The sequence below is a fragment of the Ambystoma mexicanum genome, chromosome 2p (genome assembly GCF_040938575.1).
Source record: "Ambystoma mexicanum isolate Mex_15411 chromosome 2p, UKY_AmexF1_1, whole genome shotgun sequence".
Classification (NCBI taxonomy): Eukaryota; Metazoa; Chordata; class Amphibia; order Caudata; family Ambystomatidae; genus Ambystoma; species Ambystoma mexicanum.
The window spans coordinates 1,136,025,429-1,136,313,786 of NC_090923.1; the positions used below are offsets into that span (position 1 = coordinate 1,136,025,429).

The following is a 288,358-nucleotide window of genomic DNA, read 5'->3' on the forward strand; positions in this document are numbered from 1 at the left end:
CTGCCCTTTTTTTGGTGGTGGTGACCACTAAGGAATCTGGTTTGAGCTAACCCCTAATATACCCTAATATACAGGGGGTCAGTGGGCACGGGTCTAGTAGGCGTTAATAAGGATGGCTGGATACATCTCTGTACGGACTTCAGGACAGGCATAAACTGGGTGGCAGACTTTTTGTCCCCCAGGATATCTTCCACAAAGTCCTTGTTGACCTGTGTTTCCAGAGTGTCGATATGGAAATTTTGCGCAGCTTTTAGTAGCAGATTGTTGTACTAGAGTTGATCGACAACCGGCGAATCTGCTGCGGACTGGTCTTGATGTTCTGGCGACCGAATTATGTAAATGTCATTGTAAAACTGGTCTCGACCATAGAGGCCCCCTGAGACCCTGGGTCTGTTTAGTTGTCATACGAGTCCTGAGAGGGGTCTTGGTATTGAGGCTTTTTGGAATGCTGAGGCCGGATTGCCTAGAGCAGAAATGATTGGTTGTGGCTCAAGGTGAGACCTTTGGCAGTGGGTGGCTCTGCTGATGCCCCTGGCTATGAGGCGTCTAAGAACTGTCAATTGGCCGGGGTATTTGTCCATGAAGTCGAAACAGGGCATTCTCCATAAAATGTTATTAAATTGTTCTGGTGTAAAATGGGATGAGGGTGGGAAGCTCGAAATTACAAGGACCTGGGAGAGAGTGACATCGTCAACGAGAGTGGGCTAGGAGGGAATGGTATCTTTATGGCGCATAGCCCAACAGATGGTGTCCATAGGGTTGGAAAACGGTTGGGGTGTCCTTTGGGGTCACAGGCATTGAAAGTTTGTGTTTTTTCCGCAACTTTGCATTAAGTATTGAAGCACTGATTTGTTTCTTAATTCTGGCTTCTACTTTCAGCGTTTTCTTATTATATTATTTTATATGTGGTGTCTGAACCGACCTTTGCTTTCGGTCTTTGGGTACTGCTATGAGGCAAAAGCCGAGGCTTTATCCACGGTCACCACATGGGCCTCACGCTCAATGTCACTGCGAGTCAGCCGTGGGGTATGTCCTTAGCGTGTTTGCGTTAGTGTGCGCCTTGGCCGCCGGGTGTCTTCTCCATCACAGGACCGCCAGCCTGCTTCTCAAAGTCAGCAGGCCCGCCCAAAGGGGTTCCGACAGACCCTGTTCTCCCTCAGTGTCACTCATGACCCCAAAACTGCCCTCGCTTGAGTCTTCTGTTAAGTCTATGGAGGCCGCAGAACGTTACCAGTTGGTAAGTAACTTGTTCTTCGAATGGATTGTGTCCCCAAACGTATTCCGCATCTTTGACAGACTCCCAAAGCAGTACCAGAAAATGGAGGAGGGAAAAGAATTTAGAGTACCCAATTAGATGGCGGAATAAAGAACCGCCTTACCAAAGGCCATATCTCTACCATGGATCGTATCCAGGGAATAATGTTCAACAAAGGTGTGGATAGAAGGCCATGTGGCTGCATCACAAATATTCCTAATAGGAACTCCCCGTTGTAGGGCTCTGGAAGTAGCCATGCCCCTAGTGGAATGAGCTTGCAACCCTTCAGGAGGGTCCTTAACCACCAATCAGTAACATTCAGTAATAGTGAGGATAATCCGTTTGGTAACAGCCTGGCCCAATCAGTGTCCAGCATATCCCACAAAGAGTTGATCGTCCACTCTGAACCTGGACATCCTAGAAATATAAAAGCTCAGGCCTTCCTAGGATCCAACCTATGGAGTCGCTCCTCTTCCTTACAAAGATGAGGATAGAAAGAAGGAAGAACCACTTTCTAGCTCAAATGAAATTCAGAAACTACCTTAGGTAGAAAGGAAGGACATACCCTCAGTACAACCCTGTCCTTGTGGAACACAGTAAAGGGCGGTTTAGATGAAGTGCCTGCAATTCACTCATTCTGTGAGCTGAAGTAACCGCAACCAAGAACACTTTCTTAAAGGACAATCTCAAAGGACAAGAGTGCAAAGGTTCAAACGAAGCACCCATTACAAATTTCAAAACCAAATTAAAATCCTAAACCGGCACCTGGAAAGGGGACGGTGGGAACAAATTAGTCAGTCCTTTAAGAAATTGAGAAATCAAAGGAATCTTAAAGTAAGAGCATTCTTCAGACGAGCGCTTAAATATAGACAGCGCTGCCAGGTAACCTTTAATGGTACCTACTTAAAGGCCCTGTGGGCCAAAGAAAGACAGACAAAACCATAGGAATGGAACACTGAAAAGGATCAACATTTTGTCCTCCATACAAGTCGCAAAACTTACGCCAATGGCAACGGTACAGGGATTTTCTCGCTGGTCATCTGGTCGAAAGCAACACTTCCAGCACATCATCCGGGATGTCCCAATCCTTATAATTCAACCTTTAAGATACCAAGCGTAAAAGTTGAGTGGAATCTGAACGGGATCAGACATCTTGCCTGAGAACTGCGACCACTGCCTCTTGTGGACCTGCAGGGATCTCATCCTCAGCCTGGCCTCTGGCTCCAGAAAAATGCAGGAAGCCATGAGGCCGAGCAACCTTAATTCAAAAGCCGTAAGACTCTGCGCATGTTGAAACTTGTCCACCATCTGCACAATGTGATGAGCCCTCACCTTGGGAGGCAAGCACTTCCCCAAGGACGTGTCGAACACAGCCCTGATGTACTGGAGCTGTTGAGGTGTCAGATGCGACTTCCTGAAATATAGGGAGAAGCCCAGCCCAGCCTGTGGCCGGAGTGGCAGGCGAGACCGAGGTGATCCAATGCTTGCTCGGGAGAAAGCGCACGGATCCGCCAGTCGTCCAGGTAGGGGTAGACGTGAATCCACCCCTCGCCTGAGATACACTGCCACCACCACCACCACCATTAGCTTGGTGAAGACCATCAGGGCAGAGGTAAATCCAAATGGCAGGACCCGAAACTGAAAGTGCGAGTCGCAAACCTCAGGTACTTTCTGTGCTTGGGATGAATCGGCACATGAAAGTAAGCATCCTGTAGGACCAGAGACACCAACCAATCCTGAAGTTGAAGGGCCTGGAGAAAGAGTGACCATCTTGAACTTGTCCTTCCTGAGAAGTTTGTTCAACCAACGCAAGTCCAGGATGGGTCTCAATCCTCAGTCTTTCTTTGGGATCAAAAAATAAGGGGAATACCATCCCTTGTTCCTCTCTGCTACAGGCGCCAGTTCTATAGCGCCTTTCTCTAGCAGGGTCAAGATTTCCTGCACAAGGAGCGGATCTAGAAGCTTCAAAGAGATTCCCCGTGGGAATGTCGCGAGGCTGCTTTAGGAAGGGAAGGCAGTAGCCGTGGACGATTGTATTCAGCACCCACGCATCTGAAGTAATGGCTCGCCACTCTGAGATGCTGAGACAGTCTGCCACCAAGCGGCGAACCATGGGACAAGGCTTCATGACTGTTTTGGAGCGGATGCGGCAGCGCCCGAAGGCAAAGAGGCAGCTGCCTGAGCAGCTTTGGCACCTCTATTTCCCCGACCAAACGCCATACTCCCAGCAGAAAACACCTTGCGTGCCCAACCGTCGAAGAGTTTGTCCCTATAAGGAGAGATGTTAGGGTACGCTGCCTGCCTAGAGGTGGCCGTAGCCGCCTGAAGCACCAAACTCTTGGGAGTGGGGTGAGATGAAAAGGTAGCTGGGGTCGCTACCGGAAGGGCAGTGTTTGTGGGTTAACAATTTGTTAACAGCCGGAAGAAATTCCGGTGACTGCCAAGCAGCCACCACCCTTTCTGTAATGTCAGATGAAAAGGTAACATGGGGTCGGAGGACGGACCTTGATCTAAAATGTCAGTTAGATCATCTTGCACAAAATCTTGTCCTCCATTTTGGGATGCCCAGGCCGTCATTGGAATCAGCAGATTCCTGATGAACAAGATAGCCCCGTGGCCTCTTGCCTGCCATCACCCGTTACCTTGGTTTTCCCGAAGTCCCGGGAAGCCCTGACTGTGTCCTTTCCCCGACTGGCTGTTGGGTGGAAGTTCCATATATGGTAGTGTGGGTAAGTGCCAACCAGACTGGCTGGAGCCTTCCAAACGACCTTATGTTGTGGGAACGCCTGTGGGTGGGACCTGGGTGAATGGAGTGTGGGACGAATACGCATTCTGTGTTGTGGATGTCTATTATCTGCTGTTTGACACTGAGACAGACCTGCCCGAAACTGGTATGAATCCAGTGTGTAGTGTTGAATGGTGTGGTACTTGTCCGAATCCACATTCTGTGGTGAGTGTCTGGATGGAGAAGAAGGACCTGAAAGCACTGTGCGCCCGATTGGCCGACTGGCTGCCTGAATGCCCTTCTGAGTGTGTCTGAGTGTGACCCAGCAGAATGATGCAACTGTATATCTGGGGGCCTCTCACTGCTAGAATTAGTTCAGAAGCTAAAGTTGAAACTGACATTGAAACTGAAGTTTAACCTTGAAGCCTTGCTGCTGCTCTACTTCGTCGATCTGAAAGCTGCAGTGTCTTCAAGAACTGAACCAAAGACTACCTGGTTAGGAGCCCTCTTCCTGAGCTACGAGGGACCACTGTGCACCGCTAACCTTCGCCGAAGCGCCCTGGAAGCCAGCCTACGAAAGACTGAAGAGACAGGGACTGCCGACGAGAAGCTAAGTGAAGAACCGCTTGACGCTGTGCTGTCGACGACCGGAGCTGCAACGCTCCATTGATTAAGACATTTGATTCGCAGACACGCTCGTCCGCATCGTCGACCGCCTCATCCCGCTGGAGAAGGCCAGGCCGTCGAGGAGCATACCCCGGTGGGTTTCTCGCCACCCAAAGACTGTAGAGAGGCCGGACTCCTTGACGCCCTTGCTGGGCCACAGTTCTTCACAAACTCTTTGCGGTTCTGAACTATCGTCACTGAGGTGCCCTGCACGCCTCTTCCTCGCAGGACGTCCACGACTGACCATCGACGAGCACCGCCAGGACCAGAGCTGCCACCTCACCGCCTTTTTTCACTCTTTTCCTCGTAGGATCTCGGCGATCCGTGGCTCCTGCTTTAAAGGGAGCCGCTCAAGAAGGATCCGTCGACGACCCGTCATCGAAATCTGCTATTCCAGGTACATTGGGGTGGTAGAAACATTGTAGAAAGAAAGTAGACTAACTGAACGATAAAAGGACTGGGCTTGTAGTGCATCTTTATTTTGCAGGTTGCCCGGGTGGGGATCTCCACACAACTGTCTAGTGGTAGGGGCTAGTATTCTGTCAATTGTTCTAACCAACTGCTTTCCTCCTAGGTCTTTTGTTGATTATCTATTAATTGATTTTTGTGACATTTGACCAGAGTACAGTTGATGCACTTTAATGAAATCTGATAATTGTGGTACCACTTAGAACTGTATATATTTGCCATTGTAGATTAACTGAGCACAAAGTGAGTTATTGTGATTGTGTATAGAACCTTGAACCTTAATTATATAAAGACTGTTTTCACTAATACAGTGTGGACACTCCTTTGTGAGTGCTTAGGGACTACACTACTTCAGAACCAGCCTGCATCACCTCCCGAGAAGCTAGGCCTGGATTGCTTTTCCATTGCTACCAACAATAGAGAATCTTGGCTGGGGTCCTCTGTGCCTCTCCTCTACCATATAGAGAGCAGGAGTACAGACCCCCCCCGCCACACCCCTCCAGTCTTTACGAGGACGGAGACCTGGAAGCACGTCTCTTGCAACTATCCTGAGCTTTGTCTGAACTGGACCTCGAAGGTTCCCGATGAGCGTTGCATCCATTACCCGAGCTCAAAGGCGTGCGAGTCACGGTACGAGACCGTTCCTCGATGGCTTCATCAGAAGGCGCGGACGGAACTGTGCCCTGTGATTGAAAAATCGCTAACATCTGCTCTCGAAAGGCATCCCATTCCTCCGGAGTCGAGGACTTTGTCGGGTAAGCTACTTTCCTCGCAACTCCATCCGCCGAGGACGGGGAAGGCGACCGGTGACGGCGTTGCCTAGAATGCCGAGACAGGGATGAATGGCGGGAACCACTCCGGGACCGAGATCCCTGGGACCCCTCCAGACGCGGAGTCACCCCTTCAATCTTCGGTAGACATCCCCTTGGACTTCGATTTACAGGACTTACTGGGTTTAGAACCCCTATCCAGCTGAAGCTTCTCTGTACGCTCCCGCAAGGCCTTAGCAGTCAGCGACTGGAATTTGGAACAGTCGTCTGTGTTGTGACTCTCACCCAAGCACCACAAACAAATGTGATGCGGGTCGGTAATCAACATTTTCGACTTGCAGTCCCAGCAAATCTTGAAGCCAGACCGCGGAGTCGGAGGGGTTGAAGAAAAAGTCACAAGAAATACACAAGGCACGCCGAGTCTCCGAAGCAAACATGTTTGCGGAGAAAACACGGAACTGAGGCTACGGGCGCTGTGCGTCCTATTTATAACATCCAGTGACGTCGCCCTCGACGGAGGCCTTCAAGGGACATCGACACAGGATGCCCTCTTACATGTCAAAGATGTGGAATACGTTGGAGGACACAATCCATTCAAACTTTAGTTAATCAAAGAGCACTCAGCATTTGCGACTGACTTTTATGGTGGAAAAAAAACTATCTGAGGGACCTCGACAGGTGAAGGACCATGGGTACAGTACACGGCACACTGAGGATAGTATTACTAAACAAGTCCTGGTCAACGTCTGTTTGAGTTTCAAAAACAAATCTTGTAACACTCTGCGGACTTCCAAAAGATGGCAGACTATGCAGAGTATGTGATCTAAGCAGATCCACAAGCTTCAAAGATTAATATATCTATATAAAGTTTAGTACAACCATCCTACCGATTTCTGTTGTCCGAGCTTGACGACTGCAAAATCGGCATCTAGTGGCTTCCGAGATTGGAACTCAAAGACTACAGCCACAGGCCTTTCCCTTCAAAGTAGGGCGAGTCGGGGTAAAAGACAGTCATGGAGAAGGCCTCCTTACATTTCCCTCATAATATTTCTTATTGCAGGTGCCAGCAGGGGAAGCCAGTGGCCAGCCGTCAAACAGCATCTACAAGGACCAGTACAGGAGGGGCCTAGAATCCCATCCACTGTCATATTCACCTACAGCAGTACAAACTTGCATTAATTCCACCTTCTGCCACCACACAGGTCTCTCAAATATAGCTGTGCCTTGTTTGAAACTGCACTGTCTGACATTCAGGTGGCATTGATAGGCCTCACTCCAGGTCTCTTGGGGCCATCTGTGATCTATTTCAAATTATCTGATATTCAGGTTGCACTGGTAGGCATCGTCAGTTACATCCATTAGAAAAATTCTGTAGTTACTAGCTATACCCCTCTTAACACCACACAGGTTGTTCACTGCAGTGAACCTCTCCCAGGGAGACACATATTAAGGACAGCCACTGGAATACCCAGACGATATAACCCAAGCAAACCTCCCCTACCTTACCTGAGACAGCGACAGAACTAAGCAACAATATTAGCTAACTAACCACCAGCAGACTGAGCCCAAATTCCACAGGACAACTCCCGACACCCAGTACCAGACCACAAACAGCCGGACCAAAGCAAAAACAACTCTGCATCAACTACCACAAATAAAGACGAACAAAAAACACAAGCTCAAAATGCTGCACAAACTACCAGGAGCAAAGGAAAGAAAAGATCAGAACAAACACAACCAAACACCACCGAAGACTCACAACTGCGCAACACACTCCCACAGACAGGAACAACCACACCAACGCAGAGAGAAGAGCAATCGCTCTACCTAACTCCATACCTCGCAAACAACCAGTCACCAGAACGAACCAACCCAACGCAAGAATCGACAGACAACCAAACACAACCACGTAGAAAAAAGGGACAACGCCAGAAACAAGAACAATTGACGCAAAAACAACTTACATTTCCAAAACTAGATGAACTGCCACCCAACACCCACAAAATTTGGAAGAAGATGAAAACAAAAACCCAAGACTGAACCTAGAAGAACTTTAACACAAGGCACCTGTACTAGACATCGACCTGGAAGAAAACCTTAACACCAATCAGAGGACAACACTCACAACAAAACACAAACTAGACCTTCAAACTCCACTGCAACCTAATAAATGCAAGATCCATGTCAAACACTCAGAGAAGTTTGACCTTCTCTGCGACAACGGCATTGACATCCTATTCATCACAAAAAGATGGCTGGACGACAACTACAAAATCACAGTCCAAAGTTGCCTCCCAAACAACTTCAAATGCCTTCAGGTAAACAGGAAAAATAGAAAAGGAGGCCTAGCAATAGCATTCAAAGGACACCTGAAAATATAAAACAGACAAACCTCTCAACATCATCAACTGCGAAACCATGGTCATACAACTATCAGCGAACCCAAAAAAGAACATGACATTCAATCTGGTGTACAGACCACCGACATATGATGCAACCTTCGTCGACAACTTCATAGAAGCAATCGCCAATTTAGCCATCAAGCACAAACATCTAATAATCCTGGAGGACTTCAACATCTGGTTTGAAGAAAAACATACCAACCTCCAAAACTCATAATTGGGCAGCTAACAACCATGAAACTATGACAGCTGGTCAAAGGGGCAACGCACTCGGCAGGACACACCCTCGACGCAATCTCTGCCAAGGAAAAACTCATCACCAAGCCACCACTGATACAAATACTGTCACGCAACCATCTCATCATCCCATTCGTGATCAAACTACTAACCCAAGTCCGCATCCAGCCCCCCAAGCTCACAACCATCACAAAAAAGAACTGGAAAAACATCAAAGCAAGCTACCTAATGGAACAACTGGAGATGACCAAACCCCCAACTACAGAACAAGAGCTAGCTGACCTAGACAGGAAAGTAGAGCTACTCCACAAATGGATTGCTGATACAATCGAAAACATCGCCCCCGAAAAACCATTAACCGCCTGAAAAAAAGGGCCATGGCAAAATGGTTCACCCTGCTACTAAGCACCATGAAAAAGGACAAGAAGATTGAATTGGATTGGAGGAAAGAATACAAACAAGATAAAAAAATACTGTTCCAGAAACAAATTCGCGCCTACATGACGGAAATACAAAAGGCAAAGAAGGCATTATGATGACAGAATCACCAATGCCAGCAGTATGCAAAAACAAATGTTCAACATTAAAGAAATGAAAAATCCACCTTGCTGCGACAAGACAGACCATTTCAAGAACAAAATCAATGACATCCGACAAAACAGACCAACCAACCACAACACTCAAACAACCGGACCAAAAGAAGGGCCACCGCACAAACTCCAAAACGTCCTGAAATTTCAGCAGAGGCTTTCGTTAAGCTGGTTACACACAGCAAGAAAGCAGGATCACCCTTGGACCCCTGCCCCCCCGACATCTACAAACCAATCCTCGCACAAGGAACGCCATCAAAATACTACAGAAACCTCCTAAATCTCTCCCTCGCAACAGGAATAGTACCAAGATCCTTCAAAGCAGCCTAGATCAAACCACTTCTAAAAGACACAAGTGGCTACGAAGACCTCTCCAACTACAGACCTATTTCAAACATTCCCTACCCGGCAAAACTCCTAGAAACATACATATACAAATTAACCCAAGAACATGAAGAAAAACACCAGCTGCTAGACCAAGCACAAGTCGGTTTCAGACCCGCAAGAGGAACAGAATCGGCACTACTATCCATCTGGGACGACCTAAAAACAAACAGACTCCAACACAACCTCAGCTTTGATTCTGCTCGACCTTTCTGCAGCCTTCGACACAGTTAGCCATGACACCCTAACCGAAAAACTGGAAGACATAGGCATAACAGACATGACACTACTCTGGATTAAATCATTCCTAGCAGACAGAACAAACTGTATGGCTAAAACTGGTCAAATCCATTCCACGAGTTGACTGGAGTAAAACAAGGATCCTCACTATCAGCACTATACTTCAACATCTACCAGACTCCAGTAATCAGAATCTTCAAAAAAATGCAACATTACATGCTACAATTACGCAGACACTCAAATCTACAAAATCGAAGACACTCAAGCCGATCACTCAACTCTAATCGAGTGTCTAAAAGAAGTCCAACTGGATGAGCGCCAACAACTTGAAAATCAACCCAGGAAAGACAGAAATCATGATAATTTCCAATAACCAACAAAACACCACCTACATTCCGTGGCCGACGGAAATGGGAACTGCGCCAACTCATCTAAGGAAGTTAAAAATGTGGGAGTCCCGATGGACAACACACTAACCTTAGAACCACATAAAAATAGTCATGCAATGCTTCTTCCTCCTTGACACAAGAATCCTAGATTTGCTCTCCTTCACCCACAAAACTCACAATCGTCACCCTCATGTCAAGAATCGATTACGCAAACAGCCTCTATCTCTGGATGCCAGAATACCTCATGAAGAAACTACAACACATCCAAAATGCAGCAGCCAGACTCCTCCTCAAACCATCCAGAAGAGACCACATCACCCCAGCGCTACAAAACACTTCAATAGCTCCCAATCAAACATTGCCTCACCTTCAGAACAATGTGCATAACACACAGGGGAATCAGTAGACATGGAGCAGAATTTCTACAAAAGAAAATAATCTACAAGCCAACGAAACTTCTCTGATCAAGCAAAGAAATCCGCCTGGAACAAAAACCATACCTCAAAAAAAACTAGGAGGCTCCTCCTACTCCCACCTGCTGCAAAAATCTGGAACATCCTGAAAGGAAGAAGAATCACTGAAGACCACCTTCAATTCAGAAAACTAAAAACCTGGCTCTTCAACACTGCAAATTCAAACTGAAAAACTAAAACAATCAAACAAGAAACACAAAGAACAGGATGACAGATTTTAGGATGACACTGACAAACACCCAGATTCGACCAAGGGAATCTCCCACAATTACAAGAGAGGTGACGCTAGATCGAAAAGGACACAAGCAACACCACATGAAGACAGAATCAGCACCCAAGGCCAACCCCACCCTGCTACCTCACCCACTCCTTAAACGCTACCAGATGCCATATTTGAATAGAGTTGAGTGAATGTTAGCAGCTGCCACACTTGAACTGAGTTGTGGACATTGGCATGGACAAGGCCAGGACAGAAATGTGAATGACCGGTGCCATGTCTGAACGTAGGTGCGAAAGCTGGCACATGCCATGCCTCGAGCTATCTGAGCGGTAGCCTGCGTGAGCAGCTGGTTAAACTATGAATGCAGACCACTGCTAAGTCTAGATGGAGTGGCTTTGGCCAACTGATGCTGCATATTGACTAGAAGGGGAAGGTCATCTTGGCTAGATTTGGGTGGAGAGTCAAACACCTGCTTACCCCGCATACAGAAAGGTTTGACAGATTGACCAGACCAAACCAAACATGGACACGGTTATGAATGTGGATGGGCGTCATGTGTGGAAGGGACTGTGAGGTGTCGGCCAGTCCCAGATCTGGATGGAGGTGTGGAGATGCTTGCACCCCCCCACACCGAGAGGAGTTTAGCGCTTCACTCCCTAAAAGCGCCTTGCCCAGATAGGAAACATGACAGTTTAGTGCTTTGCTTCTAAACAGCTATGACAATAACCAATCGACTAACAAGTTTCAACCTTCTGCATACACCTCTCAAACTCTAACCAAACACTACCACAAGCCTATAAACGCAAAAATCGCACAAACTTCACTACACTGTAACAAAACAAACCACACAGACTCAACAGTACACAACGGCTCCCGACCGGAAAACACCCCAAGGCCAGCCAACAGTGCTCACTTGCACTTTTCCAGCATTTTCACACTAACTCACCCCCGCCCCCTTCTTTCCAGAGTCGCCAGAGCACCAGGGGACCACTCTGGTGTAGATAATGTTAAAGGATATTTGTACTGCGCACTAACATAACATCTTGCGGTTCTCCGGTGTACTAGTGTATTGTATTGTATTCTGTGGGGAATAATGATACCAGCCTTCCTCCCACCCTCTGGTTAAACCAGACTGCTCTGCCACAGCTACCATTATAGCAGCCTGGTTTACCTTGTTGTTGGATCATTGTTTTGTAATTAGGATAGATGGGTGCACATTGGTTGTGAAGGGTGCAAAAAAAAAAAATATATCCCTTACAGTGTTTGACATTGAAACACTAAGGACCCCCTCCCCCATCCACACACAAACACAGTATCCAAGTATGACCAACGTTCCTTTATTACTTTGTTACAATCTGTACCAATCTGGCAACTGTGCTCCGATATATAAAACACCAATACACAGTCTTGGTAAAAACTTTACTGGCCAATTCACAAATTTTACAGTTCGAGAAAAACACCTGCAGCCTTCACTTCCTCAAGTTTCTCATCTGGAGCAATAATAATAAAAAAGACAGCCAATCTAGCATTCCATCTCATGTTTACAGCTGCATTTGTTTTAATCTTACAGTTTTCTTTTAAATTTATTTTTAACAAAATGTGCATGAGGACAGACTATCATTACAATCTCTCCGCCTTGCATGTGGCAGTTAGTTTTTATAAAATACAAGTGCACAAGGCCACTCTGAACAGGACAGCTGCTACTCCTCTCTCCTCTACATCAGGGCCTCACTAAATATCCATGGTAGAGCCAGAGAACATATGGATATGTGTACTAAACTTCTCTGCCAATCTTTTGATGCTTCTACAGATTCAACATATATACGATGTGTGTGAATTCATTTGTACTGTTCTTTAACACATTAATCTTAGAAGGGAGAAGGCAGCATCCAGAAACAATAAGTTCATTTTTGCCATGCAAAAGCAGATTTAAAAAAACAAGATAGCTTTAAAAGTGCACATAGAGGAGCAGGGGCTAAAAGTGAAGGCAGTGTAGGCTCCAGTGTCACTGCATGTGACTGCCCAGATATCGCTTGTTGTGACCAAAAGTAAGAGCTGTATCCACCTCAGTTACCTTCTCAATAATTGAAATGCACAATATGGAAAACCAAGCAGAACAGCACTGGAACCTGAATGCCAAGTTCCCAGGGCACAAACACCTCACTTCCAGCTGCTGTTTTTCCATCCTTCCCCTATTTTGCTTGGCAGAGATTGCTTGCAGTTCAGTTGTGTGCCAGTCGGTGCAGACCTTCAATCGATTATAGCAGTTAACATTTAAAAACAACTATCTACTCTTTGAAGTTCATTCATGTGCAAACGCCGGCCACCAATCACCAAAAGGCACAGAACATTCTTATATCTACAGCATGGGCATATTTGGGATCGTACAGCCAACTGCCACACAGCGGAGTAGTCTGAACCCACAGGTTATGTCACACAAGGCACCAATACAGCTGTACAAAGCCAAAACTTACTATGCATAGATGCTAGCGTCACAAGGCACAGGACAGCAGCTCTGGGCTCCTGCATGTACAGACAAGCGTGTCAAGGCACGGTAGCTGAAGTAGACCTCTCTGGGTCCTTGTGTGTACAGTCTACCGTATGGTATCAGAGCAGTTGTGGAAGTATGTGGCATCTTAGACACTAGTGGGTTAAGACATAGGAGCAATGACAGAAATCTCCTGGTTCCTTGTACAAACGTGCATGATATGCAATTGAAGAAGCTGTGGATGGCTGTGGACCCTAGGTCAATTAGGGCATAAAAGACAGGAGCAACTGGGCATTACTCTGTGTTCCAGTATGTTCATGGCAGTGTCATACAAGGCACAGAAAACATGGGGGACGGATATGGGGGGCTCCAGTTTGTAGACCGGTGCCATAAATGACAAGAGCTGTTGTGGACGGGTTTGGGCTCCTTTGCGTATCACCAAACAAAGGAACAGTAGCATACAAGACTGGGCCCCTTTATGTACACACTAGTGCATCAAGGGTGCAGGGGCTGGTTGAATCTTTGGAGCATGGCTTTTGGCTGCATTCCCCAAAAGCCAGTGTAAAGACAGAATTCACTGGCTGCTCTGAACTCCTACCTATACATACGAGTGACAAGGTAAATTAGCACACTGTCGAGGTCTGCTTTGCACATAGACTAGTTGCAGATAAGTATGAGAAAAAGCCAAATTCAAAACCCAACTTCAAACATTTGAATTGTGCACTTGAGTGAAAAGTACTCCATAGATTTATTCTGGCAAATGCTAATAGCCTATTGCTCAAATAGCAAAACAAAAAACAAAACGTTAACAGCTAAGGAGTCAGACAGAATCCTTGACACCAGCACAAAGCATAAAAACACTGCAGAGCGGGCTCAACTAAACAAAAACTGTTTTGAGAAACTGGTTTCTGTGCAGGGCTGAACGTAGGAGTGTGGGAAAGCATCTCCCTCTGGATGGACCTTGCAATGTCAACTGCAGGCCCAGCCAGGACCTGACATTGCGGAGTGAGGGAAGGACACTTCCCAGTTTAATCAAAGGTTGTGTTGCTGAAGCATGACGAACTTCAGGGTTACAAATATCTGGCTACGTTTGAAATGCTTTACAGAATTAGACAATTTAATTTAAACAAACGCTTCATATAAAAAGTCAAATGTACAGTTTGATCCCCTTTCTTCCCTCCCCCGCCCTTCTACCCCCCCCCCTCCAAATGTCCGTGGTATTGTTTCCAAGGGAAGAAGCACATCCAGTAGATTTGGCTGAGGTGTGCATCTCATAGTCTTCACCGGTACCCTTGGTATCCGTAATAGTTTCTGTAGTAGCGATCCCGGTCTTGGTAGAAGTTCTGCCACTACAATCAGAAGAGTGAGAATTATCATTAATTTAAGACAGAGTGTCAGCCCAAACCCATTGAAATCCCATCCCAGCAAGTGCGCAGGCAGGCATATAGAAACCTACCACATACAAGGAAGTTACTTACCTGTAACTGTTTTTCTCCAGCATGGGTTAGGCATGGATTCACATGCTCATGAATATTCCCTGTCATCAGGCCGGGCATCCTCAGTAAAAGAAAGTTTCACTTTCGTTTATAAAACTGTCTCTCTCTGATAAACCAAAGAGCACTGGGCTATACTGCCCCAGCCAATAACTGCCTTCCTACGTGAAGTGCGTAGGAAGTGCCCTGGCTGTTTGGCTGAGTTTGCTGCTCGTGGCTTTCTCCCTACTCCTCTGCCTCCCGTGCCTGCTGTTGTTCGTGCTGTATGCACAAGAGGAAGCAGGACATTCTACTTCGGGGCGAAACGCTGCCTATTGAAATACAAGTAAACTCCTATACTGTGGATTGTATGGACTTGCCTTTCATGGTGAATTGTGGTAACCCCGCCTACCTACTCCCAGCAGCCTCTATATCAGCCTAGGGCACGCGCACCTGTAGTGCGTAGGAAGTGCCCTGGCTGTTAGGCGAGGAGGCGACAGGTACAGGTACTGGGGAAGGATATATTTATTGCACTGGTAGCACTAATTTGAGTTACTAAACTGAGCGGACGAAACCGAGTTATTAACACTACCCCTTCTGATCAGGAGGAGGGTGTTGCTAATTTTGGTAATGTTGATTACAATCATTTGATGTTGAAATCGTTTGTTTACACGAAAGAATGATAGGGGGTGTTTTGGCATGCTGAAAACAGACTGTCGTTTTGTTTTGAGATGTTGCAGATGTGAGCAAATACGAACGAATTGGGGGCGTTAATCTAATCACTTGTACTGATGCCTGAGATAGTATGTGGTCGGTGCACTCTGTAGTTAATTGATGCTGCAAGCGACCTCTTAAGAGAGGAAGAACAAAGGTGCAGTAATGGGCTATATTGAGCTATCCAACCTATAAATAAAGAATGGCCACAAATGTAAATAAACCAAAGTGTAATTTGAATACTCTAATAACAATTATGACCAGGCGAGCCAGTATGGCGCTAGCAGAGGAAGCCCTAATTGCACTTTCGTCTGATACAGATGAAGAAAATGTGGATAGCGCACAAACTCACAACATTGAACCGAGAGAGATAGTAAATGGTATTAATGGGGACACAATAATTGTCTCAGCATCTGGAATCTATTGAGGAAGAAGGAACATTCCAAGGTATCAATGGCATCCCATCAACGCATGACAAGGAAGTGCCATATGAAAACTTAAATAATCTGATGTTTGTAGAATTAAAAAACCAATCAAGGATGCCAAATGAAATAGTAATGGCTATTACCGCCCTGCCAGACCTTTGCCGCACTTTTATAGCTGAATGGCATGAAGGTCCACATAAGATGAATAAGCGAGAAGAAATGTACCAAAAATCCTCGCTCCATAATTAGAGCCTGAATTAGAAGAGGCCAATAAACCTGATTACACTAGCGTGACAACAGACTCGTCTATGTTACCTAAAAAAAAAAGGTCCACCAGATTCGACTGCGACACCCTTAGAAAACGAGATATTAATGGTAGATTTAACAGCTACTCCAATGGCAAGCACTACAGGGGGCTGAAGCAAATATTAGCTGCACGATTAAAGAGGTCTGTAAACCTCTGAAAGGGAAAAAAGGAAACCGAAAAAAAATGCCTATAAGAATGGGACTAAACACATGTTGTCTCGCAAGTTCATGCGAGATGTGGACTTGCGTGAAGACATGGAAGATTACTTGTTGGTTAAGGACTTCAACCAAGAAGAAAAAAGTATAATCTCAGACATCACAGTAAAAAGTAAAGGGAAAACGGTAAAGCCACCTTGTAATGTTCCCATGAAAGACTATACAGAAGGTCCCCTGAAAATGGCGGATGTATTAAAACATAAAGAGGTATCTGATAGAATAGACTCAAATCTAAGAATGTTGGAAAGAGGTGTGGCGGATATCTTTGGCATCTTCAAAAATCTAGAGACGATTTCACGAGGCAACACTCCGGTATCTGCGGGTCCCTTTCAGAATAACATTCAAAACAGTGCTAACGATCAATCGATAGTCTGTGTTGATGAGACGAAGCAAAAAATAGAAACCAATGAGGTGTCCACCGCACATTTGGGTAACAATGAGAGCGTGAAGGAAAAGAATTCAGGTGTTGCAAAATGTATAGATGTAAATAAAATACAGACGTCAAAAGAAGAGGTTGATAAGAGTGCGTCAGATCAAGAACTGTGTGAGTTAATTGACAAAATGTTAATTAGCTGCCTTGTCCCAAAAGCTTGAGGTAAAGATCAATGCTCCGGCGATATGGACAAGCTCTAATAGTAACTCACAACAAACCATTAGCACAAATAATGTGGACGGAGAGCAGGAACGCAATATGTATGCTAGAGCTGTTGACCATAATATCCCAGATCCTCTTAACGACGACATAAGCTACCTCAGAGCCCTAGCATATCCTAATGAGCCAAGTCTCGTAATGTAATATGTCTTTGAGGAGGGTGGACCAAGAGCCCTGAACAGACCATATATCTTAAACCTATTTGCCGAAATTCCTGAACTAAGTTTGATATCTTCTTTAGACATACAACTAGTTCACTTTATACACAACTATCGATATGACTATGTCCGCTTGGTGATCATCTCACCTTTGGTCAGGAACTTGATTCTAAAAGAAGTAGGTTCTCTGCAAAAAAAAGGTTTTGATATTGTACCTGTTCTAAACAACGATACAAAAAACACAGAAAGTAAGATACAAAATAGCAGATTTGGAAATTATGGCAAAAATAGTTATACACGGTCTGTTGTGGGTAATGGGTTAGCTGTGGTGTCTGAGGCAAAGGCTTGCTTAAAGGACATGGAGGAATGGAGGCTGTTGGCCACCTCTCTTAGAGAGTCCATAGAGCAACTAAAATCTACACCGAAACCCCCTTAACAAAGAGCCCCAATACCAATTAGTCACCTGGAACTCCAGAGGCCACAAACAGTTGCTTAAGGATGAATCTGACTGTGTAAAGTTAAAAGAATTTGATTTTATTTTGCTACAAGAAACGTGGGCAACTTGCAATATGTACATGGATGGTTATAATATTATAGATTTACTAGCAACTCAGGGTCCTCGTGGAAGACCTAGTGGTGGTTTAGCTCTAGCATATCGAATTGAGGAAAGTAGTGTGTTCGAACAGAGCTCAATAGTAATGGATTGTTCTATTGTAGCGAGTTTTGGCTTGCTCTCGAATGCTTCTACCAAACATATCCTGTTATGTAACATTTATTGGAATGCCGGTAATAAGAACAATGAACAGCTTGTGAACCTACTAGTATCCCTTAATGACATCTTTGATAAATGGCTAGATAACCACTTAACAGGCTCTATCATCTTAGCCGGTGACCTGCATGCAGAATGCAATCAATCTAAAGAGGATATGTTGCGGGGTCAAATGTTATTGCACACTAGTTCAGACAAAATGAATAGAGGTAGATTATGGTTAGAATTTTGTAAAAGTAGGAATATGATGCCAGTTTTCAAATCGAAACCAACTTGGATTGCCAGAGGCAAGAGCGCATTTCTAGATTATATATTTATGACTACGCAAGACACTTGGAAATGTAAAAATCTGGAAGTACATTCATCTGTTAATAGTGACCATGTAATGCTAAGCCTGACCCTGCCATGGGCAAAAAGACAAGTGGCAGTATTACATTTTCCAATACAGATAGAAGTAAGTAATCATGGTAAATCTGAAGTGGTCCAGACATAAATTGCGGAAATTTAACAGCATTCTATCCCAAGACTATGAACTTTCTACATCTGACATAAAATGTGCAACATACTCCATAAATATGTTTCCTGAGTACATAAAAAATACCCTAGAACGCAGTAAAGCTTTCAAAGACGCCGCGTTAGGCGTTAGTAAAATTCATAACCACTCATTTAGCCAGACTGTAAAAATAAAGAAAGCCGAGATGAGGAAATCAATTTGAAAGGCAAAGAAGGACTCTGGAGATGTCTTGGAGTGCATATCCAAGATTAAGCTAATTAAACAGAAATATAAAAATTGGCTAAAAAATATCAAGGCTCAGATAGCTCAAAATGATGGAGAAGCAATGCTTAAAGGAATGAGCGCTACTAATCCTCAGAAGTATTGGTCTATAATAAACAACTCTCAAACAGCGCAGCATTCAGCTCAGACAAATCCAATCGACTCTCAATCTTGGAATGAGCACTTCAGTACTCTATAAAACAAGTCTTCCGAACATTGGTCAACTTTAAATAATGATGTAGATAGATGGCCATTAAACATCACAGAAGCAAATATCGTAAAATACATCAAGAAATCGAAATCAACCTCCACACCGGGACCTAATCACTTATCATTCCAAATGTTGAAATGCTACTCTTGTATATGGTCAAAACTTCTCCATACTCTGTTTAGTGACATTTGTAAGAAGAAAAAAATCCCTCAATCATGGAAAATGTCATATGTGATCCTGATATTTAAAAAAGGGGACAGGATGAGCACAAAAAATTACAGACCCATTACTCTCCTAAATATTGAGTCTAAGATCTTTGCTGCTATAGTATTAGAGAAATTGACCTCCTGGATGGATGATAAGGCGATCCTAGACTTCAGACAGATATGCATAGGTACTGATGAGGGTGGTCTCCTGTTACATCAGATAATAAGCATGGTGAAACAAAAAACTGTTGATCAGATATACATTGCTTCAATGGATCTGACCTCAGCGTTCGACTTAGTTGATCGTCCTACATTGTGGAAAACTTTAGTGTCCTTGGGGATTGACAGTGGCTTACTGAATGTTATTATACACTTATACGTGTGAGATTAAACAACAAAGGTCTCTTATCTAATGAAATCAAGACGGCCAATGGCCTAAAACAAGGCTGTAGACTGGCAGCTACACTTTTCAATTTGTATGTTGCGGAAGCTGGCAAAAAGTTAAACACTAGTGGCCTGGTTGGCTTAAAGTTTGGAGGGCATACCATTAGATGGATGACCTATGCTGATGACTTTCTTTTATTAGATGGTTCAAAAATAGGCCTCCAAAGACTGATTAATGATTTTGAAGTATTCAGTGTTGAGAGAAAATTAAAAATCAATCCATCAAAAACAATTATCTTCCAAAGCGGAAGCATAAAAGTGACTCCTGCCTTTTCATTCTGGAATTGTGGTGGTGTACAGATCAAGAGTCACCAAGTACTCAGAATTTTGGGTTATACAGTATATAGTTTTAACCCCAATGTGCTGCTGAAAAACAATCTGTTAAAGAAAGCAAAATAAGCAACAAATCAAATCATGTCCATAGAGAGAAGATTTGGCAAATTTACTCTGAGTCCCTGTATCCAATTTTACAGACTTAAGATTATTCCAAACCTAAGTTATGGTATGGAATTTCTACCTGAGTCAATGGTGCCCGTCCTGAAAACTCTAGAAGCTTCCATATGGCGCAAAATATTGTTCTTTATACTGAAATGTACTCCTATGGAAACAATCAGGTACGAGCTAGGTCTATCCTCAATTTCCTGCTCAATGCATCTAAAAAAACGTGCACTATTTAGAAAATCCTTGAAAGCTAACAGAGATTCACTGTATTGTCACCTGAAAACAGTACAAAAGGGAAATTTTATGGCAGATCTAACAACAACCTGTGAAATAATACTGATGAAAGTGGGTCTAACAGTGGAGACGTTGCTAAGTAACTATGAGAAAGTTAAACAGTAAAAGCGTATGATTGGTTAGAAAACACTGTTACTCTGCTGAATTCAAGTTTATACTGTCAAATAGCATCATTTTGGAAATGATTCCCAAATCCTGAAAAATATATAGCAAAATATCCATCGAGGCAATTTAGAAACAGAACGATGAGATTCAGACTCAATGTTTTGAGTATGAATGAAATTTTGACAATCCGCAACCTAAATATACAGAAGGTCGGCTGTAGATTTTGTAAGGTAACATAGGAAAAAGAAACCTTGCTGCATTTATTATTGGTCCGTCCTAAATTAGCCCAAGAAAGAATGGATTGTTTTTCAAAATTTGTAACAGATACAGCTAATGTTGACCGCGATAAAATATGGAAGGAAATGTTACACGGAAACTTAACTGCCTTAACAATGAAAATTCATACATTTCTATACGATATATGTGCTTTGGAATGAAGGACAAGGATGATTTAAGTCACTCCAGTGTTTGTTAATCTCTGGCTTAATACTAATAAGCAAGACTATGAAGGTAATTCTATTAGATGTCGTACCTGAAAATTGTAGCGATTTATGGGAAAATAATTTTTTAGTAGACCGTTTTAAAACGTCAGTTGTACTTACATGTCACTATTCCTACTAGAGCCCAAAATAAAACTAAGAAAATTAATAAATCATGTGCTATTCTAGTAGACTAGTAGAAATGTTACTTGTTTTTATTCTTTTACTTGATGTATTTTGATGAATTGTGGAGAATTTTGATAAATTTTGTTATTGTTGGTTGATTTTGTAAAATTGTAAAGGTTTAAACAAACCAAAACAATAAAGATAATAATAATAATAATAACTGCCTTCTCCCCAAGCCCCCCCCCCCCTCGGCAGCCATCTTCAGATTTGGTAGGACCAAGAGAAGAGCCGCAGAGGGGCAGGAGGGAGGGTTTGCATGTGAATCCATGCCAGACCCATGCTGGAGAACAGTTACAGTTAAGTAACTTGCTCCTTCTCCAGCATGGGGTCTGGCATGCATTCACATGCTCATGAATAAAGAATACATAGCAGTACATACATTCACAACCACAGGAGGTGGCAAGGCTCAACATTAAGCATCTTACATCCTCGCCAGGCTCACCTTCAAGCGAACAGGTTGCACAGCACTGCCTGGCCGACTCTGGACTCCTCTCTGGAATCCCTGTCGATGCAGTAGAATTTCATGAAGGTGTGCCTCGACCTCTACGTAGCAGCCCTGCAGATGTCCAGCAGGGGCACACCAGACAAACGCCGTAGTAGCAGCAACCGTTGTGGTGGAATGGGCTCTCGGATGGCCAGGCAATGGTCGGTTTGCCAACCGGTGACAATGGGTGATGCAGCCGGAGAGCCACCTGGAAATGGAAGCCTTAGAGAGGGCCGTCCCTTGGTTCACAGGGCCAAAGTTCACAAACAGCTGCAATGTCTTCCGAAAACACTTTGTGCGGTCCACGTAGAACTTCAGCGCTCTAGCCACATCCAGCCAGTGCAAAGTCCTCCAAGCCGGCGACAAAGGCGACAGGAAGTAAACAGGTAACACCAAGGGCTCGTTTGAGATGGAAGTCCGACGGCACCTTGGGCATGAAGGAGGGGTGTGTCCGCAGCACCACCCTCGGCTCGTGGAAAGTCAAGTACAGTGGTTTACAAAATAGAGCCTGAATCTCTCCCACTCGTGGTGCAGAGGTGAGGCCACAAGAAAAGTGGTCTTCCACGATAAATTCAGCGGTGCCGAATGCATAGGCTCGAACGGGGAATCCATGAGCCTAGTCAGCACCACATTGAGCTCTCACGCCGGAGCCTTCACCGGTGGGCACAAATGGAAAATCCTGGAGTTTGGGTTTAGCGGGAGATAGCCGCCAGATGAACCTTGATGGAAGCATGAGCCAACCCTGCCTTGGCCAGCGACAATACGGCAGCACCTGCAGAGCTGTAATCCGTAGAGGATCGAGTTTGTGCACAGCACCAGACTGCGAACCTCTTCCACTTATGCCCGTAGCATTTCAGTGTAGACAAAGCCCTGGACTTGGCAAACACTTCCTTGCAGTACGCCGGGATATCGTATCCTCCAAACACTAGCGCTGCAGAAGCCAGGCCTGCACGTTCAGCGACCCTGGGTCGTGGTGCAGAATCGTGCCTCCTTCCCTGGCGAGAAGATCTGCGTCCGCCAGAAGCTTGATTGGAGGGGACGCCGACATGTCCAAAAGGTCCAGGCCCCATATCTGCCTCGGCCACGCCGGTGCGACTGAGTTGATTGAGGAGTCGGAGAAGCAACAGCAACGGGGGGAACACAGAGGAACAGGCCGTCCCAGGGGAAGGAGAATGCATCCCCCAAGCTCCCTGGCTGGGGAAACCGGCGGGCGAACCTCTGGCTCTTGGTGTTCGTCGCCGTCGCAAACAGATCGCTCTGGGGATTGCCCTATTGTCGGAATAGCAGATCCACTTGGTCCCGTTGAAGCTCCCACTCGTGACACAAGTGCAGTTCCCCGCTGAGAGAGTCGGCCACAGTGTACTTCAATCCTGCCAGATGAAACGGGACGAGGAACATCTCCTGCGCGACGGCCCATCTCCATAGGTCCTGCGCTTCTTTGGAGAGCGCCAGGGATCTGGTGCCCCCAATTGCTCCCGGATGTAAACATCGTGGTGGTGTGGTCTGTGAAAATCTGCACCTTGCCCTTGAGGGACGGAAGGAAAGACTTGAGAGCCACAGGCCTCTTGCGTGAAGATTGACTGGTGTGTGCACCCCGTCCCTCCAGGGATGCATCCGCCGTGACCGTCTCCTGGTGCAGGGGGTGTGGCTGGAAATGCGCGCCTGCTGACAGATGCGGACACCCCACCACTGAATCACCCCACCACTGAATCACCCGACGGAAACTCGTCGAGGGTGATCTTGTCCTCGAAGCTTCCCGATACCTGGATCCAACGGGCGTCGAGGAACTCCTGCAGCGGTCACATCTGCAGCCTGCACAGGCGCACAAGGTAAATGCACAACGGCATCATGTTGAGGAGGGACATTATGGACCTCACCTTTGCGGTCCTCCGAGTCAACAGCCGTTGTACCTTGCCCAGGATGGCTGCGATTCTCTCCTCCGACAGGGATGCCAGACACAACACTGTGTTGAGCCGGGACCCCAGAAACAGTGCGTCCTGCGATGGCAGCAAGCAGGACTTTGCATGAACCCCAGTTCCGTGAGCAGCTGGACGCTCCCCGCCTTGAGTTCGACAGCGGTCTCCCTTGACTTCGCTCGGATGAGCCAATCGTCTAGGTAGGGGTAGATGTGAATCCCCTGCAGGCATAACCACACAGACACTGGTGCCAGGGTCTTTAATTGGTAATGCTGCCCTTGGACCACGAAGCGCAGAAACTTGCTGTGTCCCTTGTGAATGGCGATGTGGAAATAGGCATCCTCCAGGTTTGTTTATTCACTTTTTATGCGCACCAGACCCGTGGGTAACAGGGCGCAGAGATCAGAATGCACAGTTTACAAGTTACAGAATAAAACAGTTATACAGGATCCAGTATACATATATAAATCTGACAGATACAAAAAAAATATACAGAAAAGTGCAATTTAACAGATATTAGCCCGTACTTCCAGCAGAAGTTGTTGGACGCGGTTCTCCTTCCTACCCACCGGTAGAATGCGCAGGCACTCCCAAACGCTGACTAAATTCGCCAGCCGGCCTCCCACCGGGGTGGGCGGGTGGTGGCCCCGACGTCGCAGCTGATTGTCCTGCTTCGCCGTCGGGGTGCCGCCTTGGGACCTTGGCAACAACAACAACCTCCTCTGGACTTGCTGCGGCCCTGTAGGCTTCCTAGGCCGAAGAGCGGGCGGTTGACGGTAGGATGACGAGCCACCGCCAAAACCCTTGGAGTATCCCTCGGACTTTCCTCCGGAGATCCAAAAGGACAGCCGTCGCTGCTGGAGCGTGTTTAACGCCCTGGCCGTCTCGGTATCTGCCTTGATGGCCTGAAGTGACTCATTCACTGCCTTGCTGAATAGGTTGTGCACGTCGAAAGGCATGTTCAACACTCTTGCCTGTACATCCTGGCGGAAGCCAGATGCCTTCAACCAACCCAGCCGAAGGCAAACCATGTTGCTCATCTGACGGAAGCTGTGTCGGCGATGTCCGAGGCCACCGTGATGGCATGGTCCGATGCTACCTCTCCTCCTTGCAGGATCTCCAGCACTTCTGCTCTCTTGCCGTCGGGCAGGAAGTCCAGGAGGGGAGCGATCCTGATCCACAACTCCCTGTCATTACTGACCACAATGGCTAAGGCATTGGCCGCCTCGATAGTGGTCGCAGCCGACGAGACCACTCGTCGCCCCATGGCATCTAGTTTCTTTCCCTCGCCATCTGAGGGGGACCAGAAAGTTGACCACAAAGATCCGGAGGACTTCTTCGCTGCCACCGCCGAGAAAACCGAGTCCGGGGACAGCTGGGATTGGAGACACTTGGGTGCAGAGTCCGGCACCCTGTATTTCTTCTCGTACCGGTCTCTCCTCGCCGAGGCCGGGTTCTTCATGAGGGACAGCCCCTCGTCCCAAACCAACAGAGGGACAGACAGTACAGTTTTCCTCTTGGCCTCCCGCGCCAGTAGAGGAAACCTTCCATCTCCTCGGGGGTCAGTTGAAACATCCCAGAGGCCCTAGTAATCATGGCGTGGAAGGAGCCAATCTCGTCGGATGGCTAGGCCCGGGGCACCGGCGACGGGAGGTCCCCTCCGTCGTCGTCGTATCCGGTTCCGTCTCGTCCCTCAGAGGAGGGGATTGGTGAAGGGTGGCAAGGAGGTGAGGATGGACTCCTCTTGCCGGGGGGGGGAGTGGGCGGGGTGGGAATGCCGTTGATCTCTCGCTGGCGACAGGGGCATCCTTGTCCGGATCTCTGAACATAAGGTGTGCAGTGCCTGTAAGATTTCTGCCGACACATCCACTGGGGGTGGTGGCGGTTGCTGAGGCTGCAACGGGAGCGGTGGCATTGGCGTGGCATCCTCTGGCTCCTCATCGCCCTGCTGCTCCTCCTCCGTATCTTCGCTGCTCTCAACATCTTCGCCGGGGGTTCTTCTCATTGGACCTGGCCTAGAAAACCGTTGTCCAGCATGGCCTTCAGGCCAGCAAGCTCCTCAGAGGAGATGTCCAAGCCCTGCACGACTACAGGCCCCCCCTCCCTCTTCTGCTTAACCAGCGGGGACGGTTTAGGGGAGATGATCGGCAGAAAAGACGAGTCCCTCCGCGCAGGCAGGGAAAAACTCGTTTTAGGGGTCGCCTCCTACGCACCCGCAGCCTTCGAAAGGGATGCCACCACTCCTCAAGGGAAGAATTCGCCCGGTTATCCTGGCCCTTCACGATCTTGGGCACGCCTGAGGCCTTCACTGGGGGGGGTGGGGGTGGGTGACATTTGGTTAGTGGCGGCGGCACAGAGCCCCCCTTGTCTTTCCCTGTTGGAATCAACTGGGACTTCTCCAGAAGTTTCCAGGGTGGTCCGACTTCCTCTTCGTCGCCGACCTGGAGCACTGACTCGTGGTTGAAGGGGATAGGGATGCGGTTCTGACCTGGCCGCCGAGGAGCCCGTCCCCAACGGTGCTCCCGGTGCGTTGCCTTATGTTGGGCCCCCGTCGCCGGGGTTCCCTCAAAGTTATTTGAAAACCGCTCCGATTTCCTCTTGCTGGGTGAGGCTTGGGGCTCACCCGCAGCCGGGGATCTTCGTTTGAAGCCACTCTAAGAGTGGCTTGCAACGGTCCTTCATGTTGTGTGGCACCATATCCTTGCAGAATGCACAGGTCTCCTCCACGTGCGTTTGGTCGGAATGTAAGCAGTAAAGGCACCGCAAGTGCCCATTGTCTAGGAAAATGGTCCGTAGTTCACATCCAGGGCAGATCCTGAACAGAGGCGTCGAGTCTCATTTGTCTTCAGCCATGTCCACGCGGGGTAGGCCTCAAAGAATCTTCTGGAATCCTCAAAGAAGGGAAAATAGATGAAAAATCACCCTTGAGGGGTGTAGAAAGCTCAAAAAAATGGTTCCCCGTTAGTTGGATGATGGACTGATGGAGCTTGAGGCTCGATTGACCGGACAAAAAAAAAAAGTAAACTCTTACAAAAAAATCGCAAAACGCAGTATAAGCTCGAGAGCTATACCATGAGGAGACCCAACACTTGAACGTGCGGTAAAAATCTGAAGATGGCTGCCAGAGGAGGGGCTTAGGTAGAGGGCAGTCATTGGCTGGGGGCAGTATGACCCAGAGCCCAGTGATTGGTTAGGAGAAAGACAGTTCAGAAGTGAAACTGATTTTTTCTTTACAGAGGATTCGCAGTCTGACGACGGGGAATATTCATGAGCATGTGAATCCATGCCAGACCCCATGCTGGAGAAGCACGCCTTGCCCGTCGCGTGACCCCCAGCGGAAACTGATCGCGGGGCTTGGCCTGATCTTGGGCCCCCACGGATGGAGCACCCTCAAAGGACTTAAAAGCCTGCTCTTGGGACCGGCCGGTCCTGGGCGAGGTACGCCTTGGCTTGTCGCACGGGGCAGAAGCCTTGGCGTGGAGCCACACCGCCAGCCTAATGTGACGATCTTTGACGGTTTGCTTGGAGAAACCAAGGCAGATTTCACAATCCGCTTCCCTGTGATCCGGATGGAGACACTAGAGGCACTGGAGGCATTTGTCCTCTACAAACATGTTCAGCAGTCCGCAGCTGGAGCAGAGCTTTAAGAGGGAGCTTCCCTCTCTCTTCTCCTCCGACATGGTCCCGAGAGCAGAGTAGGCAGACGGCCTTCTGGCATCTTCGACGATCACACAGCAAAACACGATGACTCCCAACACTTGAACGTGTGGTAAAAGCTGAAGATGGCTGTAAGAGGAGGGGCATAGGGAAAGGGCAGTCATTGGCTGGTGCAGTATGACCCAGAGCTCAGCGATTGGTTTATAGGAGAAATACAATTTGTAAGTGATTCTTTTACCGAGGATTCCAGGGCTGATGGGGAATATACACGAGCATGTGAATCCATGCCAGACCCCATGAGAAACCTACTTTATTATGTGTAGTTCCTAATGCAATGCAACATACGGTTGGTCTGATCGGTTTAGAATATGGTCTACCTATATCACACACAAAAAGCACCTAGAGGCCATGACAGTTCGGTGCTACACAAACATTGCATACAAAAATCACCACCCAAAACAACTTTGTGAAATAAATGTACACATTAAATACACAATCTGACCCAATCACCAGCACTACTGCAATGCCACCTTTCCCAGATCAGCAATTAGTTCAGCCCTAGTTTGGATTCTAGTCCAATCCCATTTAAACAAGGACTATAGTCACTCACCCCTCGGTTCCCAGCCTGACCCCAGTTCTGCTGTTGCTGCACATATGGTCGATTATCATATCCTCTTCCTGTGCCACCACCTATAGGAAAGGCATACATTAATTACAACTGTCAATTGTACAGCATCCAGTAAGATTATAGATGTTTAAAACAGTGAACTGAAAAACAGAAGTAAAATAACTAGTTCATTGGATTCAGTCTTATACAATATTGAGTTAAAGGTCAGGGCTATAACTTCTAAATGGAAGGGCTGCGGAAAGGGGGTGCTCCAGGGGCAGTAAACTCCTCAGCGGGTTACCTTCTTTGGAATAGCCTCCCCTCCCTCTACGTCATGAGCAGGACCTCCTTAAGTTCCGAACAAGCCTCAAGACCTTCCTCTTCACCTCTTCCTTCACTCCCCTGCTAATCGCACGTTAGCTTATCTGAAGTGCAGGGCCCTTATGCACCCTTGGGGCCCTGACCACCCACTTCTTAGCTAAGCTGCTACCCATCCACTGCACTTGCTTTGGTTCACCCTCCCATTGGAGGTTGCTCTTACCTACTGCATGGCACTTCACCTGCTGCTCAGCATGAGCACCACAGCACCTACCCCACACCCCTTATCTTGCACATTCTGAACACCCACAAGGCATCGCAGCATAGTCTTCCCCTCCCCACTTATCTTCTCTTGTTAATTTATCATTGTTGTAATAATTTTTTTCTCCATCATCCCAGGTCCCCTCCCGGTTCCCCTGTGGGTGCTTTGAAACAGTATTCAATTCCTGTATAAGCACCCAACAAGGGAACAAAGAGTTGGGTTTGCACCCCACCACCTAGAGAAGAAAAAAAAGAAAAAAGGTATTTGCTAGTAAGTAGATCTAGAATGTATGTACTGTTAGGGAAACAAACAAGGAGAACACGTTTTAATTGTATTCCAACTCTACAAATAGCCACTAGATGGCACTCAGCGAGCAACGAAACAAAGAACACATATGGAACAAGTTACTTACCTGTAACTGTTCTCCAGCATGGGTCTGATATGGATTCAAATGCTCATGATCCGTCAGGCTGGGAATCCTCTGTAAAATAGAAATCGGTTAGTTTCATTTCTGAACTGTCTTTCTCCTAACAACCAATCACTTGAGCTCTGGGTCATACTGCCCCCAGCCAATGACTGCCCTCTACCTAAGCCCCTCCTCTGGCGGCTATCTTCAGATTTGGTAGCACGTAAAGAGGCAGTAGGACCAAGTGAAGAGCCGCAGAGAGGTAGGCAGGAGGGTTCACATGTGAATCCATGCCAACCCCATGCTGGAGAACAACAGTTACAGGTAAGTAACTTGTTCCTTCTCCAGCATGGGGTCTGGCATGGATTCACATGCTCATGAATAAAGAATACATAGCAGTACACACATGCACAACCACGGGAGGTGGCAAAGGCTCAATATTAAGCATCACATCAAACTCAACATTAAGCATCTTACCTCCTCACCAGGCTCACCTCAGGCGAACAGGTTGCGCAGCACTGCTTGGCCGACCCTGGACTCCTCCCTGGAATCCCGGTCGACGCAGTAGAATTTCGTGAAGGTGTGCGTCGACCTCCACGTAGCAGCCCTGCATATGTCCAGCAGGGGCACACCAGATAGGAACGCCGTGGTAGCTGCGATCGCTCTGGTGGAATGGGCTCTCGGACGGCCAGGCAGCGGTCGGTTTGCCAACCGATGACAGTACATGATACAGCCGGAGAGCCATCTGGAAATGGAAGCCTTCGAGAGAGCCTTCCCCTGATTGACAGGTCCAAAGTTCAAAGAGTTGTGATGTCTTCCGAAAACACTTCGTGCGGTCCACGTAGAACTTCAGCGCTCTAGCCACATCCAGCGAGTGCAAAGTCCTCTCAGCCGGCGACGAAGGCGACGGGAAGAACACAGGCAACACCAAGGGTTCGTTGAGATGGAAGTCCGACGGTACTTTGGGCATGAAGGAGGGGTGCGTCCTGAGCACTACCCTCGTGTCGTGAAAAGTCAAGTACGGGGCCTTGCAGGAAAGGGCCTGGATCTCTCCCACTCGTCGTGCGGAGGTGATGGCCACAAGAAACGCTGTTTTCCACGACAGAAATTTCAACGGAGCTGAGTGCAGAGGCTCGAACGGAGGTCCCATGAGCTTGGTCAGCACCACGTTGAGCTCCCAAACCGGGGCCGGAGCCTTCACCGGCGGGAACGATCTGAACAGTCCCTTCATGAACTCTTTCACCAGACGATGAGACCACAAGGACGTCCGCCCCGTGGTTCTGGTGTATCGGGAGATCGCAGCAAGATGAATCTTGATGGACGCGTGTGCCAGTCCAGCTTTGGCCAGCGTCAGCAGGTACGGCAGTACTTGGGGGGCCGTAATCCGTAGAGGGTTAATCTTCTGTGCGTGGCACCAGACAGAGAACCTCTTCCATTTGTGTCCGTAGCATTTAAGAGTCGAGGACGCCCTGGCCTTTGCAAGAACCTCTCTGCAGTCGGCCGGTATGTCGTATCCTCCAAACTCTAGCGCTGCAGGAGCCAGGCCTGCAGGTTCAGCGATTTCGGGTCGTGGTGGAGGATGGCGCCTCCTTCTCTGGAGAGTAGATCCGCGTCCACCGGCAGCTTGATTGGCGGGGACGCTGATAAGTCCAGAAGGTCCGGGAACCATATCTGCCTCGGCCACGCAGGTGCGACGAGGATCATCCTGCACCGTGACCTCTTGAGCTGGTTGACGAGCCGGATTAGCAGTGGCAAAGGAGGGAACGCGTAGAGGAACAGGCCCTCCCAGGGGAACGAGAAAGCATCGCCCATGCTCCTCGCCTGGGGAAACCTGCTGGCGAACCTCCGGCACTTGGAGTTCGTCGCCGTCGCGAACAGGTCGATCTGGGGTGTGCCCCACCGTCGGAAGAGGCGATCCACTAGATCCTGCCGTAGCTCCCACTCGTGGCACGAGCGCAGCTCCCTGCTGAGTGAGTCGGCAATGGTGTTTTTTATCCCTGCCAGATGAAACGGCACCAGAAATATCCTTTGGGCGATGGCCCAATGCCACAGGTCCTGCGCCTCCTTGGACAGTGCTGGGGACCTGGTTCCGCCCTGTTTCCTGATGTAAAACATGGTGGTGGTGTTGTCGGTGAAGATCCTCACCACCTTGCCCTTGAGGGACGGAAGGAAGGACCTGAGGGCCCAAAACACTGCACGGAGCTCCAGGACGTTGATATGTAGGGATTTCTCCGTCGGGAGCCAAAGGCCTCTTGCGTGCAGATTTTCGGTGTGCGCTCCCCACCCTTCCAGGGAGGCATCCGTGGTCACTGTCTCCTGGTGGGCTGGGGTCTGGAAGTCCAAGCCCGCCGTCAGATGCGCGCGGGTGCCCCACCACCGGATCGCTCGTCGGAAACTCTCGTCGAGTGTGATCCTTTCCTCGAAGCTGCCCGTCGTTTGGATCCAGCGCGCGTCCAGGAACTCCTGCAACGGGCGCATCCGGAGCCTGCACATGGGAATGAGGTAGATGCAGGAAGACATCATTCCGAGGAGGGACTTGATGGACCTCACCTTGGCCGCGTCGGCCACCAACATCCGCTGCACCTTGCCCAGGATGGTCCTGGTCCTCTCCTACGACGGGGAGGCCAGAAGGGACACTGTGTTGAGCCTCGCTCCCAGAAACAGAGCGTCTTGCGCGGGTACCAGGTGGGATTTGGCGTAGTTCATGGAGAATCCCAGGTCCGTGAGAAGTTGGACGGTCCTTGCCGTGTGAACCACGGCGAGCTCCCTCGTCTTGGCTCGGATGAGCCAGTCGTCCAGGTAGGGGTAGACGTGGACCCCCTTGCGGCGCAGCTGCGCCGCCACCGGTGCGAGGCACTTGGTGAATACCCTGGGTGCCGACCGTAGTCCGAAGGGGAGGGCTTTGAACTGGTAATGACGCCCTTGGACCACAAACCTGAGGAATTTTCGGTGCCCCTTTAGGATGGGAATATGGAAGTAGGCATCCTCCAAATCCAACGACGACAGGAAGTCTCCTTCCTCCAGCTGACCCAGGACGTGCTGGAGGGTGACCATCCGGAACTTCTGCGCCTTGATGAACTTGTTCAGACGCCGCAGGTCCAGGATGGGGCGCCATCCCCCCGTCTTCTTCTTCACGAGGAAGTATCTCGAGTAGACTCCGGAGCCCCAAAGCCTCTTTGGGACGAGTTCGATGGCGCCCTTCCTGAGCATCGCTTTTACCTCCAGGAGAAGTTGAGGGACGTGAAGTTCTTTCCTGGCCACGGGGGGGACGCGCGGGCACCTTCTCTGGAACTCGAGCGCGTGGCCCCGGGCCAAGGCGTCCAGCACCCAACGGTCGGTGGAGATGGACTCCCACACGCTGACGAAGCTCGCCAGCCGGCCTCCCACCGGGGTGCTTCGGTGGGGGCCCGACCCCACGGCCGGTTCAATCCTGCTTCGACGAGGCTTTGCCGCCTTGACGACGACGGCGGGGTCCGCCAGACTTGCCTCGTCCTCTGTAGGCCTCCTGAGACGACGAGCGGGCCGCTTGACGGTAGGTGGAGAAACCGCCGCCGGAACCTTTGGAGGCGCCCTTGCCTCCGCTGCTCCGAAAGGGCGTCCGTCGTTGTTGCAGAACTCCCAGGGCCCGGGCCGTCTCAGTGTCCGCTTTAATGGCCTGAAGGGAATCGTCCACTGTTTTCCCAAACAGGTTGTTCCCATCGAAGGGCATGTCCAGGACTCTGGTCTGAACGTCTTGACGGAAGTCCGTAGCCTTGAGCCATCCACGCCGCCTAAGGCAAACGCCGTTGCCCAACTGGCGGAACCCAGTGTCGGCGATGTCCGTCGCAACGGTAATGGCGTGGTCCGAAGCCACCTCACCTTCCTGCAGGATCTCCAGGGCCTCTGTCCTCTTGTCGTCCGGCAGGAAGTCCAGCAGGGGAGCCAGTTTGTACCAGAGCTCCCTGTCGTAGCGGGCCACGATAGCCAAGGCGTTGGCCGCTTTAATCGTCGTCGCTGCCGACGAGATGACTCTGCGTCCCATAGCGTCCAATTTCTTTCCCTCACCGTCCGGTGGGGAAGTCGATGTGGAGGCCGCACCCCCCATCCCGCTTTCTTCCTGGCCGCCGCGGAGACGACGGAGTCCGGGGTAGGCTGCGCCCGGAGGCACAGGGGGGCCGTGTCCGGGACCCGGTACTTCTTCTCGTACCGGTCTCTTCTAGCTGGCGTCGTGGAAGGGTTCTTGAGGAGGGTGAGGCCCTCATCCCAAATGTCGTCCAATAGAGGCACTGAGAGGACCGTCTTCCTCTTGGCCTCGCGCCGCTGATAAAGGAAACCTTCCTTCTTCTCCTCAGGGCAGAGTTGAAAAAGCTCGGATGCCCTGGTGATCATGGAGTGGAACGATCCAATCTCGTTGGGCGGAGAAGCCCTGGTGGGAGGCGACGACGGTACATCCTTGTCGTATACCTCGTCGTCCGTACCCGTCGCTGCCGTGTCAGTCCCCGTATCATCCCCTCGGGTGGACGGGGAGGAGGGCTGGACGGGGCGCGACGGCTGAAAAGGAGGTGGAGGGTGGATCCTTCTTTTCTTAGGGGGAACACCAGAAGGTCCCGGTTCTGGGTCCCCCGACGGGGGAGGTTCCTCCGTCGGCAACGGTAGTCTCGTCCTTATCTCTGAGCATAAGGACTGTATAGCCAACAAAATGGCCGCCGAGTTGTCTTGCGGTGCTGGCAGAGGGGAATCCGACGGGCGATCAGGGGCCCCGTCGGTACCCTCGACGATGTCGTCGTCACCTGCGTCGGGATCCATCCCGACGGGCCGGTCTTAAGACCTCGACCAGTTCCTCCTCCGAGGTTGAAGCCGAATCTACGACGACGCCCTGCCCCCCCTTTCTCTTCCCCTCGGGGGATTTCACGGGGGTCCTATCGATGGGCACAAAAGAGGACTCCCTCCGAGGTGGCAGGGAGACTCTGAGCCCCGAGGTAACCACCACTGGTGTAGCCTGCACAGGCTGAGCCAAGGCCGCCGCGACAGTTTCGATAGAGGGCTTGGCCGGATGGATTAAGGCCTTCACCACCTTAGGTGCGCTCACCGCCTTATCCTTGAGGGGGGGGACACCGCCTCGCTCCCCCTCCGATGGGGCCTTCGAGCTCGACCGGGGCCTCTCCAGGAGATTCGCCGGGTGCTCTGCCTTCCTCTTACCCGTTGGCTCGTGGCTGATGGTGCCGGGGAGGGTGCGCCCTGCCTGGCGCCCGTCGAGCCGACCGTTCGGCGCTCCCGGTGCCAGCGGACTCGCGGTACTTGGCCTTATGTTGGACCCCCGTCGCCGGGGCGTCCTCAAAGGTCTTAGAAGACCGCTCAGATTTCTTCTTCTTCTCGCCCGACGGGCTCTTCCCTTCTAGCCAGTTGGCGAGACGTTGATGGCGGTCCTTCATGGTCCGCTCCGACATGTTGCCGCAAAACGCACAGTCCTTCTCCACGTGCGTCTTGTCCTCATGTAGGCAGTAGAGACAAAAAGAGTGTTTGTCCTCCTTGAAGACGTTCTGCAGCTGGCATCCAGGGCAGACCCTGAACAGCTTTCCGGGCGTCGAGCTTCCCTTCTCCTGGGCCATGACCGGGCCTGAGAAACTTCTGGAGTCCTCCAAAAGCGTAGCTTGACGAAATCTTCACCCTTGAGGGGCGCAGATGAATCCGACACGGGTCCCCGTTGATCGGATAGAGAGTCGGTGGAGCTTGAGGCTCTTTTGACCGAAAAAACGAAGTTTTTGAGAAAAAACGTGAAAAAAAAGCACTAACGCTCGAGAGCAATAGCACGAGGATCCCAACACATGAACGCGCGGTAAAAATCTGAAGATGGATGCCAGAGGTGGGGCTTAGGTAGAGGGCAGTCATTGGCTGTGGTCAGTATGACGCAGAGACCAGTGATTGGTTATTACTACGAAAGTCAGATCAGAAACGAAACTGATACTGGTTTTTTCTTTACCGAGGATTCCCAGCCTGACGACGGGGAATATTCATGAGCATGTGAATCCATGCCAGACCCCATGCTGGAGAAATTAAGTGTTTTACCAAGAAACTTTGAGTGTCAGTCTATTTGAATACTTGTGATTGTAGACCTCTGTAACCTCATTACAAGCTCACATTTCCTCGAGATGAGCCTGGCTGCTCAGCTCGCTACCAAAAACTGCGTGGTACAGACTTACAAAGGTTGGTTTTGCTTACACCTGTAGTCATAGTTGTGTGTAGTGGTCCCAGGGGGTACTGCATGCAAACTTTGCCTAACAATGGAGCTTGAGGATCGCAAAATGCAGTAAAAGTACGAGAGCTATAGTACGAGGACTCCCAACACTTGAACGTGCGGTATAAATCTGAAGATGGCTGTAAGAGGAGGGGCTTAGGTAGAGGGCACTCGTTGGCTGGGGGCAGTATGACCCAGTGATTGGTTGTTAGGGGAAAGACAGTTTGGAAACTAAACTGAAACAGATTTTTTTTCTTTACAGAGGATTCACAGCCCGACAGGGAATATTCATGAGCATGTGAATCCATGCCAGACCCCATGCTGGAGAACAGTTTTAAAAAACAGTTTGTGTTTCACTCTTGAGATTCACTGTCCTTCCCTGAAGCGCTGCTCGCATCAACGAGCCCCTTCAACAGAATCAACATGAGTCTTTCCAGCAGGTGCACAGTTTCTTATCTTTTAAAGGCGCTGCTTTTTCAGGCTAGTTCACAAACATGTTTTCACAGATAAAATCAAACGTGCAGACACTCGCAAAAAGCGGAGCTCCCACCAGTAATAGTTGACTGCTGTTCTCCTTCAACTCGCTCAGACTTCTGACTTCAAATTGTCCAAAAAAGGAAGGCCTAAGGGGATCTAACAAGAAATATGACTGTCTTATGTAAGAGTTACGATGAAAGGCAGTTTAGAATGACCTGCCTTGAAGAATCAGCCTTCAACACTCCAAATGAGATTGCAGCTGAGTGAGGCCACCATCTTGGCCTGGGTTAGAGCCCGATCCTCCATTTTGCATAAACAACTCTGCACATCTCTGTGAACATGCTTTAAGGAAAACAGGCATCCGTTTAACATTGCGCACAAGACCAAAACCCACATATGTATATGTTCCATAGACTCCACGTAACCTAACCCTTCCACCATGACCCCTGATGTCCCTGACAAAGAGGGAAGCGCTGTCCTTCTCGTCCAACATGATCCATGCAATGTAGGCCTGAAGAATCTTCTGGAAGCCTCCAAGAAGAACACTTGACAAAAACAGCCCCCGAGGCGCGCTGCAGAATCCGAAAAATTGATCCCCGTTAGTCGGAAAGATGATTGATGGTGCACACAGGCTCGATTGACCAAAAAGTAGAGTAACTCTCAAAAAGCTAAAAACGCAACAAAAATCTTGAAAAGCGAAGCACGAGAATGCTCAACAATTGAACGTGCAGTAAAAATCTGGAGATGGCTGCCAGAGGAGGGGCTTGGGTAGAAGGCGGTCATTGGCTGGGGGAGGTAGGACCCAGAGTTCAGCAAATGGTTTATAGCAGAAAGACAGTTTGGAAACGAAACAAACTGTTTTTTTTACCAAGGATTCCCAGCCTGACTGGGAATATTTATGAGCATATGAATCCCTGCCAGACCCCATGCTGGAGAACCTTGCTCCTGGTCCTTGGTGGTGGTGGTGACGAAAGGGAAGACGTCTGGCGGGCTTCTGGGGCAGCACTCAAGAGAGAGAGGGACTTAGCAGCAATGCATTTCTGTTGATTCAGCGACTCTGGTTTTGGCGCCTTTATCTCAGTCCCAGAGAAGAAAGAAAAGCTCTGGTTAGAAGTTCCTTGATCCCTCTGTCCTAGACCCTGGTGAGGGGACTCTAGATGTACATTTCCTGCTTCTATAGGGTCCACTGGATCGTCACAAAGTTTCGACCGTGTTCACATTTTGTAATATAATGCACTCACAGATCGAGGTACCCCAGGTATTGGGCTTCTGCAGCCTTGGAAAGTCACAGCAAGTCGGGGGTTGCGCCAAAATAGAGAGTTTGTCTTAAGGCTAATTGGTCCCACCAGCCAGAGTGAGGAAGCTGCCCCGTGCAGGTCCCCCTGTCGATTCAAAAACAGGGTCAGCACAGCTACAGGGCTTCACTGGGCACTTTGTGGTCCAGGAGGGTGCTAATGGCGTCTTCTGCTTCGGCTGTTGTCCTCCAAACCTCGCTTTTAAAGCAAGTTCCCATTCATTCACAGCCCAAGGCTGCCAATCGCAGAGCAGGGTGGTTGTCCTCCAGGACAGCCAGCTGGCCAATAGAAACTGATTTCACTCAGGCACACCTAGAGACAAAGGACAGGGAAGTTTCTGGACCCTCCCTCAGCTCCTGCCTTTCCAGACACACTGAAGCCTGGGCGGGCTTCGGGGCTGAAGCCCGCGAAAGGCAGAACACACAAAGGACTCAAACCTGATGCGAACAGAGTCAAAGCCCAGAAGAAACTAACGGACAAGAAATGGCAAAAAAAAGACGACCAAGGCCATGTTGTGAAAATGAAATCATTGGGTGCTGTACTGCAGCTGAGGGATCAGCCTGTAGCTACAGGTCAGTCACCAGGTAGTAACAAAGAAACCACTGCCACTAGACATTCAAATGAGTTAGTGTTACAAACTGTTACATGAGGAATGAAATCAAGGAGTTACTATGTAAACCCCCCAACAGCACTCCACATAGGGTGGTGTGTGTGTGCTGGACCCATAAAGTAGAAGGTAAGTAACACAGGGGTCATCTTACTATTCTTGGGAACAGTAGTACACCCAAGAAAAGGTAGTTAAACCTTGAGAAGTCCAATGGCACTGCACAAAAGGTGCAGTGTGTCACAATGCAAAAGCAGATGCCTATGGGGTTAACCAGACTGCATAAAACGGTAAGGAACAACGAAAATCATAATCAGGAAAATGCACGAGTGAGTGAGAAAAAGGCCCCACCCAGGAGTACAAATTAAAAAGCCCCGAGTCCAGCCAAAGGGCTGGGGATCTCTAAGGTTAAAGGGAATTGGCAAAGAAATGAAAAAGTTGCCCTAACACACCTTGAACTGGTTTGGCTAAAGGAGTTGTCCCCGTCACAATATAGGTTGGCCATCTATGCATCTGTCCACCAGGCCAGAGCATAGAAAATCTTAAGGTAGGGAAAAGGGCAAAGGACAAGATGGCTTAATGACAGGGCAAAAAAATATGCGACAGCCTTTTAGAGTATATGTTACTTTAAATACATTATGCAATTGAACGTAAAAGTGCACAGGTCGAAAGTGAAGTAGAAAAATATCCAATGCCACCAGCATCTTGGACACAAGTAACACAAACGTTACTAAAAGAAAAGAAAAGAAAAAAAAAAAGAAATAAAAGTTCCCCTGCCACACTCCACTTTAAGGTGTTGTAGGCAGCCTAAAAGCTAGGAATTACATTAAATGAGAAAGGGACCACCTGCATTGGTAGCTGTAGTGACTGAACTACCCACAAAACAGATTAGCTAGACAAGATCAGTAATGCAAAAAGGGCTTACACGCATTCAAAAGTCAGGACAAGAATCAAAAGCAAACGTTTGGGGGTTCCTTTGATGCCAACAGATGGACAGCTGCAAAAAGAAATTATTACTGAACAATGACACAAGGAGGATGGAAGCGAACAGAACTTGTACCATGAGGAACAGCCATTTGGAATATATGGTACCCTGAAAGGCTTTCGCAAGGTAAAAAAAACAAAAACAAAGCCCAATTAAAATAAAAATGTTTAAAAAAAAATTACAAAAAAAAAATCACTGGGAAAAGGGTGGAAAATGGTTCAGAGTCATAGGCCTTCTCCATACACAACGAAAGTAACTGGCAAAATACCATTCAATGTGGCTTATTATGTAATACAAAATTAAAGATGAAAACCAAAGGGAGACATTCCCAGCACTGGTAGTCATTGGTATTGACCAGGGCTCCCCAAACGAAATGAGAGAAGTAGCTGAGAGACAAAAGATCCTACAATTTGATCCAGAAAGAAAGCAGAAGTACGCTGGGGGGGGTGTCCACTTAATTAAATTGAGGAAAGTTGGAGAATGAGCCACTCCCTCCCACATACTCACTCAGACACCCAGGGTCTCGAACCAAACAATTGCCAAAATTGCAGAAGTTGTGCTATACAAGACCATTTTACAATGAAACTCCTAGAAATACAACCAGAGAAAAGAACACGTCTCTTTCTCACATATCAGAAAAAGAGGATTCTGAATGGCATTTGTGCCAACTATACCCTGAAGTAAGATGTACCCCAGTGACGTACCATTGTTGCCCTGGCCGAAACCACGGTGGGGTCGGTTTCGGTTGTTACGCCTGTTTGCCCGCTTTTCTTGGGGTGGAAGCACTTTCAGGGCCTCCTCTCGGGTTGCAGCCACTAGCTTCTCTGCCTCTTCCTTCTGCAGCTCAACATACAGCACCTCGTCCACATAGTCACATCGCTCAGGAAGTGAATAGTTTGCTGTAAGGAGGAGGTAACAGGTTTATGAAAGGGTAAATCAAGCAGATGGGGAAAACATTGCAACATCAGGAGATCAAAGTAAAACCTAAAAAGGTACATAAGGCATTACACATACTGGCGCAACAAAGCTGCACTTCAGACCTTAACTTCTGCACACGTGTTGCAGAATTGAGAGCAGTAAGAAACAGTAAACGGCAAGGTGCAAACATTTAAACAGGTGCCCAAAATTATAGATAAACTATGCACAAAGCTGCACAAGCTATCGAACACAACGGAGGCAGTACTTTCCAGCCAAATGCTAGTCAACCAGAGGTCGAAAATACAAGAAACCTCAGGTGAATGGCCGCTGTATCTTTGCCTCAGAATTGTTATACTTTCATTTGATGGGTGTTCAAAATCAACCCTGGAGTGGATTTTATCATTGTAAACATGGAAACAGATCTAGCAAAACCTACTCAAGGTAAGGTAGCAGAGTGGCAAGGCTTAGTCCCAGGAGTGCTGTGAAAGTGGTTTAGTGCTAAAATGAGTCCACAAAGAACACCAAAAATAATTCCAGTTAGACCGGTAAATACAAAATTATACAATGATAAGACCTTTAAAATTTACTCTAAGCAAGTAAAACCTCTAGGCAAATATTGTACCCTCTTGGACCACCACACACAATTAGGACCACAGGTGTAAGCCAAGCCAATCTTTGGTATAAGTCTGTACCACACAGTTTTTGGTAGCGAGCCGAGTAGCCAGGCTTAGCTCAAGAGTGAATGTGAGCAGTACAAATCATTACACAGAGGACTTTCAATCACAGTGGTTGAAGTGGACACTTCTTCTCAAGGTTTCTTAGTAAAATCACTTATTCATTTATTACACAATCGTTAATGTTAAAGGATATTTGTACCGTGCACTAGCACCACCGAGTGGTGCTCTGGCGGCTCTGAAAAAAGGGGGCCCGAGTTAGTGGGAATAAGCTGGAAAAGTGCAAGTGAGCAGTGATGTGCTGTTGGCAGCCTCCGCCCGATGCTCTGCTGGCTGGGCTTGGGGTGTTCCATGGCCGGCAGTCGTCGTGTGCTGTTGTGCAAGTCTATGTGTGGTTTGTTTGGTTATTGCAGTGTAGTGAAGTTTGTGCGGATTGCTGGTTGTGTTTGGTTAGAGTTTGAGGGGTGTATGCAGAGGGATGAAGTTGTTAGTAGATTGGTTAGTTGGCATTGCTGTTATTGCAATTATGTCTAGGTGAGATGCTTGCTATCATTCACTATTCCATCTGGGTGTGGTACTTGCACATTTTTAATATTCTGTCTAGTTGTGAGGCAGGCTAGTGATCACGATTCCATCCAAGTGTGGCACCTGTCACCATACACAGTTTCATCCTAAGTGTGGCACGTGCTAACATCCACAATCCCGTCCAGATGTGACGCAAACTAAAGTTAGGAATTCTATCCAAGTGTGGCACATGCTAACAATTCACATTGCTATCTAGATGCAACGCAGGCTATGTTAAGAATTCTCAGTGTGGTGCATGCTAATCATCATGATCCCATCTAGATGCGACGCTGGCTAATCTTCACAGTTCTCTCCAGGTGTGGCACTAGCTAACATTGGTAAAGTAAGTTAGTGTGTATTGCAAGGCAACATTTACAGTGGTCACAAGTCTCTCCAAGTATGCATTATGTAAGTCAATGGCAGTCTATGCTATGGGGAGGTAAGGTAGAGTGGCACGGCTTTCTGGAGTAGAGTAATTGCTCTACATGCAACACAGTTTTTGTTGGCGTCTGCTGGCTTCCCCTGCAGACACTTTCCGGATCCGCCTCTGTTGGAGTCGCCCTTTGCCTCGGGGTCATTCGCCGCAGGGGCTGCACGGGCAGAGGGCTGCTCTGGGATATGGTGTCATGAGGCGAGGTGGACCAATCTGGTTGCGTGATAGGGTTGGGAGGCGGGGCAATATGTGCCGGGAAAGCGGGCATGGAAAGGGAAACACGCCGCGCACAATTAACTTTTTAGAGTACTAAATGTTGATTTTGGGAGCAGGCTATGGGGATGGGCAGCGCACCCTAACCTGGCCTCATGTGGCTGGAGAAAACATTTTACTAGAAGGAGGCAACTTAATATTATATACCAATACACTTCAATACAAACCTCTAAGATTTTAAGACAGTTTGAGTTCCCCTGAAATAGGAGCCAAAATGGCAGTTCAGTTACTTAGAAGTGAGCAAAAAGGCACAAGGTAAGTAAAATAGATCACATATACTCGTTAGACAGTGCAAAAGGTTTCATTCACCAGAAGAGTTCAAGTCAATGGGCTAGTGTTCTGGATAGGAAAGAGCAGTTCTGGTATCAAACGGTAAAGTCTTTACAAAAGTTCTCAGAAGTAGTTTAGGCGAAAAATAATCATTTTTTGGGTCACAAGCTGATTAGGTCTGCAAGTTGGGAAAGTTTCACAAACTTTCACCGCCAGAGTGGCGTCCTCTCAATCGGGTTGGCACAGTAACTTAGTATGAAGAAACAAATTCAGCTGAAGTTGTTGGTTGCTGGCAGTTACTTCAGAGCTCACTGTTCCTGAGCCTCAGTCGTGGGGACAAGAGGGAGGACACCGGGTGGACTCCTGCACTGCATCGGATCATCGGAAAACGCAAAAAAAATGAGTCACTTCAGTTCGAGTAGCTGTTCTTCAAGAACACAAGCTGGTGTCCTTCCCCCTGGTTAATCCTAACCAGCTTTGAGAATGGTATTCAGGTGGCTTACCTTGAAGGGGCTTCTCTGTCAAGATGCAATTCGGACCTGCAACAGGGCTTCACCGGGCAAACCAACGGTCCAGGAGTTGCAGCAGCCGTCCTCTTCCAGCTCTTCTTCGGTTCCTTCGTTCCCGTTTAGTTTATTATTTGTATAGTGCCACCTGGCCCTGGGGCATCCAGGCGCTTGAATTAAATACAGCATGTCAAAATACAACATAGTCCACAGATGGACAATAAATAGAGTTAGACCAATGTCAGGCAGATACAGGTAATATGCAAGGTGTGGCAAGCATGAGTCATATGAAGTAATGCAAACTTTACATGGTTGCAGGTAGTGGGTATAGTAGCAGTGTGGTGTTAGGATTTCTGGGCTTCCCTGGTCAGTAACCAGGATTTGGTGCTGTGTCTGAATCGGTTAAAGGAAGGTCCAGATCTAATGTCCAATGGTAGTGAGTTCCAGAGTTTACTGGCGAGCACGGGGAAGCTTGAGCCGCCTGCTTTTTGAAGCTTGGGTCTGGGGATAGTTAAACAGTGTGTTTGGGCTGATCTGGTTGGGCGTGGTGGGTTGTGTTGTGATAAATTGTCAGATAGGTATCTGGGTGCTTGGTCGGATAGACATGTGTGAGCAAGAGCGTTTTATGTTCAATTCTCCGAGGTATGGATAGCGACTAGCAGGATCGTCTGGTGTCAGATATGTTTGGGTATGTTCAGGGCTGCTCGCAGGGCGTTATTTTGGATAATTTGCAGCTTGTTAATTTTTTTTGGCTGGTATCCAGGTATAATGCGTTGCAGTAATCTACTTTGGAGAGAACTAGCATTCTGGCTAGTGTAGTGCAATTGGAGGGTGAGAGGTATGGTCTGCTGGCATTGATGAGCTTACAGGTGTAAGCAGTGGCGGATGAGATGGCGTTGATCTGTCTGGTCAGTGTGAGGGATGAGTCAAGGTAGATACCAAGGGTTTTGATGCTGTTGGAGACAGATGTTTCCGTCAATAGTGAACGATTGATAGAGTTTGTCCAGTTTGTTGAGTCTGGTTTGGGTGCCTAGGAGAAGAAGTGCAGTCTTGTCATCGTTGAGAGAGAGGCCGTGCTTGGCCTTCCATTCTTGGATAATGGAATAGATGTTATTGTGTGCTGTGCAGGTGGTGTAGTCGCCTGTTAGTGGTATAAGTATTTGAGTGTCGTCGGCGTAATTGGTGTAGATGACACTCAAGCGGTCCAGTATGTCGAAGAGTGGTTTTGTAAATATATTGTAGAGTGTGGGGGAGACGCAGGAGCCCTGGGGAACACCGCATGTGACTGGGTCTGGTTTGGCGGAGGCTGTGGGAGCAAAGACCCTCATGGATCTGTTGTTCAGGAAGGACTGGATCCAAGCATTGGCTTTGTCCGAGAATTTGACTGCTGAGGTTAGATGTTTGCAGAGGATGTCATGGTTGACCAGGTCGAAGGCAGCCGACAAGTCAAGGAGGAGAAGGAGTGCAAGTTTGCCATTATCTTTGATGTTGTCCATTTGTGTCTTGAGGTCAATCAAAGCAGTCTTGGTGCCGTGTTTAGGGCGGAATCCTGATTGAGTCCCAGTAGGTTGTTTTTCTCGAAGTGGTTCTGTATCTGTAGGTAGGCAGCTCTGTCAAGGATTTTTAGGAGGAAGGGAACAGTTGTGATGGGTCTGTAATTGATAGGGACACTGGGGTCGAGGGGGGGCTTCTTAAGTAGGGGTAGAACCCAGGAGTCTTTAAGGTTGTTGGGCACTACGCTGGATGTGAACGATGAATTGATAAGAGATGTGATGAATGGGGCAAGATGTTTGGCTGCGTCTTTATTGATGGGTGCTTGGACACTTGGAAGGTTTCAGCGAATTAATTATGGTGGTCGACTCCAGTCCAAGAGACTTGCCTTTTAAATAGTTTTCTACAAGTTGATTGGTCCCACCAACTCAAAAGGAAGAAGTCGTCCTTGAAGGGGCTTCTTTGTCGAGGTGAACTTGGCGATTCGGACCTGCAACAGGGCTTCACAAGGCAAACCAACGGTCCAGCAGGTGCAGCAGCCGTCCTCTTCCAACTCGTGTTTGGTTCTTTCGTTCCAGTAGTCGACTCTGCCTTTCAGTCCAAGAGACTCTCCTTTTAAACAGTTTTCTCCCATTCATTCCAGCCCAGCTGTCACTCAACTAGCAGGGTGACTGTCCTTGCCAGACAGTCAGCCAGCCAATCACACAAGAGTGCATTTGGGTCTCCTAGGAGACTAAGCACAGAGTTGCGGGCACCTCCCGCACTTCCTGCCCACCCCAGACACTCAGGCGCCATAGGTGGTCTTCAGGCCTGAAGCCTGCCAGAGGCATACAAACAAAGGGACCAAACCTGGTTTGGCGCGCAGAGACAAACTAGAAGGACCTTTCCAAAAAGAAATGGCGATAAGACGACCGGGACCTGTTTAAACAAAGGGGCTTTTGCCTTGGAAAAAGTCCTGCAAGCTTTTTGACTGTTCAAGTGCAGTGCAGGAGTCCGATGTCCTCCCTCTTGTCCCCACGACTGAGGCCCAGGAACAGCGAGATCTGCAGGAACTGCCCGGAACAGAGTCATCAGCTGCCTCTTTTTCTTCATTTGTAAAGGTACTGTAAAACCAGGCAGACTACTTACCTCTCACGTGAAAGTGAGAACTCTAGGCTGAAGAGGCGATCTACCGCCTTCTGGGCATTTGTTAGGCATGTTCTGTACGAATCCCCGGTCATTAGCCAGTTGTCGAGGTAAGGATAGACTGGGATGAGCAGCTACTAACACAGCAGTACCTTCCTGAACACCGGTGGAGCTGAAGCAATGCCGACGGGAAGAACCTTGAATTGATTGTGGCTGTCCTCCATCATGAACCTTAGGAACTTTGTGTGCTGGCAACATTGAACTATGTGTTAGGGAGAATTCTCAAAAATGTGCTAAGGAACAAGTTACTTACTTGTAACTGTTCTCCAGCATGGGTCTGGCATGGATTCACATTCTCCTGAATATTCCCCGTCAGGCTGGGAATCCTTGGTAAAGAAAAAAAAATCAGTTTCACTTCTGAACTGTCTTTATCCTAACAACCAATCACTGGTCTCTGGGTCATACTGCCCCCAGCCAATGACTGCCCTCCACCTAAGGCCCCTCCTCTGGCAGCCATCTTCAGATTTGGTAGCATGTAAGTGACAGTAGGACCAAGAGAAGAGCTGCAAAGGGGAACCCTCCCGCATGGGAGGGTTCCCTTGTGAATCCATGCCAGACCCATGCTGGAGAACAACAGTTACAGGTAAGTAACTTGCTCCTTCGCCAGATCCCCTGGCATGGATTCACATGCTCATGAATAAAGAATACATAGTAGTACACACACGCACAACCACGGGAGGTGGCAAGGCTCAACATTAAGCATCTCTTACCTCCTCACCAGGCTCACCTTCAAGCAAACAGGTTGCGCAGCACTGCTTGGCCGACTCTGGACTCCTCCCTGGAATCCCGGTTGACGCAGTAGAATCTCGTGAACGTGTGCGTCGACCCCCATGTAGCAGTCCTGAAGATGTCCAGCAAGGGCACACCAGACAGGAACGCCGTAGTTGCAGCGATCGCTCTGGTCGAATGGGCTCTCGAACAGCCAGGCAACGGTCGGTTCACCGACCGGTGACAATGGGTGATGCAGCCGGAGAGCCACCTGGAAATGGAAGCCTTGGAGAGGGCCTTGGTTTTACAGGGCCAAAGTTCACAAACAGCTGTGATTTCTTCCGAAAACACTTTCTGCAGTCCACATAGAACTTGAGCACTCTAGCCACATCCAGCGAGTGCAAAGTCCTCTCAGCCGGTGACGAAGGCAATGGGAAAAAACAGGTAACACCAAGGGCTTGTTGAGATGTAAGTCTGACGGCACCTTGGGCATGACGGAGGAGTGCGTCCGCAGCACCACCCTTGTGTCGTGGGAAGTCAAGTACGGTGGTTTACAAGATAGAGCCTGAATCTCCCCCACTCGTCGTGCAGAGGTGATGGCCACAAGAAAAGCGGTCTTACACGATAAAACCTTCAGCGGAGATGAATGCATAGACTCGAACGGGGGACCCATGAGCCTAGTCAGCACCACATCGAGCTCCCACGCCGGGACTGGAGCCTTCACCGGCGGGAACAAACGGAAAAGTCCTTTATATATTCCTTAACCAAGCGGTGTGACCATAGGGACAACCGACCTGGCGTTCTGGTGTAGTGGGAGAGCCGCCAGATGAACCTTGATGGAAGCATGAGCCAACCCTGCCTTGGCCAGCGACAGTAAGTACAGCAGGATCTGCAGAGCCGTAATCCGTAGAGGATCGAGTTTCTGTGCACGGCACCAGACTGCGAACCTCTTCTATTATGCCCGTAGCATTTCAGTGTAGACAAAGCCCTGGCCTTGGCAAGCACTTCCTTGTAGTCCGCCGGGATATTGTATCCTCCAAACTCTAGCACTGCAGGAGCCAGGCCTGCAAGTTCAGCGACCCTGGGTCATGGTACAGAATTGCGCCTCCTTCCCTGGAGAGAAGATCTGCGTCCGCCGGAAGCTTGATTGGAGGGGACGCTGACATGTACAGAAGGTCCGGGTACCATATCTGCCTCGGCCATGCCAGTGCGAAGATCATCCTGCACCGGGACCCCGGGACCGTCTGAGTTGATTGACGAGTCCGAGAAGCAACGGCAACGGGGGAAACGCATAGAGGAACAGGCCGTCCCAGGGGAAGGAGAATGCATCCCCATGCTCCCTGGGTGGGGAAACCTGCGGCACTTTGTGTTCGTCGCTGTTGCAAACAGATTGATCTGGGGGATTGCCCCATCGTCGGAATAGCAGTCCCGTCAAAGCTCCCACTCGTGGTACGAGCGCAGTTCCCTGCTGAGAGAGTCGGCCACAGTGTTCTTCAATCCTGCCAAATGAAACGGAACGAGGAACATCTCCTGTGCAACAGCCCATCTCCTAAGGTCCTGCGCTTCTTTGGAGCGCGCCGGGGATCTGGTGCCCCCCCCCCTGCTTCCAGATGTAAAACATCATGGTGGTGTGGTCTGAAAATCCACACCACCTTGCCCTTGAGGGACGAAGGAAAGATTTGAGGGCCCAAAACACAGCCCGTAGCTCCAGAACATTGATGTGAAACCACTTCTCCTTCCGTAGCCACATGCCTCTTGCGTGGAGATGACCGGTGTGTGAACCCCCAGGGATGAGTCTGTCATGACCGTCTCCTGGTGGGATGGGGCGGGTGTCTGGAAATCCGTGCCCGCCGACAGATGCGCGGGGAGACCACACCACTGAATCACCCAACGGAAACTCTCGTCGAGGGTGATCTTGTCCTTGAAGCTTCCCAATATTTGGATCCAATGGGCGTCTAGTTACTCCTGCAGCGGTTGCATCCGAAGCCTGCACAGGCGCACAAGATAAATGCACAACGACATCATGCCGAGGAGGGACTTGATGGACCTCACCCATGCGGTCCTCAGGGTCAACAGCCGTTTTACCTTGCCCAGGATGGCTGCAATTCTCTCCTCCGACGAAGGCACAAGACACAGCACCGTGTTGAGCCGGGACCCCAGAAACAGCGCGTCCTGCGATGGCACCAAGCAGGACTTCTCAAACTTTATTGAGAACCCCAGTTCTGTGAGCAGCCAGACGATCCCCGCTGTGTGTTCGATGGCAGTCTCTCTTGACTTCGCTCGGATGAGCCAATCGTCTAGGTAGGGGTAGACATGAATCCACTGCAGGCGTAAACGCACCGCCACTGGCGCTAGACACTTGGTGAAAACCCTTGGTGCTGACTTCAATCCGAAGGGAAGGTCCTTGAATTGGTAATGCTGCCATTGGGCCACGAAGTGCAGAAACTTGCGGTGTCCTTTGTGATTGGGGATGTGGAAATGGGCATCCTCTAGGTCCAGCGACGACAGGAAATCCCCTTCTTCCAGTTGCCCCAGGGTAGCCACCCGAAACTTCTGAGACCCGATGTACTTGTTGAGGCGGCTAAGGTCTAGTATGGGTCTCCAACCGCCAGTCTTCTTTCTGACGAGGAAGTACCTGGAGTACACGCCGGAGCGCCAGAGCCTTTTTGGGACGAGTTCTATTGCGCCCTTCTTCAACATGGCCCGTACTTCCAGCACAAGTTGTGGGACGTGGTTTTCCTTCCTGGCCACCGGTGGAATGCGCGGGCCCTTCCGTTGCAATTCTAGGGTGTGCCCGTGGGCCTTCCACACGCTGACTAAATTCGCCAGCCGGCCTCCAACCAGGGTTGCGCAGGTGGGGGCCCGATGTCACGACCGGTTCAGTCCTGCTTTACCGTGGGGGTGGCGCCTTGGGGACCTTAGCGACAACGATGACCTCCTCCGGACTTGCTGCGGCCCCTGTAGACTTTCTCGGCCGAAGAGCGGTGCGGTTGACGGTAGGACGACGAGCCACCGCCGTAAACCTTGGAGTATCCCTGGGATTTTCTCCCGGAGGTCCGAAAGGACGGCCGTCACAGCTGGAGCGTGCCCAACACCCTGCCGTCTCGATATCCGCCTTCATGGCCTGAAGCGACTCGTCCACTGCCTTGCCGAATAGGTGGCCCCCTTCGAAAGGAAAGTCCAACACTCTCGCCTGTACATCCTGGCGGAAGCTAGTAGCCTTCAACCAACCCTGCTGACTAAGCCAAACGCTGTTGCCCATCGGCCGCCGGAAGCCTGTGTCGGCGATGTTTGTGGCCACCGTGATGGCATTGTCCGATGCCACCTCTCCTTGCAGGAGATCCAGCGCTTCCCCTCTCTTGTCGTCGGACAGCAAGTCCAGGAGGGGAGCGATCTTAAAACCACAGCTCCTGTCATAATGGGCCACGATGGCCAAGGCATTGGCCGCCTTGATAGTCGTCGCAGGCATCCAGTTTCTTTCCCATGCCGTCTGGGGGGGTGGGGCGGGGGGGATGGACAATGATGCCGAAGATCCGGAGGACGACTTCTTCGCCGCCGAGACTACCGAGTCCGGGGACAGCTGGGATCAGAGACACTTGGGTGCCGTGTCCGGCACCCCGTATTTCTTCTCTTACTGGTCTCTCCTCGCCGGGGCACAGTTCTTCATGCGGGACAGCCCCTCGTCCCAAATGTCGTCCAACAGAGGGACAGACAGTACAGTTTTCCTCTTGGCCTCCCGGCGCTGGTACAGGAATCCTTCCTTCTCAGGGGTTAGTTGAAACATCTGAGGCCCTAGCAATCATGGCATGGAAGGAGCCAATCTAGACGTGTTCCGTCTCGTCCCTCTGAGGAGGGGATGGTGGTGAAGGGTGGCAAGGAGGTGGAGGATGGACTCTCCTTCTCTTGCCGGGGGGTTCCCCAGACAGCCCAGGTGCCGTGGAACCTCCCACCAGCGACAGGAGCATCCTTGTCCGGATCTCTGAACATAAGGTGTGCAGTGCCTGTAGGATGTCCCCCGACACATCCGCTGGCGGTGGTTGCTGAGGCTGCAACGGTGGCAGTGGCATGGCATCCTGCTGCTCCTCTTCGGTATCTTCGCCGCTCTCCACATCTGCTTTGTCGGGGTCCTTCTCATAGGACCTGGCTTCGACAAACTTTGTCCAGCACGGCCTCCAGACCAGCAAGCTCCTCCTCCTCCTCAGAGGACATGTCCGAGCCCTGCAGGACTACAGGCCCCTCCCCCCACTTCTGCTCCACCAGCAGGGATGGTTTAGGGCAGATCTTCACTGGTGTCTTCTTGATGGGCAGAAAAGACGATTACCTCCGCGCAGGCAGGGAAACTCGTCTTGGGGGCCTCCTCCTGCGAACCCGCCTTGGCTAGGGATGCAACCACTCCTTCAAGGGAAGATTTCGCCTGGTGAACGTTGGCCTTCACAATCTTGGGGCCGCTTGAGGCCTTTACGGGTGGGGGGGGGGGGGGGGGAGGGTGGGGGTGGCTTTCTCCGTCGTAATCTACTGGGACTTCTCCAGAAGTTTCCCTGGGTGGTCAGACTTCCTGTTCATGGCCGACCTGGAGCATTTCCTCGTGGTTGAAGGGGCCAGGGATGCCATTACCGACCTGGCCGCTGAGAAGACTGTCCCAACGACCCTGCCCGTGCACGCGGGCTCGCAGTGCTTTGCCTTATGTTGGGCACCGTCGCCAGAGCACCCCTCAAAGGTCTTAGAAGACCGCTCCGATTACCTCTTGCTGGGTGAGGCTCGGGGCTCACCCGTAGCTGGGATTTTCGTCTGACGCCTCTGGGAGAGCCGCTCGCGATGGTCCTTCATGGTGCGGGGCACCATATCCTTGCAGAAAGCACAGGTCTCATCCATGTGCGTTTGGTCGGAATGTAAACAGTAAAGGCACACTGAGTGCCCATCGTCCAGGAAAAGGTTCCGTAATCCATATCCAGGGCAGATCCTGAACAGAGGCGTCGAGTCTCCTTTGTTTTCAGCCATGTCTACGTAGGGTAGGCCTCAAAGAATCTTCTGGAATCCTCCAAGCAGGGAAATCGACCAACAATCCCCTTTGAGGGGTGTAGAAAGCTCCGAAAAATGGGCCCCTGTTAGTCAGATGATGATCGATGGACCTTGAGGCTCGATTGACTGGAAAAAATTGAGTCAACTCTTAGAAAAAAAAAGAAATAAATCGCAAAACGTAGTAAAAGCTTGAGAGCTATAGCACGAGGACTCCCCAACACTTGAATGTGCGGTAAAAATCTGAAGATGGCTGCCAGAGGAGGGGCTTAGGTAGAGGGCAGTCATTGGGTGGGGCAGTATGACCCAGAGACCAGTGATTGGTTGTTAGGAGAAAGACAGTTCAGACCTGTAACTGATTTTTTTCTTTACCGAGGATTCCCAGCTTGACGACGGGGAATGTTCACGAGCATGTGAATCCATGCCAGACCCCATGCTGGAGAAGTAACTTGTTCCTTCTCCAGGGGTCTGGCATTGATTCACATGCTCATGAACAAAAAATACATAGCAGTACACCTATGTGAACAGGTTGCGCAGCACTGCTTGGCTGACTCTCGACTACTCCCTGGAATCCCCCGTCTACGCAGTAGAACGTCATTGCAGCCCTGCAGATGTCAAGCACGGACACACCAGACAGGAACGCCATAGTTGCAGCGATCGCTCTGGTCGAGTGGGCTCCGACGGCCAGGCAATGGTCGGTTTGCCCAACTGTGACAATGGGTGATGCAGTTGGAGAGCCACCTGGAAAGGGAAGCCTTGGAGAGGTCCTTCCCACGGTTCACAGTCCAAAGTTCACAAAAAAAATTGCGACATCTTCCTGAAACTCTTTGTGCGGTCCACATAGAACTTCAGCGCTCTAACCACATCCAGCGAGGGCAAAGTCCTTTCAGCCGGCGACGAAGGTGTCGGAAAAAATATAGGTAACACCAAGAGCTTGTTTAGATTAAAGTCCGACGGCACCTTGGGCATGAAGGAGGGGTGTGTCCTCAGTACCACCCTTGTGTCGTGAAACGTCAAGTAAAGTGGCTTACAGGACAGGGCCTGAATCTCACCAAACCGTCGTGCAGAGGTGATGGCCACGAGGAACGCGGTCTTCCACGACAAAAACCTCAGCAGCGCTGTATGCATAGGTTAGAATGGAGCACCCATAAGCCTAGTCAGCACCACATTAAACTCCCACGCCAGGGCTGGAGCCTTCACTGGCGGGAACGAACGGAACAGTCCTTTGACGAACTGAAGTGCTTCCCTTGTACGTCGAACTGCAGGAACTTGCAATGTTTTATGTGAATGGGGGCATGGAAGTTTGCGTCCTCCAGATCCAACGACAAAGTCTTCCCTCCTCCTGTTGGCCAAGCACATGCTGCAATGTGACCATCCTGAATTTCTGGGAATGGGCCTCCAGCCCGCGCTCTTCTTTCTTACCAGAAAGTATCTTGAGTAGCCCCGAGCCCTGGAGTCCCTTTGGAACCAGCTCCATCGCCCCTTTTCTTAAAATGGCCTGAACTTCCAGCATTAGCTGAGGGATGTGTTCCTGCCAGGCCACCACTAGTATTTGCAGACACTTTGCTGAAACTCCCAAGTGTGAAGGCGGGCGAGAGCGTCCAGAACCCATCGATCATTGGAGATGTTTTCCCACACGCCGACGAAGTTCGTCAGCTGGCATCCCACCGCAGTACAGGGCCCGACGTCTTGGCCGGTTCAGTCCTGCTTGGAGGCTGGTGTGCCGCCCTGGGATCCTTGACGGCGGCTGCCACTTCCGAAGGACTTGAAACGACCCCTGTAGGTTTCCTGAGTCGTGGAATGGGAGGGTTGGCGGTAAGAGGACGATCCACCGCCAAAACTCTAAGACCTCCCCGACTTCCCTCCTGAGGGACTAATGGAAGGATGGTGCTGATGCTGCATGCCCAGGGCATGGGGCGTTTCGGCTTTGATGGCTTGAAGTGATTTGCCGACTGCCTTGCCGAAAAGATGGTCTCAGCTGAACGGCATGTCCAGGACCCTTATCCTGAAGTTGGTGGCCTTCAGCCAGCCATGACGACGGAGGCAAACCCTGTTTGTGATCTGGTGGAACCCTGTGTCTGCAATGTCCAGGGACACTGATGGCTTGGTCCAACATCACCTCGCCTTCCTGAAGTATCTCCATCGCCTCCACCCGTTTGTCCTCGGGGAGGAAATCCAGGATCGGAGCCCTTGTTCCTGGCCAGGATAACTAAGGCGTTGGCCGCCTTGACCGTCGCCGAGTAGATTACCTTTCTACCCCCAGCCTCTAACTTCTTCCCCTCGCCATCCGACGATAACGGAGGACGACAAACGGTTGGACGACGTCTTCCACGCAGGAGCTAAAACCACCAAGTCTGGTGACGGCTGTGACTGCAAACACTTGGGTGAAGACTCCAGAACCCTGTATTTCTTTTCAAGCCAATCCCTTTTCACAGAGGCAGGGTTCTTCAGCAGCACCAGCCCCTCACCCATGAAGTCATCCAGAAGGGGCACTGCCGGAATTGTCTTCCTTTTCGCCTCCCAGCGTTGATACAGGAATGCCTCCTTCGTCTCCTCTAGGATGAGCTGCAAAAGTTCCAATGCGGAGGCAATCATTGAGTGGAAAGAACCCACTTTGTCCAGGGGAAAAGCCCTTGGCGGCCGAGAGATGTCCCTAGGGGGCGATGGGGGGATAGAGGCGGCTGCAGCAGAGGGTGCCTTTCCTTTTCTTTGGCGCTGGTGTCAAAGGGGTAGTTGCTGGTGCCGTTGACATCCTCTTCTGAATATCTGACAGTGCGTGGCGGGTCGAGAGAATATCATGCGACATATCTCTGGCAGGTGCGCGGGGAGTAGGGTAGCTGGGCCCAGTGCCTAGGTCGTCTTCCCTGCCGCCTCTGGCAGGTACCTCCTCAACGTTCCCGTCGTCCCAAGCATCTTCCGGGATGGTGTGGACGGAACCCTTCTCTGCTACATCGGAAGAAATATCCATGGCTTGGAGTTCTTCCATTGTTTGGGACCTCGAGGGTCGGCCTCAGACTAAGGAACGGCATCCTCTTCTCCAAGGTACTTTCCGCTGGTTTGGCCGAAGCCTCACAAACACCATGGCCGCCGCAGGGGCACCCTGGACCGGATCAGCCCCTTTCGCCTTGGAAAGGGCAGCCGCCACCAGCTCGATCGATTGCAGACGATTTAGCCTGTACCACCAAAGCCTTCACCGGCAGGGCGCCCACCTTTTCCTGTTGCTTGGCCTTCTTCGGTTTGTCCCATAGCTTCCCCTAGATTTTCTCTTCGACAAAGAGCTGGAGCGATGGCTGGAGATCGAGTCTGCTGCAGATGAGCGCGCCCTGGCCGCCGCGGGACCCGCTTGCTAGCAACCCTGATGTTAGGGAGAAGAAATGTGCCAATTCCCTTCACCTTAGAGAGCCCCAGCAGCTGGATTTTGAGGACTTAATTTTTTTTACCTGGAAAGAGTGAGCCCCCCCCCCCCCCTCATGTATTTGTATGTGCGTTTTAAATTTGTGTCCTCTGATTAGGGAGTTTCAGATAACTCCATAGGCAGCATCTTTTCATGTGTGTTACACAGCACCCTCAGTGCAGTGACACAGGGATGTCTTTTAGACTTCCCAAATGTTTAAATACCTTCTCTGGGATCAACTACTGTTTCCCAGAGAATGTAAAGTGAAATTGACTTTACTAGTCTTTTTCAAATTCATAGACTCAGCACACACCATCTTACAATGGAGTGCTAGAGGAGTTATAGTATCCCCTGTGTCTAAACACTCATGTAGCAGTCGAATGCTACCCTTTCCTATTTAAAAGGCTGGTGGCAGTGGTTTTACAACAAACTACCATTATTTTTCCAGACTGTGAACACTGGTAGCTAAAAATCACGGGAGCCATGTTTTTCAAGATGGCGCCTTAAGCCCCTTTGTTTAAAAGGGTCCCAGGCTTTTTTCGCCGTTTCTTTTTGGAAAGGTCCTTCTATTGTTTGTCTTTACGCACCAAACCAGGTTTGGTCCCTTTGTTTGAGTGCCTTTGGCGGGCTTCAGGACTGAGTGTCTGGGTGGGCAGGAAGTGAGGGAGGTGCCCGAAACTCCCTGTGCTTAGTGTCCTAGGAGACCCAAATGCATTGATTGGCTGGCAGACTGACCGGCAAGGACAGCCAACCTGCTGGGTGAGTGACAGCTAGGCTGGAATGAGAGAAAACTGTTTATAAAAGGCGAGTCTCATGGACTGAAAGGCAGAGTCGACCACTGGAACGAAAGAACCGAAGACGAGCTGGAAGAGGACGGCTGCTGCAACTCCTGGACCGTTGGTTTGCCCGGTGAAGCCATTCTGCAGGTTCCGAATGGCCAAACTCCATTCGACAGAGACGCTGCTTCAAGGATGGCTTCTTCCTTGGAGTAAGACACCTGGACACCATTCTCAAGGCTGGTTAGGATTAACCAGGGAGAGGGACACCAGTTTGTGCTCTTGAATCTACAGCTAGTGGAACTGAAGTGACTCCATTGTGTTTGCTTTCTTCAACAATCCCGTGCAGTGCAGGAGTCCCCCAATGTCCTGTTAGGCAGAAACCTGTGCAGTTCCCTTTGGGAACACTGCAAAAGATTTAGGACTACAGGTGTTAGCAGTAAACCCACTTGGTAGCAGTCTGTACCACCCAGATGTACCTGGTAGCTGTGGCTGAGCAGTCAGACTTCCCTCAAGAAGAGTTAGGCAGTATGCAAAGTATACACAATAGGCACTCAGATATAATAGCACAAGCAAACACTGACCAGAGCTTTGGTATCAAAGTATATAATTATTTAAAAACACACTGAAACACTCCAGCACTCTCATTTGTAAAACACTCTAAACACAGTTACTATTGTGATATATACAACCCTTATTTCCTTATCAGACAAGTCTTAGTTAACACCACTTATTTCCAGACAGAGGTGAGCGCTTAACTATAGATGGCACTCCAATAAGTTCATGAAAAAGGGAGGGAAAAAGACAGAATATGTGAAGATACACCACTCTAAGATTTAGGAACACTTTTAGCAAGGCAGAAGAGCAAAAGTCACTGGTGAGCAAAAGTCCATAGGCTGGGCCCACTCAGAGAGCAGAGCACAAATGCGCCCAAGATCACAGTTACACTAGGCTTTGAAAGTCTTGCAGAGAGTTCGAAAAGAGTTGAGAGGCTCAGAAAAGTTTAGCCAGGGTGTCCCAGGCTAACGCAGGTTCGAAAGCCGGGGGCTAAATCTACCCCGTACAGTCAGTGGCAAGGGAAGCCAGGCGGTACACGGTACGTTAAGTGGGAAGGATCCTCCAGCGGTGGCAGTTCCTGGCAGCAGGTGCAAGTCTCGGCGTCATCCAGGGGAAGAGAAGATCTCGACTTGGAGGAAAGATGAAGGTCGTTGCACTGCCAGGGAAGAAACCAGCCGCAGAGTTTTCCGGTTAAGGGTATTACCCTTTCTTTCGCGGTCGTGGTAAAAAATGTGGTATTCCGGTTGCCGGGGTGCTTGGCACAGGCAAGGCGGCCACGAGATGCATCGGGAAGGCGAAAAGACGGTGAAACTGGTTATCCCCACCAGTCGAAGGAAGAAGACTCTCCGGCGGGAGATCTCCTCTGTCGTTGGGAAAAGTGGTGAGACGGTCCAGCAGGGCTCCACCGGTGGTATCGTCGTGGCAGGTCGGCTCAGCATCTCCCTCGTCGGATTCTTAGGTCCTATGGCGACTTCTGAAGTTCCAGACCCCAAAGCCCTGCTTTTATGCAGAAAACCCCCATTCACTCAGCCTAGCTGTCACTCAAACATGCTAAGTGGTGAGCCGGCCGGCTCACCACTTGGGCCAATCAGGACGGAGTGCGACTTGAGTTGCCTAGGCAACTCAGTCCAGGGTGCCTAAATCCCCCTCCACCCATCCTAAGTACCCCAGACAGAGTGGCACCACTTTGGAGGGCTTCTGTGGAGAAGTTTTGGCAAAAAATACCAACCGGAGAATTAATAATAATTAAATAAACCGGCGGTATGTTCGAGGCTATCGTAATTAAATAAAGATAGTAGCCTCGAACAATGGGAAAATCCCATAGAGAAATATCCGCGGTTGAATATAAAAAGTAGTATCCACTGCCACCAGCCAAAACTCGATCAGGGGGGATGGAGACGTGCCCCCTCGACTAACAGACCCCGGGGCAATCTAATTGCCCCGGCCAGTACGTCCACATTATGATGGTTTGTACTGGTTCTGTTCAGAATTCAAGACTAGTAAAGTCAATGGTGACTTTACATGCCCTGGGAGACAATAGTCCGTCCCAGGGTATGGAGTCTATACTGGGGGGTCACTATGACACCCCTGTGTTACTGCACTGAGGGTGCTGTGTAACACATCACAAAAACACATGAAGCCCTATGGAGTAAAAGACCCCATAGCCCATTAAACACATCTAGAGTCAAAGGAATACACTCAAATCATGTCCAAGAGTGAGGGTAAAAGAGTCTCACTCTTGGCAGGAGAAAAAAATAAACCCCAACAATCCAGCAAAGCTGCTGGGGGACTCACTAGGTTAGGAAATTCAGCCTAAACAGAATTATCCCCAACATGTCCTCCCTCTTGTCCCCACGACGGAGGCTCAGAACAGTGAGATCTGCAGGAACTGCCAGGAGCAAACAACTTCAGCTCCATTTGTTTCTTGATACTAAGGTACTGTGCCAACCCGATTGAGAGAACGCCACTCTCGCTGTGAAAGTTTGTGAAACTTTCCCAACTTGCAGGCCTAATCAGCTTGTGACCGAACATATGATTCTTTTTCGCCTAAACTACTTCTGAGAACTTTTGCAAAGTTTTTACAGTTTGATACCAGAACTGCTCTTTCCTATCCAGAACACTAGCCCAATGACTTTGGCCTAGGCCTATAGACTTGAATTTAACTCTTCTGGTGAACTGAAACTATTTGCACTGTCTAACAAGTATATGTGATCTATTCCACTTACCTTATGCCTTTTTGCTCACTTCTAAGTAACTGCCATTTGGCTCCTATTTCAAGGGAGCTCAAACTCTCTCAAAATCTTTGTATTGGAGTGCATTGGTATATAATCTTAAATTGCCTCCTTCTGTGAAATGATTGTGTAATAAATTAAGTGTTTTACCAAGAAACCTTGAGTATAAGTGTCTATTTGAAACACTGATTAAAAGTCCTCTGTGTAATGACTTGTACTGTTCACATTCACTCTTGAGGTAAGCCTGGCTGCTCAGCTCGCTACCAAAAACTGTGTGCTACAGACTTATACCAAATGTTGGTTTGGCTTAGACCTGTAGTCCTAATTGTGTGTGGTGGTCCCAGAGGGTACTGCATGCAATTCTGCCCAACAAACCTTAAGGGGAACCCAACGGATTTCCCATAGATACTGCACTGAAGGTGCTGTGCGTCAATATACAAAACGTAGATGCCTATGGAGTTTGTCAGACTTAAAAAACAGCGAAAACACAATCCAAGTCAGGTAAAACATGAGAGGGAGAAAAAGGTCCCACTCACTCAGGAGTTAAAATTAAAAAGTTCTCAGTCCAGCAACAAGAGCTGCTGGTCTCTAAGGTGGGAGGATTTTAGCACAGAAATGAAAATTCTGCCTAACAATGGGCTGCTTTCCCCTTCCTCTGTCTGCAGTACAACATGCACCTCCTAACATTGCCAAGTCCGAGGTCTCCCTTGCACCGCTGTGCTCACGAACTGCCACATAATGCTTAACCTGTATCTACTTAACCACCTACCAACCACTACTCATGCGCAACCCTTATTAATATCCATTGCGTCAGGTTCTCGCACTGCGTTAGCATAAGTATCCAGCCCACTCTTGCCTCATATTAGCAACATGTTTTTTTACCTGTTTTGCTGTAGCATGATTGAAAGTGCCAATTTCTGCACTTTATTAGCAAATCCAAATCCAGCCTATGCCTGTTTTGCTGTAGCCTGATAAGTACCGAGACATTGCCACATTAATTGCAACTCCTCACCTGCCACCACACCTCAAGATACTTGAGAACCAACTAGTCACGACATGCAGTCGATGTCCTCAACCAGCCTCTACCTCACCCACATAGTCATTTTAGGATCTCTATCCTTCACTGCAAGCAGCTACCCTGCCAGCATCCCTAAGACACACCACGACCGCCAACTCACTCGTCCATCCACCATGCTCCACTGCTCGGACCCTCCATTGAATCCCTACCTAAACGACCGAGCCTTGTGGCTCAAGCACTTTGCAACCAAACCTACACCAAACCTCCCATGTACACTACAACATAGGAATAGCAGACTTGGATCTAGACTGCCCAGACCACCCTGTATTCAGCACAATAACTCCGCTCCTACACAACCCAACCTACCCGCAGCACCCAGGCCCCGTCCACCCCACCTACCTCAGCGCTAAAGGGAGCCCTTATTAATGCAAGATCCCTCATGGCCCATGCCCTTGATATCGCAGACCTCATCACTGCCCATAACCTTGACTTCTTAGCCATTACCGAAACCTGGCTACATGATGCCTCTGGCCCACTCCTCGCCTTATCCCTACCCAAGGGCTATACCATTATTAGAAATCACCGTCACTCTAACCTGTCTAAAGGAGGAGTCGCCGCTTTCATACATAGGGACAAGATCACTATGAGAGCTGCAGACAACACACAATTCAGCTCTGCAGAATCACTATCAGTGAAACTTTCCCTCTCTCCCACCAACACAGCAACACTACGTCTTGTATACAGACCTCCAGGTCCACTGGGCTTGTTTATTGATGTTGCCGCCTCCACCATGTCGGCTAATACCAAGCCTAACTCCCAGATACTGCTATTAGGCGATTTCAACCTCGGCCTTTCCGATCCCAAGGACCACATGGCCTCTGAAGTTGACACTACCCTTTCCAACCTAGGCTTCCAGCAGCGCATTTGTGATGCTACACATAACGGCAGAACGCTCGACGGGTTAGCTGACCTAAATTGTAATACCAATGTCATCTCCAACGCTGCTTGCGCTTGGTCTGACCATCATGTTATTACCTTCCTCCTGCCAGCCACCAACCCCCAGCCCACACCTACCATAGCCCCCGCTATACCCACCAGAAATTAAAAGGATATCACCAGGGAGAAACTGCTTCCTCTCATCCTCCCTTGCTTGAACACTTTCGCTTCGCAGCATAAGGACAAGGACCCCACTGTTTTAGTAGACGCCTTCAACAGCCTGATGATCAAAGCCATTGAGACCATAGCCCCTCTAAAAATTCGCAAAGCCAAACAGTCCCACCTAAACTCCTGGTTCACTCCGCAGCTTAACGCTCTACGCAAAGAAAAGCGCAAGGCCGAAGCCCTCTGGAAAAGTCATCCCAGCTCAGCTAATAAAGCCTCCTTACTGATCACCTCTCTCAACTATAAGGAAGCCATCCTTCAAGAATAGAATTCACGCATATCCCAAGCAGAATCCAACACAAGAGAATTATTTAAAATTCTCAAAGAATTAGAATCCCCCTCACCTGCCCCTGACGTGTGCACCAAAGACAGCACTTGGTGCAATAATATACAAAACGCACTTCTCAACAAAATAACCACTTTGCAATCCAAAATCAACGCCAAACAAAACTCCCTCCACACTCCTATTTCTAGCAATACCCTGCCACCTAAAATAACCACCCCAGACTCCCCAGTGCCATTCAGCTCCACTCACCGCCCTGGAGGTTGAAAAAATCATCTGCAACTTAAAACCATCCAATTGCCAAGGGGACGCATGTCCAGCCCAGATCATTACGGAATCGGCTCATGACCTCGCACCTTTTATTACCACGTTCATCAATGCCTCCTTTCAATCGGGAGTTTTCCCTAACAACTTGAAGGATGCATGGGTCGTCCTAAACGTCCTAAAAAACCTACCTTAGATCCGGAGGTCCCAACCAACTACAGGCCCATCACGACGGTCCCTTTTCTGCTAAAAATCTCAGATAGAGCAGCGTATCTTCAGATACAGAACTACCGGGAAACAAACAATCTACTAGGCACGAGACAATCCGGCTTCAGACCTAAGCACGGTACGGAGACAGCCCTCCTAGATCTCAAAACCCAAATTGAGGACTTTAAAGGCAAACTAGCCTTGCTATTACTCTTAGACTTATCTGGAGCCTTCGATTTGGTCAACCACCAAATCCTCACCACATGAAAACGGCCGCCCACTTCGCCGACAAGGCCACTAACTGGATTCAATCCTTCCTGGATAACAGACATATCCTCCCCTACCGCCTCTGCCGACCCTGCGCCAGTCCCTTGCGGGGTCCCCCAAGGATTGTGCGTATCCCCTACCCTCTACAATGTTTTCACTAAACCCCTGTTTGACGTGCTTGACTATCTGGGTGTCACTTACATTAACTATGCCGATGACACCCAGATACTCATCCCCACCACGGGCGATTACACGGTAGACTCGAAATCCTTAAATGACATACTTCGTCATCCAAACCTGGATGGCTCAACATGAGCTTTGTCTCAATGCCGACAAGACAGAGCTCCTCATCCTAGGCACACAGCAAAGACTTCACAAGCTGAACCCATTGTTCAGCTCCTTTAATATCGACGGAAACTCCATAAAAGTTTCCAAAGACACCAAAACGCTCGGAATCTACCTCGATTCCACTCTCTCCCTCCACAGACAAACGAATGCAGTTGCGGCCGCCGCTGCTTACACCTGCAAGCTGATCACAGCATGCCGCCCTTTGCTTTCCAATCATAACTGTACTATCCTTGCCAGGACTTTGGTCATGTCCAAACTGGACTACTGTAATGCACTGTACCAAGGCACTAATCAAGGCAACTTAGACAAACTCCAGGTCATACAAAACAACGCCATCAGAGCAGCCCTTAATATCCCGAGATCAGCCCACATCTCGGAAACCAGGAAGAACCTTCACTGGCTGTCAGTCACCCAAAAGATCTCTCTAAAATCGCTTGCCCTGACCTACAAATGCATGAATAACCTGGCCCCCATCTACCTCTCCTCACGGTTCACGCAGTATACCCCCATCTCGATCTCTAAGATCTACCCTCAACCAGAGCCTAATGATCCCTAGATACAAGCTCCAAACAGCTGGTGGATCCAGCTTCCCAGTTTTAGCAGCCAAATTGTGGAACTCTGTCCCCCCCTACCATCAGAAACCTTCCTTCTCTGAATCTTTTCAAACACAAAGCCAAACATTGGCTAGTCACATCTGATGACCAAGCTGCACTCTGAATACTTGATTACATATGCATCTCTGTACAAACTACCAATGTGTTTGATTACTATGTCAATTTAAATGTAACCTGAAATGTCGTAATATTATGTAACCACTGTTGCTAAGATATGCACCCGGTAGCCTCCGGGCCTGGTTTGCGCTATACAAATACAAATATAAAGAAGTAGTGAGGTTCGTTTGTCCCAACCAGGATGAGGCAAGTTTATAGGAAACAGTTTTCTGCAACTTAAGAATTCAAAGTTGCTAATTGCAGGGACATTCAAATACAGGGTTACCTTTCATCTCTAAGAGCACGTGTTCAGGGAGCTCATCACCCTCCTCCTGCCGCCGCAGCTCTTGCCTCTTCTTCAGGTCCTCATCACTCGGCACAACTACTACAGCCTTTCTGGAGAAGCCCTTAAAGGCATGCAGTTTCCTTCGCTGAGCAGAATTATACACAGTGCACTGCAAGAAAATAGAGTGTTAAAACCTACCTACGTGCAAAAACGCATACAGAATGGTAGAAACGGATTGGGCTCAAAAACCTCAATTAGAAAAAGAAAACTGGCTGTCCACCACCGTAAAGTGAAAAAGGGTACTTTTGAAGTTAACTACAATTTTCCAGAACTCATATCTTTTACAATATGCACATGCTGTGACTATTAAATCTCCAGGACGGGAATTATTACATATTACCTTCAGGTTAATTCCATTATTCTTATTCCCTTCTCATACCTCCTCATTTGGAATTGCAGACATGAAAACAGCAATTCTGAATAAGATTGTAGTAGCCATCTGCTTGTTTGATGGGGTTAGGAAAGATTTTCTTTCTACACCTTTCCCTCTATCAATTCCTATGGAACCCTAATCTTTGTGACCCTGTCCTGACTTTTAGGTTGCCAGTAAAGCACTCCGCTTTACTTCCCTTGCCTGCTTTGCTCATTATCATGGGGAACCTGACTAGTCTCAAACCGGTCAGTACTGTGAGACTATTTGTAAATTCTTGTATTTTTAGAATTGTACACATCACATTAAGGCGAAGTGCAGTTAGGCTACTTGGTATACTTCCAACTTTATGTAATGACTTTTCGGTTACCGTAACAATGCAGTTAAGACAAACGGGTGGCGTGTTAGGACAGTTTTCTGAGGTCCAACTAAGGGCTTAGTAAAACCATTCAACTGAGACAGTACAAGACTCCACTTCTAGTATAAGGCTGTACCACCTGAGTTCAGGGTACCGTAGACCGAGCAGCAAGGCTTATCTTAGGAGGGACGGCTGTAGAATCAGTACAAAGAAGGAACAAGTTACTTACCTGTAACTGTTGTTCTCCAGCATGGGTCTGGCATGGATTCACATGCTCATGAATATTCCCCGTCGTCAGGCTGGGAATCCTCGGTAAAGAAAAAACCAGTATCAGTTTCGTTTCTGATCTGTCTTTCGTAGCAATAACCAATCACTGGTCTCTGCGTCATACTGACCACAGCCAATGACTGCCCTCTACCTAAGCACCGCCTCTGGCAGCCATCTTCAGATTTGGAAGCACGTGAAGTGGCAGTATGACCAAGTGAAGAGCCGCAGAGGGGTAGGCGGGAGGGTTCGCATGTGAATCCATGCCAGACCCATGCTGGAGAACAACAGTTACAGGTAAGTAACTTGTTCCTTCTCCAGCATGGGGTCTGGCATGGATTCACATGCTCATGAATAAAGAATACATAGCAGTACACACATGCACAACCACGGGAGGTGGCAAAGGCTCAACATTAAGCATTACATCAAACCCAACATTAAGCACCTTACCTCCTCACCAGGCTCACCTCAGGCGAACAGGTTGCGCAGCACTGCTTGGCCGACTCTGGACTCCTCCCTGGAATCCCGATCGACGCAGTAGAATTTCGTGAAGGTGTGCGTCGACCTCCACGTAGCAGCCCTGCATATGTCCAGCAGGGGCACACCAGAAAGGAACGCCGTGGTGGCTGCGATAGCTCTGGTGGAATGGGCTCTCGGACGGCCAGGCAGCGGTCGGTTTGCCAACCGATGACCGTACATGATACAGCCGGAGAGCCATCTGGAAATGGAAGCCTTCGAGAGAGCCTTCCCCTGATTGACAGGTCCAAAATTCACAAAGAGTTGTGACGTCTTCCGAAAACACTTCGTGCGGTCCACGTAGAACTTCAGCGCTCTAGCCACATCCAGCGAGTGCAAAGTCCTCTCAGCCGGCGACGAAGGCGACGGGAAGAACACAGGCAACACAAAGGGTTCGTTGAGATGGAAGTCCGACGGCACCTTGGGCATGAAGGAGGGGTGCGTCCTGAGCACTACCCTCGTGTCGTGAAAAGTCAAGTACAGGGCCTTGCAGGAAAGGGCCTGGATCTCTCCCACCCGTCGTGCGGAGGTAATGGCCACAAGAAACGCTGTTTTCCACGACAGAAACTTCAACGGGGCCGAGTGCAGAGGCTCGAACGGAGGTCCCATGAGCTTGGTCAGCACCACGTTGAGCTCCCACGCCGGGGCCGGAGCATTCACCGGCGGGAACGATCTGAACAGTCCCTTCATGAACTCTTTCACCAGACGATGAGACCACAAGGACGTCCGGCCCGTGGTTCTGGTGTATCGGGAGATCGCAGCAAGTTGAATCTTGATGGACGCGTGTGCCAGACCAGCTTTGGCCAGCGTCAGCAGGTACGGCAGTACCTGGGGAGCCGTAATCCGTAGAGGGTTAATCTTCTGTGCGTGGCACCAGACAGAGAACCTCTTCCATTTGTGTCCGTAGCATTTAAGAGTCGAGGATGCCCTGGCCTTTGCAAGAACCTCTCTGCAGTCGGCCGGTATGTCGTATCCTCCAAACTCTAGCGCTGCAGGAGCCAGGCCTGCAAGTTCAGCGATATCGGGTCGTGGTGGAGGATGGCGCCTCCTTCCCTGAGAGTAGATCCGCGTCCACCGGCAGCTTGATTGGCGGGGACGCTGATAAGTCCAGAAGGTCCGGGAACCATATCTGCCTCGGCCACGCAGGTGCGACGAGGATCATCCTGCACCGTGACCTCTTGAGCTGGTTGACGAGCCGGATTAGCAGTGGCAAAGGAGGGAACGCGTAGAGGAACAGGCCCTCCCAGGGGAACGAGAAAGCATCGCCCATGCTCCTCGCCTGGGGAAACCTGCTGGCGAACCTCCGACACTTGGAGTTCGTCGCCGTCGCGAACAGGTCGATCTGGGGTGTGCCCCACCGTCGGAAGAGGCGATCCACTAGATCCTGCCGTAGTTCCCACTCGTGGCACGAGCGCAGCTCCCTGCTGAGTGAGTCGGCGATGGTGTTTTTTATCCCTGCCAGATGAAACGGCACCAGAAACATCCTTTGGGCGACGGCCCAATGCCACAGGTCCTGCGCCTCCTTGGACAGTGCTGGGGACCTGGTTCCGCCCTGTTTCCTAATGTAAAACATGGTGGTGGTGTTGTCGGTGAAGATCCTCACCACCTTGCCCTTGAGGGACGGAAGGAAGGACCTGAGGGCCCAGAACACTGCACGGAGCTCCAGGACGTTGATATGGAGGGACTTCTCCGTCGGGAGCCAAAGGCCTCTCGCGTGCAGATTTTCGGTGTGCGCTCCCCACCCTTCCAGGGAGGCATCCGTGGTCACTGTCTCCTGGTGGTCTGGGGTCTGGAAGTCCATGCCCGCCGTCAGATGCGCGCGGGTGCCCCACCACCGGACCGCTCGGCGGAAACTCTCGTCGAGTGTGATCCTCTCCTCGAAGCCGCCCGTCGTTTGGATCCAGCGCGCGTCCAGGAACTCCTGCAACGGGCGCATCCGGAGCCTGCACATGGGAATGAGGTAGATGCAAGAAGACATCATTCCGAGGAGGGACTTGATGGACCTCACCTTGGCCGCGTCGGAAACCAAGATCCGCTGTACCTTGCCCAGGATGGACCTGGTCCTTTCCTCCGACGGGGAGGCCAGAAGGGACACTGTGTCGAGCTTCGCTCCCAGAAACAGCGTGTTTTGCGCGGGTACCAGGTGGGACTTGGCGTAGTTCACGGAGAATCCCTGGTCCGTGAGAAGTTGGACGGTCCTTGCCGTGTGCTCCACGGCGAGCTCCCTCGTCTTGGCTCGGATGAGCCAGTCGTCCAGGTAGGGGTAGACGTAGATCCCCTCGCGGCGCAGCTGCGCCGCCACCGGTGCAAGGCACTTGGTAAATACCCTGGGTGCCGACCGTAGTCCGAAGGGGAGGGCTTTGAACTGGTAGTGACGCCCTTGGACCACAAACCTGAGGAATTTTCGGTGCCCCTTTAGGATGGGAATATGGAAGTAGGCCTCCTCCAAATCCAACGACGACAGGAAGTCTCCTTCCTCCTGCTGACCCAGGACGTGCTGGAGGGTGACCATCCGGAACTTCTGCGCCTTGATGAATTTGTTCAGACGTCGCAGGTCTAGGATGGGGTACCATCCTCCCGTCTTCTTCTTCACGAGGAAGTATCTCGAGTAAACTCCGGAGCCCCGAAGCCTCTTTGGGACGAGTTCGATGACGCCCTTCCTGAGCATCGCCTTTACCTCCAGGAGAAGCTGAGGGACGTGAAGCTCTTTCCTGGCCACGGGGCGGACGCGCGGGCACCTTCTTTGAAACTCGAGCGCGTGGCCCCGGGCTAAGGCGTCCAGCACTCAACGATCGGTGGAGATGGACTCCCACACGCTGACGAAGCTCGCCAGCCGGCCTCCCACCGGGGTGCTTCGGTGGGGGCCCGACCCCACGGCCGGTTCAATCCTGTTTCGACGAGGCTTTGCCGCCTTGACCTCCTTGGCAACGACGGCGGGGTCCGTCGGACTTGCCTCGTCCTCTGTAGGCCTCCTGAGACGAGCGGGCCGCTTGAAGGTAGGTGGAGAAACCGCCGCCGGAACCTTTGGAGGCACCCTTGCCTCCGCTGCTCCAAAAGGGCGTCGGTCGTTGCTGCAGAACCCCAAGGGCCCGGGCCGTCTCAGTGCCCGCTTTAATGGCCTGGAGGGAATCGTCCACTGTTTTCCCCAAACAGGTTGTTCCCATCGAACGGCATGTCCAGGACTCTGGTCTGTACGTCTTGACGGAAGTCCGTAGCCTTGAGCCATCCACGCCGCCTAAGGCACACGCCGTTGCCCAACTGGCGAAACCCAGTGTCGGCGATGTCCGTCGCAATAGTGATGGCGTGGTCCGACGCCACCTCGCCTTCCTGTAGGATCTCCAGGGCATCCGCCCTCTTGTCGTCCGGTAGGAAGTCCAGCAGGGGAGCCAGTTTGTACCATAGCTCCCTGTCGTAGCGGGCCACGATAGCCAATGCGTCGGCCGCTTTAATCGTCGTCGCTGCCGACGAGATGACCCTGCGTCCCATTTCTTTCCCTCGCCGTCCGGTGGGGAAGTCAATGTGGAGGCCGCACCCCCCCCAACTTTCTTCCTGGCCGCCGCGGAGACGACGGAGTCCGGGGTAGGCTGCGCCCGGAGGCACAGGGGGGGCCGCGTCCGGGACCCGGTACTTCTTCTCGTACCGGTCTCTTCTAGCTGGCGTCGTGGAAGGGTTCTTGAGGAGGGCGAGGCCCTCATCCCAAATGTCGTCCAGTAGAGGCACCGCGAGGACCGTCTTCCTCTTGGCCTCGCGCCGTTGATAAAGGAATCCTTCCTTTTTCTTCTCCTCAGGGCAGAGTTGGAAAAGCTCGGATGCCCTGGCGATCATGGAGTGGAACGACCCAACCTCGTCGGGCGGAGAAGCCCTGGTGGGAGGTGACGACGGTAGATCCTCGTCGTATACCTCGTCGTCCGTACCCGTCGCTGCCGTGTCAGTCCCCGTATCATCCCCTCGGGTGGACGGGGAGGAGGGCTGGACGGGGCGCGACGGCTGAAAAGGAGGTGGAGGGTGAATCCTCCTTTTCTTGGGCGGGGGAGCGCCAGAAGGTCCCGGTTCAGGATCCCCCGACGGGAGAGGTTCCTCCGTCGGCAACGGTAGTCTCGTCCTTATCTCTGAACATAAGGACTGTATAGCCAACAAAATGGCCGCCGAGTTGTCTTGCGGCGCTGGCAGAGGGGAATCCGACGGGCGATCAGGGGCCCCGTCGGTACCCTCGACGATGTCGTCACCTGCGTCGGGATCCATCCCGACGGGCCGGTCTTCTTCCACGCCAAGGCCGTGGCTTAAGACCTCGATCAGCTCTTCCTCTGAGGTTGAGGCCGAATCTACGACGACGCCCTGCCCCCCCTTTTTCTTCCCCGCCGGGGGTTTCACGGGGGTCCTATCGATGGGCACAAAAGAGGACTCCCTCCGAGGTGGCAGGGAGACTGAGCCCCGAGGTCGCCACCACTGGTGTAGCCTCCACAGGCTGAGCCAGGGCCGCCGCGACAGTATCGATAGAGGGCTTGGCCGGATGGAGTAAGGCCTTCACCACCTTAGGTGCGCTCACCGCCTTATCCTTGAGGGGGGGGGACACTGCCTCGCTCCCCCTCCGATGGGGCCTTCGAGCTCGACTGGGGCCTCTCCAGGAGCTTCGCCGGGTGCTCGCCCTTCCTCTTACCCGACCCAGAGCGTTGGCTCGTGGCTGAAGGTGCCGGGGAGGGTGCGCCCTGCCTGGCGCCCGTAGAGCCCGACCGTTCGGCGCTCCCGGTGCCAGCGGACTCGCGGTGCTTGGCCTTGTGTTGGACCCCCGTCGCCGGGGCGTCCTCAAAGGTCTTAGAAGACCGCTCGGATTTCTTCCTCTTCTTCTCGCCTGACGGGCTCTTCCCTTCCAGCCAGTTGGTGAGACGTTGTTGGCGGTCCTTCATAGTCCGCTCCGACATGTTGCCGCAAAACGCACAGTCCTTCTCCACGTGCGTCTTGTCCTCATGTAAGCAGTAGAGACAAAAGGAGTGTTCGTCCTCCTTAAAGACGTTCTGCAGCTGGCATCCAGGGCAGATCCTGAACAGCTTTCCGGGCGTCGAGCTTCCCTTCTCGTGGGCCATGTCCGGGCCTGAGAAACTTCTGGAATCCTCCAAAAGCGTAGCTCGACGAAATCTTCACCCTTGAGGGGCGCAGACGAATCCGACACGGGTCCCCGTTGATCGGATGGAGAGTCGGTGGAGCTTGAGGCTCTTTTGACCGAAAAACGAAGTTTTTGAGAAAAAACGTGAAAAAAATAGCACTAACGCTCGAGAGCAATAGCACGAGGATCCCAACACATGAACGTGCGGTAAAAATCTGAAGATGGCTGCCAGAGGCGGTGCTTAGGTAGAGGGCAGTCATTGGCTGTGGTCAGTATGACGCAGAGACCAGTGATTGGTTATTGCTACGAAAGACAGATCAGAAACAAAACTGATACTGGTTTTTTCTTTACCGAGGATTCCCAGCCTGACGACGGGGAATATTCATGAGCATGTGAATCCATGCCAGACCCCATGCTGGAGAAATAGTATTATACATATAGTCCAAAGAGGTCACTGACGATATGTATTGTCAAAATAAAGGGTTTATTTTATATACAAGCAAACTAAGATTCTTGGGTAAGTAAGTACCATCACATTATAGATCACCACAATTATAAAAACACACTAGGTTTTAAAGTACACAGATTAAAGCATAGACATTGTTTATAACACCAACAGTATTTTCTAAGTAAATCACACCATATCATACACATTTAGTATAGGCGACACCTATTCTTGGGGAGTAAAACCATAAGTTACTTTCAGATTACTTTACAGTAATTCAAAGGTAGTAGACCCTGCCAATCACGCAGAGATGCTGTAGTCTTTGGTGAACAGTATTCCCTCACTAGCTATTGTTTTTTTGGAGGTGGAGCTTCCTTTCATAGCCTGCATCAAAACACGGAGCGACCTGCAGAGCTACTGCAGTCCTTGCAAGGGCTGCGAGTCGGCCAAAGGAAACAAAATCTGAATAGTGCGGCGCTCGGTCCGACCTCAGATACACTCTGATTCTTGTGGAGAAAAGGTGAGGTAAGCCCCAATAGGGTGATCACGTACATAGTAATCACTGTAAATACCTTGCTGCTGGTGGTTGTGCAAGTGAGACGTGCAGACGTTTTCCACCCCTTCTGGTGCCTTGTCTATTGGGGGTTGTTCACGACTAACAGAATAGTTTGAAGTGGTTGGGAAGGCGGCATAGTTATTCAGAGATCCGTGCCGATGCTCCACCACACTGCGCACTCCTTTATAAAACAAAGGCAACAAAAGTGCGCCCGTTAGGCAAAGTTTGTATGCAGTACCCTCTGGGACCGCTACACACAACTCTGACTACATGTATAGGCAACCCAACCTTTGGTATAAGCTCGTACTACACTGTTTTGGTAGCGTGTTGAGCAGCCAGGCTTATCTCAAGAGGGGAAATGTGAGCTGTAGTGGAGTTACAAAGATTCACAGTTACGGGTATTCAAATAAACTCTTACACGCCAGGTTTCTTGCATAAACAATTATTAATTTATTCATCAGTCAGTTATAAAGCCTTCTTCAGAAGGGACCAATAGAATAGTAACACAAATACACTTCCATACTTTACACTCCTGTGAGTTTCATGGCCCACACAACCTACACCCACAGGTGACTTCAATAACTACGTTGCTGAGGACATTAATATCTTACTTTTGGCATTCAGAACACTCTTTAAAAGTTGGTAAAAGGCAAAGATTATAGAACACAAGAGACCACAAATATTCTTAAGCAGGCAAATACTTTTGGATCCTCCAAGAAGAGTCATACAATTCAATAGGCTAAGCCAAAGTCAATGGGCAAAAGTCTTTTATAGGATCAAGCACTTCTAGTAAGTAAATGGAAAAGTCTTTGCACAAGTTCTTAGGAGTCTTTGATAAGAAGAATCAAATGTAGGGCCACACGCTGATCAGACTTGCAAGTTGTAGAGGTTTCAAGCAACTCTACAGTAAGAGGTAACTTCTCTTAGACTTGTTTTACAGTACCTTAGAAATGAAAAAAAGATGCAGCAGATGACTTGTTCCTGTCCAGCTCTTACTGTTCCTGGGCCTCAGTCGTGGGGACAAGAGGGATGACGTCGGGGGATTCCTAAAATGCACTCGGGTGGTCAAAACTCGCAACGGTAAACTTCACTTTCAGTGGCTGTTCAGTGTTTCAGCTCCTTGCATCTACCGCAAATAGCAACACTGCGGTTCCTGGATGTCGAGATGGACTTTCCTTGCTTCTGGTGTCCTGTAAAGACTGGAGGGGGGAGTCTGTACTCCTGCTCTCTATATGGCAGAGGAGAGGCACAGAGGACCTCAGCCAAGATTCTCCATTATTGGTAACGTAGTCGAGCAAACAAGGCCTAGCTTCCCAAGAGGAGATGCAGGCTGGTTCTTAAGTACAGTGTAGTCCAAGCACCCACAAAGGAATGTCCACACACTGTAATAGTGGAAACACAGTATTTATTTAATTAAGGTTCAAGGTTATATACATAATCACAAGAACTCACTTTGTGTAGACGCCGGAGTGCCCTGCGTCCCCTTCGGCGCTGATGGATCCTTCGTTCTCGACGAAGAAGAGCCGTGGGTTGTATGTTTAGCCTTATGGGGTTTATGTGCGTCCTTGTCGCCGGGGTGTTCATCCCCATAAGCAGGGCGTGAGCCGAGCCCGTCGGGGCCGGGGACGGACGTCGAGGAGCGGGAACGCTCCTTCTGGGGGTTCATGACTTCCGTAACAGACGTCGAGTTATCGCCCTCCTCGTCAATTTCAGTAACAGCGGCAGCCGGTGAGGAAACTGACTTCGACATCGCGTAGTCCGCCCACCTTTTAACCCTTCGTTCTTTAAGGGTTCTAGGTTTCAAGAGCTTGCAGGCTGCGCAGCTGTCCTCTTTGTGATCGAGGGGCAAGCAACGATTACAGAGCTTGTGCTTATCCTTCCAAGTATATTTGCCCCTGCAGCGTGGGCAGAACTTATAAGGTGTCCTCTCCATAGCTGAGGCAATAATAGCTGGCGATAACAACCCCAAGGGAAAGAAAGGGGAGAAAGAAAGACATTCTCAAAGAGAAGATAAAAGTTCGAACCCCCACTCTCCCTACTGTATGTTGGCCGTCGAGGCCAGGCCACGTGTTCGGCAGCGCCGAAGGATCTCCTCCGCTCTTCCTCTCCGTCGAAAATCTGTTCGGCGGAGAAACAGCTTCACAGCTAACGTCGAGGGGAGGGATCGTTAATAATATATTAAGTATAACAAAGGACCGAGGTCCGTGGCAAGTATTAGCAATGTCTCTCTAGGAGCTCCGCGAAAGGCGACCAGAAACTGGGCGGAAAAAAACAATCTGAGGGACCTCGACGCGTGAGGGATTGTGGGTACAATGCACGTCACTATAGGGATAGTGTTACAGACACGCCTTGTCGACGTCCCCTTTTCGACTACGAAAAACAAAATGCAATACTCCGCAGTGACCACTGGATGTCGGACCTATGCACAGCATGTGATTCTAAGCAGATTAACAAACATCAGAAATATAGTTCTAAGTGGTATCACAATTATCAGATTTCATTAAAGGGCATCAACTATACTCTGGTCAAATGTCACACAAATCAATTAATAAAGGTAACCCACAAAAGACAGGAGGAAAGCAGTTGGTTAGAACAAATGGCAGAATACTGGGCTCCTACCACTAGACAGTTCTGTGTGGAGATCCCTCCCGCCCCCCCAACCTGGGCGACCTGTAAAATAAAGGTGTACCAGAAGCCCAGTCCATATATTGTTGAATGATTCTTATTCCCTTCTAAAATGTTGCTTTCTACCATCGCAATGTATCTGGAAGAGTAGAGGTCCTCGAGGAAGCATCGAGGGTTCCTTCTTGAGAGACTGCCTTTAAAGCAGGAGCCACGGATCGTGAATGGGCCTCGAAGAAAGCGAACTCAGCGTTAAGAATCCTCGATGGAAGTCCAGTGGCATTTAGGCAGCAGCTTCTGTACTTGCGATGCTCGTCGTCGACGACGTCCTGCCAGGGAGAGGCGTGTGGGGCACCTCGATGTTGATGGGTCAGGACCGCAAAGTTTGAAGAACTTCGGCCCAGCAACGGCGTCGAGTCGTCCGGTGTCTCTATGGTCTTTGGGTGGCAGGAAACCCACCGGCAGATGCTCCACTGCGCGTCGACGGCCTGGCCTTCTCCAGCAGGATAAGGCGGTCGGCGGTGCGGCCGGGCACGTCCGGGAATCAAATGTCTTAATCAATGGAGCGTTGTGGCTCCGGCCGCCGATGGCACGGCGTCAAGCGGTCCCCGCTTCTGGGCAACACTGCTTTGACGGGCCTCCAGCGGTTATAGCAACCCTGCAAACCCTGGTTGACAACAGTGGACGGAATGTCCACTGCTTATCTTCATTCTCCTCGCGGCCCCCTTCTCCGGTCGGCAGCCTGTTGAGGATCTGACTTCCAGTGAGCTTCGGCAAAAGTTAGCAGTGCTCGATGGTCCCTCGGAGCTCAGGAAGAGGGCACCTCACCAGGTCCTCTCTTGGATCAGTCTCGATGGCTTTCGTCGAAGGGAGACAGCAGTCTACCTTCTTCGAGCTTGGTTGTCGAGATCAAGCGTCAGCTTCAACTTCAGCTACTGAACAAATTCTAGCAGTGAGAGGCTCTCAGATATACTAGTTGATCTCCCATTCATTCCGCTGGGTCACACTCAGGCAACCAATCACTCAGAAGGGCATTCAGTAGTCAATCAGGTATACAGTGCATTCAGGCCATTCTCCTCCCGCTCAAGACACTCGCAACAAGGAATGTGTATTGGGACAAGTACCCAACCATTCAAGACTACACACTGCATTCATACCAGTTTCGGGCAAGGCTGGCTCAGTCATTGTGTTTCATACCAGAAACCAAACATCCACAACAAGAAGTGCATATTGGTCACACGCTCCATTCACCTACTTCCACCCACAGGGTGTACCCACAAGTCACTGGGAAGGCTCCAGCCAGCCTGGCCTGGACTTCACTACAATACCATTTATGGAACTTCCACCAAACAGCCAGTCAGGGGGAAGGGACAGAGTCCGGGCTTCCCAGGACTTTGGGAAAACAAGGTAACAGGCAATAGGAAGCAAGAGGCCACAGGGGCCATCTTGTTTCCTATCAGGAATCAACTGATTCCAATGGCAGGGCCTGGGGATCCCCAAAATGAGGATACTCGGAGCACCTGTAAAATTCAGCATGGCGCTACCACCAGCCCATAACCTGCTCTGTGGGCCACACATGTGCCCAAAAATATACACTAAGGGCACAGTGTTTTATCCCCACCCATGGGTGCCATAAGGGTATCCCATGGGTCTGTACACCAAAGCAAAAACAGGAAGAGCTGCACTGCCAAGAGTCTCGACTCCTGGGCAGAAAACAATACAGAACACAAATAAAAAAAGGACTACAGGACAAGGTCAGGGAGGCCCTGTCCCTCCAAAGCATTTCCAGCATCACACACCCCAACTATGTTTCCTGGACTTTAGGCCTTTTAATTTTTACCCTGAAGAGAGGGAGACCTTTTTCCCACGCATGTATTTTTCTGTGATTTGGACTTCTTTTGACTTTGGAGTCTGACAAACTCCATAGGCATCATTGTTAGGCAAAGTGTGTATGCAGTGCCCTCTGGGACCACTACATACAACTAGGACTACAGGTGTAAGCAAAACCAACCTTTGGTATAAGTCTGTACCACACAGTTTCTGGTAGCGAGCTGAGCAGCCAGGCATATTTCAAGAGGGAATGTGAGCTTGTAAGGGTGTTAAACAAAGGTCTACCAGGACAAGTATTCAGATAGACACTTATGCTAAAGGTTTCTTGGTAAAACAATGTATTACACAATCATTTAGAAAGCATTCACTAAAGGAGGCAACCAATATCACACAAACATACTACAATACTGATTACTAAGCAGTTGAGCTCCCTTGAAGTCGGAGCAAAAAGGCATAAGTTGATAAAACGAATAGTACAGTTACTTTAAAACAGTGCAAATAGTTTGTTCACCAGAGGAGTTGATTCAATGCAATAGATAGGCCAAAGTAAATACTTTGGGCTAGTGTCTTGTACAAGTAAAAACAGTTCTGGTATTTAAAACGGATAAGTCTTTGCCACAGTTCTTAGAAGTAGTTCAGGGAAGAAAGGTTCGTATGTCGGGTCACAAGCTGACTAGGCCTGCAAGTTGCCAAAGTTCCACAAAATTTCGCGGTGAGAGGCAAGTTCTCTCGGTCGGGTTTTTCACAGTAACTTATATTGAAGAAAAAGATGCAGCTGATGACTTCTGTTCCTGGCAGCTCCTGCAGATCTCGCTGTTCCTGAGCCTCAGTCGTGGGGATAAGAGGGAGGACGTTGGGGGGACTCCTGCACTGCACGGGGACGGATCACAAAGCTGGCAAATTGGCAAATCTTCGATTCCGGTTGCTGTTCTCCAAGCACACAAGTTGGTGTCCTTCTCCCTGGTTGATCCTAGCCAGCACCGAGAATGGTATCCAGGTGTCTTATGAGTTGATTGGTCCCACCAACTCAAAAGGAAGAAGTCGTCTTTGAAGGGGCTTCTTTGTCGAGGTGAACTTTGCGATTCGGACCTGCAGCAGAGCTTCAGAAGGCAAATCAACGGTCCAGTAGTTGCAGCAGCCGTCCTCTTCCAGCTCGTGTTTGGTTCTTTCGTTCCAGTGGTCGACTGCCTTTCAGTCCAACAGACCCTCCTTTTAAACAGTTTTCTCACATTCATTCCAGCCTAGCTGCCATTCACCCAGCAGGGTGGCGGTCCTTGCCGGACAGTCAGCCAGCGAATCACGCCAGAGTGCATTTGGGTCTTCTAGGAGACTAAGCACAAGGAGTTTTGGGCACCTCCCTCACTTCCTGCCCACCCCAGACACTCGGGCGCCAGAGGCGGTCTTCAGTCCTGAAGCCCGGGACCAGTTTAAACAAAGGTGGCTCAGACACCATCTTGAAAAACATGGCTCCCGTGATTTGTAGCTACCGGTGTTCGGGGTTGGGAGAAATCATGGTAGTTGGTTGTAAAACCACTGCCACCAGCCTTTTTAATAGGAAAGGCTAGCATTGGACTGCTACATGAGTTGTTAGACATAGGGGCTACTAGATAACCCCTCAAGCACTCTATTGTAAAATAGTGGGTGCTGGGTCTAGGAATTTAAAAAGACTAGCAAAGTCAATTTAACTTTAAATTCTCTGGGAAACAGTTTATCCCAGAGAAGGCATTATAACCTTGGGACAGCCTAGAACAGCTTCCCAGTGTCACTGCACGGAGGGTGCTGTGTAACACATGAGAAGATGATGCCTATGGAGTTGTCTTAAAACACCATAATCAAACACTACTAGAGTAAAATACACATCAAAATACATGAGAGTGGAAAAAAAGGCTCACACTCTCGACAGGAAAGAAAATAAGTCCTCAAAATCCATGCAAAGCTGCTGGGGGTCTCCAAGGTGAAGGGAATTAGCACATTTATGAGAATTCTCCCCAACAATCATCTTTACATTGTGACACACAGCACCTTCAGTGCAGTGCCACAGGGAAGTCTTAGATTTCCCAAAGGTTTAAATACCTTCTCTTGGTAAGACTACTGTTTCCAAGAGCAGTGAACTGAAATGGACATTATTTACATTGTGTAACTTTCTAGACCCAGCACACACCATCTTACAATAGGGTACTGGAGGAGTTACTTAGTATCTCCCTTTTGTCTGTTTTCTTATGTTACCCTTTCTACAATTAATTTCTGGTGGCAGTTGCTTACTTTTTCCTACTATTGAGTGTTTCTACCGTGGGCTGCAATTGCAGCCGCAGTAAAGCACCCACGGGTGCCCATTTTGTCGAAATGGCCCAGTCTTTTTTTCTCCATTGCTGGTTGGAAAGGTCCTTCTTGAGAATTACTCTGCGCGCCAAACCAGGATTGGTCCCTTTGCTCGTTTTGCCTTTGGCGGGATTCACTGGTGAAGCCTGCCTCTGGCTCCAGCGTGTCTGGCAGGGCAGGAAGTGAAGGAGATGCCTGTAACTCTGTGCTTAATCCCCTTGGTTACAGGAATGCACCCAAAGGTGATTGGCCGGCTGGCTGTCCTTGGAGGACATCCACCCTGCCGTGTGATTGACAGTTAGGCTGCAAATTGGGAGAAACCTGCACAAAAGGCGAGGCTTTTGAATGGAAGGCAGAGTCGACCACTGGACGAAGGAATCCAAAGAAGAACTTGAAGAGATGCCTGCTGCAACATCTGGACTGTTGGTTTGCCTGGTGAACCCCTGATGCAGTTCTGAAGCTCTGAATTCGCCTTGACTAGAGAAGCCCTGCAACTGACTACTTCTCCCCTTGGGTTGGTGGGACCAATCAACCCCAAAGTGAACTCACCTGGACATTCTTTCGGAGTTGGCCGTACTTCCATTGCTGCTGCAGGAACTGAATTCCAGGGAGAGGAACACCAGATCAAGTGCATCGCTTTTAATTCGGACCAGAGCTCCAGGAAGATCCTCAGGACTCCCATGAAGCAGGACTGACCAAGCCTGAGCCACCTCAACAGAGTGCTGGACCCCAGATGCAAGGAAAAGTCTAGATTGGTATGCGAGAGACCGCGGTGGTGCTATTTGTAGAGACGCGAGGTGCTGAAACTGCAAAGTGCCACTGAATTGAAGTTTGACCTTTGCTGCTGCCGACCTTCCATTGCAGGAGTCCCGAGACGTCCTGCCCCTTGACCCCATGAACAGCATATGCAGAGCTACACAGGAACAGGAGCCAGCTGGAACCAAGGTACTGTAAACTTAAGAGGACTTGCCTCTTGTTGTTTAGCCTTACTTGCTCTCAGTTGAGACTTGTCTTGGTTGCCATTGCATAGTTGCTTGCAGCGTTGCCCCTCACAAGCCTCCCAACTTGTGTCCCATCAAGTGAATCTTATTTCAACAAGCTTTTCTAAAAACATTGTGCAAGACTTTACCTGCAAAGATTATCTTCAGCTCCCCTAGAGTTTGCTCAACATTGGCAGATGAAGCCCTGGCCTTGGCAAGCACCTCCTTGCAGGCCGCCGGGAGATCGTATCCACCAAATTCTAATGCTGCAGGAGCCAGGCCTGCAAGTTCAGCGACCCTCGGTCGTGGTGCAGAATTGCACCTCCTTCCCTGGTGACAAGATCTGCGTCTGCCGGAAGCTTGACTGGAGGGGGCGCTGACATGTCCAGAAGGTCCGGGTACCATATCTGCCTCGGCCACGCCGATGCGACAAGGATCATCCTGCACCGGGACCATCTGAGTTGATTGAGGAGTCGCAGAAGCAAAGGCAACGGGGGAAATGCATAGAGGAACAGACCGTCCCAGGGGAAGGAGAATGCATTCCCCATGTTCCCCATGCTCCCCATGGCGGGGAAACCTGCTGGCACTTGGCGTTCGTCGCCATTGCAAACAGATCGATCTGGGGATTGCCCCATCGTCGAAACAGTAGGTCCACCGGATACTGCCAAAGCTCCCACTCGTGGCAAGAGCGCAGCTCCCTGTTGAGTGAGTCGGCAACAGTGTTCTTCACTCCTGCCAGATGAAAGGGTATCAGGAACATCCGCTGGGCGACGGCCCAGTGCCATAGATCCTGCGCTTCCTTGGACATAGCCGGGGATCTGGTGCCCCCCTGCTTCCGAATGTAGAACATTGTGGTGGTGTTGTCGGTGAAGACCCGCACCACCTTGCCCTTGAGGGACAGAAAGAATGATTTTAGGGCCCAAAACACGGCCCGGAGCTCCAGGATGTTGATGTGCAACGACTTCTCCTCCGGGAGTCAAAAGCCTCTTGTGTGGAGATTTCTGTTGTGCGTGCCCCATCCCTTCAGGGAGGCGTCCGTCGTCAGAGTCTCCTCATGAGCTGGGGTCTGAAAGTCTGTGCCCGCCGTTAGATGCGTGCGGACGTCCCACCACCAAATCGTTCTGCGAATGTCTCGTTGAGGGCGATCTTGTCCTCAAAGCTTCCTGCTACCTGGATCCAACGGGCGTCGAGGAACTCTTGCAGCGGCCGCATCCGCAGCCTGCACAGCCGAACGAGGTAGATCCATGACATCATGCCGAGCAGGGACTTGAAGGACCTCACCCTGGCAACCTCCATGGTCAACAGCCGTTGTACCTTGCCCAGGATGGCCTTTATCCTGTCCTCCAACGGCGAAGCCAGGCACGACACTGTTGAGCCTGGACCCCAGAAACCCAGCGTCCTGCGATGGCACCAGGCAGGACTTCGCATAGTTTATCGAGAACCCCAGTTCGGTGAGTAGGCGAACGGTCCTTGCTGTGTGCTCGACTGCAATTTCCCTGGACTTTGCTCGGATGAGCCAATCGTCCAGGTAGGGGTAGACGTGGACCCCCTGCAGGCACAGCTGCACCACCACCGGTGCCAGGCACTTGAAGACCCTCGGCGCTGACTTCAACCCGAAGGGAAGGGCCTTGAATTGATAGTGTTGCCCCTGGACCACGAAGCGTAGAAACTGATGCTCCTTGTGGATGGGGATGTGAAAATAAGCAACCTCCAGGTCCAACCATGACCGGAAGTCCCCTTCCTCCAGCTGTCCCAGCACGCGCTAGAGGGTGACCATCCGAAACCTCTGGGACTTTATGTATTTGTTGAGGCGGTGGAGATCCATGATGGGCTGCCAACCACCGGTCTTTTTCCCCCCCGACGAGAATGTACCGCAAGTACACTCGAGCCCCGGAGCCTTTTTGGGACGAGTTCTATTGCGCCCTTTCTCAGCATTGCTCTTACCTCTCGAAGCAGCTGTGGGACGTGGTGTTCTTGCCTGGCCACTGGTGGAATGCAGGGACATTTCCTTTGGAACTTAAGGGTGTGTCCATGGGCTAGGACGTCCAGCACCCAACGGTCGGTGGAGATTGGCTTCCACACGCCGACGAAGTTGGCCAGCCGGCTCCCACCAGGGTGCTTGCGTGGAAGCCCGACGTCACGGCCGGTTCAGCCCTGCCTCGTCATGGACGACCCACTTTGGGGGCCCTGGCGACAACGATTTCCTCTGGCTTTGCTGCGGCCCCTGTAGGCTTCCCGGGCCGAGGAACGGGATGGTTGACGGTACAAAGAAGTTGCCACTGAATCCTTTGGAGACACCATGGGACTTGCCTCCGGCGACCCGAAAGGACGGCCGTCGCTGGTTGAGTGTGCCCAAGGCACGAGCCATCTCGGTGTCTGCCTTGAAGAGATTCATCCACCGTCTTGCCGAACAAGAAGTCCCAGTTGAAGGGCATCTCCAATACCCTTGTCTGGATGTCTTGACGGAAGTTGGTGGCCTTCAGCCAACCACGCCGACAAAGGCAAACGCTGTTGGCCATCTGGCAGAGACCGGTGTCGGCAATGTCCGTAGCCACCGTGATATGGTCTGATGCCACCTCGCCTTCTTGTAGGATTTGAAGGGCCTCCGCCCTCTTGTCTGGAAAGAAGTCCAGGAGAGGGGCGATTTTAAACCAAAGCTCCATGTTGTAGCGGGCCACGATGGCGAGAGCGTTGACCGCCTCAATGGTCGTTGCTGCCAACGAGATGACTCGTCCCATGGAGTCTAGCTTCTTTCCCTCGCCGTCCGGTGGGGAAGTGGAAGTCAATGCCACCGATCCAGCAGATTTCTTCATGGCCGCCGCGACCACTGAGTCGGGGGACAGCTGAGATCCGAGACACTTCGGTGCAGAGTCTGGCAGCCTGTATTTCTTCTCGTACCGGTCTCTTTGCCGGGGCAGAGTTCTTCAGAAGGGACAGTCCTTCGTCCCAGATGTCGTCCAACAGCGGGATCGAGAGCATGGTGTTCCTCTTGGCCTCTCGGCACTGATAAAGGAACCCCCTCCTGTTCCTCAGGGTTCCGTTGTAATAGCTCCGAGGCCATAGAGATCATGGCGTGGAACGAGCCGATCTAGTCGGGTGGCGAAGCCCTGGGTGCCGGCGACAGGAGGTCCGTTCCGTCGTCGGTGTCTCCGACTCAGTCTCGTCCCTCGGTGGAGGGGATTGAGGAGAAGGATGGCAGTGTGGCGGAGGATGGACTTGCCTCTGCTTAGATGGTGGGTCCCCTGATGGTCCAGGCGCTGCTGGATCGCCCGTCGGAGGCTCGGGCATCCGTGTCCCCATCACAGAGCACAGGGTGTTCAGAGCTTGTAGGATGTCTGCCGACATGTCCGTCAGTGGTTGCATCGGCAGTGGCGTGGTGTCCTCCGGTTCCTCACCGCCGGCCGCTCGTTGGTTCCCTCGTCGCTTTCCACGTCCGCCTCGTCGGGGTCCTCCCAGTAGGACCTGGCCTCGACAAACTTCGTCAGGCACCGTCTTCAGGCCCGAGAGCTGCTCCTCCTCGGAGATCTGAGTCCGGCAGGACTAGCGTGCCCCCTCCCTTCTTCTCGGCCAGGGACGACGGCCTCGGGGAGATGATTGGCATAGTCTTCACGGGAGGCTTATGGGCAGGAAAGATGGTTCTGGGAAACTCTTCTTGGCGGTCATCTCCACTGGGACCGCATCTGCGGCCTTCGCCAGGGATGCCACCACGCCCTCAATAGATGCCTTAGCCTGGTGAACCTGGGTCTTGACGAACTTGGGCACGCCTGAGGCCTTCACCGTAGGGGGAGGGTCAACGCCTCGCTCCCCTTGGCTTTCTCCGTTGGAGTCGACCGAGCCTTCTCCAGAAGCTTACCCGGGTGGTCTGACTTCCTTTTCTTCACTGAGCTGGAGCGTTGCCTTGTGGTTGACGGAGTCAGTGATGCTGCGCCTGGCCCGGTTGCCGTGGAGCCCGCGGTGCTTTGCCTTATGTTGGGCCCCTGTCGCCGGAGGGCCCTATTTCCTCTTGGGAGAAGTAAGCTGCCGGGGCTCCCCCGCTGCCGGGATCTTAGTCTGCAGCCACTCGGCGAGCCGCTTGCGACGGTCCTTCATGGTGCATGGCACCATGTCCTTGCAGAACGCACAGCCTCCTCCACGTGCGAACTGTCCAAATGTAGGCAATAAAGGAACAGGGAGTGCCCATCGTCCAGGAAGATGTTCCGCAGCCTGGGCAGATCCTGAACAGAGGCGTTGAGTCTCCTTTATCTTCGCCCATGTCCACGCGGTGTAGGCCTCCAAGAATCTTCTGGAATCCTCCAAGAAGTGAACTCGACGAAAAAAAATCACCCTTGAGTGGCGTACAAAGTTCAGAAAAACGGGTCCCTGTTAGTCGGTTGACGGATCGATAGACCTTGAGGCACGATTGGCCGAAAAATAGAGCCAAACTCTTAGGAAAAATAAATAAATAAAAATAAAAGCTCGAGAGCTACAGCACGAGGACTCCCAACACTTGAACGTGTGGTAAAAATCTGAAGATGGCTGCCAGAGGAGGGGCTTAGGTAGAGGTCAGTCATTGGCTGGGGGGCAGTATGACCCAGAGACCAGCGATTGGTCATTACGAGAAAGACCGTTCAGAAACTGATTTTTTCTTTACTGAGGATTCCCAGCCTGACGGGGAATATTCATGAGCATGTGAATCCATGCCAGACCCCATGCTGGAGAACTCAATTCTCTGAGGACTTGAGTGGATTCTATCCTGTTTTTTCTAGTAGCTACTGAAGCCTCCGACAGGGGAGTGTTCGATCTTGAAATTACAGCATGGTTTTTGAAGATGTCAAAGATATTTTACCCCGGATTCAAATTGATTTGAAATGTTTATCAATTCGACTGGATTCGTGTTTATTTTTATGGACCTCATCATAGAATCAAATAAATAAATAAAAGTCAGGGCATCAGATAGCTTTAGGGTTCCCTCTATGTATTCAAACTGAGTAGCTCTGCTTTTGGAGCCTCTTGGGACAGTATTCCCTCATATCTTCTGGATTTTTATCCAAACAGGTCTTGAGTCGGAGATCAAGAGAATATCTCCATCTATTTTACTATTTTACTTTAAGTTCTTCAGGTCCTTATCCCTTAAGAAGTTTCTTGAAGATGTATTCATTGCAGATTGAGCTAATGCATTTTTTCGTTTGTTGCCCCCCCCCCCCCCATCTTTTTTTGTTGAGGTGTTTTCACTTGATTTAGATATTGTTATATCTGACAATATATAGACCAGTGTCTGGGGAGATCCTTTCAGGTAAGTCATGGGTGATGTTTGGCATTATCAGAGGTGCATTATGGTTTTCCTCTGGAATTACCTTAAACGACAAACACTGCAGTTTCTTCACCAGTGTATCATTATTATATTGTTCCATACATTTGTATAGATTCTCAGGCAAGTTAGACATTGTATTTAACATCTTTCATTATTGTGGTTTGAAATCTCACTTTCGCCAGTAATAGTTCATTCAGCATTCTGATAGCATACCCAGTCTCCTCATTCCCTTTAATATCTTGCATTGGATAATGATTCAGATGGTAAGGATGTTGGCTCATGCTCATATTGAGCATTGTGATGTTCTGTCATTTCCAGGAGAGATTTCACCCGGTTGGAAAATCGGGGGTGTATAAAGAAAGGAGCGATTTAAATCAGCCTCCCCTTCCATGGTTATTGTTCTCCATACTCACATGAGCGTAATTGAGCACCAGAAGCAAGGAAGGCTCACAAGGTGTCCAAGACCCGCGGTGGTGCTATTCACAAGAAGCTGAAACCGCGACGTGCCGCTTATCTGAACGTTGCCCATTGCTGCAGCCGATCTTCGAATCGTAGTACAGGAGTCCCCAGACATCCTCCCTCTTGTCCCTATGAATGAGGCCCAGGAGTCCCCAGACGTCCTCCCCTTTGTCCCCACGAGTCAGGCGCAGGAACAAGAGGATTTGCCAGACTACAACAGGAACAGAAGACAGCGGAAACCAATTTCTTCAGACCTAAGGTACTGTGAACTAAGGGGTACTTCCGTCTGGTTGTGTAGCTTGCTTGCTCTCAGTTGAGATTTCATTTGCTGCTTGTTGCAGAGTTGCTTGCAGCTTTGCCCTTAACAAGCCTCCCAGCTTGTGGCCCGCGATTTCTTTTTCAACAAAACTCAACATTGTGCAATACTTTTAACATACCTTTTTAAGACGTGCCTTAGCTCCCCTAGACTTTACTCAATTGACATTGGCTGTCCTGGCTCTCTGAAGGCTCTTCTAATCTTTTACTTTGTGTTTTACTATCCCTCCAAAAAGTCATACATACCTTACTTGTATAACTGGGAAAGGGTTAATCTACACTGCATTGGGGGAGTTCAAAAGTGCTTACCTGTTTGAGAAACTTGTTAACCCTTGTTTCCTTCCCTAACCTTTCTTTTTTTCCACAACATCAGTATTACCATTTAAGTGTGAAAAGTGATACTACATTAATGTCCACAGTGCCCTAGTTAGTGAAGTCACCTCATGGTAAAGGAAAATCTGTGTGCCACCCCAAAAGGGTATCTACTTTATTGAACTGAAGGGGTGTATATTTTGAAGTGCATTTTTTTGTTGCCAATTGCTCCCTTCTAAAGAAGACTTATTTTAAAACTGTTAAATTAATAAAGAATGATTTAATCAGGAAACCTTGAGTATAAGTTATTTGGGTACTTGTCACAGTGGAACTCTGTTGCAACCCTACAGCTCACATTGACCCCCCTTGAGATAAGCCTGGCTGCTCAGTCACACTATCAACTTGTGTAGTACAGGCCTATACCAAAGGTTGGGTTACCCATTGCCAAGAGGACAAGGCTGGTGTAGTCTCCCACAGGGCTACTACATACAATCTTGCCTAACACTCACTGAGTATAACTGTGTAATCACAAAAGTAGTTCCTATAATAAGTGTTCCACTATTCACAAAACGTATACTGTCCATTTGACTGACTGATTTATTACTGATAGTTCCTGTACAACTTTTAGAGTCTACTGCCCTTGCATTACTGAATGTAATTGTGAAATTAACCATTGGTTTTTACTCCAAGAATATGTGTGACCTATACTGAATGTGTATGAAAAGGTTTTGACTTCTCTAGAACGGTTAGGTGTTCCAAATAAGGTTTATACTCTGGTCTGTGTACCCTCAAGTACAGCATAGAGTTTTTATAATTGTAATGACATATAATGTGTGATAGTACTTACCCCTAGATTTATCTGGGCCTACTTGTATTTAAATACATTATTTTTTACATACATGGTGTTTCAGTGTTTCTTTAGACCATTTGTATTACAATTTATTTCATTTGTACTCATCCTAGAGCCCTCTCTCCTTCCTAAAATGTGCCTGGCTGCTCAGTCTACGCTACCATGAACTCAGGTGGCACAGCCTTATAGTAAGAGTGGCGACTTTTACTGCCTCAGTTGAATGGTTGTACCAAGCCCTTAGTTGAACTCAGAAAAACTGTCCCAACACTAGGTTAGCAAAACGAAGTCTAAAAGGACTAACAGAACAGCCACCAGTCACATACCTGGTCCAAAATGAAGTTCCCTTTTCTCCTGGAAGCCACTGGGACGAGCCGGATGAGGCACTGAGTGGCTTGTTTAATTAACGTATCCAAGCGCTGGGGATCCATTTCTGGCACCTCCGGTCCTCGCATCTAAAAAGAAAAGTAAACTGTGACTACACGTTTCAGTCAGTCAAAATAACTTATTTCGGGCACAGCCCATAAAAGAATATGCAATATGACATTTGAATAATACAAAGTACAAATACAAAGTAAAAATTCCAACAATGTGCATATGTTAGGGAGATTTACTTGACTACAGAAGACTTGGTGCACGGGCCCCAACTCTTAGCATATCCTAACAATTTGGTAGCTATGGCTGAACAGCCAGGTTTTGTCAAGGAGGAATAAGGGCTGTAGTAAAGGTACAAAGACCCTTGAGCAAAGTGCTAGGAAAGATTTCTCTTTACAGCACCTTTACTTCCATTTCTATGCCCCCCCCCTCCTACCCGGGCAAACATGTTGCTTGTATTTTTGATTCCGACTTGCTCTCTTTGCAATGCAGTGAAGCCTTCAGTTTCACTACACTGGCCTTTTGCTCATGTGTCATGGGGACACTGACATGGCCTTCAGGCGGGCTACTGCAGGGCCATGTGTGCTTGCTGCCAGGAAGTGGGTTGGGACAGTCTGGTCCCAGCCCACAAACTGGATTTGGTATGCCGGAGTGGAATTCGTAAGTTGCGCCACCCGTGGTCCTAATTGGACCATTGCTTGGGGGCGTGTGTGGGCCAGATCTGGGATTAGCTAGTGTAAGTTAGGAGAGTTTTTCCAACGTCCCACTTAAAGTAAGACTTTAGTAAGCTATCCCTTTGGTTTGTAGATCCCACCCCCCCCCCCCCACCCCCACCCCCACCAACTCACCATCAGTCTGTACTACTCAAAGACCTTGGTAGAGTGGCAGAGCAGTCAAGCTATCCTGGAATGAATGAGACCCTTTTCCCACTCCTGTATTTTGATTTGATTCCTGCGTTTCTTTTTTGGTTTTGGAGTCTGAAAACTCCATACACACCCTCAGTGCAGTGTCACAGAGAAGTACTTTGGATTTCTCTTAAGGTTTTAATACCTTCTCTTGGATAAACTACGGTTTCCAAGAGTAGTTAAGTGAAATTGACTTTACTTACCTTTTTCTCTTTGTAGACCCAGCACACACCATTTTATGTGGAGTGCTGGGGGGGGTTACTTTGTATCCCCTTTGTCTACTGTCTCAAGTAACATGTTTACGTTACCCTCACTACAGTTAATGGCTGGTGGCAGTGGTTTAATTTTCCTACCATTGTGCGTTTTTACTGCAGGCTGAATCCTCAGCTGCAGTATTACACCCATGGGTGCCCATTTTGTTAAAATGGCCCCGGTCTTCTTTCGCCATTTCTTGTTTGTTTAGTTTATTTGTAGAGCGCTCCGGACCCGTGGGTAGAAGGGCGCTTAAGGACACGGTTACAGGCAAAAGATATGCATTTACATTTGCAAGTACATCAATTTACAAAAGATTTACATAGTACAACAATTTACATATAGTGCAGGTAAGTTGCGGCTGTTTAGATATTCGGGATGTTGGTGGATGCTACTCTTTGTTCAGTAACCAGCCAATAACAAGTTTCCTAAAGATCGGGAAGGACTCAGTAATTTTAATTTTGAGTGGTATGATGTTCCAGAGTTGGGAGGCTAGTACAGTGAAGCTCACACCTCCTGCTCTTTTTAAGGCATATCTGGGCACTAGCAGGCATAAGGAGTTGGATGATCTAGTGGTTCTGGATGTGGATTTTAGAGTGAATTTGTTGGAGGTACGGTGGGGCTAGGTTGTTTAAGGCCTTGTAGGTGAGACAGATAGTTTTGAGGTCAATTTTTTGCTGTATGGAGAGCCATTTGCACGCTTTCCTGGTTGTGGAGATGTGCTCGCGCCTTGAGATGTTGAGTGCTGCGCGTAGAGCATTGTTCTGGAGAACCTGGAGTTTGTTAGTTACGGATTGGTTGGCTCCTAGGTTCTGGCTGTTGCAATAGTCTAGTTTGGATTGAATGAGTGCTCTGGCCAGAGTGAGGCAGCTGTCGGGAGATAGGAAGGGTCTGCTTGCTCTGATAAGCTTACCTGTATAGGCAGTGGCCGAGGCGGTTGAATTGATTTGTTTGGAGAGGTTGGTGTTGGCATCAAGGTGGAAACCTAAGGTTTTCACACTTTTAGCGATAGGGATGGTGTTAACGTCTATGATAATGTTCTTGTAGCTGGGACTGAGTTTAGACATGTTGTTAGGAGAGCCGACCAGCAGAAGCTCTGTCTTCTCATCATTCAGGCAGAGGCCGTGGGTGGCCATCCATGCCTGAATGATAGAGAAGATTTCGTTGATCCGGGTGACGTCCGCATTCTAGTTGCCCGAGATGGTGAGCAGAATCTGGGTGTCATCTGCATAGTTGGTGTAGGTGACACCCAGACGGTCCAATTTGTCGAATAGGGGCTTCGTAAATATATTATACAAGGTAGGGGAGACACAGGAGCCTTGTGGGACTCCGCAGGTGATGGGTATAGGGTCAGCAGCAGATGTTGTGGAGAAGACGCGCATGGTTCTATTCGCCAGGAAGGATTGTATCCATGCGGAGGCAGAGGAGGAGAAGTGGGCTGCGATGGGGAGGTGGTTGCATAAGATTTCGTGGTCGACTAAATCGAAGGCCGCTGAGAGGTCTAAGAGGAGTAGGATGGCTGCATTTCCCTGGTCTTTGATTTCACCATTCTGGCTTTTGAGGTCAACCAGAGCAGTTTCAGTTCCGTGTTGAGGTCTGAAGCCAGATTGACGTATACCTAGTAGTTGGTTAGATTCCAGGTACTCCTGAATCTGGATGTAGGCAACTCCGTCCAGGAATTTTTAGCAGAAAAGGGACAGTAGTAATGGGTCTATAATTTGTTGGTATGGCTGGGTCCGGGGATTGTTTTTTTAGGGGAGGGAGCACCCAGGATTGTTTTAGGTTGTTGGGGACAGAATTGTTAGCAAATGAGAGGTTAATTAGCTTGGTGATAAAGGGGCAGCTGTCCCCTTTGCAATTAGAGGGTTTTAGGGAGGTGATGATTTTTTGGACTTCTAAGATGGTCACTTTCTTGAAGGTGAAGCCTATATTGGCTTTGTTAGGTGTTGGTGGGCTTAAGCTAGGGTTGGCGGTTTTGTTGCTGGGGAGTTGTTGACGTTTGTCCTCGATTTTGGTCTGGAGTCCTGTGATTTTATTGTTGAGGGCATTCTGGATGCTAGTGCACCAGGGTTTATCTTTTGAGCAGTTGTCTGGAGGGGGATTGGGGTTTTCTAGCTCCTTTAGAATTTTAAATAATTCTTTGGTGGAGGAGACTGCCTGGTCGATCCTGGCGTTATAGGCGTCTTTTTTGGTGCAAATTATCTCACTTTTTTATAGCGGGGAGATGTTTTTAATATTGGATTTGTTTTCAGGTGATGGGTTAGTTTTCCATAGTAGTTCTAATTTGGCCTTCTTTTTCCTGAGTAGTTTGAGTTCTGGAGTGTACCACAAATTCAGGTGGTTTATTGGTTTACTTTTACGTAGTTTCCAAGGGGCAATGGTATCAATGGCAGTAGTCATGGAGTTGTTGAAGGTGTCGACTAGTAGGTTAAGGTCAGCATTGTCTGGTAGAGCGTGGAGGGTGGGTAGGACCAGAGGTAGTAGGGCTTCGGCCGTAATGTTGCGCTTGTTTCTGGTTGGGCAGGCTGGTGCCAGGGGGCGTTTCTTGGGCATGGCCTGGTTGGTATGAATTTCGAGTGGGATAAGGTAGTGATCTGTCCATGTAAGAGGTTGGGGTTCCTTACAGGTGGTGTTGCAGTAAAGAGTTGCTACCCAGTCGAGAGTTCTACCTTTCTGGTGAGTCGGTGAGCTGCTGAGTTGAGCGAATCCGTGCTCAGTTAGGGCGTTTGCCAAGGATGCGGCTGGTGCGTCCTTGGGGTCGTAGCCCAGACTGAAGTAGCCGAGAATAATAGTTTGTACTAGTGGCTTGGAGTTTTCAGTAATGAGCGCTGTAATGTCTTCCTCGAAGGTTCCCGGAGGGCCTGGAGGTCTATATATAAGGTGTAGTGTAATCGTACTTGGGGAGGTTTGTAACTTGATTGCGAGTAACTCACAGGATTTAAGAGATAGGGTGGAGACTAGTCTGCAGCCTAGTGTTGATTTGGAGATGATTGCTATGCCTTATCATTAGGTCTGTCGGCTCTAAGGATAGAGTAGTTGGCTGGAATGGCTAGCGAGAAGTGTGGTCCTGAAGCCTCATGTAGCCATGTTTCCGTTAGGGCAAGGAAGTCAAGATCATGGGTTAGAATAGTGTCAGCAATTTCGGTGGGGTGGGCGGCCAGGGATCTGGCATTGAGTAAGGCTCCTTTTAGGGGGAGTGGGTCAGGCGCATTAGGGGTCTTTGATTTCTTCTTAGTTTTGGTGTTGAGTTTGGTCAGGAGGATGCTGTTTGTAAGGGGCAGCCCTGTGCCTAGTCTGTTGCAGGTGGTGAGGTCGGGGATGGTAGACCGTAGGGGTTCTGGAGATTTCAATGTGGGAGGCCCCGTGCGACAAGGAGCACTAAAATGTGCTATGATTGGGAGTCTTGTTAGAGGTCGCATTGGCAGGGGAGCGGTTGTCTACGGAGGAAGTAGGGTGGGAGTGGTGGTTGGGTGGAAAAGGTGGCTGGGAGGGTAGGAAGGGCGTGGGGCAGGGGATCGGGTAGTGCCTAGGGCAGCCTAGCTTTGCTAAACCATTGTTGGCGGTTAGGAAGGTATTGCCGGTACAGTGTACATTGTCCGGCATGATGCAGAAAGGGAGCATGGTGATAGTGAGCCAGGTGATAATAATTTGTCATTTATATAGCGCTACGAACCCTCAGGTATCTGAGCGCTGCTTATTACCCACGGTGTGTGGTGCTCATTTATCGACCTCGGAAGCTGAGTTTGGCCCTGCCGGGATTCGAACCTACATCAGCAGGCTCTGCTTGGATGTCAAAGCGAGCGCTCTACTCGCTGTGCCACTTGACCGGTGATCATGGTTTGGGCGCGCAGCTACACAGTGCAAGTCTGATACTCACTAAGACTAGGTTACAATGGGACAGTACCTGGATTTGAAAATGCACACTGCAGATAAATGCAGTGCGGTAATAGCTAGGGGTACATGTTAGGCATAGAGCATGCTAGGCATAGAAGTGGAGGTAGGTAGTGGTAGGGCAGCGATCAGCTATCAATCAACATTGGCTAGGTGTAGACAACACAGTGGTTAGGTGAGGGCAACACAGTGGCTAGGTATAGGACAGGAATGCAGAGTCAGCGGCTAGGATCTGAGCAGTGTTACCTTCATATTGGGTGACGTGGGTAGGTGTAACTCAGGCAGGGGTCCTGGCAAGCGGCATGACGGCTGAGGACAGGTGCTGGCCTTGTCTCCTCGGGCCTTGCTGACATGGGCCGGCTTCCGCCTGCCGGCTCACGGGATAGGCTGCAGATGAAGGCCTGGGAGCCAATCGGTGTGCACAGGGGGAGCCTGGGGCTACCGAGATCACAAAGGCTGTCCGTTGCGGCGGGCAGCCATCTTTGAGTGCTTTTTGCCTCGTGTTGGGCAATGGTGTCCTCTGAAAAAGCACCGTGGATGCACACCAGTGCAGGGCGGTGGGCCTTGGGGCAGAGGCATGGTGCTATTAAGCACTATGGGGCGATTTCAAGAAAAACGGAGTGGGGAATCCGACGCACGTAGTGGAGTGCGTTATTTCGTGGGATTGCATCCGCAATCATCAGGACGCTTACCGTAGCGTCGGGATGGCATCAGGCTGCCTCACTGTGATGTCCTCCTTAGGTTTCACTCTGCGCGCTAAAAAAACATGTTTGGTCCATTTGGATGTTTTGTCTTTGGCGGGATTCACGAGTGAAGCCTGCCTATGGCTCCAGCGTGTCTGGCAGCGCAGGAAGAATGGGAGGTTCCTGACACTCCCTGTGCTTAGTCTCCTTGGTTACAGGAATGCACTCAAAAGGTGATTGGCTGGCTGTCCTTGGAGGACAACCACCCTGCTATGTGAGTGACAACTAGGCTGCGAATTAATGGGAGAAACCTGCATAAAAGGCCAGGTCTCTTGAAGAGAAGGCAGAGTCGACCACTGGACGAAGGAACCGAAGAAGAAACTGGAAGAGAAGATTGCTGCACCCTCCTGGACCGTTGCTATGCCCGGTGAAGCCCTGCTGAATTGCTGAAGCTCCAAATTTCAGAGAAGCCCAGATCGGACAACTTCTTCCCTTGGGTTGGTGGGACCAACAGACCCCAAAAAAAACTTGACTGGAACCCCTGTCCCTGCTGGCTGTACTTCTTTGCTGCTGGAAGAGAGTGCCAGGGGACAGGAACACCAGGAACAAGTGAGTCGTCTTTAAGCAGGACCAGAGCACCAGGAAGATCAAGGACCCCCCCCACCCCCGAAGCAGGGTGTCCTAAGCCTCAGCCACCTCAACAGACTGCTGGACCCGAGAAGCAAGGGAAGCCCACAAGGTGTCCAAGAACCGCAGTGGTGCTATTTGCCGGTAGCTTCTGGAGTAAGCCCATTGCTGCCGCCGACCTTCAAACTTCAGTGCAGGAGACCCCAGAGGTCTTCCCTCTTGTCCTCACGACTGTGGCCCAGGAACACAGGCCTGCAACAGGAATAAAAGCCAGCTGGAACCTTTTCTTCAGAACTAAGGTACTCTCTAACTAGGGGTGCTTACCTCTTGTTTGTGGCTTGCTTGTTCTCACTGGAGATTTGCAGTAGCTGCCCTTTGCAGAGTTGCTTGCGTCTTTGGTTTTCACAAGCCTCCCAGCTTGTGGCCCAACAGTGATTCTTTTTCTACAAACTATATAAAACATTGTGCAAGACTTTTGTGCCATCTTCAAGAAGTGCCTCAGCTCACCTAGACTTTGTTCAATTGACATTGGCTGTCCTGACTCTTCTGACCCTCTGACTTTGTGTTCATCTGTCCCTAAAAAAGTCATCCATAAGTTGCTCTTATAGCTGGGAAAGGGTTAATCTATGCTTCATTCCGGGATTGTAAACTAGTTAGCTGTTCAGAGAACAACCATAGTTTCCTTCCCAACCTTTTCCCATAACTCCAGTATTGCATTAAGTGTTAAAGTGATATATCAATGCCCACATATACCAAAGGTTGGGTACCCTATTGCCAAGAGGACAAGGCTTGTGTAGTCTTCCACACAGTTACTACATACATTCTTGCCTAACATATTAACCCAAGAGCCAATGTTGAATATTTCGCACAATAAACCAACACACATAGGTTTACTTCACAATACTTTCAATAGGCGACTTCTTAGTTGGTCGTTGCTGAATGCGTCATATTGTTAAAGGAATTTGAGAGGTCTACCATACTATCAGTAATAAGTCAGCAGTGGTCGCTTCACGGTATTGCAAACGGACTGCAGGCGTTTCTGGTCATCTTCTTCGGTTACTTCAGCTTCAGTGGTCGACTTGCTTTTCACACCAGGAGTCTCACTTTTTATCCAGTTCCATCACCCACTCCTCTGCTTCTTCCTCAGCATTTTACAGAAAGGGGCGTTTGGCTATCCAATCAGGACAGCCAGTCCCTCAGTGGCAGCAGGTCCCATTGATGCACTCTGGCAGGCAAACGACAGGACAGGGAGGTATGGGGGATGTATAACTCCTACCCCACTTCCTATTTAGGCTCCATTGTGTCTGGGCAGGCAGGGAGACTCAAGGGTTCCCGCCAAAGGCAAAACACACACAGTCCACCCCCTCCCAGAATGGTAGAAGGGCTGATGAAGAACAACGCTAGTAATGGTGAAAAAAGAAGGGAGGCCCCAAGTTAGTGTTAGGACAGTTTTTCTAAAGTCCAACTAAGGGCTTAGTAAAACCATTCAACTGAGGCAGTAACTGAGCCACCTGGAAATGGAAGCCTTGGACAGGGCCTTGCCATGGTTCACAGGACCAGTACACAAAGAGCAGAGAGGTTTTCCAGAAACTCTGTGCGGGCCACATAAAACTTCAGCGTTCTAGCTACATAAAGCGAGTGCAAAGGACTTTCAGCCGTTGATGAAAAAAACACGGGTCACACCAAGGGCTCGTTTAGATGAAAGTCCCGACACCTTGGGCATGAAGAAGGGGTGCGTCCGCAGCACCACCCTTGTCTCGTGGAAAGTCAAGTAAGGTGGTTTAAAGGAGAGGGCCTGGATCTCCCCCACTCGCCATGCAGAGGTAATGGCCACGAGAAAAGCCGTTTTCTACGACAAAACCTTGAGTTGTGCAGAATGCATAGGCTCGAACGGAGGTCCCATGAGCCTAGTAAGCACCACATTGAGCTCCCACGCCGGTGCCGGAGCCTTCACCGGCAGGAACGGGCGGAATAGTCCCTTGAAGAATGGCGCCTCCTTCCCGGGCGAGGTGGTCTGCGACCACTAGCAGCTTGAATGGCGGTGCCGCTGACATGCTGAGAAGGTCCAGGTACCAGATCTGCCTCGGCCACGCCGGTGCGACAAGGATCATCCGGCACCGACACGGAGAAGATTGATGACTCGAAGTAACAGCGACAGGGGTGGTGTGTGTGGGGGTGGGAAGGAACGCATACAGAAAGAGGCCTTCCTAAGGGAAGGACAATGTGTCCCCTATGCTGGGGAAACCTGCTGGCAAACCTCTGGTACTTTGCGACGAACACCAAGTCGATCTGGGCATTGCTCCATTTGAGGAACAGGTTCTCCACTAGGTCCTGCCAAAGTTCCCACTCGTGGCAAGCGCGAGACCGCCGCGGACCTGGTGGCCCCCCCACCCCCCGTTTCCTGATGTAAAAGATTGTGGTGGTATTGTCTGAAGACGCGCACCACGTTGCCCTTGAGGGACGGCAAGAACGTTTGAGGGCCCAAAACACCGCCCATAGCTCCAGAATGTTGATGTGCAACGACTGTTCCTCCGGCAGCCACAGGCCTCTGGCGTGAAGACTTCCGGCGTGGGCTCCCCATCCCTCCAGTGCGGTGTCCGTCGTTACTGTATCCAGATGTGGTGGGGCCTGGCAATCCACACCTCTGGTCAGATGAGAGCACGCCCCACCATTTTATCGCCTGACGAACCCCTCGTCGAGAGCGATCTTGTCCTGGAAGCTTCCCGACACTTAAATTCAATGGGCATCAAGGAACTCCTGCAGTGGCCACATCTGTAGCCTGCATAGTCGGATGAGATGCATGCATGACAACATCATGCCGAGCAAAGACTTGATGGCCGCCACCGAGGCAATCTTCAGAGCGAGCAGCCGTTGCCCCTTGCCCAGGATGGCCGTCACCCTTGCCTCCAACGGTGACGCCAAGCATGACACTGTTGAGCCTGGATCCCAGGAACACTCGACCTGCGATGGAGTCAAGCAGGACTTTGCATAATCCACAGAGAACCCCAGATCCGTCAGTAGGCGGACGGTCCTCGCTGTGTGGTCGACTCCAAAAATAGGGCCCTGCATTAGTAATGCACCCCTTGCACGACGAAGCGTAGGAACTTGCGGTGCCCCTTGTGAATGGGAATGTGGAAGTACACATCCTCCAGGTTCAGCGACGAGTCTCCCTCTTCCAGTTGTCCGAGCATGTGCTGAAGAGTGACCATGCAGAACTTCTGGGACTGGATGGATTTGTTCAGTCGTTGCAGGTCGAGAATGGGCCTTCAGCACCTGGTCTTCTTTCGTACGAGGAAGTACCTAGAGTATACTCTGGAGCCCCGTAGTCGTTTTGCAACAAGCTCTATCGCCCCTTTCTTTAGCATGGCCGGAACCTCCAACAGCAGTTGAGGGACGTAGTTTTCCTGCCGGGCCACAGGTGGTATTTGAGGACACTTCTGTTGAAACATTAGAGTGTCCGTGGGCAAGAGCGTCGAGCACCCAATTGTCTGTGGAGATGATCTTTCACACGCTCGCCAGCCGGCCTGCCAACGGGGTGCATGGGTGGGGGCCCGGCGTCACGGCTGGTTCATTCTTGCTTGGAGGTCCGCCTTGGGGTCCTTGGAGACGACAGCGTCGTCCTCCGAAGGTCTTGGAGCGGCCCCTGTTGGTCTCCTGGGCCGAGGATCAGAGAAGCCCTCGTCGTAACCCTTCGAAGGAGGAAGATACTTGCCTCCTGGTCGAAAGGACGGCCGTCGCTGTTGTAGCATTCCCAGGGCAGTGCCGACTCCGCCTTGATGGCTTGTACAGACTCATCTACAGCCTTCGCAAAAAGATGATCTCTGTCAATGGACATGTCCAAAACCCTCGTATGAACCTCCTGATGAAAGATGGTGGCCTTGAGCCAGCCACTGCAAAAAAGGCAAATGTCATTGCCCATCAGGCGGAAACCCGCTTCAGCGATGTCCGTGGACACTGATGGCGTGGTCAGACGCCACCTCGCCTTCTTGCAGATCTCCCAATGCTTCCGACCTCTTGTCGGGGAGGAAGGCGTGAGCTTGTACCACAGCTCTTGGTCGTAGCGCACTACGATAGCTAGGGCGTTGGCGGCCTTGATGGTCGTAGCCGCTGAGTTGATAACTCTTCGTCCCAGAGCATCCAACTTCTTCCCCTCATTGTCCGGAGGGGTGCACGCTGCCGAAGATTAAGAGCTGGACTACTATTTCTTGGCCACTGCAGAGACCACCGAGCAAGCACTGTATTTCTTCTCTAGGCGGCCCCTCTTAGCTGGGGCCGTAGAGGGGTTCATGAGCGACAGGCCTTCGCCCCCAAATGTCATCCAAGAGTGGATGAGACAAGCTGGTCTCTCTTCGCCTCACGACGCTGGTATAAGAAGCCCACCTTCTCCTCTGGCGCAAGTCGGAAGAGCTCCGACGCTCTGGAGATCACATGGAACAAGCCTATCTCGTCCGGCTGGGAGGATCTGAGCGGAGGTGACGGGAGGTCCACTCCACTGTTGTCGTAGAAGCCGTCTCATCCATCAGGTGGTTTGGGGGGGGCCGGTGAAGCGTGGCAAGGAGGCAAAGGGTGACTCTTCCTCCTCTTGGCCGGTGGTTTCTCCGTAGCCAGATGGTCAGCCGTCACCGGTGCCACGGGCTGGGCCGTCGGCGAAGCCGGCATCCTCTTCGGCATTTCGAAGACCAGCGTATGCAGAGTAGAGAGAATGTTCACTTAGGGGTCTCTAGGGGGCAGCTGAGGTGGATGGCAAACAGGAGGCTGGGGCGCAAGAAGAGAGCCAAGGCCCTCATTGTCCTGAGGTCCTCGGTCGCCTTCCTCAACGGTATCGTCATCACCCTCGTCATAGGGTGGGTCCCAGACATTTTCCTTGTCGCCATCACCCTCCTGGATGGTCTAAAGGTACGCAAGAAGCTCCTCGGAGGAGATATCCATGCCCTGGAGGATCTCTGCGCCCCCCCCCCCCCGTTCTTTGTGTCCAGAGGGGATGGAGATGACCAGCATCATCTTCTCCAGGTTCTTCTCAATGGGATGCAATGAAGACTCCCACCTGGCAGGGAGGGACACTTGCCTTCGGAAGTGCGCTCTGCGGGGCCACCTCCACAGCCTTTGAAAGGGATGCCACCACCACCTCGATGGAAGGCAGAGCCTTCATCGAGTGTACCTGGGTCTTAACGGTCAGGACCGGTCCCTTGGCCTGCTTGGCCGCCTCCTTAGGGGGGAGCGTCGGAAGCCTCGGTTCCCCCTTGGTCTTCTCCGGCAAGGGCAGGCTGGCTTTGGACATCTCCTTGGCCGTCTCCAGGGCCACCTTGAGTTTGCCCGGATGGTCCGACTTCTTCTTGGATGAAGATCCTGAGCGTTGACTGGTGACTGAAGTCACTGGAGACGGACGCGCCCTGGATGCAGAGTAACCCGCCGCAACGGCACTCCTGGTGGCAGTGGACTCACGGTACTTAGCCTTCTGTTGGACCCCCCGCAGGAGGGGCACACTCAAAAGGACTTACAAGCCTGCTCAGCATTCCTGGATCCGGGAGACGCATACTCTTGGGACCCACCGAGTTCAGAGGCGGTGGTCTGTAGCCATTCCTTCAGCCGCATACGCCGATCCTTCATCGTGCGAGTCGCGAGTTTGTGGCAAAATGCAATCTTCCTACTTGTGTGTCGAGTACAGGCAGTAAAGGCACTGTGAAGGTTTATCGTCCATATAGACAGCCCTAGGACGGCACAAAGCTTGAAAAGAGAGCGGAATCCTCCTAATTCCGCCATGATGCATGCGGTGTAGGCCTTGAAGAATCTCCTGGAAGCCTCCACGTAGAAACTCAACGGAATATACCCTTGAGGGGCACTGAAGAATCAGAAAAATGGGTCCCCGTTTATCGGAAGGTTGATCGATGGAGCATGGGTGCTCGATTGACCGAAAAATAGTGTGACACTCTTCCAAAAAGCTAAAAAGCTTGAGAGCTAAGCACGAGGACTCCAAACACTCAACGTGCGGTAAAAATCTGAAGATGGCTGCCAGAGGAGGGGCTTAGGTAGAGGGCAGTATGAAAGAGCTCTGTGATTGGTTGTTAGGAGAAGTACAGTTCAGAAGTGAAACTGATTTTTTCTGTTACCGAGGATTCCCAGCCTGACAGAGAATTTTCAGGAGCATGTGAATTTATGCCAGACCCAAGCTGGAGAAATTGACTTTACTTACATTTTGCAATTTTTTAGGCCCAGCACACACTCGTTTACCATAGGGTGGTGGAGGGGTCACTTAATATCCCCCTTTGTCTAGTTTTGCATGTAACAATTTTATGTTACCCATTCTACAATTAATGGCTGGTGGCAGGGGTTTACTTTTCACTACCATTGTGTGTTTTTACCGCGGGCTGCAATCGCAACTGCAGTAAAGCACCCGCGGGTGCCCATTTTGTCAAAATGGCCCCGGTCTTGTTTTTTCGCCATTTCCTGTTCGAAAGTTCCTTCTTGAGATTTACTCTGCGCGCCAAACCAGGTTCAGTCCCTTTGTTTGGTCTTTGGCGGAATTCACAAGTGAAGCCCACCTCTGGCTCCAGCGTGTCTGGCAGGGGCAGGAAGTGAGGGAGGTGCCGAAACTCCCTGTGCTTAATCCCCTTGGTTACAGGAATGCACCCAAAGGGTGATTGGCCGGACAGCCACCCTGCTGCGGGTGCGACAGCTAAGCTGCGAATGAACAGGAGAAACCTGCATAAAAGGCGAGGATTTTGGCTTGGAAGGCAGAGTCAACCACTGGATGACGGAATCCGAAGAAGAACTTGGAAGAGACGCCTGCTGCAACTCCTGGACCGTTGGTTTGCCCAGTGAAGCCCTGCTGCAGTGCTGAAGCTCAGATTCCGCCTCTACTAGAGAAGCCCTGCAACGGACGACTTCTCCCCTTGGGTTGGTGGGACCAATCAACCCCAAAGCGAACTCGTGTGGACATCCTCTCGGAGGTGGCTTTACTTCCATCGCTGCTGCAGGAACTGATTGCCAGGGTGAGGAACACCAGAATGGAGGGTCTCGTTTTTAAGTCAGACCTGAGCTACAGGAAGATTTTCCGGACTCCTATGAAGCAGGACTGACCAAGCCTGAGCCACCTCAACAGAGTGCTGTACCCCCAGATGCGAGGAAAGTCCATTAAGGTATCCGAGAACCGCAGTGGTGCCATTTGCGAGAGCTGCGAGGAGCTGAAACCGCAAAGTGTCGCTGATCTGAAGTTTGCCCATTGCTGCTGCCAACCTTCCACTCTTAGTGCAGGAGTCCCTCTTGTCCCCACAACTGAGGCCCTGGAACAACAGGATCTGCAGACCTACACAGGAAGCCAGCTGGAACCAATTTCTTCAAACCAAAAGGTACGGTAAAACTAGGGGGACTCGCCTCTTTTTGCGTAGACTTGCTAGTTCTCAGTTGCGACTTGTTTTGGTTGCTTTGGCAGAGTTGCTTGCAGCTTTGCTCCTCACAAGCCTCCCAGCTTGTGGCCCTACAGTTATTTCATTTTCTACAAAGCCTTCTAAAACATTGTGCAAGACTTTTACTTACCTGCAAGAAGTGCTTGAACTCACCTAGACATTTGCTCAACTAACATTGGCCGTCCTGGCTCAGGGACTCTTCATATCCTCTGACTTTGTGCTTTAACTATCCCTCAACAAAAGTCACATTAGATAACTAGTGGTGCTGGGAAGGGGTTAATTTACTTTGCATTGAATGTAATTACCTGCATAAGAATATTTGTTAACCATTGCTTTATTCCCTCATCTCTCTTTTGACACTCCACTCAGTATTGTTCTAAAAGTGCCAGTGATATATCAATGGCCACTTGTTATTTAAGTCACCTCAGGGTGTAGAATTGTCTGTGTGCCATCCCAAATGGGTATCTACGGATTTAAAGAAACTGCGCGTGTATTTTGTATATTTTTGTTACATATATTTGCTCCTTTCTAAAGAAGGCTTATTCTATTGACTGTTAAATTAATAATTGTTTAATCAAGAAACCTTGTGTGATAGGGTTTATTTGAATAACTCGCTGTGAAGCTCTGCGTTACAACCCTACAGATCACAATAACCCTTCTTAAGATCAGGCTAGCTGCTCAGTCACTCGACCAACTTGTGTAGCACATGCTTATACCAAAAGGTTGGCTTAACTACTGCCAATGGGACAAGGCTGGTGCAGTCTACCGCAGGGTACTGCATACAATATTGCCTAAAAGGCATTAAGACGTAGGGAGAATTCTCAAATATTTGCCAATCCCCTTCACCTTAGGTACCCCCAGCAACTTTGCTTGATTTTTTTGCCTAGAGAGAGTGACCTTTTCCCCCCCACTCTCGTATTTTGGTGTGTGTTTTATTCGTGTTCTTTTATTATGAGTTTAGACAACTCCATAGGCATCAACTTTTCATGCGTGTCACACAGCACCCTCAGTGCAGTGGAACAGGGAAATATTTACAGGCTTTCCCAAAGTGTAAATACCTTTGCTGGGATAAACTACTGTTTCCCAGAGTAAGTAAAGTGGAATTGACTTTACTAGTCTTTTTAAATTGCTAGACTCAACACACCCAAGCTTACAATAGAGGGCTGGAGGGGTTAGGCAGGAATGAACAGGAGAAAACTGGATAAAAGGTGAGTCTCTTGGCTTGGAAGGCAGAGTCGACCACTGGAACGAAAGAACCGAAGAAGAGCTTGAAGAGGACGGCTGCTGCAACTCCTGGACCATTGGTTTGCCCGCTGAAGCCCTGCTGCAGGTCCGAATCGCCGTGTTCATCTCGATAGAGAAGACCTGAAAGGACGACTTCTCCCTTTGAGTTAGTGGGACCAATTAACTCGACACTAAGCCACCTTAATAACATTCTCGGAGCTGGTTGTATTTTCTTTAAAGCGCTGCAGGAAACCGAATAACCAGGGAGAGATGCACCAGTTTCTGTGCTTGACTACAGCTACCGAAATTGAAGATTTGCCAGTTGCCATCAGTCCCAGTGCAGTACAGGAGGCCCAAAGTCCTCCCTCTTGTCCCCACCACTGAGGCCCAGGAACAGCAAGATCTGCAGGAACTGCCAGGAACAGAGGTCACCAGCTGCATCTTTTTCTTCATTTGTAAAGGTACTGGAAAAATTAGACAGAGTACTTACCTCTCACGTGAAAGTGCTTGAAATTTTCCCCAACTCATAGGGCTAATCAGCTTGTGACCCAACATATGATACTTCTTATTACAAACTATTACTAAGAACTGTTGCAGAGACTTTTCCGTTTATCTACCAGAACTGCTTTATCCAATCTAAGACTTTAGCCCATTGGCTTTGGCCTAGACTATTGAATTGACTCCTCTGGTGAACTCTAAATATCTGCACTGCCCAAGAAATAACTATTCTTTCTATGTTCTGATAACCTATGCCTTTTTGCTCCTCCTTCAAAGTATTCTGAATGCCTCAAACCTACAGTTTACAGTACTGTTGTATATTTGTGTTTTTATATTGCCTTCTTCTTATGAATGTTTTATAGCTGACAGTTAAATAAATACGTATTTAACAAAGAAACCTTGAGTGTAAGAGTGTATTTGAACACCTGTGATTGTATACCTCTGTAACATCATTACAGCTCACATTCCCTCTTGAGAGAAGCCTGGCTGCTCAGCTCCGCTACCAAAAACTGTGCTGTACAGACTTATACCAAAGGGTGGTTTTGCTTACACCTGTAGTCCTAGTTGTGTGTAGTGGCCCCAAAGGGCACTGCATACATACTTTGCCTAACAATGACCCGTAGAGACTAATCTACAGTTTTCCCGGAAAGGTTGTCTCCATCGAAGGGCATGGCGAAAACCCTTGTTTGGACGTCCTGCCGAATGTTGGTGGCCTTGAGCCACCCACGATGACAAAGGCAAACACTGTTGTCCACCTGGCGGAACCCCACATCAGCGATGTCCGTGGCCACCGTAATGGCGTTGTCCGACGCCAACTCGCCTTCTTACAGAATCTCCAGCGCCTCAGACCTCTTGTCGTCAGGGAGGAAGTCCAGAATGGGAGCGAGCTTGTAACAAAACTCTCGGTCGTGGCGCGGTACGATCGCGAGGGCGTTGGCAGCCTAGATGGTCGTCGCTGCAGAGTAGATAACACGTCGCCCCATAGCATCCAACTTCTTCCCCTCGCTGTCCAGAGGGGTGGACGCTGCAAAGAACAAAGCACCTGATGACTTCTTCTTGGCCGCTGCAGAGCTGGGGCCATAGAAGGGTTCTTCATGAGACAGGCCTTCGTCCCAAATGTCATCCAAGAGTGGGACCGAAAGGATGGTCTTTCTCTTCGCCTCGCTGATATAGGAAGCCCTCCTCTTCTGGCGTCAGCTGGAAGAGCTCCAAAGCCCTGGAGATCATCGCATGAAACAATCTCGTCCGGCGGTGAGGATCTCCGAGGCGGCGACGTGAGGTCCCCCATCCCATAGTCATCGTCGCTGTGTCAGGATCCGTCTCATCCCTCGGGGGAGGGTGGCAAGGAGGCAGTGGTTGCCTCTACCTCTTCTTGGTCGGTGGTTCCCCCGATGCCAGATTGTCGGCCATCACTGGAGCCGCGTGCGGGGCCTTTGGCGTAACCCGGAATCCTCATCTGTATCTTGGATACGGTCAGGTCCAGTCAGAAACTTCCTGCAGGAGTGATGCTGGCCCACCAGACCATCAAGTCTGCCCGCCCAATAATCTCTTAGCAGATATAACTACCAAGCTGGCAAACCCAAGGGGAAAGGGGAATTGGGATAAAATAAACGCGAATCTTCACTGCACCCTCTGCTCGTGCATCCACATCCCAGACTGGATAGGCTGGAATTTGTCTGAGCTCACAAAGGTGATGTGATGCTGTGAAAACCTAAAATCAATCACAACACAAAGCAATTACTTTTCACTTATCTCCCAACCACTCTTACCTTATCTTCTTGCCCATCTGGAACCCTCCAATACCTGCTGCCTATGCGTGACTAGCTAATAGGCGTCCTTGTTATCTTTAGCTGAAGTCTTCTCGCAAGTCTTGAGACTATACTTTGATGACTGATGCAGCTGTCTCAAGCTCATTTGCCATTTCTCTTGCTCATCATCCTGGTTCAACGCTCAATCATTTAGAGTCTGAGAGTTTTTAGCAATGTCTTGACAGCCTTATCAAGCCTGTTGCAGATTCAATTGTTGCTCCGATTCCTAGAGCCCTCTTTTCAAAATGTTTGAGAGAGCTATTCTGCCTGCTCACTACTTGTTATGTTCGGTTTAGTCTGTCTTCGTTAACTTAAACTGTTAAAAATGAACTAAGAAGTTCAGGCACTCTGAGAACTAGCTTCTTGCAGTCTTTTCCTGACACTTTGTTCTTTACGATTGCCTCCTCACAATTGTGCCGCTCCTCGTAAAAGCTTTCAAAATCAAGTCTTCAAAACTAGCCTTCCGAGGTGAGCCTTGCGTCGTTGAACAAAATCAGCTGTTTGCCGAAGAAAGCCTAACAGAATAGGCGACGCAGCTTGCTCACACCTGTCAGTAGGTCCATTCCTCTAACTTTCCCGGAATGATGCGAAAGAAATAGTCAGGTTAATATGCTATTTACAATTGAATTACGTTTGTTTTAGTAATTCTAGTTAGATTAGAAAAATTAATTAGTCAGCGCCGCCGCGCCCCGACAACTTGATCTGCGTGGCTCATTAATAGGTTAGTGTTACTTGGCACGGTTGAGCTCGCGAGCGGAAAGATTACAGCGCACCTCAAATCACGCGCACACTACAGCAACGACACGCAGTCCCCTCAGCTGCTGCAAACTTCAAAAACTACACATTTACTGCTGCAGATAAAAACTTTAAAAAAGCAAAGTGTCTTTCTACTACACGCCAAACGTTTAACTGAACTGAAACTAACAGGATCACCGTCACTTAGCTCTCTTCTTTTGTGCACGACTTCATCTGCTACCTCTTCTTGGGTCGACTTCTGCTGCTGCTTTAATTTCTGAAAGATTCTCCTTCTCTTACAAGTCTCTAGATATAATTTTACTTAAATTACTGCTATACTAAAAACTGCGACCTGCTTCCTTGAATACTTGAATGAAAGGCCGTTTCGAATTCCGAGTGGAATTCCAAACTACCTCACTGCCAGTCTCCTTCAATCACTCCTGATGAATAGAAGCTCCATCTTGATTTGGGGAAACAAAGGCCTCCTGCAAACTTCATTAAAGAAAAGTCTCTTGTTCCAACCATAACCCATATAAACTACAATCACCTACAAACCACCAGCCCTGTACCTCCTCCATCTGAAGTGTTTAGGTGTCCATTCACATGTACACGTCTTAAATGGCCCCTTAAAGTGAATGCCCTTATGAACATACCTTACAGTGTACCCTGGGAACCTGACAGATACCAGTTTATGTAGAGCAGAGAGGATGTCCACAGAGCGGTCTCTAGGGGGCGGCTGAGGGCAAATAGGAAGCGGAGGAAGAAAGCCAAGGCCCTCATCGCCCTGAGGCTCTGTCTCTTCGCCGTTGCCTTCATAGTCTCCCTCATCAGCACCCTAGTCATAGGGCCTGACCCAGACCTTTCCCTTTGTTAGGGAGAATTCTCACTTTATGGCTAATTTCCCTTACCTATAGTCCCCCAGCAGCTTTGCTGGATTTGAAGGGTTTGTTTCTTTTTACATGCTAAGAGTGAGACTCTTTTTCCCACTCTTACGCATTTTTGCTATGCGTGTTCTAGGCTATTTTTGTGTTTAATGCCTATGGGATTTTCTCTCCTCCATAGGAACCATCTTTATTCACTTGTGTTACACAGCACCCTCAGTGCAGTGACACAGGGGTGTCGTAGCGACCCCCAAACAGACTCCATACCCTGGGACTGACTGTCTCCCAGGGCATGTAAAGTCCCCATTGACTTTACTAGTCAATTTCTATGAACTAAACCAGTACAACCCATCTGACTATGGAGGTACTGGAAGGGGTTAATTTTTCCCCCATGTTCATTTTCGAGAGGGTACCATACAGTACCTCTCTCAAAAGTTTCTGGCTGGTGACAGTGGTTACTACCATAAATATTCGACTGCAAATATTTCCCTATGGGATTTTCCCATTGTTCGAGGCTACCACTTTTTCTGACAGCCTCTAACATACCGCTGGTGTATTTTAATATTAACTTTGCACCGGTGGGTTTTATTTGCCAGAACTTTAATATAGCTTCTTTCTCGTGTCTTTCTCTACAATCCTAACCCAGGTCGGGGATTCTTTGTTCGTCCGTTTGGCGGGCTTCTGCCAAGAAGCCCTCCTTCCGGCGCCACTGAGTCTGGGGTGGGCCCATCGTGGGGGGAGTAGGACCCCTGGACAGGGTTGCCTCCGCAACCCATGTCGAACTCTATCCTGATAGGCTGGAGGGTCTCCCGCCAAGATGACCACTCCACTGTGTGAGTGACAGCTAGGCTGTATGAATGGGGCTTTTTGCATAAAAGCAGGGTCCTGAGGACTGGAAGGGCAAGACGTCGCCACTGGAACCAAGAAGCCGAGAGGAGAGAAGCCAAAGACATCTGCAACGACTGAACCACCGGTGAAGCCCTGCTGCAGCCGTCTCACCACTTTTCTCCACACGACAAGAGGGGATCTTCATCTGAAAGCCTGCTTCCCTTGAGCTGGTGGGGCCAACCAGTTTGCCAATCGCCTTCCTGAACCTGCTGTGGTCGAATCGCCAGTGCCCTGCCCTTGGAGACCGGATAGCCAGGCAGCCATCGACCCGGACCGCGATTAAAAGGAGCATACCTTTTAAACTTAGTTTGGCAGCACCGCGGCTGGTTTCATCCCTGGGTAGTGCAGTACCTCGAACCTTCCTCCACGAGAGCCTCTCTTCCTCTGCTGGACCCCTCGAACTGCAGGAACAACCGCCACCACAGGAGCCACTTCTTCACTTTGAAGGTACATTGTTCCGCCAGGCCTCCCTTTCTTCGCGGTAGTGCTAAAGGTGTTTTGAATCATTTACCTACCTGTTGGGTTGGCCGCCCCCCCTCTCTTAACATGGTCTTTTCAACTTTTGCAACCACCATTTCAAATATCGTTAACTTGACTGCAGCTACGAGAACATTTTGCTCCTGGGCCCTTGCCCTGTACCAATGACTTTGGCACAGGCCTATTTACTCTGGTCACATTTGTTAGATCTGCTTTCTCGAGACTGATTCTCCATTCAAACTGTGTGGTGCACCCCTTTCTCATAACTACTCTTTCTTCCCACTGCATAATAATTGTGAAAAGCCATTTTGCTCAGTTTTCATTCAAAGTGTTGCTTATATTGATGCACTGGCTTGTTGTACTGGTTGATGGGAAGTGTTGCTAGGGTGTGTAAGGACCTATTTCTGAATAAATTGTGCTTTCCCTCCCTTGTGAGGAATTATTAGAGGATCCCTTGTGTGTAGTTTTCACTGTGCCGTTTTGCTCAGTTTTCACTCTGGTTCACTTGGTCTACAATTCATATAGGGAGTGTGTATATTTTTCCTTGACTTAATTTAACTTGCTTGATACTTGTGATACTTGAGTTTGATTAGAGGTGTATAAAATAAATATATATTTACTTTTTAACTACAAAGCTTTGGTCAGTGTTTCCTTGTTCCATAGTCTAGTGTGCCTAATGTGTAAACCCCGAATACTGCATCTCCCTCTTGAGATAAGGGACTGCTCAGCCACAGCTACCAACTAAATCTTTGTGGTACAGACTGATACCAAAGGGGATTTATTGCTCTCACCTGTAGTCCTAATCCTGTGTAGTGCTCCCTAAGGGAACTGCACGGGATTAACACCTGTGTCACCTCCACCCTCCGAGGAGATATCTGTGCCCTGGAGGAACGTGCCTCCCCCCTTCCTCGCGTCCAGAGGGGACGTCTCGGGAGAGATGACCAGCATCTGCTTGCCTTCAGGGAGGTGCGCCCTGCGAGTCCGCTGCTATCGAAAGGGATGCTGCCGCCGCCACCACCACCTCAATGGAAGGCAGAGACTTCGACGGGTGTACCTGGGCCTTCACGGTCAGGGCCGGTCCCTTGTCCCGTTTGGCCTTCCCAGCTGTCCCAGACGCCTTGTCCTGCTTGGCCTTCTTAGGGGGAGGGTCGAAGCCCCGGTTCCCCTTTGCCTTCTCCGTCAAGGGCAGTCTGGTCTTGGACTTCTCCTTGGCCGGCTCCGGGGTCACCTTGAGTTTACCCGGATGATCCGATTTCCTCTTGGACGAAGATCCTGAGCATTGGCTGGTGATCGAAGTTGTCAGAGACATTACTCGCCCTGGCCCCGAGGTGCTCGCCGCAACGGCGCTCCCGATGGCAGTGGACTCACAGTGATTGGCCTTTTGTTGGACTCCCGCGGGAAGGGTGCCCTCAAGAGACGTAGAAGCCCGCTCAGCTTGCCCGGATTCGGGAGAGGCATGCTACTGGGACCCACCCAGTGCAAAGGCCTTGGCCTGTAGTCACTTTTTCAGCCGCTTACGCCGATCCTTTAACGCGAGTGTCGAGAGTTCACGGCAAGATGCAATCTTCTTCCTTGTGCATGATGGGTACATGCAGTAAAGGCACTGGGAATTTTTGTCGTCCATGAAAACATTCCGCAAGCCGCAGTCGGTGTAAATCTTGGAGAGGGGGGGGGGGGGACGGGGGGGGGGACTCCTCCTCCGACATGGTCCACGCGGCATAGGCCTGAAGAATCTTCTGGAAGCCTCCACAAAGAAACCTGACGAAAAACCGCCCTGCAAGGGTGCTGAAGAATCAGATTAACGGGGACCCGTTTTTCAGAAGGTAGATCGATGGAGCACCTGTGCTCCATTGACCGAAAAATAGAGTGAAACTCTTCAGAAAAGCGAAAAACGCAGTAAAAGCTCGAGAACTAAGCACGAGGACTCCCAACACTTGAACATGCGGTGAAAATCTGCTGATGGCTGCCAGAGGAGGGGTTTAGGTAGAGGACAGTCATTGGCTAAGAGCAGTATGACCCAGAGCTCAGCGATTGGTTGTTACGAGAAAGCGTTAAGAAATGAAACTGAAACTGATTTTTTCTTTTAACGAGGATTCGCAGCCTGACGGGGAATATTCATGAGCATGTGAATCCATACCAGACCCCATGCCGGAGAAGTCCATTAAAGTATCCAAGAACCGCCGTGGTGTCATTTGCTAGAGAGTGCCGCTGATCTGAAGTTTGCCCATTGCTGCCGCCGACCTTCCACTCGAAGAGGGGGGAATCCCTCTTTTTCCCCCACGACTGAGGCCCAGGAACACAGGATATGCAGACTTCGACAGGAAGAGAAGCCAGCTGGAACCAGGTTTTCTTCTAACCAAAAGGTACTGTAAAACTAAGGGTACTTACCTTTTGTTGTGTAGCCTTGCTAGTTCTCAGTTGAGACTAGTCATGGTTGCTTTTGCCAGCTTGTGGCCCTATAGTGATTTGCTTTTCTTCAAAGACTTCTAAAACATTGTGCAAGACTTTTACTTCCCTGCAAGAAGTGCTTCAGCTCACCTACACTTTTGCTCAACTAACATTGGCGGTCCTGGCTCCCTGAAATACTCTTATCCTCCGACTTCGTGCTTTAACTATCCCTCAACAAAAGTCACACATTATATAACTTGTGGGGCTGGGAAAGGGTGAACTTACTTTGCATTGGAGGTTTCAAAAGTACTTACCTGCTTAAGAATATTTGTTGACCATTGTTTTATTCTCTCATCTCTCTTTTGACACACTGCTCAGTATTGCTCTAAATGTACCAGTGATACATCAATGGGCGCAGTGTCCTAGTCACCTCAGGGTGTAGGAATTGTCTGTGCGCCATCCCAAATAGGTAACTGATTTAAGGAAAGTGTATTTTGAAGTGTATTTTTGTGTTACATTTTTTTGCTCCCTTCTAAAGAAGGCTTAGTCAACTGACTGATATAAATTATGAATTGTCTAATCGGGAAACCTTGTGTGTAAGTGTTTATTTGAATAACTGTCACTGTGAAACTCTGTTACAACCCTCCAGCTCGCAAGTGGACCCTCTTGAGATAAGCCTGGCTGCTCAGTCACTCTACCAACTTGTGTAGTACATGCTTATACCAACGGTTGGTTTAACTATTGCCAAGAGGACCGGGCTTGTGCAGTCGCCCACAGGGTACTGCATACAATCTTGCCTAACAGTGTCCAAGGCACGGGCCATCTGTGTCCGTCTTGATGGCCTGGAGGGATTCATCAACAGCCTTCCCGAAGAGGTTGTCTGTCGAACGGAATGTCCAGGACCCTCGTCTGGATCTCCTGTCTAAAGTTGGTGGCGTTGTACCAGACACGACGAAGGCAAACCATGTTTCCCATCTGGCAGAAACCTGTGTCCGTAATGTCCAGAGCCACAGTGATGGCGTGATCGGACACCACCTCGCCTTCCTGCAAGATAATCAAAGCCTCGACCCATTTTGTCATTGGGGAGGAAATCCAGGAGTGGAGCCATCTTGTATCAAAAGGTCCCGTTCGTATCTGGCCAGACCGTCGTAGCCGCTGCACAGTGGATGACCTTTCTAACCATGGAATCCAATTTCTTCCCCTCATTGTCCGGACGTGCAGATGAAGACTATCAATGCAACGACTTCTTCCTGGCGGCTGCCGAGATCACTGAGTCCGGCGATGGTTGAGACCGCAGACACTTGGGCAGACTCCGGCAACCGGCATTTCTTTTCAAGTTGGTATCTCTTTGCAGAGGCAGGGTTCCTCAGCAGCGCCAGCCCCTCACCCCAGACGTCATCCAGGAGCGGTACCGACAGGATGGTCTTCTTTTCGCCTCCCGGCCCTGGTACATGAAGCCCTCTCTTCCGGAGTGAGCTCCGACACAGGCGATCATGGAATGGAAGAATCCCACTTTGTCCGCCGGAGAAACCCTCAGCGTCGGTGGCATCCCGCCGTCTGTGTCCGTTGTTGCCGTGTCCGTCCCCCGAGGGGCGGGGTCGGGGGGTGAGGGCTGCGACGGTTGAAATGGAGGTGTAAGGTGTCCTCTTAGCTGGTGGTGGTTGCCTCGGTGTAAACGGGGTCACCGCTGGTGGCATCCGCTTCTGAATCTCCGACCGCAGCGTGTGGAGGGTTGAGAGGATATTCGGCAACAGGTCTCTAGGAGGCACCTAGGGAACAGGGTCGCTGGGCTGAGCGCCCATGTCATCACCCTCCTCTGGGATGGTGTGGACAGAAAGTATCTCCTCCTCGTCGGACTAAGAAATGTCCGTGACCCGGAGTTCCTCTCCTTCCCACCCCCCCTTTGTCGGGTCCTGAGGGGGTCGGTCTCAGGCTAAGTTCTGGCATCCTCTTCCCCGGAGTCGTCTCCACCGGCTTGGATGAAGCCTCCCGCCTGGGAGGAAGAGTCACTCTGTGTCAAAGGTCTGTCAAAGGTTACTGAAGCAGTTGGATCCTGCAGGAGTGAAGCTGGCCCACCAAACCCCCTAAACCTGCCTGCTCAACAATCCTTATTCTATTTAACTATTGGCCAGGCAAACCCAAGGGGAAAGGGGAATGGAGAAAAAAAACAAAAGACAAGAACTCCCACTGCAGGTACTTCAGACCGTCTTCTCTGGATGGCTTTTAAATCAGTTGAGTTCCTAAAAGGAAAATACAACCTTAAATAAAGTTATATTATTTCTTTCTGACTATCTCTCTCTCAATTTAATATTTTTCTATTACCTGTTGCCTAAGCTAGATTTGCAGTTAGGCTGCTTCAAAGAATGCTGTTGCTACTTGAAATGCTCTGTATGAACTTCTCTTCTGTGTATATCTTCTTTCTTTTCTAAACTGTGATTTTAACAAAAAAATATCCAACAATGTAGTTATTCCTAAAGCTAATGCGTATCTTGCTTCTGTTTATTTTATTACACTAAATAGATATTAATGCATGTCAAATACCTTCTACATCTGATGTGTCTTATGTTCACTGGAATTTCATACACTGCAGGAATTCTTACTGGAGAACTTCCTCAACGCTATATTTCTCTTGAAAAATAATGTACATTTGATCACGCTCTCTCGAAAATCGCAACTGACACGCTTTGTTATCCGAAGCGTTATCTTCCGATGAATGTCTTTGAAGAAATGCTGTCCGTAACTCTACGCGACGCATTCAAAAATAAATCCAAGATGGCCGCGACGCTAACGCTACGCCGTAAGGTCCTTTATTCTAACCGCGCTTCAAAAAATACGATTGACGCTATACGCTACGAACTTAAACATTGAACGATAATTAGAGGGTTAGAAAACAAGAATTAGAATTAGTAACTCGGCGAAATTGATCCGCGCGCCTAGTTAATGTCAATAAACCCTTTAACTTAGCTTAACTTATTTTTCTATTATATTTAACGAATAGTCTTTACTTTTCATAAATTTACACTGCATAAAAGAAGTCTACAATCGTCTTCAGATTTAAAGTCTTAGAGTTTTCTTCCTTTTAAACAAAAATACACTTAGCTTAGTACTTCTTCTTTAAAGGCTTCAGCTGCCCAGCAAACATGTTCTGGTGGAAATCTTCAACGTTAGATTTCTTGAACTTCTTTCTTGCCTCTTTGCTTTAAAAATTAGATTTAACAACAAAAGATTCTATACTTGTAAATTGTAACTAATACTTAAATTTACTGGAGCTAAAAATTATATGACCTAACCAGATGAAAAACTTTAATGAAAGGCAGTTAAGAATTGTCAGGAACATTCTAAATGTCTACACAATGCTGCCTGCAGTAGAATAAACTATCACTGCTGGGAAAGTGTTCCACCATCTTGGCTTGGGAGTGTTTCATCTTTCTACATGAAAGTGAGTTGAGGAAATATGAACAAACAAAAAAAAAAAAGAAAAAGGAAAAGGAAATGTGTTACTAGCTAAACAGGATTCATTAAATACTTCAACAACCTCCCTTTCTAACTTTCTTGGAATAGCATTTGAAACACCCTATTCTCCAAGGAACCATGCCAATGTGAGATATAAAATGTGAGGTCCTGACACTCTGGCTGCCATCGGGGTACCTTGGACCGGGTCAGCCCCTTTCGCCTTACAGAGGGCGGCAGCAATCACCTCGATGGAAGAGTACGTTTTGGCCTGGATCACCTGGGCCTTGACAGGCAGGTTGGCCACCTTGTCCTGTTTGGCCTTCTCCGGTTTCTCCCGCAGCTTTCCTGGGGTAGCGGACTTCCTCTTGGAGGAAGAGCTGGAGCGGTGGTTGGAGATCGAGGCATACTATGAAGGTGCTCTGACAGATGTGGGACCCGCTTGGCAGAGACCCCGGAAGGATAAGCAATTGAGCATACGGGCTCAACTGAACCGAAAACACTTCTCCTACCAAAAAACGTGACAATACGCAGAAAGCGCGAAGAGCGAAACGCAAGGACTCCCAACACTTGAACGTGCAGTAAAAATCTGAAGATGGCTGCCAGAGGAGGGGCTTAGGTAGAGGGCAGTCATTGGCAGAGGCCAGTATGACCCAGTGTTCAGCGATTGGTTTATAGGAGAAAGACAGTTTAGAAACCAAAATTGAAACAGTTTTTTCTTTCACTGAAGACACCCAGCCTGACCACCGGGAATATTCATGAGCATGTAAATCGATGCCAGACCCCATGCTGGAGAACTGTCTTGTGGGTATTTGTTAGGCATGTTCCGTACAAATCCCGTTATTAGCCAGTCAATCGCTGTAATGATCAACTGGAATAGACTGCCTGCGCAGGTGAGCATCTACTACCGCCAGTACCTTCGTGAACATCCGTGGAGCTTAGGCAATGCCGAAAAGAAGAACCTTGCACTGATGGGTGTCCTCCATCATGAACCGTAGGTACTTTTTTTGGGTGCAAGGAAGTACACTGAATAAATACCCTTGTTTGCCCGGTGCATGGGGACGACTTCTATGGCGCCCTTTTCCAGAAGGATCAGCACCTCTTCCAACAGGATTTGCAGATGTGCTGGTGATGATCGTCTGCTCTTTGGTGGGTGGTGGCCGGTGGAACTCTATGCAGTAACCGTGGGTGACTGTCCTCAACACCCACTGGTCTGATGTGACCCCCAATCTCCCCTCGCATGCGTGGATGAATTATGACAAGTGTCCTCTGACCAGAGAGGCCTGGGAGGGGACCCAAACCGGTGAGTCACTGAGGTGGAGGCCGGGGAGCCCCTTGGAGTGAGTTCTTACCTCTATGTTGACCTCTCTACTGGTACTGGCTGTTACCAGACGAGCCTTGGCCTGAGGACCATGGTGTACTTACAGCGCCATATTGATTATGGGGAGACCGGGAGACCGATTGACCACAAAATGAACAGTGAGAATTTGAGCCTCCTCGCTGGTGGCCTTCAACTTCAGCATCTCACACTCTTTCTTATACACCAGGGCGTCATAGACCGCATTGCCAAATAAGGACCAAGTTACTTACGTAACTGTTCTCCAGCATGGGTCTGGCATGGATTCACAAGCTCATGACTACTCCCCGGCCTCAGGCTGGGAATCTTCGGTAAAGAAAAAACAAACTTTCGTTTATAAACAGTCTTCCTCCTATAAACCAATCACTGAGCTATGGGTCATACTGACCCACAGCCATGACTGCCCTCTCCCAAAGCCCCTCCTCAGGCAGCAATCTTCAGATTTGGTAGCACGTAAAGTGGCAGTAGCACCAAGAGAAGAGCCGCAGAGGGGCAGGCGGGAGGGTTGTCATGTGAATCCATGCCAGACCTATGCTGGGGAACAACAGTTACAGGTAAGTAACTTGTTCCTGCTACAGCATGGCGTCTGGCAAGGATTCAAATGCTCATGAATAAAGAATAAACAGCAGTACATAATTACACAACCACAGGAGGTGGCAAGGCTCAGAAGCAATCAAGCAAACGGGTTGCGCAGCACTGCTTGGCCGTCTCTGGATTCCTCCCTGGAATCCCTGTCGACGCAGTAGAATTTTGCGAAGGTGTGCATTGACCTCCACGTAGCAGCCCTGTAAATGTCCAGCAGGGGCACACCAGACAGGAACCCCGTCGTCGCATCGATTGCTCTGGTAGAATGGGCTCTCGGATGGCCAGGAAGCGGTCGGTTTGCCAACTGTTGACAATGAGTGATGCAGCCAGAGAGCCACCATAGACAAGGCCTTCCCGTGGTCCACAGGACCAAAGTTCACAAAAAAAGCTGAGACGTCTTCTGGAATCGCTTCTTGCGGGCCACATAAAACTAGCTCTCGAGCCACATCTAGCAAGTGCAAAGTCCTTTCAGTTGGCGACAAAGGCATCAAAAAAAAAAAAAAATAAGACAGGCAACACACCAAGGGTTTGTTGAGATGAAATTCCGATGGGACCTTGAGCATGAAGGAGGGGTGCATCCGCAGCACCACCCTCGCCTCGTGGAAAGTCAAATCAGGCTGCTTGCAGGGCAGGGCCTGGATCTCACCTACTCTTCTGGCAGAGGTGATGGCCACGAGGAAAGCTGTTTTCCAAGACAGAAACCCTTGAGGGTAGTCCTTACCACGCTGAGTTCCCACGCAGGGGCTGGGGCCTACAACGTAGGGAACGAACGGAACAGTCCCTTGATGAACTCTTTGGCTAAACGGTGTGACCATAGGGAAGACCGCCCTGGAGATCGGGTGTAGCGGGAGATAGCCGCCAGATGCACCTTGATGGAGGCGTGCACCAGCCCAGATTTAGCCAATGACAACAAGTACGGAAGGACTTGGGGGCAGTGACCCTCAGAGGGTTAATCTTCTGCGACCAGCACGGCTAGACAACGTTTGTATGCAGTACCCTTTGGGACCACTACACAGCTAGGACTACAGGTGTAAGCAAAACCAACCTTTGGTACAAGTCTGTACTACACAGTTTTTGGTAGCTGAGGTGAGCAGCCAGGCTCATCTCAAGAGGGAATGTGAGCTGTAATGATGTTACACAGAGGTCGACAATCACACATGTTCAAATAAACTCTTACACTCAAGGTTTCTTTGTTAAATACTTATTAATTTAACTGTCAGTTATAAAACATTCATAAGAAGGAGGCAATATAATCACACACATATATATTTCAGTACTGTACACTATTCAGAATTCTTTGAAGGAGGAGCAAAAAGGCATAGGTTATCAGAACATAGAAAGAATACAGTTATTTCTTAGGCAGTGCAGATATTTAGAGTTCACCTGAGGAGTTAATTCATTTCAATAGGCTTGGCTAAAGACTTGGATAGGATAAAGCAGTTCTGGTAGATAAACGGAAAAGTCTCTGCAACAGTTCTTAGGAATAGTTTGTAGAAAGAAGAATCATATGTTGGTCACAAGCTGATTAGGCCTGCGAGTTGGGAAAGTTTCAAGCACTTCACTGTAAGAGGCGTGTACTCTGTCTGGTTTTACAGTACCTTTACAACTGAATAAAAAGATGCAGCTGGTGACTTCTGTTCCTGGCAGTTGTCGTGGGGACAAAAGGAGGACGTAGGGGGGACTCCTGCACTGCACTTGGATTAATCAAAAAGCTGGCAACTGGCAAATCTTCAATTCCGGTAGCTGTAGTCAAGCACACAAACTGGTGTCCCTCTCCCTGGTTATTCGGTTTCCTGCAGCACTCTGAGGAAAATAGAACCAGCTCCGAGAATGGTATCCAGGTGGGTTAGTGTCGAGTTGATTGGTCCCACCAACTCAAAGGGAGAAGTCGTCCTTGCAGGGCTTCTCTGTCGAGATGAACTTAGTGATTCAGACCTGCAGCAGGGCTACCGGGCAAACCAACGGTCCAGGAGTTGCAGCAGGAGTCCTCTTAAAGCTAGTCTTCGGTTCTTTAGTTCCAGTGGTCTACTCTTCAAGAGACTCGCCTTTTATCCAGTTTCCTCCCATTCATTCCAGCCTAGCTGACACTCCTTGCTGGACAGTCAGCCAACCAGTCACGCCAGAGTGCATTTGGGTCTCCTAGGAGACTACGTACAGGGAGTTTCGGACACCTCCCTCACTTCCTGCCCACCCCAGACACTCAGGCGCCAGAGGCGGTCTTCAGTCCTGAAGCCCGCCAAAGGCGAATAAACAAAGGAATCAAACCTGGTTTGGCGAGCAGAGCAAAACTCTAGGGAGGACCTTTCCACAAAGAAACAGTGAAAAAAGAAAACCAGGACCTGTTTTTACAGAGTGGGCTCAGGCGGCATCTTGAAAAACATGGCTCCCGCAATTTAACGCTACCGAAGTTCGCGGTCAGGAAAAATCATGGAAGTTTGTTGTAACTCACTGCCACCAGCCATTTCGATAGGAAAGGGTAGCATTTGACTGCTACATGAGTATCTAGACACAGGGTATACTAAGTAACCCCTTCAGCACTCTATTGTAAGTTAGGGCATGCTGGGTCTAGGAATTTAAAAAAAGACTAGTAAAGTCAATTTCACTTTTTTTACTCTGGGAAACAGTTTATCCCAGAGAAGGTAAACCTTGGGAAAGCCTGAAAAGGTTTCCCTGTGCCAGGGGGCTGAGGGGGCTGTGTGACACGTGAAAGGATGATGCCTATGGAGTGGTCTAAAACGCCATAACCAAAGAAAACACAAGAGTAAAACACATTTCAAAACACATGAGAGTGGGAAAAGGAACAAGTTACTTACTAACTGTTCCCCAGCATGGGTCTGGCATGAATTTACATGCTCATGAATATTCCCCTTCAGGTTGGGAATCATCAATAAAGAAAACATCAGTTTCGTTTCTGAACTGTCTTTCTCCTAATAACCAATCACTGATCTATGGGTCATACTGCCCCCAGCCAATGACTGCCCTCTACCTAAGCCCCTCCCCTCTGGCACCCATCTTCAGATTTGGTAGCATGTAAAGTCGCAGTAGGACCAAGAGAAGAGCCGCAGAGGTAGGCGGGAGGGTTCGCTTGTGAATCCATGCCAGACCCATGCTGCAGAACAACAGTTACAGGTAAGTAACTTTTAACTTCTCAGCATGGGGTCTGGCATGGATTCACATGCTCATGAATAAAGAATACATAGCAGTACACACATGCACAACGACGGGAGGTGGCAAGGCTCAACATTAAGTATCTATTACCTCCTCACCAGGCTCACCTTCAAGCGAACAGGTTGCGCAGCCATGCTTGGCCGACTCTGGACTCCTCCCTAGAATCCCGGTTGACGCAGTAGAATCTCGTGAAGGTGTGCGTCAACCTCCACGTAGCAGCCCTGCAGATGTCCAGTAGGGGCACACCAGACCGGAACGCCGTAGTTGCAGCAATCGCTCTGGCCGAATGGGCTCTCGGACAGGCAGGCAACGGTTGGTTTGCCGACCGATGACAATGGTGATGCAGCCGGAGAGCCACCTGGAAACGCCGTCTTCCACGATAGGAATTTCAGAGGCACTGAATGCAGAGGCTCGTACGAATGACCCATGAGCCTAGCTCGCACCACATTGAGTGCCCACGTGTCATGAGCACTGCTCCCGAGAAGCCAAGTGAAGCCCAGCATCCCCGGAAGCAGGCTCACGACCCTCGTCCCCGGCTCCAGCAAACCCCTATTGGGGCCCTTTGGACCATGTCCTGGCCAGGCTCATAAGGAACCTCAGTCCCAGCACCGGGCTCATAATTCTTGCAAAGGTGCTTGGGTGGACCTACCTGTAGCAGACCATGCTGCATACTCACCTTTGCAAATGCTGGCAGGATGAAGTCCCCAGCCTTCTGCTGGGAGGAACTATTCCCTGAACTGGGACTACTTTCTTACATGGGTGGGGCTGGTGCCACTCCTTAGCTCTGGAACACAGGAACTCTTACCTGGGCGAGGCTGAGGAAGAAGACACCCAATCACTCCAACACTATTTAAACCACACCCGATTGGGAAAACGTGCTTTGCGTTATTCTGCATCTGCAGCAGGACGCTCACCGAGTCAGCTCCAGCATTCCAGTGACATCTCCAGCTTCAGCTCAGCAACCTGTGGAAGAAAGACACGAGAACTATACTTACCATCCAGGAATCCAGACACCGGCAGAACCTGCAAGCAAAAGAAACATAAGGTTAGCAAGTTGCAACACGTTCTCAGCCGCGCTCGCTTACCTGATCCATCTGTGCTTTCACGGATTCTTCGCGGCCTTCTCTTCAGCGGCCTAACGGCACCTGTAAAGACAAAGAACATTGTTAAGTAGGAATCGGGTGAAGGCGGCCGCATTTACTTTTCTTACCTGCTTTTGTGCGCGTATTACGATCTCTTCAACCGCAGCAGCCCGGCAACTGAAAACAAGAAAAGACATTATTTAAGTGCCATTAAAGACTGCAAGAAAGCCTAATACTTACGTGTTTCTTCACGTGCAACGGCAACGGACGAACAACGCCCGCAACATCTCAAGACCTGAAAACAGAAAACAAGGGACATTATTGAGATGTCATTGAAATTCCCATACCTTACCCTGCAAGCCAGACGGTCAATAAGAGGAAGCCCAGTACAGCGAGTCATCCGAGCTCTACGCTTCTCAATTGAAGAGACTATAACAGTTCAGCCGGGACCAGCGCCTCCGTGGGAATCAGGTGAGCGTTACACCACGCCGGGGCCTGAGCCTTCACCGGCGGGAACGAGCGGAAAAGTCCTTTCATGAACTCCTTAACCAGGCGATGCGACCACAGCGATGACCGCTACCGAGTTCTGGTATATCAGGAGATAGCCGTCAGATGAATTTTGATGGAAGGGTGTGCCAGCCCCGCGTTGGCCAGCGACAGCAAGTACAGTAGCACTTGAGGGGCCGTAATCCGTAGAGGGTTTATCTTCTGTGCACGGCACCAGATGGTGAACCTCTTCCATTTATGTCCATAGCTCTCGAGTCGAAGAAGCCCTGGCCTTTGCAAGCACCTCCTTGCAGTCAGTCGGGATCTCATACCCTCCAAACTCTAGTGCTGCAGGAGCCAGTCCTGCAGGTTCAGCGACCCTGGGTCTTGGTGCAGAATTGCGCCTCCTTCCCTGACGAGAAGATCTGCATCTGCCAGAAGCTTGACTGGAGGGGACACCGACATGTCCAGAAGGTCCGGGAACCAGATCTGCCTTGGCCACACCAGTGCGACGAGGATCATTCTGCACCGGGACCGTCTGAGTTGACTGATGAGTCGCAGAAGTAACAGTCTGGTGCCCCCCTGCTTCCGAATGTAGAACACTGTGGTGGTGTTGTCGGTGAAGACCCGCACCACCTTGCTCTTGAGGGACGGGAGGAATGATCCGAGGGCCCAAAACACGGCCCAGAGTTCCAGAACGTTGATGTGCAATGACTTCTCCTCCGGTAGCCAAAGGCCTCTTGCATGTAGATCTCCGGTGTGTGCGCCCCATCCCTCCAGGGAGGCGTCCGTCGTCACCGTCTCCTGATGTGCTGGGGTCAGAAAGTGTGTACCTGCCGCTAGATGCGTGCGGTTGCCCCACCACCGAATCGCTCGACTGAATGTCTCGTTGAGGACGATCTGGTCCTCGAAGCTTCCCAACACTTGTATCCAACGGGCGTCGAGGAACTTCTGCAGCAGCCTCATCCGCAGCCTGCACAGCCGAATGAGGTAGATGCATGACATCATGCCAAGCAGGGACTTGATGGACCTCGCCCTGGCAACTTCCATGGCCAACAGCCGTTGTACCTTGCCCTGGATGGCTTTTATCCTGTCCTCAGACGGTGAGGCCAGGCGCACCACTGTGTTGAGCCTGGACCCCAGGAACCGAGTGCCCTGCAATGGCACCAAGCAGGACTTTGCATAGTTTATCGAGAACCCCAGTCCCGTGAGCAGGCGGAAGGTCCTCGCTGCGTGTTCGACAGCGAGTTCCCTCGATTTCGCCCGGATGAGCCAATCTTCCAGATAGGGGTAGACGTGGACCCCATGCAGGCGCAGATGCACCACCACCGGTGCCAGGCATTTGAAGGCCATTGGAGTAGACTTCAAACCAAAGGGAAGGGCTTTGAATTGATAGTGCTGTCCTTGGACCACAAAGCGCAGGAGCCATCGATGCCCCCGTTGGATGGGGATGTGGAAATAAGCATCCTCCAAGTCCAGTGACGACAGGTAATCTCCTTCCTCCAGCTCCCAGCACGTGCTGAAGGGTGACCATCCGGAACTTCTGGGACTTGATGCATTTGCTGAGGCGGTGGAGCTCTAGAATGGGCTGCCAACCGCCGGTCTTCTTTCGGACGAGGAAGTACCGCGAGTTTACTCCAGAACCCTGCAGCCTCTTCAGGACGAGTTCTATCGCGCCCTTTTTCAGCATTGCTCGTACCTCTAGAAGCAGTTGCAGAACGTGGTTTTCTTTACTGGCCACAGGTGGAAAATGGGGACACTTTCTTTGGAACTCAAGAGTGTGTCCGTGGGCCGGGGCATCCCAGCACCCAACGGTCAGTGGGGATAGATTTCCACATGCCGACGAAGTTCGCCAGCCGGCCTCCCACTGGGGTGCTCGTGTGGGGGCCCAACATCACAGCCGGTTCAGTCCAAGGCCGCACCACCATGGGCCCCTTGGCGACAACGATTTCCTCTGGCTTTGCTGCGGTACGGGGAAAAGCTGCCACCTAATCCTTTGGCGGCACCTTGTGACTTGCCTCCGGAAGCCTGAAAGGACGGCCTTCGCGGTGTCTGCCTCAATGGCCTGCAGCGACTCGTCCACTGTCTTGCCGAACAAGTTGTCCCTGTCGAAGGGCATGTCCACTACCCTTGTCTGGACGTCCTGACAGAAGTTTGTGGCCTTGAGCCAACCACGTCAACGAAGGCAAACACTGTTGCTCATCTGGCAGAACCCGGTGTCGGCGATGTCCGTGGCCACCGTGATGGCATGGTCTGAGTTTAAACCACAGCTCCCTGTCGTAGCGGGCCACGATGGCGAGAGCGTTGGCTGCCTTAATGGTCGTCGTCGCCAAGATGACCTGTCCCATGGCGTCTAGCTTCTTTCCCTAACCGTTCGGTGGGGTAGTTGAAGTCGATGCCGCCAAACCTGCAGATTTCTTCCTGGCTGCCGCCGAGACCAGTGTGTCCGGGGACGGCTGCGCTCCGAGACATTCTGGTGCAGACATTTCGGTGCAGAGTCTGGAACCCGGTATTTCTTCTTGTACCGGTCTCTCAGCCCTTCTTCCCAAATGTCGTCCAACAACGGGATCGAGAGCACGGTCTTCCTCTTGGCCTCTCGTTGTTGATAAAGGAATCCCTCCCTTCTCTTTTCGTCAGGGTTGAGCTGAAACAGCTCCGAGGCCCTAGAGATCATAGAGTGGAAGGAGCCGATCTCGTCGGGGGGAGAAGCCCTGGGTACCGGCGACGTGAGATCTGATCCATTGTAGTCGCCGTCTCCTGTACTCGTCGTCGCCATATCCGGCTCCGTCTTGTCCCTCGGCAGAGGGGATGGAGGGATGGTACGGCGAAGGAGGATGGACTCGTCTCCTTTTAGCTGGTGGATCCTCTGAAGGTTCAGGCCTGGATCGCCCGTTGGCGACGTGGGCAACCTTGTCCGTATCTCAGTGCACAGAGCTAGTAGGATGTCCTCCGACCTGTCCGTCGGTGGTGGAGGTGGTTGCGACTGAGCGTTGGAAGTGGCGTCCGGTTCCTCACTGCCCTGCCGTTCCTCGTCAGTTCCCTTGTCTTGTCGCTAGGACCTGGCCTCAACGCCCGTCTTCTCAGGCACTGTTGTCAGGCTTGAAAGCTTATCGTCGGAAGAGAGCTCCGAGTCCAGCTGGGCCACTGCGCCCGCCCCCCTCTTCTCGGCCAGGGGAGACTGTCTCAGGGAGAGGATAGGCATCGTCTTCACAGGAGTCTTCACAATGGGCAGAAAGGACGATTCCCTGCGGGCGGGCAGGGAAACTTCGCCTTGGTGGATGTCTCCTGGGAACCCGTATCCGCGGGCTTCCTAGGGACGCCACCACTCCCTCAATAGACTGCTTCGCCTGGTGAACCTGGGTCTTTACGACCTTGGGCGCGTTTGAGGCCTTCACAGTGCGGGGGGGGGGGGGGGGGGGGAGGAGAGGGGGGGTCGCGGAGGAGGGTCAGCGCCTTGCTCTCCCTTGACTTTCTCCGTCTGAGTCGATCGGGCCTTCTCCAGAACCTTACCCGGGTGATCCGACTTTTCTTCGTTGAGCCGGAGCATTGACTCGTGGTTCTCGGCATCGGCGATGCTGCACCCAGCCTGGCCGCTGCAGAGCCTGTAACATCACTCCCGGTGCCCGAGGACTCGCAGTGCTTTGCCTTCTGTTAGGCCCTCGTCGTGCCCTCAAAAGGTCTTAGAAGACCGCAGCTCACCTGCCGCCGGGTTCTTAGTCTCCAGCCACTTGGCGAGCCACTTGCGACGGGTCCTTCATGGTGCGGGAAGACATGTGCTTGCAGAACGCACAGGCCTCCTCCACGAGTGAGCAGTCCGAATGTAGGCAATAAAGGCACATGGAGTGCCCATCCTCCAGGAAAATGTTCTGTAGCCCGCATCATGGGCAGATCCTGAACAGAGGTGTCGAGTTGCCTTGATTTTCAGCCATGTCCATGTGGTGTAGGCATCCAAGAATCTTCTGGCATCCTCAGAGAAGTGAACTTGGGGCGTAGAAAGTTCCGAAAAACGGGTCCCCGTTAGTAAGTTGATGATCAATGGAGCTTGAGGCTCAATTGACCGAAAAATGGAGCAAAACTCAAAAAATAAAAACGCAAAACGCAGTAGAAGCTCGAGAGCTATAGCACGAGGAATACCAACACTTGAACGTGCGGTACAAATATGAAGATGGCTGCCAGAGGAGGGGCTTAGGTAGAGGGTAGTCATTGGCTGGGGGCAGTATGACCCAGAGATCAGTGATTGGTTGTTAGGAGAAAGGAACTATAAACGAAACTGATTTTTTCTTTACCGAGGATTCCCAGCCTGACGACAGGGAATATTCATGGGCATGTAAATCCATGCCAGACTCCATGCTGGAGAACAATTTCTCAACATTGAGGGTTGATTGTCCTTGTGAGGGATGGTGACAAAGAAGGAGCTTGGTGGTTCTTTATTGAAGTAAAAGAATAGCCGGACTCGTGGGAGGCTTCTCCTTGAGAATATTTTCAACAATGTCACCATCTGGGTCTGTCTCCTGTGTAGCGATCTTTAAAATGGCATTAAACAACATTTGGTCATCCACAGGTGATGACTGCCTTTGTTGAGGTGAAGACGGAGGATCTAGACGAATAATGTCCGGGTCAGGGGTATGTGGGTGAAAGCCAAGGCCCCTGATCTGCTGGCCGACCCTGATCCCAGTCCGGGCCCTGGTCAGCTGTGTCCTGATCAAAAAGATTGTCCTCATAGGTCTTCTCCTGTTCAGAGTAATCAAAGACCTGCTCTTGGTGGACTGGTGTATGAAGGGGGCAGGAGGAGTCCTCCCAAGGTCTCTTGGGAGTGATATAATGTATCTGAGAAATCTATAAATTGGGCCATCCTGTCAATATAATTCTCAAATCTCTGCCTAGTCCACAGGAAAGATGCAGAAGAGTCGGGAGGTGGAAAGGGCTGGTCAGAAGGGGGAGATTTTCTGGATAAAGCATTGGAGAGAGGCTGGGGGGATTCAGAATATCCCTCTCAACGAGAGGGGTGCCCCATGTTCTCCTGTTGCCAAAATAATAGCGCAAGACTCTTGCAGATTTTCGGCGGCTGAATGTTAGGTCTCGACACGTGTGCAGGCGTCGTCGTGGTTGACGATTCCACCAAAGCCTTATGAACTTGCTCGCCCTTTAACGGCAGGTGAGTGACCGTGTGTTTTTTTGGGGGGCCGCCCTTATGAGAGGAAAGCCCAGTTGCATTATGAGAAGACAGTTGCGGAAGGCACGGAACCGCAAGGTTCAGAAGACACGCAAGTTTATGGCGGGCCTGTTGGTGTTACTCGCTTCGTCGATGTGTCCATCGAGGAGGCCTTAGGGGTGGTGTTTGGGCTTAGGTGGTGCATGTGTGCCCTTGTAGCCGGGTGTAACCGAGCCAGTGGCCTGTGTGTCGGGCCGGGCATGTTCCGCTGAAAGGTCTACGGCTTCCAGGTGTTAAGCTCACCTTAGCTGTGCGGGAGTATCTGTATCCTCCGTGCTGTGCTTATTCTTTGGGTCGCCTCCTTAGGGATGACTGCCTCTGGGTGGGGAATCAATAACACAAGGCAATTGTGAGTGCTAGGGGCTTGTGAAGAACTAACCCCTCCCAACCCCCCCCCCTTCTGTGAAGTGAGTGAGTGTGCGCTCACCTTATGTAATGAGGTAGATTAGGTAGTAGGCTCTCCGTCCTGCTCTCTTTTCTCAGCAGGGGCGCAATAGTCCAGCACCATCAGTTACTTCAATGATGGCATCCACGTCCAGGCCTGCTGTGGCATTGGATAGCTGCTTGCTGCGCTTTAGGGCATGTGAAGAGTCCCAATGCTCTTGCTTTCCTTCTTGCTTACTGTCCTTCTTGTGCACTTCTTCTGCCTGTTTGTTGAGTATGCATTCTCGGTTGCTCAATGCTCTTTAGCCTTCTGTTGCCAGTTATGTGCGCTTTTCTTTCGGTTTTGGAAGCCTCTTCCCTCTTGCAGGCTTAGTCTGTTGCACGTTTTCTGCCTTTGCTGATCAGCTGCATGTCCCTTTAAATGCAAAATGTCATCTGCACGCGTTGCCTCTTAACGCATATGTTTTGCTTTTACAGGGTCCGGAGTGCCGGAATGGAGAAGGGCTCGTGTGCTGACCTGGAGGTTGGGAGCTGAAGAGTCGCGGAGTGAAGAGTTGCAGAGTGCCAGGGGCAGAGCCGGAACAACGTGATCAGAAGACTGAAGCCGCCGGCCCGCGGAAATGCTGGGAGCACCTGGGGACGTTGCGGGAGCCAGAAACATGTAAGTGGGAACTCTGAGAAGACTGGAGGGCCAGAGCGGGAATTTAGTGCGCTGCGAGAGGCCCAGATCTCAGTGGCTGCTGCAGATGGCTGAGGAATCACCTGAAACAGTGAGCGCTCAGTTGCCTTTGGGCAATTCAACGCGAAGCGTGGAATCATGCCTGGGTGTGGCTTAAATAGCCAGCCACACCCAGAGACTAGACCGCTGCCCAGGAGTTCCTTCGGGACTGCTATCCCTCCATGTTGGGTGTTTAGCCCAGTGTTGAGCAATGTAGCTGGTGCCAGGCGCGCCATGCCCTGGTCCAGCTGGGTTGTTTCCAGACTCCCCATGTTATGGTGCCTTGTGGAATCCTGTGAGCCCAATGAGAGGGTATGGGGGCACTTGTATGTGATTGGGTTACTGGATTGGTGGAGGCAGGGGTTGTAGGGGTAGAGGTTGTGACACCAGGTTGGAGCCAGGGCTGCCGCTGGAGCGACGGCGCCACCTGGGAATGACTTATTTATTTGGATTTGTATAGCGCACATCTACCCAGGGGCATCGTGGCGCTGAAAGCATTCTTACTTGTTACAGGCAAACATGGTATGGATATAGATACATTGCTGAACATAAATGCATTTTTATATACAGTTGTGCTTATTTATATACAGTTGTGAAAAAACAGTTAGGACGGTGGGGTGGAGTTAGTTAAACAGCGTGGTTTTTAGTAGTCTGCGGAAGACATGGTAAGAGTTTTCGTTCCTAAGCGCTGTGGGGAGTGTGTTCCAGTTTTTGGGTGCTAAGTGTTGGAAGCTAGACCCCCCGGCTTTGCTTCTTTTGAATGTGGGTACGTAGGTCTGGTTGGTCATGTGTGACCTTGTGGGTCTAGTGGATGTGTTAAGGGTGATTCTTTCAGAAAGATAGGGCGGAGCCTTGGCTGAGAGGCATCTGTGGGTGATGGCCATGGATTTAAATAGTATCCGTTCTTTTATTGGTAGCCAGTGGGCTTCTTTCCTGGCTTGGGAGATGTGCTCCCTTTTAGGGATGCTTAGGGCTGCTCTTAGAGCATTGTTTTGTGTGACTTGCATTTTTTTTAAGTTTTGTGCAGACGTGCCCAGGAAGAGAGCATTGCAATAGTCCAATTTAGTACCTACTGTGGCTTTAGCTACGGCCAAGCAGTTTTTGGTGGATAGGAAGGGTTTAATGGCGTTGATTATCTTCGTGGTGAGTGCGGCAGAGGAGGCTATGGCATTGACTTGCCGTGTCATGGAAAGAGTGGAGTCAAGGTATACTCCTAACGTTTTTACTGCAGTAGAGAATGTGATGGTGGAGTTATCTATGTTAAAGGATTTGTACTGCGGTGGGAGTTTGTTCCGTGCGTCCTTTAACGTCTTGGGACGAAAGAGCATGCAGGACTTACAAAAACGCTTGTGATCGAGGTACACACCTATTGCAACAGCAACATGTGTTCTTCCAAGGGAATTTGCCATTACACGACAGCCTCTCCATAGAGGTAGATGGCAGCCAGACCAAATCGGAAAAGAGAAGGGAAAAAGAAATGCATTTTTGAAAAAGAATAAACCCAGGGCCCCACTCCCCCTACTGTAAGGGCCTGGCCGTAGGGCAGAGGCCAGGCGGTCGACAGATGTCGATCAGTACACCAGTCACTCGAGCAATAGTGGATGTCTTCAGCGGCAGGAAGTCCATAAAGCAGTCGTCGAAAAGGAGTAGTCGGGAGACTAGACGACTGTAGGTCGTGGGACAAAGAAACAATATTGAGCAATATTAACTCTTGCAAGCTCTGCATAAGGCGACCAACTAGTTGGGCGGAAAAAACATGAGGGACCTCGACACGGGAGGGTTTTTGGGTACACTACACGGCACATTAGGGATAGTGTTAGTCACGCTCCCACGTCGATGTCCCCTTTTGATCTTCAAAATAAAGATGCAATACTCTGCGATTACCACTAGATGTCAGACTATATTCACAGCATGTGATTCTAAGCAGATTCATAAGCATCAGAAATATATATGGTATAAATATATATTTTTTTTACCCCGGGGCTTTGGGGTAAAAAAATAAAAATCCCCAAGTTGAAATTTTTTGGTGGTTGCAGTACCTTTCTGTTGCTTTATGCTCCTGCTTGTGGGCAGGTTCTCAGCCAACCTTAGTACCAGCCTCATGGGACTTTGTCCCTTCCATTTATGGCCCCGTTTGGTAGGATTTGTTTTATGAAGGTTCAGTTTGTGCACCGCACCTGTCTGAGGATCCCCTTTTCAGACACTCTGGAGGCCCAGCGGCCATTTGCAGCATCTTTGGGCCAAATTCCTTAGTCAGCAGGGTGCTGATGTAGTTCTGTGGAACAAGCATTAGGTGATCATCCAATACGGAACTTCAGGAACTGATTTGGTAAAAAGGTAACTTTCCTGCCAAAGACCCCCTCCCTCCCCCCTTAGTCGCATTACTGGTCTCCCTCTTTCAATTGCCAGCCTAGATAGAAAATCTTTTTACCTGCTGCTACCTTTTCTCTCGGTGGGACTCAGTATGGACTTAAAAAAAAAAACCTTAAAACTAATTTACCCGATACATTGTGGAATGTGCAGTTTACAAAGATGTGCATCTTTTGAGTATTGTTTTTTCTCTGCCTTTACTTCCATAAAGATTTTGTTACAAAATACAGTGTGTGGTCATTCTTTTACTGGGTATTAACGAAAAGCAACTACCTGTTAACCACCCCAACACCTAATATTTCAGCCTGGGCTGCTCTCTCAAGGGGAGGTTGGGGCGGGGTGTACAGGGTCTGAGAAGGAGGCAAAAAAAAGAAAGAAAGAAAAAAAAAAAACAAGGAACAAGATACACAACACCCAGATAAAGTCGAGGTCTGCAATCTTACCCTCATTTGATTTAAGAGACCATCTGTGCCCAGGATGCTGTAGCGCTTCTCTGGATGCTCCCTTACATGTTTACGAACCCAATGGGTCTTCCCTGCTCCGGGGAGGCCAACCATCAACAGCACCTGTGTAGAGGCAAGGGGAAATGTTGAAGGAATATGTAGCAAAGAAAATTAAATTTATTTGGAAAAGTAAGCATGGATTGCACCCAGATGCTCTGTTAGGACAGTATTTCTAAAGTTCACCCCAAGAGACTTTGTAAAACTATACATTGGGCAACGCAGAAACTCCAACTCTTAGTAGAAGGTTGCACCACCTGACATTATGGTAGCAATGACATAGTTGCAAGGCTTAACTTAGGAGGGAGAAGAACAAGTTACTTACCCCGGGTAATGTTCTTTAAACTGGATGGGTCCTCCCACGCATTCATCTTTGATAGTCCATATGCATCTTCAGCAAAATAATTCGGCAGATGCCACGGCACGTTGATGCAGTCGACTCAAAGTCCCTCGTGGGCCTCCGTCCCAAAGAGGTCATCAAAGGCATAAATAGCATGCGCAGCACCCATTGGCTTCAATTCTGTTTTTCATTCTTAAGTAGAACTACCCGCATCAAAACGGTTTTGATCGTATAAGCTTTGATTGAGCAAAAGCTCTAAAAGCATGGGAAATTCTGAGGGGGTAGGCTGGCAGGGCAATGATGAAACGTGGGAAGAACATCTAGTCGAAAGAACGTTACCAGGGGTAAGTAGCTTTTTCTTCAAATGGATTGTTTCCTGCCACGTATTCCTCACCTTTGATAGACTACCAAAGCAGTGTTAGGTTTGGTGGAGGGAGTAAGAATTTTGTTATTAATGGTTTCCATCAACCGAATGGAGGACAGCTTTTCCAAAGCTTCCATCCTGGCTTAGGGTAGAATCAAGGCAGTAATTCTTAGCAAAAGTGTATATTGTGGACCATGTAGCTGCCTCACAAATGTTTTTAATAGGAACACCCCTTTGCAAAGCAGAGGAGGTAGTCATGCCGTAGTGGAATGGGCCCTTAAGCCTTCTGGAGGACCCTTGCCCGGCAGCCTGCAGCATTGTAAAATGGCTAGAATAAGCCATCTGGATAAGGTTTGCTTTGACACAGCCCGACACAGTTTTTGACCCGCATAATCTATGAATAGTTGGTCGTCCAGGCCAAGTTTTGATAACCTTGAAATGTAAAAGCTCAGGGCCCTACGTGGACTGAGTCTGTGAAACCTCTCCTCCTCCTTGCCAGGATGAGATGGAGGGTAGAAAGTGGGTAACAAAATCTTTTGTCCTAAATGAAGGTCTGAAATGACCTTAGGTAAAAATTAAGGCTTAACCCTCAGGATACCCTGTCCTTGTGAAACACTGTAAAAGCAGGTTTTGAGGATAGTGCCTGCAACTCACTCACTCTACGGGCTGAAGTTAGTGCCATCAACAAGATGGTCTTGAAAGTTAGTAACCCTCCCTAGCCAAAATTCTCACTGCACGTATCCTGCCTCACATGCCGGCTGTGGTTCTGCCGGACCAAGCCAGGGTTCATCCCTGGTCATTCTACCCAACATAATCTATGGCGTCTCTTTACTCATGCACAATGTAAACCCAGCTGTGACAAAAGCGGTGGCCGCTCGACGCAGAGAAGGCCTTTGATTCGGATGAATGGCCCTTTCTTTTTGAAGTCTCAGACGATCTGGGTTAGGCTTACCGTATATATACGGTGGGGTAAAATCCTATATACTGCCCCTAGAGCGGCTATATACACCAATTGGGTGACATCCGAACACATCTATCCCTCTCGCGGCACAAGTCAGGACTGTCCTTTCTCCCCAGTCTTATTTGCCCTTGCCATGGAGCCCCTTGCTTGTCATATCCGAGACCTACACGCACAGAGGCGTTAGCCTGGGTGCACACCTCGCCATCGTGTCCTTATACGCAGACGACATACTGCTGTATGTTAAGCACCCGTGGCAGACTCTTACTCCCCTAACACAAGAGGTGCTCAGATTTGGGGAACTGTCGGGGCTCAGAATCAAATTGGACAAAATCCGAAGTGCTTCCCATAACCCATAACGGGCTGATGAGGGCGACGAGTTCCGTTGGTGCCCCCAGAAGATACGATACGGTATTTTAATATCCACCACACAAGAAATCCTGTACAGGGACAACTATCTGCATGTATTGGAGATCCTAGAACAGAAGGTGGAGGCATGGTTACTGCTTCCTATATCTCCGGCGACTCGCATCGCACTAGCGAAGATGGTAATACTCCCTAAACTCCTGTATATATTTAGCAACGTGCCCTGTGGCCCCCTGCACAATACTGGTCCCGGGTCCGGAAGATGATGACAAGGCTGGTCTGGGCCGGAAAACAGCCAAGACTAGTTTACACCACTCTTACAAGGCCTTATGATCGAGGTGGCCTTGAGTACCCAGACATGCATCTTTACCATCTAGCCGCCCAGAAACAATACATTGCGGGGTGGGCTGCCCCAAATCCTGAATCGCCTCACTCCCATTTTGCCAGAGCAATAAGCGTACCGCATGACCTGATGGGCCTCCTATGGGGTACCTGCGAGAGCACTCCCAGGGGTGAGATTCAACCATTGGTTATAACCTGCAGAGCCTGGGATGAGAGAGGCCGTCTGTTAGTCTCCTCCCCATACTATCTACCTACATTTCCAATTTACAACATTGTTGGGACCCAGTTGACTCATGAAAAAATCCTTCAAGGAACACTTTCGGGCAAAGGGGGTGCAGTCCCTGGGCGATGTGGTGCAGGACGCCCAGTTTGTGTCCTGGGAGGGACTTGGGATAAATGGTGAACACAATGCCCTGACCCTACTGTACTACTACAGGATTAGAGGTATTTTGAAAAATAAGTAGCATGAGTTCCCGCACGCTCACACCCCTCACCCTGCCCAGTGCTACATCGCGCAGCCTCTTTCCCCCGGAAACTAGTATCCACAATCTATAAACTGATTAGAAACGGACGGTGCATTCGGTCCCACAGATACAAAGAAGTATGGGAAACAGACCTGGGGGAAACCTTGATTGATGACCAGTGGAAATCCATCTGCATCCAGCCTCGCTACATATCTATAAACTCATGCTATATGATGATCCATTCCAAATTCCTTCATCAGATCTACTACACTCCAGCAGCCCTAAGTAAATTCTTCCCTGATAGTCTCTCGAGCTGTAAGAGGTGAGGGATGCAAGCGGATAATTTTTGCTATGTTGCCTAGTGCTGCCCCCGCATTAGGCCTTTTTGGAAAGGGCTGGAAGATGCAATGATAAATATGCTGTCCTCACCGGGAGAATACTCCCCAAAGCTATGGCTCTTAGCCCCGATCGAAGGAAGCAGCCGCACCGGGAAAAAACTGCTGGGTATGGCTTCAGTAGTGGCAATATACATAGTAGCCAGGTCCTGGGGGAGATCCAACCCCCCCCCCCCCCACACACTCCCGAAGTGGCTAGAAGTCATGAGTCAGTCTGAACAGAGAGAGAAACAAGATATGCCCCCACCCTCCCCCCACCAGCTGCTCGTTTGACTACTGGCCCCCTTTCAGACAATATCAGTTGGATAATGCCTCGGCTTCCCAAATCCCTGCATCTACCCCAGAGCATATGTAGGAGGACTCAGCCCTATTCTCCTTTACCCCACGGATGTATATAAAGACTATTTCAGTGGTGGTTAGCAAGGTTACTTGAAATGGTTTTATTTGGAACTTCCTCTTGATGTGAGAGGCACGGACCAGCAGCAGTGCAACACGCGTGAACTTGATTGTAATAACGTGATTTCTTTTTTTTCTTTTGGCTAAGGGGGAGGTGGGTTGGGCTCTAGTTAGCCTATATTAACAGGGGTGTTGTGTACTTATTTATTGAAATTCAATACAGAAAGTTTGAAAAAAAAAAAGTTAGTAACCTTAAGGGACATGAATGTAGAGGTTCAAATGGTGCACACCAGACGTTTTTAGCCCCAGATTGAGGTCCCAAAACGGGAACCTGAAAGGGAGATGGAGGGAACACATTAGTGAGCCCCTTTACAAGCCCTTGAAGATGGATAGCGCCAATGAATAACCTTTAATGGTACCAACCTGGAGCCCCAGATTGGCTAGGTACAGTAGCAAGGATAATACCTCTGGTGTTTTTCAAAGCAAAGGGTCCACATTCTTGCTTGTCCCTGCACCAGCTGCAGTACGTATTCCAATGGCAGCGGTACAAAGACTTTGTTGCTGGCCTTTGTTAGGGAGAATTTTCAGTTTAGTGCTAAATTCCCCCCACCTTAGAGACCCCCAGCTCTTTTGCTGCACTTTGGGACTTTGTACTTCAATTCTATGTGTTATCTTGTTTTTGGGTAGTGGAGTCTGACAAACTCCATAGGCATCATCTTTACATTGTGTCACAGCACTTCAGTGCAGTGGCACAGGGAAGTCTTTCAGATTTCCCAAAGGTTTAAATACCTTCTCTTGGATAAACTACTGTTTCCAAAAGCAGTGAAGTTACATTGTAACTTTCTAGACCGAGCACACATTATCTTACAATAGGGTGCTTGAGGGGTTACTTAGTATCCCCTTCGTCTAGCTTCTCATGTAACATTTTTATGTTACCCTTTCCTCACTGAATGGCCGGTGGAAGTGGTTTAGTTTGAACTACCATGGTTTGCATTTACCGTGGGCTGCGTTCGCGGCTCCGGTAAAGCAACCGCAGGAGCCATCTTTTTCAAAATGGCGCAGAGCCTTCTTTGACAAAGTGACCCCTGGTCTTTTTTCACCAGTTCTTTGTGGAAAGGTCCTTCTGTTAGGAAGAAATCTCATAAATGTGCCAATTCCTCTCTACCTTAGAGACCCCGAGCTCTTTTGCTGAACTTTGGGACTTTGTACTTTCAATTGTTTTCGGTCTGTTTCCTTTGGTTATGGAGTCTAACCAACTCCCTAGGCATCATCTTTTTTATTTCTGTCACTTAGCACCCTCAGTGCAGTGACACAGGGAAGTCTTCTAGGCTTTTACCAAGGTTTAAATACCTCCTCTGGGATCAACTACTGGTTTCCCAGAAGAGTGGAGTGAAATGGACTTCACTTATCCCTGTCTGTACATGTCTAGACCCAGCACACCCCATTTTACAACAGAGTGCTGGAGGGGTTACTTAGTATCCCCTATGTCTGGTTACTCATGTGATGGTCATATGTTACCCTTTCCTCTCAGAATGGCTGGTGGCATTAGTTTTACAAGATTTTTCCCGACCGCAAACTATTCATAGCTCCGGTAACGTTAAATCGCGGGAGCCATGTTTTTCAAGATGGCGTCTAGCCATCGTTGCTAAAATGGTTCCCGGTCTTTTTTCGCCATGTCTTTGTGGAAAGGTCCTTCTAGAGTATTTCTCTGCGCGCCAAACCAGGTTTGGTCTCTTTGTTCATTCGCCTTTGGCGGGTTTCACTCCTGAAGCCCGCCTCTGGCTCCAGAGTGTCTGGGGTAGGCAGGAAGTGAGGGAGGTGCTCGAAACTCCCTGTGCTTAGTCTCCTACGAGACCCAAATGCACTCTGGCGTGATTGGCTGGCTGACTGTCCAGCAAGGACAGCCACCCTGCTGGGTGAGTGGCAGCTAGACTGGGATGAATGGGAGAGAACTGAATAAAAGGTGAGTCTTTTGGCTTGGAAGGCAGAGTCGACCACTGGAACGAAGGAACCGAAGAAGAGCTTGAAGAGGACGCCTGCTGCAACTCGTGGACGGTTGGTTTGCCTGGTGAAGACCTGCTGCAGTGTCGAAACGCCAAGTTCACATCGACAGAGAAGCCCCTTTGAGTTGGTGGGACCAATCGACTCCAAAGTAAACCACCTGGACATCCTTCTCGGAGCAGGTTGAATTTCCTCAGAGAGCTGCTGGAAACCGTATAGCCAGGGAGAGGAACACCAGATTGTGTCCGATGCTTTTAAGCTGGCGTAGAGCTTTTGGAAGATCATCCGGACTTCCAAGAAGCAGGACTGACCAAGCCCCCTCGGAGTGCAGGACTCCAGAAGCAAGTAAAGCCCACCTCAACTGCCAGGAACCGCGTTGTTGCCATTTGCGTTAGTCGCGAGGAGCTGAAAAGTGAAACAACTGAAAATGAAGTTTGCCGGTTGCTAGTTTTGACCGTCCCAGTGCATTGCAGGAGTCCCCCCCCCCCCCCCCCCACCAGCCTTCCTCTTGTCCCCACGACTGAGGCCCAGGAACAGTGAGATCTGCAGAGCTGCAAAGGAACAGAAGTCATCAGCTGCATCTTTTCTTCATTTCTAAGGTACTGTAAAACAAGTCTAAGAGAACTTACCTCTTGCCGTAGAAGTTCTTGTAACTTCCACAACTCACAAGACTCATCAGCTTGTGGCCCTACATTTGATTCTGCTTTTCATCAAAGATTCCCAAGAACTTGTGCAAAGACTTTTCCATGTACTTACCAGAAGTGCTTCATCCTATCCAAAACTTTTGCCCATTGACTTTGGCTTATGACTCTTCTAAGAGGATCTAAAAGTGTTTTACCCTGCTTAAAAAATTTGTGATCTCTTGTGTTCTATTAACCTTTGCCTTTTACCAACTTTTATGAGTATTCTGAATACCAACAGTAAGATATTAATGCCCCCAGCATCCTATTCATTGAAGTGACCTATGGGTTGTGTCTGTGGGCCATCCCAAAGGGGTATTTTCTGATTCAGAAACTCAGTGTACAGTATTGAAGTGGATTTGTGTGTTACTATTTTATTGCTCCCTCCTAAAGAAGGCTTTATAACTGACAAATTAATAATTGTTTATGCAAGAAACCTTGAGTGCAAGTATTTATTTGAATACCTGTAACTGTGCATCTTCGTTTAACTCCGCTATTGCTCACATTTCCCCTCTTGAGATAAGCCTGGCTGCTCAACACGCTACCAAAACTTAGTACAAGCTTATACCAAAAGGTCGGGTTGCCTTTACCTGTAGTCATAGTTGTTTGTAGTGTTCCCAACTTTGCTTAACATGCCGCTGAATAGAAGTTGGTCCAGAAGTCTTCCCTCTTGTACCCACGACTGAGGCACAGGAAGAAAAGGATCTTCAGAGCCAAATAGGAACAGAAGCCAGCTGGAACCATTTTCTTCTCACCAAAGGTACTGTACAAGAACTTTCTTCTTGTGTAGCCTTACTTGATCTCAGTTGAGACTTGTCTTGGTTGCTTCTGTAGAGTTGCTTGCATCTCCTACTCCTCACACAAGCCTAACCAGCTTGTGGCCCTACACTGATTCTACTTTTTCTACAAAGACTTCTAAAACATTGCGCAAGGCTTATTCACCTACAAGAAGTGCTTCAGCTCACCTAGACTTTTCCCCAATTGACATTGTCTGGCCTCGCTCCCCGAATAACCTTTCCTTCCAGGAAAGGGTTACTTTACTTTGCATTGGGGGTTCAAAGGTACTTCACTGCTTCAAATAATTGTGTGATCTTTGTTTTATTCTATAACCCTTTTCTTTGACATGCTCAACAGTATTGCTCGGATATATATTAATGCCCAGTGTCCTGGCTATTTAAGGTCACCTGAGGGTGTAGGAAGTGTGGGTGCCATCCCAAATGGGTACTTGCTGATTTAGAGAAAATAAGAGTGCATTTTGGAGTGTATTTGTGTGTTACTATTATATCGCCCCGTCTGAAGAAAGCTTATTCAAACTGATAGTTAAATAAAATAATTGTTTAATCAAGAAACCTTGTGTGTAAGAGTTTATTTGGATACTTGTCACTGTGAATCTCTAACTCCCCTACTGCTCACATTTACCTCTCTTGAGATAAGCCTGGCTGCTCAACCACACTACCAACCTGTGTAGTACAGACTTATAACAAAGGTTGGGTTCCAATTGCCAGGAAGTCAGGATTGTTGTAGTGCACCCAGAGGGTACTGAATACAATCTTGCCCAACAGCCTTCCATTAGGTCATTTTGGAGGTCCCAATCTTTGCATCTCAGCCTCTCAGAAACCATGCGTGAAGGCCGAGTATCTTGACCTCTGGATGGAGAACACAACCCTCCTCTCTTTGTGGAAGAGATTGGAGGGCAGATGTCCAAAAGGTCTGGGTAAAATGTCCTCCTGGCCCAATTTGGGGCAGTTAGGAACATGCGTTTCCCCAAACTTTCTCAACCTCATGATCACGTGAGGAATGACAGGGACTGGAGGAAAGGCATACAGGAGTGGAAACTCCCAGTCCACCACAAACGCATCTCCTAGAGCTCCTCTTAGGGCAATTCCCTGGAGAAGCACAGTTAGCATTCCGTTTGACATTTGTCACGAACAGGCTCACTTGAGGGGTTCCCCAAAGGATGAAGATTTCTTGAAGCACTTCCTGAGCAAGTTCCCACTCGTGGGAGAAACTGTTCTGCCTGGTCAGAGCATCCGCCGCCGTATTCTCCTCTCCGGCTAGGTGAACTGCTGATCGGGAGATTCCTTCTTGAATTGCCCAGTACCAGAGCTGCATTGCCTCTCTGCACAGTGGTAGTGACCAGACACCACCTCTCTTGTTGAGGCATGTTAGGGAAGATTTCCATTTCATGTGTAATTTTCCCTCTGTACCCACCAACGTTTTGCTGCTGTTTAACACTCTAGTCTGACTTTGCCAGAGGAGCACAACCTTCAGCTGCACTCCTCTGGGCTTTTCGCTCACTTTATTATGGGGAAACTGACATGCCCTTAAAGACAGTCCGTACTTGGAGACTTTGTTTCCCTTTGTTCAAACACGTAGTTTTTAATTTTAATTTTTTTTTTTTTGGAGAAGTTCAGATGTGCCTTGGACAGGGCTGGTGGCATCTTATCGTTCATATTTGTAACCCTTGGCTGCCAGGTAAACCCCATTTGGCACAAATAGGTGGCCTGGCTCCAAAATGGCCATGCCACAAGGTTTTTGTCCTGTCCTTTGGCCATCTTGCCCCTTCACCTTCCCCAGGCCAAACCGACCCAGGTCAGTCCTTATTTGGGCATGCATTCTCCCGCGGGCTTCTGCATGCCTTGTGTGTGCTTCCAGGATGTGGGTTGGACTGTCCGGTTTCAATACACATCCTGGGTGCCATAGAGTTTGGTGCGCTGTGAATGCCTGGGACCACTGTGGTCCATTATTGGTCCATGTATGGTGTGCCTGTATGTGAGCAGATCTCCCATTAGGTCCTTTTTTTTGGCGCAAAGGAGATTCTCGATAAGAGAAGGCTCCAAACACCCATACCATGTCGATTTGAGTTCTCACTGAACCAATGATAGGATCCAAGTATCCTGAAACTAAGAAGTCGAGCCGATGAACCGCTGGTGTCTTGCTGGAAGCTTTGGCACCCTGCGCCCGCTGTCATCCCACTGGACCCCTCAGCATCTGATCAAACTAGAAGGTCTGCGAAGACGCTTTGACCCATTGGAATAGTGGGACCAATCATTCTCGGCACCTTCATCAAAACCTGCAAATAAGCCGTCTCAGAAGTGTCCCTTCCGCAGGACCTTTGCCCTGATACTGCCACCGTTTCGAGGAGGCCCTTGAAACTTGGTACATCGCAAGGTCAGTGTTCACAGCACTCAGACCGAATTTTGTACACTTGGCATTCCCAGGTCTGAAGTAAAGTGAGCGCCCAAACAGGATAAACGGGGTTACTGTGTCGCCCAGCCGTGGTGGCGAACTCTCCAGGTGCATTGCAGCTGTGCCCCTCTGTGCCCTGAAGCCTGCTACAGTGAAACTGGGCCGATCTATCCACCAGGAGAAATGGCCACTGTCCCGTTTGGGAATCAACTTAACTTTGTTGCTGAAAGCCGCAGAGTTGCTGAATTTGAACCTGCAAGCGAAGTTCACTTGACTGCCTAAGTTTGGTCCGTAGTGTGCCAGGGGTCGGAGTGTAATTGCAACCCTTTCCGGTGGCTCCTAGCGCAACCATCCATTTTTATGCATGAGTGGCCCCCGAGTGCCCCTCTCCTTTCCACAGATAGCCTGAGCTATCAAACTATTCCCAACTCCTGTAACCTGTTCTGCCCTCACGGGGAGACCCTCCACGAATAGTGGGAACCTATTCTGCATCAACTCACCCACCTTGCTGAGCTGCTACAGACCCTACAAGAGACCCCATGTTCGTCCATCTGTACTACCGCGTGCGCCAGCATTGCAAGTACATTTGAGCAATAGGCTCCCCTCTTCTTAGGGACTAGACTGCCTTTCAGTTAGGATTGTGATTAGTACAGAATTGCCTAAAGACTCTTTTCACTACCTGCTTCTTTCCCTTTTCTAGGTTGTGGACCCATTTGTGCATGAACCCTTTAGGCCACTTGGTCTTGTATGGAACACGTTACTTACCTGTAACTGTTCTCCAGCATGGGTCTGGCATGGATTCACATGCTCATGAATAAAGAATACATAGCTGTTAGGCAGAATTGCATGCAGGACCCTCTGGGACCACCACATACAATTAGGACTACAGGTGTTAGCCAAACCAACCTTTGGTAGAAGTCTCTGCTACACAATTTTGTGGTAGCGAGCTGAGCAGCCAGGCTGATCTCAAGAGGGAATGTGAGCAGTACAAGAGGTTACACAGAGGTCTTACAATCACAGGGGTTCAAGTAGACACACTCAAGGTTTCTTGGTAAAACACTTTATTACACAATAATTTAGAAAACATTCACTAGAAGGAGGCAACTTATACACAAACCAATGAGGCTCTGAATAAATTAGGCTCCCTTGAAATAGGAGCAAAATGGCATTTCAGTTTCTTTCAATAGGAGTAAAAAGGCACAAGTTAGCAGAATAGATCACAAATAGTTTCTTAGGCAGTGCAAATAGTTTTAGTTCACGAGAGGACTCGATTCTGTTCAATAGGCCCAGGTCAAAGTCAATGGACTAGTGTCTTGGATAGGAAAGAGCAGTTCTTGAAGTAAAGGGTAAAGTCTTTCGAAAAGTTCTCAGAAGTAGTTTGTACGAAAAAAGAATATGTTGGGTCACAAGCCGATTAGGCCTGCAATTTGGGAAATTTCACTGTGAGAGGCTTCTCTCAATCGGGTTGGCACAGTACCTTAGTATGAAGCAAAAGATGCAGCTGAAGACAGTGGTTCCTGGCAGTTCCTGCAGATCTCACTGTTCCTGAGCCTCAGTCGTGGGGACAAGAGGGAGGACGTTGGGGGTACACCTGCACCCCACAGGATCGTCAGAAAACGCTGACAAAATGAGTCACTTCAGTTCGAGTAGCTGTAATTCAAGCACACAAGCTGGTGTCCAGGTGGCTTACGAGTTGATTGGTCCCGCCAACGCAAAGGAAGAAGTCATCCTTGAAGGGGCTTCACTGTCGAGATGAACTTGGCAATTGGGACCTGCAGAAGGGCTTCACCGGGCAAACCAACGGTCCAGGAGTTGCAGCAGCCGTCCTCTTCCAGCTCGTCTTCGGTTCTTTCGTTCCAGTGGTCGACTGCCTTCCAGTCCGAGAGACTCGCCTTTTGAACAGTTTTCTCCCATTCATTCCATCCTAGCTGCCACTCACAGTCAGCCAGCCAATCACGCCAGAGTGCATTTGGGTCTCCTAGGAGTCTAAGCACATGGCGTTTCGGGCACCTCCCTCACTTCCTGCCCACCCCAGACACTCAGGCACCAGAGGCGGTCTTCAGTCCTGAAGCTCGCCAAAGGCATAGAAACAAAGGGACCAAACTTGGTTTGGCGCACAGAGACAAACTCTAGAAGAACCTTTCCCAAAAGAAACGTCAAAAACGACCGGGACCTGTTTAAACAAAGGACCTTAAGGTGCTATCTTGAAAAACATGGCTCCTGTGATTTTTTGCTACCAGTGTTTGCGGTCGGGAAAAATCATGGTAGTTTGTTGTAAAACCACTGCCAGCCATTTCGATAGAAAAAGGGTAGCATTTGACTGCTACATGAAATCCTAGACATAGGGGATACTAGGTAACCCCTCCAGCACTCTATAGGAAGATGGTGTGTGCTGGGTCTAGGAATTTAAAAAGACTAGGAAACATGAGTTAATCCCAGAGGAGGTATTTAAACCTTGGGAGAGCCTAAAAAGGCTTCCCTGTGTCACTGCACTGAGGGTGCTGTGTGACATAAATAAAAACGATCCCTATAGAATTGTCTAAAACTCCATAACCAAAAAAAAATAAACACAGAAAACAAAGATTAAAAAAGTTTAGAGTCCCAAAGTTCAGCAAAAGAGCTGGGGGTCTCTAAGATAGAGAGGAATTAGCACCCTTTGAGAATTCTCCCTAACAATAACCACACACATGCACAACCACTGGAGGTGGCAAGGCTCAACATTAACAGACACCGGTCGATTTGCCAACAAGTGACAATGGGTGATGCAGCCGGAGAGCCACCTGGAAATGGAAGCCTTGGAAAGTGCCAGGAAACCCTTTGTGTGGTCCACATAGAACTTCAGCACTCCAGCCACATCTAGCGAGTGGTCATGAAATAGAGGTGCGTCCGCAGCACTACCCTGGTCTTGTGGAACGTCAAGTAAGGTGGTTACAAGAGAGGGCCTGCATCTCTCCCACTATTCTTGCGGAGGTGATGGCCTCAAGAAAAGCGGTTTTCCACGACAAACTTCAGTGGCGCCGAATGCATAGGCTCGAACGGAGGACCCATGAGCTTAGTCAACACCACATTGAGCTCCCACGCCGGGAACTAACGGAACAGTCCTTTGACGAACTCCTTAACCAGACGGTGTGACCACAGCGACAACTGTCCCGGAGATCTGGTGTAGCGAGAGATAGCCGCCAGATGAACCTTGATGGAGGCATGGGACAGTCCAGCCTTGGCCAACGACAGCAAATAGAGCAGTACCTGCAGAGCCGTGACTCGTAGAGGATCGATCTTCTGTGCACGACACCAAACGTCGAACCTCTTCCATTTATGTCCATAGCATTTAAGAGTAGACGATGCTCTGGCCTTGGCAAGCATTTCCTTGCAGTCCGCTGGAAGATTATAGCCCCCGAATTCCAAAGCTGCAGGAGCCAGGCCTGCAGGCTCAGCGATCCGGTGTCGTGGTGCAGAATAGCACCTTCCCTGGCGAGAAGGGCCACTGACATGTAGAGAAGGCCTGGCAATGGAGGGAACGCATACAGGAACAGACCGCCCCAGGGGAAAGAATGCGTCCCCCATGCACCCCACCTGGGGAAACCTGCTGGCGAACCTCGGCACTTGGTGTTCGTCGCTGTTGCAAATAGATCGATCTGTGGATTGCCTCATCTGCGGAACAGGCGATCCACTTGGTCCTGATGAAGCGCCCACTCGTGACAAGAAAGCAGCTCCCTGCTGAGGGAAGTCAGCCACAGGGTTCTTCACTCCTGCCAGGTAAAACGGGATGTGGAACATCCCCTGGGCGACGGCTCAGTGACACAGTTCCTGCGCTGGTGCCCCCCTGCTTCCTGATGTAGAACATTCTGGTGTTGTCATGATGCCTACCCCCGGGGACCCAGACCAAGTCCAGCAACCCCGGAAGCAGGCATAAAGTTAACCTAAGCAAGCCCAACAACCCCTGCTAGGGGCTACTTGGGTCCAGTCCTGGAGCCTATGGCACCAGGCTCATATGGAGAGTCAGTCCTGGTGCCATAGGCGCCAGGCTCAGATTAAAACGTACCTGATGCAGACCATGCTGCAAGAGCTCCAAGCCAAAAGAGGCTTGGAAGGAACTACTTTACTTAGGGACTATTTTTTACTCGGGCGGGGCTGGGGAGGAATACTTACCTGGGACTACTTTGGCACAGGGATCTCTTTCAGATTTCCCAAAGGTTTAAATACCTTCTATGGAATAAACTACCGTTTCACAGAGCAGTAAAGTGAAATTGACTTTACTTACATTTGTAACTTTCTAGACCCAGCATACACTATTTTACAATAGGGTGCTGGAAGGGTTACCTAGTACCCCTCTTTGTCTAGCTTCTCATAACACAATTTTGTGTTACCCTTTCCTCACTGAATGGCTGGTGGCAGTGGTTGTGTTTTAACTACCATGGTGTGCATTTACTGCAGGCTGCGTTCGAAGCTGCAGTAAAGCACCCAATGCTGCCATTTTTGTCAACATGGCCCCGTCTTTTTTGCCATTTCTTTGTGGAAAGGTCCTTCTTGAGATTTACTCTGTGCGCCAAACCAGGCGTGGTCCCATTGTTCACTTTGCCTTTGGCGGGATTCAAGCCCGCCTCTAGCTCCAGAGTGTCTGGCGGGGGCAGGAAGTGAGGGAGGTGGCGAAACTCCCTGGGCTTAGTCTCCTAGGAGACCCAAATGCACTCTGTAGTGATTGGGCGGCTGACAGTCCGGCAGGGACAGCCACCCTGCTGGGTGACTGACAGCTAGACTGGAATGAATGGGAGAGAACTGATTAAAAGGCGAGGCTTTTGGCTTGGAAGGCAGAGTCGACCACTGGACAAATGAAAAAGAACAACTTGAAGAGGATGCCTGCTGCAACTCCTGGACTGTTGGGTTTGCCCGGTGAAGCCCTGCTGCTGTGCTGAAACTCCAAATTTGTATCGACAGAAGCCACTGCAAGGACTTCTCCCCTTGAGTTGATGGGACCAATCAACTCCAAAGTAAGCCACCTGAACATCCCTCCTATAGCTGGTTGAATTTCCACAGAGCTGCTGCTGGAAACCGTATAGCCAGGGAGAGGAACGCCAGATTGTGTGCATTGCTTTTATGTTGGCCTAGAGCTCCAGGAAGATCCTCCGGACTCCCAGGAAGCAGGACTGGCCGAGCCTGAGCCACCCAATAGAGTGCGGGACCCCAGAAGCAAGGAAAGCCCATCTCGACAGCCAAGAACCACAGTGTTACTATTTGCGGTAGACACGAGGAGCTAAAACACCAAATAGCAACTGATTTGAAGAGTGCTGGTTGCGAGCAGTGACCTTCCCATTGCAGTGCAGGAGTCCCACAAAGTCCTCCCTCTTGTCCCCACGACTGAGGCCCAGGAACAGTGAGAACTGCAGAGCTGCTCAGAAACAGAAGTCATATGCTGCACTTGTTCTTCAATTCAAAAAGGTACTGTAAAAGGTCTGAGAGAACTCCCTTTGCTGTAGAGTTGCTTGCATCTTCTACTACTCACAAGTCTAAACGGCTTGTGGCCCAACATTTGTTTCTTTTTTGTGCAAAGAATGTCTACTTACCTACCAGAGGTACTTCATCCTATATAAGACTTTTGCCCATCAAGCACGGTGAGTGTTGCCCCTGTCTGCTGCGGCTGTTTGTGTATTAAAGACAGGCCCCTTGTAGACCCCGCACCCTCTTCCTGCTTCTCCTTCCCTCCCGCCTCCAGTCCCCTGTCCCCGCCCCCCCGCTCCCATTGGTCCTCTCAGCCCTCATCACGGCTCCTCCCAGGGCAGCCCTCTGACCGTGCAGCCCTGCGGCTAAGGGCCCTAAGGCCAATGGCGGCTGCAAAAGAGGCGGCTCCAAGAAGTGTCAGCAGGTGTCCGAAGAGGAAGTAGTGGCCAGCCGTCAACCATCGACTACAAGGACCAGTAAGGTAGGAGTGGCCTGGGTCAGGAGTAGAGCAACTACTGTTTTTGTTTGTTTGTTTTAATATTTGTATTGCGTGCTGGACCCGAGGGCATCAGGGCAATAAGGATATTTTCAGCTTGGTTGAATTGCTGTACAGTAATATACAAAAGAACATACAAAATAGAAGGACAACTATATACAGGATACACATCTACAAATAAAGCAAATTATATTTATGGCTGATGCAGGTAATATATACTCATGAGGTGGGTGTGTCGAGTGTCATCGGTAGTGGGGTAAATCAGATGGGTGAGGTGCATGTGGGGATCGGTGCAGTGTAATGAGCGAGTTAGAGGTCATTTTCTTTGATCCACCGGATGTAGTTGCGCCTGAAGTGTGGATAAGTTTGGGTAAAGGGCCGGAGAGAGGGAGTTCCAATGTTGTGCTGCTTTAACCTGAAAGCTGGTGCCTCCGGTGTTGGAGAGTTTGTATCTAGGCACAATGAGGGTTTTGGAGTTGGATGTTCTGGTGGGGTGGTTGGAGGAGTATCTGGCGAATCTGTCGGAGCAGCGTTAAGGCATTTGTGATTAAGGGATGCTATTTTCAGGGCAATTTTGTCTTTGGTCGAGAGCCAATTGTGAGCTCTTCTAATGTCTGAGATGTGCTCTTTTTTGCGGATGCTCAATGCTGCTCCGAGAGCATTGTTTTGAAGGATTTGGATTTTATTTGTGATGTATTTATTGGTTCATATGTAGAGGGCGTTGCAGTAATCTAATTTTGATAAAATAAGGGCTCTGGCCAGGGTCATGCAACTGAGGGGAGAGGAAGGGTTTGGCTGCTCTGATGAGTTTGCACTTGTAGGCTGTGGAGGAGGGCATGGAGCTGACCTGTTTTTTAAAGGACAGGGTGGAATATAGGTAAAAACCTAGCGTTTTTACTTCCTTGGCAACTTTGATAGAGTTTCCGTCAATGGTGAAACTTGAGTAGTTGTGCCCTAATTTGTTGATGTTGGGGGTTGTGCCTAGGATGATGAGCTCAGTCTTGTCATCATTCAGGCATAGGCCATTCATGCCTGAATGATGAGGTACACCCTGTTCACCAAGGCCAAATCCTTCTCCGTCAGCGATATGAGGATCTGGGTGTCGTCTGCATAATTAGTGTAGGTGACACCCAGATCGAGATCATCGAAAAGGGGCTTTGTAAAAATATTGTAAAGGGTGGGTGAGACAGGATCCCTGGGGCACGCCGCAGGTGATTGAGATGGGGTCGGCCGCTGCGGATGTTGGAAATACGCGCATAGTCCTGTTACTGAGGAATGATTGAATCCAGTCTATAGCTTCCTGAGAGAAGTGGGCTGCAGCGTTAAGTTGAGTACAGAGAACGGTATGATCGACTAAATCAAACGCCACTGATAAATCCAGAAGGAAGAGTAGGGCTGTCTGGCTATTGTCTCTGAGGGGATCAATTTGTGCCTTCAGATCAATCAAGGCTGTCTCGGTTCCATGTTGGGGTCGGAAGCCGGACTGATGGACTCCCAGGATGTGGTTTTGTTCCAGATATTGCTGTATTTGAAGGTTGGCTACCTTGTCTAAAATTTTGAGCAGGATTTGGGACGGCGGTGTTGGGTCTGCAATTAGTGGGTATGGAGGGGTCTAGGGTTTGTTTTTTCAATAACTCTGAGGTTGTTGGGAATGAGGCTTTTGGAGAAGGAGTTGGAGTTAATGAGTTTGGTAATGAAGGGTGAAAGATCTCTGGCTGCATCTTTTATAATTTGTGAGGGACAGGGATCTCCCTGGCAGTTGGATGGTTTCAGGGTGAGAATACCTTTTTCAACCTCGAGTGTGGCAACTTTAGAGAAGCTGAAGCGGTGGGGAGGTTTAGGAGTGGCCTTAAGTATGACGGTGGAGTTGGTAATGGTGGGTAAGTTTTCATTTTTGTTAGCAATCTTGTCTTGTAGGGTGGCCACCTTGTTAGAGTGCATGTTGTACACTGGTGCACCAGGGTTTGTCCATGACACAGGTGTCGGGGATAGGGATGGGTGCTTCCAATTCTTTAAGAATGGTGAATAGTTCTTTTATGTTGGAGTTTGAATTGGCTATTCTTTGGTTGTATGAGTCTTGTTTGGCCTGAATTATTTCTTTCTTATAAATTGAGGATATGTTAGTGTCCCTAGAATCCGAGCCACTTACCAAACCCATATTAAACAAGGCGATTACTTCCCACTGCATCTCTCACCCTCAACCTAGACAAATGTAATCATTGTTTAATATTGTACTAATCTGACTGGCTAGGCACAGACCTCCCCACCTCTGTATAGACCTATAAAGAACTCTCAAATCTAGTAGGGATTCTGTGTCCAAATTGCATTGTACGATATTTAGATTGCATTGATAGGCCTCTCGCCCACTATACAGGTCTCTCAAATTCACTTACCAACTCACTCTAAAGTGAGACAGAACCCACCAGTGAATTACTGTGGAGTGACACTCCGATTAGGGGCTCACACCTCATAAGGCGCAAGTCCTTGCTGTGCCCCTCAAAGTCACTCCTCAACTAGTACATATCCTTCTTAAACCTACATAGCTAACTCACTGCAGTGAATCACGTTTAGGGAGATGGACACTAAAGAGAGCCACCATTAACACCCCCATAACCCTACCAAGACAGCGACTGAACAAATAGGCAACATCAGCCGGAAATACCACCTACAGACAGACCAAAACCGGTAGCGGACAGCCTCCACACCCAGTACTACACCACAAGACAACCAGACCAAAGCAGAACCAACTGGACATCAGCAAACAAAAGACTAAACAACTCTCAATCATGTAATGCTGGGCAAACAACCCATCCCGAAGGAAAGAAAAAGAAAGAACACACACCCCGGAACTGCAACAAAAAAACCACAACTACAGAACACACCCCCACAGACTGGAACAAAAATCGAACCAACACTGAGAGAAGAGACAAACCCTCTACTTAACTCCATACCTCGCTGACAACTGTTGACCATACCAAACCAACTCAATGCTAGAAGCAGCAACACTAAACAACCTAACAAAAGCGCGCAGAAGAAGGATGAACACCACCAGAAACAACACACACAACCAATGCGATATCACCTTACCTCACCAAAGCAAGAAGAAATTCCAATTGACAACCTCAACTCCTGGAATACGAACCCGATGAAAACAAAAATCCAAGACAAAACCTAGAAGAACTATTCGAGGACGCCGACACCCCAAAACCTACACCTCAACAAGATCAGAAGACGACCCCAACAAGAAAAGCCAAACCAAACTACACCTCCAAACTCCACTGCAATCTAATAAACGCAAGATCACGTCAAAACACTCTAGAGATCTTCAACCTACTTGATGACAACGGCATTGACATCCTATTCATCACAGAAACATGGCTGGACGACAACTACAAAATCACACTCCAAAACTGCCTTCCAACCAACTTCAAATAAACAGGAAAAACAAAAGAGGCGGCATCGCAATGGCAAAGAACACCTGAAAATAAAAAAACAGAGAAACCACTCAAAATCCTCAACTGGGAAACCATGGTTATACACCTAACAGCAAGCCCAAAAACCAACATCACATTCATCTTGGTGTACAGACCACCAACTTATGATGCATCCTTCGTCGACAACTTCATAGAAGCCATCACCAACATAGCCATCAACCACAAACACCTAATCATCCTGGGGACTTCAACATCTGGCTCGAAGACAAGTCACGCCAACTCCCAAAACTCAGTGATTGAACAACTTGTTACCATGAAACTACAACAACTAGTAAAAGGGGCAACACACTCGGCAGGACACAATTTTCCACCACGGCACTGCTGATCCAAAAACTGTAGCGACCATCTCATCATCCCATTCGGGACCACTCTGCCTACACTCAAGTCTGCATCCAACCTCCTAAACTCACAACAAGCACAAAACACTGGAAAGAAAACAAAGAAAGCAACCTATTCGAACAACTGGAGTTAACCAAACCCTCAACTACAGAACTAGTGCTAGCTGACCTAGATGGGAAAGCAGAGCTATTACACAAATGGATTGCAGAAACAAGTGACAAGATTGGTTGCAATCACACCATTTAAAAAAATAAAAAAATAAAAACAATGGCAAAATGGTTCACCCCACTATTAAAGCACCATGAAAAAGGAAAAGAAAAAGACGGAACTGGAATGGAGGAAAGACTACAACCCAGACCAAAAAAAAAAAAAAATGTTCCAGAAACAAATACGTACTGTCCTCTGGAGCTTTAGGGTACTGCACATGGTTTAAGGCAGTACATTCTTTTACCTTCCTAGGTTACCCCTGTAAGGCTCAATTGATCCCTAACATGAGGTGAGAAAACAACCGTAAACAATTAGGTTTTTTATGGTAGCCTTTTTATTTCTTAAGTGGCTTCTTTTCCTCATTAAAGATTTTTTAAGAAAAAATCAAGCATTCAATTCAAATCCAAAATTAAAGTGAACAAGCATGTGAAAACATGGACATGTACAGTGAAGTACCAGGATTTGACATTTACATAATTCAGTCAAAAGGCTGGTCTAGAACTGTGTTTTTAAGAACAAAAGAGGAGGTATACAATTTCCAATTTCAACCTTACATAGATCGGTATACACAGTGTCCCCCCACTTCTTGTGTTTTAGAAAAAGTCGGTAGGAGATGTGTACATTACTATTTCGTAACAAAACAAAACATATCCTCCTAGTAGCATTGTTGTGGAGTATTATATTAGAATACAGTTTCTTAGCATACAATACTTTTTTTTTTAAAGAATGACATTTTCTGTGTTGAGGTAGTACAGAAATAGTATTGGTGGCCAGATAAGGCTGGTCCAAGACCGAGAGAGACTGGTCTCTCTCGAAAATGTCATTCTTTTAAAAAAAGAAGATTGTTCTAAATGCCAACAGTAAGATATTAATGTCCCCAGCACTCTAGCTAATGAAGTCACCTGAGGGTGTAGGTTGTGTCTGCCATGCCAAAAGGGTCTTTGCTGATTAGAAACCAAGTGTGCATAGTATTGAAGTGTATTTGTGTGTTACTATTATATTGCTCCCTTCTGAAGAAGGCTTAGTCTAACTAATAAATCATTAATTGTTTATTCAAGAAACCTTGTGGGCAAGAGTTTATTTGAATACTGGTCACTGTGAATCTCACAGCCCTACAGCTCACATGGACTTCTCTTGAGAAAATCCTGGCTTCTCAACACGCTACCAAAACTGTGTAGTACAGGCTTATACCAAAGGTAGGGGTTCCTATTACCTGTAGTCAGAGTTGTTGTAGTGTTCCCCAAGGGTACTGCATACAATCTTGCCAAACGCTGACAACTGAGACCATTGAAGGGATCTGATCCTCAGACGAGCCTCTGGCACCAGAAAAATGCAAGATGCCATGAGGCCGAGCAACCTCAAAAAGTCGAAGGCCGAGAGACGCTGGGCACTATGAAACTTGGTGACCAGCTGCAGAATGTCTTGAGCCCTCACCTCGGGTGGCAAGCCCTTTCCCAGGCATGTATCCAGTACAGCTCCAATGAGCTGGAGCTTTTGGGATGGGTTCATAGGGGACTTCTTGTAATTGAGGGAGAAGCCCAGTCTGTAAAGAGTGGCAGGTGACATTGAAATGATCCAGGATTTGTTAGGGAGAACATGCCCTGATTAGCCAATCGCCCAGGAAGGGGTATACGTGAATCCCCCAGTGCGGAGACTCGCTGCCACCACGGCCATCAGTTTGGTGAAAACCCTCGGGCGGAGGTGAGCCCGAATGGCAGAACTCAAAACTGATACTGAGAAACACCAACAGCGAACATCAGGTACTTTGTGCTTGAGATGGATTGGCACATGAAAATAAGAGTGCCGAAGGTCCAATTACACTATCCAATACTGGAGTTGTAGGGCCTGAAGGATCTGAGAAAGTGACCAACTTGAACTTGTCCTTCCTGAGAAATTTGTTCAAGTATCTCAAGCCCAAGATGGGTCTCAGTCCTCCGTTCTTCTTGGGGATCAGGCAATATGGGGAACACAATCCTTTGTTCTTCTCCGCTACAGGAACTGGCTCTATGGCACCTTTTTCTAGCAAGGTCAAAATTTGCTGCACAAGGAACAGATATGGATCCTTCAAAGCATGGGTCCCCGGTGGATGGTTCTGAGGTCTCTGAATGAAAGTAAGGCAGTAACCTTGGGCTATGGTTTCTAATGCCCAAGCATCTGAAGTAATGTCTCGCCAATCTTTCAGATGCCGAGACAGTCTGCCTCCCACTGGGGTGTTGACTCAAAACCTCAGAGGCAGCTGAAGCAGCGGCTGTTGGCAAAGATGCCCCTGCTTGAGCGGGCTTTGCACCTCTCCCCTGCCCACCACGAGGGAATCTTCTTTGGCCTCTTTGACCAGCCATTCCTTTCGCTCATCCAACTGAGTAGTAGTAGTGAAAGGATCTACCCCTCCAAGACGTTCCACTGGGGTGAAAAGGCTGAAGCTGCCCAATAGCGGCTGTTAAGACCGGTTTTTCTGACATCCAACTAAGGGCTTAGTAAAACCATTAAACTAAGGCAGTACAAGACTACACTCTTAGTATAAGGCTGTACCACCAGAGTTCAGGGTAGCGTAGACAGAGCAGCCAGGCTTATCTTCGGAGGGAGAGAGCACTGTAGAATCAGTATATTGTACTACAAATGGTTCAAAGAAACATCGAAAACACTATGTATTGTAAATGTAAATTAGTTTATTTAAATACATGCAAGTCCAGATAAATGTTGGGGGGAAATCAGTACTACCACAATTATAAAAACACACCATGCTTGAAGGCACACAGACCAAAGCATACAACCTAATTTGTAACACCTAATAGCAGTTCTAGGCAAGTCAAAACCAATAGTTACTAGATAACTTTCAGTAATACCAGGGTAGTAGACCCCCATCAGTTGTAACGTGACGCTCAGCAAGAAACCACATAGTAATATCAACTCGAGAAAATATTCTTTTCTGATCTAGTGAAACACACATTCTAGGAACAGTATAAACCTATAACTCTGCTTCAGGATAAGTTATTCTAGGGGAGTTGGACCTTGGGTGTAATATTCAATTCTAACAGCAACTTAAAGGCAGGTGTAAACCTAAGACACTTTGTGGGTCTGTCTAAAACAAACCACGGAAAGCAAAAGGAACAAGTTACTTACCTGTAACTATTCTTCTCCAGCATGGGTCTGGCATGGATTCACATGCTCATGAATATTCTGTTATTCGGGCTGGGAAACCTCGTTAAAAGATAATTTCACTTACAAACTGTATTGCTCCTCTAAACCAATTGAGCTCTGGGTCTACTGCCGCAGCCAATGACTGCCCTCTCCCTGAGCCCGTCCTCTGGCAGCCATCTTCAGATTTGGTAAGCACGTAAAGTGGCAGTAGGACCAAGAGAAGAGCCAAAAAAGGGGCAGGTGGGAGGGTTTGCATGTGAATCCATGCCAGAACCATGATGGAGAACAACAGTTACAGGTAAGTAACTTGTTCCTTCTCCAGCATGGGGTCTGGCATGTATTCACATGCTCATGTGAATACAAGAATACACAGCAGTACATAATTACACAACCACGGGAGGTGGCAGGCCTCAACAGAAGCAATCTTACCTCCTCACCAGGCTCACCTTCAAGCGAACAGGTTGCGCAACACTGTTTGGCCGACTCTGGAATCCCCGTCGACGCAGTAGAATTTCGTGAAGGTGTGCGTTGACCTCCACGTAGTAGCCCTGCAAATGTCCAGCAGGCGCACACTAGACAGGAACGCTATCATCGCAGCGATCGCTCTGGTGGAATGGGCTCTCGGGCGGCCAGGCAGCATTCGGTTTGCCAACCGGCGATAAGGAGTGATGCAGCCAGAGAGCCACCTAGAAATGGAAGCCTTGGGCAGGACCTTCCCATGGTTCACAGGGCCAAAGCTCAGATTTTTGTGAAAAGTCTTCCGGAAACTTCTTGCGGGCCACATAAAACTTGTCGTTCAAGCCACATCCAGCGAGTGCAAAGTCCTCACAGCCGGCGACAAAGGCGTCGGAAAAAACACAAGCAACATCAAGGGTTCATCGAGATGAAATTCCGACAGAACCTTGGGCATGAAGGAAGGGTGCGTCCGAAGCACCACCCTCGTCTCGAGTAAAGTCATAAGGCTGCTCGCAGAACAGGGTCTGGATCTCACCTACTCTTCATGCAGAGGTGATGGCCACAAGGAAAGCGGTCTTCCAAGACAGAAACTTGAGCAGAGCTTGATGCATAGACTCGAATGGAGGCCCCATGAGCCTAGCCAATACCACGTTGAGTTCCCACGCCGGGGCCTTGGCCTCCACCGGCGGGAACTAACGGAACAGTCCCTTGATGAACTCTGACTAAACGGTGCGACCAAAGGGAAGACCGTTCTGAAGATCGGGTGCACTTTGGAGGCGTGAGCCAGCCCCAATTTAGCCAATGACAACAAGTACGAGAAAACGTGGGGGCTGTGGCCCTCAGAGGGATTTTCTTCTGCACCCAGCACCAAGTCGCAAAATGCTTCCATTTGTTTCCGTAGCGTTTCAAAGTCGACGATGCTCTGGCCCTGGTGAGGACCTCTCTGCAGTCTGCCGACAGGAACGATGCAGGAGCCAGGCCTTCCGATTCAGCGACCCTGGCTCGTGCTGCAGAATTGCACCTCTCTCCCTGGCGAGAAGATCTGCGCTGACATGCTGAGAAGGTCTGCGTACCAGATCTGCCTCGGCCACACTGGTGAGACGAGGATCATCCTGCACCGGTAAAGTCTGAGTTGACCGATGACTCGTAGCAGTAGAGGCAATAGGGGGGGGGGGCTGAAAGGGAGCTCAGGATGTGTATAGAAACGGGCCTTCTCAAGGGAAGGATAATGCGTCCCCCATGCGGCCCGGGTGTGGAACCCAGCAGGCAAACGTAGCCGTCGCCAACAGATCGATCTGGGGATTGCCCCACTGGAAGAAATTTTTGTCCACTTGATCCTGCCGAAGATCCCACTCATGGCAAGAGTGCAGCTTCCTGCTGAGAGTAGGCGACTGTGTGCTTTACTCCTGCCAGGTGAACGGAACGAGGAACATCCCCTGGGTGACGGCCCAGTGCCACAATTCCTGCGGCTCTTTGAATGAAGAGTGCTGGGGATCTGGTGCCCCCCTGCTTCCGATGTAGAATATCGTGGTGGTATTGTCCGTGAAGACCCTCGCCACGTTGCCCGTGAGGGACAGAAGAAATTACTTAAGGGCCCAAAACTCTTGGCACAGTTCCAGGACTTTAATGGGAAGCTCCTCCTCTGTCAAACACAGTCCCCTGGCGTGGAGTCGTCCGTAGCGGGCTCTACAGCCCTCCAGAGAAGCATCAGTCTTGACTGTCTCCTGGTACAGGGGTTGGGGGGCCTTTGGAAGTGTGTGCCTTCGGCTTTGTTGGAGCACACGCCCCACCACCTTATCGCTCGACGCAACTCCTCGTCGGGCACAATCCTGTCCTTGCGGGCGTCCAGGAATTCCTAGAGGGGTCGCATCCACAACCTGCAGAGCAATAACTTGACGGTCCTCACTGTGGCCATCTTCAGTGCCAACAACCATGCACCGTGCCCAAAACAGCCGCTATTATTTTCTAGGAGGGGGCCGCCAGGCAGGAAACCGTGTTGAGCCTGGAACACAGGAACAGCGTGTCCTGTGATGGAATCAAGCAGGACTTTGGATAGTTCACTGAGAACCCCAGATCTGTCAGCAGTCGCACAGTCTCTCCGGGTGATCGACGGCGATGTCCCTCAACTTGGCCCGGATGAGTCAGTTGAGGTATGGGTACACATGTATTCCGTGCAGTCACAGATGGTTCGCCACCGGGGCCAGGCACTTCGTAAAGACTGTGCACTGACTGCAGTCCAAAAGGGGAGAGCCTTTAACTGGCAGTGTTCCCCCTTGGACGACGAAGCACAGGAACTTGCAATGCATTTCGGCAACAGGAAGTCTCCCTCCTCCAGTTCACCGAGCACGTGCTGCAACGAGACCATCCTGACTTTTTGGGACTTGATGGACTTGTTGAGTCGTCGTAGATAGAGAATGGGATTCCAGCCCCTGGTCTTTCTTACTAAAAAGTATCTGGAGTAAACTCCGGAGCCCCATAGTCACTTTGGAACCAGCTCTATTGCCCCCTTTTTTAACATGGCTCGCATGCGTTGTTCCTGCCGGGCCACCGGTGGAATCCGCTGACATCGCTGAAATTACAAGGTGTGTCCATAGTCGAGAGCGTCCAGCACCCATCGATCGGTGGAGACGTTTTCCCACATGCGCTTCTCGGCGTAACTACAACACCGACGCACAAGAATGCCCACACTGCTAAACAAGGAATAAAGATACCGTTCTCGGTCATCACCAAAAAACGGACACAAACAGAACCCAAGGAACAGACCCCACAACAAACCATATGACATTATGAGAAATAGCCACAAAAGGACGCTAAACACTGAACACATACACAGTCCAACCGAAAGCACTGAAACGACGCATCCACAACTTCCGGGCCTGTACCACATCCAAAGTTCCGGCAGACATTTACATAGACAGCATGATAAGAGACCACAACCCTTGCTCCAACACCCAAGAAGGAGAATAGACACTCGACAACCCACTATACTTTGATGAATTACAACACCATACAGAGTTCATTAGAAAAGAACAGGGAGCGCGTCGCACAAAAAAATTTCTGTCAGGCGTAGGCCCCTTCTCCCTATACAGGACGGACCCACTAATCTAGCTGTGCTTTAGGGTTGCACTGAACTGACGGGACTCGTAAATCTAGCTGTCTCACCATGCAGGACTCCCGAAATCGAGGCATTCAGCCACACTGTGTTGATTAGCTGCATAACAACCTAAAAATGTTTTAAAAAAATTAAAAAACCTCACATTTTCTCACTCACCAAACTAACACAACCACCTCTCGCACTGCAAGCCGCATTCACTTCACCACACCGCAACACAAACCGCACCAACAGCACACGAGGACTGACTTTGCTACAATACTCGCACCAAAGCTCAGCGCACGGTGTACACCGCGATGAAACTGCCAACAGAACACCACTCCTCTCACTATCCTACTCCCTCTTCACCCTACTAACCCATCCCGCCTTCGCCAGAGCGACTGGGGACCAACTCCGTTGGTGACGGTGCATGGTACAAAGACCTTTAACATGCGGACAAAGTTCGCCAGCCGGCCTCCCGCCGGGGAGCTGGCCTAACGTCTTGGCCGGTTCAATCCTGCTTGGAGGCCGTCGTGCCTTCTTAGGAGGCTTGATGGCAGCCACCTCCAAAGGCCTTGGAGCGAACCCTGTATACTTCCCTGCGTCGAGGAACAGGCAGGTTGGCGGTACGCGGACGAATCCCCGCCGAAACGCTTTGATGACCAGGGGAGCAGCAATTGCGTGTGCTGACCCTGCAATTGTGGAACAGCCCATCAAAATAAACCCAAGAGGCATCTCGCCCGATTTCACTGCCAACCTGGCCACAGGAAGGGCAACACTGCTTGTCCCATGTATCTGTCCCAATTTTGTGTCCCTCCACCCCTCACCCCCGCGCGCACCCACACCCACCCACACCCACACCGGGAAGCAGCAAGGATCTGCGCCTCCTTAGGGGTACGACTCCTGGCAGAGCTGGCCCACAAGTGTGCCACTCTATATGTAGCGAAATGTAGTTTTGCCTTCCTTGGGGCAAATCTGTGCAAAACATCACACACCTGCCCCCTAAAAAGGCCTTTGTGGCAATTTTCAGGGGGTGGGGGGCTGATTTGGCTGTAGGGGCCCCCACCCACAAAAACAATTTCATGGTGGCCTAGTGGTCCTTGCTGCTTCCCAGGAATGGCAAATCGAGGCCTGAACCCCCAACACTCCAGGGATTAAGACGCCGGGCCTTCTGAAGAAAACTGTATTTGAGCATTTAATTCTGGCTCTGCTCCCCACTTTCCAAGCCAGAGAACGACATTTCATGGTGAAGTGTATTAAATTATGAAGCTTTGTATGGTGCTTCTAACTTTATTTTCAACACATTAGTTCTCAAACTGTTTATTTGCTTAACTGGCTCTGCTTTTCACTTGCTTTGCTATTTCTACAGTATTCCAAAACGTATCTAACTGTATTATAAAAATAGTGTTGGGGCTCTTAGCAGAGCACACAAAGTAAACGTGTATATAATAGTAGCAAATGATTTTAGTGGGTTACTGCTCTGTGGTTTTGTATTGCTAAGAGTTTGTCTAAGGCCTAAATAGTTTCAGCAATTAATGTTAAGCAGAAAATGGTCTGTGTGTGTGCTTGCCTGAAACCTTCACGACTCATACGTTTATAAACTAAGCCTTGTGCTCAGTCACACTACCCAGAGAGATTGTCTAGATCTTGGCGTCTTCCTCTGCTCCCACAGTGGCCTCTGAAAAATCCATATCAGCAGTTCCAATTGTTCCAGTTCCAAAGCGGCCAGTTAGTTTGAAGACACATATGGGAACCGCTCCAACCTATTTGTTATATAGCATATTTTAGTAACTCGACCGTGGTCACCACCAGTGCAGAGGAAGACATGGATCTTCAGCCGGAACCTGATGCTCAAGCACAGCAGAGCATTTTCTTCCCTTCTAAGATTTAAGGGCTGGCCTTTTAAAAGCCCCGTCAGCCCTACGAGTTGGACACAGTCATTAGAATCTACCTAAGATCATGTATATTATGCAATCAATCTCTCCAAGTTTCTCAAAGAAGTTGATTAAGGAAATTGAGCAGGTTTTTCAGGGTTTTCTCTGGGGTGAGAAAAAGGCTCCCAAGATTCTGAAGTTTATTTTGCAACGAGACACTAAGGAAGGCGGTTTGGATATCCAAACTTGGAAAATTAGCACAGGATTAATTTTAAAGAAAGCGGCCTTATATACAACGGTAGAGACAGAACGAGAAACACTCTGGTTGGCAATAGAGAGGGATGCCTTGCTACAGTTTCGATTGGAAAATATATTTTCTATGGGAAAGCTGCCTAAAGGGTCTGCTAAAATACCGGCTATTAAGGTGGCCAAAAATGTAATGTCATGGTGGATGCTTAATTTTAACGGGAATGTGTTTTTGGGCGATACATCATCGATTTGGCATAACCCTGTGTTATAACTTGAGAACAAGACTTTATATTAGAGGAGTTGGATTTCAAAGGGGATCTTGTTGCTAGGGGATTTTTTTGCGAGATGGGCACTTATTGTCCTTTGAGGAACTTCAAAGGGTGTTTCACTTAAGCGGAAGAGTGAGAAATAGGTTTAAGTAATTAGAAAATCTTCTGACCCAGTTACTCAGTATGTTATCTGTACCGATAGAGAAGAAACCAGTGGGTTGGGCCATGCTTTGTCTGTTGCCATTGGAATAATTTACAACAGAAATCGGAGATAGATCTACGTTGTGCTATCTAAGATGGTGTTTGGAAATATGTATGGAGGATTGGGTATGATAGTAGGATGGATCTTAAATTACGACTTATCCATAAAAGGTTTTGGGGCAATTGTATTAGACACCTGTGCATATGTGTGCTTTAGGGTTAATAAATGAAGATTTATGTTAGGGATGAGGAACAGTATTGCCCCAGACGAGTATCCTTTTGGAGTGAGGTGCTAGACAGATTGGATATGGCCTTATCAATTACGTTTCCTAGAGGACCATTACAGGTTTTGTTGTTAGCAAATAATGGGCGTTGTTTAATGGCTCGTATGTATGGATCCTGGATCAATAAAATCCTAGTGATAGCAGTAAGACAGATATTGAAGGATTGGAAGACCAGGAAGAAGCCAACAGTGGAAAATTGGGTTAATGATGTAGTGATGTTATCCGAGTTTGAGCTAGTCATGTTTAAGAAGACAGGGTAAAGAGGAAGCCTATTGGAATTTATGGAAATCCTTTCTATACTTGTATGGTAATGGGACGTCGAATGAATAGTGTGTGGATTTGAGTGATCAGTTATTAATACTTTTCAGTATCCATAGTCATTGTGGGTGTGTCAGTGTTTGTTGCGAGTTTGTCTTTTTGTTTACATGTGGGGAAAGTAGATTTCATTGTAGGGCTCTGTTTTATATTGAGCATCAATGCTCCAGTGAGCCTAGTTTATAGATGTTTAAGGAAATATTTTTGTATGTATGTGATAAGAATTGTAGATATTGTTATGTATATTTACATTGTATTGCTATTTATATAGACCTAACCAATAAAGTAAAAAAATAAAAATAAACCACCCCAGAGTCTGATAAAACTGATTATGATCAGACAATGCCCAATTACTTTTTCAGGTCCTTAATACAAGAGTGGCCCAAAGGGAAGCAGTCTGCAGGAGATATAAGGTCCAGTCAGAGGAAGTACTGTGGGTGGTTGTAGAACGTTCTAGCAAATGTTTGGAGCAAGCTGGCGAGACAGAGGCGATTACAATTGGAGCATGGCAAGCCAGTGAGGGGAGAAGGTTAAGTTGGAGTTAAAAGGGAGGTAAAGGAATACCAGAAGGTAGATGCTGAAGTTAAGCAGGGGACTAAAGAATACCAGAACTTGGAAGGAAGAAGGTTGTTGGCATTATGGAGGAGAGGTTAAGGGCCACAGGAGGAGGAAAGGGGTAGAGTTGAGGAGTGGGTTATAAGTACCAAGTGGAGGGAGCCTGGCATGGTCAGAGAAAATCGAGGCCAGGACGTTTCAAGAGAGCAGACTTGGCCCAGAGCAGGGGGTAGAAAATAAATCCTGATCAGAAGCCGTGGAACCCAGTCAGGGAGGAGGAACAAGCTATGGTGTGGAGTGGAGGAGAGGCAGGAACCAAGACAGAACAAAGGCTGTCAAGCGGGGAAGAGGTCAAGACGTAAAATGGAGGTGTGAAAGCCCCGACTTTGGACAGCAAGCCCAGTTGGCTCCACCAAGTGGAGAAGCTGCAGTTCTACCCAGTACCCGTAAAAGAGCCAGAAACACCTATAGGAGGCACACACAGGTGATTGAGGTGACCGTATCTCAATAATGAGAGAACAACATGGGGAGAGCCAGAAAATTAGCCCAGAGACTGAGTTGGGGGAGGAGGGGCATTATCCACACGAAACTAGAGGAGCCTCATGAATTGTTAGAACTTTGAAAATGTACTCCAGATGTGACTGGTTTGGCTTACCTGGAGAATGGAAGAGTTTGGTTAACTGAAACCAATTTGATCCATAACAGTTTGGCCTCTGTGGTATCCACGCAAATGTGACATCACATAAGAAAAGTTATGCATCAGGAAACCCAGTCCCCACCCAAAGATGCTACCAAACAAACACCAACCTCAGGACAAACTATTTCTGTTCAGACATTTTCTAGATGACTCGTCTCATACCCAATACAGAGAGGGAATTACCTCACATTCCTCTGCAGTCTTGGGAGGCGCTGGGGTGCGCACTCTATCCTCAACAGCCATACTGTGCAGAAAGGTGAAGCCTTCAGGCACTGGGAAGTAAGGTGCCTCCTTTTGGCCAAAGTTTAACTCTAAGGCGCAGTTTTTGCAAAGTACATGGGGAAGCAACGGGCGCCCAGCCAGTCTCCTCTGGTCGATCTGAAAAGCCACGCCCAGGGCACAGCCGTTCCGAGAGAAGGACAGCTCCACCACCTCATCTTTGAAATTCTGCAAGAAAAAAAAAAAAAGATTATTCATGGCATCATACAGACTTGCATCTAGACAAGCACTGACCCATTAAATTACTTGTTACAGTTTGGAGTTCTGCGAGTACTCCTCATGCCGATTGAAAAAAGGAAAAAAAAAAAAAAACAACACCATCTCATACTGGTGAGAACGCAGGCTCTGCCCAATTAAGGGACATTTAAAAATAATTTAAATCATTAGAACACAAACTCGTACAACAAATTAACAACTGCCAATACAAAGTATTGGTCCCACCTTAGTCTTGTAATAGCAGTCTATATTCCACATAGTGCAGACTCCTGCACCCACCTCACCCCTTCATTTTTTCAGGTGCAGTCCTCCCATGCTAAACAATTTCCCAATATTCCTAGATCTACATCAATTACATCCCTCCAGGCTATGGAACAAGTTACTTGCGTTTAACTCCTGTACTCCAGCACTGGTGTCTGAAATGGATTCTGTTGGGGAGATTTATCAGTTTTATGCTTAATCCCCTCGCTTAGCGAGACCCCTAGCACTTTTTGCTGGACATCTGGACCCTTTTCCTTTCTCTCCTAAATGAGGGGAGCCTTTTTCCCTTGCATTCATTCTTATTTGCTCATACCTTTGGAACTCTGGTCTCCGTTTCACCTGATCTATGGAGTCTCTATGGATCTCTTGAAAAGGCATCTGTGGTTAACTTTTGCAGTTCCCAGCACCCTATGTTCAGTGTTGCTGGGAACCCAGAGTTCTCCTATGAGATTTTACTATCCTTATAAACTACTTTCCTTAAGGATAGAGGGATACTTTGTAGCCTTCCTAAAAACGTTATTTTAAGAGATTTACAAATACCACCTTATGTGGAGTACTAAGGGGATACCTAGTATCCATTTTCTCTGCCCCTGTGACTTTCTAGTCCCAGTGACAACCCTACAGTTATGGCTGCTGGCCAGTGACAACCCTACAGTTATGGCTGCTGGCAGTGAACGTGTTCTACCAACTATTGTGCTATTTTTTTTTTTACTGCAGACTGTATTCAGTCCTGGTTGTGCACATAGGGTCACCAATCGTCTAGCAAGGAGGTGCCTTTCTATTTTCATCATTTCTCATGTGGGAGGGGGAGGTTTGAGTGTTTTGCCTTTGGCAGGAATCCTTGGGTGTCCCCGCATATCCTCCAGTGTGTATGCGAGCACAAGCAGCAGTGTAGGAGTTTGACACTCCCTTGTCCTTTTGTCAGGGAGAATTCTCAGAAATGTGCCAATTCCCTTCTACCTTAGAGACCCCTGGCCCCCCAACTCTTTTTGCTGGACTTTAGAACTTAATTTCTATACTGGAGAGGGGGAGGCCTTTTCCCCCCACTCTCTCATGTATTTTTCTGTGATTTGGACTGTGTTTCTTTGGACTATGAGTGTGACAAACTCATAGTCATCTTTACGTTGTGACACACAGCACCTTCAGTGCAGTGCCACAGGGAAGTTGCTTAGATTTCCTCAAGGTTGTACCTGCTCTTGGTGAAACTACTGTTTCCAAGAGCAGTGAATTGAAATTGACTTTACTTACATTTTGTAACTTTCTAGACCGGTACACACCATCTTACAATAGGGTGCTGGAGGGGTTACTTAGTATACCCTTTGTCTAGTTTCTTATGTAAACATTTTTATGTTACCCTTTCTACAATCAATGGCTGGTGGCAGTGGTTTACTTTTTCCTACCATTGTGTGTTTCTACCTCAGGCTGCAATTGCAGCAGCAGTAACGCACCCATGGGTGCTTATTTTGTCAAAATGGCCCCCAGTCTTTCCTCCCTCCATAACCCCCATTTCTTGTTGGAAAGGTCCTTCTTGAGATTTACTCTGCGAGCCAAACCAGGTTTGGTCCCTGTGTTAGTCTTGGGCCAGATTCACTGGTGAAGCCCACCTCTGGCTCCAGCGTGCCTGGCAGGAGCAGGAAGTGAGGCAGGTGCCTGCAACTCTGTGCTTAATCCCCTTGGTTACAGGAATACACCCAAAAGGTGATTGGCTCGCTGGCTGTCCTTGGAGGACAGTCAGACTGCTGCGTGAGCGACAGCTAGGCTGCGAATGATGGGAGAAACCTGCATAAAAAGGCGGGGGTCTTTCGCTTGGAAGTCAGAGTTGACCACTCGATGAAGGTATCCGAAGAACTTCTTGGAAGAGGCCTGCTGCAACTCCTGGACCATTGGTTTGCCCGGTGAAGCCCTGCTGCAGTGCTGAAGCTCTGAATTCGCCTCGACTAGGGAAGCCCTGCAAAGGACGATTTATCTCCTTGGGTTGGTCAGACCAATCGACCCCAAGAGGAGCTCATCTGGAAATCCTCTCGGAGGTGGCATTCCCTAACCTTTTCCTTTTAACGCCAAACTCAGTATTGCTCTAAATGTGCAAGTGATAAATTATCAATGTCCACAGTGTCATAGTTATTCAGGTCACCTCAGGGTCTAGGAAGTGTCTGTGTGCCAACCCAAATGGTATCTGATTTATTGAAACATAGCATGCACTTTCTGAAGTATATTTTGGCGTTACATATTCTCCCTTCGAAGGAAGGCTTATTCAACTGACTTAAATTAATAAATAATTGTTTAAATTAATAAATAATTGTTTAATCAAGAAGCCTTTGGCAGGCTAGAGGTGTAGATGTGTTTTTGTTGTCTTTGTTGTGTCTTGTCTTTGTGTTGTCTAGTCTGTTTGGTTAAATCTAGTTGCATCTTAATTGTATTTAAGCTTGGTTGTGTTTTTGCTTAGCGAAGATGGATTTACAATGGCGATTCTTTTTGATTGTACACATTGGTTATTGTACTTGTATATCGTTCAAGCTCAATTTTTCGTTGCTATTTGCTTTGACTGAAATTCATAAATAAAGTAATTAAAAAAATCCTTCAGTGTAAGAGTTTATTTGGATACTCGTCACTGTGAAACTGTGTTGCAACCCTACAGCTCACATTGACCCCTTTTGAGATTAGCCCGGCTGCTCACTTGTATAGTACGACATGCATTACTTACCGTGATAGCATTTCTGATGATTGTATCTGCTTAGATTCACATGCTGTGCATATACGACATCCAGTGTTAACCGTGGAGTATTGCATCTCGTCTTTCGGGGAGCGAACTAGGACGTCGGCATAGGCGTGTCCAACACTATCCCCATCGTGTAGTGTACCCAAAATCCCTCACGCGCCGAGGTCCCTCTGATTGTATTTTTTCTGCCATGAGGGAGACCCAGGCTATAGTGAGTGAGTACATAAAGAGAGAAAGTAGTAAGACGTCCATGTTCCTAACACCCAGAGCAGGGAGGTAGCATGTGAATCTAAGCAGATAGTCATCAGAAATGCTATTACGGTAAGTAATGCACGTCTTCTGTTGCTTGTTAATCTGCTTAGAATCACATGCTGTGCATAGACTAGCGAGCAGTACCCGGAGTTGGAGGTGGGTTGTGAGAAGGAACAGTAGAGAAAAAGAGGTCTTAGTACTGCTTGTACCACCTGAGAATCAGACCTAGAAGGAGTGTCTAGGCAATAGTGTTTTTAACGGGGTACACAGAACTCCAGGTTGCCGCTTTGCAAATGGACTCTAGGGGAACATTTGCAATGAATGCTATGGAAGCCCCAGTGCCCCGAGTAGTGTGCTTGTCATGATCTCTGCTTCCAAAAGGTCAGGGTTTTCCCAACTCCCTTGGAAGCAGATCCATAACCCAGGTTCCGAGTGCCAACCAGTCCCAATTGGGACCTTTTGGACCCAGTCCTGGCGCCAGTGGCACCAGGCTCATAAATATGCCCAGTCCCAGCGCTGGAAGCGCCGGGCTCATAATGCTTGGGTGGACTTACCTGCAGCAGACCATGCTGCTTACTTGCCTGCCAGTTGAGCCTCTGATCCTCTTCTGTTTGGAACTACTTTTCCTGTTGGGTGGGGCAGGAGCCACTCCCTAGATTCAGAACACTGGAACTCTTCTGGAAAGCAGGAACTCTTTTCTTACCTAGGCGTGGCTGTGGAAGGAGACACCTAAGCACTACAGGAGGCTATTTAAACCACACCCGATGGATGAATCTTGCTTTGCGTTATTCTGCATCCTCTGCAGCAGAAGGCTCATCGTGTCTTCTGCATCTGATCCTGGGCCTAAGGAAAAAGGCTTACCATCCTGAATCCAGTCTTCAGCAACACCTATAAAGACAAGAAAGAACAGGTTAGCATTACGGTCTTCAGTGACAGCTCTTCACTTACCTGGTCCATCGGCGGTCACCAACGCCTCGCGCTGCATTCCGGCATCTGAAAGACAAAGGCTTACCAACTCTTTGCACGCTCCGGAGGCCTTTGGCGCTGCATCCCGCATCTGAAAGACAAAACAAGGTGCGTTTAAAGACATTGGGGAACTTTAATACTCACGTGCCATTACTCCTTTCCACATCTAACCCAGTGGGTATTCCGGCACCCTGCAGCCGCTCCGAACTTGTACCTGCAAAATAAAAAGACAGTTCGAGCGCATCGTGAAGCAGGCAACAAGCGCTTACTTACGCGCTTCCAGGCGCTTCTATTCATCACACGGGCTCCATCTTCAACTCACTTCAGCCCGTCATCCGCCATCGCCGGAACCCTGCAAAACAAGAAACATCATTACTAAAGACTTTAAAGACATTAGAATTACTCGAAACTTACCGTTCGTGCAGTAAACGACGGACAGCAGTCCTCTGAAGTCAAGAGGCCTGCTCCCCTTATCCAGTGAAGAAACTGGTTACAGCACCCTGCCCCGAGGCAGATGGAGAGCACAGCGTTCACTTACCTAAGGTGAGAGCGTTAACCTTTGGGGTTCTACAGGAGAAGAGAAAGGGAAGAAGAGAGAGACATTCAATAACCCAGTTCCTTAATCCCATATTTTCTATCTGCAGACATCTTACCCTTCGAGTCAGACATACAGTGCACAGAGGTCCAGCCCAAAGAACCAGCCGTGTGTTACACATCACCTTTGAAGATACGGTATACGCCCAGTCAAGACCGGCGCCTCTAAGGTAATCAGGTGAGCGTTACAGTGCTTCAGGCTTGAAGGGCAGTTCTCTTACCAAGAGCATAACAGTGTGATGCATTTGACAATCCACCTTGAGATAGCCGATTTAGAGACAGGATCCCCTTCTCTACCAGCTGCCACTGAAACAAAAAAATTGGTTTGTTTTCCTCAGTGGTTTAGTTGTAGAACATGACTGCCCTGCGCACATCTAGTGTGTGTAGGCCTCGGCCATGCTAGTGGGATTCTGGAAAAAGGTAGGTAGTTAAATCGACTGGTTTACATGGAACTTCAATATGAATTAAGGCGCAAATCTGGGGTGCGTGCGCACAACTACCTTATCCCTGTGGACTGTAACAAAGGGGACTAGAACAGAAAGTGCCTGTAGTTCGCTAACCTTTCTGATCGAAGAGATAGCCACTAGGAAGGCCGTTTTATAAGTTAGGTCTTTTAGACTTGCTTTATGCATAAGCTCAAAGGGAGCTCCCAAGAGCCTGGTCAAAACCACATTTAGGTCCCACCCAGGAGCTGGGTGAGAAATGGAAGGATAAATCCTCTTAACCCCTTCCATAAAGGCCTTAATCACTGGTATCTTCCACCACAACACTTCTTGTTGTGAGGTGGTGTAGGCTGTGCAGCCAGATGAACCTTTAGGGAATTGAAGACTAACCCAGTGTCCAACAGATGGGTTTAGTACAGCACAATGTGTGTGGGTGAGCAATCGATGGGATCGACACCCTTGGAATTACATCAAATGACAAAAAGTTTCCATTTGCTGGCATAGCAATAACGTGTGTTTGGTTTCCTAGCTTCCCGGAGTATGTCCATGCACCTCCGAGGGAGCTGCAGGTGTCCAAGCTCTAGGACCTCAGGAGCCAAGCTGCTAAATTCAGAGTTTGTGGGCATGGGTGTAGGGTCTTCCCCCCCTGAGACATGTTGTACGGGCAGGGTAGTTTCACCGGTGGGGAGAGGGACATTTCCATCAGATGAGCGAACCAGGGTTGGCGGGGCCACCAGTATCATGGTAACTGGTTCCTGGTGCATCTTGTGCGCTATCTTGTTGAGAAGGGCAGTCGGGGGGGAAAAGAGTAGACACATTTCCCTGACCATGTTATCCAGAGACCGTTCCCCTTGGAGCGGTTCTGGGGTTACCTGGAGGCGTAGTCTTGGCATTGGGCGTTCTCCTGAGTTGCGAACAGGTTGATCTCTGGGAAGCCCCATTCTGCGAAGACGGACACAATGTCTTCGTGCAGACGCCATTCGTATTCTTTAGGAAGAGGAAAATCTCTGCTGAGCACATCTGCCAGAAGATCGAGTTCCCCTGGAACATGTTGGGACAAAAGAAACATCTTGTGTCTGAGAGCCCATATCTAAATGTTTTGGGACAGCTTGGATAGCCCTGGAGAGTGGGGGTCCCCGTTTGTTCAGGTAATACATGGCTGTAGTGCTGTCCGTTAGAATCAGCACTGTCTTCACTTGTAGCTGCATCTGAAAGGCCTTTAGTGCTGAGACACCGCTAATAGCTCCAGTAAATATATATGGTTGGTTGAACACCGCTAATAGCTCCAGTAAATTTATATGGTTGGATGCTGCTTGAGGGGACCACACTTCATGTGCTGTCTGCTGAAGCAGGTGAGCCCCCCCACCCCGTGAGAGATGCGTCCGTCATGAGAGTGGCTTCCACTGCAGGGGTAGTGAAGGTTTTCCCCTTCAAGAGGTTTTCACTTGACCACCACTGCAGAGAGAGAACGAGGGCTCGCGAGACAACTACCAGATCTTCCCATTGTCCGCTGGCCTGACACCACTGGCTGTTGAGCCACTCTTGCATGAGACGCATGCACAGCCGCGCGTGGGGAACCAAGTATATGCACAACGCCATAATTCCTAGCAAGCGCATGGCCTTGCGCACCGTCACGTCCCGACTGGCTACATATTGAGGAATCTGAAAAAGCATGTTCTGAACCCTCTCGTTGGAGGGGAAGACGAGACTGTCTTCCGTCCGAATTAGAGCTCCCAGAAATTGTTTTGTTTGACTGGGGACTAGGCTGGATTTCTTCCCGTTGATTGAGGAACCCAGATTGAAGAGAAGATCTACTGTTTTTTGGATGTTCGAAAAACATGTGTTGTACGAGTCCCCTGTGATGAGCCAGTCGTCGAGGTAGGGTAAACTGGGACGGATAGTCTGCGCAGGTTTGCTGCTGCCACTGCCAGGACCTTGGTAAACACCCTTGGCGCCGAGGCGATGCCGAAGGGGAGTACCTTGAATTGGTAATGCCTGTCCTCTATCATGAACCTTAGATATTTCCTGTGCGCCGGCAACATTGAAATATGAAAGTATGCATCTTTCATGTCCAATGTTGCCATGTAGTCTCCCCACCCCACCCCCCCCCCGGTTTCAGCAGTGGGATCACCTCCTGTAGTATTACCATGCAAAACGTATGGGGTTTTATGAACTTGTTCGCTGGGCGCAGGTCTAGAACAAGGCGCATGGTGAGGTCCTTTTTGGGTACAAGGAAGTACACTGAATAAATACCCTTGTTTACCTGAAGAATAGGGACGGCTTCTATGGCGTCCTTTCACAGCAGCGCTTCCACCACCTCTTGATTCATGATCTCCAGATGGTCCGGTAAAAGGCGATGTGAGCGCGGCGGTCTGAATTGTGGAGGTTGGGCTAATTCCACGCAGTACCCGTGGGTGACAGTCTTTATGACCCACTGGTCTGAAGTTATTCCCCTCCCATGTTGTGAGGAAAGATGTTAATAGCCCCCCGACCGGGGTGACATGGGAGGGGACCTGGATTAGACGGTCATTTCTGACCAGAGGCTGCGGCTCCTCTAGGATTGGGGCCTCTGCCGCTGACCCCTTGAAGGGTAGTATGCAGGGCTTCCTGAAGTTTGTCCTGTGTTGAAATTCCCTGTGCCATAGTTGTTTTGACCTGCACGAGACTGCCCTCAAAAGGACCGCCGAGAGTTATTACCTGGGGGGAGGTTTTTTGTGTGATCTGAGTCTCATGCTCTTTCTTGGCTGTTTCCAAGGCATTAACCGCTTTCCTGAAGAGGTTAGCTTCCTCAATAGGCTTATTGGAGAGAGTCCTGCGTTTTCGGGTTTAAACCCTAAAGTACGCAGCCAAGCACGACTTTTGTGTAGGGTCCCTTGGGCCAGAGATCTGCCTGCTGTTTCAGCCGTGTCCAGGGTGTTTTTAATCACATTCTGGTTCACTTCCTTCGACTACAATAGAGCGAAGCTTGTATTTGACGGGTTCTGGAACCTCTTGGAGGCCTTCCTGGAGCAGGTTCCACTGAGCGTCAGCATAACTTGCCAATAGTGTGGTATTATTTGCTATCTGCGTAGTGTATGCGGCAGCCAAGGTGACTAGTTTGCTGAGAGCATACAGCCTCTTGGATTCCTTGTCCGGAGGTGCCTCCCCAGTGGCAAGGGGTACCCCTGCCCTTTTTCGGATGGTAGTCACCACCAGAGAAGTCAGGGATGGCATGCCCTCTAATGTATAGAGGGTCGGAAGGAGACGGCTGAAACTATATTTTTCCACTCTTGGGTTCACAGCCCGGGTTTGACCTGGTGATATCAAGGAGGGAGCCAACCTTCTCTTGATGGAATTAAGGAGGGGAATGGCTTGATGGAGGCTTCTCCTTAAGGATATCCTCTACAAAATCCTGCTCAGGCACAGCCTCTTGAGTAGAGATCTGAAAGTGTTCAGCTGCCTTTTTCAACATAGAGTTGAAGGCCATCTGGTCATCTACAGGTGAGGCCTGGCGAGCCGGGGTAGACTGAGGGGAATCCAGACAATACATCAGTGTCCTGATCTTGATGTGGCAGTGTCCATGGGTCTGTTCCCTCCTGCTGGGTTTCTTCCCAATTGTATGTGGCACCTTGCTGTTCCTCTTCATAATTCTGCAGAAATTAAGCTTCTTCCTCTTCATTGTAAATGTCCCTATAGGTGTCCATGTGGACAATGTCTTCCTGCTGGACGGGGATTGAAGGCTGATCTTGAAAATGAGAAGAAAATTGAGGGTTAGGCTCTCCACGAGAACTTATCAGGGATGGATGCTCAGAAAACCTGATAATTCTCTCCAGCCGATCCATACACCCTTTGAATTTCTTTCTAGTCCATTTGGAGGACCCAGGCGGGCCCAAGGGTGGAAAAATGTTGTCTTTCTGCTTTACGGCGCCAAAAAAGTGCCTCTTAGGGTGTCGGAAAAAAGGCTCTTGGCTATCTTCATAAGTATCGCGAGAATCGGGGGTCCCAAACTGCATCCGAAGATTTTCCCGCGGCTTGCCCCATAATTTTTAGCGGAACCGGGATAAGTCCCACCGCCGTAATCCTCTGGATGCGGTCTTCGATAATCGCTAAATCGGCGCGAGATAATTACTCCGATGGTCTATCGGTAGGTGTATTACCTTCGTAGCGTTAGGGGGCCTAGCGGTCGGTTTTTGGACTAGAAGCCTAGTCGTAGCTTTCGGGTCCGTCGCAGCGTCAGATTTCCGCGCTTCGCCGTGTGAAGTTTTTGGAGTAGCGCCCTTGTTTTTGATTGCCCAGTCGCAAGACACTGCTGCAGATGCGGTGAAGACTTGGATCTGCGTGACCCGAGGAAACTGTCGAAATTTTACTGCCTTGTTGGCGCTCTCTCCTCCTTCGACGAGGACATCGAAACCGGTGTAGGGGTTGTATGCTTAGTGAGATGCTTTTGTGTTGTCCCTGAAGCGAGACCAGAGTCAGGCCTTAAAGGGTCGGGGACGGGCGTGGCGGACCTAGAAGTGTCCACCTCGAGGTCTATCACATCCGCAACGGATGTTTGGTCATCTGAGGTGCCCCCGTCACTCTCAGCGGGTGTGGCGGTGGGGGTTCCACCCACAACATACCGTACGCGGCCCACCGCTTTACACGGCGCTCCTTAAGGGTCTTAGGCCGAAGGAGTTTGCAGGCCGCACGTCGTGATCTAAGGGGAGACAGGCGTTGCACGTCCTGTGTTCGTCCTTCAAAGGATATCTGACCCTAGACCTAGGGCAGAATCTAAAAGGAGTCCTTCGCAAGGAGAAGACCAGACCAAGAGGGGAAAGGAGGAAAGACATACCAAAAATATGGCCACCCCCTGACCCCACTCTCTCTGCTGTAAAGGTCGGCCAGAGGGCCCGACCACGTGGAAAGTCCGGCAGCCAGATTTTAAGCACCGAAATCCACCGCCGTACACGAATCCCCCGCAGTCTTCGTCGAAGATATTCTTGTGACCGAAGTGACTTAACGGTATAAGATAAACAATGTCTCTTCTGTAAGAGCTCTGCTATAGTGTCAGGTTTTCACATTCTATATCTCACATTAGCAAGATTCCTAGGAGAAGAGGATGTTGCAAATATTATTTCAGGGGTTAAAATATTAAATACATTCTGTTTAGAAACTAGAGCATTTTCTGTTTTGGTTAATTTCATTTTCTTTCCTTTACTAACTTTCATTAGAAAGATGAAATGTCCCCAAGCCAAGATGTTGGAACACCTTCTCAACAGTGATTGGTTTAGTTAATAGCAGGCAGTATTGTGATGTCATTTAGAATGTTGCTTACAAATCTAAACTGCCTTTCATTGAAGTCTTTATTAGAGTAGGTCATGTTTTTGTTAGCTCCTACAGATATAATATATTTTAAAATCTTTAGTGATAGTTTACTGAAAACATTGAGTTTTACATAGAACTTAGTATTCAAGTTAATGTAAGTCTGCAGTTGAAGAAAGTATCTTATATTCAAACAACTCTGAAGCATTGTATCCAGAGAACCAGTTGCCACTGAATTGATGCTGAGCAGCTGTATTCAGTTATCCAGTAAAAGACTAAGCTAAGTGACTTTTGGACTTTATTTTTTGAAAGTTTCATTACCGGAATGCAAGTGAAATTTAATGTTTGTTTTTAACCAAGATTGAACAATACTTTTGTGAAAACTGTTGGTTCTGTAATTTTTGATTATGCGCGCGGTTTTAGCGTCGCGTTACTAATATTAAACAGCTAATACTAATACAATTTTTTCTTCGTTTATTTTTGAAGCGCTAGTCGCGTGGTTTTGCTCGCGTACCTTTTCGGTAATTTTTCTACGAGAGCATTCTCAAGTCCGTAGTACTCGCGAGCGCGTACAGTGAACATTAGGAAGCGCGCGATTAGAAAAAAGGACCCAAAGACGTCATTTTGCGTCGCGGCCATTTTAGAAAATATTTTTTCTTCAACACAAGCGCGTATAGACACGAGAGAACTTTGAAGATGTATTACAGACGTTAAGAAGTTTATTTCTTCTGATTTAATTCATCATTTGCACATAATCTCATCTTTAACAAAGATCGTACAAGGTATAGTTTTTATTTCTTAAGTTAGGTTCTAAATATATATATATTTAGTTTTTTTTAATATTTATCCTTAAGGACATTTTCGAGAGTGAATAAGAGGAATATATATATATATATATATATATATATATATATATATATATATATATATGGGATACATTACTCACCGTAATCGTATTTCTGATGCTTGTATCTGCTTAGATTCACATGCTGTGCATAGGCCGACATCTAGTGGAAGCTGCGGAGTATTACAGTTTGTTTTTCGAAAGTCGAAAATGGGCGTCGACACAGGCGTGCCAGTAATACTATCCCTAGTGTGACGTCCACTGTACCCAAGATCCCTCACGCGTGTAGGATCCTCAGATTGTATTTTTTCTGACATGAGGAAGCATGAGGAGTAGCGTGAGTACAGATAATCCAAGCAGATAGACAGAAAAGGTAAGACTACAAGCAATCATGCGCCTTCTCTCGGAGGGGAGGAAGGGTGGGTCGCATGTGAATCTAAGCAGATACAAGCATCAGAAATACGATTACGGTGAGTAATGTATCCCTTCTGAGGCTTGTGGAATCTGCTTAGATCACATGCTGTGCATAGATTAGCGAGCAGTACCAGAAGAAGGAGGTGGGATGTGAGAAGGGTCATGAGCAAACAGGTGTCTTAGAACCGCTTGTCCCACTTGTGTATCTGTCTTGGAATGAGTGTCAATGCAGTAATGCTGAGTAAAAGTGTGAATAGAGCTCCAAGTAGCCGCTTTGCAAATGGTGTCGAGGGGAACATTTGCAATGAAAGCCAGAGTGGCACCAATGCCTCTAGTAGAGTGGGCCCTTGGCGTAAAAGGCAGAGTCTTGTCAGAAAGAGAGTAACACAGCTGTATACAGTTGATAATCCACTTCGAGATAGCGCCCTTAGAGACGCGATCCCCCTCTCTGCCTGTAGCTACGGAGACAAACAGTTGATCTGTTTTCCTTAGCGGTCTGGTTTTATTTACATAGTATAGGACCGCCCTACGCACATCTAGGGTGTGTAGTTTCACCTCAGCCGAGCTTTGCGGGTTCTGGAAGAAAGCCGGAAGCTCGATGGACTGGTTTACATGGAACTTGGATATGAATTTAGGTGAGAACCTAGGGTGTGTGCGTAAAACCAGTTTGTCCTTGTGGATAGTAAAGAAAGGATCCTGCACTGACAGAGCCTGAATTTCACTGACCCTTCTTATGGAGGTAATGGCTACTAAGAAGGCCGTTTTATAAGTCAGGTGTTTGAGACTACTTTTATGCATGGGTTCGAATGGGGGTCCCATGAGCTTAGCTAGCACCACGTTGAGGTCCCATCCTGGCGGTGGGTTCGAAATAGGAGGGTGAAGTCTCTTTACTCCTTCCATGAAGGCTTTAACCACTGGTACTTTCCACCACGAGACCTTGTTATGGGATGTGGTGTAAGCCGAGAGGGCTGCCAGGTGTACTTTCAGCGAGTTAAAAACCAACCCTGCATCCAGCAGGTGGAGCATGTATGTCACAACGTTGGAAGGAGTGCAATCAACCGGGTTGATTTGTTTATTCTGGCACCAGATAACGAATCTTTTCCACTTATCAAAGTAACAGTGCCTTGTATTTGGTTTCCTGGACTCCTTTAGAATGTCCATACACCTCTGTGGTAATTTGAGATGTCCAAACTCTATGACTTCAGGAGCCATGCTGCTAGGTTCATAGAGTTGGGTTCCTGATGCACTGTTTGACCCTGTTGCTGGGACAGTAGGTTGTACCAGGCTGGGAGTCTGATGGGTTCGCACACCGCCATCCTGCGTAGGTGTGGAAACCATGGTTGTCTCGCCCACATGGGAGCAACTAGGATGAGCGTCATAGATTCCTTGTTCATCTTGTACACCACCTTCCTGATGAGAGGAGTTGGTGGAAAAGCGTACGCAAACATCCCTGACCAGTTCATCCACAGGGCATTCCCTTGGGAGTCCGGCTGGGGGAACCTGGATGCAAATCCTGGGCATTGTTTGTTTTCGCTTGTGGCGAATAGGTCTATAGTGGGGAAACCCCACTGAGAGAAGAGATTTCTTACTACGTCTCTGTGAAGGACCCATTCGTGTTCTTCTGGGAGGGAGTCTCTGCTTAGAGCATCCGCTAGGGAATTGAGCTCCCCTGGAACATGTTGCGATGACAGGAAGATGTTCCGTCTGAGTGCCCATATCCATATTTTCTGGGCAAGCTTGGACAGATTTGGCGAACGAGTCCCCCCTTGCTTGTTCAGATAGAACATGGCTGTCGTGCTGTCCGTCCTGATCTGCACCGACAAGTTCAGTAGATGGGGCTCGAACGCCCTTAGCGCTCGGAATACTGCCAGAAGCTCTAGCAGATTGATGTGGTTCTTGGCTACTGAGTGAGACCAGAGACCCTGAGCTGTGTGGTGGAGATGGTGAGCTCCCCACCCAGTCAGGCATGCATCTGTAGTCACCACGGCTTGTACTTCGGGATCGTAAAAGGGTTTCCCCTTTGCGAGATTCTCTCTTGTCCACCAGTGTAAGCTCTGTACGAGTGTTGGCGAAACGACCACTAGATCGTCCCAATGACCACTTGCCTGAGACCACTGTTTCGCCAACCATTCCTGCATGGGACGCATGCGCAGACGCGCGTGGGGGACCAGGTAAATGCATGACGCCATCATGCCCAGTAACCGCATAGCTTTGCGTACTGTTATCTGTTGACCTGACTGATAATGCGGAATTTGCAGAAGTATATTCCGAATTCTCTCTTCCGAAGGGAAGGTCAATCCTTTCTGAGTATCTAGGATAGCTCCTAGAAACTGTTTTGAGGTGCTTGGCACCAGACTTGACTTTTTCTCGTTGATGGAGAAGCCTAATTCGTGGAGGAGGTCGATAGTCCTCTGAATGTTTGACCTGCAAATTCCTGGGGTTTCCCCCGTTATGAGCCAGTCGTCCAGATAAGGGTACACCGGGATTGCTTCCCTGCGTAGGTGTGCAGCCGCCACCGCCAGTACCTTGGTGAATACCCTTGGTGCTGAAGCTATCCCGAAGGGCAGTACCTTGAATTGGTAGTGGCGACTGTCCACCTTGAAGCGCAAGTACTTTTTGTGCGCTGGGAGCATGGAAATATGAAAATAAGCATCTTTCATATCCAAGGTTGCCATGTAATCCCCCTTTTTTAGGAGGGGGATTACCTCTTGTAGCGTGGTCATACGGAATTTTTGGGGCTTGACATATTTGTTGGCAGGCCGTAAGTCCAATACTGGGCGCATTGTCAAATCTTTCTTTGGCACAAGGAAGTAAGTTGAATAGATACCCTTGTTTACCTGGTGTCCTGGGACGAGTTCTATCGCGTCCTTTTCTAGCAGAATGGCGATCTCCTCGAGAAGGATCATTTGATGCTCTAGGGAGTGCACTCTTTGTCGTGGAGGATGATTCCGGGGACGCTGCAGTAGTTCTATACAATATCCTGCGGATACTGTTGACAGCACCCATCTGTCTGAGGTGATCCCTTCCCAAGCCTGGGTGAAGGTGGAAATGCGTCCCCCTACTGGGGTTGCGTGGCAAGGGACCCTGAACTGAGCGTCACTGTTTTGGTGGAGGCGTGCCACCGCCCTTGTTGGGGCTGCCTCTGCCTCTTCCACGACCTCTCTTGTTACCCCTGCCGTAACTCTGGGTAGACTGCTGGTTGTTATTCCATTGTGTACCTTGTCCCTGGGCATAGTTGCCTCTTTGTGAATTTTGGCCGCGTGGGCGACGAAAATTATTGTTCCCCCTCTGGTTAGGGGGTTTGTTGGTAAGCTGGCCAAGGGATTTGAGAGTCTCATATTCATCTTTGGCATTTTTAAGTGCGTCTTCGACCGCTTTCCCAAACAATAGGTCGGGTTCCACTGGCTTGTCTATTAAAGAAGCCTGGGTTTCTGTCTTGAATCCCGACTGCCGTAACCACGCATGTCTCTTGATAACAGTACCTTCTGCTATCAATCTCCCTGCGTTGTCAGCGGCGTCGAAAGTTGCTTTTAAAATGCAACCAGACACGGCTCTCCCCTCTGCCGAGATCCGAGCCAGCTGGCCCTTTAACGGTTCTGGAGCAGAGGCAATGAGCGCCGCGACTTCTTCCCATTGATGGCAATTGTAACTAGCCAACAGGGTGGTGGAATTCGCAATCCTTGCTTGGTAGGCGGACGTTGAGGCTACCTTTCTGCCAAACCCGTAAAGTTTTTTGCTCTCCTTGTCGGGAGGAGCTTCTGATGAAGATAAGGGCGTGCCAGCCCTCTTTCTAGTGTTGGTCACCACTAGGGAATCTGGTTTAAGATGTCCCTTTATATACAGAGGGTCAGACTGGGCTGCCCGGAAAATCTTTTCAATTCTGGGGTTGACAGCTCTGGTGAGGTTAGGATTCACCAGGGAAGGATCTATTCTTCGTTGGATGGATTTGAGGATAGGGATGGTCTGAGCGACCGGTCTTCTCTCTCCTACAAACTCCTCCGCGAAGTCCCTTTCCTCCTGTACACCGTGGGTGTCGATGTGGAAGTGTTCCGCTGCTCGAGCGAGAACCTCGTTAAGGAGGGGCTGGTTATCAACTGGAGAGTCAGTAACTGGGGCTTCGCTTTGTACTGGGGAATCTACTCTGTAAATTTCCTGCTCATCTTCTCCCTCCTCCAGGTCCTCATCCTCTGCATAGTAATCTGTCCCGGTTTGTTCTTCCATAATTGCAAACTCCTGGTCCTCTTCAGGGAAAACTTGTCCCTGATAACTGGGGAGTGGAGTAGAATATGGAGTGGAGTAAGGCTGAACCTCGAAGGGTTCAGGTCTTTCGACCCGGGGCTTTTTACTTAGCGGGATAGGATCGGAGGAGCCTGAGGGTGTGGCCCCTTGAGGGTTATATGAAAGAAAGTGTTTTGGGTTCTTATCATAAAAATCAGCCAAGGAAGACATCCTAGACATAACCCTGTCTATGTCTTCACTGGACCATTCCCTGGAACAGGGTATTACTTTAGCAGGTGATTTATTTTCAAGGGTAGACTTGTGTTTGCTTGTCTGCTTAGGCTTTACAGGGGTGTAAGGCTGTGCTTTCCGCTGTTTCCCCCCTTCTCCGTGCGTGGAAAAATGTTTTCCCTGTCCCTTGGGGGCCCCAGAGACTTTCGACGCCTGGCGTCGAGGGTCTGGAAAGGTATCTGTGTGCTTCGGGCGTGGGGCCTCACTGGTGTTAACCGCGGTCTCGGTATCTTGGAGCGCGGCCTGGGGGTGGAAGTCGTCTTCGTCTCCCGACGATCGAACTTCCGTTAGTGTGTGTAGCGAGGCACTCTTGGCAAGAGTGGATGATTGCCTTGCGTCGTGAGGCGATCTCGATCGAGAGCGCCCAGAGGACACCGAGTCGGACCGTTCTTTTTGTGCCTCTTTCCGGGAAGTCGACGTCGTCGAGGTCCGGTTGGTCTTAGTGTGTTTAGTGTGTGTTAGGTGTGTAGCGCTTGCGTCGCCGGGGGTCTTCCCCATAGCCGCCTTGCCGGACGACCTTCCGAGGTCGGGGACCTGCGCTCGTCGGCTGTCTTTCGACGCCGTAATGCCCTCGCCGTCCGAAAGTACGGCGTCGCTGCCATCGCTGAAGGCGCCCTCCGCTGCCATGGCCTCCTGCCTGGCGTGGTGGGCCCAACGCTTTGTCGAACGGTCCTTAAGTGTCTTAGGTTTAAACCTACTACACGCTCTGCAGTTCGCTTCGGGGTGATCCCTCGGCAAGCAGAGATTGCACGTGGCGTGCCTGTCGACCCAAGGGTATTTGCGATTGCACTTGGGGCAGAATTGAAAAGGGGTACCCTCCATACGCACCTTAAGGCAGCGGGCTGCTAAGTGTAGGAATATATATAAATGTAACTATATATCAAGAGTGAAGAGTATGTACCACCCCCCACTCTCCCTACTTGTAAGGGCCGAGGCCAGCGGCCTACTAGGCCCGGGCCGAGGCCAGCGGCCTACCGAGGCCCAGATCCGTCGTGCAGCAGTCGACGGTCGATGACTTCTCCAGCCGTCGTCGAGGTTGAGGGTCGACGTTGGGGTGGGGAAGGGAATGAATAAGAATTAAAATTATAATAACAGCAAAAGTATGGCTAAGGCCAGGGAACTCCGCAAGATGCTTCCGACCAGTATGGCGGAAAAAAACAATCTGAGGATCCTACACGCGTGAGGGATCTTGGGTACAGTGGACGTCACACTAGGGATAGTATTACTGGCACGCCTGTGTCGACGCCCATTTTCGACTTTCGAAAAACAAACTGTAATACTCCGCAGCTTCCACTAGATGTCGGCCTATGCACAGCATGTGATCTAAGCAGATTCCACAAGCCTCAGAAATATATATATAAAGAAGCAATGTCCAGAGTCAAGTCACAGCAGATTACATACAATTAATCATCTATCACGAAAGAAATTAAATAGCCTAACAGCAATCAGAGCTTAGGCTACAGGTATTTTAAATCTATTAATCACATGATTAGTTTTGAACTAGAAGGTGGTGTTCTAAAACTGCATTTTATTTTAGGAACACTACTGAAAAAACTAATACCAGAGCTTTCCTGCGAAGACAGACAGAAGTGCCAGCAGTAGGAGTTCCAGAGAGTTCCAGACTTGTTGTCTCTTTTCTCTCAATCCACTTCCCCTTTCCCCTTGGGTTTGGCTGTCCGGTAGTTTTATAATTACAGAATTGTTGGGCAGACAGGCTTAGGGGGTTTAGAGGACCAGCTTCACTCCTGCAGGATTCTTCAGCATCAGCCTTGACATATAGGGCGACCAGTTATCTGGGTGGAAAAAACCAATCTGAGGGACCTCGGCACGTGAGGGATTTTGGGTACACTACACGTCACGATAGGGATAGTGTTACAGACACGCCTATGCCGACGTCCCCTTTCGGTGCCCGAAAGACGAGATGCAATACTCCACGGTTACCACTGGATGTCGGATTATATGCACAGCATGTGATTCTAAGCAGATTAACAAGCATCAGAAATGCTTATACCAAAGGTTGGGTTGACTATTGCCAAGAGGACAAGGCTTGTGCTGCATACAACCTTGCCCAACACTGTGACACACAGAACTTCAGAGCACGCACCACATCCAGCGAGTGCAAGGTCATTTGAGCCGGCAACGAAGGCGTCAGGGAAATAAATACATTAAAAAAAACGACCGGCAACACCAACGGTTCGTTGAGGTGCAATTCCGACTGAACCTTTGGCATGAAGTAGGGGTGTGTCCGCAGCACCACCCTTGTCTCGTGGAAAGTCAGATATGGCCGCTTCCAGAACAGGGCCTGGATCTCAACTACCCTCCTGGCAGAGGTGATGGCCATGAGAAAAGACATTTTCCACTGGAGGGGCTTAATGCATCGGCTCGAATGGGCAGAGCCCCCCCCCCCCCATGAGCCTAGTCAGCACCACGTTGGAGTTCCCACGCCGTGGAAAGGCGCCTTCACCGGCAGAAATGGAGTAGTCCTTCACTAGACGGGTGACCAAAGAGAAGACCGTCCCATAGCACTGGTGTAGCGGGAAATAGCTGCTAGATGCACCTTGATGGAGGTGTGCGCCAGTCCCGACTTCGCCAATGACAACAAGTACGGAAAGACCTGGGTGGCCGTGACCCTCAGAGTTCATCTTCTGCAAACGGCACCAAGTCGCGAAATGCTTCCATTTGTGTCTGTAACACTTCAGAGTCGACGACTCCCTGCCCTTGGCAAGGACCTCCCTGCAGTCAGATCGTAACCCCCAAACTCTAATGCTGCAGGAGCCAGCACTTCAGGTTCAGCGATCCTGGGTTGTGGTGCAGGAGTGCCGGGAAGATCCGCAACTACTGGTAGCTTGACAGAGGGGACGCAGACATGCCGAGAAGGTCCAGGTACCCGATTTGCCTCGGCCACGCTGATGAGACGAGGATCATCCGGCACCGGCACTGTCTGAGTTGACTGATGACTCTTAGTAGCAGCTGCAACGGGTGTGTGGAGGAGCGGGGGTGGCGTACAGGAACAGGCCTTCCCAGGGGAAGGAGAATGTGTCCCCCATGCTCCTCGGCTGGGGAAACCTGCTGCTGGCAAACCTCTGGCACTTGGTGTTCGTAACAGTCGCAAAAAGATCGATCTGGTTACTGCCCCGCCTGAGTAAGAGGTTGTCCACTTGATCCTGCCAAAGCTCCCACTGGTGGCAAGAGCGCAGCTCCCTGCTGAGGGAGTCGGCCACTGTTTTTGACTCTCGCCAGGTGGAAAGGAATGAGGAACCTACCTTGGGTGACAGCCCAGTGCCACAACTCCCACGCCTCTCTGGAGAGCACCGGGGATCTGGTGCCCCCCCCGCTTCAGGATATAAAACATTGTGGTGGCATTGTCCGTAAAGACCCTCACCAACTTGCCCTTGAGGGATGGAAAGGACTTCGGCCCAAAACAGGCCTTTAGTTCCAGGACGTTGATGTGTAGAGCCTTCTCTGGCAGACACAGGCCTCTGGCATGGAGATGCCCGGTGTGTGCTCCCCACCCCTTCCAGGGAAGCGTCTGTTGTGACCATCTCCTGGTATGGAGGGCTCTGAAAGTCTGTCGATGTTGGAGCGCACGCCCCACCATCGTATCGCTCGGTGCAACTCTTCGTCGAGCCCGATCCGGTCCTCGAAGCTTCCCGACACCTGGACCCAACGCGAGTCCAGGAATTCCTGGAGCGGTCGCATCCGCAACCTGCAGAGCCAGACCAGGTATGAGGACATCATGGCGAGCAGCAACTTGATGGTCCTAACCGTGGTGAAGGAGCCGCCAAGTAGGATACTGTGTGGACCCTGGATCCCAGGAACAGCACGTTCCGCGATGGAGTCAAGTAGGATTTTGCATAGTTCACTGAGAATCCCAGATCTGTCAGCAGCCGGACGGTCCTCTCTGTGTGTTCGACGGCTGTCCTTTGACTTGGCCCGTATGAGACAGGGGTACACAGGTGTTCCCTGAAGGCGCAGACGGGCCGCCACCGGCGCCAGGCACTTCGTAAAGACTGGGTGCTGACTTCAGTCCGAAAGGGAGAGCCTTGAACTGGTAGTTCATCCCCTGTATGACAAGCGCAGGAACTTGCAATGTTTAGCGTGAATGGGGACGTGGAAGTAGCGTCCTCTAGATCCAGCGACGACGGGAAGTCTCCCTCTTCCAGTTTGCCGAGTACATGTTGCAGCGTGACCATCCTTACTTTTTGGGACAAGATGCACTTGAGTCGTAGATCGAGAATGGGCCACCAGCCCCTGGTCTTCTTTCTTACTAAGTAGTATCTGGAGTAAACTCCAGAGCCCCAGAGCCGCTTTGGAACTAGCTCTGTCGCCCCCTTTTTAAACATGGGAGCGTTGACGACGGTGGCCACCTCTGTAGGCCTTGGAACGACACCTGTAAGACTCCTGGGTCGTGGAAAGGGATGGTTGGCTGTACGAGGACGACCCTCCTCTGAAACCTTTCGATGATCTGCCCAGCTTCCCTCCTAAGGTGCGAAAGGACGGACGGTGCTGTTGCAGCAGCTGGAAAGGCGGCGTAGGGTGTGCTGCTTCCTCTGCTGCTTCCTCTTCGGCAGTGGTGGGCCCAGCGTCAACGGGGCCGATGACCTGTGGTGCCGTCGCCATGCTTTTCAGTATCCCAGACACCAGCGTGTGGAGAGTCGCAAGAATGTCTTGTGACACTCTGGGAGGTGCCAGGGGAGTAGGTTTGCTGGGCCCAGCACCTACATTGTTGTTCTCACTGGCGTACTTGCCGTAGGCACCCCCTCCGGCGACTACCTCCTCCGACGTTCCTGTCGTCCCAAACGTCCTCCTGGACCGTGTGGACAGAAACCATGCCCTCTTCGCCGGAAGACGAAATATCCGTGCCCAGGATTAGCTCCAGCCCCCACCCCCTATTTTGTGTCCCGAGGGGGCGGTCTCGGGCTTAGGGACGGCATCCTCTTTTCTGGTGTATTTTCCACTGGTTTGTTCAAAGCCTCCCACCTGGGAAGAAGAGCCACTCTGGCCGCCGTCAGGGCCCTCCTGGGCCGGGTCAGCCCATTTCACCTTTGAAAGGGCGGCCGCCACCTGTTTGATAGTAGATGATGATTTAGCCTGGATCACCTAGGCCTTCACAGGCAGGTTGGCCACCTTGTCCCATGGCTTGGCCTTCTCCGGTCTCTCCCGCAGCTTCCCTTGGGTAGGCGGCATCCTCTTCCGACGAAAAACTGGGAGCGGTAGCTGGAGACAGAGGCCGATGGAGAAGGAAGTTACTTACCTGTAACTGTTCTCCAGCATGGGCCTGGCATGGATTCATGCTCATGAATATTACCTGTCGCCAGGCTGGGATCCTCTGTAAAAGATAAAACTTTCAGTTTGGTTTCTAAACCGTCTTTCTCCTATAAACCAATCACTGAGCTCTGGGTCATACTGCCCACAGCCAATGACTGCCCACTACCTAAGCCCCTCCTCTGGCAGCCATCTTCAGATTTTTACCGCAGAGTCAACTTTTGGGAGTCCTTGTGTTTTGCTCTTTGAACTTCTCTGCGTTTTTTGCTGTTGTAATAGGAAATTTCTATTTTTTCGTTCAATCAAGCCTGTGTGCTCTATCGCTTGTTCCAATTAACGCGGACCCGTTTTTTCGGCATCTTTCATCGCCCATTGTAAGAGAGAATTCTCATAAATGTGCCAATTCCCTTCACCTTAGAGACCCCCAGTAACTTTGCAGGATTTTTGAGGACTTTTTTTACCTGGAAAGTGGCCTTTTTTCCCCACGATCATGTATTTTGATGCTTGCTTTACATTTGTGTTCTTTGACTTTGGACTTTTAAGATCACTCCACAGGCATCTTTTCATGTGTGTTAGACAGCACCATCAGTGCAGCGACACAGGGATGTCTTTTTAGACTTCCCAAATGTTTAAATATCTTCTCTTGGATAAACTACGGTTTCCCAGTGAATGTAAAGTGAAATTGACTTTACTAGTCTTTTCCAAATTCATAGAGCCAGCACACACCATCTAACAATGCAGTGCTGGAGGGGTTACATAGTATCCCGTGTCTAAACACTCTTGTAGCAGTCAAATACTACTCTTTCCTATTGAAATGGCTGGTGGCAGTGGTTTTACAACGAACTACCATGATTTTACCCCGACCGCGAACACTGGTAGCTAAAAATTGGGGCTGCCATGTTTTTCAATATGGCGCCCAAGATCCCTCTGTAAAAACAGACTCTGGTCATCTTTCTTCTCCGTTGTGGAAAGGTCCTTCCGGTGTTTAACTAAGTGCCAAACCAGGTTTGGTCCCTTTGTTCGTGACGCCTTTGACGGGCTTCAGGACTGAAGTCCGCTCTTGGCGTCTGAGTGTCTGGGGTGGGCTGGAAGTGAGGGAGGTGCCCGAAACTCGCGGTGCTTAGTCTCCTAGGAAACCCAAATGCACTCTGGCATGATTGGCTGGCTGACTGCCTGCCCGGAGAAAACTGTTTAAAAGGCGAGTCTCCAGGACTGGAAGGCAGAGTCAACCACTGGAACAAAAGAACTCAAGACGAGCTGGAAGAGAACGGCTGCTGCAACCACTGGACCGTTGGTTTGCCCCGTGAAGCCCTGCTGCACACCCGAATCGCCAGAACTCCATTAGACAGAGAAGCTCCTCCCTTTGAGTTGGTGGGACCAATCGGCTCAGAAGACACCTAGATACCATTCTCAATGCTGGTTAAGGTTTAGCCAGGGAGAGGGAAACCAGTTTGTGTCTTGAAGTAACGGCTACTTGAACCAAAGTGACTCCATTTTGTTTGCTCCAACGATGATCCCCGTGCAGTGCAGGGGTCCCCGGACATCCTCAGTCGTGTCCCCATGACTGAGGCTCAGGAACAGAGTGAGCTGCAGGAACTGCCAGGAACCAACACCTTCAGCTGCATCTTTTTGCTTCACATTAAGGTACTGTGCCATCCAGTTGAGAGATCCTAACTCTTGCGGTGAAAGTTTGTGAAACTTTCCCCAACTTGCAGGCCTAATCAGCTTGTGACCCAGCATATCATTCTTTTTCGTCTAAACTACTTCTGAGAACTTTTACAAAGACTTCTCCATTTGTTACCAGAACTGATCTGTCCTATCCAAGAACACTAGACTATTGACTTTGGCCTGGCCTATTGAATTGAACGGACCCTCCTGGTACACTGAACCTTTGCACTGCCTAACAGAAGTGTTTTCAAATCCATTGTACAAACATATGTCTTTCTATCCTCATTGAAAGTAATTGAAGTGCCATTTGGCTCCTTTTTTAGGGGAGCGCAAACTGTCCCTACAATTTAAGAGTTTGTTACTGCTTCATATTAAGTTGATTTCTACTAGTGAATGTTTTCCAAATGATTGTGTAAATAAATGTATTTTTTACCAAGAAACCTTGAGTGTAAGTGTGATTGTGATACTTCTATGTAACTTCAACTACTGCTCACATTCCCTCTTGGGATAAGCCTGGCTGCTCAGCTCTCTACCAAAAAGTGTGTGGTACAGACTTATACCAAAGGTTGGTTTTTGCTTACACCTGTAGTCCAATTTGTGTGTGGTGGTCCCAGAGGGTGCTGCATGCAGTTTTACCGAACACCCCTCAAGGGCAGAAATCATTGAGTGTGCTTCTTGGAAGCTTCAAGAAGTTCCTCAGGCCTACACCGCGCCAGATCATGTCGCAGGAGAAGGATGGAGCTTCCCTCTTCCAGCTGTGCACTAGCTGCGGAATGTTTATTCGGATGACAAGCATTTCCAGTGCCTGTATTGTCTACACCCGGCGCATAAAGAAGATTGTGAGATCTGTTGTGGTTTCTTTAAACACACCATGAAGGATCAAAACGTCCAATTGGCGGCATGGCTCCAGGCCAGGGAGTCTACCCCGGGTGTATCTCAGGGGCATGCCTCATCCAGATCCAGCCAACCTGAGCGGGCTTCCATGTCCTTTTAGGGTGCCCCATCCGTGGGGTCCCAACACAAGGCCAAGCACCAATAGTCGCTTAAGTTGGGGTCACCGCTCCCGGGATGGTCAGGGTGCGTTTATCGTCTCCATCTGCCTCAATTTCCAGCCACTGCTCCAGCTCTTGGTCCAAGAGGAAGTCTGCTACGCCTGGGAAGCTGCGGGAAAAGGTTAAGGTGTCAGAACCGCCCGTGAAGTGGAAAGCCAAGATTGCTGACCTGCCTGTTGAGGTCCAGGCCAAAGCATCCCCCCTTGATCGAGGTGGCCTCCCTTCGAAGGCAAAAGGGGCGGACCCCGACCAAGGTGCGACAGCCATAATACCTTCCGCGGCCAGGAGAGTGTCTTTGGTCAAGCCAATAGTGAAGACCCCAGAGAAGAGGATGCCGGACCTCAGTCTGAGACCGACTCCTCATGACCTGAAGAAAGGGGCATGGGGGGGGGCAGTGACAACGTTAATACTAGCAGGGACGACATGGGCGCTGGGCCCAGTGACCCGACTCTCCATGTGCCCCACCTAGAGATTTGTCACAGGTTATACTTGACGCTCAACACGTTGGTGTCCACACGTTGCCACCAGCTTGTCTTTAGGCACATAAAAGTAACAAAAAAATCTCAAGGGTAAAAGACTAGGGAGATACTAAAGCATCTCGGTTGTGCTGCACTGTTCGGTGCTATGTGCTAAAAGTACAAGAATTAAAAAGGGACTACTTTTAGTTACTTGGCAGCAAGACAAAACTGGTTTGAATCCCGACCCCGCGCTTCGAAACCAAATTATGGGATTAATCGCGTTATAAAAAGGACAATTAAAATTTTAAAAAGGGAAGTGAAGCTTAAGGCTTTTCTTCCCATCAAAACATTAAGCCTGGATAAAACCAGAACAAAAAGAATGGGGCTGCATAGGAAACTATTGAGGGAAAGTTAACAAAATGAAAATCCTTCCTAACAGAAGGCTGTCCCGAACAAGTCTCTTCGCCCTTCTTCCCATTCTAGATTTCTCAAAGTCCTTGTGACTTAGGGGAGGACTCCGGTTTTGTTCACCCTTCTTGAGGTCCTTTCAGTCTCTTCCCCACTCTGGGGCACGCCTCTGTCCGGGTCCTGCCCCTTCTCTTCTGGGGCACTCCACTTTCTGGTTCCCTCCCCCACACTCTGAGGCAAGCCACCGCCCCGCTCTGTGGCAGGCTGCTATGTTCCCCTGCCACCCTACTATTGGGCAGGCTGCTCAGTTCCCCCGCCTGCCCCACTCTGGTGCAGGTTGCTTCATTCCCCATCCTCATTCCTTGCTTTGCCACCCACCGCCCGGCCCAATGGAGCCGCTGGTTCCCTCAACTCCTGGCCCAAAGGAGTTACTGCGTACCTGCTTCTGACTAAAAGCGCTCCTCAGGCTAGGTATGGCCCATTTTCGCAGCACCACTTATGCTCTGCATCAACTCGGCTCTGCATCGGCAGCTGACGGCGACTCTGTCCTGCTTGCTCCACGCAGAGTTGGCAGTTTCACCTTAGATCTTCACTGCAGCGCTCCAAGGTACTTGATACTCATCTGTGCAATTTAACAGGATTTTTCCGGTTAGTCATCTGCTGAGCCTCGCTGCACTGACGCAGCGCAGACCACCGGCCAGGACAGTCTGGCATACTATCTTCCTTACAGGCCACAACTCCATCGGGCACTTCAGTGCTGTGGAACTCTGGGTTTCACAGAGCAAAACTTCTGATTGGTTCAAGAGTCAGGGGAAGAGGGGGGGATGACTTGTTCCCCTCTCCAAGTTCGCCTGTGGCCTAAGGGGAGGTCACCTCCAGAGGGATCCCAGTAACCCTGTTCCCTAAGGGATGTTAAGCATAGCTGGCTCACCTCTGTAGTCCCAAAGGTGGTGGCTCCCAGTTGGGGAGCAGTGACTATCTCCTTAGGATAGTGCATGACTAAAAAGAAACGCTAGAAAAAAATCCACAGCCAGCAGCCAGTCTTGGACATATGCAAATAAACACAAATTCACGGATATCCATAGGGACTGCTTAGTGCACTGAAAACAGTGGAGGTTAGCAAGGAAAGGGATTTAATAATGCGTCACTTGCTTCCAAAAATCAGAACAGGTATAACATTGGAAAGTTAGGTGAAGGGAGGGGGATCCATAGGAGGTCTATCGGTGGAATGCAGCAAAAAGAAAAATGCGTTTCCCCAACATCACCGGAAACACGTGGGAAAGATCGTCCACCAAGCAATGCCTCCCACAACCAATACACTTATTAAAGCTGCCCCTGAGGGAGGCACTACTGCAGAGAAAAATATAAATATTTAGTCAAAATCCCATTTGGAGCGTAACAGGGGCAGGCCCGGTCTGCAGTGGGAAGCCAATGGCAGGACCAGTGTGCAGTGGGAAGCCAATGTGCCCTGCTAAAGTAAACCCACTTTCTTAAAGAGGCAGCAACCTTTCCCTACATACCTACAACTGTAGGCTTACCCAGCCAGTTGGGAAGAAGGAAGAACAGGACAACAGAAGCATTTCTGTTTACAAACTCCTTTCCTGAGAGGTGTGCCTTGGCTGCTTGACCACTACTGCAACAGGTGAGCTTCAGGTCATTTGGATCACTTCAAAGTTTAGCCGAGTCAGGGTAGTATGTTGTGGTTTGAACACAAGACTCAACAAATCCAATCCATTTAAATTCTTGTTTAGCCAGAAACTCTAGCCCCTCCACATTAAAGTATCAAACATCTATATCCCCCACAATCTTGTCTAGACCAGAGCCTTGCTGCCCATTCCCTTTCCACAACTTACAGCAAAGCAGCCAATTACTTCGTTCTCGCCAAATGCCTCTCCGTATGCCTCAAATTCACCACCAGTCGCTTTCAGACCTCTTCCATCAAAGCCATATGAGAACTCATCTTCACCTGTAAAACAACAACATTATCACTACATACTTCTCCACTCCAAACTACCTTCAAACTCTGCTGCCCAAGTCACTAAGAAGAAATCCGAGGGAGATTTCACCTTGCAGTTATCAACCTTCAAGCAAACAGTGGACCTCGACTTTCAGGAGAACAAGTCAACAGGAGCATCTATCTTGCTGTAATCTTGGGTCACCCACGCGCAAACGGATTGCCGGACCCCGAAAGCAAAAATGAATTGATTTACCTAGCTGTGATGACGAACAATCCACGGACCATCCAACCCTAAGCAGAGGTACCTCACTGCTGCCTTCCTGCAATGCCAGATTCTTCACCACCTGTACAGGTAAAAATATGAGCCATCAGTAGCAAGAACAAAGCACCAACAAAGAATTACATTTCAAAACAACCTTCCCAATCAGTCTAGAACACTGCAGTCAATTTAAGAGATTTCAGTGCATGCTCATTGTAGAGACCATTGAATGGTTAGTCCAATCGCCGTTAACATACTAATAAGTGATCTCTTCCTACAGTGGAAAGGGAGTAGAAAAATCGGAAGCGCGTGGTTAAGTCTCAAAGAAATACAATCTGGACTGCAAGGAGGATTGCCCAGTCCTGTGCTTGGGACAGTGTGTTCTCTAAAGCTACAACTTCCTTGGCACAACAATATTTCCGCACAGTATGGTTTTGAAGTAGGAGTCACACGAAGGTACTGGGGGGGAGGTTTGTCCGAAGCCTCTAGCAAAAGGTCATAACAAAAATAAACATACTTTAGTGTATGCAAATTGGCCCAAAACACTCATTACAGAGCAGTTTTGTTAAGATGTTTTACTCAAGTCCCCCTATGGTGAGACAAGACTCGCCATTAGATGTTCAGGGCTCCAACTTAGGTTTGGCCTGAACTACCCAAAAGGACAATGGCTGCATGAGTCCTATTCTTATCCTAAATTCCTGCCCACCAATGGTAAGGACCTGCAAACAGCCAGCAGTGGTCTAATCAGGGACCACTGTGGGGTACACTCATGCCCCACGGTTGGGACTGATTTTCTATTCTCTGGCCTGGTGGACAGATGTATAGAAGGGCAGCCCAGTTTAGTGGCTGGGACAACTCAGATTATTTGGTCAGTTTTTCTGTGGGGCTTAGTAAAACCATTCAACTGAGGCAATACAAGACGCCACTCTTAGTATAAGGCTGAACTACCCGAGTACATGGTAGCGTAGACAGAGCAGCCAGGTCCATTTTAGGGAGGGAGGGCTGTAGAATCAGTACAAATTAAATTGTACGTCAAATGATCCAAAGAAACACTTTGTATTGTAAAAATAAAGGATTTAGTTAAATACAGGTAGGCCCAGATAAATCTAAGGGGTAAATAAGCACCAACACATATGAAATCACAATTATATATTTTTTTTTAAAAACCACCACCACTATACTTGAAGGTACACAGACCCCAGTATAAACCTTATTTTAAATACAAAAAGGTAGCAGGTTAAATACTTAACCGTAGTTCTAGGGAAGTCATAGGTCGCACCTATTCTTGGAGTAAAACCAATGGTTACTTTCACAATTACATTCAGTAATGCAAGGGCAGTAGACGCTACCAGTTGTATATTGACTCCAAGTACCAGTCAGTCAACTGGACAATATACTTTTTGTGAATAGTGGAACACTTATTCCAGGTGCAGTAAAAACCTATAACTACTTTTGTGATAACACACAGTTCTACTAGGCGAGTAGAACCCAAGGATGTAATATTTAATTACAGGTGCTTTTGAGATAAGTGAACCACAGATAGAGATAAGCAGTAACTCTTGTAAATTATTTTTGGGAAGGCACACAGCTAACTCAAGGTACGTAAAACCCTTATATCTCACAAGCAGTCCAGGATAGATCTTTCCCAGCTATAAGGATAACTGAAGTATGACTTATCACAGACAGTTAGAACCACAGACTCTAGGTTAGATAGCACAGGGAAACTATAACCCAATGTTACACTTTACTGAATTGACAAGTTATTCTAGGTAGGCAACAACCTAATACAGACTTATTCGGGACAGGCTAGCAGCAAGTCAGGGGAAGCAAGACCCAGTTGGGGGCCACTCATACAGTTATTCTCAAAGGCTTAATCTGGCGATATCAATAGTTGGAGGACACTCATACAATTACCCTGCAGGAATAATCTGGTGAAACCAACACTTTACTTTTTGGAAAAGGCACAGGAGAGTAAAATACCTTCACATCTACTTTCTATTAGAATAGTTTCTAAGGAAGAAAATATGTTAACTATACTTTTGAGAATATTGCATCACACATTCAAGATAAGTTATAACCTAACTATTCGCTCTTAAGAGTTACAGTTACCAACCAACTCTTTACAAGTAAAACTTTTAAAACACCTTTCTAGGCAAAAGTCCACATCCCTTAAAAGTCTTTCCCTTATTCTTGGAGCAGGAGTGTTCTCAGTGGCAAAAGGGGAGGGGGGGTCACTAGGATCTAGTGACCAACAGCCAGTGTCAGGATAGGTTCTTTAGTATCAAAAGTCAGAGTTCCTTAGAAAAACTGGGCAAACAGGTGAGTACTTCACTTTATAGTAAGAGGGTCCAGGGGCTTCGCAGAAGGATTGGGTGCACTGGATGAGAGGCTTCCACATCACAGACAACACCCCACAGCTACACAGAAATCCTAATAGGCTTAAGGTTAAGTACATACCCAAGCCACCACAGTACCTCAGCATTGAAGAAGATTTTGCAGCAAGAGTACTTCAGGACCTGCAGCCCAAATACCCGGTCAGTGGGTTCCTTGTCGTGGTGACTAAAAACAAGACCTCAGAAGGAACTTTGCAGCAGGGATTGATGAACAAGGCTCTAGGCAAGGTTTCCCCTCGCGGCTGAAAGCGGTTCTGCGTATTTGGCGCCTTTTCAAGGAGCACAAAAGACAGAAAATTGAAGTTGAATTCATCGTTACAAAGTTCCAGCACTGTTTTGAGGGGACTTTCAGACTCGATTCGCGTCTCTGGAGATCCACCAGGATGCCCACGAAGTTTCAGCGAGATTCGGAAGACCGTGCAGTGCGCCTAGAGGTCGCAAGGCTTTGGGGTATTGCAACAATGCAAAGTTGCAGCAATGCGTGGTATGGCTCAAAATGCAGGTCTTAGTCTAGTGGGTCTCACCAGGCTCTGGTTTGTCATTCTCCGAGTCCTCACGTTGATTGGAAGGAAAGGCTACAGCAGGCTCCGGTTACACAGCAAGCTCTCCGGTCGCTGGAAATCATTTCAGCCGCTTCTCCATCATCCTCTTCTGTTTCGGTTCCAGTGGTCGACTTTTCTTCAAGCTTCCAGGTTCGCAGTATTTATCAGGAACTACAGCACAACCTCTGCATTCTCGCCCCGCATTTTACAAGAAGGGTTGGTCTGATTGTCCAATCAGGCATGAGCCAGCCCCCCACTGGGATTTGTCCCCATTCAAGCAAGGTGCAAGACAAAGGGCTGGGGAGTTTGACTCCTCCCTCGCTTCCTGATCTCACAAACAGACTGGAGCCTGGGCGGGGCGTCCAGGGGACTCCTGCCGAAGATACCAATTACACAAAGGAATTTCCCGCCTTGGATGTCAGGGGAAGGAACAAGAAATGACGAGAAACACTAAAATGGCAAAAAAAGAAGATAGGGGCCATTTTGGTAAAATGAGCACCCTAGGTGCCTGTACTGCAGCTGTGAACACAGCCTGCGGTAAAGGTGCACCAAATTAATACAAGATATCACTTCCACCAGCCATTGAAGGTAAGCTCGTCCCTGTAACAGAATTGTTACAGTTTTCATGTGAAAGGGGATACAATGCATCTGCCCAGCACTCCACATAAGGTGGGGTGTGCTGGCTTCACAGAATAAAATGTAAAGGGGATCCAAAGATCCTTTCTACCCTTGGGAACTGTAGTTCACCCAAGGTTAGCAAAAGAAAGTTAAAAGGGGAGCCCCTAGGGAAACCCACAACACCAGGCACTTATTACCAATAAGTTGTTAAAGAGGATAACTTTAAAAAGAGACAATGGAGAGTAAAAAGAACTGACACCCAAAAAAAGAGATTCTGTGAGCGTGTAAAAAGATTCCCACTCACTGAGGTATTACGGAAAAATCTCTCACTAGTAAAGCAAAAGGTTCTGGGGTTGACCCAGGTCAGGAAGATTGACCAGTTCTGTGAAAATCTTACCCAACAAAGATGTAGCCAAACCAGTTCAAGGTAGGGGGGCGATTGGTCTAGGCCAAGTCTCAAGAGGTGGTGAGCCTGTAAGGCAGGAAGAGGTATTCAAACGGTAGGGTGCAAGACCCAGCCTGTAAAGTGTAAACTGAGGAAAGAAAAAGTGGGGTTGGAGTGAGCTCTGGGAAGATGCGGCCCCATCAATAATGGCAGAAGGGGGGCATCGACCCAGTGGCCCCCCACAGGACCCCCCCGCCCACCGAACTATTATGGAGGGACCAACCAAGTGAAACACTGAGCGCTCCCTGAGCTGTTTTTCCAGTTGAGGGAGTGTGTTCCTGGGATGGCTGTACTGTCAAAGTTGTTTCCCTTTGGCAGTTCAGTTCCCCAGTCACACATGCTCAATGACCCATTGCAAGGCTAGTGGCGCTTTGCCAGCCTTGCATAGCTCTTTGGAAATGCTGGCTGGGGAACTGCATGTCTAGAATTGCAAAAGGGAGATCATGCGCCTCCTCGCACATACAGACATGGCAGGCTGGAGCAGGGCTTTCAGCACCCATACTCGGGCTCCTGCACGCATGAGCAGGAAGCTTTTGCTTCCCGATTCCTGTTTATGTTGCAGGAGCTAGAGAACTAGGAAGTAAACTTCAGGACCGGGGCAAAATGTTAAGTTTATGTTCATTCATTTTTTAATTTAGGTGTATGGAGGAGTGTCTGCTTGCGGTATGAGTGAGATTATGATGATGTATGATGATGATGGGTGCTCATGTGAACGATAAGAATACTTGCTGTGTGAATTGGCGAGTTGGGGAGCAGAGGATTGTACAAAGGTTTTGTAAAAATGCCTTTGCTGCAAAATCCCCCTACCCACCTGCCAAAATCAACTCTCCTTCTGAGGTGCGGTAGAGCCCAGGGGTCAGGAATGGTATTTTGTTACTGTACATTATCATAATACCATGCTGATCCAAGCTGGCCACCATGCAGTGAGGATGCACGTTCCCATTCTCCAGCGAGGTCAGATACCAGAAGCAAGCCTACGGGCTGCCTGGAAGCCGATATCCATACATCCAGCAAAGTCAAGCATGCAGAGCGAGAGAAGGGTGCCATCAACGGCAGTGGAGGTTGGACTGGTCCATATTATCGCGGCATAAAGGGGTTCCACAGGGATGAGACAGCGGCACCCGGGCTTTGGCGGGGCGTTCTCCGCAGACAGATATGGCATAACGGGCAAGCAGAAAAGGCCCGGCTCCAGACTGGTGGCAATCACAAAGGTAATGCCCTGCGATCTAAAAACAGAGCACTAGTGCGCAAAGAGCAGCAGGCAGAGGAGGCGCACCTGTGTGACCGTAAGATGTGCAAACCAGACAGAGGAGAAGGGGGACAAGCAACAAAGAAGAGCGCAACCTAATCTGCAAAACCAGGGCGCAAATCGGATGGCCCAGGGGTGGGTGCAGTCAGCCCTGTGAGCCTGGGGTTGTGAGAGAGGTGCTGGTCCTCACACCTGTATGGGAGGACAGGTCAAAGAAAATCCCCTACCCTGCATTCCCCCCCCCCTTGTTATGTCTATGACTCGACAGGGGACCCCCTGCCACCAGGGCCCAGGTGATGGGTGGACCACTGGCCGACACATTGGCCAAAAGTACTGTATTAGGCTAGGCCCAGGAAACCATTTTGAAAAGCAGAACGCCATTGCGCTGCAGCACGGCCCCCACCTTCAGAGAATCCTCGCCTACCCTGTTGCCTCTGCTCCCTGGCAGATCCGCTGAAAGCCTGTTCCCACAAAGTGTCGGACATGAGCTAGTGTTAGAGCAAACACTGTATCTTTCACCTTCCGCAGTGCATCATTATCCTCAGCGTGACCCGGGCAGCGGGGCTCGCTTGGAAAATAACTGTAAACCGTCCTCGATGAAACAAAAGCCTTAATCCCACACCAATAAACTGCTCATACATATATACTGCATTAAAATGATATCCCTTCTGCACGACCCCCGTGTTGAAAATCTACAAACACTGTACGAATAGAAAAATGTGTTCTTGTGTGACAACATGGTCACGGTACTCAAACCCCCTCAGTTATGTGCACCCACTCAGTGCCCCTGGCCTCCTACTATGTGCTTCTCTAGGGGTAATGTAAAGAGAGTGATACCAAGTCCTTATGCCATGAGTACCCTGATGCTGCTAGAGTGCAAAGGAACACAAGCGCGACAGTATTGTGAGCTCTTGTAAATCGTTTAATGAGATACATAGAATGCCATCAAATGTGAATGTACGAGTTAAACGTGTATTACTGCTGTCAACCGTATTGGTCTGTTGCTCCTGCGTGCTCCACCAACCCTAATGCTACCTCACGTATCGTGTTTACAATATAATGCTAGCGCTGCTAATCTTGCAAATACTTACCCTGTAGTGACTAATAGAACTATTGATATAGTTAACGTGTTCTGAAATGACTGTACTAATGTAAAGATTATAGATGTGTAACCCTTTAGCCATTTTACATTATACGAATCCCTTAGTTTTCAATCCAATTTGCAGCTTGCGAGAAGACTATCATTGTGGGCATTTCCAAGGCCACCTGCCCTCCCTTCCCATTGAAGCCTGCCAGAGAAAGCAAAGGCCCAAGCTATACCGCCTCACCTCCCCCAATTCGGCTGGAGCTGCTTCAAGCATTCACGATTCCCCCACAGCTCACATGGCCACGACTAAAGCCACCTGAATTATTTATGGCCCAGCAGCAAAATCCGGCCATAACCAGAGGCGCCCCCTCATAGGTCCCACGACCCACCAGTTCACCCCAGATTAATGACGCTTGTAAAAGAAGACACCTAATATTGCACCAACATTGTGTAACTGCATTCGTCATTACTTCTTACGAGACCCAAAGCTAGTCCAGTTTACCCCGTGTCCTGAGACCCGACCCCGTGGCCTATGATACCTAGTCAACAGGATAACAGCAACCCGGTCTTGATGCATCGCCAAAATACTCCACCTAATGCGCATTCCTCCTGTGTTTTATTAACCTGTAGAATAACCTATTGTAGGATTTACAGGGCAACTGACATTGCAGCATTGAATGAATGGGGTGTGCATGGCCCTTAGGGCAGAAAGCCAAGAAAGACGTCCATCAATTACACTGACCACGCCTGACCGGACAGCACCTCCCGGATGAGCCCAGCTGACCTGCCCACCCCACGTTGGCACCCGGCAGGTCCACCAACCACGAAGCGACGCATCACAGCTGCACATATAGTTAGTCAACGCCACCCAATTCCCATGTACATGTGCCGCCTATAGTGTATAGGTGCCTATGACACTTTTTGTAAATATAAACGCCTGTCTTTGCGATTGTCAGAGAGTGCTCTCGGAGTTTGCAGAGTTCTTTGCATGCCCTATTTGACTTAGGTAAAGCTTCCCTTGAGCTCACCCGCACTTGGTCCTAGCCTTATTCCCATTCGTGGGAGAGTCCATCATTTCCTCTCATTGCAGGGAGGGTCGTGCTATCTGGGGACGCTCGCCTTCAGTGGTGACCCCGATTGCGTGATTACATCTCCCAGTATATCCCTTCCGTCCCCTCTGGCACGAAAGTCTCCGGCCGAAAGGGGAGACGCACGGTACACCTGCTCCGGAAAGCTACCCGCCTACGGCGACTGGTACGCTTAGAAGTGCGCACTCATTAGAGAGAGGGTACGGGATCCCGTTTCTGAAAATCCCCCTTGAGTACCGCTTGCCGGAGCTGGGGCTGGCCGTTGAGCGTGTGGCAGCACCGCCTGGACGAACCCAGTTCGGAGACTCTCGGTTCAAGACGGGCACGTGAGTATTAAGTGCGAGTGATCATAAGGGGAGTGGGGGAAAGGGCGCAGGATATATATACATTTTTTTTTTTAAACGGGGACACGTTTGGGATCACTAAAAGCAATACTATACTTTTTCCTTTTTCTTTGCATATGGCCAATAGGATCAAAAGGTGAAAAGAACCTAGCTCTGCAAGGGGGTAGAAGGCGGCGCCGCATAGTGCTATCTTGACTAGTACTCGGAATATATGAACAAGTGGAGAATAAGATCAAGGTGTCTGGCAGAAAAGGGAGACACAGTGAATATATTAGTAAACGCTTTTCTTTCATTCTTTCTAGGTCAATAAATAAAAATAGGTTAACACAGAGCAAAGACAAAAAGATTCACGAGAAAAGGGGGACCTCATATCAAATAAAGAAAGACGGGATGAAACAAGGGAGGGAAGAAAAAGATTAAAAGGTTAACTTTCAATAGGGCCTTGACTATCATTGTATATGCACTATATGTGTTGAAACCGAGCCATGTTATGATGACTTTAGTGAATGGTAAAATGTGCATGATCATGGCGTGGTCATGGTAAGTGTGACCAGGAAACATAAGGTGGTAAGCCCAATGAATTAAGCCGTTTCTTTTGAATATTTGTGCTGGAAATATTGGTAGTGTGTAAAAACTGGTTTGCTCTTGTATGTGCCCCCTAAGTTATTTTCAGTATAAGCTACACACACTCTTGGATCACAGAGTTAAAGGGAGAAGGTCTGCCCCAAATATGGCCCGAAGGAGGATCGTTTGACAAAAATTTTCCAGACATGGTAACTACCTGCATCTTTATGAAATATAAAGGGAAACAGTTCCACAATCGGAGGGAGATATTAGATCTCTGGCGATTGTTTGAAGAGGTGCCCCCTGTCAAAAAGAAAGAGCCAACAGACAATTTGCCGTCCACCACCAATAACCCATTATTGATACCCAAAGACGATAAAGAAATGACTGGGGAAGAAAAGCCAGGTGAAGTGACACGGTTGTACCCTATACTTAATAAACAGGTGCCCGCAGAAGGGTATCGCGACCCCACCTATGTGCCCCCAACTCCAGCCACAACAACACATGGCCCGACTGCACCCCCGCCGTATGAAAGTCATAAACAGCGTGGACAGGCAAGTACACCCGCAGTAGACAGAGAAGTTAACAGAGGACTTAAGATTCCAGGCTCTCATTAGCAAGAGAGGAATTATCTAGAATTAAAAATATCTGTGAGCAAAGTGGGACTAATGCTGCCCAGTTAGAGCAAACACCAAGGGCACAAAACAATGACAGGACAATTGAGGAGGGGTGGAAGAAGGGGGAAATATTGTTCGGAATACAAGAAGAGCCCACGCGTATAATAGAAATAGACAGGGCGAGTGAACATGCGGATGATGAAATTATGGTCACAGGGGGAAGAGAGGACTTGTGGTGTGATGTGGAGGACGATGATGAAGAAGGTGGGAGATTAAGTGCGGCAATGGGAGGAGAGAGCGGGAGGATGGATGGTGCACATCTAGGGAGAACAATTGATGAGGAATGGACAGGACGATTAAGGAATAGGCTGGGGAGAATGGCTCCACTAGGAAAGAAGGGAACGAAGGTGAGTTCAAGCAAACCGACAAAGGGGAAGTTACAACTGCCATTGGTACACAGGGGAGGAGGGAGACCAAATTACATACCCTGGGCTCAAATGGATAAGGCCAATCTGTTAAAACTGTTACCACCACTGTCCGGAGGGGCAAGGGGGTGGATATATGCATTTGAGAAGCACACAGCTGGGGTCCCACTGGCGGTAGGAGATGTAAAGAGCCTGCTAGTATCAGCGGTTGGGCACCAGGCAGATAGAGTGTGGGTAAAAGCTGGTTTCCTGGGGGTAACCCTAGATGGTGACCGTCATGATGGTGCCTCATTCAACACAGTGCGAGCACGAGTGTGGGACGCATTAAGAGAAACATTTCCGGACACACCAGACTTAGTCGGTCATGCAATGTACAATGAATGAGGGGGAAGATGCTACGGATTACATTTTTCGGGTACAGGAGATGTGGAGAGCGGAAACAGGCACGCCCTGGTACCAGTCAACATCATTATTTTATTTCATAATAAAGAGAGGCCTGCCTAAAGAGGTACAAAAAGCACTTAACAAAGTTTCAGGGATCGAGGCAAAGGGGTGGCCCGAAATACAGAGTATAATAGTGCACCACTGCAAAAGAATAAAGGAACGAGAAAAAGAAATAGCACAAAAAAAGATTGGCAGATGAGGCCAAGTTAGTACAAACGAAACTGGTGAAGGTCGCTGCAGCAGTAGCGGTGCTCCCACATAACAGGGAGGGAGAAGAGGAGGAGCGGATGGTAGCAATACAGGGGAGGATGGCAGCGAATTGGGCAGGAGCGGGACAACCACAGTGGAATGGTCAGGAGCAGTACGGAGGTCCGCAGTGGCAGGATTGGGCCCCTTGAGGGGGACGAGGTGGGTACAGGGGTCGCAGAGGAGGTGGGCAGGGGTACGGTGGTAATGAAGGGTGGGGGGCAAGGCCCCAGAGGTGCACAAGGGAGCTGCTGGAATTGCGGGAGGTGGGGGCACTTCTCACGAGAATGTAGGAACAGACCAAACAACGGTTTCACAATATGGAGCAATAGGGTAACCCCCACCCATGGAGCCCATACGGCCACCCAATGGGAAGACAACAGGAGCAAGGGTATGTAGACCAAAGACCAGTTCAACACAATAGAGCACAGGGTCACCCAGAGAACGACAAACCTATGCACTGCACACCAGGAAACCCTTTCGCAACAGTCGCGAACGGGGCTCCTGCCCCAGTCCCCTACAGCGGTGTAGCAGTAGTGTCAGGCAATGTCTTTAGTCAAGGGGGAGCCATGAGGCAGCCAGCATAGGACAGCCCACAGGGAACACTTGCGTGTCCTGTTCTATCTACCACCTACAATGCAGCAGGGGAACCATTAGTAGGGGCGCAGATAGGAGACAAGCAATTCATATTTATGGTGGATTCAGGAGCCGAAAAATCATGCAGACGACGTGAAGGTCGGTTTCCGCTATCTAACCGTAGGTTGGAGACGTAGGGGTTCTCTGGGGCTGTCGTTGAAGTTCCTTACACAGAAGATTTGGATGTGACAGTAGGGGGGAAAACAGTGAGAACGCCCGTACTTTACTACGAACAGTCCCCAATAAACTTGCTCGGAAGTGACCTTCTCAGCAAGCTCAATATGACCATATCCTTCACAGAAAGAGAGATAGTCTGCTCCACCCCAGGAATATGCCCACTACATGTATTGCTGGTGGTACATGCGCAAGCAACAGCGCCAGAGATACGTGGCATGCTGGTAGACGAAACGGTGTTCATTGAAGGGTTACCTGAGCTAAAAAGGTTAGAATGGAGGGTACCAGCAGAATTCATCTTCCGCCCAATAGTGCGCACAGACATTGCACCTGGTTCAGTGATATCTCTAGATTTGCATGCGGTACAGATATCAGCCAAAAGAATTGCAGTAATTGGTATGGACATAGATGGATGTGAATGGTGCACTGTGTTGTGCATCAATGCTGACATTGCCTTACGTGATCTATCAGATGAGGATCTCTTCTCCAACTCAGAAAGTGACGGAGAAATAATAATGGAAATAGCAATACTATGTGATATATTGATACAAATGAGACAAGGGCCTGTACAGTTAATGGCAGTGGTGGGAGCACCACCTTCCTTTTTTGATGACGACATGAAATTATTACCAAGCAACTTGTGGACTACAGGCCCCCATGATGTAGGGTTGTTGCACAGAGTTAGCCCAGCCACGATAAAGTTAAAACCAGGAGCAATCCTGCCCCGAGTCAAACAGTACCCATTGTCCCGTGAAGCTGAGGAAGGGATAAAAGAAACGATAAGTGCCTTATTGGCCAAGGGAATAATAATACCCTCAAATTCCCCATCTAATACTTGCATTTACCCGATCAAAAAAGCAAAGGGAGGGGCATGGAGGATGATCCAGGACCTATGCCCATTAAATGACATCATACAAAAAGAGTTTCCTCTAGTCCCGAACCCTGCATCGATAATTTGCAGTATCCCAAAAGACGCATCACATTTCACAGTGGTTGATTTGAAAAATGCATTTTTCTCCATTCCCCTGGCAGAAGAGAGCAGATACTTGACAGCATTTACACTAGGGGGGAAAAGATATGAGCATTGCAGGTTACCACAGGGTTACTGGGAGAGCCCCAATATATTCAATCGTATCCTCCACGAAGACTTGGGAAACTTGACAGCTGAGAGCACAATCATTCAGTACGTAGATGACTTGCTCATTTGTGCACAGAATGAGGAAGAGTGCAGGAAGGACTCCGTTACCCTCCTAACACTTCTGGCCTACAAAGTGGACAGAGGGAAACTACAATACTGCCAACCAGAAGTATTATACCTGGGACAGCTGATATCAAAGGATGGCAAAAAGATAATACCTGACAGAGTAGAAGCAATCACAGCAGTAAGAGAGCCAAAAACGGTAAAAGAAATGCAAATGTTTTTTTTAGGGATGTGCAACTATTGCAGAGCATGGATACTACACTACGCAGAATACACAAGACCCTTACTACAAGCACTCAAAGAGGCCCAGCGGGAGAATAAAGAAATAAAATGGTCAAGAGAGATTAGTGACTCATTTGCATCACTGAAACAGCTAATTTCAAGCGCTCCAGTACTCGCCAACCCCGACTATGAGCGCACATTTTACCTGTTTTCCCACTGCAAGGAACACTTATGACAGCTGTTTTGACACAAAAGACATCAATGGGACACAAGTCATTGGCTTACTACAGTGGCACACTAGACGCAGTTCTGCAAGTCCACTTCGCGTGCGAACAGTCCCTCGCTGCCGCCGCGTTCGCCATTGAGAAAAGTGCCACTATAGTAATGGGCTGCTCCGTTACATTTGTGGAACACTCCCTTTTCGCAATACTGGAAAGATCAAAAAGCATACTAACACAGCGAGCAACAGCACACGAGATATTATCGCGCGCAAACATCCACATAGTAAGGTGTAGAACAGTGAACCCAGCGACATTCATCACAGAACCATGTACATTAAAAGACATGCAAGAGCACGATTGTGTAACATACAAAGGAGAACAGGGAGAGGGCCCAGTGGTAAGTGAAAATGCCCCAACGGAAGGAGAAGTGTACTTTGTAGATGGATGAGCATCAATTGACACAGATGAAAAACATGTGGGAATGGCGGTAGTGAGATTAGAAGAAGGTGAGTACGAAGTGCTAGTACAATATCGCCTGCCATCACACTTTTCCGCTCAAGCAGCAGAACTTGTTGCCCTAATTGAAGCATTACGGGCAGCCAAGGGGTGCACTGTCACAATATACACAGATTCAGCATGCATGACTACAACGGTACACGGTGGTCTGGCCCGGTGGGAGCGGAGAGGGTTTTGCAGGGCGGATGGGACCCCAGTACAACATGCCTAACTGCTACAGGAATTAATTGAGGCACTGAAAGAACCTACAATGGTGGCATACGTCAAGTGCCAAGCCCATACGTCCAATACAGATATTGTATCTTTGGGAAACGCGGCAGCGGACGCTGCTGCCAAGGAGGCGTCATATTTTCAAAAGGAAACTACAGGGGAGTACATATTACAGCAACAAGCGAGTGAGGAACTACCAGAAGGGTACAATGCCATGCCCATATCGCAAATACTAGAGTTGCACGAAGGAGCAAGTAATGAAGAAAAAGCATTGTGGGGAAAACGGGGTTGCAGTCAATCGGCAACAGACTTATTGTGGCGCCAAAATAATACAGTTAAAGTGGTGATGCCCATTAAATTGATGGATAGCGTTCCAGCAATTACACTTTCCAGCACACAATGCCAAACGACACATAGCAGCAGAGATACAGGAAGATTGGTTTGTGCCAGGGCTCCAGGAACATATTAAGATTAGCAATGGAGTGTACGACGTGTCAGATATACAATTCTGGAATGACATTACGGACACTCAGGGGGACAATTCCAAAACCTACAGGGCCCTTCCGGGAACTGCATATCGATTACGCAGACATGGGGGAAAGGTGTAATGGGGCACGCTACATGATAGTAGTTGTATGTCAATTTTCGAGGTGGGTTGAGGCTGGTCCATGTGCACGCCCTGATGCTAAATGCGCCGCAAAGTTCCTAGTGAGAGAGGTATTCCCGCACTGGGGAATTTGTGACGTGATTCGCTCAGACAACGGCACTCATTTTGTGAACAAACTGTTCAAGGAAGTTACTGCATTGTTGGGGATTAAACATAAGCTTTGCTCGATTTATCATCCTCAGAGTAATGGTGTGGTCCAGAAGATCAACGGCCTGTTAAAAGGAAGATTGTCTCACTCAAAAAGAACTGGGTGTTTTGTTTGCCCCTTGCACTATTCGAGCTGAGAAACCAGCCAAGTAAGGACCACCACTTGTCGCCGCACGAGATTGTGACGGGGAGACGAATGCACAGCACATTCTCCGCTGCGTAGACACTCAGATGCACACAGAAGCGCCACGATTTTAGGAGATGAGTTTACTGATTATCTGAAAAAACTGACTAGGGCAGCACATGCAATCTCAAGACAACTTTCACCGCCATTTACAGGAGAAGAGGGAAACGCAGCTGTGTCATTTGTGGAACAGGACCCCCAAGGATAATTGATGCCAGGGGATTTTATTTATGTTAGAAGTTTTGCGCGCAGGTGGAATGCCCCAAGATTCCATGGCCCATACGAGGTAGTTTTTTGTACTCCCACAGCAGTCAAGGTTAAAGGGCTAAGGTACTGGATACACTTAACAGACGTACGGATGGCCTACAATAATGTTCAGGAGGAAGTGAATGAGGCACAGACAACAGCAAACGATAACCAATGAAAACGTTGAATGAAAAAGGTGCAGATAAAAAGAAGTGTATAAGGTATATTAATATGCCAACACAGAAATTGAGTAACAGGTACGAGAAAAAGATAGGTGAATAAAATTAATGATTGAAATGAAAAATGGAAAAAGTGATCAAATATGAATGAGAAAATATCTCTCTCGCTCTCTCTCTCTCTCTTTACCCATCCCCTCTCTCTCACACTATAATGGTCTGGTGGGTACAGTACAAAAAGAAAATGTTTACATGTATATACTTAATGCACTTTTATGTTTTAAATAGGAACAACCATGGCAACAAACGGGCAGCCTGCAACGGATAGCAATAGAATATCCAGATGTAGAAATGCTACAGAAAGTTGTAGATATTCGTACGAATGTGGACTGTCTGTATTATTTTTTGTGATACTGTTTGGCATAAGCACTTATTGGTTCATAGCATTCATCTCTGTCGAGATGAATGAGGGAGGCGGGGGGAACAGAACAAATGAAAATATAACTGAAAGGGCAAAAGAAGGTGATTTTTTGGTATGGAATGGATACCAGCTTGTATGGGGGTATAACACGAAACCGCCCAAAACAATCAACCCCTCCAAGAAAAGCAGTGCTGAAATGAATGTTAGCATAACTCCCCTGCCAAATGTCTAACTACAATGCCACAGCCTAAATGACCGCAACCCTTCTGTCATATCGTGGCTTTACAATACCCCCACTACCCCGCCCACACAAGTAACCACCCCTACAGCAGCCAGTATAGTATATCATAGAATAAAAGAAGAGAACAAAAAGATGGCAGAAAAGTTTGCATCGTTATATGATGAATGGAAAGAGGGGGGATGTGGGAAAAGGGGGGTATAGATCACACATCGCCCATGAAGCTGCAAGATACCTTAGAAATAATAGAAGGAAAAGGGAGGTGGGAAGCAGGAAGTATGACGAGTATTATGGTCTGGGTTTAGATCAAATGGAAGATCCAAGACACCCTCACCAGACTAATAAATGGTATGCGGACATGAGCGCAACTGCCAAGCAAACAACAAATGAGAGTTGCTATGTCTGCTCCCTTATCCCCCATGCCTCAGGAACACCCAAGGTGTTGCTACCAAAAGAATTGCCTGTAATAAATGACCAATGTCTCCTTCATCTTACGCTGTGCAGAATTAAGAACACCTTTCAGGCACACGAAATAACTTTTAGCATGCTGCAAAACGAGAAAACATGCTACTACCCGAAAGTGGAAGGTGTAATATGCCTGAAAGAACCATTCTTTATAATAAAGGGGACGTTATTCACAGACAACAAATGGAAAGATGAAGTTACATGCAAAGCTGAGGCGCTGCGAGGAGTGCCACCTGAAAAGCTGCAGCGGATCGAAAGAACGTGTACACCCATCTGGAAGGAGCACATCACAAAGTTAACATGGGTAACTGCCATTGAAAAACCCGTTTAAACTGCAGAAAGAAATAGCCTATGAACTATGCTTCCAAGGGGAAGGAAAGACCGCAATGGGAATAAATAGACTTTAACAGGACTCTCATCATCCCAGACATGAGGAAGGGGACAGCAGCACTCATGGGCACCTACTGGGTGTGTGGCCGCCAGGCATACTTGCATCTCCCACAATCATGGAGCGGCAGTTGCTCACTGGCCACACTACACTCTGCACTAATGGTCATACCAGAGAGCCACATCGGTGGGGGCAGGAGAGGGCAAGATGCCCCACGCGAAAACAAGGCCCAACCAACAGAAGAACCACAAATGTATGTTTTGCCCTCTGGCACCAAGGAAGAAATGCTGTCCCGAAAGACCAAAGACACACAAGACCAGAAGACAGTCAGTTTGCCAACCGGTGGCAATGGGTGATGCAGCCAGAGAGCCATCTGGAAATTGAAGCCTTGGCGAGGGACTTCCCCCGATTCACAGGGCCAAAGTTCACAAACAGCTGCAACATCTTCTGGAAACGAGGCGCGTGGTCCACATAGAACTTCAGCGCTCTAGCCGCATTCAGCGACTGCAAAGTTCTTTCAGCCAGCGACGAAGGCGTCGGAAAAAACACAGTTAACACCAAGGGCTTGTTTAGATGAAAGTCTGACAGTACCTTGGGCATGAAGGAGGGGTGCGTCTGCAGCACTACCCTTGTTTCGTGAAAAGTCAAGTAAGGTGGTTTTACAGGACAGCGCCTGAATCTCTCCCACTCGTCATGCAGAGATGATGGCCACGAGGAACGCTGTTGTCCATGACAAATTCTTAGAGGGTCGATCTTTTGTGCACAGCACCAGACGGCAAACTCTTCCACTTATGTCCGTAGCATTTCAGTGTAGATGAAACCCTGGCCTTGGCAAGCACCTCCTTGCAGCCCCGCCAGGATATCGTATCCCCCAAACTCTAGCGCTGCAGTAGCCAGGCCTCCAAGTTCATCGACCCTGGGTCGTGGCGCAGAATCGCGTCTCCTGGTGGGGGAGGAGGGTGTGGCGGACATCCGTGTACCATATCGGTCTCAGCCTCGCTGGTGCGACAAGGATCATCCTGCACCTGGACTGTGAGTTGATTGACTAGTCGAAGAAGCACCGGAGGGAATGCATATAGGAACAGGCCGTCGCAGGGAAATGAGAATGCGCCCCCCATGCTCCCTGGCTGGGGAAACCTGCTGGTGAACCGCACTTGATCTGGGGATTGCCCCATCATCAGAACAGAAAATCCACTTGGTCGTACCGAAGCTCCCACTCGTGGCAAGAGCGCAGCTCCCTTCTAAGGGAGTCTGCGACGGTGTTCTTCACTCCTGCCACATGAAACGGTATGAGGAACATCCCTTGGGCAACGGCACATTGCCATAGTTCCTGCGCCTCTCTGGAGAGCGATGGGATCTGGTGCCCCCCTGTCCGGATGTAGAACATCGTGGTGGTGTTGTCCGTGAAGACCTGTACCACCTTGCCCTTGAGGGACAGTAGGAAAGACTTGAGGGCCCAAAACACTGCCCGCAGTTCCAGTACATTGATATGCAGCGACTTCTCCGGTAGCCACAGGCCTCTTGCGTGGAGACTTCCGGTGTGCATGCCCCATCCTTCCAGGGAGGTGTCCGTCATGACCGTCTCCTGATGAGGTGGGGTCTGGAAGTCTGCGCCTGCCGACAGATGCGCGCTGTTGGGAAGAATTCTCATAAATGTGCTAATTCCTCTCTACCTTAGAGACCCCCAGCTCTTTTGCTGAACTTTGGGACTTTGTACTTTTAATTCTGTTCGTTTTCTGTCTGTATTTTCTTTGGTTATGGAGTCTAACCAACTCCACAGGCACCATCTTTTACAATTGTGTCACATAGCACCTTGAGTGTAGTGACACAGGGAAGCCTTTCAGGCTTTCCCTAGGTTTAAATACCTTCTCTGGGATAAACTACCGTTTCCCCAGAGTAAGTAAAGTGAAATTGACTTAGTCTTTTAAATTCCTAAACTCAGCACACACCATCATACAATAGAGTGCTGGAGGGGTTACTTCGTATCCCCCTGTGTCTAGATACTCATGTAGCAGTCAAATGCTACCCTTTCCTCTAAGAATGGCTGGTGGCAGTGGTATGACAACAAACTACCATGATTAGTCAGCGACTGGGAACTATTCGTAGCCCCGGTAACGTTAAATCGCAGGAGCCATGTTTTTCAAGATGGAGCTGAAGCTTCTTTTGTTAAAAAAGGTCCTGTTCTTTTTTCACCATTTCTTTGTGGAAAGATCCTTCTAGAGTTTTTCTCTGCGCGGCAAGCCAAGTTTGGTCTTTGTTAATTCGCCTTTGGCTAGCTTCTGGAGTGAAACCCCGCCTCTGGCTCCAGAGTGTCTGGGGTAGGCAGAAGTGTGGGAGGTGCCTGAAACTCCCTGTGCTTGGTCTCCTAGGAGACCCAAATGCACTCTGTGGTGATTGGCTGGCTGACTGTCCGGCAAGGACAGCCACCCTGCGGAGTGAGTGGCAGCTAGGCTAGAATGAATGGGAGATAACTGAATAAAAAGGAGAGTCTCTTGGCTTGTGAGGCAGAGTCGACCACTGGAACAAAGGAACCGGAGAAGAGCTTGAAGAGGGCAGCTGCTGCAACTCATGGACCGTTGGTTTGTCTGGTGAAGCCCTGCTGCAGGTCTGAATAGCCAAGTTTGCATCGACAGAAGCCCTGCAAGGACGACTTCTCCCTTTACGTTGGTAGGACCAATCAACTCCCAAGTATGCCACCTGGACACCCATCTCAGAGCTGGTTGCATTTCCTCAGAGTGCTGTTACTTGTAAGCTGGCCTAAAGCGTTTGGAAGATCCTCCGGACTCCCACGACATCGGACCCACCAAGCCTGACCCCCCTCAGCGGAGTGTGGGACCTCAGAAGCAAGGACAGTCCACCTTGACAGCCAGGACCAGTGTTGTTACCAGTGCGGTAGCTGAAACGCGAAACAGCCACTGAAATTTAAGTTTGCCAGTTGCAAGCTTTTGACCAGTGCAGGAGTCCTCCGACGTCCTCCATCTTGTCCCCACGACTGAGGCTCAGGAACAGCAAGATCTGCCAGGAACAGAAGTCATCAGCTGCATCTTTTTCTTCATTGTAAGATACTGTAAAACAAGACAGAGAACTTACCTCTCACAGTAAAAGTGCTTGAAACTTTTGCAACTCACAGGCCTAATCAGCTTGTGACCAACACATGATTCTTCTTGGAAGTAGTTTGTAAAAAGAACTTATGCAGAGACTTTTCCGTTTACTTACCAGAACTGCTTTATCCTATCCAAGGCTTTAGCCCATTGACTTTGGCCAAGCCTATTGAATTGACTCTTCTGGTGAACTCCAAATATTTGCACTAAGAATAATTGTAACCTTTTATGTTCTGATAACCTTTGCCTTTTAATCCTCTTGAAAAGCATTCTGAATGCCAACAGTAATAGATTAATGCCCCCAGCACCCTTGTTACTAAAGTTACCTGTAGGTGTAGGTTGCGTCTGTGGGCCATCCCAAAAGGGTCTGGTCTGATCCAGAAACTTAGAGTGTACGGTATTGAAGTATATTTGTTTGTTACTATACAACTGCCTCCTTCTATTGAATGGTCTTATAACTGACTGATAAATTAATAAGTATTGATCCAAGAAACCTTGAGTGTAAGAGTTTATTTAAACACCTGTGATTGTAGACCTCTGAAACATCATTACTGCTCACAATTCCCCTCTTGAGATAAGCATGGCTGCTCAACACGATACCAAAACTGTGTAGTACAGACTTATACCAAAAGTTGGTTTGCTTACACCTGTAGTCATAGTTGCGTGTAGTGTTCCCAGAGGGTACTGCATAGAAACTTTAACAGTCATGCCCGGTAATCAGGGTGTTTTGACAAGAAATTGCAAGTAGGGCAGTTAAGGGTGGGATTGCCATGCATGATTAGCCGCCTTCAGTGTGTTCGTTAGGAATGTTCCCATGTAGACGCGCTGAGGCACACTTCACTAGAATGAAAGTGTATGTGCCCTAGCCAAGCGTAGGATTCTGTGAGAGTGAAGTCCGCTGGGGGTCCCCGAATAGAGGCGTGGTGGGGATACTTGAGGAAATGGGTGGAATGGGACGAAGGTATGGCACTTAGCAGTGTGTAGGGGTCAGGGGGAAGTCAATTATATCAAGGTCTGAAACGCATTAACTCAGGCGATGTTCACCCCCTCGGATGACATGCCTCTGAGGTCTGCATGACGGCCTTGTATTGTGAGCACTGGGACATGATACGATGCTGGGTTGTGGCATGGGGTGGGCACCAAAGGGAAAGTGTGTGGCATGGCAGAGGACGGGACAGGCAAGCGCATGCATGGGTTTTAGTTGAATTTGTTAACAGGTTGAGGTCCTCTGACCAGGTTCTACTATGTACATGCGTGTTCACATAAAGGGTGACGGACTTTGTTGGCCACATCCAGTAAGAACAGATGCAATATAAATCTGATGGAACATTTATGAGTTGGGAAATGATACCATTTCTGATGTAACAACGCATGACAATTTACTATAAAGGTCCTTTTTTCCCCTTTATTGATGAGAAAATAAAGAACACTGTTTTAAAAAGAATTTAGAGAGCTTATATAGGAAGGGAAAAAAAATATCCTACCCATACTACCTCTGCACCTATTCACATGCCAGCTCGACATGGGTAGCTAACATACTTGGCCACCCCCAAGCTACCTCGTATTTTCTAAAATGAAAAAACCCATTCTAAACTTTCATCTGATGAATTGCCCATACCTTTGACCTCGGTCGCCTGAGGGCGTTCACCTATAGCGCTTTGAGGCCATACCAATGGGAATAGGTGCATCACAAACATCACATTACCAGTAGAAAATTCCAGACATTAAAAGTCAATTTTTAGCCAAGTACCTAAAAAGTGACTTTAGTGGAGTTTAAAGGTTGTAGAAAAGTTGTAAATCCTTTAGTGAAGGCCCAGACGAGGGAGCACATTTGAGAAGATGGGGTGGGGTGCACAGTGGTTGGAGGGGCAAATGCACCAATGGGAATACCACATGAAAAACAGAATGGCTAAAATGGAGAGCATATACAAATAAAAAAACCTGCTCACATAAAATGAGGAAACTGCTGGAAAATATTTGGACTATCTTTCCATACAAGAAACCCTCAGTATAACTCACAGGATGTTAAATGTGAAAACATTTTGCAATTTTTAATATGAAAAATGAACCTTTAAACCATTTCAGACAGCTCAAAATAATTACATTAAAAAAAAACACAGTAACTAAATCTCCACTATGACAATCCTTTCTGAAGTTAATGTGGGTTTAATGAAAGGCACAAAGAAATAAAATCTCCAGTAGCAGTTAAGATTTCCTTACAAGACTCAAAATACATTTTGCAAACAATTGTACACTTTCACAGCCTCTATCACAGAAGCTAAGCTGATTTAATTATTGGGTTCACCGTTAGATTGGCTCACAACCCGAATCCCCATACCATAGCAATGCCTATGCTCTCGCAGACTACACTCCCCTGTAGCACAGAAATGACTTGACTCTGAGCCGGATCTCCCTACACAAGAACAAAGAATGCACAACCAGAGCATGTGTTTCCCTGTACCACAGCAGATAATTGCCTAACAGGCAAAGAATGTCAGTTTCAGCAGTGCCAGGATCAGATTACACACAAAGAAAACCAATCTCGAGAACAAAACTTCTGAACCACTCCCCAGGAACCCAAATCTTACCTTTGCTTCAAAGCAGACTCTGCCCTTGGACACACCGTAAGTACACCTTGCGCCACACCAGAGCGCAGGGAAACGATCCGAGAACAGAGGCTTGCCACCATAGCGATCTTTGCTTACTTTAAATTGAAGATCACTGTTATCTGCGAAGAGAAAGAAAATACAAAGGAGAAAAATATAAATATTTAATACCAGAGTCTCTCTCCACCTTAGAGTGCCTGTTGCCTGGATGGCAGGGGAAATGCCCTTGACAGAAGGGTGATCTTCTCCCCCTGCAAACAATTCCCAACTAGCAGGCATTCAAAAAAAGACCTTACGTAGCGAGTCTGCAACCACTGCCATATTTACAACTTTTCTCTAAACTTCAAGGTCATAGGTTTCACATGTAGCGGTTGAACATCTGTTTTGCCACGAACCAGATCCACTAGTACTCTGCTTGGGTTTGTGGCTTTTCCTGCTACATGAAAATTGACAGCTCATCAGTGTCCAATGATGCAGCTAAAACAAACATACGTACATGTGTCAAGGCACACTTGGCTCTCATCCATGGCATCCTCATCCTCTTCCTCTGGCGCAGGAGATCTTGACCTGTGGGGGGAGGATAGGTAGCACAATGTATCATTAGCTTCTTCAAACCCCGGCTGCATTAGATAGCAGCAGGCAGTCTAGAGTATATCAATGACCCTAAAGAGCATTGATCTACCTTTGAGACAATACACACAAACTCTTACTTCTCTGGTTCAACTTCGGCATACCCACACTGATCCACAATGGAAACTTATTTAGTAAATACCACAATCTGTACATTTTGAATTTAGGAGACATCTGCTTCACATCCGTCATCTATGCTCACATTACCTGGGTGGCAAATCACAAGATATGGAGGTGATGGCACCAGTCAAGACTGAATCAGAGGGGCTTCAGTTTATCAGGAACTGGCAGCAAAAGGGTTTGGGTGAATGAGAGAAGATTGGATATGGGTATTGTAGGGAGGGTGGGCAAAGATGGGCACAGTCAGGGGGAGGGGAGAGGGAAAGGACAAACAAAAGTAGCACTGTTGTTGCATAGTATAGAATTATAAGCTTCGTAAAAACAATCAGAAAATGTGCCATCATGTTCATTCCTGCTGTAGGAAATTACAGGAACCATTAAAGGAGTGAAGAAAACACACATGGTAGAAGCTTATCTTTAAAGAAAAACAGTCTCACCAAGTGTTATTGGATCACAGGCACAGTTAACTGTTTGTGAAAGGTATGGCCTATGGTAGTAAATGTCTTTTAAATAATCATGTTTTTAAGGGGGACAGATGGGTAGAACGGTAAAGCACTGCACACAGGGAAAGTGCGCGATCTGCAAGGACCGTCAAATGATCTGGAACCTGATGGTTGGCTCAAGTCAGGGTAGCTAGTGGCCTTTAAACTGTGGTGCACTGTACACTTTCAAAAAAGGACTTTGTGCTTTCATAATGAGAAATACAAGAAGTTTGGCATTTAGTGAGTCCGTTTGGTGCGTGGCAAGCATGAAAGGTTTGTAGACAACTGGTGGAGCAAAGACTTAAGTGGGGCTCAGGGAATCTCAGTTCAGTGGCATCAGGGAGCAGATGTAAATGGATCTTCAAGTGGAAGGTGTAATATTTTCATATTGGCGATAAATCTTCCTGATCCGTTTCAACCCCAAAACGTTTCGCTTGGACTTTGCGATTATTTTCCCTGGTCCTTAGGTGAACAGGAATCCCCACCCCCCCGCCCCCCACTCAACTAGTTGTTTACTCTTTATGGGTGCTTTTTATGTCTCTCCATAGTGTATGATTGGAGTTATAGTTTCCTATAACTTTCTATAACTTTAGGGCTTTGGCTGGGTTGCCCCTTTGGGTTTAGCCGTTAATTTCTCTTTAATGTACTTGGGTGAACTACTGTTCCCAAGGGGTAAAGAAGGATTTTCATGCCCGTTACATTTTAAATAGTGAGCCAGCACATCCCACCTTATGTGGATTGCTGAGGGGGGGGGGGGGGGGGGGGGAAGAGTGGGGTGCACTGGTGCGCTGTTGCGCGGCATCAAAAATGGCTGCGGCCTGCAAGCGTTCCATCGGAGGCTCGGGAACTTTGTCCCACAGAGAAGCAACAACGACCGTAGGCTACGCTCTATTGAGATTTTATTCACAGTGAGATCCGACTGCATCCTGCGCTGTAATTGACTTGGGGCCTGTGGCAGCCGCGTGGAGCTGGAGCTCCCCCTCCCCTCCACCTTGCGGAGCTCTGGTGGCGCTGGATCCTTGGCTGCCGCCTGCTGACCAGACTATTCTCACTGTGACCAGGGCTGGTGCTGGTGTCCCCGCCCCCACTGGGAACCAGCGTGTGGCGGTGCTGGGGGATGCAGGCTAGCCCTCGGCACGAAGACGTAGTGGCTGAGCCCTTCATGGTCCCTGGGGTCGGGTCGACTCCCTGTACCTCGCTGGCCTAGAGTTGCTGCTTGATCTGCGAGCGGTCTGGGCTGGTTGGTGTGCGCCCGAGATGTGGCGTTGTGGAGGCGAGGCCGTGGAGGAGGAGAGTCGGGTGCCCCCCCTCCTTCCTGGCATATTACATAAGGTGGGGGTTGCCGCGGGCCCGGACCCGGCCTATCTGCAGTTGGACAGTGTGGGGTCCTGTGGGCTCCTCTCCCTCCTGGTCAAAGACACGCACAGCCGATGCCGCAGGAGACGGTGGCGGTTTCGGCTTGGTTGGCTCCGTGGAATGGTGGGCTGAGCTTGGTGGGCTATCACCCCTACACCTCTCTCCTGGTGCGGGTTGTTGGGGGCCCATCCTATACCAGCAGTGGGTTCTGCTGAGGCTGCACATTCTGTCTCCTGGGCTGTTCTAGCTGTAGTGACTGTCAGCGGCTCCTTGCTGGGGCTGTGATGAGCCAATATCCCAACTGCAGAACTGATCGGCGCAGGTCGTTTATACATCGGGTGGCACTTTTCTTTCTTTTTTTTTAACTAAGTGTGTGCACCGGGCGAAACCTAAGTTTGTTGGGGCCTTGCAGAGGGGGCTGGAGGTTAGTTGCATCTCCCCCTGGGCCCAATAGTCCTGCAGTAGGTGCGAGACCTGATCCTTTTGAAATGCATTTGGTCCCCTTCCTTCCTGTGCCCATGCGTGGGTGAATTGTGCGCAGGCTTGGGTTGACTCCATTTCGCTTGGAATGGGCAACCAGAAACGACCGTCCAAGATGGAACAATATGCCAGAACAGATCGGGCCTTGTCCAGTCAGGATGGGGAGCACAGCGATTCCTTATTGACATTTCTGCCTTCCTGCTGGCCCTAAAAGGCAGTACGGACAGTCTTGGGCCCAAAATAGATGCTTTAACCTGTAAGGTAGATGTGGCGGCAGTGCAAATCGAGAAATTGTGTGGGAGGATGTCGGTGGCGGAGCAGATAGGGGAAGGTGAAAACAAGATTGCCGTTCAACGAGAGGTAGCATCCCTGCAACAGACAGTCAAGAAAGTTACTGCTAAAAATGATGATCTTGAAGGGAGGTCTAGGAGAAATAATATTCGGATTACAGGGGTGGCCGAGAGCACACATTCATAATATGGAACTTTTTGCTGAACAGCTCCTTAAAGAAGTCCTGGACAAGCCACTAGTACGTTTATGGTTGAACAAGCCCACCGCTCGCTGGCGGTCAGGGCCCCCCTGGGGCTCTGGAAAGAGCAATCATTGCCCGAATTTTCAATTATAGGGATCGTGATACTCTGCTGCGAGTGGCGAGAGAGAAGAAGAATTTGCAATGGGGTTCCGCGACAATTCGATTACTCCCTGATTTCAGCCAGCAGGTGCAGGACCAGAGGAAAACTTTTGTAAATGTTAAGGGCATTCTGAGGAAAAGGGGGATTCGATAGTCGATGATATATCCAGCAAAGCTTAGAGTGGTGCAGGATGGAAAGGTCTCTTTTTTTAACCACTCCTGAATACAATCTTGCCTAACACCATCCAAAACTTTGGGTGCATTCAGGTTAGTCTCCTTGGTTACCTGAATGCACCCAGTCCCGATTGGCTGGCTGGCTGGCCTTGCAGTTGTGAGAGTGACAGCTAGGCTGTGCATGAATGGGAGAAACCTGCTGAAAAAGGCGAGGCTAATTGAAATGAAGACCGAGTCGAACACTGGGAAGAACAACCCAAAGAAACCGTGAACGAAGCTTGTTGCATCCTCCTGGACCGTTGAACTGCCCAGTGAAACCATGCTGCTGTGCTGAAACTCCTTTTACTGATCGACAAGAGAAGCTCCGGACGGAACAACTTCTTCCCTTTGGTGAGTGGGACCAACTAACCCTGTGACGAACTTTGCTGGAAGACCTTCCCCCAACTGGCCGTACTTCTTTGCTGCTGCTGGAACCGAGTGCCAGGGGTCGAGAAATCCATAGTTGAGTGCAACGTCTGTAAGCTGGCCAAAAGCTCCAGGAGTCTCCCAAGGAACCCCCCCCCCCCCGAAGCAGGACGACCCAAGCTCCAGTCACCTCACCAGAGTGCTGGAAGCCCAACCGGTGTCCAAGATCTGCGGTTGTGTTATTTACTGAGCGCTGAAACCACAAAGTGCGACTGACCCAAAGAACACCTGTAGCTGCCGCCGACCTTTGAATTGCTATGCAGGAGTCCTCCAGACGTCCTGCCTCTTGTCCCCACCACTGAGGCCCTGGAACCCAGGATCTGCATCACTGCAACCATCCTCTTCGTCCAACCAAAAGGTACTGTTCTGATTTTGGGGTACTTACCTCATTGTCTGTATATTGCTCTCCTCAGTGGAGACTTGCAGTAGCTGCTTTTCTAGAGTTGATTGTAGCTCTAACTTTCACAAGTGTAACATATTGTGGCCCAACAGTGATTTTCTTCAACAAACGCTCCCTTTGTGCAATACTTTTTTGCCATCTAAGAAGTGCCTCAGCTCCATAGAATTTGCTGCAATTTACTGACTGTCCCGGCTCCTTGCAGGCTCTTCTAATCCATTGACTTTGATTCTTACTGTCCCTCATAGGGGATACATTGGTTTTTGGCTAATATTGCTGGGAAAGGTTATCTAGACTTCATTGGAAGTGCTCACATGCTCCGAGAACCTGTCAAACCTTTTCCTTCCTTCATCCTTGCCTTTCTGCGAACCTCAGAATTGACCAAGTACAAAAGTGATATATAAATGCCAATACTGTCCTAGTGAGTGAAACCAGCTCAGGGTGTAGGAAGTGTGTTTGAAGCATCTCTAAAGATCATCTACTTGCGTGACTTGATTCTGAAAAAGTATTTTGAAGTGCATTTGTATTGTTACACATTGCCCTTTCTAAAGAATGCTTATTTAAAAACGGATTGTTATATAATGGTTTTACTAGAAAAACTCAGGTGTCAGTGTAATTTGGATACTTTTATTTGTAAATTGCAATGCTACAGCTCACATTTACCCCTCTTGAGAGAAGTATGGCTGCTCAGTCACACCAACTTGAGTAGTAGACCTAGACCAATAGGTGGGGTTACCTAATACCAAGAGGACAAGGGTGGTGTAGTCTCCCACAGAGTTGCTACATCAATTTTTGCCTAACACCTGCCACAAAGCCAACCTGCTCCCTTTTAATCTGCACACCTACATATAGCTGAGTTAGCCGTTTATTATACAATAGTCTACATACTAAGCACATAATATAAAGCGTTCAATTGTACTCTATATGCATACTGACCTTATACCTGGGTTGCTTACAATAACTCTGAATATTAGCATGTAACTAGGCTATGCATCCCAGTTGTCTGCAGAGCCAGTACAGTGTATTATGCGGCAGTCCATGGCAGTCCAGCTAATTGCCTGCCCAGCAGATAGCTGAACTGCTTCAATATACTCTATCCAACACATAACTGGGTTGTTCTACTATAAATGACTCCGCTTAACTAGCATAGCTGTGCCATTTATCATATGGTCTGCATACAGAGGACACACCTGTGTCATCTATACTACCGTTTATATACGAAGCACATAGCTGGACAGTACCACTAGAATGTGTCCGCTCATCTAGCCCATAGCCAGGCTACTGTACACACATACCTAGCACATAACTCAATCCTACCTGCCCATATACTTACCACATAGCTGGGCCACTTATAACTGTAAGCAAACCTTGCACAAAACTGGGCTACCATACCATCACTGTGCATACCTAGCTCATTCATGTGTGTTCCATATTAACCGATGGCCTACCCAAGCACGGAGCTGGGGTACATTTATAACCATCTACTAACCTAGCACACAGCCAGGCTATTTCACCTTGCCAAGATAGAACAGTGTGCACATGCTTTAACGAAGAACTACATAAATTGCACATATCGGGGCCTCAGTTTTCAAACTGGATTGCTATACACTGGCCTGGTTGTCATATGTATAGGAAGCCAGCCTAGTTTAGTAACTAGGGATGTAACGGTATAACGTTATAGATACCGTGAACAGATTAATTGAACTATAATAACCGTCACGTTGTTTATACCGGTTTACCGTTTTAGGGCCTTCAGCTATTAAGGGAGCTTTTCAATCTGATTTGGAAAGGCTGCAGTAAGCAAGTGCTATGCATTCTGGATCTTGCACTGTGGGATGTTGCGTTTGACAGACAAGAGCATAGGGAAAGTGAGGCCACATTAGTAAATACAGCTTTGCTGCTGTAACTGCTCTTTCTCTGATCAGTAGACTCGGGTTAAAGACCAGCTGATTTGTAGTTTTCCCACCAATTTGAAAGATGGGGAACTACACATCCCAGATTTCAATGGGGGGAATGAATGGGATGCCCTTCTGATGCATGTCCACAAATAACGTTAGCTCTGTAGACTGTATCAACCCTGGGCCTAGTGCTTTGTGATAATATACAAACTGCACCCCCCACTGTCCTCGGTGTAGATTTACACATTGTCACTACAGTTGTTTCTTCGCTTGATCCTTCACCTGTCTTCTGCATATGGCACTGGACTCAAGCAGGCAGGACAGATTCTACGTTCAATTTGAAGTATCAGAGCAATGGGGGTGAGATATTTCTCAGGGCTAGCCTCGGTTTGTGACATCACCCATGAAAGCATTCCTCTGTCTCAACTCACATGCCAAGGGTCCTAATGCGCTCAGACCTGGGGAAAATGGTAATGAGGCAGTGGTGATCCGAGTCATTTGTGCCGATATGCATTTTAACTGTCATTTTCAAAAAAATGTTTGTGCCACCATCTTTAAGAAGGTAAATGAACATGTATTGCAAGAATCAAGAAAGAAATCAACAGTGCCCACTGATCGCTGTACATGGTCGTTGGTGACTCCAACATCAGACCTTTATAATACACTAGGCAGATTGTAAACAAGCTTTAGTGATTTGATCAATATGCAACCTTTTGGTAAGTGTGCGTTGGCTATGGCAGTTTGACAAAAGAAACACAATGACATGGGCTTTCAAACCTCACGAGTGACTTTTCTCCCTTTAAATGGGATAAAGCGTTATCAAAACAAACTTTTATGACATTGCAGCGAGGGGTCATGATGCCCATGCCATGTGGTACCAAAAGAATGCAGGTCGAGGCCGATTTTCAAAGCGATGACCTATGACTGAGCAGCAAGCTCATTGCTCAAAATGTGCATTTTAACACTTCCACTAGTCACTCTCAAGGCGATCAACGAGCGAGTGCCATGAAAGACCAAATCTGCAGCTGCCTTAGATTCCTGGAGGATCAGCTAAAAATGTGCAGAGACAAATTTCAAAATGCTGACAATTTATGACCTTTAAGAAAATATTTGTTAAGATTAGTTAACTCCACCTGCTATACCGCGATAACCATGATATACCGTCATTTAGGGAGAGGGGGGGGAAGATTTAGGTATGCACAACTTCGCCACTGGGTGAGCCACCCAATTACTAAACAGAGGGGCACTATGGGCCAGGTAAGTACCACGGTAACTCACCACCCAAACTCCCGATTCTCCTTGGGACTTGGCAGGTCTTCAGAAGAGGGTCCACGGTCACGTCTCCCACCATCAGCTCCGGTCCTCCGTGACCGGGGGTTACAATGGTGGTGCAAGTTCTTCAGGATGGAGACTGTAGAAAAACTCGAAGGACCCGCCTCGGAGGACTGGATGCAGAGAAGCCTCGAGGGAGACACCGGATGCAGTCGGACTTCACCTGTAATCTGTGGTCCCCTCAACGCTGGAGACACAAAATTTGACAGACTCCTGCAACATACGCTATTTATCCCCAAAGTTCTGAGCCTCAAGGCTGGCGCCGGGAATGGATGGTGCCACCGCTCTAAAGGCCAAAGAGCCCCCCAGGACTTCTGGAGATCCACCTAGGCTCTTCATGGGCACAGCACAAGTTGGTTGCAAGGCCTTCTGACTGGTCCACGGTCTCCTTGCTCGTCTTACAGCTTGACAGGATACTTGGCACCTTCAGGTTTCTTCCAGGATTTCTCTGGAAAGCATGCAGGGGTTCTCTTATCCAAAAGGCAGGCAAGAGTCAAACTCACACTAGCCAATCTAAGATCTGGCACACGCACGCACGCACGCACACACACCAGCAGTGGTCCAATCGGGTCCACTGTTGGCATAGCAAGACACACGGAAACCAGCTTGTGGAGTGGGGACCAGGCAGTTCCTGCGCACACACACACACAAACACACACATGGTCCTGTAGTAGCCTGTGAAAAGCCTCAGCTTTCCCAGGAACTGCACGGCCATACAAGGATTTTCCTGTCCTCGCAGGTCAGGAAGAAGAGTTAGCGACAAGATGGCCAAGGGACAAGCGAAAACCCTTGCGGCATGGCCATTTTTGGCTACTAGCCAGAGTAGGTAGCAAAATGCAGTTAAGGCCACAAAAAAAGATACTAAAATAAATTTGCAAAACAACTGCTACCACATGCTTGTCCTTTAAGTGCACCTAAAGTAACCCAACTTCCTCCGAGTTAGGGCAAAACAAAAAAGTTTACCTCCTTGTATTATGCATTGTACAATGATAAAACGTTACCAAAAGCAATAAAGTCAAAAGACTAAGGGAAACAATGTATTCCAGTACTGACAGCCTGAAAGAAATGTCAGTTTCCCCATGACACATGAGCAAAAGCCATCACTGAACTGTAAAAAGTTCAGGTCAGATTCAAAAATAGAAGCTAAATGTTTGGGGTTCCATAGAAAAATGGAGGGAAAGGTGCTAAAAGAGTAAACGTTCCTAACACTGAACAGATGTGTTCAGTGTTATCATATTGCCCTAAGCACCTGGCACATAGCTGGTCTGTTTTTACTTTCATTATAACGCTCTATATACACACACCTACCACATGGCCGGCTGTCTCTCAAAACATTTTGCTACATACCTAGCACAGAGCTATCCTACCATAATTTGCCCGCGTACATAGCTTTGCTCCCCTTTAACCCCTGAAGTGCCAACGACGAGTAGGTTTGTCCCATTTGAATAGACTTGCATAGAGCTGAGCTCAGCATTGAAGGGTTAATACAAAACACATAGCTGCACTACCCTAGCATAATGATTGTGCATATATCTATGCTATGTGTTGAAAATCTCATCATAAGCTAAAGTGCCTACCAAGCATATATCAGGCCGTTAGACTCAAAACATGGAAACCGCTGGGAAACGTAACAGTGAATATCCTCCACCTCAACAACCCCACCCTAATGCCAACACAATAACCAAAAGCAAAAAACTCAGAAACAGTACTACCACAGTGATTTTAAAGAACTAAAGACAATGCCACAATACAATAAAGACAAAACGGTGCGTTTGCTGTGCATCAGTTGGCCTGGAGAGCCAAAGGGTAGCCCCTGGTGTTGGTGTCAAGTTAACCAGGCCCTTCTAGTCTCCAAAAAGGAACTACATATCTCAAAGCTCCCCTAAATTTTGAACGCTGTTATTTACAGACCACCGACATGCATCCCGAACATCGCAGTGAAATTTAGAGACACCATAGCCCACGTAGCAGTGCAACATGACATTGTACTGGGAGATTTTAACATTTGGTTTGAGAGAAAAAATTAAATATCGTCAAGCTCCCTCAGTGCTCACCTGGCAAGCCTGCTCCTGAAACAAATGGGCAACGGGCCATCCACGCCCTTGATGAAATCATCTGCAGGGATAGACTTGCCATTACCATCTCACCGGTACCAGTCATCTGGAGCAACCATCAAATGATCCCTTTTACTATCAAGATTCCAACCCCCATACCAGCCACAAATACAAAACTGTAACAAGGTTAACAAACAATCTAGAACAATTGATGGAAAACACCAAACCAGATAAACAGCTGAACCAATTGACACCAGACCTGACATTAAAAGAAAAAAAAGCACAACCCATGACAAACAAAAAAAAAACGACTGACAAGATATTTTACATCAGAGCTGAGAACACTGAAGAAAACCAACCAAGAGCAAGAGTTAAAGAAAACATGGAGAAACATTTCAAACAACTGGACACAGTCAAATACCAGCAACAATTACCACTTAATAAAAAAAACAGCATTGCGGAAAACAAAGAAACCCTGTTACACTGAAAGAGTCCGATCAGCGGCAAAAAGACAAGGTGAAAACTATCAGATATATATATATATATATATATATATATATATATTTATATAAAAACCCTGCACCAAGGTCCAGGAAAGGTGGAAGGCACTCCAGGAAAAAGTCTGGCTTGCAATAGTCAATTCATTAAATGTCCAGGACGGGAAAAACAAACACAAATAACGACGCGTTTCGCGGTAACAGACCGCTTGTTCACGTTAAAAATATTATATATTTTTTTTTAAATCTCATTCAGCAATATGCCCATGCACTTCCAAAAGCTATGCAGCACACATCACTGACCATCTCGGGAGCAAAATAAACTGATTCCACATCAGGCCATCGGCACAACCACTGCAAATACAGCCAAAACCCTACCAGACTGGAAACAAACAAAACCACCACTTCAGACCAATCTCCCACACACCAGCAATGGAGAGCAATATGGCTGGATCAACAAATGACCCTCCACGCATCAAGGCACCCCGCCCTCTACTTCTAAAAAAGCATAAACCTATTGCTTGAAACCAGGATCGTAACAAAAGCTTTAAAAAACAGCTTACATTAAAACTCTCAAAGAACAAAGCAGGAAAAGCAGACAATCCAACTACAGGATGCAACAACTCACAGGATTTCGTCACTTCTCCCCATGGGGGGCTAGGGAGGTGAGGCAGCTACACAATAGTCAGCCTATGGGTTGTGGAAAGAAGAACCTCACAGGGAGAGTCACCTCATGGGATAAGGACTCCTGTTCTGTAAAGGAACTCCCTAACCAGCTTTCCCTTGGGACCAAGTCCCTATCAGAAATCTGCAATAACACTACTGTTTTATGATAATGTCTCTTCAGTCTTGGATCCAGGAAGAAATATGACCCAGCCGAAGAAGAACCAAAAGAAACCTGTAGAGTTATAACAGGTTTCCTTACCATAGTACTGAGAAGAGTTGGCCCCAAGGAGGTATAAAGATTATCTCAACAAGTTGGCGCTGGGGAGGATCCAGCCACAGAAATAAAGAGCGAGAAAGGACTGGTAAACACCACCAACTGTGGCGTCCCACAAGGTTCAAGTTTCTCAGCACTTCATCAAAATATACATACCCTGCTCATGAAACTAATACAAAAAGGGCCAACATGTTACAAATATGAAGGCAACATGCAACTCATTTTCAAGATTACTTCCAACACAGACTCGAATAACTCACAATAGCCTCAACCACATAAACCTGAATGTCAGTCACTCTGCGTGGCTCTGAGTGGTGCGTGTGTTCCTGGGGGTCCCCAGTCTCCCCTCTTCCTCTCCCTCTCCCACAGTTCATGATCTACGGTGAAAACGCCACACCTGCGAGGAAGCAGTGATTATGCCATAATGTGCTGCAGTTGAGTGATGGAGGCCAGTCTACACCCCTGGGACCTGAAAACTATTGGTGTGTCCTCATGTTCATCAATAAGTAAGAAGCACAGACTACAAAAGGCTACCTATAATGGTGACACCATCCACAGGTCATCGATGTACTGGTGTAATAGTGGCATGCAAGGTGATTGATGTCCCCAAAAAACACAAGATTGATTGTCAAATTCTCTGGACTAATGCAGTGCAAAACTTCATTGATGCAATGTGCAATTTCCTAACATCTTAGACGCAGACATGTTTGTAGTCCAGATTTCTTTTTAGATTATTCAGGGATTGAGAAGCCTATAAAATACATGATGGGTTTCATTCATTCAACACACGTGTAGTATCCAGCAACACAGATCTACAATAAATATCCAGCTTAACAGAGCAATGATAGCAACAGTGCTTGATGTTCAGTAAGACTTTCTCTTGCCTATTCCTGAGGGAACACAAGCGAGTGCTATTTTATACTTACTTACTAGCTCAGACCAAAGCTGTGCTCCTAGCCATGATTTAACCATTTCCACTACATGGGAGCCGCTTGCAAACTATGCAGTAATATCACAAAATGGCACATGAGACAACCTCCTACCGGAATCCCCCCTTCCTGGCTTAAGATACCCCCTTACCAGCACTTCTGCTAAGAGTCGTTCTCCATTTCGCCTTCATGCTGGAGGAGCAGGAGCCCCTCGACTGCTGGAGCAGTCCCCTTTCCACCAGGAGGACCTGGGCATCATCTGGATGCAAGGTAGGGCCCTGGGCAATCGGCCCAATATTTAGGAGCCAGTCCTGCACTGAAAGTGCATGGTGACACGGATCCGCTCTAGCTGCACAACATTTCCGACGTGCGCAACCCGATTCCAGGCATTGAATCGAATTGCTGCTCTGCACTACTTTATCTGCACCTCGAACAGAGCCACCATTGAATTCCACGAGGCATCTGCCATTCCAAGATGGCCGCGAGTGATTTCCACTTTGCTTCTTTGTCTGATTTGGCCTAGGACTTGGCCAAGATCAGTCCCCTCGCCTGATTGGGCACCTTTGCCCTTATCCCACCAATCCCGCGCCGGCAGGCGATAAGCCGGCCCACCCCTAAGGCACACACCATAAGGCTCCTCCTGTCCGGAGCCGGAAGAGCCCGGACCCCTGGACCTCTGCAACACTAACTGTAAGACTCTCCACACTAACTCTAATTGCCGACCATGACTTTAACTGGGCAGCCGCCCCGATATGCTGAGCGCTAGTGCTTAAAACACGGTAGCCAATCACCTATACGTCATAACTAACCTGTACCTGCTCTGCGTATGCCATCTCTGCAACCTGTATACTTTGCATCCAGGTGAACCCCTCTGGTCAGGTGAACCCCTCTGGTCAACTGTACCTGCCTGCACAGGTCACTCGAACATCTCCACAACCTAAATGAACTGAAATGTACCAACTGCCACTCTCCAGTCACCAGTGTATCAAGTCTGTGTTAAAATTGAATCTAGATGTCGGTTTGCTTGAATACCCCTCTTGCATCTACACAAGGCAAACATACTAAATACTAGTCCACTGAAACCCCAGACACGAATGATTCAGGCATATCACTTAAGTATCTACGGCCAACTTAATATCTAGACGGCAGCTCACAGTACGTCTCTGGCATAGTTAAGAAATGTTCCTCACGAAAGTCACCTTGGCCCTAATACTATTCACCGCTATATCCAGTACAATGACCGTCACTCCCAAAACCAGCCCTCCCAAGGATAGAAACTTGAGACTCAGGGCCAGACTACCTAGTATCTATGAACCTGTAGGAAGCCACCAGAATAACGCCAACAGACGTACTACCACCCAACCCAAAAACCTGCACCACTCACCAATGATCAAACTCCTACCATAAATGGCACAACTTTGGATACCCGATCACGTAAAACCTGTCAAACCAGCAAACCCAATAGCTCTCTAACACTACTAGGAGCTCTCATTAATGAGAGATCAATGGTGGCCCATGCCACAGAAATTGCAGACATCCTAAATAAGGACAACCTGGACCTACTGGCCATAACTGCGACTTGGCTCCACAAGGCGGCAGGCCCAACACTGATGCTAGCAGTGCCCGATAACTACCAAATTCTCAGAGCAGACAGGCCCAATGGTAGAGGCGGCGGACTAGCCATCATCTGCAAATCTTCCCTTCCCATCAGACCAGCCACATCAGTCTCCTACTCATCTTGCGAGGCACTAACAGCCAAAATGCCTCTCTCTAACAACCGCACGCTCTCAATCCATTTAATATACAGACCCCCAGGCACCTTTGAAGATGACTTAACTAACCTTATAGCCAACAACACTAAAGACCATTCCCAAACCCTACTACTGGGAGACTTTAACCTTGGCTTTAATGAAACTGACAATCCCGCAGTCAGTTGCAGCCTTGCTCAAGGACTAAGGCCTTCATCAAAAAGTCCTCTCCCCTACCCACATTAAAGGAAGGACCCTCGATTGGGTATCGGAACTAAACTGTAACATCAGTATCACCGATATTGCTCCACAAACATGGATGGATCACTACCTAATAACCTTCTCCGCCACTCTGGATCACCTTAGCCCCAAAATCAACAACATGGTTCCCCCTCTCCTGACCAGAAGTAAGGACATGACTGTTGAAAACATTATCCCTCTCCTCCTTCCAGCCATATCTGGCCTGGAAAGTAACAACCCGGACACCTTGGTAAATACTTTCAATGATGCTATGACCAAATCTTTAGACGCAGCTGCTCCAGCCAAACTACATAAAGCTAAACAGGAAGCCCACTTAAATGTCTGGTTCACGCCCCACCTCAAATCGTTAAGACTACATAAAAGAAAGCTCCAATCTATCTGGCGCCACTCTCCCACAGAACACAAAAAAAACAACCTAACCGAATTTGCCAACTTTTACAAAAAAGAAATGATCAAAACCAAGAAGAATACCTTTAATGACCGGATCGCAAAAGCTAACTCTAATACTAAAGAGCTCTTTACCATCCTCCGTGAGCTGGAATCCCCCATTCAACCAATAGACAATGCCCCCAAAAACAAAGCTTGGTGCACAAATATACAAAACGCCCTTCCTAACAAAATCTCCCTGCTTCAATGTAAAATTGCTAAAAAAAAGGCCACACTTCCACCTCTGCCCCAACAAATACCCCAATCCCAGGAGAATAAGACCATTGCTCCATTTAGATTCAAATCTATCTCCATAATCGCCACAGAAAAAATAATACTCTCCCTCAAACTGTAAGAGCGACCTCTGCCCTGCACAATTAATAAAGGACGCAGCTAGGGATCTAGCTCCCTTCATTTCCAAACTTAGAAACTCTTCCTTTAAATCCAACACGGTACCCACCAACCTCAAAGAATCATGGGTCCTCCCACTATTGAAAAAACAAACTCTGGACCCCACCAACTACAGACCCATCACCACAGTGCCTTTTCTACTAAAAATCTTAGACAGAGCCACCTACATACAAATCCAGGACTACCTGGAGGCTAACCGCCTGCTTGGCTCACGGCAATCTGGCTTCAGCCCTCTCCACGGCACGGAAACAGCCTTGTTAGACCTCAAGACACAAATTGAGGAACTTAAGGATAACGGGAAAACAGCCCTGCTCCTCCTACTGGACTTGTCGGCTGCGTTTGACCTGGTGGGCCATGCAGTCTTATGCAACCACCTTGAATCTGCTGCCAACTTCACCAGAGATGCTATAGCCTGGGTCCAATCCTTCTTTGCAAATCGCACCATGCGAGTCTTCTCCACCACCAACTCAACTGACCCTATCAAAATAACCTGCGGTGTCCCACAAGGATCCTGTGTCTCCACCACCATGTACAATATCTTCACCAAGCCTTTGTTTGACAAGTTGGACGGTTTGGGTGTCATCTACACGAACTACACAGATGACACCCAGATCCTCATACCCCTTTCGGGCGACTACGAGACAGACTCAGTCTTGGTGAACAAGATATACACTATCATTCAGGCATGGATTGCCGCACACGGCCTCTGCCTGAATGACGATAAAACAGAAATACTAATCCTAGGCTCTGAAGTCAACCTCCAAAAACTATGCCCAAACTACACATCCTTCAGCATTGATAATAACCCTATCAAGGTGATGTCTGGTTAAAACCCTTGGATCCTATCTGGACTCCTCCCTTACTCTCAAGAAGCAGGTCAACTCCCTCGTCCCCTCCACTACCTACACCTGGAAACTCATCCGTGCAGCTAGACCATACCTCTCTTAACGCCAGCTGCATTACCTTAGCTAACCCCCTTATGTCTAGGTTAGACTACTCTAATGCCCTGTATTCTGGAACCAACAAATATATCACTGATAAACTCCAAAGACTACAGAACAATGCCTTAAGAGCAGCACTAAATATCCCCTACAGAGAGCACATCACTAATTCCAGGAAAGAGGCTAACTGGTTAAAAATAAAAGACAGAATCCTACTTAAAACAGCATCCCTCACATCTAAATGTCTAATCAACCTAGCCCCCCGTATCTTATGGAAAAAATCAACAGTATTCCACGCGACCCACGAGATCTGCTAACACCTCCAAACTTGAGATTCCAAGGTTTAAACGCTCCACCACGGGAGGATCCAGCTTTCCTGTCAAAGCTGCTCACTGCTGGAACAAACTACCACTTGAACTCAGAACGGAACAGCCGCACCCGAAATTCAGGCACAAGATAATCAACTGGCGGCGTGCCAATGACAACTTTCACCTAGCCTCCTACCGAGCCATCCTACCCATTGCCTGGACACCCCAAGACATGCCCCGCCTCCGGGTACATGTTTGTATATATTAGTGTATATAGCTGCTTTTTGCAGCTGTGTTTTATATGCTTATGATTGTATATAGTCTCACATATATTTGCTCTCTTTTGCCACTGTGTTGTATATACTAATGCCAAACATTGTAACAAGCTTAAGTCTTCATGTAAACTGCTGTGCCCGCTACCCATGGGTTGGGCGCGCATTAACAAATAAACAAAACAAACAAACAATGACCAATCACCACTCAAACCGGAACAAAACTGAAATGAGCAGGTAGTACTATCACACAACACTCTACAATACAAATATATACAATCACTATTAGGTTCACTTAAAATACAAATAACTTAAGCAGTGCAAACATGCAGGCAAGTAATGTAGATGCAATCAAATGATGGGAAACAATAACCTACAGTCCAAACCCTAAAATAAAAGGGGCCATAGGCCCAAAACATCACATTGCCCAACAGAAAGTTTCTCACGGGTTTGCATTTTCTTTATGAAGGATGCAAAGGGCTTGAGGTGGTGGTAAACCAACTAAAAACTTTAATAACAATTTACCAGAAGATAGGTATGGGTTTGTCCATTCTTCCAGCTCCAAGGGTAACCCAGGGGCAGGATACTAGACAGATTCGACAACCAAAGATAAGTGGAATGGAGACAGGAGACAAAGGGACTTGTTCCCAATGTTATCCTATGGAGGATTATGGGGGTGGGGCAGCACAGGCACACTGATGCTTAACCCCCCTGCTCAGATTTTCCCTGAAGTCGCTGTTGATTGCATGGGTGTCGCAGGGGGTTCAATCTTCCACCCTTTGTTCCAGTGAGAAGTGCCCAGGAGGCGCGTGTTTGAGGATTCTTCCAGACAGGTGCAACTGCAAGAAGTGCTAGGTACAATTTTCAGTTTAATGCTAAAACTCCCTCACTTGAGACCCCCCAGAACTTGTTGCTGGGCTAGTAGATTATTTTTCCTTATACCTCAGTGAGTGGGAACCTTTTTCCACGCTCAGAGCTTCTTTTACTCTCTTTATGGGTGTCATTTTTAAGACTCCACAGTCCTTTGGATTTTATCCTTCGACAACTTTTTGGCATATACCTTTTATTGTTACTGGGTTGCCCTTTGGGCTTCCATTATTTTCTCTGTCAATCCTTGGGAGAACTACTGTTGCCAAGGATAAAAAGGATATTTGATACGCTCTAAACTTTATTTGGTGAGACCAGCACACCCCACCTTATGTGGAGTGCTGGGAAGATATGGTGTATCACCTTTCTCATTCCCACTGTAACATTTCTGTTACAGGGACAAGCCTTTCCTAAATGGCTGGTGGGAGTGAACTTTTTTATTAATTCAGTGCACCTTTACCGCAGGCTGTTTACACAGCTGAAGTAACGGTACCCATGGATGCCCATTTACCAAAATGGCCCCAGTCCTCTTTTTTTTGCCATTCTCGAGTTTGTCCCTTCTTGGTCCTTCCCACTACTCTTCGGGGTGGGAAATTCCTTTGTGCAAGTTGTCTTCGGCAGAAGACCTTGGGCAAGCCGGCGAGGCTCCAGAGGGCCTGGGATGGCAGGAAGAAAGTTAGAGTCCAAAACTGTGCAATCATCTTGTCTTCCAGCCTGCCTGCTGGAATCCTGTTCCAACTGGGAGGTTGGCTGTCCTGAAAGGACTGCCAAACCCCCTCAGGTTTGAGTGTTGTAGGTCTGTCTGATTGGCTGTGTTCCTGTATAAAAGATCAGATCCTGGAAGCTTAAAAAGGTAGTCAACCACTGGAACCAAAACCGAAGAGGAAGAAAAGCCGGCTGAGATGACTTTTCTTTCTATCAACTGGAGAGCCTGCTGTGGAACCAGAGCCCAATAACCTAGGAGCGCGAGTCATCGGACGATGCAGTCTTCCAGATTCAGAATCTTGCTGAAACTTGGGGGGCATCCTGCAGGAGCTTCAGAGACACAAATCGAGTCCTTGAAGTCCCCTCACCAGAGTGCTGGACCAGATTAGCAACAAGAATGCAACCAGCGACATTCAGTCTTCTCATGGCTCCTGAAAAGGGTGCCAAAACCACAGAGCCGCATCCAGCCACGAAGAAACTCTGGCTTGGAGCCTTCCCCGTTGATCCCTGCTGCAAAATCTCTTCCAGTGTCCTGTCTTCAATCTTCATAAGGAATTCATTGACCAGGTTTTTGGATGCAGATCCTGATGACATCCTGCTGCAAACTCTTCTTCTGTGCTGAGGTACTGTGTTGGTGGGGGTATTACTTACCTTAAGCCTTGTGTGATTCTTGTGTAGCTTTTGGGCTTTTCATCCGACTAGGAGTCCTCTCATCCAGTTCACCTAGGCCCACTGCTGGAATCCTCCTAGGGTGTCTTCTCTGAAGTCCATGGACCCTAAGAAAATCTAATTTGAATTACGTACTTGTTTCCGAAGAGACTTCCACGGGAACTGCGACTTTCCCTAAATCTGTGTCTATCCTGACCCGTCTGCTGGACGCTAGAGTGCTAGTGATCCCCTCCTGCCACTGAGAACACCCATGCTTCAAGAATAGGGAAAGACCTATAAGTTGTGGGCCCTTTGACTAAGAAATTAATACGTGTTAAAGAGTTGGTTTGGTAATGGGCCCTCTGAAAAAGGAACAGTTACAAAAGTTACTACTATCCTTTGAACGTGTTTTGCCTTTATATAAGATTATCTTACTCACCTGTCCATTGGGACCCCCTCTTACAAAAAGTAATGCTGTTGGCTTCACGTTACCATTTCTTTTAGGATAAAATGTATAGGTTCCCCAACTGGGTCTTGCTTCCCCTAAATTGCTGTATAGTCTATTTAGACTAAGTCTGCCTTGGGTTCTACTTATCTTGAATAGCTGTGTGCAATTCTTTTAAGAGTATTGTGGGGGTAGCCTTGGTCTGCCTTGTGCCATCCTAAAATTTGAGTTATTGCTTACATTAGTCTGTGTTCCACTGACCTGAAAAGCAACTGTAATAGCTTATTACACCAGGCTTTACTCACCTGGGTTAACGGAGCATTATCCTGAATGTAATCAAAGGCTTATACTGTTCCATGAATTTGTTTTTCACTGTTCAGAAATGTACCATGATAACAGGGTTGGTTTACTAAGTGATTCCTTAACTGAGTGTCACTGCATGACTAACAGGGTCTACTACTTGTGGTCCAACTCCCCCTGAATAGGGGAGTACTAGTCTAAATGTGTACGATTAAGCCCGACTGGCCTAGAAATACTGTTAGTATTCTGAACAAGGTTTGTGCTTTGGTCAGTGTACCTTGAGCATTGTGTTTTTATATTGTGTTTATGACTGTCGACATACTTGCCCCCAAGAATTACCTTGGACTGCTTGAATTTATAAAAAAACCTTTATTTTAATATAGGTTGCTTTTCTTGTAATTACAATAAAACTTTATTTTTTATAATACTTCAGTGCTTCTGTTGAACCATTTGTGGTGGATGGAGGAAGGAGAGTTCCAGCAACAATCACCATTTGCAGACAACAGGATCGTTCCAGTCACAGTAAAAAGAGCCGCTCCAGGACAGGCTCCCTTGAAGATAGGAAGCTGGAATTCATGGAGAAGGCGACTTGTGGCATAAGCCGACGAACACCAAAGTTCCAGACTCCATTGCAGAATGGCAACACTTCTGGCGAGACAGCCCACAAGAGAGCTGGTCAGTTCAACAAGCAGTCCAGACCATCTTCCAAAGGCTCCAAAGGGCAGAATCCTCAAGAAGGCGCTATGGCTAGCTGGCTCCCCCCCTCCCACTAGTCCAAGGCCTGAAGCACCATTCAAGTTCTTCGAAGATCAGGCAGAGGCGCAGGGCTTCACTGGGATTGGGCCGCTTCAGGAGTCATCTTTGGGTCATCAACTGTCTAATCTTCGAGGGATTTATGGCCCGAACGCAGATCTGAAGAATAACTGCAGAAGTCCACCCCTTATCCAAAATCCAAACAAAGCAAGTACAAGCCACCAATGGCAAGGATCTGCACTATTCAAATAGCCAGTAGCTATCCAATCAGGGAAAACTACTGATTTCACATCTGCCCAGAAGCTGACTTTCTGGCACCAAGGACGTGGACTGCCATTCTAGGACACTAGCCACGTTTAATAGCCATACACAGTAAACTAACGTACACACCAAAAACAATGCAAAAATAGTTTAAAAAAAATGCAATTGATGCCACCAGTTTGTCTTTAAGCACATATAAAAGTAACGAAAAATACAATGTGTAAAAAGCTAGTGTGATAAGGTATCACCATTGCACTGCATGGTAAAATGATGTATGCAAAATAAAAACACAAGAATTCTGAAGGCAAACAGTTTCCCAGTAATGATAATCTGAAGGACTGATCAGATTAGCCATGGCAAGTGAGCTAAAGGCAAGGGAAGTGAAGCGGATCCTTAAGACGGGATCAGAAACAGCAAAAGAAATGGGGTTCCATAAGAAACTATGGCGGGAAGTTGCAAAAAGGACAATCTTTCCTAACAGCCACCACTCATTCTAGCAGCGCGACAAAGGCATACAAAATTCTATAAAGATGGTACTTGTACCCATCCAGACTAAAAAGAAAGAAACGGCACTTTCAGACTGCTGACATGGCAACATGTGGTGGTATAAAGTGTAGGAAATCGATTCAGTCAAAAAGATAATTGCTACGCCCCGTAAGGCGCCTTCGCAAATGTAACCAAATTTGGTCCCACTCCATGAACTACACTCCAAATTCTCAACTCTCATTAAACATTTTGGCCCAATAGGGCGTAATATGGGGTCATGGGTTTGAACGTAGTCAACAAGAGGATGCTGGTAAATGGTCAATAACTGGGTCATGACATTATCTTGCCAACTCCTTACCAGTTTGGGCAGAATCGCTTTTGTAACCTGGGCTTAATTATTATCTCGAATGTACGGTTTGAACATTTCTATCCTTGTGACTGCCTATATGATCTACGTTCTACACAAGGTTTCATATCTCGGACGTATTTTTATTTTTGAATGTTTTATTTATTTTTTAAACAATTGATAAAAGCAGGGTCAGTGACAGATCACAAGTGCAGCATTAGGTTTCCACTCCTTGGCTAAAGGACGGAGTGCTTGGTTAATTGGGACATCTGAAGAGAACACAACTGGGCGCCTTCCTGCTCTCTCACCTGGGACGGGGAATTAAAGGGTGCATGGTATGTAATCCAGATTTCATAATCCAGGACAGTTTTCACGAGATTTGGGAGGACGATGGATCACATTGTGTACACTACGTAGCATGGGGGTATTCCCAGCCCCAGAAAATACTTCCACTCCCCTAGTGTCCATGCAATGTTATAACAAAAGGTTTACCTTCTACCCATGGTGACTCGGGGACAGTTAAGGTGACTGGTAGAACTAAGAGTATTAATATTAAAGCTCTGTGTGTTAACTTCTTTTAATATCCTTTAATATCCTCAGTCACACAAGTGGCAAACCAAGAGAATTATACCATTTAGCCAAACCGAATTGCCAATACCTTACAGGCACACAGGAGGGAGAGAACTTATGATGGTAAATGCATTAACCGAGAACTTATGAAGGTAAAAGCATTAACCACAAAAATGTAAAACAGTGGAACAGGTTAGCCTTGTCCTAGAAAGATTACAAGGGGCAAATAAAGCACTTCTTACATTCAGTTGTTGGATAACCTAGCGCAATCACAGACTGAAAGATGAAAATATGGGATGAAGTCATGTGACTCTACCCGCAAACTAAGATGTACATAATCGCAGGGAATGGGGAACTGAAATAAGGAATACCAAGGAAAAAAAAAACAAGCTGGAAATATAAGCAAGTTCAATGAGCCATTTGAAGAAAATCAATAAGTAAATACGGCGTACTTAGTATACAACTCGGCTGTTAGAGGCATTTGTCTTACCGGCTGTAGTATGCCTCCTCCTTATACTCATGGTATGTACGCCCATGCTCTTCGCGGGGTCTCTTCACCCCACGCCTCTGGTCATCTGAGCTGGTGGTCTCAGAGCGCTCACTTCTTGGCTCGTCATCTAGGCCTGAAAAAGTAGGGGGAAAAAAAAAAACAGATGAGCCTTTAAAGCAAATGACCCCCATTGTTCTAATCAAAGAAACGGCCCCTCTTTGGCACAGAATTATGGTGCAGCAACTTCTAGTATTGGGGCATGAGCACAACAGCAGTTGTGCTTTGGGGCAAAGGTGGATGTGGCACAAAGCCATTCTGCTAGGAATGGCCACCTTCCATCAAAGATTTAGACTAAATCGTATTTTTGACAATTCCTACAACTACATTCTAAAGAAGCAAACAGGTTAATGGGGGTAATCACTCTGTAAGAAGTGCAGCACAACAATCAAAATTACAATACATACCCAAATCTTCCTCTGTACCCTCCTTCTCATAGTCATCCTGTGTATCATCACCACTCTGCCCGTCTTCACTGGGACCTGCCTCAGGCTCCATCTCCTCCCAGGTCCGTTTACGTCTCCCATTCACACCATCATGCCCAGGTTCCTTCGGTTCAATTCCCTCCGGCATCCTTTCTTTTTCTGAAATGCACATCAGTCGGTCAGGATTTAGGACATCCCCTGGCTGGAGTAATGCAGAGGGAAATTCAGGTACCCTCTGCTCCTCTGGGGCCACACTCTTGGCTTGGTCATTATAGTGGACGTTGTCCTTCTCCTTTGGCAGTGCTTCACCAGCCTCACTTGCCAAGACCTGTACTATCTTTTCTGGCACCAATGCCTCCGGCCTCTTCTCCTCAGTGACCAAAGTTTCTGAATTTTTCTCTGGCACCAATGCCTCAGCTTTCTCCTTGTGTAAAGGTATTGCAGGACCAGGTTGGATCTTACCCTGGTACAAGAGGGCATCTGCCTTCTCACAAGAAAGAGTCTTCCTTTTATATTCCTCCGCCTTCTCCTGGGCCTCTGCCTTTTCCTCCTCTCGGGCCAGGGCCTCCGCCTTTTCCTTCTCTGCCTTTTCTCGGGCCAGGGCCTCTGCCTTCTCCTTCTCGGGCAGGGCCTCCGCCTTCTCCCAGGCCAGGGCCTCCGCCTTCTCCGCCTTCTCTTGGGCCAGGGCCTCCGCCTTCTCCCGGGCCAGGGCCTCCGCCTTCTCCCGGGCCAGGGCCTCCGCCTTCTCCCGGGCCAGGGCCTCCGCCTTCTCCCGGGCCAGGGCCTCCGCCTTCTCCTCCTTCTCCTTCTCTCGGGCCAGGGCCTCTGCCTTCTCCTTCTCTCGGGCCAGGGCCTCTGCCTTCTCCTTCTCTCGGGCCAGGGCCTCTGCCTTCTCCTTCTCTCGGGCCAGGGCCTCTGCCTTCTCCTTCTCTCGGGCCAGGGCCTCTGCCTTCTCCTTCTCTCGGGCCAGGGCCTCTGCCTTCTCCTTCTCCTTCTCGGCCTTCTCTCGGGCCAGGGCCTCTGCCTTCTCCTTCTCGGCCTTCTCTCGGGCCAGGGCCTCTGCCTTCTCCTTCTCGGCCTTCTCTCGGGCCAGGGCCTCTGCCTTCTCCTTCTCGGCCTTCTCTCGGGCCAGGGCCTCTGCCTTCTCCTTCTCGGCCTTCTCTCGGGCCAGGGCCTCTGCCTTCTCCTGCTCGGCCTTCTCTCGGGCCAGGGCCTCTGTCTTCTCCTTCTCAGCCTTCTCTCGGGCCAGGGCCTCTGCCTTCTCCTTCTCTGCCTTCTCTCGGGCCAGGGCCCCTGCCTTCTCCTTCTCTCGGGCCAGGGCCTCTGCCTTCTCCTTCTCCGCCTTCTCTCGGGCCAGGGCCTCTGCCTTCTCCTTCTCCGCCTTCTCTCGGGCCAGGGCCTCTGCCTTCTCCTTCTCGGCCTTCTCTCGGGCCAGGGCCTCTGCCTTCTCCTTCTCGGCCTTCTCTCGGGCCAGGGCTTCTGCCTTCCCCTTCTCCGCCTTCTCTCGGGCCAGGGCCTCTGCCTTCTCCTTCTCCGCCTTCTCTCGGGCCAGGGCCTCTGCCTTCTCCTTCTCCGCCTTCTCTCGGGCCAGGGCCTCTGCCTTCTCCGCCTTCTCTCGGGCCAGGGCCTCTGCCTTCTCCTTCCCTGCCTTCTCTCGGGCCAGGGCCTCTGCCTTTGCCTTCTCCTTCTCTCGGGCCAGGGCCTCTGCCTTCTCCTTCTCCGCCTTCTCTCGGGCCAGGGCCTCTGCCTTCTCCTTCTCCGCCTTCTCTCTGGCCAGGGCCTCTGCCTTCTCCTTCTCCGCCTTCTCTCTGGCCAGGGCCTCTGCCTTCTCCTTCTCCGCTTTCTCTCTGGCCAGGGCCTCTGCCTTCTCCGCTTTCTCTCTGGCCAGGGCCTCTGCCTTCTCCTTCTCCGCTTTCTCTCTGGCCAGGGCCTCTGCCTTCTCCTTCTCCGCTTTCTCTCTGGCCAGGGCCTCTGCCTTCTCCTTCTCCGCTTTCTCTCTGGCCAGGGCCTCTGCCTTCTCCTTCTCCGCTTTCTCTCTGGCCAGGGCCTCTGCCTTCTCCTTCTCCGCTTTCTCTCTGGCCAGGGCCTCTGCCTTCTCCTTCGCCGCTTTCTCTCTGGCCAGGGCCTCTGCCTTCTCCTTCGCCGCCTTCTCTCGGGCCAGGGCCTCTGCCTTCTCCTTCGCCGCCTTCTCTCGGGCCAGGGCCTCTGCCTTCTCCTTCGCCGCCTTCTCTCGGGCCAGGGCCTCTGCCTTCTCCTTCGCCGCCTTCTCTCGGGCCAGGGCCTCTGCCTTCTCCTTCGCCGCCTTCTCTCGGGCCAGGGCATCTGCCTTCTCCTTCTCGGCCTTCTCTCGGGCCAGGGCCTCTGCCTTCTCCTTCTCTGCCTTCTCTCGGGCCAGGGCCTCTGCCTTCTCCTTCTCCGCCTTCTCTCGGGCCAGGGCCTCTGCCTTCTCCTTCTCCGCCTTCTCTCGGGCCAGGGCCTCTGCCTTCTCCTTCTCCGCTTTCTCTCGGGCCAGGGCCTCTGCCTTCTCCTTCTCGGCTTTCTCTCTGGCCAGGGCCTCTGCCTTCTCCTTCTCGGCCTTCTCTCTGGCCAGGGCCTCTGCCTTCTCCTTCTCCGCCTTCTCTCTGGCCAGGGCCTCTGCCTTCTCATTCTCCGCCTTCTCTCTGGCCAGGGCCTCTGCCTTCTCTCTGGCCAGGGCCTCTGCCTTCTCCTTCTCGGCCTTCTCTCTGGCCAGGGCCTCTGCCTTCTCCTTCTCGGCCTTCTCTCTGGCCAGGGCCTCTGCCTTCTCCTTCTCGGCCTTCTCTCTGGCCAGGGCATCTGCCTTCTCCTTCTCGGCCTTCTCTCTGGCCAGGGCCTCTGCCTTCTCCTTCTCGGCCTTCTCTCTGGCCAGGGCCTCCGCCTTCTCGGCCTTCTCTCTGGCCAGGGCCTCCGCCTTCTCCTTCTCGGCCTTCTCTCTGGCCAGGGCCTCCGCCTTCTCCTTCTCGGCCTTCTCTCTGGCCAGGGCCTCCGCCTTCTCCTTCTCTGCCTTCTCTCTGGCCAGGGCCTCCGCCTTCTCCTTCTCTGCCTTCTCTCTGGCCAGGGCCTCCGCCTTCTCCTTCTCGGCCTTCTCTCTGGCCAGGGCCTCCGCCTTCTCCTTCTCGGCCTTCTCTCTGGCCAGGGCCTCCGCCTTCTCCTTCTCGGCCTTCTCTCTGGCCAGGGCCTCCGCCTTCTCCTTCTCGGCCTTCTCTCTGGCCAGGGCCTCCGCCTTCTCCTTCTCGGCCTTCTCTCTGGCCAGGGCCTCCGCCTTCTCGGCCTTCTCTCTGGCCAGGGCCTCCGCCTTCGCCTTCTCGGCCTTCTCTCTGGCCAGGGCCTCCGCCTTCTCCGCTTTCTCTCTGGCCAGGGCCTCGGCCTTCTCCTTCTCTGCCTTCTCTCTGGCCAGGGCCGCTGCCTTCTCCTTCTCTCGGGCCAGGGCCGCTGCCTTCTCCTTCTCGGCCTTCTCTCGGGCCAGGGCCGCTGCCTTCTCCTTCTCGGCCTTCTCTCGGGCCAGGGCCGCTGCCTTCTCCTTCTCGGCCTTCTCTCGGGCCAGGGCCGCTGCCTTCTCCTTCTCGGCCTTCTCTCGGGCCAGGGCCTCTGCCTTCTCCTTCTCTGCCTTCTCCTTCTCTGCCTTCTCTCGGGCCAGGGCCTCTGCCTTCTCCTTCTCGGCCTTCTCTCGGGCCAGGGCCTCTCCCTTCTCCTTCTCGGCCTTCTCTCGGGCCAGGGCCTCTGCCTTCTCCTTCTCGGCCTTCTCTCGGGCCAGGGCCTCTGCCTTCTCCTTCTCGGCCTTCTCTCGGGCCAGGGCCTCTGCCTTCTCCTTCTCCGCCTTCTCTCGGGCCAGGGCCTCTGCCTTCTCCGCCTTCTCTCGGGCCAGGGCCTCTGCCTTCTCCTTCTCGGCCTTCTCTCGGGCCAGGGCTTCTGCCTTCTCCTTCTCGGCCTTCTCTCGGGCCAGGGCCTCTGCCTTCTCCTTCTCGGCCTTCTCTCGCGCCAGGGCCTCTGCCTTCTCCTTCTCGGCCTTCTCTCGGGCCAGGGCTTCTGCCTTCTCCTTCTCTGCCTTCTCTCGGGCCAGGGCTTCTGCCTTCTCCTTCTCTCGGGCCAGCGCCTCTGCCTTCTCCTTCTCGGCCTTCTCTCGGGCCAGGGCCTCTGCCTTCTCCTTCTCTCGGGCCAGCGCCTCTGCCTTCTCCTTCTCGGCCTTCTCTCGGGCCAGCGCCTCTGCCTTCTCCTTCTCGGCCTTCTCTCGGGCCAGGGCCTCTGCCTTCTCCTTCTCGGCCTTCTCTCGGGCCAGGGCCTCTGCCTTCTCCTTCTCGGCCTTCTCTCGGGCCAGGGCCTCTGCCTTCTCCTTCGCGGCCTTCTCTCGGGCCAGGGCCTCTGCCTTCTCCTTCGCGGCCTTCTCTCGGGCCCGGGCCTCTGCCTTCTCCTTCTCGGCCTTCTCTCGGGCCAGGGCCTCTGCCTTCTCCTTCTCGGCCTTCTCTCGGGCCAGGGCCTCTGCCTTCTCCTTCTCGGCCTTCTCTCGGGCCAGGGCCTCTGCCTTCTCCTTCTCGGCCTTCTCTCGGGCCAGGGCCTCTGCCTTCTCCTTCTCGGCCTTCTCTCGGGCCAGGGCCTCTGCCTTCTCCTTCTCGGCCTTCTCTCGGGCCAGGGCCTCTGCCTTCTCCTTCTCGGCCTTCTCTCGGGCCAGGGCCTCTGCCTTCTCCTTCTCGGCCTTCTCTCGGGCCAGGGCCTCTGCCTTCTCCTTCTCGGCCTTCTCTCGGGCCAGGGCCTCTGCCTTCTCCTTCTCGGCCTCTCGGGCCTCTGCCTTCTCCTTCTCGGCCTTCTCTCTGGCCAGGGCTTCTGCCTTCTCGGCCTTCTCTCTGGCCAGCGCCTCTGCCTTCTCCTTCCTCTCTCTGGCCAAGGCCTCTGCCTTCTCCTTCTTCTCTCTGGCCAAGGCCTCTGCCTTCTCCTTCGCAGCCTTCTCCTCTCGAGCCAAGGCTTCAGCCTTTTCCGCTTTCTGCTTGGCCAGGGCCTCCGCCTTTTCAGCTTTCTGCTTGGCCAGGGCCTCAGCCTTTTCAGCTTTCTCCTTGGCCAGGGCCTCAGCCTTTTCAGCTTTCTCCTTGGCCAGAGCCTCAGCCTTTTCAGCTTTCTCCTTGGCCAGAGCCTCAGCCTTTTCAGCTTTCTCCTTGGCCAGAGCCTCTGCCTTTTCAGCTTTCTCCTTGGCCAGAGCCTCTGCCTTTTCAGCTTTCTCCTTGGCCAGAGCCTCTGCCTTTTCAGCTTTCTCCTTGGCCAGAGCAGCAACCTTATCTTTCTCTGTCTTCTCACGTGCTAAGGACTCTGCCTTTTCTTTTTCAGCCTTCTCCTTTTCTAACCTTTTATGTGCCAGGACTTCAGCCTTTTCACGGGCCAATCTTTCAGCCTTTTCCTTTTCTGCCTTCTCTAGAGCCACCGCCTCAGCTTTTTCTGCCTTCTCTGTGGCTTGGGCTTCAGCCTTGTCGCGGGCCAGAGCTTCAGCTTTCTCTTTTCCTGCTTTCCCTCTAAGCCTGGGACTTTTAATTTCCTCCACCAATTCCACTTCTGTCTCCATTTCTTGGCTATCTTTCTCCTCCTTCTCAGGTGATAGTCTCTCAGCCTTTCCCTTTCCAGCCTTCACTCGTGCCTTTGGACTCTTGATCTCATCTTCCATCTCTTCGCCATTACTATCTCCTTTCTGCGATTTCCCACGGGCTGGCGTTTCAGCTGTACTGCGCTGTCTGGGACTTTTGATTTCTTCCTCCACTTGGCGTAAAGGGGCAGTCTCCTCCCTTCGCCCACGGACAGACCTACCCCTCAGACGAGGACTTTGCATTTCCTGCTCTTCACTTGCTTCACTCATAGTGTCCTCAGATTTTCCAGACCTGCCACGAGTTGAGGTCACTGCAGGCTTACCACGAAGACCCGTCTTCCTCATTTTTTGCTCCTCTTCTTCCTCAGAGCTTTCAACCTTTGTTTTTTCATCTTGTATTTGCATTGCAGGAGCAGTCTTCAGCTTACTGCGTGCTGCTGTACTCTTTAGCCCTGCTCCAGTTTCCTCTTCAGAACCCTCCGGTGCATCACCCTTGCCACATGTGGCCTTGCCAGGAACAAGGGCATCCACTGTCTCCTTCCCACGTAGCCTTGTCCTCCTCGTTTGCCGCATTCCCACCTTCTCTTCCCCATCTGAGCTCTCAGTCTCCTCCCTGCAATGAGTCACTTTCCCTCGTCCCGGGGGTTCAGCTTTTGCTTGTTTGGCCTTACTGACGGTCACAGCAACCTTCATCTCCGCCTCTTCCTCCTCCGAACCATCCTGGGTGCCCCCACTCTCAGTACCTCGGCCACGAACTGGAGTGGCATCCTTCTCCTTTCCACGCAACCTGGGTCTCTTGGCATCTGGCTCCTCCCCAGGACTCTCTCCTGATTGAATATCTGGTGCCACTTTACCACGAACTGGGGTGAGAGCCTTTTCCTTAGCACGTAAGCGTGACCTTTTGGATCCTGGCAGTTCCTCTGTACTGTCCTCTCCCTCACTGGCTGCGTCCTTTTTACTGCGCTGAGGGATGGTTGACTTGCCAGAGACAGGTATGTCTGCATTAGCAGCCAGGTCGGAAGTCTTCGTCAGGTCTTTGGTCGGGGAAGATATTTTAGGCAAGTCTTTAGCCGAAACAGCAGTTTTAACTGGCTCTTTGGCCCTACGCAATCTGGGTCTCTTGCCTTCTGACTCTTCTTCGCCTTCGTCCTCCTCACTGCCGTCATCGGTCTGTGCCTTGATTCTGTCTTTACCCCGGAGCCTGGGGCTTCGTATTTCCTCTGTCTCCAGCTCTTCCTCGTGAGGGGTCTCCGCATCCTCTTCGTCCCGTGTTTGTAGGGGAATCTTAGTACCTCCCCCCTCGGCTTCTAGGGCCTCGTCTAGGCGCTGGGCGAGTTCCGCTTTCAGGCCGCGGGGATCCAGGCCGCGACGCTGCAGCTCAGCGCGCAAATCAACCACGCGCATCTTCTTAGTGTCCATCTCCGTGGCTATCACCTTTTACCTCTCTCTCCTCCACTGCCGTTGTGTATGTGTGTGTGTATAGATCGAAGCTGGGCTTCCGCTTCCGGGGCCTCGGAAACCCTGCGCACCCGCCCTCCCGTCGTCTATGTCTGTAGGAACTTGGTAGAGTAGAGCGCGCGCAGTTCCTAAGCTTTGAATATAAAAAAAAAACGGAGGGAGGGGGAAAATTGAGATTTGTTGGCGCCAAATATGTGTTTAAAGTGTCCATCTTGGAACAGAGCAGCCACTTTCCATAGTCGCCGTGAAGCAGAATTTCCTGAACTTTTCCCCAAAGTTACAAATGCATTTATAAGAATGATGACCAATTCTATGTAAAATGATTTGTATTTCTAGAACAAATTAAAAACCGTCTAATATAGAACATTCAGTACAACTGTCAATTATGGGCGAGCACGTGTTACACTTTCGTTTTTATAAATTTGTAATGTTTTCTAAAAATCTACTTTTTTTTCTGACGACCCTTTCCTATTTTGTTATTAGATGCGAAGTTTACAAAACGGTTGCTGCGCCTGCGCTGAAGGCGTGACGTCTAGTGACATAAACACGACTCGTTTGTGTTTCCAGGGCACCCAGGCTTTTTGTAATGTAAATACGGTGTTCTGCTAAGCAGCCCTGTAGCTCCGCCCATAAAGTACATCACTGTTTTCGTTCTCTCCCCCGCGTTCTGATTGGACAGGCCAAATGCGACTCCATTTCTGTATCTCTATTGGCTATAGTAGAACTCTGTGTGATTGGTTACAATAAGGATACAGGAACCACTTGAAAATGTTATCTTCACAGAGTTGTAAAAAAAGAAAACTAGGGGGCAATATTTCACTAGAAACAGTGTCTACCTTGCACTCGATGTTGCTGTTTTCATCTAATCAGCCATCAGCATTTGGAATCACAAATTGCCCTCCTCTGTTCTGAGCTGTAATACTAAGGGTGGGCCCTGTCATTCATTATATTTCCTTCAATTGCAGTGACGTCTCTAGATATAATTATTTGGGGGGGGTGGCGCAAACCAAGGGGGTAGGATTAGGAGGGCTCAAACAAATAAGGGTTAGCAGACCAAACTGCTTTAAGTAAACAGATTTTTAGGGTTAGGCAAGAATTGGAGTAGTAACCCTCTGTGGGAGACTGCACCACCCTGGTCCTCTTGGTAGTAGGTAACCCACCTATTGGTATAGGTCTGTAACACAGAAGTTGGTAACATGACTGAGCAGCCAGACTTATCTGAAGAGGGGTAAATATGAGCTGTAGCATTGAAATCCACAAATACAAGTATACAAATAACACTTAGACTCAAGGCTTTCTAGTAAAATAATTATTTATTTATTTAACGGTCAGTTTTAAATATCCATTCTTTAAAAAGGGCAATGTGCAACAATAAAAATACACTTCAAAATACGTTCTCAGAATCAAGGCAAAGTAATTAGATACTCTTTAGAGATGCTTCATACACACTTCCTGCATAAACCCTGTGGTGACTTCATTAACTAGGACAGTAATGGTATATATATCACTTTTGCGCTTTGTAAATTATGAGGTTGGTCAAAAAGGAAAGGTTAAGGAAGGAAAAAGGTTAACAGTTTATCAAAGCATGTGATCACTTTTCAAATCTACCAATGAAGTCTAGAAAAAACCTTTCCCAGCAATATTAGTTAAAAAACAATGTATCACCTATGAGGGACAATTAGAATCAAAGTCAATGGACTAGAAGTCTGAAAGTTTCCAGGACAGCCAAAGTCAATTGGAGCAAAGTCTATGGAGCTGAGGCGCTTATTAGATAGCAAAAAAAAGTATTGCACAAAGTTAGAAAGTTTGTTGTAGGAAATCACTGTTGGGCCACAAGCTGTTAAACTTGTGAAAGTTAGAGCTGAAATCAACACTAGGAACGCAGCTACTGCAAATCTCAACTGAGAAAAGCAAGCTGCAGACAAAGAGGTAAGTACCCCTTACTCAGCACAGTACCTTAGGTTAGAAGAAGAGGATCCAGCTGGCTTCTGTCTTGGTTGCAGTATTGCAGATCCTGGGTTTCTGGGCCTCAGTCGTGAGGACATGTCATGATGCCTGCCCCCGGGAAGCCAGACCAGGCCCAGCAACCCCAGAAGCAGGCATCATGCCATTTGGAGCATGCCCAAAAACCCCAGTTAGGGGCTGTTTGGGTGCAGTCCTGGCGCCTATGGCGCCAGGCTCATGAGGATAAAGTCAGTCCTGGCGCCATGGGAGCCAGGGTCATTGCAGAAAACCCACCTAATGCAGACCATGCTGCATACTTACCTGGTGCAGACCATGCTGCACGAAGCCACAAGCCAAATGGGGTTTAGGAGGGACTATTTTACCTAAGGGACAACTTTCTACTCGGGTGGGGGCTGTGGAAGAATACTTACCTGGGACTTCTTCCAAGGCTATTTAAACCACGCCCGGACAGCCGCACGTGCTTCGCGTTATTCTGCATTCAGCAGCATAACGCTCATCGTGCCTCCAGCAGCTTCCAGTCTTCAGCCATGCCCGCTTCAGTCCTGGACCACCTGGAAACGAAAAGAAAGAAGGAGAAGAGGTTTAAACTTGAAACCTTACCTGAATTCTTGATCCATCGCGCCGTCGATCTTGAAGGAGTCATCGCACGCTCGCCGCCACGCACCTCGCAGTGCCGCGCTGAACTCACCATCCAGTGCAGCTTTTCCTCACTCCATCGCGAACTCTGCATTTCCAAACCGCTCTCCTAAGGGGACAAGAAAAGCCAGGTGAGCAAGGGAATGCAAAAGGGCAATACAAGCTACCCCCAAAGACTTACCGGATTACCACAGGGGGGTACTCACCTCATCTCGGGTCGGCGCAGTTAACTCTGCATCACCGCCGCACCCCGGCCCCTAAGGAGAAACCACTGGACATTACAAGCTACCCCCCAAAGACTTACCTGATTTACCTCAGGGGGGTACTCACCTCATCTCGGGTCTGCGCAGTTAACTCTGCATCACCGCCGCACCCCAGCCCCTAAGGGGAAACCACTGGACATTACAAGCTACCCCCCAAAGACTTACCTGATTTACCGCAGGGGGGTACTCACCTCATCTCGGGTCGGCGCAGTTAACTCTGCATCATCGCCGTACCCCAGCCCCTAAGGGGAAAACCACTATAGACTTACCTGACTCTCACCAACTGCCATTTCAATTCCTCCACGCCAGTGAAGTAACTGGTCGTCTACGTGCCCCTGCACTCGATGCAGGATGGAGAGCTCATCTTCCCAAACCATCAGGTGAGATTAAGAGGGAACATCAGGAGTGGTCAGTGGGCAGACAACGGGAGTGGAAGGTGGGTTAACGCTCAAATTACGGTAGGTTAATTCCCTTTCTCCTTTGCAGAAAAAATATTCATGCGAGCCGACAAACGAAGTTAAGTGGGTTTGTCCAGTCAGTCATCTCGGCTCTACGTGGCACCAGGCCAGTCCAGATCGACGTCCCCGTGGGAATCAGGTGAGCGTAACAGGACAAGAGGAGGGAGGACATCTGGCGAACTCCTGCACAGCAGTTCGGAGGTCGGCGGCAGCTATGGGCTCTTTTTAATTCAGCAGCACTGAGATTTCAGTGCGTGGTAAACAGCACCACTGCAGATCTTGGACACCATTTGGGCTCCCTTCACTCACTGAGTCCAGCATACTGGTGAGGGCACTCGAACTTGGGTTGTCCTGCTTCGGGAGGGTCCACCTTTTGCTTCTTTCTACGGATCTTGTATGCTGCTTACCTTCACTCCTGCTTGGACCCTGCCTTGTTGCTTGCTCCACCCTGCTGCCTCCAGCCATAGCCTTCCAGGCTCCCTGCCTCACAGCCCTGCTCCTCTGGGCTCTCCACACTGCAGATGATCACGCTCTGCTGCCTTCCAGTCTTCGCCCTTGCCCTGCCGGGCTCTCCACACTGCAGCGGATCACGCTCTGCTGCCTTCCAGCCTTCGCCCTGGCCCTGCCGGGCTCTCCACACTGCAGCTGATCACGCTCTGCTGCCTTCCAGTCTTCGCCCTTGCCCTGCCGGGCTCTCCACACTGCAGCGGATCACGCTCTGCTGCCTTCCAGCCTTCGCCCTTGCCCTGCCAAGCTCTCCACACTGCAGCGGATCACGCTCTGCTGCCTTCCAGCCTTCGCCCTTGCCCTGCCGGGCTCTCCACATTACAGCGGATCACGCTCTGCTGTCTTCCAGTCTCCGCCCTTGCCGTGCCGGGCTCTCCACATTGCAGCGGATCACGCTCTGCTGCCTTCCAGCCTTCGCCCTTGCCCTGCCGGGCTCTCCACATTGCAGCCGATCACGCTCTGCTGCCTTCCAGCCTCCGCCCTTGCCCTGCGTACCCTCTACATTGCAGCTGATCACGCTCTGCTGCTTTCCTGCCTCAGCCCTTGTCCTCTGGGGCTCCCTGCTCTGCAGCCTACCTCTCTCTGGCAACCTACAGCCATTGTCCTCTGGGCCTTCCTACTTTGCAGCTTATCCCGCTTCGCTGCCTACTACCTACCTTTTCCGCTGGGTTCTCGGCCTAGCAGCTCTCTACAGTCCTCTGCTACCTTCTACGTTCACCGGCCCTGTCCCTCAGGGTTCACTCCTTACTGCCTGGCCCTTACGGGATCCTTGCCGTGCAGTCTGCTTTACTCTGCTGCCCTAAGCCCTTTTCCTCTGGGCGTTCTACCTTACAGTCCTACCCCTGTGGGCTTACTCATTGCTTTCCTGCTCCTCTGAGCTCTCAACCTTGTTCCTTACTGTCCTCTGCTATCCTATCCTGTTACACGACTTTCCTTTCATTTCCTTCTGCTAGTTTGCTATCACCTCATTTACTGGATTTGTCTGTAGTATCTTCTCTTGTACTGTTTGTAGACCCTTTTGTACAGAGCTTGTCTGTTGGTTCCCATCAGTCAACCTCTGCCCCTTCCCTTGTCCTGTTTCTACATTACAGACACCCAGAGCTGCTGTTCCAAGTCATGAGCAATCAGCGTGGGCCTCTGTTATAGCAAACTGTGCAGAAGGCTAGAGTATTTCCAAGGTTCGTGGAATACTCTTTTCCTATATCTGCATACACCCAAAGGGGGTATTCATTCTGTATCTTTTCCCTTGCTACTCTTGCCTAATCTTCGTTCTCCTTCCTTTCCGCTGTGTGTGTTCTTATCTGTCCACTTTATTTGGCACAACCACCCAAACCCTTTGTGGGTGTCCTGTGCCACTCTTAATAGAGTGCCATCCCTGACAGAATGCAAGAGCCAAAAATTTCTTGTTCCATAGGCCGGAAAGGCACACACAGATCAAAGATGCTTTCCTTTCGGGTAAAGAAACCTTTGCATAAACCTATGGTTTCCCTAAAGACAGCAAACAAGAACCTTAGTCTAAAGGACAGTCTCGCCTCAGTAAACAAAGATTTACAAACACGGTACTATACTCACTGGCTAGCTGACCCTTCTTCCATGTACAATTATTATGACATTTGCGACTATGACCCGCAGTCCTTATCTGTTGCAGAGCTACAGCAAGATAATGAATTCTTACAGATCTTGTTAAACCAAACAGTGAAAAACACTCCTGCGTCTTCTGACAAGCCTTCTAACACCGCAACAGCCAAAGATATAGCACTCATTGTGGGAGACTCTAAACCAGAATACGCTGTTGCCAGAGTGATATGCGCAAGATCAGCTTGGCAAGCTCCCCAGAATGCTGGAAACCCTTATTTGACAGGACAAGGCAGTCATTATCCTGAGGTTTGTACATCTGGTCCTGGGTACAAAAGACCTATACTAACCATTGGTTGTCTTAATGCTTCCACAGTATCTACTAACCACAATAACCCTAAGGTCAGTCTTCCCATTGCTACAACCGAATTTTCTGCCACACCAGCTTCTGAAGCTTTAGATCAAACTAATGATACTTACCTACTACACGAACAACTCCTACGCCTTAAAAGAAAGACTGAAGACCTCTATGATGACTTTGTTTATTTGCATTATAAGAATCTTATGAAGGGACACAAGTCACCAGACCATCTGACATTATGTCCAACACCTGACATCTTATCTTTAGAGATCGACATGATAAGGCCTGGAATTGCCATACAGAAAAGTATACAGACTTATACCAAGCAGATAGAAGACCTAAATATAGCATATGTATCCTTTCTAAAGACTGACACAGCTCTTTCACCTTCCAGCCACAGAAACTCAGGTTGTTGTACTGACAGAAAAGAATTAACTCCTCCGGTGGTTCAAATCACACACACAGCCATTACACCACAAAACAAGGGTGGTTTTCTGATTGGAAATCCCTCTGAGTCAAAGGATGGTTCCGCCCTCACCCTTGCCTATTGTCCAGTACTCACACTTACAACCTCTTCTGAAATGACAATGGCAGCTGAAGAGACTGGCGCAGTTCACACCGAGCATGCTGAGTTGGCAAGCAGGGCTTGCCAAAGTGTGGCTGAGCTATCAGACAACACTCTTGAGCAATCAACATCTTCAGTTTCTTCGATACCCCCTGAATCGCCAGTGGTTGTGGTACCCGATCTACCAGTAGTTGCAACACCTGAACTATCTGTAGCTGCTACAGCACCCGAACTTCCAACTGCAATCCATGATCTTCCTGCTGCTGTGGTTCCTAAACTCCCTGCCACATTTGAGACTCCTCAAGTCTCTGCTGCGAATCTTGAGGTTCCTATAGCTACTGTGATTCCTGAAGCTACTGCTAATTCTGATGCTCCCGATGCCCAGATTTCTACTTCCTTCGCAGCTGTGCTCGCTGCAGCAGAATCCTCTGCTACACAACCTGATCCCTCAGCACCTTCTCTTCCTGATCCTACATCCGCCATGCTAACTGTTGCAGGGTCAGCAAAGGGTTTTCCTGTTAAGACTACTGCTCCAGTTGTTTCTGCTGGTGTATCTATAGCACTAAGACTGCCAGACTCTACTCTACCAGTCTCAGGTGCGTTCCAGCCCGCTGGCTCTCTCATGACACCCACACACCCAGTTGCTACCGCCTTGATACTCTCTACAGCCATTCAAGACTCTCACCTTGCAACCCGTTTCTGGTGCTTCATGATTTGCCTTTTTGGAGTAAGACTCTTGTACGGTGTGACAGACATTCTTCCCATAGGTCGGTCTTCAGGGAGCCTGGAGAGGGGCCTGGAGAGGGGCCTGGAGAGGGGCATACTGTCATGCCTGCGCCATGGGCGCATCCATTTACGCTCAATTTGGACTATATGTTTATCATTTATTTACAACAGACACTTGGATCTATCTATATTTACTTTGGAAACTTTATTTCCCATTTGCAAGACTTTGCTGCTTAATTATTATTTCCAACAAACTACGCATACCATAATGCACCTGGCTACAAGCATTGATTCCTGGCTGTTCCTATTGGTTATCAATGGAACTACACCCCCCAGAAGCCCTAGAGACTTGCCCTGCTTCCACCAGCCCAGGAACAGAAAGGGAGGTGGCCGATTGCCTGCAGGTGTGTTTAGCCAGGTGCAACCAATTAGCCTGCCTCTGTGCTGGGCTAGGCAGTATAAAGGCTGCTGCCTGCAATGGCTCAGCCTCTTGCATCTGAGAGTTCTTCCTCCACCTTTTGCTTCTTTCTACGGATCTTGTATGCTGCTTACCTTCACTCCTGCTTGGACCCTGCCTTGTTGCTTGCTCCACCCTGCTGCCTCCAGCCATAGCCTTCCAGGCTCCCTGCCTCACAGCCCTGCTCCTCTGGGCTCTCCACACTGCAGCTGATCACGCTCTGCTGCCTTCCAGTCTTCGCCCTTGCCCTGCCGGGCTCTCCACACTGCAGCGGATCACGCTCTGCTGCCTTCCAGCCTTCGCCCTGGCCCTGCCGGGCTCTCCACACTGCAGCTGATCACGCTCTGCTGCCTTCCAGCCTTCGCCCTTGCCCTGCCGGGCTCTCCACACTGCACCGGATCACGCTCTGCTGCCTTCCAGCCTTCGCCCTTGCCCTGCCGGGCTCTCCACACTGCAGCGGATCACGCTCTGCTGCCTTCCAGCCTTCGCCCTTGCCCTGCCGGGTTCTCCACATTACAGCGGATCACGCTCTGCTGTCTTCCAGCCTCCGCCCTTGCCCTGCCGAGCTCTCCACATTGCAGCGAATCACGCTCTGCTGTCTTCCAGTCTCCGCCCTTGCCCTGCCGGGCTCTCCACATTGCAGCGGATCACGCTCTGCTGCCTTCCAGCCTTCGCCCTTGCCCTGCCGGGCTCTCCACATTGCAGCGGATCACGCTCTGCTGCCTTCCAGCCTTCGCCCTTGCCCTGCCGGGCTCTCCACATTGCAGCCGATCACGCTCTGCTGCCTTCCAGCCTCCGCTCTTGCCCTGCGTACCCTCTACATTGCAGCTGATCACGCTCTGCTGCTTTCCTGCCTCAGCCCTTGTCCTCTGGGGCTCCCTGCTCTGCAGCCTACCTCTCTCTGGCAACCTACAGCCCTTGTCCTCTGGGCCTTCCTACTTTGCAGCTTATCCTGTTTCGCTGCCTACTACCTACCTTTTCCGCTGGGTTCTCGGCCTAGCAGCTCTCTACAGTCCTCTGTTGCCTTCTACGTTCATCGGCCCTGTCCCTCAGGGTTCACTCCTTACTGCCTGGCCCTTACGGGATCCTTGCCGTGCAGTCTGCTTTACTCTGCTGCCCTAAGCCCTTTTCCTCTGGGCGTTCTACCTTACAGTCCTACCCCTGTGGGCTTACTCATTGCTTTCCTGCTCCTCTGAGCTCTCAACCTTGTTCCTTACTGTCCTCTGCTATCCTATCCTGTTACACGACTTTCCTTTCATTTCCTTCTGCTAGTTTGCTATCACCTCATTTACTGGATTTGTCTGTAGTATCTTCTCTTGTACTGTTTGTAGACCCTTTTGTACAGAGCTTGTCTGTTGGTTCCCATCAGTCAACCTCTGCCCCTTCCCTTGTCCTGTTTCTACATTACAGACACCCAGAGCTGCTGTTCCAAGTCATGAGCAATCAGCGTGGGCCTCTGTTATAGCAAACTGTGCAGAAGGCTAGAGTATTTCCAAGGTTCGTGGAATACTCTTTTCCTATATCTGCATACACCCAAAGAGGGTATTCATTCTGTATCTTTTCCCTTGCTACTCTTGCCTAATCTTCGTTCTCCTTCCTTTCCGCTGTGTGTGTTCTTATCTGTCCACTTTATTTGGCACAACCACCCAAACCCTTTCTGGGTGTCCTGTGCCACTCTTAATAGAGTGCCATCCCTGACAGATGGGCATATTTTTTTTTACAATATGATTTTGTAATTACATACATACCTGGTACAGAGAACATGAAGGCTGATGCCTTGTCAAGAAGTCTTGGGGATACCTCTGGCTCCTACACGGGACACTAATTGGTTTTCCCTAATCTCAAAGTATTGGCTTCAACTGTGTCATTTCTTCAAGACCTAATTCCACAGTATCAGATGGGCACTGAGCTTCCGTCAACTGTAATACAAGATAAGGACGGTTTGTATTATCATGAAGGAGCTCTCTATGTTCCCACTAAGAAGCTACAAATTCAGATACTTTCCTGGTGTCATGACACTCCTTTATCTGGACATTCGGGAATCAGGAAGACATTGGATTTGCTACGGAGGGGTTTTTGGTGGCCGACCTTAAGAAGAGACGTAAGCCAGTACGTTTCCACTTGTTCGGTTTGTTCTTCCAACAAACACCGAACGGAAAGACCTCTGGGGCTACTGCAGCAAGAACCCTTACCGGAATATCCTTGGGAACACATCTCTACTGATTTTATTGTAGACCTCCCTCCGTCATATGGCATGACTACTATTATGGTGACAGTTGACTCATTTAGCAAGCTTGCCCATTTTTCGGCCTTTAAACAGGTTCCTTCAGCCTCTGAAATGGCCGCAACCTTTCTTCAGGATATAGTCCGTCTACATGGTTTGCCCAGGACCATAGTGTCGGACAGAGGACCCCAATTCACCTCCAAGTTCTGGGCTTCTCTCTGCCAGGTTCTAGGGATTCACAAGGCACTCTCTTCTGGATACCACCCACAGAGCAATGGCCAAACTGAAAGATTAAATGCCAGCCTAGAACAGTACCTCAGGTGTTTTTGCAGTCCGCAACAAGAAGAATGGTATCGTTTTCTCCCACAGGCAGAATTTGCCTACAATAACTCTCTCCATACCTCGATCCAGATGAGTCCTTTCTATTGTACCTACGGATATCATCCTCAACATTTACCCTGGCTCAATCCTCCTTCTACCAAAATTCCGGCGTTGGATGGGGTCCTACAGGACCTACAGAAGATACACAGACTCGCTAAGGAAGCGCACCAAGCGAGTCAACTTACACACAAGAAATGGGCAGACAAGAGTCGTACTGCCAATCCGAGCTGGAAGATAGGGCAGCTTATCTGGGTGTCCACCACATTTCTACCCAGATGGGTTCATAAGGGGAAGTTCTCCTCTTGTTTCCTTGGGCCATTTCCCATTCTACAACAGATCAACCCTGTAGCATATAAGATCAAGCTACCAGAATATCTCAAGAGGGTGCATCCTGTCTTCCATGTCTCCCTTCTCAAAGAACATAAGGAGGACCCTTTTAAGAGACCTGTGTTCAAGACGCGTGCTCAGGTGAGCCTTCCGCCAGAAGAATATGAGGTGTCTCGTCTTGTCGATTCCAGATACCACAAGGGAAGGTTGCACTATTTGGTTCATTGGAAGGGTTAACCAGTGGAAGAGAGGACATGGGAACCGGTGAGCCATATACATGCCAAACGCCTTGTACAGAGGTTCCATCGCCTTCATCCGGGCAAACCAGGGAGTCCCCCGAGAAGACGGGGGTATACTGTCAGGAACGGAGAATGGAAGGTTTGGAAAGCTGGAAGCATTGAATTGCGAGCGCTCTAGTCCTCATTCAATATGGTGTCCGTACCTTTAAATTCTGACTCATCCCCCAAACCGGTGCATTGTATCTGTACACATCGCTCCGGTTCGTGTGGAACTTCGTTCTTGGATATTCCTCCTTGCCGACCATCCTTGCAGCTACCTTTTGCCTTCCTGGTGCCTACCTTCTGTGCTCTACTTAATTTCTTCCCTTGTTACCCGTCTCCCGGATCTTGCATTTTCTGCGAGTGTTTCTTTGCCTCTCCTTGTCTGTTCTGCGGCTCCGCCTCGCTTGAGCTTCTGTACTGCACCTCTTGGTTTCCGCCGAAGCGAATTCAGTTTAGTTGTTCGGCGTTTTCAGCCTTTCGTCTTCTCTGCGCTCTCGTTTCTCGTTTACTGACTTACTGCTCTCTGGAGGTTTAATTCTACTTTCTGATTATGGTTACCTGCACACAATCTCATACTTAGCACTGTTATTTACGGGCATTTCTATCTGTTCTGTCTTCCTTAAGATTTACTTATTGGTTATTTGGGTTCCTGTACCTTTCCTCTGTGTGCTTCGCCCTACTGTCATCGCCGAGCTTTACGGCTCTCTCCACCGCAGTTGTTGGTCAACATCATTAGCCTTCAACTGCAGCCAGACTTCAATTCTCAACTCCTTATTGGAACCCATCTGGAAACAGGGTTTTTTCTGCCTTCGTGCTTTTTCCCTGATCTAGGTCTGGCCCCCTAGGGGTCCCTGCGGACAGGGTTCTATCTCTGCCACGGTGGCCTCCGGAGGGGCCCGACCCTATTTACACGAAAAGAAAGCCAAGACATCAAAGGACAAGACTCCTGTAAGGAGGAAGGATCGTAAGAAGACGGAGTCGAATCCAAAGGAATCCGCCACAGAAGATTCAGGTGAGGAGGAAGGGGATAAGGCCTCCAATCTTGACAGGTAGTGTGATGAATCCCTAAATGTTGTCACTTCTCCCCAAGGGGTAGCCCCTGCCCATGATGCCAGGGAGGTGAGGCTGCTACCCGATGTTTCCCTGGGGGTGGTATGATGCAGAAGACTCTCATGGGGAGGGACTCTGTCACACACCGCCGCGACTGGCGTGCATGGAGCCGATGGCGTTGGAGCGGCCATTAGCCGTTCCGCCACGTCCCCATGCAACGCTCAGTGGCGGTCTAGTCTTTCGGCCGGCCGCCGGGGGAGACTGCTTTTTAGCCGCTCCAACCCGGAAGTCTGCGCGTTGCAACCTACTCGCGTCAGGCTTTCGGGTTGGAGCGCTCGTAAGTTTTTCTCCCTTTGTGTGCTGCCCTGCGCCTTTTCTCGGTGCCGGCTTCTCTTCCCTGCTGCTGGCGCCCTTCCTCTTGTCTTTCTTTTGTCCTCCCTCCTGGGACTCGCAGGCTCTCGCCAGGTTTCGCAGGGAGCTTATTCCTTATTTCCCTTCCCTTTTTCTCCGGCTTTCCCCCTCTGTCTTGCTACAGTGTTTCGCGGTCTGTCTCTGAGGCTGCCCCCGGGTTCCTCTATAGGCTCTCCAATCCACTCTTTACCGTATGCTACTTTCCTGCCGGCATCCCATCCAAGAACTTACCTTCTGCTATTTCAAGTTGAAGACCATCACAGACCATCACCCAGGGTTTTTTTTATGCCTACGGCTTTTTCCCCTCTGGTCTGAACCGGAGGAGGGGCCCCCCCAGACCTTCTATTTTGAGGTCAGGGTGGCTTCCCTTTGGGGCAGATCCCTTCCACAAAAAAAAAAAGGAAAGAAGAAAGAAGAGCTGTGGAAGAAGCGGTTCGGAGGAACCTTACACTCAGAACTCACAGGTGAGGAGGAAGGGGATTGGAGTGACTCGGAAGGGGTGAAGGGAACACCTGAATCTGACAGTTTGCAACGCCAAAAGATTCCAATGGCTACCCCTGAGCAGTTACAAGAGTTGGTAGCCGCTGTTCAGGCTATGAATGTAGAACTACAGAACGTCAAGTCTGAGAATGCCACCCTGAAGCAATTGTTCACTAACCGAGAAGCACAGGAGTTTGATTTGCCTCCCATGGCCTTGTCCTCCGGCAAGTTTGATGGAGCCCCTAAACGCTTGAAGGAATTTTTGGAAGCATGTTCTGTCCATTTTGCCTTTTGTCCACAGACCTATTCCACAGACCACATAAAGGTGGGATTTATGGTGTCTAATATGACAGGTAATGCCCTGGCTTGGGCTACACCTCTCGTCACATCCAACGACCCAGTTCTTCGGAATTATGATGCCTTCCTGTCTTTGCTGAAACAGACATTTGAACAGCCCGACATAACACTTGTAGCGGCTGAAGAGCTACTCGAAGTGCAGCAGGGATCCAGTGATCTGCTTTCCTACATTTCCTCTTTCAAACGTTTGGCTACAGAAGCAGGGTGGCCGGAACAGGTCCAGTATACCCTCTTTCGTCGAGGTCTCAGGGAGGAACTCAAGGACGAGCTGGCTCGCATAGCTCGACCCACAACCTTATCAGATCTCATGTCGATTGTTCTGCAGATAGAACATAGACTTTCTGAACGAAAGGCTGAAAGGAGGAAGCAAAAGACCCCAGTCACCCATCCCGCTGGAACCTCCTCTCTACCTGCCATACCATCCTTGTGCCATAAGGAAGAACCAATGCAGATTGGAACAGCTCGGCCTCCTTTGACACCAGAGGAAAGAAGACGACGGAGAGAATCTGGTCTATGCATGTACTGCGGATCCAATGTCCATCTACTTAGAAACTGCCCAGATGTACCACCTAGGCGGGCGGGAAATGATCGACCTCGGACCTAAAGGGGACTAGCATCCGAGGTCTAAACCTTAGTCCCTATGTTTCTGTTACTGTTTCACCCCAAGTCCCAGCAATGGATGCGCGTCTCATGGTAGTAGCTATCCAGTTGAAGACAAGACACGTAGAACTTACCACCATGGCTCTGCTTGATTGTGGGGCCGCTGGGGTGTTCATGGACACTGTATGGGCCAACCAGCAAGGTCTCATCCTCTTGCAACGTGAAGATGCTCAGAAGGTGGAAGGAGTGGATGGTACCCCACTCTCCTCCGGACCTATTACTCAGACTACTGAGTTTCTAACTGCGACCATCCTTCAACACTCCGAACTGATGCAATTCGATCTCATCAGAGTGGCTCATTTTCCGATTATTCTCGGAATTCCATGGTTTAGGAAACATAATCCAACTATAGACTGGACCCGCAACACTATGGCTTTCGAATCGGATTTTTGTAGACAGAATTGTCTCATACAGCCGCAGGTTGAAACAGTGCAGATCATTACTCCTGAAGATAAGAATGTTTGTGCTGTGTGTCGGATTCCTCCAGAATTGTCGGAATACCAAGAAGTGTTCAAGGAAACTCCTGTCCTGGACCTGCCTCCACACCGGCCGGAAGACTGCGCCATAGAGCTGGCCCCAGAAGCTCTGGTACCCTTTGGGCGCATGTTTTCGTTATCCTTGACAGAGAAGAAGGCCCTTCGTACCTATCTGGACACTCATTTGACTAATGGGCTCATTCAACCTTCGCGGTCTCCTGCTGGAGCCTCATTATTTTTTATACCCAAACGGGATTCTTTGGAACTAAGACCGTGTATAGACTATCGTGGCCTTAATAAGGTCACCATCCGGGATCGCTACCCTATGCCGCTTATTTCAGACATCCTTGAGGCCGTACAAGGCGCCTCTGTCTTCTCCAAATTGGATTTACGGAGCGCCTACCATCTCCTCCGTATCAGAGAAGGGGATGAATGGAAGACGGCGTTTAGAACTCCTTTTGGTCTGTTTGAGTATAGGGTTATGCCCTTTGGACTTGTTAATGCACCAGCCATTTTCCAGCGCTTCATGGACCGTCTTTTCTCGGATTTACTCTTTCTGAATACCATAGTCTACCTCTATGACATCCTAGTGTTCTCATCCTCTCAACAAGAACACACCCAGCACTTCAGAACAGTACTTAACCGTCTTCAAACTCAACACTTGAAGGTCAAACCAGAGAAATGTCTCTTTAATGTCTCATCCGTGCCATATTTGGGGTATATCCTTTCTTCCGAAGGCATCACGATGGATCCCAGGAAGGTGTCGGCCATCCTGGACTGGCCAGCTCCTACTTCCCTTAAGGAGGTTCAGCGCTTCCTGGGGTTGGCAAACTTTTATAGGAAGTTCATAGGTCAGTTCTCCCAAATAGTTCTACCCATCACCGCCCTTCTCAAGAAGGAGTCACGACCCTTTCTCTGGACAGAACAAGCTGACCAAGCCTTTTCAACGCTTAAAGAGAGGTTCTGTTCTGCTCCAGTCTTGAGTCAGCCAGATCAAACCAAGCCTTTCATTGTAGAAGCAGACGCATCGGCTAGAGCCTTAGGAGCTGTTCTTCTACAGACCAGAGATGGGAAGGAACATCCAGTGGCTTACCTCTCAAAGACCCTCACTATCAGTCAGAAGAATTATTCGGTGATTGAGAAGGAATTACTGGCATTGAAGGCTGCCTGCGAGGAATGGAGACACTTACTACAAGGAAGTTTGCATCCATTCACCCTACGCACGGATCATAAAAACCTACAGATCCTCAGGAATATGGAATGTGTGAACTCTCGACAAGCACGCTGGGCTCATTTTTTTAGTCAATACGATTTCATCATTACCTACATTCCTGGAACCTTAAACAGTTTGGCAGATGCTTTATCTAGGCGCGATGTCCCCGAAGTACTACCAGAACCCACACCTGGGTATATGTTTCCTAGGAACCGTATTGTGGGCCTGATCTCCGCCTTTCTCCAAGAGGTCAGAATGGTCACTACGTCTGAATCGGAGACTCAGATACCTCGGAACCAACAACACCAGGTCCGATGGTCTGATGATTTATTGCTGGTGGGTCAGAAGTTGTTCATCCCCACCAAGACCCTACAATCCAAGATCCTAAGTTGGGGCCACGACCATGTGACAGCAGGTCATAGAGGGATAAGGGGTACCTTAGATCTTATCTCCCGTTCTTTTTTCTGGCCCACTCTTGCCCAAGATGTCAAGAGACATTGTAGAACTTGTTTGACCTGTGCCAAGAATAAGAATCCAACTCACAAACCTTATGGCCTCCTCGAACAACCGGAGACCCCTGTTCAACCGTGGTCCCATATTTCTACAGACTTTATTGTAGATCTACCTCCGTCTCAGGGCTGTACCTGTCTGATGGTTACTATAGATTCTTTTACCAAACTGGCTCATTTCTCCCCTCTACCCGGAGTGCCATCTGCTTCAGCCATGGCGGAAGTTTTTCTTAGGGACATTTTCAAGTTACATGGGTTACCTGAGAAGATTATCAGCGATCGAGGAAGTCAATATACCTCCCGATTTTGGGCGGCGCTGTGTCAGCGTTTGGGAATAGAACGTGCCCTTTCCTCGGGATTTCATCCGCAGACTAATGGACAGACTGAGAGGCTTAATGCCTCACTTGAACAATATCTTAGGTGTTATGTTAATAGCGTACAAGACAATTGGGTAACCCTCCTACCTACTGCGGAATTTGCATATAATAATTCCACGCACTCAGCTACAGGTCTCAGTCCTTTTTTCTGCACCTATGGAATACACCCACGGGGATTGCTTCCCTGTTTCAAATCCTTCTCCAATATACCTACGCTTGAATCCCATTTAGCTGAGATAACCTCCGCTCACAAGTTTGCTCAGCAAAGTCTACGCCAATCCCGCAGTAGGTATAAGGAGCAGTCGGATCGATCTCGCCTACCTTGTCCCGATTGGAAGGTAGGTGACAGGGTATGGCTGTCCACCAAATATCTACCTCGATGGGTTCACCCGACCAAACTTACTCCCCGATTTCTGGGTCCCTTTAAGATTGTCAAACAGATAAATCCGGTGGCCTTTAGACTACAACTCCCCAGAAGTATGCATCGGATTCATCCTGTATTTCACTCCTCCTTACTCCGACCGGTTGATCCTGATACTCCTTACAAACGGAAACTAACCATACCTGTAGCCCAACAGCCTCTCCCCGAGGAGTATGAAGTTTCGAGTATTCTGGATTCCAGGTATCGACGAGGGCGGCTGGAGTATTTGGTGGCCTGGAAGGGGTTTCCCCATTCTGAGGACTCTTGGGAACCTGAGTCTTATGTACATGCACCCAGGCTGACTCGGCGGTTTCATCGACTCCATCCGGGTAAACCGGGGGGTGTGGGCCGTGGAGGGGGGCATACTGTCACACACCGCCGCGACTGGCGTGCATGGAGCCGATGGCGTTGGAGCGGCCATTAGCCGTTCCGCCACGTCCCCATGCAACGCTCAGTGGCGGTCTAGTCTTTCGGCCGGCCGCCGGGGGAGACCGCTTTTTAGCCGCTCCAACCCGGAAGTCTGCGCGTTGCAACCTACTCGCGTCAGGCTTTCGGGTTGGAGCGCTCGTAAGTTTTTCTCCCTTTGTGTGCTGCCCTGTGCCTTTTCTCGGTGCCGGCTTCTCTTCCCTGCTGCTGGCGCCCTTCCTCTTGTCTTTCTTTTGTCCTCCCTCCTAGGACTCGCAGGCTCTCGCCAGGTTTCGCAGGGAGCTTATTCCTTATTTCCCTTCCCTTTTTCTCCGGCTTTCCCCCTCTGTCTTGCTACAGTGTTTCGCGGTCTGTCTCTGAGGCTGCCCCAGGGTTCCTCTATAGGCTCACCAATCCACTCTTTACCGTATGCTACTTTCCTGCCGGCATCCCATCCAAGAACTTACCTTCTGCTATTTCAAGTTGAAGACCATCACAGACCATCACCCAGGGTTTTTTTTATGCCTACGGCTTTTTCCCCTCTGGTCTGAACCGGAGGAGGGGCCCCCCCAGACCTTCTATTTTGAGGTCAGGGTGGCTTCCCTTTGGGGCAGATCCCTTCCACAAAAAAAAAGGAAAGAAGAAAGAAGAGCTGTGGAAGAAGCGGTTCGGTGGAACCTTACACTCAGAACTCACAGGTGAGGAGGAAGGGGATTGGAGTGACTCGGAAGGGGTGAAGGGAACACCTGAATCTGACAGACTCCCCCTTCAGGGATGAATACAACTGCCTAGGGTGCAGCCCTTGCAAAACAGCACAACCCCACACACTATAAACTCTCCTTCCTTAGAGAACCTCTTTGTAGAGAGTAAACCTGTGTACTGCTATTAGGTGGAGAACTATAGGGAACCTGAAAATACTGTGACGAAGAAGAGGCATACAGACATGACGATCACTCTCCAGAACCATGAGCAACAGCCTAGTCTCTCGTGAGGAAATGAACATTGGAACACTTTCTAAAAAATAAAAAGGACAACCAAAAGGAAGAGCCCGGCTGGTAAGCCATACAGAGTGGAGATGTGGGAAGTTGGAATCCTGAGACCCGAAGACACCGGAGAGAAAGGGAGAAAAGCCCGGTCCAATCCTGAAGGAGAAAGAATGCGCACAGCTCTAGCTGCCGAGAGGAATGGTAACACTGACCTGAGAAGTCGGACCAGCGAGTCCTTGGCCAGTGTTGAGACCGTAGTCAGGCGGAAGACACTGACCTGCCAGAAGGACGGGAGAGAATGAGAAAGACCAGCAAAGCCAACGAGACACTGCTTCCAGTCCCAGCAAGGTCTGGAGACATGCTGCAAAACTCTACAAGGTAATGGGAGGCATGGGTCTGCCGGCAGGGGCATGAGGGAAGTGAGAAGGTCTCTCTGTAGTCCCTGGTGTAATCCTTATAACATGAACATTGAGAGAAGGGCCACAGACCCCAAGTGTCAAGAGGACTATTTGCACATCAGAGAAACTCATTCTCGTGTCAGTGGTAGAGCCATAACCACTGACCACCAGAGATGGGTCATGAACCCCAAGAGTCAAGAAGACTATATGTGCATCAGAGGAAATCTTCCTTGTATCAGTGGTAGAGCCATAACCATCAGAGGTTATTTTCATCATGCCAGTGGAAGGAACAGAACCACTGATGATTAGAGAAACCCGGGTCGAGGATCAAAGCCCAAACAGAGACACCAGTCATCTTCATCATGGAAGTACTTGGCCGGTTAGTGAACTTGGTCTGCCGACTCAAAGAAGAAGAACCTTGATCTGCGACCCAAGCACCATTGGAACTTTATGTGATATTGAACAGAGGAGACACTGGAGTATCCAGGGGAAGGGAGTAATTCCCCCTGTGTCTAGTGTGTTTGGTACGTTGTACTGAGTAGCATCAGGAGGAGGGAGTCATCCTCCTGATAACAAATGGAGGAAATAAGGATAAGCTTGCAGCCAGTAGAAGGGAGTCATTCCCCCAGGCCATTTGACTACAAAAGGTTAAAGGATATTTTGAAACAGGTGAAGAGAGGCATTCCCCCTGATATACAACGACTCAAGACGAGATGGGTTGTTGGACTTGTTTTCTTGTTTGACCTTTGACACTTAGAACCGGGGGAAGGGAGTCATTACCCCAGGTGAACATGAACTTTGCTGTGTTGACAATACATCAACCAGGGCAAGGCAGTCCTTCCCTCTGGTGAGAACTATTGAAGTTTGTGGTGTGAACTTTCATCACGAACCCAGGGGCAGGGAGTCATTCTGCTGGGAAACAAACACTTTAGCGTTATCTACTTTAGTTATATGTGTGAGGGACAGAACTAGGGATTTTGACACAGGAGGATGGACATTTAAGTTAAACAGAAATTCTGACAGATCCTTTTTAGTCTTAAGTTGAGGCAGGGAAAACCCTCATATAAATAGGGACAGTTAGGCCTTTCTCTTTCTTTTTTAAGAGGCTGTCATGATGCCTACCCCCGGAGCACCAGGCCAGGCCCAGCACCCCCGGAAGCAGGCATCATGCCCTCGGGTAAAAGCCCAGCGGCCCCTTATAGGGACTCTTTGGACTCAGTCCTGGTGCCTTTGGCGCCAGGCTCATGTTGGACATCAGTCCTGGCGCCATAGGCGCCAGGCTCATAAAGGGAGGTGTTTTGTGCACTTACCTGATGCAGACCATGCTGCACGCTTTAGGCCTCCCTGAGACCTGAAAGGGACTATTTTTTCATAGGGACTATTTTTTCACTCGGGCGTGGCCAGGGAAGGATACATACCTAGTTGGGGAAGGATACATACGTGGGACTTCTTTGGAGGCTATTTAAGCCACGCCCAGACAGCAGCTCATGCTTCGCGTTGTTCTGCTTCCTGCAGCTTAACGCTCACCGTGTCTGCTCCTGCTCCTGGACTACAGCCACGCCCGTCTTGAACCTAGAAGACCTGCAAGGAAGGAAGAGAAGAGAAAGGTGAAAACCAAGGATTATTTCAAGCTTCTTACCTGCATCCGGAATCTTCTCGCCAGCATCCCTGAAAGAAGACTTCAATTTAAAAGCATTGCGTTGCTCGCTGCAGCGCCACGCTTCACTCACCTGTCCTGTCCTCGAGACATCTCCCGGCTCCATCGCGGCTGTCAGCATCGGACGCCACATCTCTGCACCTAGGGGAGAGAGGAAGAAACAAAAGGTGAGCAGAAGGACACACAGAAGGAAAGCCTGATTAACAGCCATAATACCGGCTTTTCTTCCACATTTCGGGTCGGCGCCGCCCCGTTGGCAGGTACCGTACCCCGGCCCCTATGGGGAAAGGACTAGAGACATTTCAGAGGAATGATAAGGACATCTAGAGGGATCTCCCTCATTACTACTCACCTCGGCAGATTAACCCCTCGACGCATCGCCTTCATTCTGCACCTGAAATAAAGGACAGATCACAGGTGAGAAAGACAGCATAAAGGGGGCCTCACTTGAACTTTGAACTTTCATACTTACGGCGCATCGCTCAGGAAAGTCAAGTGGATTTTGCCAGCGCCATTCTGAAAACCAGTGAAGTAACTGGACGAACGCGCGCCCCTGCACCAGAAGCAGGATGGAGAGTTCAACCTTCCAAACCATAAGGTGAGCTTAAACCGGGTTTGGAGGAACAGAGAAGAATGGAGGGGGAGGGGGGAAGTAGCACACCATTCTGCAGACTATTAATCCCCTTTCTCATCTGCAGAAGGATATTCCTACGGGCCAAGGAAGCACGATTTGGGGGTCCTGTCCAATCGGTGTTCCGGGTCCTGCGCATCACGCTAGAAGAGGCCGCAGTAATCCAGACTAGATCAGCACCCCCGTGGGAACCAGGTGGGCGTTACAGAACGCGAAGCCTCCCTACAAATTCCCACCCAGGCGCTATGGAAACTTCTGAGACTGACCAACTGGCCCAACTACTGGGGGAATTACGGGCCGAGGTACACGCCGCTCGTCAAGAGACTAATGCCCTCAGAAGAGAAGTGATTGTAACAAGGGAAAGGACTGATGACCTGGCTAGACAGCTTTTGCAAGGTCAAGCTGGACAAACTCCTTTACCCGGTTCCGGGGGGAACCCCACTCCTGTGGTTTCCAGTAACCCTGTGCTGATTAATCTACCTGCAAACATGCCGCTGGCCCCACCCGAACGCTTTGCTGGGGACCCCAAACGATTCACCGTATTCATGAATCAGTGTCGTTTGCACTTCCTATGCAGACCCGGGGCCTTCCCTAATGATCAGACCAAGGTAGCCTTTGTGTTGTCATATCTCAGCGGCTGTGCTGCCGATTGGTCAGTGCCACTGGTAACTCAAGATGACCCGATTCTTCGTGATTTTCAAAGATTTCAAACAAGCATGGAAAGGTTATTTGCTCGACATTCCCAGGGACAGGCTCTGGATGACAAACTTCTATCTCTGCGACAGGGCAATCAAGACCTTCTATCCTACATTGCAACCTTCAATAGACTAATTGTGGAAACTGGTTGGCCAGAGGATAAAAGAATCATGTTATTCTATCGAGGTCTACGCAGAGAACTTAAAGATGTCCTGGCACAAGTTGTAAATCCGCCCCAAGAATGCACTGAATATATAGACTTAGTGTTCCAGTTGGATCACAGGCTGCAAAACAGAAAAGCAGATCGGTCCAAGTTTGAAACCCGGGTGTGGGCCAAAACCCACGCTAACCCCAAGGGGGCTGATGCCTCGGAGCCTATGCAAATCGGAGGAGTTAAAGGACCCCTAACTCAAAAAGAACGTGAAAGAAGACGACAGATGCAATTATGCCTTTATTGTGGGTCCTCAGGACACTTTCTACGAGATTGCCCGGTTAAGCCGCCCAAGAAGGTGGTAGGAGCCGCTGATAAAATCCATGGAAACTCTGTATCGGGAAACGACCACGCCCGGCAAGCGTAGGGGTCCGCTTGCCGAGCTTGAAAACTAACTCTCAGACCTTGCATTTCATTGTGCCAATGGTCCTCATATATCCGGAACAGCCAAAACGGTTGCATGCTATAAAGGCATACATCGATAGCGGGGCTATAGAAAACTATGTGGATCGAGAATTGGTCTCTGGGATAAACCTCCCTCTGCGTCCTAAAACCAACAAAGATGTCATCACCACTGTAGATGGAACCGAAATTGCCTCTGGACCGGTAACACATTCCACAGCTGAGGTGACACTTGTAGGTCCGGATGGCCATCGGGAGGCAGTTGTGTTTGATGTGATCAAGGCTCCACAGTTTCAGCTTATTCTCGGAGTCCCTTGGTTAGAGACACATAATCCTCGAATTGATTGGCGAGCGAAGAGAATAACCTTCCCGGATTGTGCACAAACCTGCTACCCAGAAAATCCAAAGATTAATCTAGCATCAGTAACCTCTGTCCCTGTGCAACTACCTCCAGAGTACCAAGACTTTCAGGACGTCTTCCAAAAGGAACAAGCCAACACGTTACCTCCCCACAGATCGTACGATTGCCAAATCGATCTGGTGCCCGGTGCACAACCCCCTTGTAGCAGGATTTATGCCCTTACTGAACCTGAATCTGCATTTGAGACAATATTTAGATCAATACCTTGCCAATGGTTTCATTTGCCCGTCAAAGTCCCCGGCATCTTCAGCTTTGTTCTTCGTGCCTAAAAAAGAGGGGGACCTTAGGACTTGTATCGATTACCGCGCATTGAACCAGATAACTGTTAAAAATCGTTACCCTCTGCCTCTGATCCCTGAACTCCTTGACCAGGTGAAGGACGCTTGTGTATACACCAAGTTAGATCTCCGGGGGGCTTATCATCTGGTACGAGTAAAAGAAGGCGACGAATGGAAAACGGCCTTCCGTACAAAATATGGACTATTCGAATACCAGGTGATGCCTTTCGGGTTGTGCAACGCGCCTGCTGCCTTCCAATTCTTCATGAATGATGTCCTTCGGGAACTCATTGATGTCTGTGTTATCGTGTATATCGATGACATTTTTGTGTACTCCTCTTCGGAATCTGATCACAGAAAACATGTCAGGGCCATCCTAGAGAAACTGCGCCAGCACAAACTGTTTGCCAAGCTGGAAAAATGAGTTTTCCATACCACCGAGGTTGAGTTTCTCGGATTCATCCTGACACCTAAAGGGGTCCGAATGGATTCACGGAAAGTGGATGCCATCCTCAAATGGCCATCACCTAGTTCAGTGAAAGGTGTCCAAAGCATGCTTGATTTTGCCAACTTTTATCGCAGGTTTATCCCGGAGTTTTCACGTGTGGTGCAACCCATCACTGCACTCTTGCGAAAAAATAAACGTTTTGAATGGACCGAGGAAGCCGAACAGGCCTTTCAGGAGTTGAAAGCTAAGTTCACGTCCGCACCTATTTTGAAGCACCCGCGTCCTGATCTCCCATATACAGTCGAAACCGACGCGTACAGCTTAGCCATGGGAGCTGTCCTGCCTCAGAGAGACCCTGAAACCAACCAACTGCACCCCGTAGCATTTTGGTCCAGAAAGTTCTCACCGCCGGAGATAAATTATGCGATTACCGATAAGGAACTATTAGCCATTAAGTCCGCCTTTAAGGCTTGGCGGCATTATCTCCTCGGCGCCCGGCATACCATCACCGTGATCACTGATCACCGAAATTTACAATATTTAAAAACTGCCAAGGCCCAATCGTCTCGACAGCTCCGATGGGCTTTTGCTGAGTTCGATTTTGTAATCACCTACCGCCCCGGTTCTAAGAATGGTAAGGCGGACGCTCTATCCCGAATTGGAATGGAAGAAATAGACACAAACCCAGAACCTGTGCCGATAATTCCCGAACAAAGAATTTTGGGAATAACCACTTTACAAACCCTTGAAGACATTCAAGCACAAGTAAAACAAGTCCTGGACTCTTCAGCCTTGCAGGATTGGATCAAAAAGGGGTCTAACTTTTCAGTCAAGGATGGCTTACCTTACTTCCAAGGACGCTTATTTTTGCCAGAAAAGGAATTGCAAGAACTGGTTATTTCCCGTCATCATGACACCCTGATGGAAGGACATCCTGGCATTGCCAAAACTGAGGAAAAGGTTAGACGACAATTCTGGTGGCCTTCCTGGCGAAAGGATATTAAATCTTTCGTGATGTCCTGTGGAGTTTGTGCCCAAAACAAAGGTCAAAAGACAAGACCCGCCGGTCTTCTTCAGCCCTTAGACATTCCACCAGCACCTTGGCACACCCTGTCACTAGATTTTATCACGGACCTGCCCTCTTGTAATGGTTACAATACTATTCTGGTCATGGTGGAGTTATTTTCCAAAATGGCCCACTTCATTCCGTTGAAAGGATTACCTTCAACCTTTGTTCTTGCCAAGGAATTCCTCGAGAATATCATCCGTTTGCATGGATTCCCATCCATACTAATCTCCGATCGGGGAAGCCAGTTTATTTCTCATTTTTGCAAAAAGTATTGTCAGCTGCCACAAATCGACGTAAGACTCTCGACCAGCCACCACCCACAGACCGATGGTCAGACAGAGAGAACGAACCAGACCCTTGAACAATTTCTACGATGTATGTTGCACCAATCGGAGGGATATTCTGTGGGTGGCTGAATATGCTTATAATAACTCGATACACTCTGGAACGGGTCAAAGCCCCTTTTTTACCCTATATGGACATCACCCTCGTACTTCAGACTTGGACTCACCTTCGAGCCTTGAAATGCCCGCAGTGGATCATTTGCATTCTACGATAACTCAAGCCTTCAAGGATGCAACTGCACATTTGCAACATGCGAAAGAGAAATACAAAAAGAATGCGGATCTACATCGAAAGGAGGCGCCTCCGTACCAAATTGGGGATCAAGTATGGTTGGCTACCAAACACTTATCGCTCAAGGGACCTCGAACTTTTAATCCAAGGTATTTAGGCCCTTACTCAATCAAAGCTATAATTAACCCAGTAGAAGTCAAGCTCGATCTACCAGCCAACATGCGGATTCACCCCGTTTTTCATGTGTCACTTTTGAAACCAGTACAACCAGGAACCAGATTAATAAAGCCACCAGACCCAATCCTGATAGATGGAGAGCCAGAATTCGAAGTAAAGAACGTTTTGGATTCCAAAATCTTAAAATCAAAGCTTTTCTATCTAATTGATTGGAAAGGGTACGGGCCTCAGGAAAGGTCTTGGGAACCCAGTGATCACGTACATGCACCTCGGCTGGTAAAAAGGTTCCATCGGAATTTCCCAAACAAACCGAAACCTCCAGAAGGAACGACCTTGGGAGGGGCCTTGGGGGGGAGTGCTGTCATGATGCCTACCCCCGGAGCACCAGGCCAGGCCCAGCACCCCCGGAAGCAGGCATCATGCCCTCAGGTAAAAGCCCAGCGGCCCCTTATAGGGACTCTTTGGACTCAGTCCTGGTGCCTTTGGCGCCAGGCTCATGTTGGACATCAGTCCTGGCGCCGTAGGCGCCAGGCTCATAAAGGGAGGTGTTTTGTGCACTTACCTGATGCAGCCCATGCTGCACGCTTCAGGCCTCCCTGAGACCTGAAAGGGACTATTTTTTCATAGGGACTATTTTTTCACTCGGGCGTGGCCAGGGAACCTAGTTGGGGAAGGATACATACGTGGGACTTCTTTGGAGGCTATTTAAGCCACGCCCAGACAGCAGCTCATGCTTCGCGTTGTTCTGCTTCCTGCAGCTTAACGCTCACCGTGCCTGCTCCTGCTCCTGGACTACAGCCACGCCCGTCTTGAACCTGGAAGACCTGCAAGGAAGGAAGAGAAGAGAAAGGTGAAAACCAAGGATTATTTCAAGCTTCTTACCTGCATCTGGAATCTTCTCGCCAGCATCCCTGAAAGAAGACTTCAATTTAAAAGCATTGCGTTGCTCGCTGCAGCGCCACGCTTCACTCACCTGTCCTGTCCTCGAGACATCTCCCGGCTCCATTGCGGCTGTCAGCATCAGACGCCACATCTCTGCACCTAGGGGAGAGAGGAAGAAACAAAAGGTGAGCAGAAGGACACACAGAAGGAAAGCCTGATTAACAGCCATAATACTTACCGGCTTTTCTTCCACATTTCGGGTCGGCGCCGCCCCGTTGGCAGGTACCGTACCCCGGCCCCTATGGGGAAAGGAATAGAGACATTTCAGAGGAATGATAAGGACATCAGAGGGATCGCCCTCATTACTACTCACCTCGGCAGGTTAACCCCTCGACGCATCGCCTTCATTCTGCACCTGAAATAAAGGACAGATCACAGGTGAGAACGACAGCATAAAGGGGGCCTCACTTGAACTTTGAACTTTCATACTTACGGCGCATCGCTCAGGAAAGTCAAGTGGATTTTGCCAGCACCATTCTGAAAACCAGTGAAGTAACTGGACGAACATGCGCCCCTGCACCAGAAGCAGGATGGAGAGTTCAACCTTCCAAACCATAAGGTGAGCTTAAACCGGGTTTGGAGGAACAGAGAAGAATGGAGGGGGGAAGGGGGGAGCTAATCCCCTTTCTCATCTGCAGAAGGATATTCCTACGGGCCAAGGAAGCACGATTTTGAGGTCCTGTCCAATCAGTGTTCCGGGTCCTGCGCATCACGCTAGAAGAGGCCGCATTAATCCAAACTAGATCAGCGCCCCCGTGGGAACCAGGTGGGCGTTACAGAGGAATAAAAGTATTTGCCAACCATCATGCCACCTTTGTGTCAGACTCCTTCTTCTGCACCCTTACATATGGTGTCAGAGTGGGATCTGACCTAGCAGATACAAACTGGGGAACCGTGCGATTCTCGAAGCTATGTGACCAAGCTTCTAACCCAACTGTAGCGACCAATGAGCCCATAGGGTTGACCTCTCCAGTAGCTATGATATGATCATAGAGTCTGAAGAATGGCAGCTCATACCCACTGACCTAGTTTTAGCATCCCCCAAAGGTACATACATCAGATTGGTGTCCAAGTCTTTTCTTACTTGGAAATGTGGACTGGATGTTATAGCCGAGGTAGTAGATCCCAATTATAGAGGGGGATGTTAAAGTCCTTATCCAGAACAATGGGAAACATCCCTATCTCGTGAAAGCCACGAGAAAATTGCTCAAGGGATTTGCCCAACGCAACAAACATGTATTAGCTAAGGCCTTCCTCAGAGTTATCCTTGAGGAGGAAGGCAGGGGAAAAGATGGTCCATTCTTCTTCATAAAACAGGGGCTACTACATAGAGGAGATAATACCCAGAAAGGGACCCCTCCAAGCCAGATAGTGGTCCCAAGAAGCCATAAAAAGGTGGCTTAAAAATCGCACCTGACTTCAGGACATCTAGGGACGGCTAAAACCCAAGGACAGGTGATTAATAGGTTTTACTGGCCAGGCATATATGCTGACGTCAAATACCTTGTCACGACATGCTCCCTTTGTGACATGCTTCCCCAATATATAACAGTTGACAAACTTGCAATTAGACCAAAAAAGGATACAAGTATAGTGCAACCATAAAAGGATACAATTAGGATCCTGTTGAGGTCTTTTCTCCCAAACCCCACACCTGAGTCCTCAAGGAAAAACCCTTTCTAATGATTACACCCTCTGCCCGATAGAAAACCACAAACAGAGTGAGGAATCAATTGAAAAGGCAAAGAACAGAAAACACTCTCCAATCTGTGCAAGAGAAACAACAAGGTCAGTATATGTCTAATGAGGTTGCTTCTAAATTTCTATCACTAGTTTTCCCACTAACCTTATTAGGAGTCTTTGAAGAAAGCAAAGGTCCAGTGCAGTAATCCAGTGCAGTAATCCACAATAAGAAAACAACGACAAGGAAAAGGGATGTTAGTAGGAATCTAATCCCGAACGGAACGACGGTCGAACTAGGGTCGGGACGGTGCACTCTGGAGAGCGACTAGTTCTGTGCACAAATGATAACACAACATAAATTTGGCATCTTCTTAAAGTGTCCAAAAATCAACAGTTCTTCTCTCTGGGATGTAGTACCAAAATTGCCCTTTAAAGCACTGGCAATGACGTTTGCACTAGAAAACAAGTTTATCCTCTCTGGAACGTAGTACCAAATTGTCTTGTAGAGAAATGATGTATGCACAACAATTGGCTGGAATCAAGTGCCCGAAAGTTCTGAATTGCCCAACTCCCGTAACTGGGAAGTCACGCTCGATTCATTGATTAATAGGGAACAATCACTTGATGAACTCTAGGTACACGTATCCAGTAACGTGGTAGTGAATAAACCGCTATAAAGGCTTTCAGCTGGCGTCTTGCAGGGCTGGGAAGCTTACCGCATTGTTCTTTCTTCAATTGCTTCTATAGAACGCCGAGGGTCTCGCGTTAGTCCCTGTATAGAACACGCGAGGAAACAAACACATGAATCGGCTCCACCTCACGAACCGTTCTTGAAAAGGAAACGACTCGGGGTACGAGTCTTGAAAAGGGAAGGAAACAACTTGGGATACAAGTCTTGAAAAGGGTGAGCAACTGTTAATGTCGTAAGGACAAGGTTGTCTAACAACTGCGGTCAATGTTAGGAAACTTCACTGCGGCTTCAGGAAACAAAAATGAATAGCAACAATCAGAAGCGGCATGAGTTTAGAGAAAAGCACCTAAATAAGTCCATGTAGTCACGTAACTAACGTCATCACGTGGTATTAGGTGCTGATCGGAATTCAACGCCACTTTCCCGGGAGGGTATTGAAGCATCTCCATCTTGTGTAGAACGGCTTTGCTGCCGTTCTGAATGCGTATTGGTTCTGTTTACCATAGGAGGAAGGCGAGCGAGGCATGATAGTACCATCCCCCACAGGCACCACCACACCCCTCCTTGCATGAAACCTGCGCAGTAGGACAGGGGCATGAATGTTAGCAACAGGCTCCCAAGACCGTTCCTCGGGACCGTACCCCTTCCAGTCAACCAAATAATATGGCTTGCCTGCACGCAACTTCATGTCCAATATGGATTTCACCTCATATTCCTCAGAACCCCTGACCTTCACCGCCAAAGGTCTGACAGGTAAACGAGTATCCGGATTGCATGGTTTAATCAAAGAAACATAAAACACCGGATGCACCCACCAACGAGCAGGTAATTCCAAGCAGACAGCTGCAGGATTGATAAGTCTTGTAATCGCAAAAGGACCAATAAACCGAGGGAGAAGCTTCTTTTTTCCCGGTATCCTCAAGTTCTTGGCTGATAGCCAAACCTTCAATCCAACCCGATACTCCGGAGCAGTTACTCTCTTGGCATCCGCATATCGCTTGGAAGTAAACTGAGCCTGAATCAGTTGTCTTCGGACTCGCTTATGTAACATCGACATGTCTCTTAGAGTGGCATTTGATGGTGGATTGTCCGATGAAAGATCCGGATCCAAAGGAATGGACCTAGGATGTTGACCATACAGAGCATAAAATGGAGTGGTACTCCATACTATATAAATTCATAAACACACAAGGAGAAGCCTTTAAATGGTCATATAGAATAAAATGGGGTAGAACGCTGGGAGTGGAACCAACGGATAAACAGTGGGAAGACCTATGGAAGCAAATCCCCAGAATGACCCGCTCGGCACAAACGAGGGAAATGTGGGTAAAAATTATGACACAATGGCACTTTACCCCAGAAAGGCTCCATGCAATGTATCCAAACTCATCTGACCAATGCTGGAGGGGGTGTGATGAAGTGGGTACTTGGAGACACATTTGGTGGGACTGCAAAGATGTTAAACCCTTCTGGGTAGAGGTGAAAAGCGAAATGGGTAAAATATTCCTGGAAGTGGGTTTGCTGGGGGAGGGAGTGTGGCTCTGTGGAATCAGAGACGACACAGCAATGCAATACAGCAAATCACAATGGAGAAGCTATATGGGTCTACTTATAGCGGCATGGACCACTATAGCGCAGAACTGGAAGAATAAAAATACTCCACTGACCTGCACCTGGCTTCGGAAAGTGTGGGCCCACATAACTATGGAAAAAATTACACATAAGATCCAAGGAACTGGAGACACATTCGGAAAGGAATGGGAAGGGATACTGCAATACCTGCAGTCAGACTTTATGGGTCAATGGTGCCCTCATAATATTAAGGTTTCAGACATCTTCAATGCATAAATGGAACAATGGACTTTAAGATTTCATCCGACCAGAGGGGAGGGAGGGGGTGGGAGGAGGGAAAGGTTTAACGTTAAATGTAATTGTACCTGCTTTACTTCAGTAAAACCAATAAACACAGTTTAAAAAAAAAAAAATGGAGTGGTACCAATAGAAATATGAAGAGAATTGTTGTACGCAAGCTCTGATGATGGCAACATAGACAACCAGGTAGACTGGTACAGTAGGCATAGACGTCTCAAATACTGCTCCATAGTACCATTTGTCCTTTCGGTTTGCCCATCGTCTGTGGATGGAATGACGTAGACATTCTGTCATCTATTAGGATAGCTGAAGTGAGAGCCTTCCAGAAATGTGAGGCAAATGGTGAACCTCTATCTGTGATGATTACAGTAGGTAACCCAAAAAAACAGAATACATGTCGTAGAAAAAGTACTGCCAGAACAGAAGCTGTGGGTAGCCCCTTGCAAGGTATGAATAGTGCAACCTTAGTAAAGTAATCGACAACCACCCATATCGTGTTAAAGCCCCGTTCTAATGGTAATTCGAACACAAAATCTATAGATATCACATAACAGGGCCTATGTGGTAGAGGCTGCAACAAGCCCATTGGTTTACCAGGCCGTGACTTGCATTGGGCGCAGATAGAACAGAAATTAACATAATCTATTACTTCTCTGGACATGGAAGACCACCAACACCACCGTCTGAGTAGTTCCAATGTCTTCTTTTGGCCTGGATGAGCCGCCATTACTGAATCATGTCCCCATCGCATAGCTCTGGAGGAAGTGTTTTCTGTTGGCAGGTATAACACCCCTTATAAATGGCAGACCCTTCTGGATATCCAAATTGAGTGTAGCTACCTCTTGTGGATTGCAAGACACCCACTCCTGAAGCTCCTGTTTAAGGGAAGACTGAGCAGAACAACTGCAAATGACATGTTTTGCCACAAGAGGGTGAGGTTCTGTAGTGTCCTCAAATTTGTCGCTACCGATACGTGATAAAGCATCGTCTTTGATAATATCACGTGATGGTCGGTAGGTAATCTGAAAATCAAACCGAGTAAAGAACGCGTGCCATCTGGCTTGATGCGCGGTGAGGCATTTCATTGTTTTGAATGCTTGCAGATTGCGATGATCTGAATACACAGTCGCAGGGTGTTTAGCCCCTAGTAGGTGATGGTGCCATTCTAACAGTGCATCTTTAATCGCTAACAGTTCCCTTTCTGTGACTGTGACTACGTTCATAAGATGTTAGTTTACGAGAGGAAAAGGCAACAGGATGCTCCTCACTATTGTCTGGACATGTCTGGGAGAGAATGGCACTGATTGCAACATTGGAGGCATCAGCGGAACAGGAGCAGTGGTAAAAGCTTCTTTTAGAGTATCAAAAGACCTCTGAGCCTCCTTGTTCCAACAAAAGGAAACCTTGGAACTGGTCAGAGCTGTCAAAGGAGCTACTGTCTGTGAAAAAGACTTAATAAAACGACGGTAAAGGTTTGCGAACCCTAAAAAGGATTGCAGAGCCTTTGTACTGTTGGGTATTGGCCAATTCATGATGGCATTGACTTTAGATCCACTCATCCGTACACCAGTACTCGTAATGTCATAACCCAAAAATTCTACCTCCTGAGTGCGGAAAACCCACTTTCCGCTTTTACAAATAACCTATGATCTCGTAACCTTTGTAGTACTTTAGAAACGTGAATGACATGCTCTTGATATGAAGATGAATATATCAGGATATCGTCCAAATAAATGACAATGAATTGGTACAGGATGTCCCTAAATATGTGATTCATAAAAAACTGAAAAGTTGCGGGGGCATTGCATAGGCCGAACTGCATAACAAGATACTCATAGAGACCGTATCGTGTCTTGAAGGCTGTTTTCCATTCATCGCCTTCGCGTATGCGTACCAAATTGTATGCCCCCCTAAGATCAAGTTTTGTGTATATGACTGATGAGCCCAATTGGTCCAACAGCACTGTGATTAAAGGTAATGGATACTGGTTCTTCACCGTTATAGCGTTGAGAGCCCTGTAATCAATACAAGGCCTCAGGTCGTCCTCCTTCTTCGGAACAAAGAACAATGGGGATGTCGCAGGGGACTATGAAGGGCGAATAATTCCATTATCAGCGCCTTGTCAATGTAATCCTTGAGAACTGCATCTTCCTGTTGGGTTATGGAATATACTCGACCCGTTGGTATTTTGGATCCAGGTAATAGTTCTATAGGACAATCGTATGGACGATGAGGTAGTAGATGCTCCGCCATACCTTTGTCAAATACATCAGCAAATGCTTTGTATTCCTGTGGTACCTGGATGCTAGGAGATTGAACAGCTCCTATGGTTGATGCCGTCTCAAGCAAAGACGTAACCAAAGAGTCCCTGACCACCTCTAGCTCTTTAAAGCAATGTTCATTGCAATAAGGCGAGGGGTATTGTATCTGTCCAGTTGCCCAGTCAATGAATGGATTGTGTAGGCAAGCCAAGATATACCCAAAATCAATTTGTACTGAGGCGCTGCGATTACATCAAAAACAACTTCCTCAGTGTGTCCGTTGGATTGAACCACTGTAATCGGAATGGTTTCCTTAGTGACCAAACCAGATGCGAGGATGGAACCATTGACGGTACTGACTGTTTCAGGAATCTTTTTTGCTACAGTGGGTATACCAGCTGCTTGCAAAAAGGAGAGATCAAAGTAATTGTTAGTAGCACCTGAGTCAAGCATCACCTGGGTCTGGATTCTGGAATCATGAAAACATAATTCCACGGAAATGGCGACCGGAGCGGAAGGATTTACTGATCAGGAGTCCATTTTCGGACTTGGCACAAGGACTCCTACTGATGCCGAGCTTTGGCGTTTCCCAGATGCTTGTTTGGCTTCTTGCGACAGGAATCCAGCAAATGCTCTGCAGCCCCACAGTACATACAGAGATTGTTTTTGCGTCTATTTTCTCTCTCTGCATTTGATAGACGACCACGTATGGCCCATATCTGCATGGGTTCAGGGTCACTGTAAGAGCCGGAGGCTCTGAGCGTACCATAGATGGCATGCATTGTCTCTTTTCTCCTTTTCTGGCAGATCTTCGAGCATCTAGTTGCAGGATGAGAGCTAGTAGTTCTGTAAATCCTGCAGGTACCACTGGAACAGTGGAGTGGGCATCTTTGAGGTCCTCGGACAGGCCTTTAAAAAAAAACTGCAGCTTTCTTTTCCTCAGGGCAACTCGTCTCCGCAGTTAGCTGATTAAACTTGGCTAAATAGACCAACAATGGTTGGCTTCCTTGCCGAAGACTTAACAACTCCAGATCAGTGGCTTGGGTAGCATATGTCATGTCGAACATCTTGCTCATAGCATCCAATAAAGCATCAGTCATAGAATAACGGACTGTTGTTTTCTAATAGCGGGTTGGCCCAGGCAGCCGCGGTGCCACCCAGATGAGACAGAACAAAAGCCGCTTTGGTAGTCAAGTCCGGAAAGGAACTCGGTCTACAAAGAAAATGTAAGCGGCACTGATTAAAAGTATGATAGGACTTAGGATCGCCAGTGAACCTCTCAGGAGGAGCCAGAGGGAACTGGCTAGGCATAACCACCTGTACTGATTCACGTGGAGGTAAAAATGAACCAGAACCGGAGGCGATGGCGGCAGGAGTTTCACCTCCCTGAGGTGGGGAGCGCATTGCGTCTTGTAATACGTCCATGCGGTGTCGTAAGGTATCCTGGGCAGAAATCATTTTGTTTCGTAAATCTGCTATTAGCAGTGTGAGGGCTTCCAAGGGATCCACAACCTCCATTGCTATGGCTTCTGATTCTGACATGCTTCACTGACATATTAACAGTTGACAAACTTGCAATTAGACAAAAAAGGATACAAGTATAGTACAGCCATAAAAAGATACAATTAGGATCCTGTTGAGGTCTTTCCTCCCAAACTTCACAGCTGAGTCCTCAAGGAAAAACCCTTTCTCTTGATTACACCCTCTGCTCGATAGAAAACCACAAACAGAGCGAGGAATCAATTGAAAAGGCAAAGAACAGAAAACACTCTCCAATCTGTGCAAGAGAAACAACAAGGTCGGTATATGTCTAATGAGGTTGCTTCTAAATTTGTATCACTAGTTTTCCCACTAATGTCATGATTCCTGCCCCTCATATCCCCAGCACTCCAAGATGTCAGGCTGGAGCCTGGCCACGATCACCTACATGGCCCTCAAAGCCTCTCCATCCCTCCAAAGACACACTTGGAGTCAGACTTGGCGCTTGTGGCACCAGACTCACTCACTCCCAGAGGATAACATTGGGGATTGGACTTGTAGTGTATTGACGGGGACAAGATGGATGCCCCCACATATTTTGGTTCCCAGAACTGCATGTGCGGTCTGGTCTTTTGGGTGTGGTTCAGCACAGAGGCACCTGGGATACCCAGAGACTATTTAAGCCACACCCAGGCTGAGAAACATGCTTTGCGTTTTCTGCACCTGCAGCGTGACACTCACCGTGTTCGGATCGGTCTCCAGTAGGTCTGAATCTTTCTTCTGCGCTCAGCTCCTGCAAGAACAAGAACACCGTTAGGAACAGCCTTACCTTGCGGCGCTTCTGCCCATCAGTCATTGCTCCTTCTGTTCTGCGGGCATCTGCGGCGGCGTCATTCCCATCCCGGCACGCCGCTTCCTAAGGAAAAGGGAAAAGAACAGAAAAAAGGCATTAGTAAGCATTCTGCAAATCTTCGCTTATTTTTAAATACTGTACGAGCTTGGGGTGGGGGGCGCTGTTGCGCAGAACAAGATGGCCGCCTGACTTCAGTGCTCTGAACCGGGAGAGAAGAATATCCTTCAAAAAACACCCTTCCAGTGCGCCCATTCTAACCTGCGCTGACGGAGTGGTCGTGTGAACCCATCCAACATCTCTCTGCTGATTCCTGGGCCCCTGCGCTCCTGCTGGTTCCTGCTGCGACACTCGGCTTAGACTGGGGACGCCTGTGCCTGGCCACCCCGGCCTGCGGCTCCAGCGCCTGCAGATCTCTCCTCCACCTGAGAGCGCAGCGCTGCAGGCCGCTGAGGGGGAGGGGCGCTGAGCCCTCCTCGGCGAGCTAGGCCTGCCGCGACCACTGGAGACCTCTCTGGATCCCTCCAACACATCACCTCAGCTGGACCTGTGGCCTCCGCTGCCTCCACCGACCGACTCCTGGGACGCCTGCTGGCGTCGGAGCCCCCGGCCCCTGTTCCTGCGGAGTGCCTGACATTGCTGCGGTGCCCGGCGCCTTGGCGCGACCTGCTCGCCCTTCCTCTGCCGCCCCCCTCCCGATTCCACACAGCCCACTTCAGAGACCAGGTAGGAGGTTGCGGGGGGGCTCTGCACTGCCGGCTCCTGCACAGTCCTGACCTGCGGCGACCCGATTCTCCCGGTGTGGGCTCTCTCCTCCATCTGAGAGCGCGGTGCTGCGGGCTGCCGAGGAGGAGGGGCGTCTGAGCCCTCCTCAACAAGCGGGGCAACCGCGGGCGTTTGTATGCCCTCCGGACCCCCCGGATCCTTCCACTACTCTGCCCCAACGGGCCCATTAAACTCACCTGAAGCCTCAGCTGAGCGATGCCTGGAGGCGTCGTGGTCCCCCGCTGCCTGATCCTGAGGACTGCCTGGATAGCGTTGTGGGGCCCTGCGCCTCCGCACGGCCTGCCTGACATTGCTGCGGTGCCCGGCGCCTTGGCGCGACCTGCTCGCCCATCCTCTGCCTCCCCCCTCCCAACTCCACACAGGCCACATCAGTAACGTCGTGGGGGGGCACCGGGGGGCTCTGAACTCCTGGCTTCTACACGGTCTCAGCCTGCGGCAGCCTGATCCTGTCGGTGCGGGCCTGCGCCACGGTTCTGCACTTCAGCAACTCCTGTCAGCCGTGCCCCTTTCCCCCTCCTGGGCCTGTGGGGACACACACGGTGAATGAACACTACTATCCCCGAGGATTGCAGTCCACTGCTACTGATCCCCCATACTCATTGCAAGCCTGCTGCCTCTGCCTACTACATCATATCTGTGAATGCATGATTCCCGGACCGATTGCTCATAGTGGCAGCGCACTTTTGGCACCCCTCAGCTCCACCTTTATAATCAACGTGAGTCTGGCAGTCGTTCTCCTGCTGAGCCCCATGCCCTAACACAACAGCCAGGGACACAAGACCCTTAGATCCCCCTGCAACCACACGCACCTGGAGAGCATACCCACGGAAATAACCCTACGACCATCTAACTACACCTAACCTCCGGGACAGAGGTGCAGTCTTGTCCCATTGAATCCTACCCCAGCCCGGAGCGCGCCGCTGCCCTTGCACTACCCACACTTGCTGTTTAACAAGACATTGGCCCCAGAGCCCCCACTGTCATCACTGGAGGTAATCTCCATCTGATTAATCCTCGAAGTCGCTACTCCCTCGAGACAGAGTACCTGAGGCGCTATAACATCATCCGTGCCCCGTGGGAGAGGTGGGACGCGTTGGATCCTCGGCCGGCTGGGGCTCGCCACATAGAACCCGTTGCCAACTGCACGTCACCATCATCCTTTTGACTTCCCGTCCATCTAGACAACTTTCTACACAGTAACGGTCACGCTCCCTTGTTGGCACCCCTCGAAGTGCCTGAAGCCCAACTTCCACCATCACCATGACAAAGGGAGCTGGCACTGGGAAGAAGCAAAGCTCGCTCAATATGTTTGCCAAGACTCCGTCCAAGTCGTCGCCCCATCCCCCAGAGGAGGCACCCACGATCTCAAAACCCTCACCCTCCGATGACTCGCAGAGGATGCTAGAATACATGAGAGAGGGATTTACTGCACTGCACTCTAAATTGGGCGATATGAACGGTACTATCTCCTCTATAAAAGCTCATATCGAAAGAACAGACAGCCGGGTCGCTGAGATTGAAACCAGAGTCGGCATTGCTGAGGATGACCTGGGATCGTTGCGGGCTGCGGTTTCCACACTTACCAATCGAGTCTCAGCAGTGGAGAAGAAGAACGACGACCTTGAATCCCGCTCTAGGCGTAATAACCTGCGCATCATTGGCATTCCTGAGGATAATATCAAAGAGCCCATGGAGGACTATGTAGAATGTATCCTCTTAACAATACTAGACACCCCGAAGCTCTTTTCACACATCGCGGTCGAAAGGGCACATCGCTCTTTCAGTGCCAAGCCCAGACCCGGTGCACCCCCCCGACCCATCATCGCCAGGATCCTAAATTTCCGGCATCGGGATGCCTTGCTTCGGGCGGCCAGAGCCAAGGGGGAGCTAACCTTGGGCAGGCAAGAATTAATCTCTATCCCGATTTCTCTGTCGCTGTACAACAGGAGCGCTGTCATGATCTCTGCTTCCAAAAGGTCAGGGTTTTCCCAACTCCCTTGGAAGCAGATCCATAACCCAGGTTCCGAGTGCCAACCAGTCCCAATTGGGACCTTTTGGACCCAGTCCTGGCGCCAGTGGCACCAGGCTCATAAATATGCCCAGTCCCAGCGCTGGAAGCGCCGGGCTCATAATGCTTGGGTGGACTTACCTGCAGCAGACCATGCTGCTTACTTGCCTGCCAGTTGAGCCTCTGATCCTCTTCTGTTTGGAACTACTTTTCCTGTTGGGTGGGGCAGGAGCCACTCCCTAGATTCAGAACACTGGAACTCTTCTGGAAAGCAGGAACTCTTTTCTTACCTAGGCGTGGCTGTGGAAGGAGACACCTAAGCACTACAGGAGGCTATTTAAACCACACCCGATGGATGAATCTTGCTTTGCGTTATTCTGCATCCTCTGCAGCAGAACGCTCATCGTGTCTTCTGCATCTGATCCTGGGCCTAAGGGAAAAGGCTTACCATCCTGAATCCAGTCTTCAGCAACACCTATAAAGACAAGAAAGAACAGGTTAGCATTACGGTCTTCAGTGACAGCTCTTCACTTACCTGGTCCATCGGCTGTCACCAACGCCTCGCGCTGCATTCCGGCATCTGAAAGACAAAGGCTTACCTACTCTTCGTGCACTCCGGAGGTCTTCACACTGCATTCCGGCATCTGAAAGACAAAAGCTTACCAACTCTTCGCACGCTCCGGAGGCCTTCGGCGCTGCATCCCGCATCTGAAAGACAAAACAAGGTGCGTTTAAAGACATTGGGGAACTTTAATACTCACGTGCCATTACTCCTTTCCACATCTAACCCAGTGGGTATTCCGGCACCCTGCAGCCGCTCCGAACTTGTACCTGCAAAATAAAAAGACAGTTAGAGCGCATCGTGAAGCAGGCAACAAGCGCTTACTTACGTGCTTCCAGGCGCTTCTATTCATCACACGGGCTCCATCTTCAACTCACTTCAGCCCGTCATCCGCCATCGCCGGAACCCTGCAAAACAAGAAACATCATTACTAAAGACTTTAAAGACATTAGAATTACTCGAAACTTACCGTTCGTGCAGTAAACGACGGACAGCAGTCCTCTGAAGTCAAGAGGCCTGCTCCCCTTATCCAGTGAAGAAACTGGTTACAGCACCCTGCCCCGAGGCAGATGGAGAGCACGGCGTTCACTTACCTAAGGTGAGAGCGTTAACCTTTGGGGTTCTACAGGAGAAGAGAAAGGGAAGAAGAGAGAGACATTCAATAACCCAGTTCCTTAATCCCATATTTTCTATCTGCAGACATCTTACCCTTCGAGTCAAACATACAGTGCACAGAGGTCCAGCCCAAAGAGCCAGCCGTGTGTTACACATCACCTTTGAAGATACGGTATACGCGCAGTCAAGACTGGTGCCTCTACGGGAATCAGGTGAGCGTTACAGAACGCAAAGCCTACCACAAAACTCCCGTCCAGGCGCTATGGAAACCTCGGATACCGACCAGCTAGCCCAGTTACTTGGGGAACTAAGGGCATAAGTGCATGCAGCCCGTCAGGAAACGAACGCTCTAAGAAGGGAACTGATTATTTCCAAGGAGCGAACAGATGATCTCGCTAGACAATTGCTACAGTCACAAGCCGGACAGACCCCGTTACCCGCATCTGGGGGAAATCTTCCTTCTACATCCTCTATGAATCCAGTGCAGATCAACCTACCTGGGAATGTACCTCTGGCTCCGCCCGAACGATTTTCTGGTGACCCAAAGAGGTTTGCAGTATTTATCAATCAGTGCCGGTTGCATTTCTTATGCCGGCCAGCAGCCTTTCCAACTGATCAAGCTAAAGTAGCTTTCGTGCTTTCGTACCTTAGTGGCAATGCGGCAGACTGGTCGATCCCTCTAGTAAATCAAGATGATCCGGTCCTCCATGATTTTCAAGCTTTTCAGCTCAGTATGGAAAAACTGTTCGCAAGACATTCACAGGGGCAGGCCTTGGACAATGAGCTTCTTTCGTTGCGACAAGGTAATCAAGACCTTTTGGCTTATATTGCGTCTTTCAACAGACTGATAGTGGAAACTCAATGGCCTGAGGACAAAAGGATTACGCTGTTTTATAGAGGTCTACGTGGAGAGCTCAAAGATGTGTTAGCCCAAGTAGTGAATCCCCCACAAGATTGTTCGGACTATATAGACTTAGTCGTTCAAATAGATCACAGACTGCAGAACAGGAAGGCCGATCGTTCCAAGTTTGATGCTCGAGTATTTTCCAAACCGCCAACTCCTTCCAAAGGAGTAGACTCCGGGGAACCCATGCAAATAGGGGGTCTGAAAGGTCCTCTAACACAAAAGGAGCGGGAAAGGAGAAAACAGTTGCAATTATGCCTCTATTGCAGAAACTCAGGGCACTTTCTTCGAGACTGTCCGGTGAAACCTGCCAAGAAGGCAGTAGGAGCTGCAGTTACCAAAGTTACAAACGCTGAGCAGGGAAACGACCTCGCCCGACAAGAATAGAGATCCTCTTGCCGAGCGTGAAAACCAGTTCCGTGACCTCGCATTTCGTGATACCTATGGTCCTCATTAGCCCTGATAATCCGGATCGATTACATGCAATTGAAGCTTACGTCGACAGCGGTGCCATCGGCAATTATGTGGATCATGAAATGGTTTTGAGGATGAATCTAACTCTTTGTCCCAAGGCTGTAAAGGACGTCATTACTACGGTGGATGGTACGGCGATAGCCTCCGGGCCAGTAACGCATACCACTCAAGAGGTGACGCTAGTAAGTCAAGATGGACACCATGAGAAGATCGTGTTCGATGTGATCAAGGCCCCTCAGTTTCAGATTATTCTAGGAATACCTTGGTTAGAGAAACACAATCCTCTGATCGATTGGCGAGCAAGAACGGTCCAGTTTCCAGAATGTGTCTCTACTTGTCACCCTCCACCTGGTGTTGCACTGGCAGCAATTTCTTCAGAGACTCCCCAGTTACCTCCTGAATACCTAGAATACCAAGATGTTTTCCGGAAGGATCAGGCTAACTCTCTACCTCCTCATAGGTCTTATGACTGCCAGATAGACCTGATACCTGGATCTACTCCTCCTTGTAGTAGAATTTATGCCCTCACCGAGCCTGAGAACCTTCACCTTCGACAATACCTGGATCAATACCTGGCAAATGGGTTTATTCGTCCTTCCAAGTCCCCTGCTTCTTCAGCTTTGTTCTTCGTTCCAAAAAAGGAAGGAGACCTTAGAACTTGTATAGATTATCGCTCCCTGAACCAGATCACCGTTAAGAATAGATATCCGTTACCTTTGATCCCTGAACTCCTGGACCAAGTTAGAAAAGCATGCATATATACAAAGCTGGATCTTAGAGGAGCTTACCACTTGGTACGAGTAAAAGAGGGCGATGAATGGAAGACGGCCTTCCGCACCAAGTATGGGCTATTTGAATATCAGGTCATGCCCTTCGGACTTTGCAATGCCCCGGCCGCCTTTCAATATTTTATGAACGATGTCCTCAGAGAGCTCATAGATGTGTGTGTTGTTGTTTACATTGACGACATCCTCGTTTATTCTTCATCGGAATCTGAACATCGGAAACACGTGAAAATGGTCCTCGAAAGATTGCGTCAACACAAACTTTTCGCTAAGTTGGAAAAATGTGTTTTCAACGTGACTGAAGTTGAATTCTTGGGATTCATATTATCACCTGGCGGAGTGCGTATGGATTCAAAGAAGGTCGATGCAGTTCTCAAATGGCCATCACCATCCTCCGTAAAAGGTGTGCAAAGCATGTTAGGCTTCGCTAACTTTTACCGCAGGTTTATCCCCGAATTCTCTCGAATAGTCCAGCCCATCACTGCCTTGTTAAAGAAAAACAAACGTTTTGAATGGTCTACCGAGGCGGAACAAGCTTTCCAGGATTTGAAGACTAAATTTATCTCTGCACCAATCTTAAAACACCCTCGCCCCGAACTCCCCTACATCGTGGAAACTGATGCTTCAAGCCTTGCCATGGGGGCAGTTCTATCACAAAAGGACCCGGTAACCAATCAGTTGCATCCCGTGGCATTTTGGTCCCGCAAATTCTCGCCTCCTGAAATCAATTACACGATTACTGACAAGGAACTTCTGGCTATCAAGTCTGCCTTTAAGGCTTGGCGGCATTATCTGCTGGGGGCCCGACACACCGTTACTGTGATTACGGATCACCGAAACCTGCAATATTTGAAAACCGCAAAAGCCCAATCCTCTAGACAACTCCGTTGGGCATTATTCTTTGCCGAGTTTGACTTCATAATTACCTATCGACCTGGTACAAAGAACGGTAAAGCTGATGCCCTTTCTCGGATGGGTGTGGAAGAACACTTGATCAACCCTAAACCTGTACCAATCATTCCCGAACAAAGAATTCTGGGTGTAATCGCCACAGAATCCATAGAGGAAGTTAAGGATAAAGCCAGGCAACTTGTAACTCCAGCAGACATACAGAATTGGCATCTGCAGGGAAAGGACTTTGCAGTAAAGGACAACTTATTGTATTTCCAAGAACGATTATAGCTACCCAGCACAGATTTACAGAAAAAAGTAATCTCTTGTTATCACGATTCTTTAATGGAAGGACATCCCGGTATGGCCAAGACCTCAGAAAAGATCAAGCGCTACTTCTGGTGGCCGTCTTGGAAAAAAGATATCAGAGACTTTATAATGTCCTGTGGAGTATGCGCCCAAAACAAGAGTTAAAAGGAAAGACCAGCAGGCCTCTTACGCCCTATTGACATCCCACCTCGCCCTTGGCATACGCTTTCTATGGACTTCATCACCGATCTACCTCCATTCTCCGGATACAATACGATTCTAGTAATCGTGGACTTATTCTCCAAGATGGCGCATTTCATTCCGCTCAAAGGCTTGCCAACAGCAGCAACTCTGGCCCGAGAATTTCTCGAAAACATCGTCTGACTGCACGGTTTTCCTTCGGTTCTAATTTCGGATCGAGGTAGTCAATTTATTTCTCATTTTTGGCGAAGTTGCTGTCGGTCGGCTCAAATTGATGTGAGACTATCGACCAGTCACCACCCTCAGACCGACGGACAAACCGAGAGGACCAATCAAACTCTGGAACAGTATTTACGCTGCATGCTGCAACAAACTGAAAAAACTTGGAAAGACATCCTTTGGATAGCCGAATATGCCTACAATAACTCTGTCCATTCGGGAACTGGGAAAACCCCGTTTTTTCTTTTGTACGGCAGTCACCCTCGAACCTCGGAGTTGGATCCCCTCCAAGATCTTGAAACACCAGCAGTAGGCTACCTGCATTCTACAATCACCCAAGCCTTTAAGGAAGCTGTTTCTCACCCTCAAAGGGCTAAAGAACAATACAAGAAAGGAGCAGATCAACATCGGAAGGAAGCCCCTCAATATCAAGTAGGGGATCAAGTCTGGTTATCCACCAAATATCTACCTCTAAAAGGGCCACGCACATTCAACCCAAGATACCTTGGTCCCTATTCCATCACTACCATAGTAAACCCAGTAGCGGTCAAGTTGGACTTGCCCCCGCACATGAAGATACATCCGGTCTTCCACGTCTCTCTATTAAAACCCGTGCAACCTCAAACCCGACTAACTAAATCTCCAAAACCTATCCTAGTTGATGGAGAACTCGAGTTTGAAGTCAAAAGCATTCTGGACTCCAAGATCTCCAAATCTAAACTATTTTACCTAATTGACTGGAAAGGCTACGGCCCCCAAGAGAGATCCTGGGAACCTGCTGAATATGTCCACGCTCCTCGCCTAATCAAAAGATTTCACCGAACATTTCCTGACAAGCCAAAACCCCCGGAGAAGCCCGGTTTGGGAGGGGCCTTGAGGGGGGGGTACTGTCATGATCTCTGCTTCCAAAAGGTCAGGGTTTTCCCAACTCCCTTGGAAGCAGATCCATAACCCAGGTTCCGAGTGCCAACCAGTCCCAATTGGGACCTTTTGGACCCAGTCCTGGCGCCAGTGGCACCAGGCTCATAAATATGCCCAGTCCCAGCGCTGGAAGCGCCGGGCTCATAATGCTTGGGTGGACTTACCTGCAGCAGACCATGCTGATTACTTGCCTGCCAGTTGAGCCTCTGATCCTCTTCTGTTTGGAACTACTTTTCCTGTTGGGTGGGGCAGGAGCCACTCCGTAGATTCAGAACACTGGAACTCTTCTGGAAAGCAGGAACTCTTTTCTTACCTAGGCGTGGCTGTGGAAGGAGACACCTAAGCACTACAGGAGGCTATTTAAACCACACCCGATGGATGAATCTTGCTTTGCGTTATTCTGCATCCTCTGCAGCAGAACGCTCATCGTGTCTTCTGCATCTGATCCTGGGCCTAAGGGAAAAGGCTTACCATCCTGAATCCAGTCTTCAGCAACACCTATAAAGACAAGAAAGAACAGGTTAGCATTACGGTCTTCAGTGACAGCTCTTCACTTACCTGGTCCATCGGCTGTCACCAACGCCTCGCGCTGCATTCCGGCATCTGAAAGACAAAGGCTTACCTACTCTTCGTGCGCTCCGGAGGTCTTCACACTGCATTCCGGCATCTTGAAAGACAAAAGCTTACCAACTCTTCGCACGCTCCGGAGGCCTTCGGCGCTGCATCCCGCATCTGAAATACGAAACAAGGTGCGTATAAAGACATTGGGGAACTTTAATACTCACGTGCCATTACTCCTTTCCACATCTAACCCAGTGGGTATTCCGGCACCCTGCAGCCGCTCCGAACTTGTACCTGCAAAATAAAAAGACAGTTAGAGCGCATCGTGAAGCAGGCAACAAGCACTTACTTACGTGCTTCCAGGCGCTTCTATTCATCACACTGGCTCCATCTTCAACTCACTTCAGCCCGTCATCCGCCATCGCCGGAACCCTGCAAAACAAGAAACATCATTACTAAAGACTTTAAAGACATTAGAATTACTCGAAACTTACCGTTCGTGCAGTAAACGACGGACAGCAGTCCTCTGAAGTCAAGAGGCCTGCTCCCCTTATCCAGTGAAGAAACTGGTTACAGCACCCCGCCCCGAGGCAGATGGAGAGCACGGCGTTCACTTACCTAAGGTGAGAGCGTTAACCTTTGGGGTTCTACAGGAGAAGAGAAAGGGAAGAAGAGAGAGACATTCAATAACCCAGTTCCTTAATCCCATATTTTCTATCTGCAGACATCTTACCCTTCGAGTCAAACATACAGTGCACAGAGGTCCAGCCCAAAGAGCCAGCCGTGTGTTACACATCACCTTTGAAGAAACGGTATACGCCCAGTCAAGACCGGCGCCTCTACGGGAATCAGGTGAGCGTTACAAGCGCAAAACCTTTCTTGCTGTAAAAAAGAGGCTTCGGGACTTGGGGGTCAGGTACTCCATGCTTTTCCCAGCGAAGTTAAGGATCGAACACTCAAATCAAACCTTTTTCTTCACCATCCCAGAGGAGGCATTGAAATTCATTGATGAACACTTTCCCGGATGACCCTCTCATTCCTATTGCATGGGGTAGCCCTAGGATGACCCCTGCTCATACTTATGTCAGATATGCTGCCATTGCTGCTAGGCTTCCTATGGCACTCAAGCGTCTATGGAAATTCTGGGCCACCAGTTTTATTCTTGTTGCCGCAGCGGTCCTTGGCGGTGCTGTCATTGGCTCTCACACAGCCTTATTGTGTTCGGGCGGCCTCGGCGCCCGGTCGAGATCCCAGTTTGTAGACTATTCCGCAGCCGATTTCAGGCCCCCGGACTTGATTGACGGGATTCTGGATCCACCCGGACCATAATGTGTTCACTGGTCGCTCTTGTGGCAGCGTCCAGGGGCCCACGACTGTCGCTTTTGCTCCAGGCTGCTCCTTCCCTGATATTCCGGAGCCCTGCGGCTCCCTCACGCCAGCACTATGTACTTTACTTATTACTGCTGCATTTTGTATTATCCTTACGCTCTCCCCGGTTCGGCGTGCCATCACTAGGCTAACTTAAAGCCCCCCAGGCGTTGTTGTTAATTGGTTTGCGTTTCATCCCTCTGGTTGGGGGAGGGATGTGGAAGGGGGTATGGGGGGAGGGGTAGTTATGGTTGAATATGGCTTGACGACCACCAGGGGCGCCACATGCTCCACAGCACCACATCATATACACGTAGGCAGAGATCCTTCCACGTCTGGATCGACAGCCTTTCTCTTATTTAGTAACACATTGCTGAGGCTGAACCAACATCCCTGCGAGTGACGACCTGACTTTCATGAGCTGGAATATCCGGGGTTTGGGCAATCACAAAAAGAAGCGCCAGATACAGTTATAAGCCGAGCGCCATGGTGTCAAAATTCTTTGTTTACAAGAAACCCATGCTTGTTCCGAACTGTGTGAACGGTTCGCCAAACAATGGGGCTCCCAAAGGTATTATACTAACTATTCCACCCAGAGCCGCGGCACTCTCACTCTGATGCACAGAAGTTTGAAATTTGTGTGCAATCACTCACGTATAGACCCCCTTGGCCAATATGTGTTAACCATCGGCACGCTGCAGTGCCGGGAGGTAGCTATCCTAAACATTTACGGTCCTAATGTTGACGACCCTGATTTCTATCTGCACCTAGCCTCTGTCCTGGAAAGCTTCCCCTTGATCCCGGTCATATGGGGTGGAGACTTTAACACTATATTGGATGTCACCCTAGACAGGTCGGGCTCGCGACCCCGCCAACTCTCAAGAGCGGCCTACACCATACTTACAACACTCCCACGATTGTTACTGGTTGATCCCTGGCGACTAATGTACCCTGAATCCCGAAAGTATAAATTCTATTCCACAGTCCACGATTCGCACTCTAGAATAGATAGATGGCTCATTACCGACATGCTAGTTAGGTCCGTGTCACACCAGGCTATCCTCCCCAGAACACTATCTGACCACTCACCTGTTGTTATCTCGCTGAACTGGGGCCCTGACGCCAATAGACCGAGGCAGTGGAGGTTAGGCTCCCACACGCTCCTCGATCAGGCTTTTGCGGCTGAGCTCGAATCCTCCATTGAAGAGTTCTTTGAGTTCAATGTGGACTCTGTGACAACATACGCTATGCTCTGGGAATCATTCAAAGCATATACGAGGGGCATCGCTATCTCCAAGGGGTGTGGTATTCTTAAGAGAATCCGCGCAGATATCTCCGTCAGCGAATCAACCCTAGCCGATCTCGAGGCCCTATACGCTCTTGACCACTCCCCAACCATGCTCTCGACATTGGGCTCGGAATTGGATAACTTTCGTACCCTTGCGGAACGAGAGATCAAATTCCTGGATTCCCCCTGCTCGGCGAGAAGATATGGCGAAGGTGAACGCCCCGGCCGTATGCTGGCAAGGCTGCTCCGGCGCGAATTCAGCGCCCCTAACATCCCGGCCATAGCGAGGCCGGACGGTTCCATGGCCATTTTCCCACAGGACATCAACTCCAAATTTCTTGCGTTCTATACCTCCCTCTACTCTGACGCTGATGGTCGACCCATATCGGAAATCGATTCCTTCTTGGATTCTCTCCCTCTCTCTGTCCTGTTCGACGAGGCTGGTATCTCCTTGGAGAGACCTATCACTCCTGAGGAGCTTGCCGAAGCCATTGAGTCATTAGCATCTGGCAAAGCCCCTGGCCCGGATGAGTTTCTCATTGAATTTTATAAGCAGTATAAGTCACTACTGGTCCCGCACATGTTGTCCCTTTGGGAGGAATCGTGTGAAAAGGGTATACTTCCTCCCTCCCTACGGGAGGCATTGATTACAGTCCTCCTCAAACCGGGCAAGCCCCCTTCCCAATGTGGCTCATATTGGCCCCTCTCATTGATTAACAGCGATGTTAAAATATACGCCAAACTCCTAGCCAACCGTTTAGCCCCAATTATGCCAGACATTATTCACTCTGACCAGGCGGGATTTGTCCCAGGAAGGTCCACATCCCTAAATTTGAGAAGACTCTTTAACGTGATCAGCAGGGTCAACCCCACCGCACAGGCGGTGGCAGCCACTCTGGACATGCAGAAGGCCTTTAACTCAGTCTTGTGGAAATACTTATGGCGAGTTCTTGTGAAATGTAAATTTGGTCCCAACTTTCTGTCTTGGATTAAGTTACTTTACACCTCTCCCTCAGCCAGAGTCCGTACAGAGAACAGATGTTCCATCTCCTTTCAGATAGCCAGAGGGACTCGACAGGGATGCCCCTTCTACCCACTAATTTTTGCCGTGGCCATTGAACCTTTCGCTGACATGATTCGCCAGTCACACTCCCATAGGGGATTACGCACAGCAGGCCAGGCCGACATAGTTTCCCTCTATGCAGACGATGCTCTCCTGTACATTCGCTCACCAGACACCAACCTTGACCCTATCCTTGTGGACGTTGCCCAGTTCGGTGACATATCGGGATTAAAAGTAAATTGCTCCAAATCTACACTATTCCCGCTTACTGACTGTACACGACCCCCCTCAGATTCAATGGGTTTCACTTGGTCTCAATCGAGCTTTACATACCTGGGGGTGGAGGTATCCCGCCACACAACGAGGCTGCGCAAGGACAATTACTTGAATTATCTGTCGACCCTGACCATTAAAACTTCTGTTTGGACTAGGCCCCCCATTTCACTAGCAGGGAGGATTGGTATTCTTAAAATGGTAGTATTACCCCAACTCCTGTATCGTTTCACCAACCTACCTATATGGCCAGGCGACTCATTCTTTAAGTCATTACGCCATCTTACAAACACCTTTCTCTGGCACTCACGTGCTGTCCAGCTTAAACTCTCTACGCTTACCACCCCTAAGGAATTCGGTGGTTTTAGTGCCCCAGATTTCACTAGGTATTGGGTGGTGGCCCAATCCCAATTCGCCTCCCATTGGTTCAACACCTCTGACCCCCCCCCACACGTCCGTCTCGAGAGGCTATCAGTTTCCGATCAGGGGCTGGGTTCCCTCATCCTCAAACCCATACCATCCGACCCCGACTCGGCAGACCCTGTGGCTAGCACCTCCCTAGCCCTTACCAAACTCTGGGCCTTGGTTAACACACCGCACCCATTCCATGGAGACCTTCCGCTGTGGAACTTCTTCCCGGACGTCCCACTTATCCCGCCATCTATCGTGGCCCGCTGGGCTGACGCTGGCTTCCTGTCACTTCGCAATGTATACAAAAAAAGAAACTTTGTTGAGTGGTCGGACATCCTTCCATCCCTCAAACGATGGCCCACTGCATGGCTACAATTCTCCTCCCTTCATAGGAATCTTAAATCCAGATACCCTGATTTCCCCACTACACCACCTGATGAACCCATAGTTGCAGAACTCTGTTCCTATCTATCCTTTAGAGGTAAAGTGTCAAGACTATACTCCCTATTGCAGGCTAGGGCAGCTCCTGCCTTCACTAAGCTGAAACACAGTTGGGAGGTCAACCTTGAGGTGGAGATCACGGACGAAAGGTGGTCTCGAATGTGCGCTTGCACTCAAGATGTATCTTATAACTCGAAATTCAAGCTCATACAGTTTAAGATCCTGCACAGATATCATCATACACCCAAGAGATTACACCGTATGTTCCCAGACTCCTCCTCCAGTTGCCCCAGGTGCGCCATGGAACAAGCAACCTACATTCATATGCTCTGGCATTGCCCTCACCTGACCCAATTCTGGACCGATATCTGCTCCACCCTGTCAGACATGCTAGAACACTCTATTGCCCCCACCCCACTACAGTGTCTCTTTCATGACTTTTCCCAGCTGGGCCGGAAATCAAGGAGGCTGGCGGGTCTCTGTATGCTGCTAGCGGCCCGCTGCATATTGTTATGTTGGCTCCGACCTAGGGCACCTGTACACTCACAATGGCTTAGATTGGTTATGTGGGCACATGACACGGAAGAAACCTGGAGTGCAATGCAACATCCGCACTCACGGCCAAGGGATATCTGGCGAAGGTTCCGCGACTAGATGGCCTCCATGTCCTCTCCCTCAAACTCTGCTCTGTCTTCTCCCGTATGTTCATCATAATATGATTACAGTGCTATCTGTACGTCTGTTCGACTCTAATGCTGATACCTTGTTGATGCCCTGATCCCCCCCAATCCCCCACAGATAATCCGTTGTGTATTGCTGAAGATGTATGTTTGCATTTATTGCTGTTGCTGCCATGTGGCCGCCCTCTGTTTTTTCTCTCAAGTGTGTTGTCAAGTCAAACAATAAAAATAACTTTAAAAAAAAACAAATACTGCTTCAAACGCTTACCTGAATCCCAGCCACTCTGGGGGAACTCTGTCTCCGGAACTTCTCATCCATTTGCAAGAGGGAAAAGACACTCCAGGTTAGCGTGGAAACATCTAGAGGCGCCACATACCGCGCTTACCCACCGCATTTGTTCTTCATAACCGGCATCCACGCTGAAAACGTTGCGGCACCTAAAAGACACAGAAAAAGAACTAGGTTCAATGCAAATATGAAAGGGGTGCATCGCGCATCGCGCTCTCACTCACCTTCAGCGCTACTCATCTCAGCAGCACACCGCCATCCCCAGACGCCGGCCATCATCTAAGGAAGGAAAGGAACGAAGTTAGAGAACTGTTCAAAAGACTCATTATACTTACCTGTCGGACTCTTGCCAGTGAAGTAAATAGGCAGCAACGAGCCCGCATCAATCATCGCGCCCCTGCGCTGAAGGCAGGACGGAGAGCACACTATCCAAGAAAACAAGGTGAGCTGTGGATCAAAGGGAGGGGTTGGACCCCGGTGAAGAAGGGGTTCAAGCACACAGAGACAATAGGGAGTTAAACTCTACCAATCCTGTGTTTCAGGCCCAGTCTCCAGTCGTATAGCCTCCAGGGAAGGGTTTGAGGTCGTAAGAGGTCAGAACAGGCAGAGTGAAGTCCCCGTGGATACCAGGTGAGCGTTACAGAACGCAAAGCCTCACATCAAAATCCACCTGGGCATCATGGAAACGCCAGAAACCGACCAGTTAGCCCACATGTTGGGGCAGCTACGTTCCGAAGTGCATGCAGCCAGGCAGGAGACCAACACCCTGAGGAGAACGCATTGATGATTTAAGCCGGTACCTTCTCCAGTCACAAGCAGGGCATGCACCATTGCCGGGAAGCGTGCCCTCGATGCCAGTGCCATCAGCCAATCCCGTTCAGATAACCCTTCCTGGGGCAGTTCCCTTGGCCCCGCCCAAACGATTTACAGGGGATCCCAAGAGGTTTGCAACGTTCGTGAACCAGTGCCGCCTGCACTTCCTTTGTAGGCCAGGGGCCTTTCTGAATGACCAATCACGGGTCGCTTTTGTGCTATCCTACCTGAGTGGTAGCGCCGCGGACTGGTCTGTACCCTTTGTGACCCAAGACAATCTTTTGCTGCATGACTTCAGGGGCTT

At 49.1% G+C, this 288,358-nt stretch overlaps 1 protein-coding gene across 1 annotated transcript; it reads right to left on the reverse strand.

The window, feature by feature from the left end:
- Positions 1-12,134: 12,134 nt before the first annotated feature.
- On the reverse strand, positions 12,135-237,458 carry HNRNPUL2 (heterogeneous nuclear ribonucleoprotein U like 2). The gene is made up of 13 exons (XM_069645200.1): positions 230,323-237,458; positions 229,859-229,991; positions 207,732-207,802; positions 207,218-207,357; positions 185,349-185,439; positions 184,992-185,104; positions 157,697-157,960; positions 126,861-126,983; positions 84,897-85,025; positions 61,927-62,095; positions 39,090-39,284; positions 27,828-27,907; positions 12,135-14,656 (listed from the first exon to the last, which is right to left on the reverse strand). The coding sequence occupies exons 1-13, from the start codon at positions 237,338-237,340 to the stop codon at positions 14,588-14,590; spliced, it is 8,595 nt and encodes a 2,864-aa protein (XP_069501301.1). The 5' UTR covers positions 237,341-237,458; the 3' UTR covers positions 12,135-14,587.
- Positions 237,459-288,358: the final 50,900 nt, after the last annotated feature.

Excerpts from the sequence above, each read along its gene's own strand:
- HNRNPUL2 (XM_069645200.1), bottom strand. The coding sequence starts at position 237,340 with ATGGACACTAAGAAGATGCGCGTGGTTGATTTGCGCGCTGAGCTGCAG. Across the intron at positions 157,961-184,991 it reads AAGTAATTGGCTGCTTTGCT|AATTTCAAAGATGAGGTGGT; the intron begins GTAAGTTGTGGA and ends TTTTTCTTGCAG. Across the intron at positions 27,908-39,089 it reads TTTCGGCCAGGGCAACAATG|GTGGTGGCACAGGAAGAGGA; the intron begins GTACGTCACTGG and ends CCTTTCCTATAG.